The sequence below is a fragment of the Maylandia zebra genome, linkage group LG22, assembly GCF_041146795.1.
Source record: "Maylandia zebra isolate NMK-2024a linkage group LG22, Mzebra_GT3a, whole genome shotgun sequence".
Lineage (NCBI taxonomy): Eukaryota > Metazoa > Chordata > Actinopteri > Cichliformes > Cichlidae > Maylandia > Maylandia zebra.
The window spans coordinates 12,280,233-12,554,151 of NC_135187.1; the positions used below are offsets into that span (position 1 = coordinate 12,280,233).

Here is a 273,919-nt window from a genome sequence, read left to right on the forward strand (position 1 = left end):
ATCAGAATTATAATTAATTTGAAATACAAGAGGTGTCACGAACAGACAGCAAGCTGTCCAAGGTTGCTTCCTCAGCATGTGCTGCAGAATTACTGCCCTACTAGTGACTTACAGACACTAGAAATAAGAGTTTTATTTATTTCTTTTTTAAAAAGAAGGGGGGGAAAAAAGGAAAGGTTTTACCTTTAGGCTTGAATGAGGCTGAAAAAAGTAGATTAGGATGCTATTACTTAATATACACCATTCACTGAAATTTAGGGCCATGGGCTGGATTTCAATTTTCTTTTATCAGTAACACACTTTATGTAATGGTAACCCAGAGTCTTTTTTCCCACTCTTTTTAGCAGCAACATGCACTACTGATGCGAAAAACACTGAGTTCACTTGACTGCCCACAACTTCTTAATTGCAGACAGAGTGCTGGTTAGCTTGCCAGGATGAATGAGTGTTACTCTCACAATTCCCATCTGCTGTAGCGCCAGACTAACTGAGGCATGCCTTTTGGAAATAAGTTCCTCCATAATCATCCAGCATGTCTTGGTGAGCTTAATTGGAAAGAGGAAGCAGCGATGGTGAGTGGGTGGAGGCAGGTAGCGAGATGAATACGTTTTCCCATATTGCTATGTTGCTGATTAACGATGCAACTTTAGGAGAAGGATGGAAAATATAAAAGTTTGAGTGAGTGTGCAAAACCCTTGAGTCGGCCCTTACTTCTTTATATTTTGCTTCAGAGGAGACAGATTTTTTGTTTGCTTGTTTTGTTTGTCTTAAAAATACGTCATTTGTTCTTATTTCTTCAGTTGAATCAACAAAAATTCAAAAAGAAGAAGTGGCAGAACCCAGATCTCAACATTATTGAAGCAGTGTGAGAGCATCCCACCACAGAACAGAACAAAAGGCAGCCGACATCCAAATATGAGCTTTAAAAATCCTTCAAAAAGCCTGAAGACTGCTTAAAGAAATGACAAGAAAGCTTGCCTAATAGAGTTCAGGCTGTATTGAAGAATATAGATGGTCACGCCAAATATTGAACTTCAACCTTTCCATGTATGTTTGACTGTGACTGCTGCAGCTCCTTCCCACTTTCCTGGCAAAATACAAAAAATAAGGGTGCCTTGAGACTTTTGCACAGTATTGTATAACGTAAATGTGTCCCAAATCCTAAAGAAGACAGCTGTCTCCAGGCCCTGATCAACCAAGAGCTCATCTGTCCTCACTGTTCAAAGTGAATAGAGAAACAGCAGAATGTATTGATCACATCAAAACGAGCTGATGAAAAACGTATTGATTCCAAAGGGCCCACTCTTGTTGATGTAATCAAACCTCATTGCAACAAAATAAAAATATAAAAGACCTTCATTCATCATAAGGCATGGCTCTCAGAAATCTTAACAACTTCGTATTTGCTCAACTGTGTGTTTGTTTGAACAGTTCCAACCGTCACTGATGAGCAGCAGGACGAAAACTCACGGAAAACACAACTGAGACTGATTACATGCAACAGCACACAATCAAGCAGCACAGATTACCATGAAAGTGACGACAGGCTTGCAGTACCGCATCATGTAGTCAGTTCTGCAGGAGCCTGATGAGAATGCACGACAGAAAGATGGAGACAGATAGAGTGGAGAGGAAGGCCAACAGGCGACCTGATCACCCCTTATAGGGAAATAGAAACAGTGTAATAATTATGAGCGGAGGGGGTATCGTAACTAAAATGGATTATCTATCCACCTAGTGCATTACCTATGCTTTAATTAAATGCACACTGATCTGATCCCTGCAGGGCTAAGTTCAGATGGAGAGCAGGGAGTACAATGGCTTGCTCTGAAAGCAGCAGCATGTAAAGTCCACTCAGCTGTTCTCAGAAAATTCACTTACAAAGAATGAGATCAGCACACCCGGCGCTACAAGAGCAGAGAGGCAGGACAGTTTATGGGTGTGAGTGAGGTTGCCAAAGCAGGCAGGCATGTTAGAAGCACTCCACTCAGCAGCTATAGTCTTATTACCTGACATTTCAATGTCATTTCATTAGGTATTACAATACCTGTGGCTAAGGAGGCAGAGTAGGTTATGTGTCAATGACATGGTTGGTGACTCTTTCAGAAACACTCTGAATCCCAAACTGCTACCATGAGGCTGATTGAGACACATCACAAAGAGCCTTGAGTAAACACAATCTAAAGGGGTACTCTCGTTTCCATCTAAATATATATTTTTTGGATTCTGCCATAATAGTTTTGATGATTTAGAGTTCAAAATAATAATCCTTTAATCAATCATTGTTAGGCCACCCTCCCTTTAAGGCTGTTTTCATTTGATTGGCTGCCTCTTGGAAGCAAAATATTTAAACAGTGATAGTGCTAACAGTAAGCAGGTTTTACTGCCAGAGCTATGTGCCTGAAATGAGCTGATCTGGAGTATCTCATCTCAGTGGCATCATACAGAGCCAAGACCAGAAAATAAAAAAGCAACGTAAGGAGAAGAGAGGACCCAAATGCAGTACACTGAGGCGTAAGACATTAGAAAAAATGATCACTTGATTGAGCTGCAAACGTCCTAAAATGACTAAAAAGACCCAGGAGCCTTGGAGCATAGGGGAAGATAGAAACACAAACTATCATGGACCTGGGGTTTTGTGGCTGTTGTCTAAGGGGTTTCTATTAATATGTAGGTCCTGGGATGAGTTTCATTGTTCTTAGTTGTGCTTCCTTTCTAGGCGAGTGTAGACTCCTGTGCTCATTACGTTTTGAGTTTTGAATGATGTTTTTTCGGGTAGATATTTCCGGTATAATTTCCTTAATTGTTTTCTCAGTTTACTCTTTACGTTTCTTAGTTTTGGTACCTTTTTTTAAAGTAAGACTGTTGCGGTTAGAGATGTAGTTTATTTTCCGTTTTTACTGGTACCCCCATGTTCCCTTGTATCTTGTCTTTGTGGTACTTGTTTCTATGTCATGCTGGTTCCTGTGCTGTTTTGATAGTCTTTTGTGCTTTATAGTTAGTTTTACCTCTCTTGTCCCATTGCCTTTGATTAGTTTCAGCTCTTCATTTTTCACATGTTTCCACTACGATTTGTCCACGTAGTATCTGTGTGTATACACCCCAGGTCTCCCTTGTCTTTTCAGTGTCTTTTAACCTACTCTTGTTTTTATCTGCAAGTGAGTGTGTTTTGTGTCTTGGGATTCGGTCTTGGCACTCCTCCTAGTTTGTGTGTCTGTGAGTCCTGCAGTCCTAGAGGAATTTCCTGCTCTGTTTCACAAGCTGCAAACAGATAAAAACAAAAGGGAGGGTATACACTTACGAGCCACCTTATGAGGTGCATTTGCTCAACTCCTTGTTAATGCAAATGTCTAATCGGCCAGTCGCATGGCAGCAACTCAATACATCAATACTTAGACATGCAGACATGATGAAGATGATCTCCTGAAGTTCAAACTGAGCATCAGAAATGAAAGGAAAGGTGATTTAGGTGATTTTGAATGTGGCATGGTTGTTGGCGGCAGATGGGTTGGTCTGAAACTGCTGATCTGATGGGATTTTTCCATAACCATCTCTAGGGAAAAAATATCCAGTGAGCAGCATTTCTTGATGTCAGAGGAAAATGGCCAGACTGCTTCAGGCTGATAGGAAGGTAACAGTAACTCAAATAACCACTTGTTACAAACATGAGAATGCAGTCCACTAAACCATTACATCAGTGTTCCCATTCAGAGATTTTAATTTGTTTAGGTTCTATTTCAGGCTGCAATTTATCACCTCTGTTATTATTTTTCTGATTTGCATGTTTAGTCACCATTTAAGACTCAAGAGTTTAAAAAGCACAATAAAGTAAAAAACAAAAAAAACAAAAAAAACCCAACCTAAAAGTCTGAACCCTGAGCTGCTTTTTTCTTCCTCTTCGACTGTATAATGATCATTTAGTTTGATCTAAAAAGAAAGTAACAACCTTGATGAGAACACCTCAGAGGCCTACTGAGCTGTCCTTCTAAAAATAATGGACAGGTGGTGTCATCCGTGTCCGAGTGGGGGCTGTAGTTTTTGCTTAAGCATGACTGGACTTGAAATGTGCTCGTTTATGTGTCTTTGGTTGTGGAAAACGTGAAAACAGATTTACAAAACTTGAATCAAGCGGTGAGCAAGTAGCTAGTCAACCAAAAAAAAAAAAAAAGGAGTTTTATCTTATTAGCATGTTTATTAATGCTTTATTTAATACAATAAATAATATGTCCATTAAAAATATAAAATGAATGATTTAGCTGGCACCAGCCAGCCACACGTCAGTTGTTATTAATGATTACCTTGTCCACGCCACTGAAGCTCAGGACACCTGCAGCTCACACTGCAGGACACAGGTGGATAGACGAAGGTCAAACTCACACAAGCCATTAATATCTGATTGTCTGCAGCATGCCAGAGGCTGGTGGTACAACGAAACAGCCCCCGAGGTTTACTGAAAACTGCAAATTGGCTCAAGGTCAAAAAGGTGGGGGTTAGTTATGGTGGAAATCAACCCCTCCCCCCAAGATGCATTTCTTATTCCACTGACACAGAGCAAAACTCAGAATACAGAGTATTTGAAAAACATGAATATTTTATTGAGTTTTTCCACCTTACTTATGCAAAGTTTGAAGAAGTGTTGACATCATGTATGAAACTACACTCAGGAGTCTGGTATAACAGTCAGTGTATAGAAAAACATACTATGATAGAATGTGCAAATGATGGTTTGTATCAGATGTCTGAGGTCAATAAAGTGAATAATTGCTTAATCACACAAAACCACAACACCCTGTATCACTGACACGAGACTTTTGAACTGCAGTTTTGCATAGACCCCTCAGTGATTTCAGTTTCACAATGAACACTTTTAAAAGCAGAAATTGATCATGAAAACTATACCTACGAATGGATAAAACTTCCCAAAGGAGGGGGGACATTAGTGTTTCCCGTAAAATCGTTTGCATTCAAAAGCCACCCTCATTGCTCTTTTAAACATTTCTTTAGGTCTGTCAATACAAAGGCACTCTAGACACAGTCGTGCAAGTTTGTCACTAAGCCCTCAAGGTCCCCAGCAGCAGCGCCGACTGCCATCGACACATGCGTCACAGCAGACAAATCTTGGCTTTGTTTCGCTGGGATCAGATGAAGATTTACGGCGGGTTCCTACTTCTTAGGGTCCTCACACAGTGTGCACCCAGGCTTCAGGTCGGCCTGCCTCTCCATCTGAATCGTAATGGAGTGGAATTTGTAGGAGGCAAAACAAGCCTGTGTCATTTCCCTGAGGACAGTCTGAGCATCCACTGACTCATCTGTGGAGGAGAGAGGAAAACAAAGGGATTGGTGATAAACCAAATGTTAGTCACCTTTTGTATTTATATTGCATCTATGAGCTTTATTTTTTGGTCAAGGATGACCAGGAAGAACAAAAGGCTGAGACATAGTAGCAACCTATCTAACTAAAATTTGCTTTTATTCCAGACTATGTTGTTCCAGTCTTGCACTTACTATTTTGAGTGCACAAGTACATTCATACCATCAAGTACAGCTATTTAAAGTCCTCTACAAGTACCCAGATGGTGTATCCATATTACTTAAAAAGCTGAGCGTGGAATAGTGCATATGTCTCACCCTAAGTGGTTGCCATCTTGGCAGAATAGTGTATGTCCTCTTATACCATCCATTGTCTTCCCCGTAGACTACATCATAGACGATGGATGTGATTACTAACGATATTATTAATCACATCCAGATTAATAAAGAACCCATCAAGTAGCATTCCCCCCCAATTCTTTCTTACCTATGGCTACATGTGCCGATAACATAGCCTGGTTCACGGTGAGGGCCCAGATGTGAAGGTTGTGGACCGCTGTAACACCTTTCACCGCTAACAAGCCGTCTCGCACCTCACTGTATTTCACCCCCGACGGAGTACCTGAGGCATGGATAGAAAAGACAAATCAGACTCTGATTCCAATGAAAACATTAGCACTGCACTGCAGTGTTGATTTAGTAATTTTAGCCTCACCTTCCATCAGGACAAGAAGGATGTCTCTCAGGATGGTGAAGGTGGTACATAAGACCAGGATGGAGAACACGAACGTGCAGATGGGGTCAGCCATCTTATATTCTGGCTGAAAGAGAAGCACGGAGAAAATGAGTTATAGCAGAAATATTTAATTAAACAAATTCATTTATATTAGTGAATTCACTTCGGTTTACATAGCTCATTTAAAACCAGCAGGAGTTGACCCAAAGTGCTTTCCAATTGAGGCAGACAGTAACACCATTAATGGTGCTGTCAGTTTTCCAAGCTGAAAAACACCGTCTGCTATACAACTGCTATTTATGAAAAAGTTCTGTTTATTAGAGCTCAGTTTCTCAGTGTAAAAATCTGCACCAGTTACAGAGGAAAAAAGGCCCCAACTGCTTCTCATTAAAGAACACGGGACAGTGGTAATTAATTACATCTTATATAAGAGGAGGCCTTAATTTGGCAGTAATGACAGTCTGGGGAAAAGAACTACAACACACTGGGCTCACTGAGGACTCACTGAAGACTCTGCAGAAAGGCACGAAATGACTGAACAGCACGTGAACAGTGAACATGGTACCATCTTTCCTGTTGGAAACAGCCCCGGCTTTGTGCTGCTTGACATTTCTCAGGGGGGAATGTGTTTTTAGTGCTGAGAATATTGAGCGTTGGAAGCTAAAAATAATGCAGGAATTGTTACATCAAAGCCACTGTACGCTGCACGCGACTAGCTACTGGGTGTATGAACATTTCGGACTAATAATTATCAAAATAACATCCACAACTTCAGTAGTAACTTTTAAATTGTTTTAAACTGTTGGGTCACACTGTGTGTGCAAACAGAAAGAGAGAGGCCTTACCTTGAAGAAGATGATGATGGCGCTGACGAGCACGCTGATGCTCTGGAGAAGATCTCCCAACACGTGCACAAAAGCTGCTCGCACACTTGCATTGGCCTGCTGAGCTCTCCGTCCTGGCAGAAGAAGAATAACAATAAAATCAATTACAGAAAGCATTTTTCTTCCATTTTAATATGAGGATAATGACCTATAATATTAAAATGGCATAAAAAAAAAACGTTATTTTACTTACCGTGATCACCATGATTTTGCTCTACATCCGTACAGTCATCACTCGAGTGTGTGCTGTTTGAGATCTGATTCTTGTCTCCTCCTTTCTTGTGACTGTGACCATGCCCATGAAAGCTGAGCCCACCATGACTGTGGCCGTGGCCGGACTGATTAAGGGCGACCGCCATGCTGTTGAGAGAAGGACCATTCTTCAAGAGTTCAAGAAAAGTGCTGCCTTCCTTTCTGCAATGGCTTTAATTAAATCACAAACTCCAAAACGAACAAGCCTTCACTTTACTCACATGATATTGGCCACCACAGCACAACCGGAGGTAATGAGCATGATATCTCCCTCGATGGTGTAGTCATCACTGATGAGGCGCTCCACTGCCAGGTAAACCAACACTCCTGTTACCAGCCAGATGGTGAAAACAGACAGCAGCGCACCCAGGATCTCTGCATTAATAAGAAACAAGGAGAGAGACAGGATCTGCAGTCATGCACACTGCTGGAAACAACAAGAAACAGCAAATTGCTCAAATTTCAATATGCAGTTAGAGAAGATGACTTGATAAAAATACACACAGTAAGACCTGATCTAGACGGGAAAATAGAAACAAATAAAATACAGATACTCTTTTCCCTCACGGGTCCCCGCTTTTTGTTGTAGCCAGTTTGTTTTTTCCCCAGAGGTAAAGATATTTGTGCCTCAAGTTATTCCACTTCTTTCTATATTCCCTCACCTCCATATTCCGATAGCTTCAGCAACCTCCCTCCAGGAATTTGGTGGCATTTGTGAGTTCTTGATTGAGGAACTGGTCCAGCTCCACTTTTAAGTATACTAGAGCAGCGGTCCCCAACCCCCGGGCCTCGGACCGGTACCGGTCCGTGAAACGTTTGGTACCGGGCCGCGAGAGTTGAGGCTCAGGTGTGAAATGTATGGTTTTCAGGGTTTTCAGCGTTATTTTGTTATCGTTTTTATCGTTAACTCGGTTTTCCTGGGTCTTTTCACGTGTGTTATGAATAAATCTTCTTTTTTTCGGTACCAGTACTGGTTTTATTTTGTTGTATTTATCCGCGACACCTTAAAGGCCGGTCCGTAAAAATATTGTCGGGCAAAACCGGTCCGTGGCGCAAAAAAGGTTGGGGACCGCTGTACTAGAGCAGGTTTTAAGACACTCCACTGACTCAGTTTTGCACTATATTGTTCATATATTTTTTCCACATTTTGATATTGTTATTTATTTTGGGTTTATGCTGCTAAACCATTTTTCATTGTTTCTGCAACAGTCACAATTAAAAGCATCTTTTGCAGCTTACATCGATGCTATGATTATTAGTCTTTATATTGAGATGATGATGGTTATTCTCTCCCTGATAAATTTAAAAACTGCAGAGAAAACGTAGCCGAAAATGTGCAGGAGGAATCAATGGTACTAAACAGCTAAATCACAAGTTGCTACAGGCACAGCTTACCCAAAAGAATGTTTTGGGGGTAAGCTGTGTTCCTGAAACTGGTCAGGAACTGACGAATTTAAAAGAAACTGAACCTTTTGTGGCTTTTAATGATTTTATGTTTACGACATTACATAAACATAAAAACACAAAATGTAAAACAAACAATATAAAAAGGTATCAAAGTATAATCTATCAAGTTGAAAAAAATCTTTTAGTTTGAGACTATGATGTGATCTTTTATAAATATATCTGTGATGTGTGGATGCAGGATGTAACTCCTAGCATATGGCACTGAAAGCTCTGCTATTTTGCAGTGACATCCACTTATTTTGCATGCCATGTTGGTGAAAATTAAGTTGCAAAGGAATGAATAAAATAAAGAAAAGCTCAAATAAATTACATACTAACTGGAAGACGCATCCTGTAATGAATGTACCTGCACGATGCCAGCCGTAGCTGAGTTTGTGTGTAGCTGGTCTGGAGGAGAGCCAAAGGGATAACAGGCTGATGATGAAGCTGGTTAAGTCCACCAGCAGGTGGGCAGCGTCTGTCATCACCGCAAGGCTGCCTGCGAAATACCCACCTGCAGAAGGACAGAACCAGGACAGTTAGTGAAATGGATTAACTACTTGGTATATTAGTGCAGCAATGTCAGATTTACACTTGTAGGGATACAGAATGTATATATAATTCAAGAAAAATAAGTAAGGTGGCCACAAGTAGGTGTGAGAGAGCTGGCTGAGGACAGACAAGTGAGAGGAAAGAGAAGTACGAGGAGTGAAGGAAGACAGAGATGGTCAGAGGTTACAGAAAATAACAGAAATGGCAGCGTGTATTGTTGACTTACAAACAATACGCAAATATCAGCTGTCATCATGGGATACGCACCGAGAAAATGAGAACAAAAAAATCATCACAAAATAAAAGCAGAAAACGACCGTGACTCACCGAGGATTTCACCAATCATGAAAATCAGGCAGATGACAGAAACCAGGTAGAGCCTCTTCCTGGCAACTTTCCTCTCCGTCTCTCGATCCTCCTGAGCACGGCTGTTGTCATGGCAGTGCTTAATGTTACCCGTGCCATCTTTCTGTAAGATGTTGTGGTTTGGCACACTGGATACACAAAAACAGAGTGAATGCAATGAGTTGTGGACAAAATTTTTAACCCTTAACATTAACAAAAACTTCTAGAGGTAGATAAGTTACAATTAGGCAATAAAAATGTAAAATAGTTATAGTGAAAATGCCAACATTTCCCAAAACAATTAATTAGCACATCCTCATTTAGGTTTGACAGCATCTGCTGTAGATAATGGCAGATGGCTTGAATATGAATTGAGGCTGTGGTTTGGGGAAGGCCTCAGAGGGGACTGATGGTGGCTCCTGGGCCGAGCACATCCCCACGTTCTAATGAGTAGTAGATGGATAGAAAAAGAGAGGGTGGGGTATGAAAACAAGAAAGAACAGCTTATAGTGCAGCGGGATTCATATATAGATAAAGAACTGGAAAGGGAGTGTATGGCGGTGTGGTCCTGCTCCTGAAATGCAGATAAATTATCTCCAATTCTGAGGAAAAATGTGGATGTTTTGGAAAATTTTCAAGACTTTTAACTTTATGTGCTAATAGCAATGGCACATTGCTATTCTGCTTGTGTTTTAATTATGTCGTTGGCAGCTTTTGCGTTATTTTCTCTTGTTCAATGAAATAAATCTAGCCTGCTTTATGTTTGAATATTACAGTCATGTTCAGAATCTGAGGTGGAAACGCGAAGTTTAATCACATTAACAGCAAATGCAAGATCTGCCTTTCGTGTAGCATCTGAGAGCTCTGAAATGTCGTTGAGTTTCCTCTAACTGTCAAATTTTTGCTCTTAGGTCCTATACTCTTTTTAGCACTTTGCCCTGATTGAAGCCGCTTGACAGCTATGTCACCATGTTCAGTCTCGTGATCCTCCAAGTCCTGCGATTCAGTGCTCTTACCCTAACGAAATTATTTTAGTTAAAACATCAACAACATGGTTATTTTTAGCACTAACGTACACACTTTCTGATGTATAATACAGTGCAAAATTTCTGTGTTCATTTCAGTAGCTTTATCTTGTATCCATTTCAAAAGTCATTTTTTCCTGTCAGATTTAGACAGCCATGGGTTGTAATACCTGACAGTTTTATCCAGTTCTATTAGCCTATCCACATATGCAGTTACCTCGATGAACAAATCGCATACATTTTAATCCTATTTTCCCGTTGACTGCATGCAGGTCAGTCAGGCACAGTCAGGACTAGATGTACCCTAAGTCTGATTTAAAGGAAGACATTCATACTTGTACAGTCAGGGAATCACTTAAAGGGATGCCTTTCACTAAAGAATAGCTATTAAAAGGGGTGAGAGTTCTGGTTGAACTGGGGAACAAAAACTTTGTTTCGAGAATGTTTGTCAGGCTCTTTTATGCCTAGAGTGTCTGACTGAGGGTAGGAGGTAGAACAAGTGCCACCCAAGGTGGAAAAGTTTAATTATTTTCCTTGACTTCCTGAGACACTGAGAGCTGGAGATGTCCTTCAAGCAGAGCAGTGGGAAGTCACTTGATTCCTGGGCAGTGTTGACGACCATCTGCAAAGGTTTATTCTCCAGAGTACCACACTGATGTAGTACACTTACAATGACTGAGGGGTAGAAGGCCACCAACAGCTTTTCCTCTATGTGACTGCTCTGCATAAACTATCAGGAAATGTATTCTCTATGTGGATTTTTTTTGTTTCTTTTACCATTTCTGCTGTCTTGGCAGACCTCTAAGTGCCTCTGCAGTATGAGTTTTCAGGAACTTAAAGCCATAATCTGTTGCTTTAGTGGAGGGTTGGGCCTTACTTTTTATCATCTCTTTGGTTTTAGTGGTGTTGAGTTTGAGGTTGTTTGCAGAGGACCACACAGACAGTTTCTGAACCTCATCTATGTCAAGTTAAGTATCCAGCAACACAAGTGTCATCTACAAATTTAATAAGGGTGTTGGTGGGGTCCACTGGATTGCAGTCACGTTTGTACAAAACAAAAAGCAAAGCATAAAGGACAGGACTTAGCACACAGCCCTGACAAAAGCCAGCGTTAAGTATGAGGTTAGAGGAGCAGTGGGGGTGATTGTGTTAAAGAGACTTCCTGGGTGGTTCAGTGTGGTGAGGAGGGCTGTGGCTTTGGTATCCTGTGTACATTTGTTTGCTCAATAAGCAAACTGATGTGGATCAGAGTTAAGAGGGACGCAGCCTTTGATGTGCAGTAATTCAAGTCTACGTTAACATTTCATGACTACTGATGTCATTGACTATGACAAACGGGTGGGAAAATCATGGCAAATTGGGACTGTTGTGGAAGGTCACACCAATAACCTATACAAAGATGACCATTTTCTCCTACACATGCTTGACATTCTAGCTTTGGAACCATGTTTGGGATTTGGCAGGTGGAGAAACCCTAAGATTGGGTGAAGCAGCGCAATAGGAGGAAAAGAGGTACTCAAAAAAAAAACAAAACACAAGCATAATTTCATTTGTGAACTGTGAACATCTTTGTGTACAGTCTGTGACCAGCTGACCTGTGCTGCTACATTAATGTTCACTGCTTTTTGTATATTTAGGACTGGAGATTAAGCAAATCTTTGACAAGCCATATGGTAATGTACTAGTACATTTCTCGTATAAAAAGTAGAATTAGGTCAGAAAGCTGAGGACAGGAAAGTTGGGAAGTTGCAAAAAATGTAAATAAAAACAGAGTGCAGTCATTTAAAAATCTCATAATTCATAGTTTATTCATAGTATAACAGAAAACATTTCAAGTGATTTAACTGAGAAAGACTTTGAATGTCTCCTCATCTACAGTAAGTAGCATTTAAAAAAAATAAAAAATATCAGAGAATCTGGAGAAACCTCTGTGTGTAAGCGATAAGGCCGAAAATGTATGATTTTTTTAGGCCCTCGAGCAGTATTGCTTCAAAAACAGGGCTTTAATGCGGAAATCACTGCATGGGCTCAGGAACACTTGTTGTGCAAAGAAGGAGCCATACAACAACATGATCCGGTAACAGTGTTGTTTTCTCTGGACCAAAGCTGATTAAAAATGGACTGAGGTTAAGTGAAACACTTTTTTGTGGTCAGACGAGTTGAAATTTGTAACCTGGAAAGGCACCATCAATGCTGAAAGGTATATACAGCTGTTAGAGGAACATGAGCTCCCATCTATGGAAGGCTTTTGATATTTTAGCAAAGAAATATTAAATTATACCCTGCAGCTTTGGGGGTTGTAATCAAAACCATCACCTTAAATATAATAATTCATCACGTATTATTAATCATTATATTACTATCAAGTTATTTCTGCTAACTGGCCATGAACAGTCAGCTCTGCATCAATCCAGCCACAGAGAATCAGTGATAACTTCACCAGTCTATGTTGTAATAGTAATTTTACAATGTATGTTGAAGGGATATTACTGCCCTCTGTTGGTGTGTTTGTGCATTACATGCAATAAAAGGTGGTTAAAAACATCAGTCTAACCGGCTGTGCCTGGTAAATGGCCTATATTTGTATAGTGCCTATATTTGTATAGTGCCTGTATTTGTATAGTGCCTATATTTGTATAGCGCTTTTATGAATTCTCGAACCGGCAACCTTCCGATTACAAGGCGAACGATTACAAGGCGAACTCCCAACTCTTGAGCCACGATCGCTCGCAATGTGAATGCATCACAGGGATGAGAAGGAGAAAGCGCTTGGGAAGTCATTATTTTCTTATTAATGAGCAAGTACCTACACACCAAGCTGCAGTCCACAAATAAATAACAAATTCGACAACAATGTGCATAAACTATCTTTACAGAGCTGTTATGTTACATTGTTATATGTCAGTGTGCGTTTTACCTGGATTAAATAAACGATATGTAAAAGTCACTTTACCAAAAGCTGCTTGCTCATTCTACTTCATAACGGTACTTCTTTCTGGCTCAGATCTGACTTGATATCATCCATGACAGGTGTGCTTGACAGATTATAGATCACCAAGTCCTTGGCAGCGGTTTAAATACCGCTAATCTTTTTTTTTTTTGGGCAAATACCGGTGCTCCAGGTTAACTAGTTAATCCGCATGACACACTGGCAGAGAAGACCACTCGATGAAAATGATCAATCTGTAAACAAATCTAACCAATTAGCATAAAAGCAGTTAATCTGGAACACCGGAAATCACTTTTTGGCACGACTATTGTTACACCTCATTGTAACCCCCCGACTAAAACTGACTTGGTCTTGTAACCTAATAAATAATAGGGCCAATAACAATATTAACATCAGAGGACACCAAACAAACAATCGCTGATTAACGAGTGTTTAAAAGTGGGTCTATGCGCTGCTGCTGCACTCTGTGCACACTTCCCTATTAAGCAGAAGTAGAGCCGGCTAAATGATCCGAGTCAGACACACATTTGCACACAGCTAATCTCATCAGACCCCCAGACCAGTCCAGTCCCGTGTGGAAAACCAGTAGGTCACAGAGGAACGTGAGCAGACACTCCCCCAAAGCACTTTGTAAAACTTTGAAACTACCCTTTTCTGTTTCTTTTGATTTAAAATACAATTTAACACCAAACCTTCAAGCACAATGAATATTTTTAAGCTTGTTTTTATTCACCTGTTTATTGTTGGAAACAGGGAATCACATGTTCCTCTACTCTAATCTGAAACACTATTAAGACAAACTTTAATCGTTTACCTTTCCGGTGTGCTGTATCTCTTCTTCTCTTCTGACACCAGGTGAAAATTCTCTGGATCCTTGCTTTTAAACATGACTGCTGTCTTCTCAGACAGTCGGAAAAATACTCAGACTAAAAACAAAAAAAAACGTATTTAAACAAACATAAAAAAGAAGTAAAAACAATAATTATAATATATATATATATATATATATATATATATATAAATTAATGTTCAGTTATCTCACTTAAAATCTTTGTTTTCTTCTCTGATCTTGAGTTGTGCCTTCTTGAGACGTCTTTCAGCGGCCGCTGGATGTCTTCTCTAACGAATTGGGGTGCAAGGCGCAAAGACTTTGATGCAATCTTGTGACTAACGCTTTGCACCGTGTGCAAACGCAGAGCCGGCCGGCCCGAAGGACGGCGGGGGAGGTGATGGCACACATGGGGTCCAAAACAGACACACTTCTGTAATAAATGTAACATATTAAAGGGAAATAATTTGGGGCGAAGCTGAATTTCCTAAAGCTAATGAATATTTTGTGTTTAAAACCCAAATTCAGCTTTGATTATTAATTCACTAATCGGGAGAGGATTTCACTGTTTCACACATCCCAAACTACCGCTCGAGTTCTTCGGGGTCCGCCCACCTCCTCTGATCAGCCGGCACTCACTGATTACATAATCAAACCACACGGGCCGTGCGCCCTTTCCTCTTGCGTTATCACTTAGCCATTATTTCCAAATTCAGCAAAACTCGTCTCCGATGAAAGCAGTCTTACTTAACACCCCGATTTTAACCCTCGAAAGATTCCCAAGCACCTGCACGTACAGTGGAATTAACTTATCAATGAGATACTTTATTTTTCACTTTGAATGGAAACAGCCACTCACACTGAGTCTTTATTGGCAGTGTGGAGCATATTATTAGTTCAACCTGAACAGCTTTGACTGAGTTGCAGAAACAGAAAAAAAGGAAGAAATATTCGCGTGGAGCTGACAGGTAAAGAAAAGAAAAACGACACTAATTTTCAATCTGTGGGTGGATTAAACAGCAGCTATGTCGGTGATGTTTTTTATTTTGTTTATTCTTTATTTGGATCGGTAATGAGCCAATAACAGCCCCGGGGGAGTTTCAAGATAGTGGATGGGTAGCAAGTCTTTCTAAAAAACTTAGTCTCGCTTTTGTTTTGGCGACTGATTCAAAAAAAAAAAAAAATACCAGAAGATGGCGACAAGGATCCACTTAAACAGACCTACATGTCTACACTTCATTAATTTAGATCTATGTTTCTATTTTTAAAGTGTGTCTTCATTCGCTTTAGTTATCAAAATGATGTTAAAAGAAAAACTCGGACTCGGATGAAATGTTTGAAAGAATAACTGGCATTAAAAGCGTTAGCCCTGCTGAGTAAATGCTGATACGTTATCAGTTGGCAGTAACAGTGTTTTTAATCTGATCGATCATAGAGATTGCTTTTTTTTTTTTTAATGATTTTGAATAGCTGATCTGCTGGGATAAGAAGGTGATAATAGATGAAGAGAACGGTGGTAAAGAGAGTGGAGGAGGCGAGGTCAGGGGAAGGAAATGGAAGAAGATGGAGAAGTTGGCTTCCCTTTGAGGAGGTGGTGGGATGAGTACAGATTGGAGCAATCACAGGGCAAACATTAGTATTTTTTTTCTTTCTTTTGATTGAATTAAACCTTTAATTCAAAATTAAGCTTCCTACAAGGTGGTGATCAATCGCAATGATAATTTATTTATACAGTACATTCCTTTAAGATAAACCAGTGTAGGTCTGCGAAGTGTTAAGGCTATAAAAACACAAACAAAACAAACTTTATGAAAACATAAAATAGAAGTTAACACACACATATATAAAGTTTGTGAGAATAAAAAGGTTTTGAGTTTGTTCCAGTTGACCTCAGATCAGCGTTCGGATGGTTCCAAAGAGCAGGACCACAACTTAGACATTCACATTACTCACACTCTCATTACACATACATATAGGATCTTGGGGGTGGGCACGATACACGGAATCCAAAGTACCATCAGGGTGTACACCCCACCCCTGGCATCGTTGCCCACCTCTCAATTTTAAATACACGTAGACATTGAGGGCTAGCAGGAGGGACCATGCGCTTACCCGCTGCTCTCTGGCAGGTAGCTCCATGCCCTCCTGGGTTTTAAATGCACCTTAGAACACACATGCATCAACACTACAATGAGCGGGTGGAGGGAGGTTTGGAGTCTTCTCTCACCCCCATTCTCTGCGACCTGCTGGAGCGGGGGGCTAGGAGGAGGAGTTGGCCGTCCGACTGCGGTCTGGAGTGTGGGGCCTTCCTGCTGCTGCGGAGTCGGGGCGGTCTGCCTCCCCCCACCGCAGGGAAAAGGGTAACACCACCTGGGTCTGGGTGCAGTTCCCCCCTCCAGGGGCAAGGGTACCTAGACCCGGTTTGTAGAGTACGCTTGGGGAGTGTGATCGTGTGTACAGCGTCTCTTTATGTCTGTCTCCACGTTGGTTGAGTGTGGAGTAAGTGCATATGAGAGCATGAGGGTGAGAATGGATGTTTGTATCTGTGTGTGCCTGTATGTCTGTGTCTATATGTCAGGTTGGGTGTCAGGCGCCACCTCTCTGGGGACATCTCAGGCCCTCCAAGGTTTGGAGGCCTATCTCCCCCTACCACCACTTCCCCTGCCAGTGGCGGACCCCCTCAGACATCGGTGCGTTGGTGGTTCTTTGTGTCTGGGGATGGGCGTCCAGGTACACACCGGCTAACTCCTTGGCGGCCGCGTATCGGGGCCTGGAGCCTGGGGCTCGCTCGGGCCACTTCGGAGGTGGGGTGCCCCCGGCCTCTCGGCCTGGGGCTCGGTCACTCAGGCGCGGCTGGCTGCCGGCGGAGCTCACGGGCGCGTCACTGCAACTCCCCCTGGCTTCTGCTCCGCGGCTGCTGAGTGAGCCCTCATCTGGGACTCTCCTCAGCTCTTTCTGGGACAGTGGCGCGGCTGCCCCTCTGTTGGTCTTCCTTGGTCTCTTGTGTTCTGGTGGCCTCTGGATGTCTGGAGTTTTGATCTCCTCCATACCTGCTTCATGCCCTGGAGGACGGGGCTGTGGCCCCCCCACACCCTCTAGCAGATCATTACATGAAGGAACCTTTTAAAAAAACAAAAAACAAGCACGTCCATGCTCACAGGTGTACACACGGGTGATCACACCCACAAACTACACCCTTTTTGGCTCCTACCTCAAAGCACACTGTGTTCTGTTGATCTTATGTGCTGCACAATAATGTTTAACATTTAGTATTTACTGTCATATTCCCATATATCATTGTGATGTTGTTTATTCTATTACTCTTGTTCTCTTCTGCTTGTTTTCTTTTTTTCTTTCTCAGCAGGTGATCCAGGTGATTGATATATGCATTTTTTTCTTCTCTGCCCGTTCTGTTGGTTTTTGTCTTTTGCCCTTCTCCCCCGTCCCTCTTCTCAGCTGTTTCTCTTTCCCTCTTTCTTTCTCCCCTTCTTTCCCCCAATCAAGTCTGTCCCGTATTCAGTAAGTGAAAATAAAATAAACCATAAAAGGTGAATCAAATGGACCATTATGGCAAGGCTGGGATGGTCAGTTTGGTAAAGTAAATCCGTTGGGCATCTTTCTTTGCCTTTAGACAACAATTCTGATGGCAAAAGAGCCAAACGGGACAGGCCAAAAAAAACAAAAACAAAAACAAAGAGCAGGACCACAAAAACTGAAAGCAACCTCAGCACACTTAAATCTAATTCTAGGGACAGTTAAAGGATCTGCACCTGACGACCTGAGAGGTCTAATTTGGTTATTGACGCTGAGGAAGTCAGAGATCCACTGGGAGGCCAAACTATTAAGAGCTTTATGAACTAACAGAAGGATTTTAAAGGTTAGCCTGTGTTGAGCTGGGGGCCAGTGAAGAGACTTGGATACTGGGGTAATATGTTCACATTTCCATGCACTACTGGCTACTACTGCATTGATTTGAAGTCATTTTAATGATGATTTGGATAATCCTGCATGGATTAATCCATTTACTGCATCAATTTCTTAGTCACTTTATTATAATAACTTGTTGACTTTTTATATACTTTTTAAGTCGTAGACGTCAGTTTTGGTAATCATATTGATGTGTTTATCAAACTGAGGTGACCGTCCAAAATAATGCCAAGGCTCTTGATTTGTTTGCTGTGTGTTTCAGAGAAGGGCATGATAAATATGAACAAATTCTCTGTCTCTGACTTTTTGAGTCAAGAATAAATATTTTTATTGTTTCTGTTCAGTTACAAGAAGCTTCTACATATCCAGCAGTTCATTTCCTCAGTGCAACTTACTAGTTTGTGAACAGGAGATAGATAATATGAGGAAAATGATAGGTACAACCGAATGTCATCTGCAAAAGAATGAGATATTATAGCTATGATATGATTCTTTATGAAAGTACCAAATGGGAGCATGTAAAGGTTGAACAATAATGGTCCAAGGACAGACCCCTGAGGAACCCCTGATTGATTTTTTGTTTTTAAGCGGACCTAAAACTACTACTTGAAGCATAAAAACTCTACCAGAAAATCCCATGGGAGAATGTGCAGCCATTTGTTCCCCAAAGATCAAGCACACTTGGGCTATGCAGCAGGATTTTCCACAAGACATCACATCAGTGCTTAAAAGCAATGGAGGGTTTGAAGGGTTTGGAGTGGTCTAGTCAAAGTCTGGACTTACATTTGATTGAGATGGGGTTTTTTCACAACTGTAAACAGACCATTAATGCTGAAAAACCCTCCCAATATGGCTGAAGTGAAACAAATATGTAAAAAAAGGGTGGGACAAAATTTCTCCACAGCAATGACTAACTCAGCAAGTGCTTGATTGTAGTTCTTGCTGCCAAGAGTGACACAACCCGTCATTAGGTTCAGGCTGCAATTGCTTTTCCACACACACCCAGGTAGATTCTCAATCCCCTTTTCCCTTGATAAATGAAATCATAATTTAAAAACTGCATTTTGTGTTTCCTCAGATTTATCTAAAAGTTGTTTTACAATCTGAAACATTTAACTCTGACAAATATGGCAAAAAATAAAAAAAACAAAGGAGGTCTGAAGGGGGGCAATACTTTTTAACAGCACTTCTATGTGCAAGAGTACAGCAACATGATTGGTTCACACCATCTCTGCTGTTAGAAATGATTGTCCCATAGGGATACCAAAACCATGACGCTTACCCCAGTTTTAAATCGATCTTACATTCAACCGCCGACAGGCTGAGACAAAGTGCCTTTTGCAGAAATATAATTGAGAGTTTCACCCAATGCAGTGTGTGACGTTAAAACACTTACATCAGCTCTTCTCATTCCTTTTGAAAGCAGTAGTGGGAACATGACACACTTGCACAATGAGACTTGAAGACTTTTTTAACTCCTTTTGAGAGGGGTGACGTTTGCTTTCTTAAACAAGTCTAAAAGTGGAGTCAGTTTAACTCTAAAAATAGTGTGTTGGGGCTATTTTGGTCGATGCAGGCTCCGTACAGCCGGCCTGTGTTTGGTTTACCAAAGCGTGTGAATAGATGAGGAGTGGGTTGCCAGGGGCTACAGAGTGAAGGGAAAATGGCATGAGAAGGGTTAGTTACACATGGCTGTTCACACTGTTCTTTAGATCCTGACCCTGACGTAGGCCACTCAGGGCAGTGAGCTCCACGTACACCATAGGACTTAATGTTTATGCCTCTGTCAGCATCATCACCTTCCATCATCTTTTAACAGACCAAAACTCACTGAAGCTGTGTGAGTTTACACAACAGGACCCTTGTGTCATCTTCAAGACAACCACCGGGCTAATTCCCTCATCTCCTTCCTAATGATCTCTGTGTTTGTGTGTCTGATTTAAAAAAAAAATAAAACAAAACAAAAAACCAAACAGCTCCACATCAGGCATCTGGACAATTCACTGACGTCATACCAGCTCAGTGGCATTCGCCAGACCAGTGCTACCAGTTCACTCTGCCAAGCAGTTGGGGGCTAATGTTTGCGAAACAGACGGCAAGAAAAAGGAGGAGAGCAGAGGGAGGGAGGAAGGAGCATGTTTGAAAGATGAGAACGGGAGAGAGAGAGAGCTCCTCTTAAGTCCTCCGAGCTGGCAGGGCTCATAACAGAAGACGAGGCTGTTTGCAGCTGCATTACGGCCGAAAACAGGCAAGACGCAGCAGAGGGTGTAGAAGAGACTCCGGTTAGAAGAACTATCACTGACCTAACATGATGGAGGTGGTCCTAACAAGACTGCGGGACTTCTCCTGCAAGACCTCCACCTTTGATGACTGCAAGGGAGCACAAGAGAGCACAAGCAGGGACCCTGAGGCCAGAACCAACCATGTCAAGGAAGGGTGCACATCTGGTGGAGAAGCAAGCAAACTGGACATAGAGAGTGCACTGGCCTGGCTGCGAAGGGAACTGGTAAGACTGGGACTCTGATCGAGCCTGTAAGGGAAACGGTGTATCCCTAATAAATTTTGTCTTGCTATACGTATATAACACCTGCAGATTCCTGTTTCCTGTTACAACTATATTAAAGCCCTCTTTAGTTTTATTGTGGCAGCTCATGTTAGAGTTGTACAAAACTATGCGTTCTGGGAATAGGGGGTGTTTATTTACACAATAAAGATTTAAAAAATATTATTTGTCTGTACTAAAAGCTGCATGCAAAAAAATATAATCTTGTGCATGTAAAATGAAATTTAAAACACTTTCAGAACTTTGGGTCAGTGCGATTCAAAGTTCTGTGTAAGTCAGAGTCAATCATTGTTGATGAAGAAATAACTATTTCGTATATAATTTCCTTAAATCTAGTAAAATGTTGCAGTACAATAGTACAATGTTGTTGTAGTAAATGTTCTAGTTAAACAAATTGATTTTGTTGGACTTGCTTAATCTGCTGACCAAATTCATGAATTTATTTAGCAGTTTTAGCCAAATGATGGAATATGACAAACATTACTGAGTTAGTTCACTAAGATTAGAAATCTTGTCCCATAGTTTTGCATTTTTCTTTTTCAGACAGTCAGAGTGGCCACTGTTCAGCAAATATTTCATAGATAGGGCCACATTGGCTATATTGCTTCAGGAAACAGTCTAAATACTTCCTTCACCACTGATGTGTGTTATTTTCTGATCTGCACAGGTAAGAGTAGACTTTGAAATTTCGGGGTTAAAATGACCCTTTTATTTCCAAAGTGAATTGTGAAATGAGTTGAATTCAACAGATAAACAAAGCATGAATTATTGTTTTGAAAGCATTTTATTTTTCTAAATTCAAACTGAGGCGAATATAAAATATCAATTTTGCTCATTTACTAAATAGCAACAAAATCTATGACCTGTAAATTCTTCTGCGTGGCCCTTTTGTGACGTCTGTGGGAAGTCTAAAAACATTTTTATTGTCTGTTGTGATAAAGATCAAGTCATTTGTCCCACCATCAGAACGACTTCTATGGTCAGCCCTGATGTTTTTGTGTGTGAGGCCCAAGTTATTGCCTTCTTTGTTCCTCCGGCTCCATGTAAGTCATGTTCTTACAACGTCACTCCCTTTTAAACCACCGTCACCATGCAAAGAGGCTGTGTGTGCATGTGCTTGTGTGTCTGCGAGTGCAAGGCTCATTGTCACGGCTTGATTTATCGCTTGGCATTTATTGCGACTGCTCGTCATGGTAACCGAGTGTCCTGAGCACACAGAGAAGAAAACAGTCTGAGCGGGAGCCGGACAGAAGAGCAACAAGGAGAAACAGAGACATCCTGGAAACAGGCCTCAGAGGAGCAGCAGTGAATGAGATCCTTAAATTGTCTGTTTCACCTTCCTTCAGATAGTTTAAGGGAGGTGCTCAGGCTAAAACCTTTAACCTTTAAATTCCAGAAATAATCCTCAAGTCTATTTATTAGATGATGTCAAGCTTTTGGCTCACATTGCATTTTTTTTTTATGAGCAGGACGAGCTTTGCATGTAAAAATACAAAATTAGACAGTCTCCGTTTTTTTGTCGCACTTTTGCCTCCTTAAATAAAATAAATTCAGATTTTCAGAGTTTTCTGTTTATTTATACATATGGTAACACTTCATAATACAGTCAATGACAAAGTATGTAATTCTCCTGTTATCAAATAGAATTTTATGTGTTTTATTTAAAATGACAATGTAATTATATTTACCTGCAAATACTTAAAGATAACCAATACAATAAAGGGGAAACAAATCAGGTTTTTACAGGAAATGCAGAAAAAGCTATAATGTAAATAAATTACACATTAATTATAAATAAATAAAAGTAGTGAATAAATCATTTTAAATAAATATACTTTATACACCATGGCCAGGCCATATTATGGAGTGGATTCATCTTGCCTGTTTACTTTTTTTTTGTTTTGTTTTGTTTTGTTCCATTACTCAACTGTCCTTTTATCAATTTAGAAAAAATAAGTACCATCAAAAATTGCAGGCTTATGTGACCTTATCGTGATGGGGTCAAGTCAACTTAATGTTCTTTTCTTTTACAATCACTATTCAAAGAAGACTTTTAAAAGGACCTCCTTTCCTTTAAAATACCTGGAAGCCAAGGTCAAGCCACTCCATAGTGCAATCCGCGGCCATGAAAAGTACAGTGTACTTAATCATTTGTGTTTCCTTTCTTGTAAAATACATGAAGTTATGCAATACTTGAAATTACTTGCGCATTACTTAAAATGACTTATAGAGTACTTGAATTTGTTTACAGTACAATTATTGTAAAACCTGGCTTTTTACCCTCTTTTTAGTGTACTTACCTTTAAGTATTATAGGCAAATATAATCACATTGCAATTTTGAATAGAGCACATCTGTAGATGTGATTATTTAATGCATACAACAATCCAAAGATCTTTATTCACTCTGGAAAAATTTTTGCTTCTACTCATCTTAAGGTTGATTTGTGGCTTTTCTAGAGCTTTTGATCAAAATGCATTAGGGGGAGAAAACAACTAAACTAAAGTCGAACTAGACTAATAAATCTATTGTTTTCTATGTTATTTACTTCATTAGTTTCTAAACTTAACATCTTGTTTAAATCGCCTAAGGAGATTTTTTTTATCCGTCTCATCAATATTTTATAACGATTTATTAACTTTCTTTTAGCCTCATTCAAAGTAATCTTTATCATAACCTTATATTTAAAGACATTTGAATTTACAATATGATCATTTCCCCCAACCCATAGCTGTTCCACTTTTTGTGTTCATGAGATGAATTTAATGACACGGATGCCTCTATGGTATTATTCTCCCACACTTAAACGAAGATAATTAAGGATAGAAAAAAGAAGGAAAATGAAACAGACACACCAAAGACAGAAGATGCATTAAGTATCGCTTATAATTCATAAGCAAAATGTGATAAAATATCACCAAAAAGTCCCAAAGCTTTGTGCTGAGGCTGAGGTTGTTTTTTTCTGTGGTTAGCATACTCCCTGGAAAAAAAAAACTCATCTACAGACAGAAGCTGATTTGAGAAGCCTCTACATTATTTGAAAAGGACTAGTGTTTGTCATAATGAGGTGATGAAGCCCAAAATGGCTTGATCTCAAAGAAGAAAAAAAGAAAATCACGGTTTTCTCTTAATTAAGTGTTGACAAAGGAAATACAACCAGAATCTTTTATGCACCGCCTCAGCCTCAGTTTGAGCCTGGTGCTGTAATTAACCGAGAAAAGAAATGCAGATCGGCCCGCATTCCTGAGTGCTTTGCACAGACTTGGACACTAGATGGAATTCTGAATATCTTATTTTACAATGCCAGTAGTTGGACAGCCTCTCATAAAAAAAAGAAAAGAAAGGGAATGACAGAAAGATCCATTTGCATTTGAAAGAGGGCAACACTCAAATGAAATGGCTTACAGTTTCAAAGCGAGCACAACCTGCTCAGCTTCATTGAGATGGAAAGAAACTCTCTGAAGTTCGCTTCACAATTCTTTCATTCACAGTTTGGTATTTGGTCCTATTTGTCTGTTTGCTCTGTGCTTCTGTGAAATCTAAACAGATGTGTCCTCCGTGTGTAGATGGAAATGCGTTCTCAGGATCAAGCCCTGATTCGACAGCTGATGGAGCTTCACTCGGGCATCCAGGAGCTCAAGCAGGAGCTGTATGAGGAGGAGCAAGAGGAGGAGACGTATGAGGAAGAAGAGGAGGGGAGCTACTGGGACTCTGAGAGTGAACAAGGAAGCGGCAGTCTCTACTCCAGCTCAGTGGAGGGGGGCTTTTCCATTTCCTGCCTAAAGATGCCTCAGCAGCTTTATTCGGGCACTTTATCGAGGAGGATGTTCTGCAGGAGAAGCTCTGTGCCTTAAAAAGTCAGACAAATTTTTCAAAAATGTGCCTTTTAAGGCAGTTAACAAAGACAAGGTGGAGTACGGTGACCCCATTTTCCACCGCTTCACTTAAGAAAAAACAAAGCTTAAAGTCATTTTAACTTACGGCTGCATACAAATTAGCCAACAATGTCATGGCTTATACTTTATTTTTATTTTCATAACACGAATATGACATTGTAAATGAAAAAAGGCACCTTAGACTAAAACAAATGTTTTTTTGTTTTTTTGCAAAACAGGCTAATTAGTAGTTGTGGGGCACAACAGCCATGTTGTTTTTTTGTTTACTTGTTTGTTTTTAGTGTCAAAACGTTGAGTATATCCATAAAAATACATGCTGGTGAGTTATAACACAAGTCATCCACCTTCCAGCTCGATTAATATTCATAATAAACACGTGTTTGTTTGATTTTTCTGTACCAAGACGTAAGCTGGGAGTTTTTACATTGGAGTCTAACAGGATGAACTACTTTTGGAGTCACCCTCAAGTGGCCATTAGAGGAACTGCTGTTTTTGACAGTTCTGTTTTGCCTATATTTTTCAGCCATGAATAAATTATCATTTTATTTGCATATTACTTTTCAAAATAAACGTCACAAAGTGCTTGACAACAAAAAGGATAGAACATCAAAACAAAAACAAAACAAAAGACAGCAAATGGAGTTTAAAAAGATGAGTTTTTAGCTGTATTTTAAGTCCGCACATATCAGAGTCTGGAGTACACTGTCTCCTTTAATTCTCAGCCTTTTATGATGCACAGCCAGCAGGTACTGATCACATGACCCCAGGCACCTGTTGGGTTGTATGCATGTAAAAGTTTACTGGTATACTCTGGTGAGTGTCCATGCAGAGCTCTAAAAGTTAAAACAAGAATCTTAAAGTGGAGTGTGAAGTTGATGGAACTAAATTAACAGTGTGACATGTGAGAAAAGAGTACACCCAGGTTTACTGAAGTCATAGTTATGTGAGTGGTTTTCCTACAGACTACTACAGATTAAATAAAAAAATATTTTTTAAAGAGTATGATGTAGCAGGAAAAGTAGGATTCATGATTCATGCTGTCTGGAGTATTTTATTAGCCAAACTAACCCATCAATGGCTGTAGCATCATACAGTATATACATTTCCAGTATGTATATATTGTTACTTTATATTTTAGTATCTGTATTAAACAATGACCTAAAGGCAGTCTTTTGAAGCACTGTGTTAAGCGTTTTCTCTGTCTAGACAAATATTAACATGTACTGTACAAACATGTGAACATGTCAGTAACTGAAAGCCTGAAAAGTCACTGATATTTATTCTGTCTGACCAGAAATGTAATTCAGTAGGTCAGGAGGTTGTTTATTTTATATCTCCATGTGTTCATTGTAACTGCAGATAACTATTCTGATTTGACATATGAGTTTTTAAAATGCTCTTACATGTAGATAAAGATGGGCTTTTTTGTTCTTGTTTGGGAGTGACACTTGAATGTATTTATTAACCATTCCTGAATTTTATAGCACTTTTTAAAACAGGTACTGCAGTGGTTACAGTATGCCAGCTAAATAAAGACGCAAAGACGGTGACATTGTACATTTTATTTCTCTTACATTCACACATTTATGTCTTTTTTTTCTTTCCACTTTGTTTATCACAACTTTGTGTAAGTGCAAATTTTCTTCAAAAAAGAAAAGAGCAGGATCAAAGACAATTCAACATATTGCAACCTTCTTTTTTTTCACTGAAGGTATTTTACATGCAACTGCTGACTAAGTTCCTTTACAGTGATACAACTTATTATCATAAGCAAGTGCATTTGAATCTTTGCATCACAGTCCTTACTTTCTCCACTATTCATTCCAGTAAAAAAAAAAAAATAGACTTTTGCTGGAGCCAGTTACTGGTGGTTACCCCCTTCTACCTCCACACATCCAAAACTCTCCCTCCTTAGTCTCTGGATCTCTGTGTTGAGCCCCAGCAGTGTCTGAGCCAGCTGGAGGTCCTGGGAGCGCATTTCCAACTGCATGACAACAATGAAAGAAAATAATTAGCATAACCAAGCTACACATAAAATTACTAGTCCTTTGCTTTGATTTTTCATATGCATGAATGAACTTGGTTAAAAATAATAGATGAATAAAATACCCATGACTGTTAATACCACCTGTTGAAGGCTAAAGATAAATAGCAAACAAAGTCAGATTTTTAAGATGACCTACCAGTTCAGACCTCAGCCAGGTTATCGCTCCATCTATCTGTGCCCGCCGCAGCTCTTCGTTTGCTTGATAACTCCTGCCCACGCTGACCGGTCTGACTGTGGAACCAGAGTCCTGGAGATCTTCTCGGGACTCTCCTGTCACTCTGAAGGCATCAATTAATTTGTTCTTTATGTTCTCCAGAACCATAGTTGACAAAGTGTCCTCACTGTGACTGTCTCGATCCATGCTCGGAGGATACAGATGTGCTGGCTGCTATGATAATGTTCCTCCCAGCGCTTTCTTTGACTGACTGATAAACACTTTGTCATAAAGCTTTCGGAAATGCTGCCTGCCTCGTTGTCTTCTTTACACAACACTGCCCCCCTTTTACAGATCCTCACCAAACTGGTCTTCCTCCTTTCCTTCTGTGGACAGGGCTCTACTCCACAGGTTTGTGTGTGCCTCCTCAGCAGCTCCAATAACCTTTTTGCCTGCTTGGTGTTGAACTGGCCTGTTTTGTCATTGTTACTATGGAGAAACACCCTCCGCCTGCGTGGCCACCTCCCTCCTCCTGCTTCTCCTCCTTCTTTCGGTAACCCTTATAAGAATAGTGGAAGATCTTGGACAAAGACTATTGTTGCCTCCAAAAAGAACTGAAAAGACCCCTCCAACCGGTGCCACCACACCCTCCCCCCCCTTTCTCTACTTCTTTTTCTCTGCAAATCCTGCCCCCATACAATTCCAGTGTGAGAAATGTGCTGTGAGTGAGCTCTCATTTGGACAAAGTGCCAATGTGTAAACCTGTGTGTGTGCGCCCCCGTGTACGCCACACACAAAATCCATGAAATCCCGGTGGACTTTTTCAGTGCTTCTCCCTAAATAAGACTTGCTTGTCAGCTTAGGAGACAGACAGGTTGTGCGAGGAGCAGACACAGCCTCAGTGTTGCCTGATTCAGAGGCACAAAGGCCATCCTACGGTGAAATATAACCAGGGCCTTTGTGCCCAAGTTAAGTCCATTCCCAGTGGGGTTTGTGGGATGGTTTTTGGCAAGAGTAAGCAGTTTTTTTCTCCTGACTTCTATATTGAGATGAGACAGGGGTCCGGTGTATTTCCCAGCCTAACTTATGAGCCTGGCTGTGAAAAGTGAGAGGCCACATTTGGAGGCGACATCACTATCAGTCAGTGCTTTCAAAGTGCACAGCTTTTTCTCAAAGTAATTCTTTACTCTGACAAAAGTGTTTATGTGCGTGAAACCGAATGAGACCTTGTGATGTCAGCCACTCGGCCAAGTTCTTCTGCATGCAATCGCCATTAAATAAATGGCTTTGATTTGTAATTCACTCATAAAATGATCTGCAAAGATGGATGTGAGAGTGTCTTGAAGAACTGGATGGAGCGGATCACTTGTCAAGGCTCGTAAGGTGTGAGCTATGACTCCATTTGTGCAGAGGTCTGTGGAGCAAATGAAGGGGTTGGAAAGATTGAGTCATCAGTCTTGAAGGTCAAGGAAGCAGGGCGCATGCAGGACAGAAATGACAAGGAAAAACAAGCTGCCAAACACACAGACTGAGCCTCAGGTGGTGAAGAAAGGAGCGGCACTGATCTCTGTCTCTAATTGAGCCTTACCTCATTGAGTTTGCTTATACAAGTGGGCAGGGATTGCTCAGTAGGTAGAGTGGTGGCCCCGTGATCGGAAGGTCAGGGGTTTGATTCCCCTGAACAGCTACCCTGAGGTACCCCTGTAAGGTACCGTCCTTACACACTGCTCCCCGGGCGCCCAATGGCTGCCCACTGCTTCACTGAGTGAATGGGTTAAATGCAGAGAGGAATTTCCCCACAGGATCAATAAAGTACTTTTGTTCTTTCTTTCAAATGGTTGGCCAGCACAATGGCAATTCTTGGGGAATCAGAAAAATACTCCCAAAACGTTGTCTTTACCGCATTCTCACTTTCACACTGTTGTCAGATTGAGATTAGACACTTTGGTTGACAAAAGTAAGGTCATACAAACATAAACAGCTATATGTGACCATGGAAGTATATAATCTTAAAGAAATAGGTCTGCAAATTAAAGAAAATGCCTAATCAAATTTTTAGTTACTTCTAAAAATTACTCCACAGTGCCAACAAAAGCCGATAGTCAAGAAAAGCAATTTAATTCAGCCTAGCAGCAAGCAGATTATAAGCCAAGCTTTAGCCTTGAATATCTCGGATGAGCCCCCAATTGTTACAACCGTGCCTCGGGAGATGAAAACATAAAACACAACACAAACAAAACTTTTATATTTATTAAAAAAGTTAGATTAAAAGAAACAATGTGAGAGAATTTCCGCTGACTGTATCTTGTATATTAATTCAAAATAAAGATACAAGAGTTCCTCGTTCTGAACCAGGTGGCTCCACAGGATTAGTAAGTCCACATATGAAAAAATGTTTGATTACCATTTAAAAAATAGATTATTTATTATTTACTTATTGTTTATTGTTACAAAAAACTAAATCATTCATAGGGAAATAAGGTTATTTTTATGGGAAGAAAGCAGTTGGGGCAGGATTTACAGCCTGGAAGGCCCAGGGGAGCACATGTCAGCCAATTGTTCCTTAAGACTGGATGGGCTGCTTCCAGTAGTTTGGAGTAAGAATGCAACACTGAAGTTGCTGAGAGACCTGACTTGGGTTGAGATCTGCCAATAAAACCTTTGGTTAAAAGAATAAGTCCACACCTTTCTTCTTAAAAGACTGGACTATTACACACTTCCTGTGCAAGCTACAAAACACCAAAAATTTTATTTTTTTTGTGTGTGTAAAAATGTGCTAAGTATTTCAAGATGATGCTCCCAGTCAAGTTTCCCTTTGTACTTTCTTTTCATCGTATATTTGTATTGATATATTCTGTTTTAAAGGGCTAACCAGCACTACATTGATTGTATTCTGTTTAAATAAATCAAGTTAATATGTATCATTCCTGGTGCATAATCAAATAAAAGAAAATAAAAATTAAAAATACAAATACATTATGTTGTGCAACGTTTAACTACAGCATACATTTTACTATCCACATGCAGTACATTGGCTTTTATTGCCAATCATGTTTCCTTTTAATCCATGGGATAAAACTTTTATTTGTGGAGTAATTAATATAAACAGATATCAAGAAAATAAAGAGGTGGACTATTAAATATCATTTCATTCATCAGTTAACAAAGAGGTAAAGCAGACATTGTCTAGTACAAGTGCAAAGACTAGGATTACATTTTTTTGTGAGCATTATTTATCATGATCAACCATACTAGGCAAATTCTTTTCCTCACTGATCTTGTGAGTATTCTAATTTCAGATTTAGCTTGAAGCACAAATTCCCCCACCATGGATTCAAAACACAAAAACGCCTTTATTTCGACTTGACTAGGCAGAACATTAAGTTTTAAGGATATCCATCAAAAATAGATAAATCGTTGTAATGAATTGAAAAACTTAAGTCATCCTGTGCAGACTGTTTAACTGTGATTTCACAGATGGAAAATAAGTATGATTTAAGTGTCATTTAAACACTAAGATATCTAGACAATTTTCCATAAAATTTAAATCTGAATTTTTCAGACAGCTCAAAGGAGTTGGATTTGGACCATTTCTTTTAAAAGATATGGCATTATTATTACTGAAATTATTAAAGCAAACACACTGCTTTATTGTTACTTCATTAGCTGTATTCTGCACAGTCAGGTGATCTTTTCTGCTTCTGAAAAACTGCAACATTTACAAGTAAAAATCTGCCTTAATCTTTCAGCTACTGCCTCCTGCTGGTACCTTCAGCTATTTGCAGAAAGTCACATGACAAACTTGAAAGAAAAAAGGACACACACAGAAGCTAAATCCCTGTATTTGTAAACTGATCTTAAACTAACTCTGATTCATGTGCCTGACCTGAGACAACATGTGACTAACTCATTTTCCTTTTCCCCGATATGTGTGATCGAGCATGCTGCAGCAGCCCGAGGGAGTGCAGAGCTCACATCTGCTGTCAGCTGAGCTGTCCAAGTGTCACAAGAGCAAAATTACTGCAGCCCTAACGGGACCGCTGTATGAGTGTGGAGCAAAGCAGCTCTTAATGTAACAAAGTGCTTTAAAACACAGTGAAAGAAAGAAATCATACTCTTTTTCAACATGTTGTCAGTGTAGATCATGTGTGTGTCATTCTGTCTGTAAACATGATAGCTCAGAAAGTTTTGAATGAATTCTAATAAAACATTGTAGGGTTTTATTAGTGGGATCATGTTAACAATTAGTTAAAATTAGGCAGGTAAAATTCACTGAGGACTTCAAGGCCAACTTAACGATTTATTGGTCAAAAATTGACAAAACATCTTATGAATGAGAAAATATTATTCTTACAAGTGTGATGTGCATAATTATTAACATATAGAGCATAGCTTATGAAGATTTAACATACAATGTCACATTTGAACTTTAACCTCGCCTTCAAGATCAATAAATTGCACTGATGGTTGATAATAATGATGATAATAGTTGATAATAATGCTACATAGACCAATTTAAAATGATAATGAAATGTTCACATGGGATGCTTTTCAAGTATGTTACAGTTACAGATATGTATATATGAAAACAAAAGGAGTACTTTTCTATGGCGTGGTGTGCTGGGGGAGCAGCACAGCAAAGAAGGACTCATCCAGGCTGGAGAAACTAATCAGGAAGGCGGGCTCTGTGGTCGGCATGAAGCTGGACACTCTGGTGACAGGGGCAGAGAAGAGGACCTTAAAGAAACTGATGGACATTATGAACAATGCCGGGCATCCTCTGCACACGGTCGTAAACAATCAGAGGAGCCTATTCAGCGACAGGCTGCTTCTCCCAAAGTCAAAAACCAACAGACTTAAAAACTCCTTTGTCCCACACGCCATCAAACTGTTTAACTCCTCACTGGACGGGGGAGGGAGGAGAAACAGGGGGACAAGGGAGGGCGGGAACAACTGAGCTGTAGGTGCTTTTCTACACTGTGCAATATTTGCAATATTTGTTTTTTGTTTTGTCTTTATTGCTTATATTCGACTGTGCAATAATCACTGTGCAATATACTCACTCAAATGTGCAATCCTATTTATCCATATTGTATATTCTGTATCTATATATGTGTATATGTGTATATGTGGTGTATTTATGCTTATATCCTTACTCTCATTCCCCTTAATGTATCTGTAAAATGCAACTTCTTTTGGTGCTTTGCTACTGGAAACTGAATTTCCCGGAGGAACCCACCCGAGGGATTAATAAAGTTTCATCTAATCTCTAATCTAAAATCAACTTTTTTTTCACTTGTTATTTTAAAAAGACCAGAGAAAACAAAAATGATTAAACACAAAACCCAATACTATTTCCTTAAAAGTAAATATGGAGAGTGAGCTTCTTATTAATGATGGAAATGTCTTAGTAAAGACAGAAAAAGTTTAATGTCCTTGTGTTGTTATTGACGAAAAAGAATCATTACAAGTTTGATGATGTTTTATAAACATCATATAGGATGTAAAGGATCTGAATGCGGCACACAGATAACGGAGCATCTCCCTCCCTCTCTTTGCCCTCATCAGCACCACCGTCTGCATCCTGCTGAGCTCTCAGAGCGTCCTGCCTCTCCGACGGGGACGGGACGCCATCTTGTTTGTTTTAGTGGAAGAGGAGGCGGAGGGGTACCGGGGAAAAAAATAACCCCCAACCAACGGCAGCGACGGCACGGCCGGCAAAAACAGAAACGCGCCAGACGGCTAACCGGTGAGTATTTTATGTCTAGCGTAAGCAGAAGATTAGATTTGTGTGGATAATTAAAAAAATAAAATAAATAAATAAAAGAGAGAAAACGGGGCTAGCGTCGCGGTGCTTTTGAAAGACAGCTGCTAATACTAGCTTATCTGCAGCATCACCTGTTGGGATGCAGGGAGCGTCAACGATGTAACGGACATCTCATTTAAAACGGTCAAATAAAACCTGCCCGGTCTTCTTCTGTCTGCGGTTACAGGGTCGCTGTGTTTCCCGGTAATAACAGTATAACATCTGCATTTGGGCCAGCACTTTGATTGGAGTCATCCTGCAGGTGCTGCATGTTGTTTCTATTATTAAATCATTACATCCTTCAGTATCATGACTGTCCTGGCTAACGGTGTAGCTGCAGGTCATTTCTACAGTATCCACAGTAAAGTGCGGGTATACACCTAACAGGCTATATAATTAGCCATAAATAAAAGGGGCCAATTAGGATAAATAACACTACTGCTCCTTTGTTAAAATGTTGCGTTTACTGTAAAATTATCTGCGATGACACATTGCCCAGACATAAAGTGACAAAGTGATTTCTGATATTTGTCCAAAAATATTTTCTTGTATTTAAACTGTTGTAAATGAGCTGTTAGCCTATAATATGTCCCAATTTTGGCCTACTATGTAAAATGAAATTGACATCCTTTATATTACAGATCCTTAATAATTATAGAGTCCCAATCGCTCGAGTGGCTATCACTGTTTTGTTTGTTTGTTTATTATTACAAATTAGTAATTAATATAAAAGACATTAAATAAAAGTTTACAGTTTTCCCTCAGCAGTGACAAATATTTTTGCTAGTTGAGTTGATCCAAATGAGGGATTTTGCTAAAATAATTCACTAAATTCATGGAAATGATTTGATAAATATCTTATCAAATTTTAAACATGTAAAATAAGGTTCTACTGTTGTTTGTGTCCAAGTATTATCTATTACTTAAAATATACACACACATAAGTAAAATATTTAGGAGAAACCAGTGTTAAAGTATGAATATTATTGTTTATATTATTATACAATATTAAATTATTGCACAGATCAGTGCATTTCTTTAATTTGACTGTACTGTAAAGTCTTATGTTAAAAGTTTACTCTCTCACCCAGCTCCTTAGTGTAGTCCAAGGAGCAGCCCTCAACAAAGCCAGGGCTCCTCACAAGTTTTTTTTTAGTCTTTTTTCTCTGAGTTCCTCCATCCCCAGCAGACCACAGCATAGAAGATTAAAGAGCTACCACAGTGTCCCAGAAGGTCCTTAACGGCATCCTGAACACAACAAAGGGCCTAAGACGATTTTAGCCTTTCTTATACAGGACATCTATATTATGTGACCAATCCACTTTGCTATTAAGATTAACATGCAAGTATTTGTAAGCTGACACAGTCTTAATCTCCAGGCCTTGAATGTTTACTGGTGTAAACTGTATCACCTTGCAGAGGAAGTCAGTCACCATTGTCTTGCTGGAGTTTATTCAAAAACAGTTTTTTTTTGCACACCATTCAGTGAAATTGGTAATAACCTCCCTGTATTCCAAGTTGTCCCCTTCTGATATATACCCAACAACAACAACAACTGTCCATGTTGTATCTGAAGTCCAGTTTGTAAAGGATTAAAAGGAACAGGGAAAGTACTCTACATTGTGGAGCCCCAGTGTTGTATACCACTACATTAGACACACTGTCACAAAGTTGAAAGCAGTGTGGTTTTTTTGTGAGATAGTCTCTGATCTATGCAGTCAGGTGGCAGCAGGCTATCGGGTTCAGGCTTTTTCCCCTGAACTAATATTAGCAAAACTTAACTAACAGAAGAAAAACTGTCTGGCTGATGGATGTAAATGAGAGCGATAAAATGAGCAGCTCATTCTCTGCCTTCTCTGGATTTTATGCATGCAGGTTAGATGATATGCCTCTGCAGTCTGTATCTGCACTCTGTGTGACACTGGGACTGCTCCAATCACAGGCGGTGGTTTCAAAAAGTCTCAGTTAATCAGTTTGCACCTTGTTATATGCTTATCACGATAACCCAATCAGTTGTTTTCTTTTCAACATCCCCACATAGTTTACCCCTTCATAGTGGTGATTTCAGTCATGTGCACTGTACTGTTTCTCTCTTTGTTTTTTTTCTTTCTCTCTAGGCCTGACGCATCCCCCACTTCCCCTTTCCCTTGTGGTGAGAAGGCATCGAGACGATGTTTTACGCACACTTTGTCCTCAGCAAACGTGGGCCGCTGGCTAAAATCTGGCTGGCGGCCCACTGGGACAAGAAGCTGACCAAGGCACATGTTTTTGAGTGCAATTTGGAGAGCAGCGTGGAGAGCATCATCTCACCCAAGGTTATTTCTCAGGCTACCACAGCTAACTCCAACAGACTTTGATTACTGTACACTAGGGATTTTCCATTTTTTAACACAGTTTCCACTAAAATCTGTCAGTCTGAAGCAGCTACAGTGAATTAAACAAACAGAGTTCAGGCAGCAGAAATTGCTGAAGTTGTGCTCTTTCCTTAGTGACAAGTTTCCTTATTACTCTAAAAATCCTGAATAATAAACTTTGTTGCAGTGACATGCAATTAATTTCTATATATAGTATTTGATATTACTATTTGGCACTGGGGCACCTATCAATTAACCTTACAGTAGCTGCTCTGCCATTGAAAACCATGCCATGAAGTTCCTGGTACACAGTTTTTGTGTGTTTTTTTTCTAACCGCTCCCATGTGATAAAGTGATTACCCCATTACTGCATGTAAATAGAACCTGCAACACTCTTTATTAGTTCCATAAATTGGTTATCGGTCTCCTTGATTGCTAATAGTTGGTATTAGCCCTGAAAAAGCCACATTGGTCAATCCCTGCTGTAAAATGTGGCTGTTTCTTATTAGGTTTCAGTGTCTACCTTCATGTAGTCATCCTATAATTACATTGTAGGCCCTTATTGGGGTTTTTTTTTTTTTTTTATATATTATTCTGGTTTAATTTTCTCTCAGGATTTCTTTATAGTACAGACTTGTTAATTTCATTTATATAGAACTCATCGGTTGTGAGACAGACTGCTTTTTTGCTTCCCACATGTGGAAGAAGTGACACAGTTTATGTAGAAGACAGAAGTTACTGTATTACTAAATGTATGTCTTTGTTTTTTTACAGGTAAAAATGGCTTTACGGACTTCAGGGCATCTGCTGCTGGGGGTGGTGCGAATCTACCACAGGAAGGCCAAATACCTGCTGGCAGACTGTAATGAGGCCTTCATCAAGATCAAGATGGCATTTAGACCAGGTTGGGAACAGCAGATAAATCAAAACTAGGCTTTCCAAAAACCATATTAAATACATACTCATACAGCAGCAGTTAGGGCCCTGAAAGAGCCTCTGTTACTTTAGATGCACATGCTAACTACGCATGTGTCACATACACTAAAGCTGCTTTTCTACCTCGTGTTGTTTCAGGTGTGGTGGATCTTCCAGAGGAGAACAGAGAAGCAGCGTACAACGCTATCACTCTGCCCGAGGAGTTTCATGATTTTGACCAGCCACTGCCAGACTTAGAGTGAGTCCTACAGTCTTCCTGAGAGAGCACAATGCAGAATAAGACTACAAAGAACAAAGTTGTTGTACAAAATAAACTGTGCAGATCACAGCCATTAAATAAAAATGGTGTCGCGTAAGGTAGCGTAAACTTGTTGTCTGTATTGTACACGGCCCACATGCTTAGCCACCCCCTCAGAGTCCCAAAATATATTAACAACAGCATTTAAATGACAGTGTGTTGTGTTTTGCACAGTGACATTGATGTAGCTCAGCAGTTCAACTTGAACCAGAGCAGAGTGGAGGAGATCACCATGAGAGAGGAGGTGGGCAACCTCAACCTGCTGCAGGACAATGATTTCGGTACTTTGTTTTTTGGGGTTTTTTTTATCTTTATGTAGGATTTGATCAATTAAACACCAACATCCAAACACCAATGTAAAACCACATTTCAGTATTTTAGTGACACTTTGTTTCAAGGCTGATTCCTTGACTTCCTCACTGTTTTTTCATGCAGCCGACTTTGGGATGGATGACCGGGAAATGATGCGAGAGGAGAGCGCGTTTGAGGTAGACATTATGGGAGCATCAGCTTCGAACTTGCTACTGGAGGCTGAGGGTGGTGCTAACCAGATGGCCGATAAGTCCAACCATTTGGAATATGATGACCAGTACAAGGATGACTTTGGAGACAACCCCATGGAGAGCAATGAGGGAGGAATGCTGGGTAAGAGCTAACACTAAATTTAAAAACAGATTATTTTATTTACTCAATGACATCTGTAGATGACGCTGTTTTCGTCTGGCTAGTGGATGAAAAAGTGTACTTTTTCTTTTCTTGTATTTCTGTGTAGTGGACAAGCTGCTGAGTAACGAGGATGGAGGCGGCATCTTTGACGACCCTCCTGCCATCACAGAGAGTGTGATGATGCCTCAGGACCATGGAGACGATGACGATGACTTTGATGCTCTCTCAGGTCAGTTTCACAAATTCCTCAGGGCTAAAATATAATATTTTTTAGTCTTTAGCTAGAGTGTGGTATGTTACGGAGAGTTAAAATTACAATGTAGTTGTGTCATTATCATGAAATGCAGATCTAATATGATGTGTATGTGTGTGGTGTTAGCGGGAGCCCCAGATAGTCCGGACTCAGGCCCAACAGAGCCCCTACCAGCTATGACTGACCAGGCAGAGCAAACTACTCTGGTCCACAACGAGGAAGAAACCTTCGCCCTGGAGCCCATCGACATCACAGGTAATCCAGCTAATTTTGTTTTTGTTTTGTTTCTAATTACTCAGCAGCTCTCTCGCTCTCTGTAACAGAAAAAATAACTAATGAAGATGGAACGTAAGAAAGATGAAAGCCGTGCTAATGAGCATGATTCTGTTGTGCTGTGATCTAGAAAATGAGCGGTTATACATGTCAGAGTCAGCCGGCATTTAACCAGTTGACCGGAGCAAAGCGTGACCACATTCCAGTTATTCACACTCAGCAGACTAATCTGTCATGACGTGTGTGATGTTAGGCACGGTGCAAAGTGCCTCACATGTCAGCAACATTAAAAATGTGATTTGATTTCAAATGGTTCATGTTGTTTTGGACAGTATCTTAAATTTTGCTTCTGACAAATAGCCTTCATATTATAATAATTAAAAAGAGTAAAGCTAACACTCAAACGAATGAAAACTAAACTGAAATACACTTATCTATTTTGGAAACTAACTTAAAACTGATTTTAAAACAAAAACTCAAATGCTCTGAAATGCACCAGATCAGCAAGATAATAAAACTCCTGTTTCTACAATGAAATGGTAAATGGACCGGTTGTTATATAGCACCTTTCTCTATCTGAGCACTTTGCACAACTTGCCTCATTCACATTCACACACATTCATAGCTCCAATGGATGCATCTGTGAGCAGTTAGTTAGTATCTTGCACAAGGATATTTGGCATGCAGACTGGAGCAGCTAGGGATCGAACCACCAACCTTCCAATTAGCAGATGACTTGCTCTACCTGAGGTTAAGCACTAAAAATGAGCCCTTGTCTTCCTGATCTACAGTGAAGGAGACCAAGGCAAAGCGTAAGAGGAAGCTGATTGTAGACAGCGTGAAGGAGTTGGATAGTAAAACTATTCGTGCACAGCTTTCTGATTACTCCGACATTGTCACAACCCTGGATCTGGCTCCGCCCACAAAGAAACTGATGATGTGGAAGGAGACGGGAGGAGTTGAGAAGCTTTTCTCCCTTCCAGCTCAACCTCTATGGAACGCCAGACTGCTCAAGGTAACGGATGTCATTCAGGGACATTTGTGCACAGTGTTTTAGTGGTCACGGCGACACACATTACAAACACTGACTCTATGTTTACCCTCACTAGATGTTTACAAGATGCCTGACACCATTAGTCCCAGATGAACTGAGGAAGAGGAGGAAAGGTGGAGAAGCCGACAGTCTGGATGAGTTTCTCAAAGATCTGGAGAACCCAGAAGTGCCAAGAGAGGAAACAACAGGCCACCAACAGAGAGACATCATGGGTAAGAAACAGACTCCATATAAAAGATAGAATAGCTTCAAAAGTCTGAAAAATGAAGTAAACATAAAGTGCCTCAAACTGAAATTAATTTAGTAAATTATGGTCTCTATTTGCAGTTTTATTTAAATATTATTTCTCACATACATACATTGCAAAGTGTTTTAAGAAAACAAATGTAAAATAAGACAGGCGGTAAAGACTAATGTGAAATGCAAGCGTTTAATAACAAAATTTATACAAATGCATGAACAAGACATCTAGAACAAAGATAAGAGCTCTATAGAAATAAGCTAAACTGAAACATGTTCCACAGTAAGATGTGCCCCATCATTCATTACATCTTATATTTGGACTATGTTACATTCATCTTTTACATACAGTCTGTGAAAATATTTTCCCACTGGTTTTCCCACCAGTGTTCATTTGAGGTAGCACAAAATATGTTCTTGATTTTTTCCAGACCAGACCATCATGGAAGAGGCCAGCGTGCTGCAGACTTCAGCTGTAGAGGGGAGCAGGACAACCCTGGATGAGTCGGTCATGCCACCTCCATCCTCCCAACGAGGCCTGAAACGCAAGGCCCAGGACACAGAGCCAGCCCTCCCTGTGAGTACATGTTTTTCAGAGTTTGTCACATTGTGCTTTCTCTGTCTCTCTGATGTGTCCTCTGACCCCTCCTCACTCCAGATGGGGGCCTTGGACCAACAGCAGCAGCAACAGCAACAGCAGGGGTCCAGACCATCTAATGCACCCCAACAGCTCGAGGCATCCACTGTGGAGGTACCCCCGGAGGAAACAACCACCACCAACATCAGCCAGCTGATAGAACTGGACCTGCTCACCGACAAGGACAAGAAGAAGAATGATGAGGACTCTGATGAAGAGGTGAGATAAAGATTCCCAAACCTTGCTTCTTCACTTTTCGCACACCTTTTTCATTTATTCAGAGTAAATAAGCAACCTCATTTTTATGTAGTTTATTTATCTGTAAGTTGGTATAAGGATTTATGTGTATTTATGTCAGGAGGAGGAGGCGCAGGGAGGAGACCAGGACCAGGAGGAGAGGAGGTGGAATAAAAGAACCCAGCAAATGCTTCATGGTCTCCAGGTATGTATGTCATCTCATCTTACCAGATAAGAAAACAGCAGAGTGATAAGTTGTTGGTACAACTTATAGAAATATCTGAACTCAGATCCACACACTGAGACACCCTGGATGTTTCTGCGTGCTTTAAGAAGGGAGACTGACATCTCGTTGTATGAAGAAACAACTTATGTGCTTTTATTTTACCTTTTTTCCCCAAAATATACTCATGTGCAGTAGAAAACCATATGAATCCTCTCTGAAGTGGAATTGTTTCTAGTCTAATGGTGTCAAGTTTGTTTTTTTAGATTTAAAATTAAGATGTAAAACATGACACAGTCCAACTAAACTCACAAGGAGTTAACATGAAACATCTTAAAGTGCATAACATAAAATAAAAATTCATTTCACAGATTCAGTTTGATTATTATGTCAAAAGACCACCAATACAAGTTTTTATGACTTATTTTGTTTAAATCAGCCACAGCTGTGATTTTACAGATGACTTAGAGAATTTAGGATTGTGGCCATAGACACAATCAGGATGCTATCCTGTTGGATTTTTGAAATCTACATTGTGAAACTTTAACTTTAGGGTTTTTTTCCCCATATTTGGATGAGAGGATGGGATGCTGGTTAATTGGTTTGGTTATAAATACAGACACACTAATACAATAATAAAGTTTTTCATACAGAACTGAAGTCTGTGCCAAACTGCAACGTGAGTGTGTGAGGTCAGGCCTGTGAGTCTGACCTCAGGCAGAGCTCAGTTGAGATTTTGGGTTATTATCTTATATTATAAAACTTTTAGGTAATAGCCCGACAGTTTCGCTTGTGGATAGCATTTTTTATGCCAGAGGCAAGCTCCACACTCAATATATTTGCAGATTTCCACAGCATCAGGTAATATTAAGACTACCGACTGGCATCGGATAAGTAGATGTACCTTGCATAAGCTTAAAATCCATTTCCATATCAAAATATGCAAAATGACAGGCTTCCTCTTGCTCACACTCTTTGTCACTGCATCACAGAGGGTGATGGCTAAAACCGGTGCCCAGTCGGTCAGCCTGCTGGATCTGTGCAGGAACAACAACAGGAAGCAGGCAGCTGCCAAGTTCTACAGCTTTCTGGTCTTGAAGAAGCAGCAGGCAGTGGAGCTTGTCCAGGAGGAGCCTTACAGTGATATCATCGCTACGCCGGGTCCTCGCTTCCACATCGTCTAAAAAACCCATTCCTTTTAATCTTTTAAAGAAAAAAACTGCTCGGAGGTCAGTACTTTTAGTCAGCAGCACTATCTGTTAGTTTAACACAAGTCTTATTTAAGTATGCTGAGATTGTTTTGTTTGTGAAATGGTGTCATTTTTGCATCATTTAGATGTGAAGCAGTGGTGGTTCAGTGGAAGTGGGTCTGACTAACGTAGTTGGAACTCAAACAATGAACATATTTATTATTTACTCACTTTATATCCCAATCACTGTAAAGGATCACCTGCATCTCATTGTTTGCTGCCGTCTCACCAAAGTGAAGGAGTCCAGTGTAATGATTTGTTTACAATCAGTCAAACATGTTACTTCCATTTTTCTCACTACTGCAGGTGAAGGTTTACTTCTGAAGTCTCTCACCATCATATTAGGAAGAAGGAGCATGCACTGTTTCCAAGAGTACATTTAAACAGTTATTATAGTAGTTCTCTACAGACTCAACCAGCAGCTAATCATTATACAGCTGTAGAGTAGCACTTTAAGTATTACAGACTCTAAGTTGTTGTTGCTGTTGCTGTCAGTAAAAAAAAAAAAAAATAGACATGACCCAAATCCACACAACATACTAATTTCTAAGCAGGATTCGAGGATTGTGCAAACTTAAAAATAGTGATGGCTATCAGCCTCCTGACACAAATCCTCTGGAAGGATTTGTGTCAGGAGGGTCATGATGGAAACATTAAAAGTGAGCATAATTTATGCACCGTTAATTTATGGCTGTTCTCTTACTCAAGGTGTGTTCTTACCGGCATTGGGAAAGACAGTAAAAGTGACAAAACAGTGATTAAACTTCATTGTTTATTGTCAAAGGTCTATTTAAACAATTTAAATTGTGTTAATTTTCAGTAAATTTCACCAAAATTCTAACTTTTTTTTAGTAAAGAAATCTGTGGCATCAATTTGAAAATCTTATATCGCCTTTTTCTCATGTTCACGCTGTCTGAGGCCCGCCTGCCTGACCAGGGGATAACAAAACCCCATCAACCTTCAGGTTAAGGGGTAAAAATCACCTGTTTTTTTCAGCGCATCGTGATTATGCACACTTTTCCTGATTCAGATTTAAAATTCTGATAAAACAGTTCTGGGAACACCTTTAACAACTCCTGCTGCTTCCTCTCTAAACTTGGAAGGAATTAAGTTTTCTCCATCATTGCCTGTTAGTATAAAATATGAAATATTGAGACTTTTCATCACGTTGTCTTGGACCTTGTTACTATGTGCTGTGGATTTGGGACACAGTTTAATAAAACCTAGCTTCGGGACCTCAGCCTATAGATAAAAACATGAGTGGTCTGCTATACTTGCATGCTATCCTGAAATATTTGAATCAAGTCCAATTTGTGTGAAATTTCTTTTCATTGCCATGTTACTTTTTTTCAAATCCTTAAAATAACTTGAGGTCAGATTCACTTTACTCAGTGTCCTTATTGTATATGGATACAGTGATGCACTGTCTTGTTTATTAAGACAATTAAGTTGTTGTGCTCTGTGTCACTTTTGATAGTATTAATTTATTGTTGTATTGCTGTATAGCAGCTAAAGAGAATGAATTGTTTTTTCATTTAAAAGCAGATTTCATTATTAATCTCTAGAATGGCTGGATGACAGGATCAGATGGAAACTGGATGGACTTTTGTTGCTGCAAGTCATCGTGGTATGAGAAAATACTGCAGCTTAAATTTAATCTGCACGAAATATCAACAGTGGAAACAAGTTAGTGTGTCCAGAGACAGCTAAATGCATTGTTTTTGATATCCCCTTCCATCTAAAAAAAAGAAAAAGGGTAAACTGTTTAATGTCTGAGTGCATCTTATATTTTAAACTATGTGCCTGTAACGAAACCTGCTTTTTTGATTTTGTATAAAAGAAATCATAAAGATGTTGTCTGAGAACAGTTTCATTCCCTTACCTGTAAGGTTTTTCAAAATAAAACAAATAACACTACAAAATGGCATTTTTAAAATATTATGTAATAAACTTTTTTTTCCTCTGCAGTCATATCAAAAAGTAAACCTATAAATCAGGTGAATGGAGAAGGTTGAAGTCTCTGTCTTCCTGCTGTTTTATGTATTAGCAGCTGCTGGGGCAGCTGTGCCATCTCCTGCCTCCACTTTTCGTTTCTTGTGTCGGCTTCTCTTCCTCTTCCCCTCCTGCTCTGTCTTCTTCAGCGGAGGTGTCGGGACTCCTTTCTTCTTTTTCTTCAGGCAGCTCAGCGGGTTGGGGTTGGACTGTTTCCTCTTCCTCTTCTTCCCACGCCTTTCTCCGTCCTTCTGGCCAATTCCCTGCTCCTCCTTCAGGGTCCGGATACTCTGTTGCTGGGCCGGGCTGACCAGCTCTCCCAGCTGGACGGCTTGGACGTGGTTGAGGGACGCCTGGCTGGGCTTGTCCAGCACAATGGTGTTGAGGATGATGTAAAGCAGAGGAACTCCTGGAATTTTCTTCAGCCCCGTGGTGACTGTGTGGTCCTGAAGACACAATGAGACCAAGGAGATATTTGTAACTTATCTGTCATCTGCTCCACTGAACAGTTATAATCCCAAATCAGACAAGAATGAAAACAAGTTTTCAGCAGCCCATCTCCTCGGTACCCAGATGTTTACAGGCTGTTGTCAAAAGAACAGGGCATGATACACACAAAACATGTCCCTGTAAAAATTTTTGAGACTTGTTGCTGCCATCAAATTCGAAATAAGCCAATATGTTTTCACAAAAGAGTAAAAGGAATCAATTTAAGCATTTTCTACATTTTCTATGTTCAACTCTGGGTAGAAAATGCAAATCGCTCCATTATGTTTTTTTGGGAATCGAGTTTATCGGAGCACCCAAAGCTGGCTTTCAAAAATATTTTCCCACTTTCATCTCATTATTTACCTGTGTGGCAACGAAGTAGTGGTGCGAGTTGGTCTCTTCCAGCATGGACAGCAGACACTCTGATGCTGAGACCGGCTCCTTGAAATGCGGACACTTCCTGACCTGAAACCTCTGCAGGATGATCTTGGCCCCGTACAGCTGTTTTCCAAGCGTCTCGAGCTCCTTCAGCGCACAGCTGAACGTGAACACGTGGACATATTATTAAAAGGTGTATGATGACGGTGTTGTGCCAAAAAGTGACCGGGGGTAGTGGGTGGGGAGGAGGGGGGTGCTCAGAGGTGAATACACTCACCTGGTGGTGCACAACTGCACCTCTCCCATTAGGTATTTGGGCATCTGCTCTTTGATCTGAATCTTGTTCTTCAAGGCCGCTTGACAGAAAGTTCCATCGATGAGGATTTGGAAGGGTTCCCTGAAGCCGAAGTTGTATTTGTAGAAACTGATCGTCTTCTTGGCTTGTTTCTGCCGCTTAATCTTCATGGCGGCGGGCCAGTGATGAAAGAGCGCGTATTAAAACACAAACAACCGTCAGTGACGCGCGTTAACCGTGAAAATACTGTTAACGTTAGAATTATCAAACACAGCATGTGCGCTGTACACAACACGCTTACGGTCGGTGCCCCTCAACTGTCCGACTGGAAACAACATGTAGGACTAATGTTCCCGCTTTCTTTCTTTCTTTCTTTCTTTCTTTCTTTCTTTCTTTCTTTCTTTCTTTCTTTCTTTCTTTCTTGTATGTTGTTAGTGTAAAACATTTGCTTTAAATTATAGAAGACCTCCAGCCTGTCGCTATTAATTATTTTTCTCTGAGCAGCAAATATTCTTCCTATTTTCATGAAGTTCATTAAACAGTAAAAGTGAATAAATAATGTTTTTGTTGTTGTGGCGTTAGAGTTTACATTTTTTATGCTGTGCAACAGTCTCGAGTCACTACTCATATCTTTATATTTTACTTCTATGGAGCCAGACTTTCTTGTGATTTTTAAAGTGGTGTAAGCAGCTGTTTATTTATTTATTTTTTAATTTCAGTCCTTACCTGACTATTTTCAGAGGAACGTTTTCTGTGAGTTAAGCCACTTAACACTGAGCTATGAATCATTCAAGGATAAAAAAGGATGAACCAGTGTTGTGCCTACATATAACGTTGCTATTCACAGCCCAACAAAGTTTATTACAATTTCCTTAGCCGAGTCTATGAAAAATGCCAAAAAATAAGAGTTTGACGGAAATAAAATGGCATTTTTGCCAGAATGTTGTGTTTCCCAAAGAGCTATTAAGCGATTCTTTTTGTTTGTTTTTGTCATGTTTCAATAAATCGCTTCTATTTTCCTACCACAAACGAAATGAGGATTGGCTAGAGACGAAGGTGTACGTGTCAGTAATTCTTCTTCTTCTTCTTCTTATTATTATTATTATTATTATTCTTATTCTTATTCTTATTCTTATTCTTATTCTTATTCTTATTATTATTATTATTATTATTATTATTATTATTATTGTGGCGGTGGTGTTTAAATTAGGCCCGCCCCACGCGTCCTGTTTCTCCCGGAAACGGAACTCGTCTCTCGGGCAGAGACAGCAGCCTCGGCTCGGTCGGTGACAGCAGCAACCGTTACCGCTGATAGCTAACGTTAGCTCGGGTCTGGCCGCTGCGGGTTGGCTCGCTTCGTTTCTTTCTTCGTTTGGAAAATAAACACTATGGCGGCCGCGGATCACCGGTTCTCGAGTGACGGCGGGCCGGCCAGCAGAGGAGGGTTCCCGGCCGGGGAGAGCAGCAACGACCGCGACGGTTCGGGTGGCGGCAGCGGGGAGAGCGAACGGGAGCGGGATCGAGCCACCTTCGAGTGCAACATTTGCTTGGACACTGCCAGGGACGCCGTCATCAGTCTGTGCGGACACCTGTTCTGGTACGTGCTGGTTTCATTTGTTTCGCAAACACGGACTTAGTGTGGTTTGTTTAGCCGCCTGTTAGGCCTTCTTTTGGGTTGTTTCTAACGGCGGAATCACGCCCCTCGACGCTCCGGTAATCAGTCGGTTGTGAACGGGATAAGAGACTATTAGATAACTCTGTGAAGGGTGTTTGTCTTCAGTATGTAGCTGAACTTTATTTAACCCGTGAACTAAGCCGCCTTTTTAATGCCTTAAAGAGTGATCTCATGTCTTTTAAGGGAATAAAGTTTCTGGAATCAGCAGATGTACACCACCACAGTGGATTTCAAATTAATCAGTCTGGGATTGAAGCGCAGACTCTCAGCTGATGAGCAGTTTCATAGCTGGATTATTATCAGTTCTCAGTGTTTCATGTCTGATTTAACAGACCAAGATAAGTGCGTACTGTGAAACCACACGAGTCGTTAAAAAAAGTCTGTGATGCAAGTTTTTGGTCAGACCACCCAGCCCTAGTCAGAGGTCACAGCTGCAGTTGGCGCCTGGTTTGATCGGTGACACATCAACTTCTGTGTTCCACCTCCCTGCTGATCATGGGCAGCTTTCAGATCAGGTTCACAATATGCTGAATGCACATAATGGGCAGTGAAAACGCCTTGTAGCTATGGCCTCGCTGAGCCAGAATCCTGAGATTAGAAAACAACATAGCTGACAAGTTTTATCAAAGACTGAAAGTAGGTGTTGGGTAACAGCTGTAATTCTAGTTTGTTCCATCACTGTTGGCTCTGGCTTTGCACAAGGCTCAACCTTCAGTCCACTCTGTGTTGAATATTTACACACGCTCAGTGATGTGGTGGCTTCATTCATGAGTTGTGACTCTTGGCTGAGGTTAATGTGGGATTAGGGCCAATCCGAAGGTCATCCTAATCGTTTCCAGCAGAACTGTAGCTGATGTCAAAGCGTAGAGGGCACCTGTTTGTAGTTTTAAGTCACAAAGGCTGGATGAGTGTGTTTTGGCAACAGAGACCTGTGTGGGCTTACACAGTGACATGTTTGTGATGTTTGTTTTCTCGGTTTCACAGGTGAGGCGTTTGCTGGGTGGAGAAAAGCTCAGCAGCAAACATGAAAATAAAAACAGACGTGTTTTAACTGTCCAAGATCCATCATATCATCTCATCCGCAGGATGGGAGCAACCTGTAATTTAACTTTTTATTTTGTCTTTTATTTGAAATGAAAATTCTGATAGGGTTGCAAAATCTAAGCAGGCAAGAACTAGAGCAGACCAGCTACCACTGGCTTCTCCAGTCTGCAGGTGACTGAACCAGAAACCCTGATAAACCTAAAGGCATAGAATGAAACATTGCATGTGTGGGGAGGAGGGTAAATGTGGCTTGTAGTTTTAAAAAGGCCTTTAAGAGCTCATTTAGACTACAAACCCCAGCTAAGCGTACATACTTGCATACATACATATTGTATAGACTTCAAGCACTTTATCTACGACTCCTCCATGGCCACATGCATGTTTTTTGGACTGTAGGAGGAAGCCGAACCTACCCAAACACAGGAAGAACATGCAGATTCAACACAGGAAGGCTCCGGCTGCCAGTGGATTCAAACCTAGAACCTTCTTGCTGTGAGGCGACAGTGTTTCGCACAAATTGCATGATGTGAAATACAAGAACCTTACTAATCATTACACAATTCTGGTGCGGGTTTGTCTATTTTGGTCCTTCCAAAAGGACCAAACTCACTCTTCGCCCGGCTTTGTCAGGCTTAATTTAGTTTGGTTGAACTTTTTTTTGTTTATCAGTAACCTTTTCTGTTAATCAGTAGAAACAACCCTACAGTTAGGGGCACAGTTGCCTTACAGCGTTGTGTTTAGGCTCCCTCGTTACGTGCTGATGTAATTTAGTTGCCGTGTTACTCGTGTCTCCCTCTGCTCTCTGAAGTCCTGATGAAACGGCGATGATGAAACCGTCAGCAAGGATAGAAGAACACCTTTAGATTAAAGTTGCATCAGCGCTGCAAGCCTACATCTAATCTTTTTTAACCACACGAAACTCCCAGCCTTTCACCTGATCAGCCGAGCATTCATTCTGACTGTGTGTGGCCGATTCTCCATCGGTAGACTCCTGCTAGTTTATACATTGTGCAGCTTCCAGATTTATGTGTGAGAGATGTTAATTTCCTTTTAACACTTCAAGGTTAATGAGCGTGTGACATCTTTACAGTCCCAGAGTGAGCGCACACTCGAGCATACTTGTCGTCCACACAGGCTGCAGAGCAAATGAATTTGCTCCTCCAGGATGAGAGCTCATCAAGTTAGAATTAGAAATGTATCCAAAAAATAAATATGCTCATTAATATTATCCAGTAAGCCTCTGAAAAGAATCCCGCGTTTCAGTTGAGATATTTAAAACCTTAAAGAGTTTGACATAAAGGTATGATTATAAAATAGTTACATTTAGGTTTTCCTTAATCTGACTGGAGACATCCCAAACCCTCTTTTGGGAACCACCAACTTTTAATCACTACATAAATCTACACTCATTGGTTACTTTTAGGAGTTGGACCCCTTTTTGCCTTCAGATCTGTCTTAATTCTTCGTGGCATATATCGGAACAATGTGCTGCTCCATATTGATATGATAGCATCACACAGTTCCTGCTCATATTATGATGAGAGTCTCCTGTTCCATCACATCTCAAAGGTGCTCTGAGATCTGATGACTGTGGAGTCCATTTGAGTGCAGTGAGCTAATTGTTATGTTCAAGAAATCAGTTTAAGATGATCTGAGGTTTGTGACATGGTGTGTTAAACTGCTGGAAGCAGCCATCAGAAAATGGTGCACTGTAGTCATAAATGGTTGGACATGGTCAGTAACTATACTCAGGTAGACAGGGGTGTTTAAATGATGCTCAGTTGATACCAAGCGTACCAATAAAATATCCTCCACTCCATCAAACCACCAGGAGCTTAAACTGTTGATGCAAAGCAAGATGGATCCTTGCTTTCATGCTACACCTAACTCTGACTATCATCCAAATACTGAAATGAACACTCGTTAGACTAAAGGTTTGACCTGCGTGTATTCAGAGATTCTCTTCTGCATCAGGTATTATTTTCACTTCCTCGATCATGTCATGCAACAAGTGGTTCTTAGGATTTTTTTTGGTCGCCTGTATCTTGAGATGTTTGTGGACAGTCTTATTCTTTGCGATGAAAACCAGTGCATCATCCATCTCTGGGGGCTGAAATGAGGCTGTTTTTAAATCGGTGTGTTTGTGGTTTGTTGCACACTCCCAGCAGTAAACGTGACTTTGAAATGTTTTCCGGGAATAGGCTAATGTGCTGTAAAGCAGTGCTGGATCTTTTGAAAATAGTTATATATTGTAGATATTGATATTTTACAGTTACTGCTTAGAAAGTGATTGATGATCTTTTATCAACAGCAGTGCAATTATTGATTCTGCTTATAGGTCACATTGTTCAGTGTAAACAGTGTAGAAATGAAGCATAAAAACAAAAGCTTGCATGCAAATCAGGTGTGCAGTATAATATGGCAGGATTGATAAAAGATGTTGGTTAGGTTGGAGCCTGACAGATATGGAAGCAGTTCTCTATTTGATGTTTCTGCTGTGTTTGATTATTCAGGCTCACTAATGTGATGTGACTCATGTGGATAACATAACTGTCCTATGCTTTCTTTATTGACGCTTATGGTTAACTTAAAAGTGGTTAATGACAAGCATAGATCAGACTCGAACACGTTCTTAACAAGAGAGCAGAAATTTCTGGCTTTATCTGGTGAGGTGTGGACAAGGTTTCGCAAGAGTCTTTACAAAAACAACGCTACTATGAAAAATCAGAGCCTCAGGATTAGTTGGTTTACTTGCTGTTCAGCCTGACGCAGTTTTCTATTGAGATAAGATGGAAACGTCTTCCAAATTAAGTTAATTTTACATGGAATGAGCCGTACGGATTATTGGATTATTATTAATCTCTGGCTCTTTTCCACAGTGCGTTTTTTGTCCTGTCCCGCTCCCCTCAGCCCAGCCTGGTTCTGGTCAGCCTGGTTCTGACAGAGGTTTCTTCCTGTTGAAAGGTTTTTCCTTCCCGCTGTCACAAAGTAGGGTTTTTGTTTTGTTAATTGCTGCATTCTTGTTTTAATGTTATAAAATGACTCAAGTGACGTCACTTGAGTCTGTGGTACCGTAAGGAGGCATATAGTCTGCATTCTGGCTTCATTGCCACTTACTGGATATTAAGCAGCTAGTTTCAGGTTGTCTAAACGTGTGCCCACATGCTTAGTCAGAGCTGATAGGTTTGTTTTATTAACTTTGGCTTTGCACTTTGTTCAGCTGTTGGTATCCACGAGAAAGCCATTCTCAGCAGCAATCTGATAGCTGGTATTAAAGCAATGTACACACTGAGACGTGCTGTGAAAGTCTGAGCATGTGTGTAAAGATTTGCAGATTAACACAGGGTTTTGTGTTATGGATTGGCTCTGCTGGTTGTTAGTTTGTTCACATTAAGTTGTGGACTTGGGCTCACCTGATGCGGTGAATGTTACGTAATTGTTATGGTGTCAAAAACAAGCCCTGCCTGTTCCCCTGCATGACTGGGGTTAGAGTAGAAAAGAATTATATAAGTACTACTGCACTAGTTACTTAACGTTATCAGTTTATCTGACAAAGAATCTCTGGCGTTTAGAAAGGATTTACAAACAGAAAACAGTTGAGGCACTTAGAGGAAACTTTAACCACAGAAATTTGTTTTCACCTTTCTAGCACACTTAAGGTACAGTTAAATCTGTTGATTGTGTTTTCTTTATAAATATTGCCAGTGGAAAAATGTTCTGCTCACTTCAAGGAGAAATTTTAAGTTTTATACTTTTTATTCTTGAAATCTTTAAACCAACTAATCTAAGTTTCTTCTGATTGGCTACCTCTGACAAACAGAAGGTTAAAACAGTAGATGAATGGGGTTAGAGGAATGCGAGTGCTGTTCCAGCAGGGCAAGCAAGGAAAGCACTGCTTGCACAGTGAAGTGAAACTGATCTCCCTCTTTTCATCTCAAACAGCATCTCTCATTGCTGTTTGCAACATCCTTTAAATCTGGCATCTTGTGGCCACAGTTTCCTGTTGTCTCTGGAAGCGGGTTTAACTTTGCTTCAAGTGGAATCTGAAGCACCTCTTCATTTCACAGGCTTGTCCATGTCATTGTAAAAATAGTTTAAGTTTGTCAAGCTGAGAGCCCAGCAGCTTTTCTTACGGTTTGCTTCTGTCCTTTGTGGATAAACCTGTGTGATCTGTAACAGTAATGGGAAACCATTACTGGACAATCTCCTGTTCATTTTCTCAGCTTGCGTTTCAGTAAAAGTCACAGCACAACACTGACCTCGTTATTTTAACCTTTGCCCATGTTTAATATGAACATCCACCACTGTGACAGTAAATAAGAAAATGAACAATAGGTTTAATATTTGTCTGCGGTGTGCTCACATGAATTAGGCCAGAAAGAAACCCAAAAAACACAGTTATGGGCTTTGTGTAGTTTTGATAACTGCAGTTTGGTGCATTGAAAGTTGAAAATCAGACTTTTAGTAATTTGTTTTTGTTTTTAAATCTTTAATGGTATAATATGTTGATCAGGTCACAAACAGCTGGTCAATATTTTAAACAACTTTTTTAATTTATCAGCTGAATAAGTTTCAAGTAAGAACTCACGCTATTAACTTAAATATATTGACTGTGATTTAATGTAAGTGCACCAGCACTCTTATCTTTGCTGAGGTCTGCTGTGGGTAGTTTGGTCTATTTATAGGGGGGGGGGGGGGGTTGTTTTGTTTTTTTTGGTATCCAATGAGACAGAATGTCAGTGGTGCAGATCATATATAAAAGATGGATGCATAAGCCAAAAGTTACTGTATTTGCACATCCACCTCTGTCAGCAGCCACCAACTAGTTTTTTGTACCAGGCTGTAAATATGTTTTTTCTTATTCAAGGTTGGTCATTTTGTGTGGATGACACAAAGTGACAAAAACTGTTTCTGTTGTTTGCCTTGAAGTAGCTATAAGCTGTTAATATGAAGAAATATTCAGCACTTGAGAACTGTTTGTCTTGAAAATACCTCAGTGTTGGGGCATCTCCCCAAACCTGCATCCTGCCCTCCCACAATGCAGCAGCAGGTTGGCCTGGCCCGCAGTCTTGAAAACAGATGAAGCCAATTAATGCAAACAATAGGGAGCATTTTAATCAGCTACCTTTGAGGAGCAGGTTTGTCTGTTATTTTAACTGAAAGATGCTGTTGTGAGAATGTAAATTAATCTTTTCTTTTCTCGCTCTTTACAGCTGGCCCTGTCTTCATCAGGTGAGTGTTTCATACTTCCTGTAGTGTGTTTTTACAGGGTTTTTAGAGACTTGATTAAGCAGTTCAAGGTCATTTAATTTCAATATTGAAAATTGTGATATTTGTTTTTAAAGTGTACCTGACTCACAGCTCAAAATTATGATTATTTATATTATACTGGAACTTGACGAGGCTCCTCAGCTTTCTTAAATAAGCTGATTTCCATTTAAGTAAACTTCTTTTTGATTGGCTGCCCTCCACAAGGTTCAGACAGCAGGTGGGTGGGGCTTTTTGTGCTGAAGCAGTCTGTAAGGGCTCCTAGCATTTAGCTCAGGATTATTATTGGCTTCATTTTAAGGGGGTCAAACTAACAGCACAGCAAGGAAGACCTCAGTGAAGGTCCACAGTCCTGAGAGGAGGCCTGTAATCAGCACAATCAGTTCAGGGTGATGATGTAAGCTCAGTGTGGAAGCTGCACCTGTCGGTTGATTTAATGCAGCTTAAAGATGCTAATGTACTTAATGCCTCCTCTTACTGCCACTTCCTTCACCGCTCACCACTGTAAACATGTTGTGCTTCACATCTCTTGCTGTAAATAAAGTTTTAGAAAATGCAGTGGGTAGCGTCACTTAGGTTCCACTCTTGAATCGGCAAATAAAGATCGGTTTGTGTGACGTGTATTGCAATCATTTTGACATCCTTCTCCTTGCTCTGCTCCTCCTCATCAGTGGTTGGAGACGCGGCCAAGCCGACAGCAGTGTCCCGTGTGCAAGGCGGGCATCAGCAGAGAGAAGGTAATCCCGCTGTACGGCAGAGGGAGCTCCAGCCAGGAGGACCCCAGGTGAGCAGAGTCTTCGGTGTGTGTGTGTCTTTTTTGGTTGTTAGCTTCTGTCTGTTTGTGACTGTTTCTGCTGTTTCAGGTTGAAAACTCCACCCCGGCCTCAGGGGCAGAGAACAGAACCTGAGAGCAGAGGCGGGGTGAGTTGGTTTATATTTTCACACTGGTTTTTAAATAAAAAGCTGAGTTTAGCTTATATTAAAGCTTCTTTGCCGGGTTTCTCTCTTCGCTCAGATGTTCCGCGGTTTCGGGGACACCGGCTTCCACATGTCTTTCGGCATCGGAGCGTTCCCCTTCGGCTTCTTCACGACAGTCTTCAACGCCAATGACCCCTTCCACAGAGCAGGTAAACAAAGGAAATAAAGTCTTCTGCTATTACAGCTGAACCCCAGAAAATATCAGCCTAGAGATATAAATAAAAATAATATAAAGTTTTGTCGTTAACAGATATTAATTATTGTGCTTTTGTATTCATTCAAACTGAGTGTATAACAAGGCTCTCTGTGTGCCTGTAGGAGCCTGTGTGTTTAGTAAAAGTCCAGCTCAAAAGAATTTTAGCAAATCCAAAAATGATGTTTGGATTTTCTTCCTTGGATTTACACATGAATGCGTATGATAGTTGTAGGACATGCAAGCATTAGCAAATCCGTAGTCAGGCCTGAATAAATTGACTCATCAGTGTGAATAATTACAAGACTGCGAGTCTGAAGCCCTCAGGTTATCAGTGTGCTAAATGATTGGTTTTAAGCAGCATTAATCCCCTAAGCCACGATTAAAACCCTAAAAGTTTCTTCCTTGTTATTTCTCCACGTTTCACTGCTGGACCTGTTTAATTGGTCTTTAATTTTCCATCTTAGATTTAGTATAGTTTCATTTTAAAGCACGTGTTTTCTCCGTCACTCATCTCCAGATACTTGTAATAGATTCTATTTTAAATTTAAATTGACCAGCATTATAGTGAAAACTGTTTCCCATCAGTCTCTCTTTGCTGGGGGTCAGCACAGTCTCTCTTGTGCTGATGTATGGAAGGTCGTTTCTACCACAGGAGCAAAAAGAATACAAATGAACACTTTTTTTCTTTTTTCAGAAGTTGGAGTTAGAAAGCTATACATTTATTTATTTTTAGTGGCAAAATCTTCCACTAAGGAGTTTGTACCATGAATGTGAAATTTGCTGTGTGAGCATGCAGTAACACTGCCCTCTAGAGGTCAAAATGTTCCAGTGCACATCGCGTTTTATCAATGGGAAAACTGCATCAGTCTACTACCCCCCCCCCCCCCCAAAAAAAAACAAAAACAAAAAACAAAACTAAAACTCAGATCAGGCCGTTAAAATAGATCTAGAACGGAGAAGAAAACGACTAAAGGCATGTGGGCTCAGAGTCAGTTTGGCACAGGAAATGATCAGAGCAGGAGCAACCTGAAAATTGCTCCAGAACTGGATGCAATCCAGAGGTGCACAAGGAAAATTCCCCAAGGAACAAACTATGAACACTCACAGCTATACTAAACTTCACAATCCTTCTCCTCTTCCTGTAGATCAGTACGTCGGTGACCACCAGGGCAACGGCAACGGCAATGGCAACAACGGCAATAACAACTGGCAAGACTCTCTATTCCTGTTCGTCGCCATCTTCTTCTTCTTCTGGCTGCTAAGCGTGTGACGCAGACCTGGTGGCGGACACACAAGTGATTATTGATGTCTGAGAGGGAGGGGCGCATTAAACAAAAAAACAAAACGGCAAACACAACTCGCACACTTAACTCGAGCCACAGACACACACTCGCGTTCCATTTTCTAACCGGAGGGGGTAGAGGGAGGTTTGTGTTTGAGACCATGAATACAGAAGTTTGATTTTTCTCTTCCTCACTATATCAGATCACTTCAGGACCCCTCTCCTCCACCTGCTCTTTATTTATGCAAGAAGTTCACTGGAAAGTAGTGCAGCGCCTGTCCCCCAAGGCGAGTAAGCCCTCCCAGTGTGCACACAGCTGTAGATGGATGCACAGAGAGCATAAAGAGGCAGTATTACATGATCAGGGTGAGCTACGTCGCGAGATCTTATTCGTCTTTTGGTGTCCAGTGTTGCAGAAGAAGAAAGCTGGGTGGAGCAGTCTTTAGGAAAGTGGGTTTTCCTGAAGCACAGAGAGGAAGGGTGTGAGAGGGGTTAGAATACAGGGAGGAGACGTTGTCGTAGAATTGGCGACAGACAGAAGCGGCCCTGTGGGATGCTTTTGTGTTTTGTTGGGTTTTTTTTCTTCTTCTTCTAAACATTTGTCTTAACAAAAACTGCCTTCGCACTGTGAAGCTGTCTGTAGTCGGAGCTGCCCTACACCTCGGGGCGCGTGCCGTTGTCGGACCACTTGTTCCTTGTAGTTCCCTGTGTGTTTGGGGGAAAATGGGCCGGTTAGGTTGTTTTTCATGCCCACATCAGCTACTTTAAAGAGTGTGAGGTGCACGGTTAACAAAAGGGGGCAGAATAAATCAATATGCAGGATTGAAAAGCAGCAGTTTGGTCTCCTCGCACATGATTAAAAAAAAAAAAAAAAACAGATCTAAATTACGTCCTTTGATTTTTCCTGACTGTATGTGTCTGAGTGCGTGTGTATACATTCTGTATTTGTACATATGGATATTGTAAATGCTGTTTTTATGTATTTCTGACTGGAGGACCAGCCGTGGAGAGCAAAAGAGAACAAGATGTGGGTCTTGAGATGCTTCTTGCTTTTCGGAGCTCGTTTGATTTAAAAAGTTAATAATCCCCCTCCTGAGAAAGCAGAATTTTGTTGCCCCGCTAATGTGATGATTTGACAAGGCTTGTAGTTCTTTTGACTGTACAGCAGAGTAACTGACACAAATTCATTTTAATGTGTTTAAAAATGTGAAGTGTTAAGTGACCCCTGAGTTTTTTTTTTGTTTGTTTTTTTGTTTTGTTTTGTTTTTTTTCTTCTTGAATATTCTAGTCAAACATGGGCCAAAATAAACGAATCGGAGTCATAGCGCTTTATGCTTCATGTTTTCCCACATCAGAATCTCCCCCAGTTATGCAGAAATCAACTGCACTCAAGTGTGAGTTACTAGGAGTCTGATGAGCACTTCTTCCTCTTATAATTTTTCCCCTCTTCAGACACACTTCACACTGAAAGGTGAGCTCTGCCTGGGAATCCAGAATGACTCAAGCAGAGCTCCGCTGATTTGCATCCAGGTCTTTAGCACTTCAACAATCATATCGGGGTCAGAGATGAATGCGGGTCCTCTATAGTTGCCCAGGGCTCATCCTCTCTCAATACTTGATGTTGTGAGGCTTATGTGACACTAAAACGAGTGATGGAAGTCTTTGGAGAAACATGGAGACGTAGTGCAAAACCAAAAATGAACTAAGATTAAAACATGGTCTCGTTCTCTGTTGTCTTTTTTTAATTTTATTTTATTTTATTTTATTTTTTATTTTGAAGTGGGCAATTAAACAACTGAGTTAACTTACAGAAAATGATCAAGTTATTTATTGAAAGCTTCTCAGATGTGATCATTTGCTACATTAAAAGCTGACCTGTTGTGATTTTTCATTATTTTTCTGTCATATATTTATGCAGTCAGAGGTAAAATGGGTGTTGTGCTAAAAACTGGGACTTTTCCTTTGTAACAGGAATGCTGTTTGTGGCTTAATATCATTCACAAGGGATTCATTTGACATGTTTCACATATTATAGGCCAGGGATCCCCAATCCCAGTCCACGAGGGCCAGTGTCCCTGCAGGTTTTAGATGTGTCCTTGATCCAACACAGCTGATTTAAATGGATAAATTATCTTCTCAACATGTCCTGAAGTTCTCCAGAGGCCTGGTAATGAACTAATCATGTGATTCAGGTGTGTTGACCCAAGGTGAGATCTAAAACCTGCAGGGACACCAGCCCTCGTGGACTGGGATTAAGGACCCCTGTTATAGGCCAACAAGTTATTTAAAGCAGTTTAAATACAGAAAATCACTTTTTCGCACAATACTGGCTCTATGTGGACTGATAGCTCTACAGCAACCCCAGCACCCTTCCCTGGTTGTATTAACCAGGGAATGGTGCTCTGTTTTATGGGGGCTCAGCTCCTAGTCATAATGTCATGCATGCCAGTGCCTTGTGATTAATATTAATAGAATACGATGTTTTCACATTTGCAAAGCTCAAATCAAACTGGATAAACATTACAATGTTACATTCAAGAGCAGCTTAATTAATTGGATGAGCTATTGTAGTTTCTAAGAGTAATTTGAAGTAAATAATCAGAGATTTCAATCTAATCCACACATTTTAGGGTGGAGCTTTTAGTTGGATGAGATAAGAAACATGCACAACATTATTTTAGTCTCCTAAGAGTTCAACTGATCATCAAGCACTTAACCTTCCTCTTGTGTTAGGGTAACAATTAGAAGAAACAATTAAATCCTTAGACAAAGCCTATGTTTTCTCCCAGGAACAGGAAATGCTGAGCTTAATACACAAGGCAAAACTAAAATCAAATGAAATTATTGATTTAAAACAAACCAAAAAAAAGAATGAAACAGAACTCGATTGTTAGGACAAAGACGGCACTTGCCAAATTTTGAACATGGGAACAAATCAGGTTGATTTCTAGCTAACCAGTTAAAAAAAGAAAACCCATATGTGCTCGGAACACAGTACTGGAGCCTCAAAGAATAAAAACTTTCAGGGACTTTTATTCAGACTGGAAAATTAAATATTCATAAAATATATTTAATGAAAATAATTGAGGAATAAAATAATTCTAGGTAAAACTATGTAAAAATAGAGATTTCAGTGCTACCATTCAGTAGCTGAAACATCAAATGACACGTATGCTTTAAAAGCATTAATATTGGCTCATCTATGACAGCATGGTGGGAGTTTTTAAAAATCTTCAGTCTTCATTAATCCCATGCATACACCCATCTGGAACAACCCCGAAGCCTGACAAAACAATAACATGATAAACTTCCTAGATTGCAGTTGTAAAGGAATTAAAATGCTCCAAACATATATTTATTTAGAAATAGACTTCATTCCATCTGACAGATTAGAATTACAATAAGGGATTAATGTGAATACATTTTTAGACCATCATCAAATTAATTCTACAGTGAAAAAAGAAATTTAAGCCTAATCAGGTCAAATTATAAACACTATCAATTGTGGTGCTATCCATAATCTCAAAACCCCCAAACTACTGACTATAATAATATACAAGGCACTCTCCAAAATCAGATCAGTGAATAAATCAATATCTCTTCCTATTGTGAAATGGGGCAGATTTATCGGTCAGCTTTAAACTGACTAGAAACCCCAATCTACAATTCATGCAGTACAATCCTGCAGAGTGCACTATACAAGGCCAATGTGAGATCAGATAATGGAGGCAGATGTTCATATTTACAACTTTATTCTTTTACAATTAATTAACAATATTGTGAACATAAAAATGTATAAAAGCTTTACAAATCTCAAAATATATACCGGTAAGAGCATTTTTAGAAATTAGCTTAAATGTTTCTCTAGAATTCAAGTTGTACATTGAGTCTTAACTTTCAACTGACATTCAAAACTGTAACAACCAATCAACCAGCAGGAGGATTAAATGCTGCTAAAGCAAAAGAAAGATCACCTTACAGAAAAGTGCTTATGAACAGATGAATAGATTTGCATTACTTGGAATCTCTCGGTCCTTTTATATGTACAGTCATTAATACTAAATATAAATGTTAAAACAAAAAGCAAGCTATTAAAAAGTGCTAAATTGCAGAGTAATTTTGTTAAACCTAGCTAACGATATCTAAAAGTGAAGAGATACAAAGAAAGACATCCTGAATGTGTGTGACAGTTTTGTGTGGTTTCATATACATATGCAGAAAACCCCAACAAATATCTTCAGTCCTTAGCTTTCTGCTTTTTTTGAATCTTGTTGGATTTATTGAGGATTTTCATGAGGCCTTTAGACATGAAGTACGGCCTCTCTGCAGATCCATCATTACGCTCCAGATCTTCCACTGTGGGTGAGACAGGAAGACGAGTGTGAGCAATGCGCTGCTCGCTTATGTGGAAATAATGTGATCAAACATTATTCAGTAAACTGTATTTACTCACAGAAGCAGAGGAAGAGTGTGTCCACACACATGTTATACACGCTGAAAAATCCGTGTGCTATGAGGTAGCTACCCAACGCCACCGTCTACAGGAACAAAGGAAAAAAATAAATCAACGACAAATCCCTGAAAAATGGAAACAAGGACAACTATCCTAAAAAAAGAGATTAGCTCACAATTATTGGCATCCAGTAGTAGTTGAGGTTCTCGGAACGGAAGCTGGAGCCCGGCAGCTTAATTCGTCCAGAGAAGAAAAAGAAGGACAAAACACCTGGAAAGGAGATTCAGACTTCAGAACCTATTCTTTCGGACAAACTGAGATATTAGAGTTTAATCAGCAGTGACCAAATGCTGCTGAGATGCTTTCATCATTTTCAGGGTTTCTTTTGTACTTTCTAATTTAGCATTTATCACTTTTTTTAATGATTGAATGTAAACTATTGCAGCTTTGTATATATTTTAGTTGTACTTTTTCTTTAAATTGATTGTTTGAACTTCCTGTGTTTTAGCACTCCCCTTAAAGCACTAATTGTTTTAACATGCAGCTACAAACAACTGAAACAGATTCTGTTTGGCAGGAACTCAACTAGAAACTGAACTTTTCCAGTTTCCACTTATTTAACTTCAAAGTTCAATCATACTCCAATGAGAGATTACTGGTGATTTAAATGAGAGTGTCTCAGAGTCAGTCACAGTGATCAACCCACAGGGCGTTCCCGTCTCACCCTGGGTGCACATCGTGTGCGTGTCTGTGACATTTCGTCCCTGGCAGCTTCCAAACACACTGGCAGTGTTTCTGCCTTGTGCACTCTTTACCAGCTCTATGCACAGCATGGCTGATTTGTTTTTTTAATCTCATAAATTTGCCTCTCCACCATGTTTGCGGATGTAGCTTGCAGCTGTTTTGAGTTTTCTCTGATGCTTCCACTACACTCACCAGCACACAGCACAAAGACCATTTATCAACTTGTTGACAATTGTAACAGCTTAAAAGGCAGACGAGTTTGGACCAGGCCAGACTCGTCTAGTTCCTTTATAAATATAAATTGGAACATCTCCCCAACAGATTAAAAATCAATCTACAAATTTAATTGAAAATATTCTATAATAACATAAAACCTGCTACAGAGTATTTTTACAAAAAAACCCCACAGTGACAGATTTGCTAGATGAATCGATGTCGTCCTTACCTACACCTCCAACCACCATCAGCTTCCCAAAGAATAGCAGCAGGTCTGTGACTTTATCGAGCACCACAACCCTGAGAGCACAAGCAGGGCAGGACGGAGAAACACGACACTAAATCACTCAGTCTCTCAAACATGTGCAAATACATTCATGTTCTGTACAAGCATTACAGGAACTGTAAGCATGAAGTACTAAGCACAGACCCTTTACTGTGGAAATAACTACAACACAAACCTTATCACATTTCTCATGAGCAGCTGAAAAGCATTTTTGGCTGAGACACAGAAGTTTTTCCCATAAATGGCAATCTGACAAAACAAACAAACAAACAAACAAACAAAAAAAAAAACAGAGTGATTTTCAGACTCCAGTGAAATACTGGATAAATTATGTAAAGATAGTAAAACAAATTTTATCATGTTTAGAGTAGAAAAAGAAACGCTTATAGTTAATATCAAAGGCTGTTTTTCACATGATGTCCTCTCACCATGATGTAAGCGTTCCTGTTGATGAACTTTATGAACTTCTCCAGACACCACAAGCAGCACTTCAGGCAGCACAATATAAAACGCACACAACTGTTCTGCGACCCTGGAGACGACAAGTCAGGGAAAATTCTTAGTGTCTTAGTATATAAACATCTTTGACCACCCAGTTATTTCAAAATATACTTTTACTCGTATCCTGTGGCAGTGACATCTGAGAATATTATCACTCTTACCTCTTGTTTTCTGGTCAATGTACTCCAGGATCAACCTCATGATCTGAACCAGGGTCAGGATCAAAGCACCAAATGCCAAAGAGCCCAAATGGTACCTTGAAAAATCATTACATGTTGTATTCTTAGCCAGTTTAAAAGATATATGTAGATTCCAGGTGTAAAAACTAAACTAATACTGAATGCCTAAAACTGGCAACGACAATTAAACAGACACTTCTGTTTTTACAAAGACATATGTGAAAATCTTCTTTAGCTCCTTCGCTCTGTGGTAAGATTTTAGGTCCAGTTGTTAGTTTCGTAAATACAACATCAAGTCCATTTTGTAAATTGGGATCATTTTTAGAATCTGGAAGGAGTATTACTTAGGATATGGCCAATGGTTAGCAATGAATGGGGTGTCCCTCAGTTTCTCAGTCTGATCAGCCTCATGACATCTGGTTTCAAAACACTAAGATTACAGCGCTCAAGTCAAGGCTTCAAAACAGGACATGAAAAATCAGTGGCTGGCATTATGTTGGCATGTCCATCTTTTATACTGACATGTGTCTACTGGCTACTGAATGCAACGTGCTGAAGAATGAATGATGAAATAGCAGCATTGATAATGTAGTTCTTTTTTTTTAAGAAGAACAAAACTTATGTGGGACATCATGTCAGGAAATATTAGATTAGCTGTGTACAGCAGACAATTTACAAATCAAAGTTAAAATAAAAAATAGAGATGTGGCTGGTTTAATTGCTGCGGTCGGCCTGTACTAAGAATCACCCTCTACTTGAAGACTTTGACTTCTAGGTAAAAACGTTTGACTAGTTACAGAACATAAAACAAAGTTACGTTCACAGTCATCCGCGGCAGCTTAATGGAAAAATAATCCACGTTTCTAATATTTCTTCAGCCCCCCCAATTATAAATTATGAAAATATTAGGCTTTGTGTGCGTTATCCTCTGAAACATACTGTAATCATATAAAAAGAATTGGGTCTCAAAATGGCACCTCTGGGTCATTTACTCTTTACTCATTCATTGTTGCAGGATGTGGTAGTTGCTCATTAACCTACCTGAGTGAGCGTATAAAACCTCCAAAGAGAGGGAACATGGGGATGTCAGACGGTTTTTCGAAAGCCCAGTAGTAGGAGGCGAAAGCTCCAGCCAGCGTGCACTGTCCAAGAGCAATGACAAAGTTGACACACCAGAGAAAAGCCACCACGTTGTAGATGTGCAGGTACTGGAGGTTCTTCCGGAAGGTGTCCGTGCTATTGTAGTTGATGAAGATGCAGCTGGCTGAGGGGCAGTTTGGGTAATCCGATGAGGTGAAGTTCTGCGAGGAGAACAAGAAAGTAGCACAACCATATGAAATGGTTGTGCATGTATTTGCCAAAAGGCTACCAAAAACAAACAAACAAACAGTAAACCAATTATTAACCAATTAAACAATCGTTTTAAATCCTCTTTAATCCTGAATGACAAGACTCTATCAATCATCATATCACAACACTTTGCTCCAAGACCGTGAGGTAAAACTTCAGCTATCAGGTCCCTTTGCTATGGAGCCAGGTCCCAGTTTGAATTCACAAAACATCCCTCTCTATTTTTAAGATAAAAAAAAAAAATCAAAACTTTCAGCCTTATTATGAAGATTATAGTTAGGGCTGGATCAGGTGACCCTGAATTGAATTACAGTTAATTATCTCCTAGACAAGTCAAGGAAAAAAATGTTTTGAAAATTTATCCCCAGTAGGCTCACCAGAGGGTCACAGTTCTTGGTGCCATCGATACTACTACAGTCGTTCATGGTGGAGTTCAGAGCCACCACTTTGTAGGTGGGACTTCCTGAAGTAGCCAAATATCTGCATCCATTTGTTTAAGAAAAGAACTGAAAGCGTTTATCAAATATCATCTATATATTACAGACCATAGTGTAGCCTGAGAATAACATGTACACACATGCAAACATAACAATAATGGATACAAAGCAATAGCTCCCCAGTAAGCCACACACACCACCAGGAGAACAAAGGTGACCACAGGGTACAGCAGAGTGGACATCATGTAGCTGATAGCTCTGCAGAATATCAACACACATCATGAGGTCATGCCAAGGTTGTGTGACATTTTCACAATAAGATAAAAAACGCACTGTTACTTTTATTGTGATAAGTAAAACTAATAGAGTCCCTTTTAAGATTAAGAATTGAATTATTCACATCACATTTGTTAAAAGCGAGCCAGTCCTGTGGATGATTTTTCGTTTTGTTTAACCTACTTGCTGGACTCCTGGATGAGGGCAATGGCAATGAGGATTCTTGTGCGCAAGAAGATGAGGGTCAGCAGAAGGATCCCCTCAACTATGCATAAAATTATCACTGAGGAGCAGAATAACGAGAGTCACAAAAAAGAACAAGCCCACACCCAACTGCTACACACCACAATCATACACACAGATATTAGCCCACATGTGTTCTCCCTGTTACTTTACTTGTAATGTACTTTATTTGTTCTGATCTTTTAACATGCCTAGCTTTGAACTTTTATATACCCATGTACCTTACTCATGTATGTGTATGTGTGTATACTTGTTTTGTATATTTTACTGTGTGTAACTACTGCCGAATAAACTGTGGCCTTTGGCCCAGACACACAAAAGAATTCATCTTTTAACAATCAACATTAAGCTACCAATGCTTAATGTGTCAGTGTAAAACAAAGAAAACTATAACCCCCAAACTAAAGGATATTTGTGTTACTGAATCTGTTTTACAATGTCATTATTCAAGAGGTGCTGTAAACATGACATGCAATTCCTGCAAGCCAACAGTGGTTTTATTGCATTTATTTTTAGATATACTGATTTCAGTACACACATAATGTGCCAATAATGTCCTTGTTTATTTAGATTTTATACCTCTCTTTTCCTCTGTACTCTTACTTGTAAAATACCACAGAATAGCTGCTGTGCATAAACTGTCAAAATGGCCATATAAAGAAAAGCACTTTCTTTCTAGTGTAAATGCATAATTTCCAGTTCTAGATTAATTTATTTACTTTTATATCCAACACTTGACCCAATTAGCTTATTAATGCACCCACAGCTTGCTCGCTCTCAACCTCTGAGAACATTACAAAGACGAGACAGAGAAATATTTGGTGACATTTGAACAGCACAGCAAAGGTTAGAACTAAATAGCATTTTAATGACACTCACAGAATGCCAGCCAAGTCTCTTGGACTTCTAGATAACTCTGGAAATTTGTGGTGAATCCAATTGTAGTGATGGTAGCAGAGTTTTGTTTGTAGTTTATATATTCCCAGGCGCAGTGCCATATTCCTGAAAAAAGAAAAAAAAAAGAAAAAAATTGTTTTTGTTTTTTTTTAACTTCACTTTGTATTTCAACAAATAAAATAACTAGGTCCTCTTTATATCCAGACATCACTGCACCTCTGTGTGCCTGATTTAAAAACTATTCCAGGTGTGTATTTACCATAAGCTCCAGCAGCCAACACTCCAATGATGAGGACCCACACCATGACTGGAGCGGTAAACCTCAACAGCAACAGGAACAACAGACTGACAAGCATGGCTATCACCAAACCACTGAGACAGTACAAGTGGACAGGATGGAGGGACAGTTAGGACATTTATAAGAAATTAAAGCAACGATTTTAAGGTAAAAAGAAAGCCGTGAGAAAGATGTAAACTATATTAAGAACACATATCCAACTTAATGTAATCTCATACAAAGCCTCTGCCACAACTTCTACTGGTACCATTTACTTTTTTGCTGACACTGTCAATAAGGTAATATTTTATATTTGCTCCTGAAGCAATTGTGAGGGCAGTAGTGTATTTGCAATACATTGAAATCATTAACCTACATGACAAAAAGAAAATGCATAGATTATGTAAAAGCAGAATTCATGTCATGTTTCTAATTGAATTACACTGTGCAGGTGTTCCCCGTGAAGAGGATGTAAGTGTATGCTGATAACCACATGCTTTAAACAATAACTTGGTACCTTTTTGATAGCAAACAGATCATCTGAACTCACTGACAAGTATATTAATATACAGTAATCATTTATTTTTATATTAAAAATAATAATTGAAAGTGATTGTATTCTGTTAGTTTTCTTATTAAGACAGAGCACCTGATACAGCATTTTAGATATTAAGTTGACACTACTACTTTGTGTTAAGGCTTATTCGATATCATCAAAACTTCATTACAAAATCTGACTTCTATCTGTACATCAGCAGGTGGCAGTGTGCAATGCTGGTTCAGCAGGGAAACTCACAGGATGATCCACGGCCATGACGATGCAAAATCTGCAAAGATTCGGGTGGCGATGTCCTTAGCGTTAAAGCTGTTGATAATGCCCCTAACGAAGACAAAACAGGACAAGATGTGATGGTGGCACCTTTGCTTTTAAATAGTAAAAAGTCATCATCAGATAAAACAAATACTACAAATGAAAAAAACAAAAAAAAACAAAAAAAAAAACAAAAAAAACCCCAACGAACAACAGCATTTAAAACCCATTTCTAAAAGTGGTACGGGGGTAATTAAAAGGTGCGTAAAAAGATCATCATGCAGCCAACAGTGACCATTTTTATATAATTATGTTCTACATGTCTAATGTGACACTAATAAAGCTGGGAAGTCATAGAAACCAGAAATAACCCAAGATATTCAGCATAGGCAGACAGAGAGTGTAAGACAACTACTCATTAATGCTTTAGGGCTGCAAATCCCAAGACAGTGTGTCACATGAAATCTAAGGCCGCTGTGTATAAGTGAGTTAAACGCAGCAACAAGAGCAACTAGAACTAGCTGCTACGCTACGGCTCAACAGAGACTCACAAAACCACCAACCCTGTGCTGTTGATAAGGAGGAAAAAGACACAAGATTATTAAAGTCTGTGGGTTCATTTAGATTCATAGTCATCTTGATAATGTCTATTACCCAGTGCCATTTTTGATGAGGGCAACAGTGTCATTCACTGAGGCAGGCAAGCCTGGAACATTCGCAAAGTATAAAGGTATGTTCCCCAAGGCTGTGATATCAGGAAAACATCTCCCCAGCACTAACCACACAGAACAAAAAGGGAAAATAAAATTAACCATAAATATGGAGTTAGAATGTTTTTTAGATCTCTATACACAAGGTACTGTACTGTGTATTGAACATACAAGGAAATTTAAATGAAAGCAGTAATGTGAATTTGTTACTGACCAGGGGTTGTAGGTATGAGCATGAAAGGACACCGCTCCTTTTGTACAATCTCACTAACACTCTGAAAAACATGTTTAACAATCAAGTTTTGGCCAAAAATAAATACTGCATACATAGAATACATAAAAATAGAGACAGCCACCAGTGCTAGCCCTGCCTCCTAGACTGCAGCTATGGCATAAATCTGAAACCTCTACGCAACATCTTCTATGAGTTAATGCAAGTTATTTTAAGATTTTCTGACACTGACTTTGAGGTCAAGGTCACCGAGATTTGAACTCGTCCAAGATTTTTAATAGATCTGATTTCCTAGGATATTGTACAAAAAACATGACCTCTGACCTTGACTTTAAGCATCGAGGTCACTAATATTCAAACTTTACTGAGATTTGAAAATCAAATTGAAAGTCTCAAGTTTCCCTGTTCTCGAGTTATGATCTTCACAAAGTTGGCTGTTCACGCCGCCAGCCCAGTAGCGTGACAAGAATACTTTCTTTTAAACACCGTTTGTAGCTTACCAAGTTAGAATTGTTGAGGTTAAGAGATGGCACGCAGTAATTTGGATTGAAAACGTTTGCAGGTTTTTCACCAAGGTACGACTCTATCTTCACGGCCCAGAAGTCAGAGGGACATTCTTTCACACACACCTATGGGTAATGAAAAAATAGGAATATTTATGCAGCACAGAGAGGAAAGTAAAGAGTTTGAACAGGAACAGCAAACTGCAGCAGCTGTGTGTACCTGCGTGGTTGGACACTGGAAACCATTGAGAACACTTGCCATCACATTGACAGACGTTGCACATTTGAGAATGTCAAAGTAAAGCAAGTTGGGTCGGTCTCTGAAAGACATGAATAAAGTTTTTATTTCATATTATATTATTAAGTGTGTATATATTTTCTATATTTAAATAAAATGACTCTAAACAATGGTTAAATTACTTATTTGGCCCAACTCCACAGAACCAGCCAGTTGAGTTTCTTGCGTAAAGAATATCTCTTGGATCTCCATAGATCCAAGCTGACAGAGGGGAGGAAAAAAAAGCACAAATTAATACTCAGAAAGAAACTAAAAGCCAATCGTGTAAATGTTTGACCCAATCCATCTTGTTCAATGTGTTGCTTGCAGATTTCTCCCACTATAAATCCACCCTTGTGTGCAGTGCTTTTAATAATCTCAATGGAGGAAATAGATTTGGGAAATACTAGCCATTGAACACACAAATAAGGTCACTTCATGACCCATCAGGCCGCTGTGTTTGCTCTAGATAACAGATGGCCCTGAGTGTTGGAATGAGTTTGATGACAGAGCAATAAAAAGCTGCTGACTGGAACTATATGAAAAACATAGCTGTTCATAGTAACAATAGAAACTAAACAACTGAAAGAAACAACAAGTGTAATCCTTTACATCATGTAATCTACTTGGCATTTATAAATCAAGAGCTGTAAATCTCTGCCATTAAATGAATCTTCTGGTTTGACAAGAGGGAAAAATAGTTAACACAAATTGGTCTAAATGCAACAAAATTCATGAACGATGAATGATTCTAAAAACCAGTAGTTTCTGTGAAGTCAGAAAGTTAACTAGTGACTTGATGGGTTACATATTGTTATAGCCTGCTGTATAGAGGCAGGCTTGCTCTTCCACCCTACCTAGTTCTTTATATCAACTACATAGTAGCTTCATACGAAAAACACGGACACATGACTAATTAGACCTTAGAGGGGTTTACCTCTGACAAACATCTGGCAGACAGTCTTAACAGTTTTTACCTTCGTTTTGAGAACCTTGACTGTTCTAGGCAGACCAGCACACTGAGGGAAAAGACTATCACTCCCCCATCAATTTGTATTGATGAGAGGGGGGTAGCTAATCTTTTTAGAAACACTAAAAGCAAGAGTCCTGGACCTGACAACATCTGTGGACAGGTACTGAGAACTTGTGCTGATCAGCTGAGTGGGATTTTTCACCATATCTTCTCACTTTCTTCAGAGCTACAGACAGTACCTAAGATTTGGAAACATGCCATCATTGTTCCTGTTGCTAAGGGCAGTTCTCCTAAGGTACTGAATGATTTTAGGCCTGTGGCTCTGACTTCTTTAGTGATGAAGTTATTTGAGAAGATAATTAAGATGGAGATTTTAATGCATGTTGAACACCATCTTGACCCCTTCCAGTTCGTCTATAGAGCAGGGAGAGGTGTGGAGGATGCTGCTGTCACACTCCTGCATCTCTTGTATAAGCATCTTGAGGCCCCCCACACCCATGCAAGATTATTATTTGCTGACTTTTCATCAGCATTCAATACAATTCAACCCTTCTTACTTGCTGACAGGCTTTACAATTATTTCAAGCTTGACACTAGTCTGGTCGGCTGGGTGACAGACTTTCTGACTAATAGGTCACAATGCGTGAGGGTGAATCATGTATTTTCTGATGTGCTCTCCTCCTCTACTGGATCACCCCAGGGTTGCTGCCTCTCTCCCCTACTGTTCATTCTGTACACGAATGAGTGTCGCAGCAATTTCACGAACAGACATATCCTGAAGTTTGCTGACGACACAGTGATCGTCAGTCTTCTAGTGGGGGACGAGTCAGGCCATGGACAGGTTGTAGATGATTTTGTGAATTGGTGTGATGAGTCCTTCCTTTCACTTAACGTGTCAAAAACTAAAGACATGATTATTGATTTTAGGAAGTCCTCTTATAGCTCATCACCCACTATCATTAAATCTGCCGATATTGGGATAGTTGAGAGTTATAAATATCTAGGTGTGGTACTTGACCATAAACTGTGTTTTGAATCTCATGCTGATGCCACTACTAAAAAAAATGTTCAACAAAGACTGTTCTTTTTAAGGAAAATGAGATCATTTAATGTCTCATCTGAGATGTTGTCTTTGTTTTATAGAAGTTGTGTTCGAATCTGTGATGTCTTTTTGTATCGCTGCCTGGTTTGGTAACCTGACGGTGAAGAATAAGAATCGGTTGGGACTTCTGGTAAAAACTGCTAGCAAAATTTCAGGGCGCTGGCAAGATGGACTTTTGGCCATTTACAATAGAAATGTGCTTAGAAAGGCTCATTCTATTATGAGTTGTTTGAACCATCCACTTCACAGTGAGTTTGAGTTGTTGCCTTCCGACCGCCGTTTTAGAGTACCTGTGAGGAAGACTAAAAGACTCCAGGTCTCTTTTATCCCCACTGCATCTTGTCTCCTCAATGGCAAATAACTGTCCTAGGACTTTCTTTCACTATTATTGTCATTATTATTTTATAGTATTTATAGTATTTTATAGTATATAGCAGCAATGAGTATGAAGTGAAAAACATGAGGACATATGAAAACACAGTTGGGCACATAATGCCTGTGCTGGCAGGGTTGGGTTTCTCTTACCTAAAACTCCAACTACTATGTAGCCAATGATGACCAGCAGGAAGAGAATACAGCAGATTATATCTGTACACCCTCTGTGTAAAAAAAAAGAAAAAAAAGAAAAGAAAAAGAAAGTGAGATAGTATTAAGTAAAGTGAACAGGGTAAGCTTTGCATGGGTTTTTGATTTTGTTAAATGTGTCTTCATTAAATGTGATAAATGTGTCTTCCTAGGCCAAAAGAAAACACACACACACACTACACCAGGAACCACACAGCTGGACAGAGGACAGGGGGGTTAAAATGTAAGAATTTCACCACCTATCCAGTGAGCTTTGAGTCAGACTTACCTATTCTTTACAGGTCCTTTGAAATTATGGTCAAACTGCGCTGGTTGTCCTGGGAAAGGCAAACATTCGCCATTAATCAACAACTTCCTTATTTGTGAACAGATGATCAAGGACACATTAGCAGTTTCTTACACATTTTTGAACTGCTGATTTAATGTATAACTGTGCAACAATGGACAAGTTGCAGTTATTAAAACAGGCCTTTTTGGATAAAGACATTTTGACCATTGCCATCTTTCAACCTGGTTATACTGGAGTTTTATTTAGCCAGTTCCTGAAATATTTCTTATAGTTAGATTTGTTTAACTTTAAAAAACAGGCACCCTCTGTTTAAAGTTAATGAATTACTTCTAAGTGAATAAGGAAAACTTTCAGGGACTTGCATTCATATTTTATGGGCTGATTGTTCATAGAGGTGTTGCTGTATAATCACTATGACAGGAATTGAATTACTAGGAAGAAATATGTCATTGTTGTTTCCTGGAACAGAGAGAGGGACAGTTAGCAGGAACCAACAATGAATACAGTGGACTTACAAATCAAGCGGGTCTGAATATAAAATAAAATGCATATTTTATGTTAGAAAATATATGTTTAATCATACCATAGGGAGTAAAAAAAAATGACTGAGTGAAGCACAGCACTGACAGCAGCAGCTCTCAGGATAATCATTTGTCGACATAGTTTTTTTTAAAAATAGAATTTGAATTGAAACAATGAGACTGTCCTGCCTCTACAAAGCAAAGTGTACTAGTTTAATTGCAAACAATGAAACTCAGGAAACTTCTTTGAGAGACTTTCAGCTGAAAAAAAAAATTCCATCCACCAAAGTCAGATCTGCATTATCCTGTCGAGCAGGAATAACCCGATAGGACAAGCCACCCTCATATGGTATTAAATACAATGACTAAACAATTTATGGCTTTGTAATCCACGTGTACTTCATATTTGATCATAAGAAAAAGCTGCACTCCTCACTTTATGAAAACTAAAAGCATAAGGTAGCTTAAAAGTTACAACATTTAAAAGTCGTCTCACTGAGTAATTTGAATAGAGCTGAAAGGACAGTGTGTCAACATTGCACATAGTCCCTCAGGCTTTCCGAGAAGGATGCAAATATTACAACAGGATGTATGAACTTCAGGGCCAATCATGTGATTCAAAGCTGGCAATAAGTGGCCATAACAAAAAGCTAAATGTACATTATAGTGTAATCCTTCAAAACAGGAAGGGCTAATAAAATGCCAATTACTGCAACACATAAGATCAGAAAGTTTTTCATCTCAGTATTGTTCAGTCATTGAAATATCAGGTGTGTCAAACAAACAATTCATTGAAAAGACTACACTAACGTCCTCCAAATCTCCACTCGAGAAATACTTAGAGAAACGTCAGAGATACAAAATGCTGACAACACAGACAGCTTTTCACTGGTTTGTTTTTCCGTGAGTGTCAGATTTCATCTGCTAGGACGCTGTTGTGTGTTTAGAGTAAATGACAGTCTGCACCTTTAGATGACACACCTCGTAAAAAACTGATGCAAAGCCTTAAACCTTTAAACTTTGAACCTCCTACAGGCTGGTATTTTACAGCTTGAGTTTGAAAAAATTACAAAGGACCATGAATACGAAAGTTATCGCATGACCCTGTCTTAAGATGAATGAGGCAGATTACAGAACAGACCCAGTCCTTTAAACCCAAAGCAATGCAACCAGTTAAAGCAATGACTTAACATAGAAGTGGCACAAGGAGACTCTGACACAAAGAAAAACATAGATGTTGCCTAAATTCTTCGGTTTGTCTGTAAAAAGAAATTATGGCTTGGTTAATTGTAGCCGGCAGAGACGGATTTACAACGGGGGTGTTTTTGGGTTTTTTAAATATTCAAATGTTATGCGACTCCTGGATATCTTGTGATTAAACATTCCAATGGCTACAATAACCAGAGAAAGGTTTTCTTATTAGAACATCAATTTGAAAAAAATAATGAAAAAGAAAGAAGAAGCTTATTCTCCCACAAAAGAACATGGCTGCAGGATTTAAGTTTGCAAAGTTGTATGTGAACAAATCACAAGAGTTCTAGGACAGTGTCCTTCAGACAGACACAACCATGTCAGCACAAACACCCCATACCAACTGTGTAAAGTCAACCATGAACAAGAGCCAGTTTAGCTCACTGGGATGAGCAGGCGACCATATACTGTACAGCTTGGTTCGAATCCGACCTGTGGAATGAGAGTTGTCTTTGTCAGTGTTTACCCTTGGAAAAAATAGGAACCTATTCTAATGAGCATCTAACCATGTTTTTATTGATATATACTAGAGGTGTCAAAACCCATTATTAAGGGTACTGGGGAAATTGTCAAATGCCGTAGAGTGAAATGCCAAACCTGTCTGACAGGTTAAGCTTGGCTGTGTGTTGCTGTGTAATGTAACAGGACAATGATCCCAAGAACAGCAACAAATCTACAAACTCCAACTCACTATCAGACAGCTGACACCAAAATCATTTTATTTAACTCAGTCATTTTATAAATGTGTTAAGAATGTAAAATAAAGCCTATGTGCGATTCTCCTGTCTCCTACATTAGCTTTATTAACAGAGTTATGTTCTAACATTGGTTCACCTGTTGAACCAGGCAGGCTTAACAAGTTTTGCGGCCAATGATTTGCAATAAGGCACATCTTTCTCAACACTGTCTAAACTTTCTTAACCAAGACCAAAGTGCAACAGCTCCAAAAAAGGGAGCAAACAAATCTCTCACTAATGAATCAGGAAGTGTCCAAAGCCCTGAAAATGATTTCTACTTCCCTGTGAAGCCAATCAGAGCAACAAAGAATAGCTTTAAAGCTGAATCATCATTAGACCACTCATCTGAATTGAGACACACACACACACACACACACACACACACACACACACACACACACACACACACACACACACACACACACAAATTTTTAAGAAACAGAGGTCCAGCTGCCAGTGATGCTGTGGTCACCTGGTTTTTACATCTTATATGGAAGGACATGAAATCCATCCATCCATGTATGTTTACCTCCAGGGAGGGTTTGTTTATTGTAGCCTTATCAAACCTGCCAGAGTGCCAACAGACTCATGACGTACTCCAACAGAGCAGACTCCGTTCCACAAGGTGAAGTGGCCAAAACGTTTTCATCAGCAGCAACAGAATTTGTCTTTTAAGAATCTAAGCATCTCCAGTTTTAGAGTTTGTGTGCAAACCACAATCACAAGCCACAAGGCCACAAGGCCACAATCTGTTAACTAATGCAACACAGACTCCCTGCTTTTACACTATGCAGACTAATAGTGCTTATGTGTACATTCGCCCTAATATGAAACAATGTTAACTGATCATTATAGAAATAAACTGCACATATTTTCATGATAAAACGTTGATTTAGGCAACTTTCAAGCCTAAATAACTGAGGATTCTCATCAGGGAGAACAAACTGGTATTTAGATGAGAGATAACCAAGTATTTAGTTAGTTAGTATCTAATCCTTCGAACCCCAACACTACACAGTTAACACATTTGACCATAAGGCCATGCTCAACTGACACTGTGATTAAATCTAAGCATTACATTAATAATGGAAGAAATTTTAAAGGAAAGGATGCAATTATTTAAAACTATTTTAGCCTTCTTATTTCTCCCATTGGATACTGTCTTTTTTCTTAGAGTCAGGTTTCTGAGGTGTCCTGATTTGTCAGTAATAAAACTGTCACAATAAAACTAGGTTATCTGTAAAACAATAAAACAGTTTGATTAGACTAATATTGGCACACGGCCTACTGTTAAACAGGAAGATAATTAAGATATCACTGAACTTTAACGACCTAACAGTCATTTAAAAAAATCCACGTTAGAAACAGTGGGTTTATGCTAATAACCACTTCATTTAAAAAAAAAAAGAAAAAAAAAAGAGTTAGAAACTTTAACTTAAAACTCTAAAAAGAAAATGGCGTGACACAAAAAATGAACACAGCTCTCACAAAGTATTTAACTCTAAACTCGTTCATTTCAGAGTTTTCTCAGCTGCCTTTGGAAATTTTTACTTTAACGCTGAAAGCAGATCCTCTGAGAACACCAACGGCCGACGTCAGCTCACCGTATTCGGAGTTCGGATTTTCCTCTTCTTGTGTTTCTTTAGCCATGTTCCGCCTGGACCTCCACCTGTTCCTCCTTACTCATAAAATGCAACTTCTTCTACACACTGCGAGCTTAAAACAAACAAGAAGCTAAAACCGACTTTTTCCGAGGGAGCTTCGCCGCGTTAGCGCGGACATTGCAACTAATGACTGAAGAAATCTTTTTCTTCCTGGCAGCTGTAACCAGGGAATGACGCTGCACGCGCACCTGCTGAGGGATGCGCACCTGCGCGGTGGACCAAAGATTGTTTATTAACAAGAGGACTCGCTCTGCATAGTGTAATGGTAGAGGTCTATGGTAATACTTTGGCATGACTAAAATCAATACATAAAGAGAAATAATTCAGTTGAAGCTTTTCAAAAAATCTTATTTTTAGCCCTTTTTTAGCCTTGTCATTGCGTGTGTAGTCCTAGTAAAAATGTTTAGATTTGTTGGGTTTTTAAAATGCGTACAAGTGTTTCCTTCACTGAGCCAGAGCTGTGCTTTGTCTAATAAATAAATGACACTTGTGTGTGTGTGTCCTATTATCTTCCAGTGGGAGCTAGCATTTTTGTTAGGGGGCAGCAAAGGTCTGCAGCCATTGTGTTTACGTGTCTTGCCTCTTAGATTAACTGGTGATTTTAAATTGGACTTGTAGACATTAGTGTGGAGTCTCTTCTGTGTTGAAATTGAATTTGCTCAGAGTGAGACTTCCACCTTTAATCTTCACATCTGATCATACCCAGTCCTGCTTCCCACTCCTCTTGCTTTGCATTATTGTCTAAAGGGCCTTTGTTGTTAAAACAGAAACTAGGAAACCAAAAACCAGACAAAGTCAAGGCTGAGCACAAATAAAACAAATTAATCAAGTGACTTTAAACATGTGTAGGCCATGATTCTTAATTTTAATAAAGCCACAGCACAGAAGTCAACTCACGAGTTATTTTATTACACTACATGTGACAGTAAACAGCAGGTATAAAAAAAACAAAACAAAAAAAACAAAACAAAGCTAACATGGTAATCAAAAACAACCTTACTCGGTCCAGCATGAGTAAACACCCGAACCATTACTGCTCTGTATCAAAATGCATGACTTGTTGGCACAAGAGAAACAAAAAAAAAGAAAAAAGAAAAAGTATAAAATACATGTTTGTATATATGACTGGTACATGATGGCAGACTGCTAACACGCAAAGAGTCAAGGCATGAGTACATTATGATTTACAGTTAAAATACTGTGCGTAAAGAATTACAAGACCTCTGTCATTTCTTTCTCCAAACTCCTACATGGTAAAAAAAAATCTTCCGGCCCAAATCCTCGACAAGATAAAGTGGCTGTTGACAGCTTCAGGAAAAGAAATTGCAGTTCAAGTAGAAAAACACACAGCACCTTAGATATAAAACTGAATGATGAATGAAGATGTAGCCCCGCTATGATGTATTTCCATTACTAGTGTATGCAACAGAAGGGGTTAATCCAAAGGCCCCATGGGTAAGTGTCTTTTTTTTTTGTTTGTTTAAGAGTTCCCTAGCATGGTCAGCCCACAGTCAGCTCCTGATTCTGGGCCGGCCTCCAGCCGAGCTAGCCGGCTCTGCTCCAAGGCGATAGCTTCGGCAGAATGTTTGCATTTCTCCGAGCCGCACTGACAGGTGAAATATTTGCTCTTAATGTCCCAAAACCGATCTCCGTAGTCAAACCTAAGGACCAATCAGAAGACAGACCATTAGAATAGATTTCCAGATAACAGAAAGAAAAGAGGACTCAACTAAGCAGGAAATAAATTACACACAGTTGTGTTCAATTTAGTTCACATACACTTTTCATGGGCAAGTGTACAGTTATGGTAATTTAATTTCTTTTTTCATAATGTAAAAACAGTGAAGCTGGAGGATGAACACCAACTTTTTTCCACTCTATAAAAGTTAACGCGAGGGTTTCCGATGGTTAGGAACAAATGCAACTGCATGGCAGGATTGTAAAAGGACCAAACTTGAGTCAGGAGATTAACTGAGATAATCCATCCGCAATAAGAGGTTAGTCATTAAAACACTGCAGCATGAGCTGAGCTGTAGTTACATCGTAAGGTTTTAAAAACTGAGCTTTAAAATGATTAGTGTAATAAAAACCGAGAGAGGCCGACAGTGATCGCTGACTGTTTTTAGGGGCTTGTTCAGATTACACGGAACAAGATACAAAGCATTAAAACATGTTTAAAAACACAACAGCTTTAATAAACAGAGTAGTTTGGACCTGGAAGCTCATATGTGACAAAGTTCATATGTCATCACTTAAAGACCGGATACCAGGAGTTTCTGGTTCATGGCAGGTGATTCCTGGTTATTCCAAACATCCTAAGAATTTTTTCTCACCTGAGGGTGACAGAGAGATCCACTGTACTTACGTACAGCACAGTTGTTTGAAAAGATGATCAAGTTATTCACAAGATGAAAACCTATAGATGAAAACCTAAGATGATCTGTCATAGCAGTTGTTCGAAACTGCTATGACAGCCATTCCCAGCTGATGTAAATCTACAATTCTTCTTCTTGGATTAACCCAATTCTTGCCCATGATGAGTGCATGTAAACTCTTGACCACAACTTTAAGGTCCAACCAGGCACTTATGACTTCTTACCCCAGCTCCTGCCCACTGAGGATGTCTCTGGAGCTAAAGAAGGCAATGCGCGGAAATCGCAGGTCCTGATGGAGCATGAACACACGTACTGGGATGAGGTTTGGGTCACACAGGTGGTTGATGAAGCGGCTGATGTTGCCGTAATACCGGGCATCGATGCAATACACCTCCCCATCCTATACAGAAAAAAAAGACAGTTGAGGAAATCATAGCAGACGTTTATTTCTGCTATGGGCATATTTATTCCTATTAAATTATTAAATACAATTTAAAATACTACAACACAATCATCAATTCAAAGTACCACGATAAAAGTATCTTCATATTTTTAGAATCAGTGTCAACACAAGAAAGGGGCTTAAACCCTAACCTTCGAAACACAAGATTAAGACTTGGTCAATTATTTACTTCATAGTTTTTGATTAATAATTATACAGTTAATAAGCTGTGTGCCCCCTCTTTCCGTTTTCCCCACATGATGTCCATGTTTTGAAATACACAATTTAAGAAGGTTCACCTTGTTGTCCAGGTCAAACAGGTAGGAGTCATCCTCTCTAACATCTGCTTCTGCATCTGAGATCAGCTCTCCAACATATCTGTGCAGAAAGAGGAAGGTAAGCTTCATTTTTTTAACCTCTAGCTTTTTACAGAAAAGCAGCCTAGTGTGTGCCAGCAGAGGGTTTTTTTTCCTCTTACTCGCAGATGAAGCTTCCCTGTGGAATGTCCTGCAGAGCTCGAACTCCCCAGCCCATCTTCTCTGTCCTGTACAGCTGCAAACGAACTCTGAGGAGGAAAGATGAAAAAAATAGGGTTAAGGGTGAAGTATCAAGCAGACACTCATCAACCGGGGGGGAAAAAGAAAAAAAGCCAGTGATGGCTATTTGCAACACATGGCTGCCTCTGCACTGTTAAACATCTGTGACTGACTCAGGTGCAGAGTGATTAATAATTATTGCTTTACCATTGCTGCCCTCAGCAAGATGTAGAAAGATGGTCAGCAGGTTGTTGATTACTGCACAAGAGAAGAATCATTTTTTCCCCCCCCCAATCAAAACTTTAGCAGTTGAGTTTATTTGTTAGAAATCTCTCCAGATGATATGAGGTTAAGATTCTTTGGTGTCGGTTTGTAGTCTGACGTGTAATCTGGCTGAGATTTATGCATTTCTTTAATTGCTGATACTCACTTGATCCCTGCCTGGACCACCCTGTTCTTGCACGTTCGATAACAAGAGCAAGCCATGTTGCATTCGAAAATTAGTGGAGGTTCGATTTTGTTGAACTCCTGAAGCAGCCGTTGATCCTTGTAACAGAAAAAGAGGTGAAAAAAAATATGATAGAATAAGAATAACTCTGCCAATTTAACTTCATATGAAATCTGCTGCTAATGATTATGATGGTATTTTTTCCCCAGACAGTTTGTTACCTTGTCATACCAGCAGCGGATGCTGAGCTGTCCACAGAGGCAGTTGCTAGATGAGCAGTCATCAGTGCAACTACAGTGCTGAAGGGGGAGAAAAAAACAAAACAAGGAAAAATGAAGAATACATTTTTCAAAATAAAAGTTCTGTTGTGTGGAGACAAAATGAAGTTACCTGTAAGTGTGTGATATTGCGGTCTATGTTCATTGCTGAAGTTTCACAGTTTTCTGAAACGTATTTGTAATCCGATGGACATCCTTCATCATCCACCGAATTCACGCAGGGGATTGGAACATTCTCGTAGCCCTGTGCGATGTCACTGACACACAAAGCAAAAAGCTTAATCTGCATGTTTCCCCACTGATCGACCATGGGAAGTCCCCTGGACCTAATCATAAATCACATCATTTAGCATACATGATGCACTCATGGCTCTTGATACCAAAACTAAAATGGTTTTGGGGCGTGAGCCTGGCATTGAGCTGCCAGATAAATGGTGGGTGTGCCTAGCATAGACTTAAGTACACAGTGTGATAGGTTTCAACTTACGCATAGTGGTCACTACAGTGGACAGCTATTCAACGGCTGTTTTCTTGCATTTGTGTCAGTGTTGATGGTATACTTGCACAGAAACCACTACATTGGACACTGATGTGTCAGTCGATACCCTGCTACCCACTGGTCAGCCAGTGGACATGTGTAAGTGGACATGTAAAAAACTATTTGGAAAGTACATGTTTAAATAAATGAAGTCAAAAATCTTTTTTACATGCCTAAAGAGGAATAAAAATACTTAAGAAAAAAATCTGGATTGATGTTATCATAGTTCATGCATGAAAGGGTTAAATAGAGTCCAATTCTCAAAGTCTCATCTATTAAAAATATATTGCAACATACAGAACCAATGTGACAACATACCTCATTATGCAATCTGAGTCATGGATTTTTTATTTAGGGGTAGACTTAAGCAGGGATTTTTTTCATGTTTCTGTTAACATTTTAGAAAACCAAATAAAAGTGGAGCTTTCATCGCTGTATTTGGGGTTCCACTTCTTTGTAGTACCAAATACTAGCTCTTACATCAATCTTGGCAAGAAATTGTATCCTTGAATTTGCACTGCTGATTATTTTCATGTAAACAACACATTATCGACCCAAAACACCTACCTGCAGATGATTCTTTCCGTCCGAAGCATGCGATTGGTTATTCCCCTTCGCAGTTTCCTGTTGATTTGGAGTGACACCCACACTGGTGTGTCAGTTCGCGCCAATGTAAGAGGTGTGTCTCCCTCCCTGTTCATGATGTCTATGTCTGCACCTCTGGACAGGAACAACCTGCACAAAACAAAAACCCAGAGAAAACAAGTTCATGTCCAACCAAAATGTCTCCAATTTCCTTAAATGTGTTGATGGATAAAAGCAGATGTATATAAACTCACGTAACACATTCCAAGTAGCCCTCTCTGGCAGCGATGTGGAGTGGTGTGTCTCCGTGTACGTTAACAGAGGAGAGGGAGCAGCCGGCGTTCAACACCAGCTCTGCTATATCCACATTTCCTGCATACGCCGCCCAGTGGAGACAAACATTCAGCTCCTGATGGGAAAGACGTGACTGTTTAAAGTAAAAACCTGAAATATGTTCATACAACTGCATCTATGTGGTCTCTCACACCAATGAGCTAGGAAATTGTTTAACCACTTCATAATGCTTAAACATGTTTCCATTATCTAAGCTGTGGATGCACTCCTCCCTCCAAAGTCCTAATCTGAATTTAGGAAAATCCAATAACATTTAATATGGCTTAAAAGTGAGGCTAATGCCTAAAATTTGCATTCTTGCTAAAGCCAAGCAGGGAGCGACTCCACCTGCTTGCACAAAGACGTTGTATCGTGTACTTTTGCAGAGTTTATGGTAGAAATCTACCTTATCATTGATGGTGACGTCAGCTCCTCTGTTCAGCAGCGCTTTGATCACATTGACGTGTTTGTGCTCTGCGGCCCAGATGATTGGCGTCCAGCCCCCGCTGTCCTGAAACAAGCCCACAGGAAGAGTCGGGAGTGGACAACAGAGCGAATCATATGCCATGTAGAAGGTTGGTGGTTCAATCTCTGGCTATTTTACAAAGTCTAATCAAATCATTTCCTTGTCAGGAAAAGGCTGAAATTTTCATTGAAGAGGGAGAAAGTAAGTGATGGCAGACAAAAATGCTATCTTGCTCCTTTAAAATAGACATCCGGGATCTTGCTTTACCTGTGCATTCACATCAACCTGCCCCGTCTCCAGAAGCATGTTGACAGTCTCAAGGTTTCCCAGCTTGGCAGCATGGTGGAGGCCAGTATATCCATCCTCCTCCTGATGAACAATGATATATTAAAAAAATAAAATAAAATAAATAAATAAATAATAATCATTTATTTAAAAAAAAAATCCATATCCAGCAAACCTCTTATGGTTCACAGTTATTTGTTTGGAGACACTTACAACGTGATAGACGCAGGCGCCATTCTGGACCAGGTAGCGAGCCACCTCAATGTGATTGTTGATGATAGCCTCCAACAGAGGAGTCCTCAGGTCCTTGTCCTGGGCATCAACTTGAGCACCAGCCTGTCAGTGTGGAATCAAGTGTAATATTTAAATGAAATACTTTAATTTCGGCACATCCTAAAAGCAATGATGTGTGCCCATTTTCATTTTTAAATGGTTAATTGTTTGTGAAAATGCAGAGCTGAAAGGATCAGATGCAAACAGCATCATAAAATTTAAAAAAAAGGCTGTTCAGTGCAAGAGTTATCTTTATGTTTTGGGCCATTAATCAGAAAAAGCAACCATCTCTATGACTCATCTGGGATTCTTAAAAAGCATGCCAGCTTTTTCTTTCCATTGCTAAACTATACAAACTATACTAATTTTGAAATTTCAAAAGTAAGCTCTATTTGCAGCCTCATAGAAAACGAGTAAGCTCACATCCACAGATGAAAGAAGCAAAGACAAGTGTAACCAGGCGATTCATTTCTCACCTGTATCAGCATGTAGCAGACTTCCAGCAGACCTCTCTGAGCTGCAGCGTGAAGAGCGGAGCGCCTGTTCTGAGAGTCCGGCTGGTACGTTGGATCGATACCCTCCACTGGGACACACACACACACACACACTTAATAGATAACTAGTGGTCATGTGTTTGCTTTCTTTTCACTCTGAAGATTTCAGGGCAATAGTGTACATGTGATGTGATGGAGTAACAGCACTTCCGTGCCTGTTTATTTTCTTTAGTGTGTTCATATGTAACATTTTCTTTGATTGAGGAATTTAAACTGATCGTAAGCTGATTACATAATGAACTCTATCATGATGAATACCTATTAAAAGAACAGGCAACAACCATTTTTGTCAAAGTATACAAGTCGAAATATAAAGGAGCACAGTGGAAGCGCTGCAGTTTTTGCCACTCACTGAGCATGAGCAGGACTCTCTGCACCTCTCCTTGCTTGGCGGCAGGGTAGAGCTGACGAGGGTGGAACCTCAGTTTCTTCCTCCTGGCAAATGAAAAGTAGTAATTTACCAATTTGGCCTCCAAACAACTAGCGATTTAGTTTTTCAGAGAAAGCCACTGTTTTTGGAAGATTTTGAGCAAACAGTGATGGAAGATGTTTATGCCTGCATTTACAGCAATGTATCATCTTTCTGTGCAAGTTTAAAGCAGTTTTTACACACATTACAGCCCGATGTGTGAACAGAGCAGATAACAGAGTGGTGCATTTATCGTTAGCGAATACTACATTTGAGTTTGCACCTCTGTGAAATAAAGCCCAACCCCAAGTTCACTTGTGAAAACAGATTAAGAGATTTCAGAAGATGACAGGAATGCTCTGCTTGGGGAAAAAATATAAAAAGAGAGCTGTGTGTATATTTTAAGGAAACAAATGAAGCTCAAAAGCTGAAACTAAACCTGCTTCAGCCTGGTATTCAGCTCTTTAACCAGATGGAGCTGAAAATAATTCAACTTAAATCAAGTCTCCAACCTCTCTGTGTCCTGCGTGAGAATGGCTTTCTGCAGCGCCGCCCTACTGGGCCCAGGTGGAAGTGCACTTGGGCTGACTGGCTTCCCATTTGGCATGCAGAGCGAAGGTCCTACGCTGTCCACGCCCTCCTCTGCTGGGGGGACGGTGGTCGCAGTTGCAGCTGAAGCTACAGGTTGAGGAGGCTGCTGCTGCTCTACTGCAGGTGTTACCAAGCCGTGACTACGCATACGAGCACTGAAAAGACAGGAAAGTATGGAAGCAAAAAAAGAAAAAGAAAAAAAAAAAACACATTTTAAATTCTGACATTTCCCATGTCATTTAGCCTTACCTGACAGGTCTTTCGGGCATCTTCCCATCCTTCATCCCACCTGTGGAGGCTGTGAGAGAGGGTCCCGTGGGGACAGATGGTGGCAGAGACGGTGTGGTGGTGGAGGAAGCAGACATGGTGACGACCGTAGTTGCGGAGGCCGTGCCGAACGACCGGATAGTGACCTCCTGCGCCTCGGAGGCATCTTCGCCACAATGGGGACAGAAAAGCATGCCTCCGCCATTTGCTCTGCTGCGCCCGCCGCCCAGCACCGTCACACACCCCCGGTGGAAACGGTGAGCTATGCGCTGATCTGGGCAGCACTCAAGAAATGTGCCCTGAAAGAGGAGCATAAAGCAGAAGAATAAAACCAGATATGTAAAAAAAAAAAAAAAAAAAAAAAAAAAAAAAAAAAAAAAAAAAAAAAAAAAGATATCAAAGAGGAAAAACAAGTCTACTGCACAGAATATACTGAGGCAGATGAAGAAAAGCATAAACAAGAAGAGAGAAGGAAGAAAAAGAGGACTAAGACCATTATCAGAGACGATATACAGGAGAACTGAGAAGGAGAAATAAGAACTAAGGAAATATCTAAAGTCTAAAGTTCTGTAAACAACTTCCTTTGGTTTCAGTTCACGTGTAAAACTCTACAGGAACAAACTTGAGCCACATTCTCGCAGGTTGTTGTGTAAGAAGATGCCAAAACCACATTCGATAGACACTCTAGAGTCTTCAAATATGAAAACAGGTGGTTTTAACACTTACCGCTATACAGAAATATCCACAGCCGGGACAGCAGTGGTGTTTGACCATGTGTGAGCGATGGACGTCACAAAGCACCATCAGGGGAACCCGACTGGACGGCCTCATGGTCTCCCCCTTAATAGTCCGATTGGTGCAAGCTCGCAGCTGACAAACACAACAGGAGAAAAAAAATGAACTTAAATGAACTCCAGGATTTCTGAAACCTTTACTGAGTTAGATTAAATATTTTTAAGATGTTATTGCCATAAAAAATGACATCTACTGCATTTTACACAGTTTTACAGGCAGAGAATGAGAGAGAAAAAAAACTCTATGAACAATTATTAGGTCATATTTTTGTTTGCGCTTCCCAGCTGTATAATAATAACTGCTAAAGAGAAAGTAATGTCTGAGCTGGATCCAGATGAAAAGCATATATTTGATCCTCCAAATTTTTTCCCACATCAAAGTTACCCTTGATCTTAAATCCAGCTTTCATCGGCTTTTCTTTTACCCCTACACACATAACGCGTGCATTTTCAGTACTGTCCTTGTACACAGCTCTACTGATTTATATCTCGCACTGCTATCATAGTGTACATAGGTTTGAGTTTTATACATTCCCTGAAATGCTCAGATTTTTTCTAAATTCTTCTTTATACTAAGGTGAGAGAGAAACGGTCTTTTGATTTTCCTGAATGCATTTGTACATGTAGTAAACTGAGAATTAAAAAAAAATAAAAAGTCTTCCAATGTTGAATACTTTACCTCACACAGAGCTAAAGAAATCAATTAATACTGTATGTTATAAAACAAAAAGTAGCCACCTGCAGGGTAAACACAGAGAGCAAACACAGGGACAAACCTCTCCATCGATGCTCTCAGTGGCCATGCACTGTCTGCTGACACGGTGGCTGGTGCTGTCCACCCGAGGAGCCTCCATCCTGCAGCTGCACAGGGGAAGCTCTTCCAGCCGCTCCGTGTCTCCTGCATCACTTCCATCTGCAAAAGTGGAGGGGCAGGGTTTGACTTGTGATTTAACAGTTAACATTAAAGTCATCTAAACCTCAACTGTTACAGAAGACAATACTTAGGTTTGAAAAATATAATTGGGTGATTTTGGTGTTATCCAATATAAATCTTTTTTAAAGGAAATGAATTCCACTCTGTTAAGTAACTGTTCTACTGCTCTAATTGAACTGCTCAGTACAACCAAAGCAGTAGATTGCATCATTAAAGGTAAACACCACTTTATTGCCCCTGTATAATCTACTTTAGAGCGACACATCCATCTTACACCTACCCGGATGAGGAGAAAGTGTCAGACTGTCAGCAGCAGCGATGTCCAGAGCACCCAAGGGAACCTCTGTGTACTCTGCAGACCTTCCTGTCAAGGACAAACCAAACAAAAAAAAAAACAACTGTAAGCACTAAAAGGAACTGGAACATGATGCTCTTCACTCATGCTACACAGCTTTTAATGCTTTACAACACTGAAATTTGAAAAAGCCATTTAGACCTTTTCTCACTGATCAGCAGAAAACATGTTTTCAAAGACACCTTTGGTTCTAATTACAGCTCTGAGTCTGCGGGTGGCATCTTTGCAAGTCTGGACACAGGATTCCTCTTCACAAGAGTGTTTAGGTCCTGGTTGAGGTGGCAGTGGTGTCCTTTAGAGCTTTTCTTTACATATATGTCCTGTTTGTGATGACGGCCTACTCTATGCATTATCTGACAGCTGCCTTAGATCATTTCTATGATCCTTTTAACTTTTCACTTAATGCCAATGTGTAACAAATGCGCAACACAATATGTTTCTCTGGCTTTTTGCTTCATGTTCATTTTCACTAACTGACAGGTTGGTGGTTTTTCTCACAACTTTTCCAGTATGCAAATGTCCTTGGGCAAGATACTGACTAAATCCTTCCACGTGCATGCATTGATGTGTATTATAAACGACTAAAACCCTCTATGCATACAAAAGTGATGTATGAATGAGTGCGGCACATTGTTTTTAATTGTGACCAATTTGCTTTTTGTAAGAGCCTGGATTTTTCAAAATTTACTGTTAAAAAAATTCTTATTTCAAGGAGCGTGTTTCAGGTTACCAATCTCTTTGACAGATAAGTGTGGTTCAGAGAGTAGGAAGTAGATGACATCACTCACCTCCCTCTGTCTCCACGACATCAGCCGCGTTTCTCTCTTTGTCCTGATCGGACAGTGGCCACGAAGACTCTTCGCTCTCTCTGACCACTCTCTGTGTTTTAGGCTCTGAACTCTGAAAGTAAAAGACAAATAAAAAATAAACATCTGAATATAAAAATATAACATTTGTGAAATAGTGGGGTTTTTAAGTAGTGGCTGATTATTTTAAAACTCCAACCAAAGTTTGCATTTTTGAGGTTGTTAAAGTTTCAAGCTAAAAGACTAGTTTATACGAAGAGCAGCCAATCAGAAGAAAGCTGACTTAATAGGCGCTAGAACACCTTGCTGGTGGATAAAATGAAGAGCTGCATCCATGGATTCTCTTATAGTGTGCAAAATGACTTTTACAGAGTCCAAGAACAAATATATGGGATTGAAAATAAGCACAATACGTCTACCTTTAAAGTACAAATTCCTCAGTTTACAGACAAGACAGCAACTTTAAACATGAAGTACTGTCTCAGCATCTTCATGGTCCAACTCCTTAATAATGATCCTGCTGCAACTTATTGATGGCTTATTTGAGCTAAAGACATTTGTCACGACACGTACAGTGGCTTGCAAAAGTATTCGGCCCCCTTGAACTTTCCCACATTTTATCACATTATAGCCACAAACATGAATCTATTTTATTGGAATTCCACATGAAAGACCAATACAAAGTGGTGTACACCTGCTGAAGAGAAGCACCCCCAGAGCATGATGCTGCCACCACCATATTTGACAGTGGGGATGGTGTGTTCAGAGTGATGTGCTGTGTTAGTTTCCTGCCACACATAGCGTTTTGCATTTTGGCCACAAAGTTCCATTTTGGTCTCATCTGACCAGAGCACCTTCTTCCACATGTTTGCTGTGTCCCCCACATGGCTTAAGGCGAACTGCAAACGGGACTTCTTATGGTTTTCTGTTAGCAATGGCTTTCTTCTTGCCACTCTTCCATAAAGGCCAACTTTGTGCAGTGCACGGCTAATAGTTGTCCTATGGACAGATTCCCCCACCTGAGCTGGAGATCTCTGCAGCTCGTCCAGAGTCACTATGGGCCTCTTGGCTGCATTTCTGATCAGCGCTCTCCTTGTTCGGCCTGTGAGTTTAGGTGGACGGCCTTGTCTTGGTAGGTTTACAGTTGTGCCATACTCCTTCCATTTCTGAATGATGGCTTGAACAGTGCTCCGTGGGATGTTCAAGGCTTGGGAAATCTTTTTGTAGCCTAAGCCTGCTTTAAATTTCTCAATAACTTTATCCCTGACCTGTCTGGTGTGTTCTTTGGACTTCATGGTGTTGTTGCTCCCAATATTCTCTTAGACAACCTCTGAGGCCGTCACAGAGCAGCTGTATTTGTACTGACATTAGGTGCACTCTATTTAGTTATTAGCACTCATCAGACAATATCTATGGACAACTGACTGCACTCAGACCAAAGCGGGCTGGATAATTACGCACACCCCACTTTTCAGTTATTTATTTGTAAAAAATGTTTGGAATCATGTATGATTTTCGTTCCACTTCTCACGTGTACACCACTTTGTATTGGTCTTTCACATGGAATTCCAACAAAATTGATTCATGTTTGTGGCTGTAATGTGACAAAATGTGGGAAAGTTCAAGGGGGCCGAATACTTTTGCAAGCCACTGTAGATAACCCTGCATATCTAGAGTACATGCATGGCCATGCTGGCTAGAGTCACATGTACAGGTGCAAATACAGTAATGAAACACGAAGTTAATACAAAAATGAGGAAAGAAGTATCTAACAAGAAAGCAAATATCAAGCCAAGAAGCTACTCACGTGATCCGAGGTGTTTACTGGCCTCTCTGTGTCTTTAGCTTGCTGTCTTGTTTCTTCTTCACCATCTTCAAACTGTAAAGCAAAAAAAAAAGAAAGAAGAAGCTTAGTTTACATTAGTTTAAAGTTTGGCTCATAAACACACTGTAGCAGTGTAATGTGGGTTTACTTTTAATGGCTTCAAACCTTTTCAGAATCTCGCCTGGACGGACTAGAAATCTGAATTCTCTCGGCTACTTCCTCCGCGGACTTCCCCACGGAGCTGATGCTCTTTCCGGGTGCAATTTCAGACTCTGCTTTTTTATGGAATGAGCTTCCTTCCTGAAAGTAGGATGAGAGACAGATATGAAATGGACCACAAACAACTGTTATTTAAACCAAACCCCCCCCCAAAACAAGTGTCTCACCTCAGTATGAGTGTTATCGGAAACATTTTCAGATCTCTCAGGTGTGCTGTCTGATAAAGGATCCAGCCTCCTCCTCTTTGCAACTTTAGAAGCAAAACAATGTGATACAAACCATGACAAGGCTTAGTTTTAAAGTAAAGCAGTAGTTAATGCTCATTTTACTCATTTACTGTGAGTTTAGACCTACTGACCAGGTTCAGAGTGAGAAGAAAAGCTGGCTGAGGATCCTGAAGGAGTCACAGATGCAACAGGTCCCTCAATTTGACTGATCTGAGGAGAAAAATTAGCCAGAGTGTTTGCAGGTATATTAATATCATTTTAAATGCAACTTAAGACCAAACTTGTGATGGAAGCAGAAACCTAAAGTACAAATATCCTTTTGATCCTTTCTGAGTTTAAGAACACTGTCCAGATATGCTTATCAATCTGGAAAGGAACAAAAATATAATTGTTTTCCTAAATGATATCCAATTTCCTCAAGTTTTAAACCCTGTTAAACACACAGCAGGGATTTTTCTACAGGCATTTAAATTCTTGACAGCTTTAGGTCAGTTTGAAAGGTTTAAAGTCATTTTTAAAACACAATAATTTACAATAAGCACCTTTAACAACTGGTAGAAATCCAGATAATAAATCATGAAAACTCAAGAATCAAAAGAAATTTACCAAATATGATTCATACCAAATAGGAGTAGCTCCTCTCTCACCTGCCCTGGTGGAGGCCTGTTCATGGTCTTTCGCGCCCGATGGATCTTGGGTGGTGCAGGGGAAACAGATGGAGAAGAAGCAGCTGTTGTAGAGGAAGAAGAGGAGGAGGATGGAGGACCAGGTGGAAGGACAGATTTACTGCTACCAGGCCCTGAAACGCTCATCTTTGCTCGGCCAGGAGACAAAGTCGAGGACGTGGAAGGAGACGACGACAATGACGACGAGGTTGTCGAAAGAAGGGAATTTGCTGTGTGACCTGACAAATCAAAGCAAAAGGGATTATCTCCTCAGTTTGTATACTAAGTCCGATTAAATCAACGAAATCAACGCAGAGAATTTCGACAGCATCTAACGCAATCTGAGCTCACCTGTAGCAGCAGGTTTGTTCTGGGGGGAGGCAGCAGGGGACCATTGTTCTCCTTCCTCTCTGACTGTGGAAGCATCCTTCCCGGGCTGCTGGGACGACAACAGTGATGACATAACACCCATGGGCTCCGTCTTGGTGGCAGCAGCAGATGAGGTGGAGGCTGCATTATCTGAGGAATATCCGGAGTGCAAGAATTTTAAAGTTTATCAAGGAGAAATCATTTCTTGGGCATAATGCTACAATCTGCCGCTTGATGGTAGTGTAATGATGTGCAGCATGTCATAAATCTCAAAACATCTCAGTCTGATTTCTTTAATATGACAATTCACTGTACTCATATGAGATCAAATGGCATTCACAGGCCATTTAATTGCAAACCAATACAATGTCTTTCAATATATTTCAAATATTAACATAATCTGCATAAACCAGCTGGTGATTTACCTTCCTTTGTTTGACTTGACCCAGCTAATGACTCCTCTGATGTTTTTGACTCGTCATTTTCATGGTGCTCCTGGTGGACAAAACAAGAAACAAGTGAAACGAGTAAAACTGATAATAGAACAGGCTCTTATTTCAATGATTTAATGAAATGATTGCAGTTCAACCATCTCGAAGATGGTAGAATAAATACACAAAGAAATTATATTGTATATTTGTATGCATGCAAAATATACAGTTGCTTGAAAAAGTATTGCCCCCCTTCCTTTATTTTTGTATGTCTGTCACACTTAAATGTTTTAGATCAAACAAATTTAATAATAAGACAAAAAAATACACGAGCAAACACAAAATGCAGTTTCTAAATGAAGCTGTTTATTATTAAGGGAAAATCAAAACCCAAATGGCCCTGTGTGAAAAAGGTATTGGCCCCTAAACCTAATAACTCCTAGTGCTGTGAAGGAATTTTAGCCTACTCATCTTTGCGGATGTACACCAGTGTACATGTAAAAACATGCATTCTAGAGGTCTAAATGTGTATCCACTACACTCATTCTATCTCTGGCCTTATGGTAATATTTTTGGGCCCAGCAAGTTCTCTTGATAGAAACGCTTCCTACTGACAAACAACACAGGACCTCAACCAGGGGCAGCAGGACAAGGATATGAGGATACTGTGAGCATCACAGCATCACTCATCTCAAAAGTGTTGTGTCTGTTCTTTGGCACTACAATCAAAACTGTCACAAATGTTATTTTAGGTAAAAAATAAACCCCACTACTTTCGGCCTTCACTTCTCCAAAAAAAAACTGTCGGCCAATAGGTGAAATTTTCTGTTATGTTACATGAACTGCCGCCATGAGTCAGTAATTCCATTGATGCTTTTTACACGACCCAAGAAAAACTCCTTACTCAAGCAGTGCACCAAATAGAAAAGTGAATTTAAAACGGGATTTTAAACTATGACTGCTTAAATTCTTTTGGTTTCCATGTCTCGTTGGTGCAAAATTTACTTAAAAAAAGCTCCTAACTAGCAACTACGAATAAAAACATATCCTGAAAACAGATCGAGGTGCGATACTTGCTATACAGAGGATTGCTACAAAGGTTTCTGGTCAATAAATACAAAACAGCAACAAAACATCATCTGGATAAGAGTAACCCTGCAGGTAACACAAAACTGTTACAGGCTAACATTGCTAGCAGTGCAGCCTAGGTTTCAATAAAAAAAGCTATTATAATCGACATGTAAAATCAAGAGGAGCTTGGCAGTATGCAGTATCGGTAAGCTGGGGAGTTTAAAGGTAGACGAATAGACATAAATTCCTTTAGCATGCAGTTTTCAGCTGCAGTACGTTAGCTACCTTTGTCGTTGTCTCAGAAGCCGACATGTTTCCCAGTGACCGTCAACGTATGTGAGCGTGCTGCGTCACGGCCGGAGCCCCGCCCCTCAATGGATGGTGGGAGGGGGGTGGTGCCCATTAATTTTTTTAAAACTCGCTGATCAGAAATCAGCCTACGTACTCTGGTTTTACGGCTAACCGCGAGGCGAAGTCGCTTGCGAAAACAGACTCAAAGTCAGCTTAGCGGCGAAATACGGGGCGGTTTGTGTTTGTTGTCACGAGGTATGCTTTCTACACCCCCCTCCGAAAAAAATAAAGGGGCCGAAAAGTAAACAGAAACCGAGGCAGAGGCTGGTGTCGTCTGGAGGAATGAACAGACAGCGCTCCCGTTCGGCTAGCATCTCCTCATTTAACAGTCGCTTCGTTTAAAGAAACTCCGATTTGCTTTCTGGAGAGCCCGTGTTCTGGGAATTTCTCCTACCCCGTAAACCGTCCTACCCGTAGTTCCTGAGCATGTGCGCGCATGCGCACAACACAAAAAGGGAAGCTAAGCGCATCCGGCTGTGATTTCACGCTACTCCATTGTCATATTTGCAGGAGAATAGGTAAGTAGTAAGTATTAGTACTTTTTATTGACGTTGATACTTGATTTTTTAAGCCTTTGTGATTGTTTGTCAATATTAAAGTGAAGTCACTATCTGCTTTCTGCACAAAACTGTCGAATTTGCAGATTCAGTGAAGTCTGCTGTCAAGTTACCGGACACGTGGTATTTGCACAACACTTTTGAGTCCGCAGCTTCGGTGTTTTAAGGCTGTTTCTGTAATTTCGTTATTTAATAAGTTAAATTATTTGCATTGTCAACTGCACATATTGAAGCTCATAAGAAAATGTTTACTGACATTCGTAGATATGGAGAAGAAGTGGGAAGAGATTTACGCGTTCATTTCTGCGGGCTCCTACCCTTCAGGATATGACAAGGCTCAGAGGCAAAACCTCAGAAGATATGCCTCAAAATTCAAACAAAAGGGTCAGTAATTTACTGTTAATACTAACAACTCATATGTGGTTAAATTAATTTCTAAATATATATTGTTTTACTGCAGATGGAGAACTCTTTGTTGGAACCAGAAGAGTAGTAAAAACCATGGATGATGCCAGGAAGATATTTCATGAGTTTCATTCATCTCCAATTGGAGGACACACTGGCACACACAAAACGCTAAATGCAGTGTGTTCCAGATTTTACTGGTTTGGTATGACAGTTGACATTAAAACATGGGTATGTATTAACTGTTTGTACTGTTGTTAAATAGTGTTTAAAATAAGCACATTTTTTGATATCAGTTAAAAATATAAATAAATATGGTTAATTAGTGATATTACAGTAATAACCCGTAGGCCTGGCAGAGATTTGAAGACACGCACACAAACTATTGTTGCTAAATAGTTTGTTCGTTAGAGAATATGTCATTAAGTGTTTTTGTTTTTTACAAATGAGAATGTTGAACATTTACGTGAATTCCATAAATATTTTTACCTTAAAGATTCAGGAATGTGACCAGTGTCAAAAAGTTGGGAAACCACTGACTGCTGTGCAACCGTTGCAGTGTATTCAGGTAAATATTATGCCCCGTTTACCCATCAAACTATGCTTGTAGCTCATATTCATAAAGGCAGGAGGGTTTGCCAACTAATTTTAACCATCAATGTTAATGTGTACATTATACAAATTGTTATTCAAATTATTAATTTGTCCTTGATAGGTGTCTGAAGTGTGGGAACTTATTGGTATAGATCTTACTGGACCTCTTCCTAAAACTTCAAGCGGCTTCCAGTATATACTTACTGCAACTGACTACTTTTCAAAATGGGTTGAAGCTTTCCCATTAAAAACGAAATCTGCATCTGAGGTAGCCCAGCACTTGTGCTCCATTATATATAGACATGGCTGCCCCAAAAGGATTTTGTCAGACCAAGGCAGAGAGTTTGTGAATGAAGTAAGTGTTAAATAATTTTCAGTTACATTTTTTAACTTTACTTCACCGGGGTCAAAGATTTTTTCTTGTGTGCTTGTATAAGCAGTATAACCTTGTCCTTATCTGTTGAAGCTCAACTCTGATCTTTGCAAGTTATTGCAAATTGAAAGAAGTGTCACAGCAGCATACCATCCACAGACGAATGGTCTAGATGAAAAGACCAATGACAACATAAAAAGGTATGCCTAATTTTTATCTATCAGTTTTTAATAACATTACTTATGTTATTCAAACTTAATTGTTACTTAATAATTTATTAATTTCTTTACTTCTAATTAAACTTTGTCTTACTTACTGTGTTTACATATTTCTATGCCTGCATTTAGAGCCCTCCGAAAACTGGTGAATGACCAGCAGAATAACTGGGATCTGTATCTAGAGCCCACCCTGTTTTCACTTCGGTCAAAAGTACACACCACAACAAAATACACACCTTTTTTTCTGATGTATGGAAGAGAGGCAGTATTTCCATCAGAAGTGCCTGCTCAAGTGCCGGTGAGTGTTTGTCAAATTCTTTCTATGTTAGAACTAAGAATTGAAACCATTTAAGAAAAAAACCCAGTAATGTCTTTATGAATATGATATCATCTTGTTTTAATTGCTAATATCTACAAAATTTTAGATTTCCAACATCATTCTGCCAGACGACAAAAGGTACAGTGACTATGTACAGTCTGAAAGTGAAGCACAACATGCAGTTAAAGAAACTGCACAAGAAAACATTGCGAAGTCACAAGACAAGCAAAAGGTTGCATATGCCAAGCGGGCCCTGAAAAAGTACAAAAATGTTGTGTACAATGTAGGGGATCAAATTCTGCTTCTAAATATGAGGAAACGTGGGCGAAAAGGAGGAAGACTTGAACCGGATTTTTCAGGTCCCTACACAATTGATGACTTCAGTGGAAAATGTGTTAGACTGAAAAACGCTGAGGGAAATACTTTAAAAAGTCTATACAGTATTGACCACATTAAACCCTATAGAACAAGCCACCCTGTCCAAGTCTCAACTCCAGCTGAACCTGTTGAGAGTAGCCCATCTTCTGAGATGTGGCCTTGCAGTCCTCAGCATCAACATGAAGCGCTGCAAAATAACAGATCCTCTGTCATTCAGTTTGCACCAAAAATAGCTCAGGTAAAATCAGTCCAAGCACCAGAAGAGCTTGTACCAGTGACCCCCCAGAAACCCAGCACTCAAGAAAAAGGTGGCATAGCTAAAAATCTCATTCTGACCGGTTGGTCAATTGTTGCCTGTTTGGCTAGTCAGATGGATAGAATGTTTTATTTTTTTCTCCCCTCTTGCTAATTTTGACCTGTTGGTCCAATTTTGGCTAATTTCTGATTTACATAAAGCTACTCCCCTCTGGCATGTTTATGTTGTTGGCCCGTTGGCCCTTGTCTGCTTGTGGCCCGTTGGCCCTTGTCTGCTTGTGGCCCGTTGGCCATTGACCGTGATTTTCAAATGGCAATTGTTATTACTAAAGAAACTTATCATATTTTGTTTTTTAGTGAAGTGGCTTTGGGCTGCAAAAGACACCGGGCGTGTGGAGGCAGTCGTTGGGCCATACAAATTGTATGACTCTTCTTTTCGCACACTGGAGGATAGTGGGTGGCTTTCTGATGAGGTAAGTGAAATAATCATTTTTGGTCCTAGTGGTGGTCTGTAAAAATAATCTTCTTTTAATCCAAACAGGTCATTGATGCATACCTGCACTGCCTCATTAAGAAACAAAAGGCAAGTAAGAACGTATGCCAGTTATTTCACAAAGGTATTTTATAAAATTTTGTAATCATTTAAAAAAATAATAATAATAATAATCTTGCATTTTTTCAGAAACCCGTGTATCAGTTGTCTTGCGTTGTTGCAACCTCTCTGTTTTCTGGGAAGTTTAAATGTGTCAGCAAGGTAATGTAGATGTTATATTGGTTATATAGTGTATGTTATGTAAATAAATCTAAACCTTTATAAACTTAAAAATATTCCACAGATGTTGTTTCCGGCTGAGGACATTTGGTTGTGCCCACTGAACTCTGGTGCACACTGGATACTTGTGGTACATGTTCACACCTCATGTGTTTTTTCTCTATTTTGTTTTACTGTTCTTTTTAGCAGCATATTCTTATTTTGAAAATGTTTACAATTGATTATGTTTACTTAAGTGAGTGTAATACACATATTCTACTAAATACAATTTTTATTTTAGGTTGTCAAAATCTCCTCACAATCTGTACTGCTGTTAGACCCTCTTGGAAATGAAGGTTGTTATGAAAGGAAAGTTATGCGTAACTGGAGGTATTCATCATTCATTAATTATCTGTTTTAGGTTGTTTGGTTTGTGGGGGGTTTTTTCTTTTTATTTAGAGCAAAATGCTGGCTACATTTTAAAAACTTGTTTTGTTTTTATTAGGAATTTTCTGAAGATGAAAGGAAAGGAAGAGTCCCAAGTGGATTGGAAAATGGAGACTCTGCCACACAACAAGCAGATGGACTCCAGCAGTTGTGGAGTTTTAGTGTTGAAGGTATTTAATAAGCAATTGTATTTAATGTATTAAACTAGAATTAAGTTAATCAATTGCAATTACTGTAACATATTTTACAGTTTGCCGAACACTACCTTCTGAGTGGAGAGGTTACTAGGGTGCTGTCCACTCCAGAAGCCATTGGGCTGCACCGCACTGAAATTGCTTGCGAACTGCTAGAACATCAAAGTAAGTTGAGTCATGTGCTTTTGTATTGCAATAGCACTTTCAGTTTTGTTTAAAACTGTTAGGTTTAATGTCAGTGTGTTTCTAGGTAATGCTGATGACTACTGTGTGGTTTGTTCCATGCTGGAAGCCGATCCAGACTCCAGTATGATTGAAATGGTAAAACAAATAAACCACAAATGCAATATACAGTGGCTTGCAATAGTATTCGGCCCCCTTGAACTTTTCCACATTTTGTCACATTACAGCCACAAACACAAATCAATTTTAATTGGAATTCCACGTGAAAGACCAATACAAAGTGGTGTACACGTGAGAAGTGGAACAACAATCATACATGATTCCAAACAATTTTTACAAATGAATAACTGAAAAGTGGGGTGTGCGTAATTATTCAGCCCCCTGAGTCAATACTTTGTAGAACCACCTTTATCTGCAATTACAGCTGCCAGTCTTTTAGGGTCTGTCTCTAACAGCTAGAGACTGGTAGAGACATTGGTTTTTCATGTGGAATTCCAATAAAATTGATTCATGTTTGTGAATGCAATCTGACAAAATGTGGAAAAGTTAACGGGGGCCGAATACTTTTGCAAGCCACTGTAGTAATTATTTTCTCATCAAACTCATAATGTTGTTTAACACACTTACACCCCTCTCCCTCTTCAGGTGCAGTGCGAGTTTTGTTCCAGATGGGCACATTTTGGATGTGCTCAATATGAGAGCAGCCTGGTCAAGTACCTGTGCGACAAATGTGCATAATTTGTACACTGTTTCTTTTTCAGTTCTTTCTCCCTGTGTTCTGTTAGATCTATATAAATGTCAAATATATGTATCTGTAAATATATTCAGTAAATATATACTGTAACTATAATGGAGTGAGTTCATTGTCAAAGTTTATATAGTCAGGTGTTCCAATCACTTCAGTGGTGACAGCTGTATAACTTAAGCACCTTGGCATGCAGACTGCTTCTACAAACAAGTGCCAAAACATGCTACCGTTGTTATTATAAAGTAGAAGCATAATTCTGACGGGAAGAATTACGTGCCAAAACATGCTACCTTTGTTATTATAAAGTAGAAGCATACTCTGACAGGAAGAATTACGTGCCAAAACATGCTACCGTTGTTATTATAAAGTAGAAGCATAATTCTAACGGGAAGAATTACGTGCCAAAACATGCTACCTTTGTTATTATAAAGTAGAAGCATAATTCTGACGGGAAGAATTACGTGCCAAAACATGCTACCGTTGTTATTATAAAGTAGAAGCATAATTCTAACGGGAAGAATTACGTGCCAAAACATGCTACCTTTGTTATTATAAAGTAGAAGCATACTCTGACAGGAAGAATTACGTGCCAAAACATGCTACCTTTGTTATTATAAAGTAGAAGCATAATTCTGACGGGAAGAATTACGTGCCAAAACATGCTACCGTTGTTATTATAAAGTAGAAGCATAATTCTAACGGGAAGAATTACGTGCCAAAACATGCTACCTTTGTTATTATAAAGTAGAAGCATACTCTGACAGGAAGAATTACGTGCCAAAACATGCTACCTTTGTTATTATAAAGTAGAAGCATACTCTGACAGGAAGAATTACGTGCCAAAACATGCTACCTTTGTTATTATAAAGTAGAAGCATAATTCTGACGGGAAGAATTACGTGCCAAAACATGCTACCTTTGTTATTATAAAGTAGAAGCATAATTCTGACGGGAAGAATTACGTGCCAAAACATGCTACCGTTGTTATTATAAAGTAGAAGCATAATTCTAACGGGAAGAATTACGTGCCAAAACATGCTACCGTTGTTATTATAAAGTAGAAGCATACTCTGACAGGAAGAATTACGTGCCAAAACATGCTACCGTTGTTATTATAAAGTAGAAGCATAATTCTAACGGGAAGAATTACGTGCCAAAACATGCTACCGTTGTTATTATAAAGTAGAAGCATAATTCTAACGGGAAGAATTACGTGCCAAAACATGCTACCGTTGTTATTATAAAGTAGAAGCATAATTCTAACGGGAAGAATTACGTGCCAAAACATGCTACCGTTGTTATTATAAAGTAGAAGCATACTCTGACAGGAAGAATTACGTGCCAAAACATGCTACCGTTGTTATTATAAAGTAGAAGCATAATTCTGACGGGAAGAATTACGTGCCAAAACATGCTACCTTTGTTATTATAAAGTAGAAGCATAATTCTGACGGGAAGAATTACGTGCCAAAACATGCTACCTTTGTTATTATAAAGTAGAAGCATACTCTGACAGGAAGAATTACGTGCCAAAACATGCTACCTTTGTTATTATAAAGTAGAAGCATACTCTGACAGGAAGAATTACGTGCCAAAACATGCTACCGTTGTTATTATAAAGTAGAAGCATAATTCTGACGGGAAGAATTACGTGCCAAAACATGCTACCTTTGTTATTATAAAGTAGAAGCATACTCTGACAGGAAGAATTACGTGCCAAAACATGCTACCGTTGTTATTATAAAGTAGAAGCATACTCTGACAGGAAGAATTACGTGCCAAAACATGCTACCTTTGTGAATGTGACCTACAAGCACACTTTAATGGGTAAAAAAAAGTGTCAAACCGAACTGGCTTTATGAATATCAGCTACAAACATACTCTGATGGGCAAAGTTAAGTGGCAAACCGTCATACCTACTTAAATTTGTGCTGGAATTATTGTTTGGCAGCAGAAATGTGCATAAATTACATACAGTAGGACATTTTGCCAAAGTAGGGCAGTTTGTCATATGGCAGCGTAAAATTATCCTACTGGTAGGACGGTTTGCCAAAGTAGGACTGTTTGTCAGGGGACACCGTAAAATTATCCTACGGGTAGGACGTTTTGCCAAAGTAGGATGGTTTGTCAGAACACCCGCAAGGCATTCAAGGAGAGGAGAGGCGAAGGTGAGCAGGCGACAAAGTTTGACAATAACTGAGGGGGTTTTGTTTGTTTGGCTGCCACTGGAGAGACGACACGAAAAGCGAGCTGTTAGTGAGTGGCTAACGTTAGCTAGCTGGACTGGAATGAAAAGAGGACAAAAACGTGTGTTATAGCCAGCTTATAATTACCTTTACTAGTTTATTATAGGCTCCACTACTGTTGAAACACACGAAACGGTAAGCTTTTTTTAATATCCGCTTTTCAAGTTCAAATGTTAGCCAGTCTAACTTTTCAGCGTGGATATAATTAGTCTGTTTATATCACATCAGTTAGTGGATTACATTAATATAACATGTTACTAAAGTGAGCTAGCATTATATAATTTCGTCCCATAGGTCCTCTTAACCTTAGTTGGTGTTATACCACTATTTACAAACACTGATTTTTTAAATTGTCTTTGTCAGTTTGATTTGCGCCTACCATGGATCTTATTTTTTGTTGGCCACTAGAAGCATGTTTAATCTACATATTTATTGTGCTAATTGACCAGTTTTCATCCTTTATTTTGTCGTCATTATCTTGAGAGACAGTACTATGCAAAAGTCTTGAGCCACCCGTTATTTCTTTATAGGATCCAAGCTTTCTTGTCATTTATATTAAAGTGATCTTGAGCAATAGTACTCCAGGCTTTCTGAAATGCTCTTTAAAATATTTCTTTGGATGTTGTCTTCTGTTTTTTCACTCACTTTGTATCTGAATGCTCTGAAGTCAGAGCATGTTCCAGTCCACAAAAACTTTTTTTGTAACAAAATATCGATTTCTGCTGTCCCTGTATGGATACATTATTAGCAAACAAAATATCACGATACTACACAGTATCGATTTTTTCCCCCCACCCCTACTGTATAGACAAGGTATTACAAGTAAAAATAGGTGAGGTGTGATAAAGAAGTGATATTTGTTGGCTCTTGGTAGGAATGGTTATGAGGTCCATCATGGTGGAGTGAAAAAGCAGCTGTGGCTGTCCAGCACAAGATGGAGAGGGTGTGAAGGATTGGCCAATACTGACCATAACTGGGACAGTATCCTCCTTTCTGAAACCTCTGTCAGAGACTACACCCACAACATTACTGGCTTCAGTTTATTGAGTCTGTTGTTATCTGCTACTCTCTGTCTGCCGACAAACTTTTTTGCGGGTGTTTGTTAAGCCACTCAAGACTGACCTATGACTCATTCGAGCATTTAAAAAAGGCTCCTAACTTAAGGGATGAACCATTGTTGTCTCTACACATAACAGACAACTTAACAAAGAACCAATTTAAAATTTCATCTTGAGGCAGTTTGTTACCGGTGCCTGTTGCTTTAACACATAATTTATTCCTGTTTCTTTTTAGCCGAATCTATGAAAAGTACCAAAAATAACACTTTCAGAGATATGAAATTTTATTTTTGCATGAACTAGGTGATTCCTAACAAGTTACTAGCTGAAGACTTGGCATAGCTTGACTTGGTGTGCAGTGTGTCCTTAAAAATTGATTAAGCTAGACACAGAGGTCCAAAGAAGAAAAAAACGATCTACAGCTGTTGGACAGTATCTGAAAGTCCGACAAAGACCTGACAGAGGACCCGAGAGATGCATTTGCCCCCCCCCCAGTTGATTCATCTACTGTTCAGAAATTATATCAGTGGAAAAGTGGCTGTCAAAGAGCCATTAGTAAGCATGAAGTATTCCTGAAGACTACTTAAATAAATTACAAGAAAACCTGCTTAAGAGAGTTCAGCCTGATCTTACCAAATGTTGACTTTAAAGCTTGTTAGAATGTACAAGCTCTGTTTTTCCCTTTTTTATTGCTTTTCCATGGAAGTTTGCATACATTTTAATAAATCGCTGCACCCATTTCCCATTTTCCTAGTAAAATATAAAGAAATCAGGGGAGACTCAAGACTGTTAGCTCAGTCTTACAGAAAAGGAGTTTACTCACATTAGTTAGATTTTGTGAAGATAAGAAGGTATTAATCAGACAATTATTTGCCAAATTAATGGTTTTAATGGTCATGTGGCATTTTAATTTCTTTCTCTCACACCAATAATCACAGATCTAAACATGAAACAGTTACCCAACAAAAGAAAGAATATGGGCCAGTAAGTATCAGAACTTTTTTTTTCCACCTTAAAAATCTAAAACCCTAAGATGTATAGAAAAAATACTGGCTGGTCAGTATTGCAGAATGTTTGGCCTTTTGTTAGGCAAAAAACAATCAATGAAACTGATTATTTTGATAACAGATTAGTAATTAATCCTAGTGTCAGTTGAGCAGATGATTAACAGTCATCACTTTGATCTCTTCGTTTCATTTCCCCTTTAAAGATTTGTTATTCAAACAAACCATCAGCTGATTCCTGTTCTGAAGCGCTTTGTTCTTTTTAGGAAGCTTCCTTTATTAGGCAATAGGCAGTATTGCATTGTCCTTGTTTGATCTCATTATCTGTAACACATTCCACATTTGTTACACACTTTGAGACCAGAAGGTGTGTGTGATTTTTATGAAATGTGCAGCTGAAGGAGGTGCTTTTTGTCACTGTCAGTCCTCTATAAACAAAATATTTACAGAAAAAGCCAGTCTATATTTTATTTAGAAAAAAAATAATAGATAAAATACTCCTATAATTGGACCACATTTCAGCTATCCAATAATAAAGCCAGCAATATAAAAGAGCGTCTTTAATGAGTGTGTCTTTGAAGTCAGAGAAAAGTTTCAGGGAACAGGCACATTTTAAAAAATCATAGACTTTACCTGATTACTTAAAAGTATTGAACTATATCTAGTTAGGGTTATCCAGTTAGGTTGAAAGAGCGGGCAATGTGTCTGTCAGGAAGTTATCATAAAAAGCAGCTGGGCTGAGGCCAGATCAGAGGTGCAGAAGATGATAACCCCGAAGGGCAGATCAGCCAGGTTTAGGGTTATTACTGGCAGGTTTCTGGACATTTTGATCACACCTCAGGTGTTGAGTAGATCTCAGTAGCTCTTTGTACTCTTTGGGTTGTTTCTCATTAGGGCTGCCACAAACGATTATTTTGATAGTCGACTAGTCACCGATTATTTATGCGATTAGTCGACTAATCAGATCATCATCCACTGGACGTAAAACGTACAGCTTATTGCACCAGCAGCATCTGCTCTTATATAACTATCATTAGCTTACAGCTTTAAGTGTTTAAGGTGCTAACTAAAAATAAAGACAAGATGATAGTTTATTCAATTTTAATGAAATTTGCAGATTGTTTCGGTGAAGTTTAATAAACTCCTTGCTATCTAAAATATAACAGGACAACGGAGTATATTCTCCAGCATCTCACACTTTTGATAATCAGCTGTCTGCTTGACGTTTATTCAGCTGTGTAAAAACTATAACTTTAATCTCAGACAAACCGATTTACTCAGGAACAAATAAAATACAAAAAAAAAAAAGCCAAACAACAACATTTTTAATTTATCTAAGTGACTCATATATATTTAACCTGAGTAGCGAAAGACGGCGGTGGGTTAGAAAACAATTTGCCGGGAGTCCGGTGTTCTCACCGCGCTAGTGACCTAGCCCCCGGCTAGCTATCGAGCTGGTGGGTAACAGACGTCTCCGAAAACGTCGGAGCGCTTTTGAAAATATGTGGTGTCCTGATAAACTGAGCCGATATTTGAGGTTTACACAGCTACATTCTCGCCTGAAAATACGTTAAACGTTTATTTTCTGACCCAGAAAGAATAATAAGAGTAACTAGTGATGGCCCGCTTGAAGCTGACGCTCCGGAGCGTGTGTCGAAAAAAACAACACACTGGTTCAGAAGCACTGTGCCGAGGCTTGCTTCGTTTGGCAAAAGTCACGTGACCAGTGACGTCCGAAGCTTCATTACGCACGTAACTGCTTCGGTACCTGATTCAAACAGATATAAGGAAGTGAATCATCCACGGGATTCGTGGAGTGTGTTGATGGTGACAGATAGCGACGAGGTGATCATTCCACTGACAGATATGGAGCCAGCGAGGAAGAGAGGACGTTCTGGCGTGTGGGAATATTTTGAGTTGATTTTGCTCAATTCATTTTATCTGCCGAAGTGAAAAACTTGAAATGTCCAAAATCATGTTTTCATAATGTAAATATCATTACAGCATATGACTTTAGGAACACTTCCATGTGAATTAAAGCTGATGAAGACTACAAAAATGTATTTGACACTATACGTACATGACATTGCTACAGTTTAGAAAATCATTTTGTTTATTGTTTTTAGGTGATAGTCTGCAGGACCCAGGAATACCTGCATATCTACCAACTTGCAGTGTAGTTCCTGCACTCCACAGCCTCTTCTGTTCCATGCAAGTGGATTTTCTCCAGGGCAGGAGAAACTATTTCTAAGAAAAGAAACAGACTCAGCCAGCGCACAGTAACACTAATCCTCTTGTTAACTGTAAATAACAAAAGGGCTACCTTACATTGATCATGTTTTTACTTTGCAAGTTCTTGATTAGGGGTGGGTTTTGATTATCGCCTTTCTGATTACAATCCATGCTAAATTGAATAAAGTGATATTGATTCATTAAAATCCCGTGTCGATTTGTAAATTAACGTTATTATGCCTGAAACGCCAGCATCTCAGGTTAAACCTCACAACATGTCGTCAAACACCATGCAGCTAAAACAGTAACTGGGAGCAGGTTTACGGATTCTGCATACAAACGTGAACACAGAGCGCGGACCCGACGCGTCAGAGTCAGATTTTGATGTGTCGGCGGGTCCGCGCTGTGTTTGCCTCTTTTTTTTTCGCTGGCTTCTGCAGCTGCAGGTTTCATAACTCTCTGTTTACATCTCTAATTAAGTCTCACATGTGTCAGCTTTCTTTTAATAGATACGAAATTATGGATATATACTGTTAAATGATCAGACTTGTAATATTTCTGACTGAGGCAAAACTTTCCAGATTCCAATCAAATTGAATCGGATCCTGTATCGAATCAAAATGATTCTACAAATCAGTGACGATGCAGCCGTACTCAGCTCCCTAAGCATTTTCCCTTTCCAGTTCACAATCAATCCCACCCATAGGTCAAAAATATGTATAGGACAATTGGCCTAATCTAATATTTTGTATGAACCTGTCCAGCTGTCCAGTGATTAAACGACAAGTAGATGGAGGCAGGACTTCACAGCAGGGGCATACTCCATAATGTGCTGTGCATTATCATATGTATATTATATATATTGCTCACTTATTGTATTTACCAACATCAAGGAGTTATGAGCAAAGAAAGGCCACCATAGTGCATGTTTAAATAGGGAAAGTTTATTGATCAAAATGTATTACGCAAATACGCATTACATTTTTTTCAGCCCCCCAATCGAGAAAACAAAACCAATTACATGTTCAAAGCAACGGAACGGTGGCCCAATATCAGAGAGAACTCCACTCTTGAGTGAGCAGTGATAATTGAGCAGTCCGTTTTATTTTGCAGATTCAAGCTGCTCTTCAAAATTTTCACCACCAGATGTCACCGGAGAGGACTGTGTTGAAAAGCTTCGAGTAATGAACCGTTTTTCAATACAAGCTTCAGTGCTTCGGAAAGCTTCATTTGGCCATCACTAAGAGTAACATTAAAACTAACTAGCTGCCGCCATTGTTGGAAACTAAGCTGGGCCGCGCTATGATTTCTGGGACACAGCTGCTTCTTCTTCTTCGGGGTTTAACGGCAGCTGGCATCCTTGTACATGCAGTGCTGCCATCTTCTGTTTCAGTCCGTTATTACACTCTTAAATCCTGCTACTTATTCCTGCGTCTTTTGTGATCTTACAAAGCTTCAAACGAAGCGTCGACTATTAAATCAGTCGTCGACGATTTTGATAGTCGACGTAATCGTGACTAGTCGACAAATCGTGGCAGCCCTATTTCTCATGGATCTGAAGTTTTCTTGAGTTTGTTGAGACTCATACATATTGTTGGGGCTGTGCGATATGACCAAAATCTCATATCCCGATATAAAAAATCTATCGTCCGATAACGATATAAATCACAAAAATTTTACATTTTCTGTAAATTCTGTGAATCTCGGGTAGCTGAAGTGTTTCCAGCTGGGCGTCGTGTATCTAGAGTCGAGTGTTTTACCAATGCATTAAACTACACATTTTTAGACATAGGTTGTAACGGCCGCCGTTTTCTTTGAGTATTTATTACACGGCGTGCTGCAGGGAAAAGCCTGTTCTAACGTTTGAGTCTAAGGTTTATTTTTTAGCACCTGACGGCTCTTTTTTTACTTCTCATCGGTAAATACTCTGCATACTCTTTCACGTGATTCAGTTTATTTTGAAAAGTCTCAACAGGATCTTGAGCTTTATTGTGAAAGGTTTATGTAGAAAATAAACAAGCGGACACGTGATGGTTTTACCGTCGTTGTTGCTAACGACAACGCATAAAAACAGGCACTTGTCGTCCATAGTGTGATTATATTACATATAAGAGAAAGAGAGAACTTTAGGAAATTAATATAGCCACTACAGTGACCATCGAAACGATGAAAAAATATTGCCGTAAACAGTTTATTTTGCAACAGCACAAAACAAACGATAGCGTAAAATGAAACGATCGACGTTTTTATATCGTCATCCGATATATATCGTTATATCGAACAGCCCTACCCTCTTGTCTTGGTCTATCTATTCATCCATCCATCCATCCATCCCAGCACAAGCTGATTTCCAATCCTCTGCTGGGATTTCGGTTTCCAAATCTTTGCTCCCAGCATTGACCTTGTAGTGTGGACACTTGAGTATAAACAGAATACAAACCTGTGATATGATATCCTTTCTTAAACCCTCATCACATTACACTGTGTGAGTCTAATAACTGATTTGTGTTGTTAATCTTTTATGAAAGGCTCACCTGTACGTATTTAACGAAGTGAAATCACCTACAGATTCTTGTTTCTCCTCAGAAGATGGAGTTGGTGTTTTTCCGGCTCCCGGGACATGGGAACATGACCCTGAAGCACATGAATTCACTGAGATCCCGCCAGCATTTCTGCGACATCACCATCGTGGCCAGTAACAACCAGACGTTCAGGGGACATAAGGTGGTGCTGGCTGCCTGCTCACCCTTCCTGAGAGATCAATTCCTCCTCAACCCATCGTCCAGGCTTCAGGTAGGCCCCCATCAGCACATGTGAGATTATGGCTCCTATTCAGATTAAATGAAGCTGTTCTGTGTTCATGATTTTTCTCCAGGTGTCGATGCTGTACAGCTCCACAGTGGTGTGTGATCTGCTTCAGTCTTGCTACACTGGAATCCTGCAGTTCAACCCAGAGGAGATCGTAAACTACCTGACGGCTGCCAGCTACCTTCAGATGGAGCACATCGTAGAGCGCTGCAGAGGAGCTCTGGAGAAATATGTCCAGCTGAAGAACCCCAGTCAATCTAAGGTCAGTCAGTAGACATTAATTATATTTCTTCCTGCTTTCTTACCTGGAGTTTAATTATTAATATTTATTTAGTAATTTAGCACGTAAAGCAGTCCAACTATAATTTTTTTTATTTTCTGATTACAGGTTTTTCAACTGGAAATCTTGCACCTTTTTCACCCTAAGCTGTGTGCACATTCTCAGAACTTGCAAAACTTGATAAAGTTTTAGTAGATTTTCTGTAATCCTGTTTGTATGTACTCGGTTCAGTTTATTTATCTCAGTTTTTTGGCAGTCTAGCATCCACAGTTTTCAAGATATAATTTTCAAATTTTGTGAGATGGTAGATACCAATAACAGCTCGAGCTGTTTAATTTAGGTGAAAATCAAGTTCAGCTGTTATAGCTGCCTACCAATATCAAGGTCAAGGTCACACCAAATGTGAAAATCAGTAAAAACGTTATACTACCCACAATTTTGAGTACCTTGATTGGGTTAACATTTAACTTTGAGTGTCATTGTAAGCACCCAAGGTTAAATTCCAAGCAACTATATTGAGTAGTATATCACGTGAACGGGCACAGAGAGAGCTGTACAACACACTTTATTTTTTCAACACAACGCCCTATGTCAACACAGTGATGCCATACATTTTCGCCAGATCACACACTGCTTATCTTAAAGGGGACATGAAACGTTACACATATAAAGGCTAATTTACAGGCGCTGGTCTCAAAATGCGACATAGATGTAAAACTGTCCGTGAAGCTGGGTTTACGAAAGAAGTGCTTAAAATTTTTAAAACACGTTTAGCGCCATCGTCTGTCAGTATGAAACATGACGTCATGTGACAGAATCGTTAACTTAGAGGAAAATAAGGACACTAAAACTAAAAATCAGTTTAAGGGGATCCCATTAGTGCTGCTCCTGTTGGCAACAGTGAATTTTACATCAAGAAACTGATTTGACAATGACACAAAAAATATAAATGTCCTATAGGATATATATAACCTACTGTAGGATATAAAATATGCTACAGGAAATTTCCATATTAACAATGCTGACATCAGCGTAAAACATCCAAATTTTATCCTTTTTCTAGACGCCCACAGAGGAAACTGAAACCAGGCCAGTGATCGTCAGCGGCAGTGTCCATTCAGTCGCATCACCTCCACCTAGGCAGCCTTCCCCTGTGCACTCCCACAGCCCTGTAGTGCGCTCGGTGGAGGAGAGCAACGGCGAATTGTCTGCTCAGGGAAGCAGTCAGCTGCATGATGACAGTGCTGCACTGGATGAGGGCTTCATTAAGGTATTTCTTTTTCTAATAACATTTTAGATCACTTGTACTTGTGCATAGGATGTTGTCATGATGTCTGGTAAAATAATTTAGACTAACCGACTTTTCTGTGAGTAAGGAAAAAGATTAATTTTAAGGATAATTTAAAGTCGATCATAACAAAATTTCGAACATTATTACTCAGTAAAGAGGATATAAGCAGCCCATTACTTTTACATTTTTCATTCTTTTTAATTTATTTATTTTTCAGGTGAATTTGGTTTCAGTTCACTTCCCGGTTAGGTTTGTGCATTTCAGTTTAGTTTTTATTGCTTTCAGTGTTTCTTTTTAGGGAATTTGAATTGTCATATAGGGGCCTTTTGTGGACAGGAAGTCAGACAGAGAAACTGCATAGAGAACACAGTCAATTTTCAAAATAAGACGCCTTGCCGGCTAAGTGAATGCTGTCGGCGACAGAGCTGACTTGCACTCGGAATGTTACTGTCATGTACCAAAGCCTCTGGGCTGGTTTACACATTTCCTGTATATTTTTTTTACTTTAGTTCATTTTTGTACAAAGTAAAATAAAGTGTAGTTTATTTGTAATTCAAATAATTTAGTTCTTATTCTAGCATTGGTTAACAGATTAAAGATCATACTGTCAATTATCCCGACTGTAGCATTTTCTGAAATATAATTTGGCTTACAAACACTATATATATTTGAATGCTGTTCTTTTTCAGTTAAGTTTTGCTCTGTTTCTGGTGTGCGTACTGATTTATGGTGGAGACATGGGGAGATGTCTCCTCAGAGGGGATGCAGTATCAGAAGAAATGTCTCTGTGAGGAGGGGTATAGGAAATTAGATTGGAATAGGATGGCAGTCCATTTTTTTTTACTCAAAATAGAATAAAAATTATATTTGTGGTCATTTCTGTATCCTAAAGAACATGTTGTAGTTTCTGATTTTTCAGTTGTACAAATGATCCTTTGGTTGAACTTTCTTATCCTGTTGGTTCTGCACAGTCCTGCCAAAATCTGCCATAACTCACCCCGACGTATCGCTCTGTAAGGAGACGAAAAGGTTCTTCTTTCACGTGTTTAGTGTTTAGTTTGTCACTTTTATGGTTTAGGGTCAGAGGTCGGGTTTAGGCCAAGCATGGGGAATGTTAGCCTGTGAGATGGAGCTGTTTTGGCCTCTGGTATCTGCTACACTGTTACCCCCCTGATTAATCACTCACGGTGCAGCCTGGAAACATTCAGTGAACTTCAGTCCTAACAGCTTCCCTTAAAGCTACTTGGAGCCATGTGGTCCAATTAAGGAGATGAAGGTTGCAGAGGTGTCCATCCTAATGAATAGAGCTGGAAAAGACCTTAAGGATAATGACAAAAAAAAAATCCTCACAATTTACCGAAGCCTTTGCTCATGTGTCCTATTTTTCTAAAGTGGTATTTAATTTATTCAAGCAAAGAATACGCTTTTGAAAGAACAAGAAAAATCCTGAAAAAAATCATCATTAAGCGTACTGGGCAGGTCGTCAGATCTCACCTTTATGGGAGTAGTGTTAAAAGTGGTTTGGAGTAAGCAGTCTGAAGCACACATGGGTATTTTGATGGATATTCTGGTAGTTTCCGGGCATCATTAGTTGTAGCCTTAGACACCTCACCAAGTCTGCACTTCTCTTACAGGTCCATGCATCAGATGAGGATGAAGAGGCCAGACAGGAGAACTACAATATGTTAAGAGTGTATATTTCTGAAAATGAGCACACTGACAGAGACAGGGAGGAGGAAAAAGGAGCTCCCTCTGAGGTACCTCAAGGCGCCAACTTCTCAGAGACAGAAGAAGTTGTGATTGGAGAAAGTGGCGAGTATGATTTGAATCCAGCAGGTCTCAGTTCTGGAGAGTTTTCAGTAGAAAGTCTCCGCGCTCTAAGTCGAAGAATCTCTGAGACTAATATTGGCCATAGCAGAGGAAGGGGAAGGGGGAGGGGTTTAAAAAGAAAAAGGTGGGTGTCATCTCAGGAGAAAAGACCTATAGGCATCACCCAACACCAGGATCTCTGGTATCTTACATCTGCTGGAGGTGGCTTTGGCCTGGACTACAGCCAAGAAGGACTGAGGGCATCAAGAAATATTGTCACGGTTGAGATCCCAGAGTTGGACTTCAGCATGGGCAGCACACAGGGGGAAAAGGTTTCACCGATACCCGCTAACAGTCTTAACCAGTTCTCCCTGGAAGAGTCTGCTTGTGGTGCTGGTGAAGGGAGTTCAGGGTTGACGACTGTTGGAACAAACGAAGGCAGCGATGAGTCTGTTGCCGTGGTGGGGTCTACTTCCAGCGTAGCTGGCCCTGTAATCTGCGAGCACTGCAACATGACTTTCCCTTCAGCCCATTCCCTCGCAATCCACTCCCGCTCCACTCACCTGCTCTATGCCTGCCCCTGCTGCGGGAAGCACTTCCACCACTCTACGAACCTCACCCGGCACATGGCCGTGCACAGAGGGGCCGGCAAAACGCACCAGTGCCCCCTGTGCTACAAGACGTTCACCCAAAAATCCACTCTGATAGACCACATGAACCTCCACAGTGGCGAGCGGCCTCATCGCTGCGCTTACTGCCACGCCCACTTTGCCCACAAGCCTGCCTTACGTCGGCACCTGAAGGAGCAGCACGGCAAAACCACGGGGCAGAACTCCCTACATGAGCAGGAGGAGAGGGAGAGAGCAAGAGGAGCAGCTGGGAGAATACGAGAGGAGGAGCAAGAATGTCTGGTTACTGAGTAATAAGTCTTGTTACAGACTTCAGGCTTGACGGCTTGTTGCAGTTACATTTGGTCTTCATGTGATCAGTGTCAACACAATGTGGAAATTAAGTGTGTGCTAAAAAATAAATGCCTTTACATTCTGGCTGCCAAATAAAAGACTTTTCACATATAGCTTCTTTTTTTTTTTTTTTTTTTTTTTTTTAGTAAAAAGGAAGAAAAAAATGTTACTTGACATTATAGTAAAACACTGGTATAAAAATATCTGATGGCTCTGTTTAGTTTGTGACAATGAGTCTGCATGAACAATACCAGGACCCCGAAGCCAAAGCAGAGGAAATTTTAACAGTCCATATTTTTTATTATTCACACTTGTGCTTTTCCTACTGTGTAAAGTGTTCGTTTTAACATTGTTTTTGACTCAGAACTGCAGTCTTCAACTTGAATATGTTGTACGTGGAGTCAGCGCAGTGACTGACTGCAAGTCAGAGTCTGTGAATGAGTAAATAAAACAGCTAGAGAGAAACTTCTCTGTTTCGAGTTACTGTTAATCCACTAAAGCCCCACCAACACCTTTTTGCAAGGAGTAGCAAATCAGAAGAAAGTCAATTTGAAGGACAGGAGCTAAACTGGCTTATTGTAGAGCATGAGCTGAATGGTTGATAAGAAAAGGTTAGATTCATACAATTCTACTCCAGAAGAGTCCAAGAATAAAAAACATGAAGCTGACAATGAGGATAATGAGTCTACTTTTTTCCATGAAAACAGATAGCAGGGCACATCTCAGAAGACAAGATGTTTCTTTCTAGAAGGTACTTTTAGAGTCAAAACTGAGTCATTTAATATATAAATTAGAAGTCGCATGTTTTTTTAATATGAATGAGTGACCTACACAAAAGAAAACATTCACAAATACAATTCTTTTACTTTTTGAGCTCAGATGTGTAGTTTCACATGCAAAGCTGCATATGTAGCATTACATCCAGCCTAGAGTAACTACAATGCTCTGATCAAAAAGGCTACTGATAATCTTTTATGTCTTCTACAAAGCACATGCAGCAGGTTAGCAGCTCAGAAACAGAGCAACAAAAACATGGACTTTTCATCCCAGGAAAAGATCTTCACTGTACACCACTTGGTTCCTTTTGTCCCGGTAGGAGCCTTTAGTGCTGTTCTGCACGGCTGTAAAGGAAAGATAGGGGTGACGGTTAATCCACGCTGTGCAGACACACAAGCTGTTTGATCAGTGTCTAAACGCACAATACGAGTGCTGTATTTACCCAGTGAAGCCCACACAGATTTGCCAGTGGCAGCGTCCAGCATCGGCTGCTTCCTGGCGATGCTGACTTTGATGTGAACGTCTCCCACCGTGGTTCCATTCAACTGTGAAACAAAAAACAGCAAAGCCAGTCCAGCCTTTTAGTCTGCTGTGTAGAAATAAACCAGGCGCCTGTAAAACTACAGCAAGTCTTTATCATTAAGTCATTATTGTGCTCTGATGAAGGCCACAAGGGCAAAGCGCCTGCATGTTTGTGGACATACCAAAGAGTCATATTTACTTTTCCCCCCCTTTAAATTAATAATTGGATTTTTTGGATGATTTCTTAGACTGAAGATGCTCATTTTTGAAGCCAAGCAGTAATCAGTATTGAGACCACCCAGGTAGCTGGAAGATATACTGTCCTCCCTGAGCTGCTTGTATTCAACTGAATAAGATAACTGTCCTTTGAAGGAGTTTCCAAATTCTTTAATCGTTTTAACCACTGTCTGGGCCACAGTATGATAACGTTATGCCAACTCGAGGGATCATGCTGACCATGCACCTAATCAAAGAAGATAATGCAGTGTATTCTTTAAAGTAAAGTGTGCGTGTTAGTCCCCATAGGGAAATAGTTCCTCTGCATTTAACCCATTCACCCAGTGAAGCAGTGGGCAGCCGCCAGTGCAGCGCCCGGGGAGCAGTGTGTAGGGACGGTACCTTGCTCAGGGGTACCTCAGGGTCGCCGTTCAGTGGAGTCGAACCCCCGACCTTCCAATCATGGGGCCACCACTCTACCTACTGAGCTATCCCTGCCCCTTTGTACCACAATAAGATATAAAGTCTTATTGTGGTACAGCTTTGCCTGTATTGCAATTTAGACATTCACCAAATCAATACCTGAAAAAAACAAAAAACAAAAAACAAACACAATAGACATAACAGCTGGGTGGCAGGAAGAAAGATAGCACTAACCTCAGCAACAGCCTGGTCTGCAGACTCCATCTTCTCAAAAGTGATAAATGCACAACTGGACAGAAGAACAAAACAGAAAAGGAAGAATAAATCATCGTCACACTATTTATATTACTGCATGAAAATGCAGGCAGAAATGACACTTATGAGCACACAGTTTTGTTTAAAGCCTCCTTACTTGCGTGGGTTGTCCATCGAGAGATCGATGATGTTTCCGTGTTGAGAGAAAGCCGAGCGCAGGCTGTCCTCGCCGAGCCCAGAGCCATAAACGTAAACGGTGTTCCCCTTTCGCACTCCTCTGCGCTCTGGGTACGAGTCTGACCCTGAGAGTGAAAAAAGCAGACAGGGACAAATCATAAATCAGCAATGTTTTTTTAATGTAGCTTGTTTTTTCACAATTTTATTCTTCCATAAGTATTACAGAAAAATTAACTAAAAAATAAGATAAAAATTACTGGAGAAGTATGGAAGCAGCACTGTGTACAGAATAAGTGACTTCATTGTATTAACATGTACTTTTTGGTCAACACGTTTCCACAAACTAATTCCACTTTATAACTGCCAATAATTGGATTTGTAGCAAAGCTGTTCCCACAAAGCTTTCTAGAAGTACACAAACCAGGGCTATTTTTGGATCTTTTACGAATATCACAGTGGAAACCTCTTTAAACCTCTTTCAAATAACCACTTTGAAAAGAATGATGATCCAAAACACTGCAGCAGGAGCAGTGACAGGAATCCGAGAGAGATCATATTACTCTCCAGTTAGCTTCTCTTCACTTGCTCGAGAAAATGCAGACTAGATTAGTTTGTGCTCAGGTCTGGATCAGGTATTTTGAACAATCCCTCAGTTTTTAAAGCCCACGACGAACTGAGCACCTACCCTCTCCTTAACTATTATATTAACACATCTTTTCTCTTCTTGTATCTTCCAACAGGTTTCTCTGACAGCATGTTCATAATCTTTGGTTAGAACTGGTTAGTGTTTCGTCTGTAAGGCAATCAGCCTTAAAATTTCTTAACCCCTAATTTGATTTTGACCTTTTGACACCTATCAATAAGATTAGAAATAAGCAGACTAGGTCAAGGATGAATTTGTAAACTCTTGACATAGTATATTACAAAAGATAAGCAAGCCTTGGCCAACCACATCTAAATAATAATGGGTTGCATCTATATAGCGCTTTTCGAGACCCTCAAAGCACTGTACAATTCCACTATTCATTCACCCTCACATTCACACACTGGTGGAGGCAAGCTACAGTTGTAGCCACAGCTGCCTTGGGGCAAACTGACAGAAGAGAGGCAGCCATATCGCGCCATCGGCCCCTCTGGCCATCACCAGTAGGCGGTAGGTGAAGTGTCTTGCCCAAGGACACAACGACCAAGACAGACAGAGCTGGAGATCAACGTTCCGGTTACAAGATGAGCTTCCCAACCCCCTGAACCACAGTCGCCCCATCTTTTTATTTCCCCATCTGATTTTTTTCTGAAGATATGGAAATAAAAAAAATGCAAAGAGACAAACATTAGGTCTAAAGTTCACATAACAGAAAATGGTTACTTACGTCTGAAGGGTCCATCTCTCTCTCTTTCCCGGTCTCGATCCCTGTCTCGGCTTCGGTCTCTGTCTCGTTCCCGGTCCCGTTCCCTGTCTCGTTCCCTGTCTCTTTCCCTGTCTCTTTCCCTGCCTCGGTCTCGATCTCTGTCCCGTTCTCTGTCTCTCTCCCTTTCCCGTTCTCCATCCAAATCTCGGTCACGGTCCCGCTCGCGCTCTCTGTCTCTCTCCATGTCCCGGCTGGATGACATGCTGCCTCCTTCGTCCTCATCCCGGTATCGGTCGCTTGAACTAACAAAGCTGCAGCAGAAAACAAAGAAACCAAGTTAGACCCACAGATACAGAATTTTGGCGTATTAAACATGCTGTTCATTATGGATTTGGAATTTACCTCTCATACAGAGACTTCCTGTGGGCTCTTTTTCCAGACTAGAAGAAACCAAAAAAATATGACAATATTAAATTTAACAGAAACAAAGTGGTAAAGCAATGCTTAATGTCCTGTATTATACCTCAGGCTGGTCTTCATCTGTCGAGACACTCCTTTGAAATGGTAAGAAAGCAGGAACTGAGCCTTTTTCAGGGTCCTGTGAGACATGAAGAGCAAAAATCCACCACATGTGAGGAGGAGAGTTTAATAATAATTTTACAACTGCTCGTAAATGCCAGAAATAAGAATTACAGGTCATGCAATGTATTTACTGACATCCCACCTTGAGCTTAATTTCCAGCATTCGAGACCTTTTAAATCCAGAGTTTTTATTCTCAGATTTAATAGCACTGATGGCCCCTGACTTGATGAGCATCTTTGCTTGTTCTGTTGCTGTTGCAGTGTCAACAACAGGCTGGTCTGACAGTGCTTTGACAAAGAAAAGAAACAGACAAAAAAAAGTAAATAACAGTACAACCAGTGTTTAAAACAAGCCACTCCAATGAACAATAATAAAAAATACATGTCTTAGATTAGATCAAATATTCTACTGGTGTTATGTTTAAATTTTACAGTATAAACCTATGAGTCCCATATATGACAAGTCAGATTTTTCCAGTTAGTTGCTGGTGCTTCAGATTATAATGTTGATGTTTACTTTTATTAAAGCCTTATTATAAGAAAGACCAGAGTGATTGAGTCAAAAAAAAAAAAAAAAGAAATCCAGCGGTTAGCTGGATGCACTTACTCCGTTTCAAGCCACTCTGGTTTGTCTGGTTGGTTGAACTCTGCTTTTTCAAAGCAACCAGTGCCTTTTTCTGAATAGAGAGGTAAAAAGTGTACATACAAAGCTTTATTTGAGTCTTCAGTATAGCTATTTTACATATTCACGTGTGTCTTCGATGTTGGAAGCGGGATGAAATGTTAAATCTCTGTATAGTGTAGCAAAGAGGAAGCTTATATTATGAAAAAGGAATGGTTTCCTGTTTGGAATGTTCCACAATTTAGTACAGACCAAAAACCTTACATACCTTTTTCTTGAGTTTAGCATATTTCTTTTGTAAAGCCTCCTCTTCCTCCGTCAGCGAGCTCGGAAACACCACCATGATGGCAATCACTAAAATGCAGAAAACATGTTTTAATGAAAGAAGAAAAAAAATACTATTTTAAGAGAGGTAAACAAAAAATAACAGATTCCCCTATTGATTTACCACCACCAGCTGGCCACAAGCTAATTAGCCAGAAACCACAACTCGACTTCTTTCAGATAAAATAAAAAAACTGTTCACTCAATCCAGACAGGGTGTAAATCCGAAGTCTACCTCGATATCAAGATACCAGTGAAGTCCTACAGGAGCTATAAAATAAAGAAATGTCCATTATTTTAATCTGTTTTAATCGCTTACCTGCTTCAAACAGTTGCAATGGCTAATAGGAAGAATAACGCCGGCGCGTAAATGTGACGTTGTTCTCTTTATGTTTTGTTTTGTTTTTGCAAAAAAGTTTATAATATTATTTTAAAAAGTACAGAAAACGATATTTCTAACTTATAAAACATTTTATCTTATAAAAGTCTTTGTAATATTTTTTTTAAAGAATTTTATGTCTTTGCGTTTAAGTCGAGCAGTTTTTTGCTAGCCACTTCCGCTTGTCAATTTTGGCAACTTCCGTGGCCACTGCAGCAACTACTTTGTGGCAACTTTTAGCTTTCGTTAACGACTGTGGGGGCATGGATAGACTAAGTACGTTGTGGGTTGTAATTTGTCAAGCCCGCTCCTTAAATAATTATAAATATCTAACTGTATTATGTTTATTTTTGGTTAACTAGCTCCATTGATGTAGCTTATGATGCTATGGCTAACAGAGTAGCTTCTTTCTGCACCCTCATAAAGCACAGATTTAATATTTAGCTAATCAGCAAGTAAGTGTGGTAATATCCGTTAAGCATTTACGGAATAAATACGACCAGATAAATGGTTAATTTAACCTGACAGTCTTTTTCTTCATCTTTTTAATGCAGCCTGCGTGAATGTGTGCTTGCTCATCCATTCAGACTCTTTATGTTGTCTCTCTGCAGATGTGCCCCCTCCGGGCCCCATGGATCTGCCCATGTCCCTGCTGGAGATGGGATGCTCTGGCAGGTTTGAGCTTATCACACACCCCGTGCCCGGCCAGTCTTTGCCTCCACATAGCACGGTCAGTAAGGAGTAAGATACTGTTTACTCATACTATTTTAGCTAAGTTGTAGTCCAATAAAATGATTTGGTCTGTGTTACAACCTAATGTAAAGGATTAAGAATTCTTCAACTCAACGATAATGGCATGCTTCCGGGCTTGTGGTTGGAAATCACTGATGCCGTTGCAGTGGAGCTTTTTAAGACTAAAGCCCTGTTCCCTTGTATTATGATTTTATGATTATGCAGTGTGAGTGAAAACCCATGTAGACCTACTTTTTCCCCATTCTGAAATAAACAAGGGAGTAGATACAAATCTGGGGGTTGACCCAAAGACTTTAAAATATTTAATTTATTTGTTTCCTAATGAGAATTACTTTAGATACAAGAAACAAAATAAAAACAAAAACAAATAAAGCCAATCCTTGTACAATTGCTTTACCCATACATTTTTGTATTCAAGTCACCTAATCTAGCACATTTAGCTTCTTCAGAACTTATTCAAAGTGATGCTTATTAAAATTTCATATTATCTAAGTGACTTAACATTATGGTTTAGTTTCACCTGAGCTGATTGCTTATATTAAATAAGATTTGATTGTGTTTTATCTTTGGGGGATAGTTGATGGTGTTCATTTATAACTTATGTAAATATAGGGGAATTATTTGACTTGTTTTGTTTATGTGGCTCTTCAGGATGTCTCTCTGATCTCTTTTTTTTCCATCCACAGCTCCCTCACGGGCTTCCTCCCACAAACCTGAACCTGGAGACAGAAGTAGAGAAACAGTTTTTAAGAGACCCTGCATGGCTTCCTATACACGACAAAGACTTTGCCTTCCAGAAGTTTCTCAAGTATTTATGTTTGTTATATTGCTAATTAAAAAAAACACTAATAGGCATATTTATTGATTTCACTAAATAATTAAGAGAGTTTCTTGAAATCATTGCTTCCTGAAATCTAACGTGTCTACGGGGGGAAAGTCAAATCTGATATTGTAATTATTATTGGGTTAAAATCAACGTATGTTTAAAGATGTGATTTTTGTGTGTGTGTGTGTGTTGCTGTTCTCATCAGGGTGACCCAGAGGAAGGTTGACGTTGACTCTCTGCTCAACTGTTGTCCATCTCCGCTTCACTCGGGACTGTCTGTTGTCAGAGATCCGACCACAGGAATGCTGCTGGACTTCACTGAGGTAACGTGGCAACATTTTCCTTATTAAAATAAAATCATTATTGTCAAATCATTATTGAACCTGACAAAGAGTATCTTATTGTTTATTAAAAGTGCTTTGCTGTTTCAGCTTTAAATATGTGTGGTCGTTTTAAATATGTGGTTCATTTTAATACTTGGATCAACTTCTTTTTTTGGAGATGCCTTACTCTCTGAGAAGTTTAATTTGGCTTTTTCAGCCTAAAAATGGTCTCCTTCACATTCTTCAGCATCTCTTTAGGCTTTTTAGTGATCCAGTGAACAGCTACCAAATGCAAGCCCAACTCTTGGAATCAACCCCAGAGCTTTTCTCTTATTTAATGTGTCATGGAAGAATGAAGGAACAGGCCTGACCTAATCATAAAACTGCTTGTCAATCAATTATCCAGTTTCTTTTTAGCCTATGAAATTAGAGGACTGTGTATTAAATGGCTGTAATTCCTTAACAGTTAAAACTTTTGTTAAACTCCTTGAATTAAGCCAAGTTTGCTTTTCAATCAAATCTTGATTGTTTGATTTGAAATTCACTGTGGTTGTGTATAGCAACTGTGTCATTGGCCAAAACTTTACATGCATATTTCTATACATATTTTTCAAGACTGATTTTATCCATTTTGGAAAAAAATAGATCTTTTAGATTTTAGGGCCACCTAGATTTAATTTAAAAAGCAAAAACAAAATTTTCACACTCAAGTTGTCACTATTTTTCACTTCTGCTTTTATCTTCAGATCTGTTTGTTCATATTGAAGAGTCAGAGTCTAGCAGCAGGTTATCATTATGGTCCTGCGCATTATCACTGTAATCAAAGGTTGGCTTGATTCATTTCATTTTGGGTCTGTATTCTTTCTTCTTCTTTTTTTCACCTGTAGGTGTTACTGGAGAACACCGGCCTGTCTGCAAAGAACTCGCTGTCATTGCAGCGCCAGCCTGGGCCTCCTTCTGAAAGCCTTCGAGGAAGCAACACCAACTACCCGTTCCTCCCCGGTGAGATTCTTTCATTCATTCAAAGCATTTTTTCTTAGTGATTTCCTGTATCTTTCTTTAGTTCAGATGTCAAAACTGAGGAGTTTTGTTATCTATTAATATTCTTGTTGTTATTGTCACAGGAGGAATGGAGGAACTGACGCTTGAACAAATCAAGAAGAAATCTGAGCTGGAGGAGGAAATTGACTTTGAGAGTGGTGATTTTTTTCCCTCTTTTAAGCAGGATCAACGTAAAATAAAGTCAAACATATTTTATTATTTCACCTCTTAGAGTTTGAGTTTGTCATTACTCTTTTATAGATTTACTGAAGGTGGCCCCTGGACTGAAAGCTGGGATGGACTTTACTGACAAAGGTTAGAACTCAGACTGTCCCAACAAAAAAAAAAAATACTACATGGTCTAAAAGTAGATAAATTAATGATTTTGTCTTTTTAAAATTGTATCCTGAAGATGCCAAAATAGCGAAGCCAGAGGTCAACCTCATGTCGCTCCTGTCTACCGTGGAAGGCATTAGTGGTTTGCAGCTTGAGGAGAAGGAGAAAGACAAAGAAAGTGAAGATGCCCCCAAACTACCACGAACAAACAGTCTTGAAGACCTGGGCATCAAGGTACATCTTTTATTTCAGATATCTGGTAAAATGCTTTTCTTCAGATTATACTCCCTGAAATGAATGACTGTGAATGATAAATATTAGTGCAATATCTTTAAGTAAATATAGCAAACAGCTCGATTAAAAATTTGAAGGTTAATATGATGGGAGAAGTTTTACATGTGGTCAAATTCGCCTGTGTTGTGTATTGAGATGGTTCCCATCCAGCAAACACTCAGTGAAAAGGAAGTTTTGCCCGACATCTTAATGCTCAGGTTTGGTTCGAAGGTGAAAACTCAGATCTTGAACAAACATTGAAAAAAGAAAAGTGGTTGCCTGTTAGCCAACCAGTAGACCTGAACCCAGAACCTTCTTCCTCAAGGCAGCAGTACTACCAAACGTAACTTCTACCACAGTAACACGGTGCAACCCACAGTGAGACATAACACTTTTAGAGATGTCATTTACATGTAGATGCATGTAAAGGGCAAATATGTTTCTTGACCACAGTCATTATACAATCAAACGAATGTCGTATTTGCTTTTTTTAAAAACATACTGCCTGATGTCACGTGGACGTCTGACAACCTTTAAACAAAGTTTTGATGTACAGGTTGGGTTTTTTATGCATTGAGCATACCGGTAATTTAGTTCTCCACCAAAGGAGATTCACCTAAAATGTAACAGAGGTGCCATTTACTCAATTAACTTGAAATGGATTCAAACACATGGAGATCTGTTGAGTAACATACTCTTACATGTGTATCACCAACCCTCAAAAGCCTGTTTTAAACAAGGAGAAACCCTGAAGATGAATTCAAACACAGACCGTTTGAAAATGAATGAAAAATTTGAAATATGGGAAGCAAGTTTGGTATCAGGCATGAATGCGTTCTTTTATTCTTTCTTTGAATTGTTCAGAGTACAATGCAATGCAATTTTATTTATATAGCACATTTAAAACCAGGGAGTACACCAAAGTGCTTCACAGTAAGGAATAAACAGTAAAATGATTACACTGAACAGTAAGTCATTAAAACAAGGTAAAATAGCAAAAACAAACAAAGGCATTAGTAAGTAGGGATAGGGAGAATTCATGATAATCCAGAGAAATGAGTAACGATACAGCAACTAATGAGCGGTGACAATCAGCATGTCGGAAAAGCCAGGTTTTCAAGCATGCTTTAAAGGACCGAATGGAGTCAGAGGCACGAATGATAGCAGGAAGAGTATTCCATAGGTTTGGTGCTACTGAGGCAAAGGCACGATCACCCCTAGTCTTCAGACGGTGCCCGGGCTGGGCCAGAAGTAACTGACCAGATGATCGTAAAGAACGGCTGGGAGTATAGAGACTGAGGAGGTCGGTGAGATAGTCAAGAGCACGGTTGTTTAGTACAGTATAATATTCCTATAATATACCTAACACTACTGCCCACCATCACAGTTCTCTCCCTAGAAATTAATTTTAAAGACCATGACTGTCCAACTAGATTTAGCCCAGAGGCTAATTTACATGAGCTTGTGGTGCTCAGTGAGTTGCAGTTCTTTGTTGTCATAGATGCAGAAAGAAAAGACGAGAGGTAAAATCTGGAAATCCTTCTCTCTTGCATTCATCCTTTAATTGTGGTGTTGATAAAGCTATTTTCAGTATTTAGTTCTGAATTTAATTCAGTCTTTTTCCAGTGCAGAATTTGTAAAATAAATGCTGCTATTCGCGTAGCAGGAAACAGACAGACATTAAAATAAAAGAAAATTGATGTGAGTTAACTGTCGAGTGTTGCTAAATATGAACTGCTCTGAAGCTTTGTTTCCTTCTCCTCTGCCTGCAGGATGCTGCGTCATCCTCGTCTCCTCCAGAGAAAGGAAAAGAAGAGAAATCAAAGCTAAAAGAGAACACAGAGGAAAACAAGAAATGGGCCATTCCTGTGAATATAACATCACCCTGCGATGACTTCCACAAACGCATCCCAAACCCAGCTTTCAAGGTTTGGGTTCAACATAACAAAAAATAAAATCCATTTGTCTTATTTTGATATTTTCACCTCTCTCTGTTGCTTCTCTGAACACGGCATGTGGTGAGCTGTTAAGTGAAAACCTTTTTCTTTTTTCCTGTTTCTCTGCTGCAGTGGCCTTTTGAGCTCGATGTTTTCCAGAAGCAGGCCGTGCTGAGGCTGGAAGCTCACGACTCCGTGTTTGTGGCCGCGCACACGTCTGCTGGAAAAACAGTGGTGGCCGAGTACGCCATCGCTCTCTCACAGAAACACATGACGAGGTGTGTATTTGTGCACAGCTCAGAGGTGAGCTAAACCCTTTTTCAGTACAAGCTGTAAGACAGAGGTTGTTCTTGTCTTCAAGGCTGGAAAAGAAGCAAGAAACACTAATGACACGAGACAGCTGTGACTCACAGCTCACATAGTTGTCTGCCGAAGGTGGTTTGATCCCCAGCTCCACATGTCACATCATTGGGCCAGATACTGAACCCCAAATTGCTCCTGATGAAAGTTCTACATGTGTAAAACATGTGCTTCATAGGAATAAAAAAGCACTATATAAATACTTTTGAAATACGAATACAAATGAATACCAGGAAGGAACCACCAGGAAGAAAGAAGACAAGATGAACTTAATTCATGTACTTAAAATGAAAGTACATAAATCCCCAGTAAAGAATGGAACAAGCTGGAAATGCTCTGCTACGACATTTTAAATTATAATATACAATAATAATATATAAATAAAATAATAATAAATATCAAATTATGCCATGCTGCAGTATTGTTTGGCCTGTTCACTGCTATACTTAATCACATTGAGAAAAATCTTAAAAAGGGGTTGTTTATAGTGCTAAACACAAACATTAAAACAGTACTTTTAATCATACCGACGATTCACTTGAGATTCACGATTCACGATGTCACCTGAGCCACTGCTGACCTTTGACTCCCGATCATGTAGCTTTGAGGACAGTAAACAAACACACACAGATTAAAGTGTCATAACTAAATCATAAAATAAATAGTAAAAACTTACTTTTAATATTTTAATAGCAGGAGTCTCACCATTAGGTAATGATAGAGTGGTTATATTATGGCTAAGTTTCTTATTTAAGGTTTACTTCAAACTGTTCTGTGGCAGATGATTAACATGACTTAGATTCAAATAAATAAATATTACACCCCAGAATAAAAGCAGCTTTTGTTGGCACTTTCACAGTCTTTGTTATTCTGACACAACCACTAGGTGGCACAAAAGTCAAATACTTTGCGTTTCCAAACATTTACACTGTTTTCCTTCCTATCCAATGGATGGCTGATACTTGGTGATTTATATTTATCGACTGGTGTTTGTTTTTTAATTTTTCTATACTTAAAGTGTATGCAGGAATCAATACATTTAACATATGTAACCCTTTAATCTGAAGACTGTTACTGCTTGTTGTTATCATGTGTTACCTGACAGTGAGGCAAGTAACAGGTTTTGTATAACGGGTAAACAGCTGTTTAGTGTTGTGGTCGAACATAAAGTTTTTAATGTCATTATTTTGTTCTTGTTTGGCATTATTAGACTTCACAGTCTGTAGTCTTCTAATATATATATTTAATACATAATTAGACCTATAACATCCAGATTAAAGTGTTTTTTCTTTGCAGAGGTTTATTAGAGGTTTATTTTCCTCTCTCTCTCTTTCTTGTGTTTTTAAAGGACCATCTACACATCTCCTATCAAGGCTCTGTCCAATCAGAAGTTCAGAGACTTTAAAAACACATTTGGGGACGTTGGACTCCTTACGGGCGACGTCCAGCTCAGTCCTGAGTCGTCCTGCCTCATCATGACCACTGAGATCCTCAGGTGCTCGGACTGTTTGTTGTATATATTAGAAGCAACGTATTGAGTAGAGTAAAGTTTCTAGATTGCTCCGTCCTCTCCTCTCTCAGGTCTATGCTTTACAACGGTTCAGAGGTCATCAGGGACTTGGAGTGGGTGATCTTCGATGAGGTTCACTACATCAACGACGCTGAGGTCAGGGAGCGCACCCACGGATTCATTTTTTTCCAGCTGATTTTCGAGGTTAATTGACTTTCCTCTTGTGTTTGCTTTCCTCAGAGAGGGGTTGTGTGGGAGGAGGTTCTGATTATGCTTCCCGATCACGTCAGTATCATTCTTCTCAGCGCCACAGTGCCAAACGCTCTGGAGTTCAGTGAGTGGATCGGGTAGGTGCACCACGCTGACAGCAGCCACTGAGCATTAGAGAGCTAATTGTGGAGTGGTGACAGTGGCTGCAGTCGGTAATTCTCCTTTAGAAATCTGCTCTCGCACAAAACGATTCAAAGCAAGACTTCAGCTTCTGCCATTAATTGCATTTCTCTGTCTCGCCCTTATTATTGTTTTTTTTTTTTTTTTACCCCAGTCGTATTAAGAAGAGGCACATTTATGTGATCAGCACACTAAAGAGACCCGTGCCCTTGGAGCATTATCTGTACACGGGGAACAGCACCAAGACTCAGAAAGAGATGTTCCTGCTGGTGGATGCTACAGGAAACTTCCTCAATAAAGGGTACAGCTTCGCCGCGTGGTGCTTCCCTAGTTAATAATTTCTTGAAGTTGTTTCTCAAAGAGGAAGTTGTGTTTCTTGTTCAGATACTACGCAGCCGTCGATGCTAAGAAGGAGCGCACCAGCAAACATGCTCAGTCATTTGGCACAAAAAACACCTCTCAAAACACCACCGCTAGTCAGGTAATTCTCTTTTGTCACTATTTTGCCTTTTGATTTCTCTCCAAGTCATCCTCTTATTTCCTGTTTTCATCCATCTCCCTATTTTTTAATTATTTGCTTCACCCCACAGGACCGATCAGTGTGGCTCACCCTGCTGCATTTCCTGTCCCAGCGGCAGCAGACCCCGGTGGTTGCGTTCACCTTTTCTCGAACACGCTGTGACGAGAACGCCCGCTCGCTGGACTCCATGGACCTAACCACCTCCATAGAGAAGGCGGAAATTCACTCTTTCTTCCAGAAAAGTCTCACTCGCCTCCGAGGAGCAGACCGGCAGCTGCCTCAGGTAGTAACGAGCAGTCAGCAGGGGCCCTGCTTTTCCTCTCCCCCAGACTGTTAATACAGGCTGCTTTCTGAATTGTGATGAATGATAATTTCTTCTTTTATATGAGTATTTAATAATCATCTGGAACAAAAAGCTCCCCTAGGTACAATATATTCATCATAATAATGAAGGCATATAAAAAGATTTGCTATTTTGGTGTGCAGTTTCACTGCAGCATATGCACAGACGTGGTTAGTTTACATACACTCAACATGGACATGAAAGAATATGCATAATTAATTTATTTCCGTAAATACAATCAATTTTAATTTGAAAATGACTGAATCTTTGTGCTTTTTAGGATTTTAGACTTTTCTTAAACAGCGGCTTAATTTGCAGCACACTTAAACTGACTTCCAGTCAAAGATTTATGGTGTTTTGCCCACAATAGAACATGTTAATGTAACATTAAACTTGTCATTGGGGTCTTCTTTTAGATCTTGCTCATGAGAGACCTGTTGAAGAGAGGAATCGCAGTCCATCACAGCGGGATCCTGCCAATCCTGAAGGAGGTCATTGAGATGCTTTTTTCCAGAGGCCTCGTAAAGGTGAGCGTGACTGGAAGTTGAAATAAAGCTATGATGCTAATGTGGCTTGGACCACAGCTGTGTTTGAAATCATGCTTTTGAAAATATTGGTGCAACACACACTACAGGATGTTATTGAGATTATTGTGGCAGAGGGAGCAATGCACCACACTTAATACATAAGTATTAATGGTCTCATGGGGTGCAGATGTTAATCTGTGGTGTAACCACCTGCACTAATATCGTCAGTAACGCTGCAGTGAGGAAAAAACTAAAGTTATGCACAATTAGCAAATCAGAGAATTCTGTGAAAACAAATATGGTGGTAGAAAAATATCTTTCCATATCTTAATATCAAGTGCGTCTTTTTCTTGGAATTTGTTTTCTCAAGCAAATCTGTGATGATCAGGTGGGGAAGTATTTGATGGAAATGACTTGGAATTTCTCTGTAATAGCTGTGGTCAGAAAAGCGGATGATGGTTAGTGAGCCTGCAGGCTGAATCTTGGATGAGATGTAGCTACAGGGCTTGTTTTCTCTTTGGAAGAATGAGATCAGAGGAAAAAGAGACAATTTTGTGCTGCAACCCCACCTATTTGCTACACTCACCTTCATTTGCAAATAAAAATAGCTCTACCAGCTGTCTGCATCTTCCCTTCCTCTCCCAGGTGCTGTTTGCCACAGAGACCTTTGCGATGGGAGTGAACATGCCCGCCAGGACCGTGGTGTTCGACAGCATCAGGAAACATGATGGAACCGGCTTCCGAAATCTGCTGCCAGGTTTGATACTCTCCATCTCAGCCGCCATCACTAATGCTTTCTAGTCCTTGAGGATAAATTGTAGCTGAGGAAAAACAAGCATTTTGAGACCTGTGCTCATGCCATGAACCATATTTTTAGGTGAGTATATTCAGATGGCGGGCAGAGCGGGCCGGAGAGGTTTGGACGCCACGGGCACTGTGATCATTCTGTGTAAAGCCGGCGTTCACGAGATGGCAGATCTGCACGTCATGATGCTGGTGAGGGCCGCAGCAGGGTTTCATTTCATAACATCTACCTGCCGCGTGGGTTTATACATCGTTCCACTCAAGTCTCTCGGTACCCATCTCTCCACATCTAAAGCAAAGCTGCACCGCTTGTTTATTTTGGCTGTGATTCAAGGAAGGTGTTGCACGCTCCGTTATTCATTTAACATTTAATTACACAGTTGAGTGGGCTATTTTAACACAGTCTCCCTCTGTGCCAGTTTGAAAAGCACTGCTTTGGGTTCAGTGTGGAACTGAAACACAAATTGTGTTTTTTATCCTTTTTTCTTTCATGGATGCTTTACTTTCTTTTGTAAATGTAGAAAGCCAGAGCCTCCTCTTCTACAGATGGTGCAAAATTAAATAGGCTGTGGTCTTTTTTCACAATATTTCTGGACTTTCAAGGCTGATATTAATTTTTGAGATATACAGTGCTGTGAAAAAGTATTTTCCTCTTTCCTATATTTGTTGGTTTGTTAGTTTCTTTTTTGCATATGTTTCATATCATTAAACAAATCCTAATATTAGGCTAAGATAACCCAAGTAAATACAAAATCTGCTGGGGTGAGATCAGGTATACGCTGGGTGGTGTGGCTGTAAGCAATTACAAAGTGTTACGCTTTAAAAAAGAAATCAGTGGCGTCAGTAGATGAATTGGAATCAGAGCAGTTTTGATTTTCTAGCTTTAGAAAATGGTTTGCATCCCATTTCTGTGCTGACTCTTCTTCCTGTGTGTCTCCCTCAGGGTAAGCCCACCCTTCTCCAGTCCCAGTTCAGACTGACTTACACCATGATCCTCAACCTGCTGCGAGTCGAAGCTCTCCGTGTGACCGACATGATGAGGAGGAGCTTCTCTGAAAGCCACAGAGATACTCAGGTAACATTTACAGCTTCATTGAATTGTTGCTCTGTAACATTTTTCCTGTCTAAGAGCAGCTGAGAAATGTCTCTTTTTCATCTGTCTTGCTGCTGCTGCTGCAGACCCACGAGAAGAGGATCAGCCAGCTGAAGCAGATGTTGTCCGCTATGCCCTCCGTGGACACAGAGGGCCAGCTCTCTGACCTGTTGCCTTACTACCACACGGTCACCGAGCTGAAGAAAACCACAGAAGCAGTCCAGGTAAACTCGCACATATTCAGAATCACGATTACATTCATACAGCTTTAATCAGCTGCTTGTTTACCTTTATCATTTCCTCCCCGTCTCAATCTCAGCACGCTATTCTGGAGTCTGTGAATGGGCTCAAGGCTCTCTCAGTGGGTCGAGTCATTGTAGTTAACAACAAACAGCATCTCAACGCCTTAGGAGTTATCCTACAGGTAGGTGTATATTCAGTGTGACACCCAACCACAGCTATTCTGTGACACCAGGACTATTTGGGGTCATATTACCTGTTTCAGAGCAGATACTACTTGTGGATGAAGACGGTTTTGTGTGACTGTGGATGCATGAGCAATCAGACACTTACCTGATTGTGCTGTGCAAAAGATAAAAACCTAAAGAGGGGCTAAATCTTACATAGGATTTATTTCATAAAGAAAAGAATAGCTTATTTGTGTAGAATTATGTAACAGTGGCAATTAACAAGTGAAATAAATAATCAGATTTTGTATAAAAATGCAAACTAGGATTAAAAAAATGGCTGATTATTGAGCGAAAAGTGAAAGTTGCTAGTTTGATGCATGTTTCAGTGTCGTTAATTCCTCCAGTGAGATGAATACACAGAAAGTAAACAATAACCTAAAATCATCTGGTTTCAAATTCTTTGCTCACACAAATAAAATTTTAAAAATTGGTACCAAAGACGTTGTTTTGCCTAAAAAAAAATTAAAACGGAACTATTAATCAGGCTCTTCAGCTCTGTTGTTTTTTTTCTAATGAAGTTTGTGTTATTTATAGGTTGCTTTGGTGCTTAGATGTTCAAAGTCAGTACAATACTTTTGTTTTATCTGCTAAAATTAAGGCTGAGGGTCTGTTCTTTGAAATACCTGTGTTTTGTGAACCATGTGCGGACCGTATCCTATGTGCTGAGTTTGCTCTCTGTTGACAGTGGCTACTGCCTATTAGATCAACTCTGGGCTAAAGTGGAGGAATTAGTTGATGAACATCGTGGCAAAAGGAAAATGGGAAAATGTTACGGACAGTGAGACAATCAGCAAGTGATACAGAGTCACAAAGAAGAATTTTTCTTAAATAATATTGTCGGCGATGTTGAGCTGAACAAGTCTCCATATGAGCTCTGTGCCCAGCCTCTGGTCTCACTGGTGAGACAGGTGACATAAAAGCTGAACGGGTCACCAGTAAAAGAGGAAATACATCCAGACGCTCATTCTCAGCAGAGGGTGGTGTAGAGTTTCTGCGTCACCCAACCTGCATGTGTTTGGATTGCCACAGATCTCCCTCATGTGTGAACAGTGTACAGTGTCCTTGCTCCCGTATCGTTCTCTGACTTTTCTCTGTGCGTCAGGTGTCCAGTGCCTCTGTGAACCGCACCTTCACAGCCCTCATCATCTGTGAGAAGGGCAACGAGGAAGGAAAAGGCAACGACAACGCCGCTCTGCCTCACCTCCACAACACGTCTCTCTTCATACCTGAAGGTGAGGAGGTGGGGTTAGCTGCAGATGCTAGCCAGCTCTGTGTGATCGCTTTCACGAACCACTTTTCAATTATTTGATGTAATTAATTTTCTGTTTTGCCTTTAACGTTCATCAGGCCCCTGCAGCCACACGGTGCAGAAGTTGAAGCTTCAGGACATCTCAGCCATCACGGTGAAAACCCTCAAAGTGATTCCAGAAAGGATCATCGATAATTACAACAAGAGGCAACAGCCACGATTCAAGTATGCATTTGTTGTCTTTGTCGTGATTTAAGAACTTTATTTATTTTTCTAATGAGGATCCTATTTCAACAGCGTGAAACGGCGTGTTATACTGCCATCAGAAGATGGGTCATAAGGGATCACCATGATCAGCAACAATGTTTAGTTGGTGCTAAGAAGCCAAAAATGTGCCAAGAAAATATCTCTCACATGCTTTCATGTTATATACCCCAAATTCTGACCCGACTATGTGAATGTTGCAGGAAGAATCAAGACTCATTATACCAGGCAACATTTTTCCTGGTTGAATTGTAACCTCGGTTTGTCACCTGCTCCGAGGTTTTAATAAGTTGCCCATTCATAGGTGCTCTTCTGCATACTTTGGTTGTAGTTAGTGGTTATTTTAGTTACTGTTGCCTTTCTATCCACCTACAGATGGTTGTGTGGGAAAGTCCTGGGAGACCAGCAGTTCTGAAATACTTCAACCAACAACCATGTCACGTTCAAAATCACTTTAATCACATTTCTTCCTCATTCTGATGCTTAGTTTGAACTTCAGCAGGTTGTCTTGACCATGTCTACATACCTAATTCCACTGAATGTCTGCCATGTGATTGGCTGATTAAATGTTGGCATGTAATATGTAGCTGAATAGGTGTACCTAATGAAGTAGCAGGTGAAAATATATACATTTGTCTGATTCTGTTGCTGGTTGTGCTTCATAATTACATATCTTTATTGATTTTCTTTTGTATTTTCTTTTATTTTTAGCTGGTTTTTACTGTGTTTTTTGTTCTCTTATGAAAGCGACAGTACAGATATTGACAGGGTTTACAGGGAGAAATGAAAAGGGCCTCATCACTCTACCAGATGGATTACCACCTTTTCTTTTTTGTCACTGCTATAGTTTAAAAATATCTGGCCTTTTTTGTTGTTGTTGCCATTTTCTTGCATTTCTCAGATCAGTCTACACTGTCAAGCTAAAAATCTTCATCACTTCCCTTTGTCCTTTAGGCTTGATCCTCCTGGTCAAGCCATCTCCACGGCGACACAGGAGCTGCTTCGATTGGCAGAGGCTAACCCCAGCGGCATAGCAACCCTTGACCCCGTCAATGACCTCCAGCTGAAGAGTGTTGATGTGGTGGAGGCCAACATGAGGCTCCGTGTGCTGCAAGACAGCCTCAGAGATTTCAACTGCATCCACTCACCCATGTTCGCAGAGCAGGTGTGTGTCTGTGTGTGTGCGTGTGCGCGCGACAGTTTTTAAAATATCCTGCAATGAGAAAAGTGTCTCAGCCCGAGTGTTTGCTCATAAAGAAAGAAAATCACATTTATTTTGTGCAGCAGTTACACATCTATGCAGCTAATTAACATCCTTACATAAGACCGGCCCCCCTCCTTGATAGCGTCTCTCGTTTCTCCCTTCTCACAACACCGCCAGTTTCTTTTTATCCTTCCAATTTTTCCCCCCTGTTCTAATTTCACAATAATAACATCAAACTCAAAAACCAGATCTCTGCTTCTGTGCCGTCTCTCCTGTCTTCCTGGCAGCTTCATTGGGGAGATAAGATGCAAGAATCTGAGCTGACTGCTTCTATAATTACCCATATAGGCTCATAGCTGCAGCTCATCACTGTCTCACAGGCACAGCGTGTTATTTGAGCCACCAATACACACACACACACACACACACACACACACACACACACACACACACACACACACACACACTCTCTCTCTCGTTACTCTGCAAGATAACAAGCTCTTACTTGCAGTATCAGTGTCTCCTGTTATCACTGCACATTCACACTTCCTTATGTCTTTATTCAACCTTGTGGGTAATAAAAATTGGCGGTGTGGAGATCGTCCTCAGTGGTTTAAAGCTGCGTTAGCTAAAGATGCGTTAATGAGAGTACAGAAGTTTTTTATTATCTTCTTCTCTGTTGAATTCACTGGATTTAGGCCAAGTTCTGCTGTTTCATTTCTCAAATTGAGTATCCTGTGTGTCTGTGTGTGTCAGTTTGCTCGGATTAAGGAGAGGATGAGCCTGCAGGAAGAGCTGGACCAGCTCCTCTTCCTTGTGTCGGACCAGTCTCTGACTCTGCTGCCAGAATACCACCAGAGGATCAAGGTTTGGATGAGAGTCTTTATCCTGACGTGTTTCTGTCCGTTGGCAGAAAAATGAATCACCGGCTATTTTTATAAGTCAGTCATTTACTGAGTAAAAAAAAAGTGTAAAGACCTCTCGGTTGCTTCTCAGATCGGAATATTTTCCTCTTCGTCATCTTCCTGTGTGATCGTAGGTCTATGAATTATTGAATTTATAATACCTTTAGACATAAAAAATGTTCCCATCACAATTTCCCAAAAGTCAGTTTGCTTAAATAAGGTTTTTGATAATCTCAATAATTCCCAAGACATCAGAAGTTTGCTACATTGTCCTCGATTTGAGTCCAGGTGGGATCTGTGCTGCGTTTGTCTTTCTCTGCTGATTATGTCTCTAATAAAAGCATTAAAATGGGTGAAAAAAATTTACAAATATTTAATTTAGAGACAAAGAAAGGAGCTAATATTAAAAAATTACCTTATGCTAACAGTGATGCTAACAAGCTGTTTATTTTTGCCATTATAGAATTTAGTATTAACATGCATATGTTTGCTATTCAGCACTTAAAGCAGACTCTACCCGCTGTGCTGTCACAAGAGAAGCAAAATTCATCCTCTAGGTGGCGCTTGAGGAAAAAAATTCTTTAAAAGTGACAAAGATTCACCGCCTCATCACAGAAGATGATCCCAACAGTTGAATCAGTAAATCAAAGTACAAATGTTATACAATGCTACTTTTGGCTCCACAGGTGGAATCGAACCAGCACATCTGGAATCGAACCAGCAACTTGCTTGCCAAAGAAATGTGGGACAGCCCTAAGTATTATATATTAAAGAGCTGGTTTGAGGCAGTAAACGAGCTCAAAGCGTTCAGCTGCACGTTCAGTAATGGTGCACACACTCGGCCATTTGCATGAGCTCTTTGTCAGGTGATGGAGGATCCAGTCATCCTCATCAGGACATTGAACCAATAAGGAACTCCCTCAGGCTCCCTTTGCAGTAAAATGTCTGGGATTGCACCACCTTTCAGTCACAGCTAGTGCAATCCCTCCACATTTCTTCTTACTCCTCAAATTTCATATCAGTGAGATTTTTCAGTCTGAACTCAAGTTGTTGAATGCTTGACATTTTTTATCTGTTAGCATAGTTTCCCAGGTTTTAGTAGCACTTTTTCCTTCAAAACTCCACAAAAATAAACAAACTCAGAGGTTTATTTTCCTCGCCGGCCTCCCTCAGGTCCTTCAGTCCCTCCAGTACATCGACAGCGGCGGGGCAGTGCAGCTGAAAGGCCGCGTAGCCTGTCAGATCAGCAGCCACGAGCTGCTGCTGACGGAGCTTCTGTTCGAGAACGTCCTGAGCCCGCTGGCGCCCGAGGAGAGCGCCGCCCTGCTGTCCTGTCTGGTCTTCACTCAGAACACCCAGGTGGAGCCGCACATCACCAACACGCTGCAGGAGGTGAGGAGGCAGAGGAGTTTTTTTTCCTTATGACTCACTCACACACAAACACTCACATCACGTGACACTGTGCACATTTGATGAACAACGTCCCGCAGGAAGGACGGCGAGGGCACGTCACCTGACTCACCCCAGTCACTCCCTCACTTTTAAATCACTCGCCGAGTCTTTTGCTTAAACACGAAGGAGCTTTATGGCAGCCTGAATTAGTGATGACTTAAGTAGCAGTGCAGACACTAGAAGATCAGAAGTACAGCGACGCGGTTTGTAAAGCAGGTTCATAATGTCCACACTGAGAGGCGGGAGAGCGAGTCACTTGTACCTACATGATCAAATCCGGCCACCAGCTGAACTCAGCATCCCGATCTTGTCATTTTTCTCTACCAGGGCATCGAGCAGGTGAAGTCGGTGGCTCAGCGCATCGGAGAGCTGCAGCGGGAGTGTGGGATACCGCAGACGGCTGAGGAGTTTGTAGGCCAGTTCAAGTTTGGGCTCACAGAGGTGGTTTACTGCTGGGCCAGGGGAATGGTGAGGTTTAACACTTTGTTGGGCTTTATTTGACCCCAGTCACACCTTTTGGTGAGAGGAAGTATGCCTAAGAATGTGTGGGAATGACTTCACTGAGAACAGAGGAAGTAAAAGCAGTTTTCAGTCTGCTGGGGCTCTCGGAGCAGAGGTGAGCGTGATCCTCTTAAATCCACCTAACAAGTCATCGGGTCACAGATGTGCTGTTCCTCTGCTGAGACGAGAAAGTGTAACGCATATTAATATTAATCCACCAGCTCTGCCTACCTGATGAGCACATTTAGCCCCAAACAGGAGGGAAGAATCCAGATTAAGACAACACTCAGTGCCAGATGACAGAGATTGCACTTTAATCCCTGCTGTTACTGGGACTGGTGATATTTATAAGATTATTTATTTATTTTTAACCCTTTAAAGCAAAAAGGAATAAAAAACAAACAAACTATAATTTGTTCCTATTACCTGTCATTGACACCTGGATTTGGCCTCTTTCTTCCATTTTTCTCAACACTGTTCCTCCTGAAGTCTTATCATGTGACTCAGTTTCATAACTGCCATTCGTCTTGCGTTGGTGGATCCAGTTTTTGTCATTTCTTTGTGATGGATTTCTTACAGGCTGCTAACAAGATTTTAAACAAATACATGACCCAGTAATTTTGGCAGTTACCAAATTAATACACTCCCTGAAATCTACAGTCCCAGGTTAGAGCCAAAAGACATTTATATTTACTCCAACATGGCTGTTTGCAGATTCAGACTTGCTTTTAATTCTGGGTGTTGACAATAAGTGTTATCAAATCTTAAGAAATTAACTGTTGTCTTCTCAACATACGCAACCTCAGAAATATTCTTACACCCCCCCCCCCATTACATGTAGCATTTCCTCTCCATCAGTTGCTGCTATAATGTAGATACTACTCTATTTCTTTGAAATGTTGACTCCACTTCTGTCCTCTGAGCTTTACTTCTTTACTCAGAAGAACCCAAGATGATTTCTTCTTATATGAAAATTGTTTTAAACTCTGTTGTTGTTTTTCTGATCTGCAGAGCGGTTAAACAGCATCACTGGTTTATTTTTGCAGGTCTTTGTACTTGCCAAAAGAAAAGTAAAGCTCAAAAACAAGCCCGATCATTCAGTTGCAAATAAGGACAAGGATTAGAAGACAAGTAGTGTGATTACTCAAACTGCATGTTGTGAACAATCATGAGAATTTAAACACTAACTTCTCAGTTTTGGCTTCAGGTATCAGGATTTGTGGTTCTTAAAAAGCTCTTTGTTTTTTTTAAAGCTGCCTGCAAATCTAATCATGTTTTTATTCATCACATGCAATTTAATGTTACAAAATATAATGAGTTTATCACTTTATGTCACCCCAGACAGAGTATCCTGGAGTACCAGAATGTTACCATAGAAACTGTCTCCTTTCTTTACTTTATGAATGGATAAACTTAAGATGTGATTCGTGCTGTTAAAGTTTCCTCTTCGTCGCTCACCACCTCCTCTGTCCCGTCCCAGCCCTTCGCAGAGATCGCCCAGCTCACGGACGTCCAGGAGGGCACGGTGGTCCGCTGCATCCAACGCCTGGACGAGGTGCTGAAGGAGGTGAGGCAGGCCGCCCGCATCGTGGGAGACTCCGTCCTGGGGAGCAAGATGGAGAAGGCCTCCTTGGCCATCCGCAGGGACATTGTCTTCACTGCCTCCCTGTACACCCACTGAAAGGTGGCAGGAGGGGGACGTGTGCCTGAAGCCAAGTGCTTTCTTTGTGGTGGAGGGGTGAGGGAGATGTACAGGGAGGATATAATTGAGGCAAGGGTGTCTTCACATGTTTGGAGCTGAATGTGCCTACAAAACATGTTGATGTTTACATATAAATTCTTAGCAGGATGGAGGGACTTGTTTTAATCAAACAGACCAAAGTGCAGACTGTGAGGTGGGGGTTGGGGGCTGCATTGTAATTTATTGTACAGTAATAAAAAAAAAACTCTATTCAAAGCCTGCCTTTGTTTGTTTGTTTGCATGGGTCTATTCTTCTGTGTTTCTTAACTACAAATCTGTCATCATGTGAGGACAAGATGTGTGAGGGAGGGCGGTGAGAGAGATCCATCCAATTCAGAGACTGCCTCGTTTGTTGAGCTGTAATGGGATGTTCCAGCCTGCTGCCTGTGCGCGCTGCCCGAGTCCGAGCTGTCGCTTTAAGACAGCGATAGCTTTGTGTCTCATTAATTCAATGTACAGCGACGCGTTAGCGGAGAAACATTATTAGACTGCCCTGCGCGCACAGAGAGGAGAGGAGAGGAGGGGGAGCTGAACGGAGCTGTGCGCGGTGACAGAGCCGGGTTTAAAGCAACAAAGGAAGAAGAAAAAACACCTCAAGTTGTTACTGCCGCTAAAGAAATAAAGATGAAAACATCCTGAGGATGGGCTGCACCCGTTTGGATTAAAAGTCTGCATCATCGCGCACTTGAAGGAGGATTTTCACCACCAACTGGAGTAAAGGAAAAAAAATAGATCCGATCAAAGGAGGCGGACAGAAGATCTGAAAGCATGTCGTCAGAAAAGCACGGTGAGGCGTTTTAATTGTCTGAAGCACGAAGGCAGATCCAGGGCATCGGCCTATATATATGTGTGTGTGTTTTGGTTTTTTCTAGTTTGCTGTCATCTGCGCTTTTCCCAGCTGCCCCCTTGTCAACCTCTCAATCCGCTTTTGCTTCTGCTGTGTCTACAAGATGATGCACCGCTGTGTGGGTGCAGCTTTGGTGGGGGTTGGAAAAAATAACCGCAGGGCCGTGGAGACTTTAAACTAATATCATCAGACTTTCTGTGTGTATCTGCTGAATTTATTTCTTTTACATTTAGTTTATTTTCATGTTCAGATTTTCTTCACTGAAGTGAGCTTTCACATCCTTCCTGGACTCCCTGTTCCCTATTTTTCCTCCCCTCTGTTATATATGTCTCACATCATTACGCACGGGCCTACGTACATCTCTCCTGACTATAGACAGGATGTGGGTGTCCTTTGCGCGTGCACGCCTTTAACAACCATTTATTGCTCGTGAACCCGAGCCTCTCTTCCACAGACACACACACACTTTAATCCTTCCACTTTCTAATATTTTAGAATTTGAAGCACCAGTTACTAATGTTGCTGGTGAACTGCATCTTTCCTCTTAAAAATATTCAAATAAACAGTAAAACAAAGTAGACGATGACACCTGATCTTGCCTCAGGAGGTGTGAAGAGCATAATGTGGAGCCGGCTGTAAACGTGACCGCTGTCTTGTGCTTTAATCAGATCTGAGAGGCTATAATTAAACAATGGATGGACATCTGCTGATGCTCAGAAGACACTCATTGGAATGCAAAACCATTAAAATACAGCAGGGACGTTAATGTGTTCAGCTAAATGGATGTACAGGTATTAGTTAACTGTTCCAAGCTTCTAAGTAGCAAATGCCTCAAGAAGAGAGTATTACAGGCATTTTGCTGATGACAGACGGACTCGGTTTTAGTTCTAACTCGAGGGCAGCATCACATTCAGGTGTGCCACTGCCACAGCTCTGTGCATGCTTCTGGGTGAATCATCAAACATTTCCCACAGCTCAAAATGTCTCAGGTTGTAACTCAACAGAGAAAATCAATATTTCTGATTAGGTGTGTTTGACGGCTTCTGGTCAGTAAAATCTGCAGCTGTGGGCGCTGCAGATTGACTGCGACCTTAAAGGGACACTTTACCCCAAATCAGACATATCCTACCTCGGGCCTTAACCCGTTGTTTATTGATCTCAGCTGTTTTTAGTGTGACTTTTTATGATATCGGCACCAAACCAGCTCAGAAATGCTCACTTTACTTGGAATAAAATGCAACCAAGTGGAAGATAGATGGATGCTACAGATTCAACTGTTTTATGTCCCAGTGATCACTGAGATTAAGGCAAATTTAAACTTTGCTGGCCAAGCAAGAGTCCAGGGATGTTTCAAGATGGCTGCTGAGCTGTGAGACGTTACAGCTGATCTGAGAGAGGAAGCCATGAATGTTTAAATGCCGTCACTCTGTCACAGCCTCGCCTGGACAGGCTGACACTTTCATGCAGCTGGCTGGAGTAGTTTGGGAGTTTCCGCATGAAACTGCTCACATCAAGATTTTCTTTTTGAGTAACCTGGTCATTATTTCTGTGAAGAGGTGCTGCTGCTGGGTTTTTCCCAATATAAGCTTCTTTTTTTTTTTAACATGTTGAGTACCACAAGGCAGTACTTTACTTCCATTATATCCAAGAGAAGAGGAGCATTTCTGCACCTGATCCCTTAAAAAACTGGACAGCACGTGCCAAAACAACTGAGATGGATGAATTAGATCTACATTTGATTTTGAGGTGAACTGTCCCTTTAATGTTTAAGCATTACAGTTTAATGGAAAGGGAAAAAAAATCAATATATATTTGATTAAAAGACTATTGATCTATAATGATGGCTAGAATTGGATCAGTAGCAGACAACTTGCTTAAGACAGTGATCTATTCCTGCACAGAATTCAAACATTAAGGCAGAAAATGGAAGAGATTTAATTAAAAAGAAACATTATCATTATTTATTCAGTGAAATAACAGAAGAAAATGTGTATTTTAGCTTAAATCTGTTGTTGAAGTGATGACAAAACACTGCGCGTGATTGCATTTTGCAGAGTAATGACGAGCGATTAAATTAACTACTCGGCTTGAGTGTTCCCACAGTTTTATTTCTCTCATCTGGATGCAGGTCGTTGCGCTATTAAGATCTTTATCATAAAGAAGAAAATAATGTGACGTCTCATGTTATTTTATATGGAATTCAAGTTATAATTGCCAAAGATGCTGCGCACACACACACACACTCTGATATATTTTCTGCTCATCACGTGATGACCTTTCAAAGGTGTCTTCCTCCTCGCGCTCGCTCCTTTCCCCTCTGTCTCTTTCTGGTCCACTTCCTGCTTGTGACAGGGTTGGGGCCTCTTATGTAAAACCGGTCCCCCGAGCGCACAAGTCGTCATCCCTCATCACCCAGCTTCTCTCCCGCTCGCTGACACTGCCTCCTGCTCTCCTTCTTCATGTCTCATCAAATCCTCCCTCTTCTATTCCTCCATCCATCTCCATTCTTTTTTTTTCTCCTTTTCTTCCTCCTCATGTCCCTGTCAACTTGGATTATCTCAGCCACCTCCCCGCTTCGACAACGCAACACCCTCTCAGTTGTTTTCAGTGTTAAGCAAACACAAAGGGAGCAGAGGTGTGAGCATTAAAGTGTTCAGACGTCCAGAAGCAGACAGATGCTTCGGGACGTGTTTCTCGACACCTGAAATGCCAAATTTCTGCTGCTAATAAACTTCTTTGTGAAGGATAAGCAGAGAAAAAGGCCTTTCTTCTTTTCCTTTGCCGGCAGTGAAAATGCCAATCACTGTCATCATTAGCCTGCGCAGGTTGGAAATGTCAGGCTTTGTAGCTGCTTTTTTAAGTCTTGCTGAAGAGCTGTGCTCCGTGTAATTGTTTTTTTTCTCTCCTCCTCGGCAGTGAAATAAGACATATTAGAGCCAACATGCAAACACACGTGTAGCCGTGCTCGAGTTAGATAACACGCTCTCGCTCTTACATCTGTTTCTTTTATTGTTCTTCCTCTGCCTTGTCTATTTCTGACTGCTCACCTACCTTTCCTCATCTTTCCTCCCTCTTCCACTCTCAGGGCTCGATGACTCTGGCCGTCAGACCATGCAGCCTCCTCCGTACCTGCCCGGCCCACAGGACCCCAACATGCCCCAGCACCCCAACATGCCTCCCGCGCCGGGCACCCAGCCCAACTACCCTCCTCCGCCTCCTCCTCCGGGTTCAGAGGGATACCTCCAAGAAACTCAGTTCCAGTGTGCCCCGATGGGGCCTCCGGGAGCCCCGCAGGGCTACACTGTCCAGACCCAGGCTCCGGGAGGCACCATGGCGCACCCTCCTGTGGGATACCTCCACCCGGGCTACCCGCTTCAGCTGCAGCCGTGCACAGCTTACGTTCCCGTCTACCCCATGGCATCGGTGAGTGAGACACAGCCTTGAAAGATTTCACAGCTCTGGCAGCAGGCTGCAGCAGAATTAAACCTCCACACTTCTTTCCGGCTCGTTTAAAATTGTCCATAATTCACTCCTCAGTAAGATCCACTAAATGTCATTCGATGCTTATTATGCAGGGAATCAAACGTTCTTCTGTTATCTCAGGGGCTTGTCTCTATCTTCAGAGAAAATGCGCATTTTGTGAAGTAATTTGCTCATTTTCTGCTTCGTTTGTGGCACCTGCTGTTGCGTCAATTAGCTGGACATTTATTAATCAAACGATGTCTCTTTTTTCCCCACATAATCAGCAATAAATGTCCAGAAAGCTCAGTCAGAAAAAGGAAAATTACAAACCACCTGATTTGTTCCAGTGAGCATGTCTTTATTCATCAGGCTCGTGTCCCACCAGCCCACAAAGAGCCTCTCGTATGATTTTAAATATCTTTAATGATGATGAATGATCATTTTTAATGATTAATGATGCACACAGCAGTGTTTTGAATAAGCTCTTTGGTGTTGCTTTCATTTCATTAATTTTGCAGGGTCAGACAGGGACGTAAACATGCAGGCTAATTCTCCACGTTGTTGCATTATTAGGCTGAAGTAATTTGCATTGATTGTCCTTGTACTTATATAAAGGCGTAGGACATTTTTCAGGCTAGAGGACATGTGGTTTCATTTTTGTGTGCAGCTTTCCAGCAAAAACAGGCTGAGTGTGTTTGTTTGATTCTCATAACAATCGAGATATTTCTCTGAGCTTTGAGCCTGACGGGTGAAATCGGTACTTCGTGGTAAAGTGTGCTTAAAGTGAAAGATCGTCTGGAAGCCACACATAAATTATAATACATGAAAGCTGACGTGTCAGTTAATTAATATCAATGTAATCAGTTAACCCACATTACATAAATTATACTGCTTTTTTTACACTCTAATACATAACTGAGTGCGTCACTGAGGTGGAATATAAATGCTAATACAATATTCGTACATTAGAGGAGCCGTAAGTTTGAAAAATGAGTCACAGAGCAGCAGTTCAAGCCAGTAAAATTAATTGATTTGGCTGATTTTAAATCAATTCATATACAAAACAGCAACAACAAAAAAGAAAGCAAATCTTTTGTTGCTGAACGTCATTGTAAAGCTTTTTTTTTTAAAATAATTTGTGCACAAATCCTTCATAAACAAGACAATTAGATTTTAAGAGAAGCTAATTTTGCATAAAGAGATCCATATTTTTTCTTTGGGCTTTGCTGCTGCTTTTGCACAGGAATAACTGGCTGCGCAGGAGATGTCCTTCACAACAGACGATGCCGATGCGTAAGAGCATCTTATGACACTCAAGCTCGGATCTGGGTTGCAAAATACTGTGAAATCATTAGAGGAGCATTATTCCAAATTATCAAGACAATAATTTGCGTGCATGAAATTAAAAATGTCCCCACAAGGGACATCAGGGGCTCTGCAGAACAAAGGAAGTGCAGCACAGCTGTAAACTAACAATATAGTTGATGACTGCAGGGAGGAACTAAAACATGTGCAGCACTAAATAAGTTTAAACTGAAGTTAAAGGCCAGTACTTGTAGGTGGAGGAGGGTTGAAGGACAAGTAGAGCTGCTTCTCTCTGTATTGTTCAGTTTCTACTGTTTTTCTGAGGCTCATTTTTCAAAAATAAAACATAAATTTCATAAATTTAGCATCTCTGACAGATGGGGATATTTGAGGGGTCAGAGGATGATAAATATTAAATCTTTTCCTGTTTTTCTAATTCTGCAGCAGAGTTTTACCTCTCCAGGTCTCATCTCACTGTCCTGGGAGCTTCGGAGTATTCTAATATATTAATAACAGCAATGACAGGAATGAGACCATTTGAGCAGACGACATAAATCCTTGGTTGAACTATTAAGCTTCAACATCATGTATTATAAAGACCAATCTGTACTCTTTGCCCATTCATTGTTGCTGGAGAACACAGTGGATTTTTGAACTACAGCCACACATTCGTCCACGTTAATAGATCAATCAATTTATATTTTACCCTGAACTAACATCAAAGTTGTAAAACGAGGCCTCGGAAAGAGACTGTGAATCATCAGACATCTGAAAGTGCAGCTGTCCAGCTTCCCGTCGGTAATTTCTTAAAAGCAGCGTGGGTTTGAATGCGAGGAGAATAATATCGAGAGCAAAATCTGCACTGCAGCACAAAATCACAAAATCCTTTTCCTTTTTTTCTTTTTTTTAAGTGTATTTCTGTCTGGCCTGCTGAGCTGATAAACATGCACAGCTCAAGCAGAGCGAATTGTGATGCGTTTCTTGCATCTAATTGAAAAAAAACCCCAAGTACTGAACATAATTTTTAATCCCGACAGGCTGAAAGCGGCACTGCACTCTGATATCTCGTCTCACAGCTAATGGTAATTACAGATATGACTGTACGGTGCAGTGCAGTCACGTTTCAGCTCCGCAGGTGGTTTAAAATAAAGCTAAAATTGTCCACTTGGCATAGAGAGCTAATGTTCAGTGCCTCCGCGCCACGATTAGGTCGCCTCCAACGTCTCGTCCAACTGTGAGAAATTCATTTAAATTAAAAATGAGACAATCAAAAATCCGAATGCCCCCTCTGACACCAGCGATCCTAGCAGGCTCTGCTTCCTGCTGCCCGGCTGCTGTGCCCTTCTTCACTCACATTAGCGTGTTCCTCTGTGTTTTGGTGTGGAAAGAGCTTTGCAAGCTGCTGGACTGTTTTAAAAGCACCGCTCTCCATCTTCTCCTCCTCTCTCTCTCTGTTCAGGGTCAGCCCTACATGCCGGCTGGAGGAACTCACCCGGGGATCCCACCGGGCCAGATTCACCCCATGCAAATGCCACCGAGCATCACCCTAATGGACCGCCGACCGCCGCACGACTACCTGCCCATCGCAGTGCTCACCACCGTCTGCTGCTTCTGGCCAACAGGCATCATTGCGATCATCAAAGCAGTGCAGGTTAATGCTGCTTCATAGTCTCCTTTTCATCTGTGGCTTTCATATCGATATAATATCACCTTTACAGATGACTTTGCGATGAATTTTCACTTTAAAGCCATTTTATTTGCAGACGCAGACGCTCCCATTTAAAATGATAAATGATAGAAATCCTGCAGTTTTTCTTGTCGTCCTGTAAAATAAGACAAAAACTTTCAGTGACTTAAAGCTCTTTCTTTGCACGTTAAAACAAGACTCTATAAAATCAATATTTAAGAGAATATTTTACTTCCAGTAATTTCTCAATAATTTCTAGAAACAGCCGAGCCGTGTGGTTCTCAGTAAACAGAACAGGTATCTTTCTTACATTTAAATGTTTCATATTATCATACAAATTGTAATATTTGATAAGCAGAGAAAATACAAAATGACGTTTTTAAATTATGATTTTATTGATTGAGGGATAAAAAGCTATCCAAATTTATTTACATGCCCTACAGTTTTTGAAAGTTGAGTTAAATTTTAGCTAGCCTTCCTGAAGAAGGATAAAAGATCTCAAAAAGTAACACATTATGCCACAGTCTGAAGAAACACACCTGAGAAACAAAGTCACTGACATCTATCAGTCTGGAATGGGTTACAAAGCCATTTCAAATGTTTTGGGACTCCAGTGAACCACGGTGAGAGCCACTGTATACAAGTGGAGTAAATTACTCCAAAAGCAAATCGACGAATCATCCAGGAGGTCACAAAAGAACCAGAACAACATCTAAAGAGCTGCAGGCCTCACTTTTCTCAGTTAAGGTCAGAGTTCAACAGTAAGAAAGAGACTGGACAAAAATGGGAGAGTAACATGGTAGGGTGCTGGTCTGGGGCTGGGTTGCCTCTTCTGGACTCTGGGCTTGCTGTAATTGATCAAACTGCTGTCTACCAGAAAATCTTGAAAATCATCAGTTTACACCCTGAAGCTCAAGTTTACTTCGGTTATGCAGCATGAGCCAAAACAACCCAGAAAGTTCACCTCTGAATAGCTCAGAAATAAACAAAATGAAGGTTTTGGAATGGCTGAGTCAAAGTCTGGATTTAAAACGATTGACATGCTTTGGCATGACCTTAAACGGGCTGTTTGTGGTGGAAAACGCTTCGATCTGGCTGAATAAAAGCAATTTTGTGAAGAAAAGTGGGACAAGATTCCTACACAGTGATATGAAAGTCTTACCACCAAGCATCACACACACTTGATTAAAGTTCCTGCTGCCAAAACCAGGTATAGGGTGCAGGTAGGTTTAGCTAACCTTTTCCCTTAATAAATGAAATCAGAAATGTAATTTTATATTTACTCAGGGTATCTTTGTCTAATTTTCAAAGTTGTTTGATGGTCTGACACATGTAAGTGGGACAAATATGCAAAAAACTAAGTATTTAGGTAGGAGCCAAATACATTTTGTGGAATTATTTTAAGCTCTGAAAGACTACACATTTGTTGATAAGCGAACAGCTCAGTAAAGGCAACAGCAGAACTGCGTATCTATGGCTTTGACATGTGTAGGTTATTGAATGTGACAGAAACTACAGTTTTCCTCAGACCTCCACGTCAAAATGTCCAAATTTACAGCAGAACTACATCATTGTGTGAAAAATCTGTGGTACATCTACTGCGGTGGTCCTGTGGGAGGTAATTGTCAAGTAGGTGTCGATTATGCCGCTAGCTGTTTGTTGAGCTTCGCTTCACCTTATTCACGTCACTGAATTGGACCTCTGAACTGTGTTTACGGTAGTTTTAAAAATGGACTTGTACCTTTATGCGATTAATTTTAAGGACAACCAAAAAAAACCCTGGATTTCACTTTTACCGACTCGCTACTACTGAAATATGTCACTGCAGGTTTCCAAAAAATAAAACGGCAAAGGCAGTTAAGCAAAAGGGTGCCTACATCCATCTTTTATCTACAGTTTGTAGGGGATGTGTCACTTGTTGCTCTCTTGTGTATTTTCAGTAGTTTTTAGGGCAACACTGGAGCCCTTAGTCGCAGAAGAATGAGATACTTCACACTTTGTGACACTACAAATGAGAAAACTAAATTATCTCAAGCCTTGACATATATTTTGGAAAGCAACTCTTGTAAAATGGCACATATATAAAGGTTTTCAGGCAAAATTATTTTATCTTTATCTTTTTAATGGGTTGTGAATTTAAAAAAAAAAAAAAAAAAAAAAGCCTTCCAGCTGCATGTGACTGTCAGGAAAGATCATTCATCCCTTGACTGTTTGTGTCAAAACAGGCTGTGGCTCTTTCTTCCTGCCAAGATAGGATCTGAAATACAGAAAACGACGTGGCTATGAATTTACCGACTGCAAACCAGGAGCCAGTATTTTGTGATTCATAATCATACAAAAAAAAAAAAAAAAAAAACAGATGGAAGATGTTACTTTGTGGATTCACTGATGTCACCTCTACATAATCTGCATCAGCAGGCGCAGTTTTTTTTTTTTTTTTTTAAATGCTGTTTTTCTGTGCAGGTGGTGTAAAGTTAGAGCTCCGTCTGGTGACTTTCATACTTTTATGTTGCTCTGTTGTTTATCTAATGGCAGACTGTGCTGACCAACACGCACTCAACAGACCACATCATTACATAACTGCACCATTGTCAGTGCAATGGGACAGAATGGATTTTTTCCTCTGGGCCTGCTCAGCTGGCTGTGCGCTGAGCTGATCTGACAGGGCATGGACCCACCGGTCTGAGCTCTATATGATGTTATAGGGTGTTACTGCACATTCAGCCTGTGCTGCAGTGAAATCGATCCATTCATGCTGTTTCAGACTCTCTCCTGCTCCCACTCGTGTATCTGCTTGTTGCGTAACACATTTTCGAATTTCTCCTCCCTCCTTCTCACTTAGGTGCGTACGGCGATAGCCAGAGGGGACATGGTGACGGCGGAAATAGCCTCCCGCGAGGCGCGCAACTTCTCCTTCATCAGTCTGGCGGTTGGCATCGCCTCCATTGTGCTGTGCACCATCCTCACCGTGGTAGTCATCATAGCATCGCAGCACCACGATGACGACTGGGAGCCGTAACTCCACTATTAAGTCCTGCTGGGAAATCATGGCCTGTATTAGCTAGCTAACTCTCAATCATTATGAGGATGTAGAAGCATTAAAAAAAATGCACTCAAAACTGCTGCTGGCCCTCTGCATACAGCCACACACACACAGCTCTGACCTAACCTGCCGCCATCACACACTCACAACCAACCACAGCTGTCGTCCAAATGCAAACAGCTGTCAAACGAGGCCCAGCTTTGCTGTTATCACAGCGGCCGCTTAATATTTACACCTAGATATGAGCTGCAGGAGGGAAACAAAGCTCCTTGCATTAACAATTCATGTGATGCTGATTAATTTATACATCCTTCACTGATGTGTTTGGATGAGAGGATAGGCCGCTGTGTGTGTGTTACATATTTTAGCAGCAAAATTGACCAAGTGGCGACCCCCACGGTTGATGAAATTTCAGATGCCTCATTTAAAAAAAAAAAAGGTTTATTTAGCTTATTTAAGTCTCGCTGGTGCAGATATACATGTGTTCTCTTCTTTATGCGTGCCATGTGGAAGCAGTGCTGATTTGCAGTGTAGAAGTGTCAGAGGGGATAGTCGATGTACATTTATAACATGCCAAATGCAGACTGGACTGACCAATCAGAGTATATATTTCTGTTTATGTATTATATCAACACTTATCTGTTTAAAATGATACTATATGAACTATGTGTTATTTATTTATAATCTGAAATTTATTCATTTATCCAGTATTTACCCATGCATAGACTTTGTCTGCTATAATTTGCAGTATATCGCTGTTTTATTGAATTTGTCGGACTGATTGAATTGGCCTGAATTTGATATCTTACCACTATGATATTGCACTTTGTAGTAACAGGACGAGATGATGCAGCTGCTTACATTTATAGTTTTTACAGTGCATGAATATAAATCTAAGCTAATGGGCTTTGAGTGCAAAAAAAAAAAAAATGCTGCTGCTTTTGGGAACATTTCCCTGTAATAAATGTGTGCTGAAGTATTTTTCAAGATGTCAACGAAGCTACTGTCAAAACAAGAAAAGGAGACAACTTAGATGATAAGTCTTTAAATATTAGGTTTGCGAATATAGCATTTTAGAAGTGTGTTAGCCTTTTTTGTGTTGCACATCTCTTGCTATTTAATCTTTAAAACACTTTTTATGAGACTTAGTGAAAAATTAGAAGAATGAGGCAACATAATCCTGCATGTCATCCTCAGTTTGCTTCCATTTCTCTTAAATACTAAGGCTAGAAGTGTGGCTCCTTTAATTTTATCTACAGAGTTTGTTTTCATGCAATTCTGTGGCTCCACCGTTACTGTGTAAACTATAAAGTCAGGTTTCCGGGGTGGTAAAATGAATGTTTCTAGTGTGAGAGAGAGGAAAACTTAATGCCTGTGTTCTATTGTAGCACTTTCAGCTCTATCATATTACCTTAGATGAACCTATGACTCTCTCATACTCTCTTTCTCCTCTTAGGAGTTATTGGACCTATTAACATATCTCTGTTGATCCCTAGGACGACAATATTCCAAAAAAAAAAGTTTTATAAAAATATTAACATAATAGGGAAAGTTTATAATTTGATAATTACCTAACAGTTTTAATATTATTATTTATATATTGTTTAACACATTGAAAAACATTTATATTGATATTTTTAATCTGAGACAGGAATTTAACCCACAATAATTACTTATTTTACAAATCCCATGTTATTCAATCCTTTTAGGTACATTTTATTTATTCTGTTGCATGTAAAATGTAAGTAACAGGAATAAAACAATAACAATTTGAAGCTGGAACAAAAAAGAACACTAAACCTAAACAGGCTGCTAATCGCTAACACTGTCGTTGTTTTGAAACTGCTTTAACAAGTTAAGATTAAAAATGCTATGTGACTCCCAAACATGTTAGAGGAGTTGTGTTTCAGCATTTAAAATGGATCAGCATTTTAGAGAATGAAATATCTTTCCTGTAGAGAGTTTTACTACCTGTGGCCTTGAGATATTAGCTTAGCTAGCTTAGCATAAAACCTGGAAAAGAGCGGGAAACTGCTAGCTATGTCCAATTGTTTCAAAATCTGCCTTTAAGCATCTCTAAATTTATTTTTACACTTTCTTCTTGTATTATATATAGTAAATAGATGTAATGTTCTAAGTATTAAGCTTTAGAGATGCTAATAAGTGTATTTTTTATTATATTTTGGACTTAGCTAAATTAGCTCCCCCTCAGTGCTAAAATATGAGCGTCAGTATTCTCATCTCATCTTGTCTCATTCTCTGCAGGAGAGCTAAATAAATGTGTCTCCCAAAATGTCAAAGTAGTTTCTAAGCAGGAATAAAAATAAAATTTTCCTCTTAAGACTCACATTTTCTTTTTCCCAGTGCAAATACAAGCCCAGTCAGTATGGTGACACTGAATTAAAATCAGTGTTAAATGAAACACAGGGCTGTTTAGTATTATAATTGCACAGAAGGCTCTGGCAGTGAGTGTGCTGACTGAATGGAGTCACTCCTAGTTTGTCTGCTGCTCGGCTGCATCTTCGTATGCAATCCTTTCTGATGGGATGAACTGCAGCTGTTGGCGCTACAGCTGGGATGTGTGTTCCTTATTTCCTTTTCATTTCTCTGTTTTGTTTTTCGGCTTGTAAATGCAGCGGGTTGCTTGTTCAAAGAGCCAAAAATTACCGTGTACATGTGGTTCTCTTGGGGTTTATTATTTTAATTATGTTCATGGCTGTGCTGCACATGCATTGGTTGTTTCTGACTTCAGTTGTTTGAGTAATGAATAAAACAATAATTTTGAGCTGTGAACAAGAAATCGATGAAGACAGCGTCTCATTCTTTGGGTCTGTTTTTCACCTCTCCATCCTCTTGGTCTCTATGGCATCTCCTCTCTCCCTCATCACTAGGATGCTATTTATAGTTGCCCCGGTTTTCTGCCTCTCTCTGTCTCTTTTTTCCTTCCTCTGTCAGAACATGGACTACAGTGTCTCTTGCTATCTTCTGTTTAATCACAGGATGTGCTGCAGGTTTTGGGCTCTGCACATTAAAATTAATAAACCTTCCTTAACTGTTTTACTGTATAAACATGTAAAATCATATCACATCGGTCACTTTCATGTTGTTTCCTGGCCATCTTTTTTTTTTGCCTCTTTGGTCCGGAATGGATGAAAAAAAGACTCATTATCAAACCCACAGTTATCGAAAACACGATTAATAATTATAAATGGATCTTTTCCCCTCTGGAACCACCACAAGGTTGATTTCACTCCCTTTCCACACCATTAAGTCTTTGGACAGTATTTTTTTGTCGTTTTGTCACCACAGTGGACGTTAAATCCTAGAATCAAGATGTGATTGAAGTGCAGACTTTCAGCTTTAGGTCAAAGGGTTTAACTGAGCTATTTTCATATGATCAAAAGTAAATGGACAAATGACTGACAAACAGTTTAAAGGCCAGGCGAGACCTGAGTTCAAGTGACTTACAAATAAAAATATTTAGCATTAAAGCATTACTGACCAAGGTTGTTAGCATTAGGTGATCCACCCTCTCAATTCAATTCAATTCAGTTTTATTTATATAGCACCAAATCACAATAATGGTTGCCTCAAGGTGCTTTATATTGTAAGCTAAAGACAATTATGGTCACTTTAGGTTCCAAACAAGCAACAACTGTTGTTGTAAATAAAAGTAAAAGCACGAAAAAAGTGAAAGCAGTGTCTGTATGTGAGTTTTGGGGACCCCTGAGCTCTCAGTGTATATACAGTCCTGTGGTTCCCCTTAGTTGCTGTCTGAACCAGTATGCTTCTGGGTTTCCCCGACTTTACTTTCAACCTGAATAGTGCAGATCTCAAAGCAGATTTCAGCTCCTTTATTTCACTAACCTGACCGCGAGAAACCAAAAGAGTTACAGACTTGGAGAATGAGTGGGTGAAAAGGAGGGCTGTGACTGAAACGCACCATCTGCTGGCATAAAATAAAGACTTAGATGAGTTAGTGAATGGATCAGAAGTAAGCTAACATTTAAAATGAACTGAATAGAATGAACAATTTACCCAAGAAAATAAGTACATTGCATGCCCTCATTATCTAGTGGGGACTTATTCAATTAGTTCCTTTCTCTTGAGACCAGAAAGTAACGTAAGTCACCCAAATATTTTATCACCTCCCCTTTTGTTGTTCCTTCCCAGACTTATGCGTTCTTTCCCGTCAGTTTCTGTGTTCATGAACTGCTTTTATGTACATATGTCTGTCAGGCCCCCCTCACATAAAGTCCATAAATAGTCCTCATTTGAAGATTTCTTACATTTTAGAAAACAGGTCACTTTTTTCCAGTGGTAGTTTTCATGCCTTTTTATTTGTTCACTGGTCCGTTTCTTTTCTTCAATAACACTACTATAATTAATTGCGCACATAGTTATTGATATTGCACCAGTTTAAAAATGTGTATTTATTGTTTGTTTATTGATCTCAGCATAGGCTATTTGAATTCCAGACCTTACATCTTCCCTCCATGCAATTCATCTATTCTGAGAATCTTGCACTGATTTCACATTTTATGAAAATTATTCATGTAAAGCCTGAAAGCCTTGGAGGGTTTATTAAAGTCTCTCATGAATTTAAAATAAGGAATTAAATATCAGTTTTCATATGTGAGTTTTAATTAGTATCATTTTTGTTAGCGCTAGCATTTTTGTGCAATTTATTACCCAAAGTTTGGTATACTTTATTTCTTTTAGTGATCTTTTATTACAGGTTTGTCACTTTGCATTTGAAACCTCTTCTATATTGCTTTTTTGCATATAAGAATCATTAAAATCTGTGGTATTGCCTCTTTAAATGGTGCGAGGTCTCTGTCCAACAGAAAAGAGGTTGGAGGGAAAAGGTGGGAGTCGAGCCAGCCCGTGTGTGCAGGATCACAGATGGTCGTTTAGCCTCCTGAGGAGAGCCGGTGTCTCTGAGATCGTTTAACTTGGCCTCACGCTGCACGCCTCTCTCCTCTATCACACGGTCCCAGCTTCCCCCCCGTGTCGGCCACGCTGGCTGTCTTGCTGTTTGTGTTTGTGTCATCTTGCTGCTCTCTCGCTGGGCTGTCATCCCGGCCCCAACATCAGGACTGATGGGCGACGTCTGGAAATATTTCAGGATGGATTCTGGGAAGTAAAACCGCAGGTGTAGAAGCACAAAACAATATTTTTTTGCCAGGATGAAAAAAACAAAGCTCATTACACACTGACATCACTTTCCCTTCACACATTGTGTCTTTGTCTACAAATCACTCGACAGGCTTAGTGTCCTTGTCTACAACAGCACAATAAGTTTATTCAATCGAATACTGCGCTTGAATGCATTTTAAAGGCAAACATACGTACATATTGCTTCATCATTTTCATTTACTGTTCATCAGTCAGAAGGAGACCTGTCACAGGCAGCCATCGATGTTTTATGACCCTTAAATTTACCCCAAATGCACTTTTTCAAGTTTTTCTACAGTGAATTACAAGAAAACACCTAAAAAAAAAACATGCAACATACCAGTGCTTGTTTCTGTGTTTTTATTAAAAACTGGGATTTTTGTATCACAATATAAATATTTACCCTCTAAGGTCTAAGCTATCAAAGATGCAAAACTCAATCCCACAAAACTCTTTAAAAAAAAAACAGCAAAATGAGCCTTTTTGATAAAAATATGGATAGGTTTTAATACGTGTGGAATATGTGATTGTCTGGACTTGCAAGAACAATTTAACAATTACTAAAATTACAAAGTGTGATTGCCTAGGGTTGGAGTAATGTAGTGAGACAGAGCAGTAACATAATATGGAAATAGCACAAGTGCCTCAAAACTCTACTTGAGAAAAACGCATATATACATATACTGTGTGTCAAGTCATAATAACCTGTATTTAATATATGTACAAATAATTTAAACAGTAGTAAGCAGTGGCCACGGCTGACTGCCATGCACACGGGAGGACAAACATTGTTTTACAGCAGCTGGACGGACCTGTGTTCTGCAGTGACAGCGTTTGGCAGCGTGCAAATGAGTAAACATCCAGCTGGTGCAAACAGAGCGGGCAAGAAAACAGCAGCTGACATGCAGCAAGAGAGCGATAACCTTAAAACTAAGGAAATGAAGAGTTTGAGGCTCCAAACAAGTCCTTCTGGGAATCAAAATGTTCTTGATCCATAATGCCTCCTGAGAAAAATTCTCCCATATGTCAGTTTGTGTAGTTTCCAGCAGCTCTCTGTGTTTCTGGTTTGCTTTTGGTTGTTATTGAAGGATCTTTGTTTTGATGTACTGACAGAGGCAGATGGGGGCTGTGGTGCAGTGGCTTCTCTGACCTCTGTGGTGTGACGATCCTGAGAGCCTTTCAGACACGAGGAGCTTCACATAAGCCGCACTGTAGGTCATGAGGAGCTGGTAGGCTTTAGCCTGCAAGGATAAAAACAAGGACATAAGCAGATATTGGATGTGTGTGAGAGAAAATGCGAGGTGGGATTGAAACTATCAAAATGCAATCTTAAATGTGCTTTGAAATGATTAGTTAAGCCTTTTCTGCAGGCTACACTTTGAAACAAGGGGCTTATTAAGGTCTCAGTCATATAAACGTAGCCATAAAAACGATCAGATGCTCATTAACTGAAAATACTAGTGCAAGGTCTAGTGCAACAGTAATCAGCAGACAGGCGCTGCTGCTCAAATGCACTCGACTGACTGATCATCAGCGAGTCTGAGCACCTGTGGTGGGTAAGTGGGTCAAAGAATGTAAGGCACAAACACTAATATTTCCTAAACCTTTACATGAAAAAACAACAACTTTAAAAACAAATCTAAATAAACATTTTTGCCCTCCTCTTCTTTTGGGTGGCACATTTTTCAGTGACTATTTGATATAAGAAGGAGGTGCTCACCCCACATCCAACTGGCTAGCTGCACGTGTGCTGGAGATGGCTGTACAAGCTACTGAATCATGGCACATACTCAGTTTTTCACTCACTGCTTTTGGCTTAATTTCCGCTGAATAAATAATGACATGGTGTAATACAGTATATTGTGTATTGTTCAGCTGAGGCTCTACCTATTTTTAGAATCTGGCAAGAACCAAGAAAGAACCAGAGAGGGGGGAAAAACACAGTTTGGGTAATGAGCCACTACTGAGCTGTTTTACCCATTCATTTCTTAGAATTTAAGCCCAAGTAGTCGTGCTGACAGATTTCTTTTTATTCACAAAAGCAGCATGTCTTTGTCAAAGAGAAAAACTGACACGTCCCGTTGAAACCGCACTCAGGGATTACATGTGTAGTTAAACTTCTTTGCACTGGTACGGCCCATTTAAGATCAAAGTGAGCTGAATGTGACCCACGATATAAAACAAGCTTGTGAGGTTTGGTAACAGAAGCCATTTTGCTCCTCCAATGAAAAGCAGAACGCTTCAGCTCTGATTTTAGTGCCCCGTGAAGCTGCACACATCTGTGATCAGCCAGATGTGATAGATCTGTTGCTGATATGACTAACGTGGGTCTACTATCGCCCAGACCATCATGTCTCTCACCTGAGAAGGTAAAGCTGCATCGGGGACGAGGCTGTAGTTTTTGGTGGCTGTGGCGTCCTTCTGCTGGTTGGATGATCGGCCGCTGGCTGCGCTGCCATTCTCCAGCAGAGGCGTCTGCTCATCGGAGTCCTGCTCCTCCGCATCTGATTCTCCGGCCGACACTTTGGTCACCAGGACGAAGTGAGACATCTTGCTCTTCAGTTTTTTCTGATGGGAGTTAGACATCGATTTTATCATTTTAAAGACCAAATGTCTGCGTTTGTTTCCTGCGGCAACCTGGAGTTATATTTCTATCGATCTGGAAGGAGGGCAAACAGCGGAGCTCCAGAAAAATCGATGCGGCAGCAGCAGCAGAACAAACCGGGCGACAGATGTACTTGACTCTCTCACCTGAGTGTCAGTCGTCGCAAAGCTGAGCTCCTCTAAAGTTTCAGTCAGCGCCCTCAAACAGGGGGACATGTCCCAATACACGAAGTACAGCTACAGAGAGACACAGAGAGGGGACAGCAGACACGAGCTTCAGTGGACCACTGATGTCTATTAATCACCACATTATTTCATTTTAATAGATCTGTTTAAAGCATGGAAGATGCCCTGCACCACAACATGCAATATTATTACTCCTGTGAACTTTTCCTAAACCTTTATCGTTATCCTGCACACTTTTCCTCCACATCACAATGTTTTCCACTGAGGTCAATTAAAGGTTTTACTTCCTCTCATTGGCCGTTTCCCTTCTGTCTGACTGTTTGCTGTCATTGGTGCTGAATCGTCAGTCATCTCTGTATTTGTGTATTTATCTTTGGCAGGTTGTAAACAAAGAAGGGGGAAATGAATGAAATGGAAGTTGGTAGCCTGAACTGTATGAAACAGCCCATACTCAGCTTCATATTCTGCCAGTTTGAACTGATGTTATCAAACTAACCTTCATGTTTCCGGTGCAGTTTCGCACCCAGTCAGCCACGCCCACCAGCAGCTTGTGTCTCACCAGCATCTCGTTAACCTGGACCAACCGAATATCTAAATTCACATTGATCTGACACAGAATGGTTTGAGAATCAGTTCAGGGTCAGACTTGTGTCAAAACTGGCTTTACTGGCATGCCGTGACAGCTGACTTACCTCCTTGTTACTGCAGTGAAGGATGAGGATGACGGCAGTGGTGAGGACGATGGAGATCAGGCTGACGGAGAGACAGAGGACCCAGTAGTCGCTAACGGTGATGTAGAGGTGGAGGGTGGAAAACACCGCACACCACAAAACCACATACAGCACCTGGTGGAAGCAGAGGGGAGGAGGCTTTAGGAGTGTCAGCTGTGAAGCTAAACCATTAAATATTCTGGTTCTCAAAACTGTAGGGCGGACCCACTTGTGAAAATACTGAGTGAAACTAAGCGAATAAGAACGTTGATGTTTTTGCATCTTCGCTGAGCACAAACTCTGCTCGAATTTAAGTCTAGCTGGATTTCACTCTGCCTCTGTGTGACTGGTAATGGAACATTAAAAGGGTGATTTTTACTGTTGTTGTTGATGTTTGTTCAGAGTTATTAATAAAGGATTTCTTATGAAAAACCTCAAATTTACCCAGAACCCACAGAGATGTGTTAATGATGCTTGTTTTGATTGGAATTCCAAACTTATTAGTCTGTTTATTAATTACTAGATAAACATAAAAGAATTAGTAACTACAGTTTTTCACTCAATACTTACAGCCAGAGCAAAAACACTGAAATCATGGCAATTACTCTATTCATGACTCTCAAATGAAAGGACTTCCTGTTTTCTCTGCCATATGTCACCTAAACTACACAACTGTTTCACACAACTCTGCGCAGTCCTGTGCTGGTCTTCCAGGACCGGATGACCCAGCAAATCCAAACATGCAATGGCCAGAGAAAAAAGAACCCCCAAGAGCTACATATCAGAGTCTAAATGTTGCAGAAAAAGACTGAACAAGTGTAGTTTGTTTGTAAGGGTAGCCGGGGGACAGCCTCTTCTAAGCATAGCTTAGGCTTGCAAAGTTGGATCTAAACAAGAAGATTTATTTGTATTGGATATTTAATAAAGAACAATGCTTTTTAATACCGAACTAGTGTAAAGTCAATTGAAATAAAGTAAATGTGGTATACTTTTGATGGATATTTTAATAGATTATAAGTCAAAGCACATAGATAATCACAATAAAATCATTTAGTTAAATAATTTAAAAGTTTCAACTAAAAAAATAAATAAATATTGTTGTTTTGTTTTTTTCGGGATTGTTTGAGAGTACACTGTCTATAAAACCTGAAATCTGTGTAACTTTTCCGCATTTCTTTGTAAGATGTTGTAGCAGCCTTTAAGGGGAATTCCTCTGAACAATGAGCCTGTGAAAACTTCCTGTCTATCCAGTTAGTCAAGACCTTGGAGGTTTGATGAAAGTGCAGAATTTACTCAAACTGATTGATGGAGATCTTTGTCTGTTTTGCTCTCTTTTCTATTTTCACTCTGACTACCAGAAACAGCCTGCACAAGAAAAACATTTCAAAGAAAGAATGAAAACCGAAAGAAAAATATTGAAAACAAACAAAATAAACACAGGAAGTGATAATGGAGAACAGAAAGATCATCATACCGGCGCCATTATAAAATGAAACTGAGCCGAGTTGAAAACCATGTATCTCCTGACCGAGGGGACGTCCAGAGCTGTTTTCAGTGGAGTCTCCATGTCTTCACGTGGAATCTAAAATCGTGAAACAAACAAATTAATTTGGTAAAGATCTCTAACGTGCTGCTGTTCAGTGTGTGCGCGTGTTAACCTGGAAGCCCTCCCTCTCCAGTTTGGCACGGCACCGAAGCAGATTAAAGCTGGGGTACAGCATCGAGCAGCTCGGCACTGACGCCACACACTGACCTGAGAGAAAGACAAGAGTATGGAAATAAAACCTTTGAATCGATTGATTGATTGATTCATTTCATTTCATCCATATACATAAACCAAAAAACATCACAGACCAACACCTGACAGTGTGCATGCGATGAGAATAAGGAAGACCAAAAAGTAATCGTAAAGATCAACTGATTTCAATAGTGAACCTTTGTTAAATGTAGGTCATTAAAACCTCAGTCCACCTCTGGTGTGTTAGTCATCACAAACAACTTTAAGAAAAGTAGCCACAGGATGAGCTGTGGGGTTAAAATATGCACCACAGATTTAGAGCAGGCTTTTTAATCCGAGACCTTTACAGAACATAAATAAAATCTAACACTGTGTAACTTACAAGGAAATGAGGAAACTGTGCTCAGAGGTGAAAATTGCCTTTATGTGTTTCTGGTAAAGCGTGCAGGCTCGAAGCATTCCTGGCACAACAGTCCCAGCACTGGTATGTGGTTCATTATAAGGCGCAGGAGGAATTTCACACTTCAGGTTTGAATAGGCGAGTGCAGAAGCAGTTCCACGAGAGCATAATCCAGGTTTTTTTTGTCCTCGTTTCAAAGAGCATCTCTGTTAGCTGTAAGAATGATTGTGCTGGTTTAAAATGTGCCATGTGTGATTCAATCATTTGTCACAGGAAACCAAGAATATATGAAAATAAAACATGTCAGCAAGATCAAGTCTGTGTGAAAACTATTTTGGGATCATAATGCCTCCCACACACCGCTTCAAAAGTCTCTTTGGGTGTGGAGCCACTCCAGATGGGGCGTGGACAGTGAGGGGAAAAATAAGGAATGACGTTAGGTTGAAGGATGATGATCACTGCTATTGCACTGAAATAATCTGCACGGTTGTGTGTTGTGTGTGTCGCTGTGTACTGTCACATGGGGGCAGTGTCAGTTTGCCTGTGGGCTACTCTGGTTTGTCTGTTTTTGGATCTTTAGCTGCTGAGGAGACCACAGAAGTTGTGCAGTCAAAAGAACTAGTGAAGTGAAACTCAGTGCTAAAAACAATGAAAACTGCCCACTGCAGTCAGATCTGTGCTGCTTTTTAAAATCTCCGATGCAGTTTTCTTCCTTTGCAAGCCCACTTTATAACCAATCAGCACTGCACCTACAAATAATGTTATTGCTATTGGGCTGTTGAATTCGTGGACTGCATGTAAGCATGTGTTGCATACCCAAAATCTTTCACTCTGTATTTAAAAGCCTGCACAAGGGCACTCAGTGTGGTACCATGATTTCTGTTTTAGTGCTAAAAAGCTTAAAAATGTATTAAGATATCCAAACACACGCGTGTGGATCACAGACTGAAACAGGCCAGAGTCAGAAACAACTTGCAAACAATCCATCCAGAGAGTTCTTGAATTATTGGTTAGATTGACGCAAACAGTCTGTAAGTAAGAACGAGATTTTAACTCGCTTTTTCAACCTTTACACAACTGTTGCATTAATATTTTCTCTGAACTGAAACAGGCACTATAATCATAGTGGAAGGTAGTGTAGGTCTGACTAAAGCACTATGTGGGCAAAACTGCCTACACATTACATCTACAGGTGCTTCTGGACCATGGAAACCTGCGCTATGAAGCTCCCAGCACCCGGTCTCTGTGCTGATGTTAATGCTAGCCGAGGCTTGTAGCTCTGCAGTTATTGAGCCAACACAGAGTTGGCTGCTTTTCCACACTGTCCACTTCAGCAGCGACCGAGCTCTGTAACTTTTTATGCCTGAGTTGCCGTGATCTCTAAAAGCTTCCACTTCTTATCACGTCACATATCACAAATAACAGATGATTGTGGAATATCTAAGAAGGAGGAAATTTCAGGAACTGAGTTGTTGCAGGGGTGGCGTCCTATTACAGCACCACGCTCTGATTTAGTTAACCCATTCCTTCTCAAATGCTTTTAAAGGCAGACTGCATGTTTGGTGCTTGGTCGTATACACCTGAAAACACCTGAATTCAAAGCCCAGTACTTTTCTCCATATAGTGTGTGAGATGAATTACCCAATTTGGCTTTTATTAAATATGATTTATCAGCTTGTTCATGTTATTTGCAACCAATTCAACAGATCAGTTGGTAGAAAACACACAACTTTGATAATAATCCAGTGCTTTGACAGAACTGGAAATCTAGGCTACTAAAATGAATTCCAAAGATTAAGGTCACACAAACACACACACAAAAGAATAAAAAATATTAACATATTTAAAGAGACTGGAGGCAGGCAGTTAGGGAGACAGCTAAAGGATGATAAAAGGCATCACATCTAAGCAAGTCTATAGAAATGAATTTTTAGAAGCTATTTAAAAGAAGCCGTTAATTCTGAAGGATGGTCTCCTCAGAAAGGTCACATCACAGCTGAGGGTTGTCTCTAGATTTGAACCTTTTGAACCACTTAAAAAGCCCCACCTGAAGCCTCGAGCAGGCTCATACAAGGTCAGTTATTCTGCTGCCTCGCTCGGAGGCAGACCCAAACAAGCTTTAAAAAAGCGATCAGTAAACTCTTAGATCAGTTCATCCGTTGAGCCGACAGAGAGAAGCCAGGATGGGGGTGATGTGATGCTGTCTGAAGTATCCAGTAAGATGCCAAGCACCTGCCAGACGGCAGGAAGGTGCAATAATCCAGGCTTAAAAAGTACATAGACGACTTTCTGCAGATCTGAGTGTGAAAGTGTAGCTTTAATTCTATAGATGGTTCTAACTAGGAGAACTTTTTTTAATGTGAGACTCAAACATGAGGCCTGAATTGAAGTGAACACTCATGTTTCTGGCAGCTTTCAAATGCCCAAGAGAAGTTCTCAGTTTGTGGGACTGAACAATAACATTTGTGGTACTTTGTTTCAGAAACTGCTGTGACGTCCAACATTTAACCTCACTGAGGTGGTTTAAAAAAGCAGCTCGGCTTTTAGGTCTCATTAGAAGGTATATCTGCTTGTCCCAGGTGTAGGAATGAAAAGAGAGGTTCGGGAAGCGAATAAATAGAAAATCAAATTGCACCACAGGTAGCACAAGCTGCAGAGGATGAAGGGTTTCCTACACTGTTAAGAATGCTCTCATGACTGTTTTGTATCAGCAAAAAGAAGCAGAAACATCAAAGTAATCCAAATGAATTGATTCAATTATTTCTCTACACCATAGGCCTTAGTAGGCTACATTTTGGCCAGGGTTAGGCACAAAGATTTTGCTATTTATTTATCCTACTTCCTGTTTTATATCTAACAGCTAAACATCCTGATTCATACTGAGACCAGAAGCCTTGTTCCTTCAAACAGACGCAGTAAAAAGGCAATTCATTTCATTAACAAGCTACAAATGTCAACTTGCAAAACAATACTGCCAGTAAATCAGCATAAAAAGCTATATGCCATAAATTCATCTTCCATCAGCAGCTGATCTTTGATGCACAAAAACCGAACTAAGGATGTGATGAATGAAGAGCTGTTTATCAAATACATACAATAAAAAATGCAGTTACCGTTCGACCAGTCAGGTCTGCTGTTGATGCTGTCCCGCGCATGAGGTCTGGAGTACTGAATTTGAACGTCCCCCTCCCTCTCCTCCACTATGTGGCAAACTCCATTGCTGTCCTCCATCATCTCGGGGGTCATTGTGTCCTTAAGAACAAAACAATTAAATTTAAAAAAAAAAAAATCTAAACTGTTAAGCTTAAAAGTTCCTCTGGCTCATGTGATGGCAGAGTCATGCACGATTTTGCAAGAATCACAAGAAGACAGTCAGAAAGAAAATCATGTGCGTGTAAGAGGTTGTGACTGCCAGTATGAATAGCATTGGGAAACTGTTTGGTAAGCCTGGAGAACACATTTGTGAGGAAGCACGTCATGATAAGAGATAAAGTAAAGAGGAATGCATTCATTTATTCTTTTCCTAGTGTATGAGTCCCAACAAAGGGGAACTTCAAGACGGTACACACAAAACCAAAGGAAGTAAAATATTTAGCTACTATCAGTACTGAACTGCGCAGAGAGCTGAGTCATGGGCATGTCAATATATTAGAGAGAAATGACTGGAAAAGTTAAAATCACTTTTGCATTGATTACATACTAGAAGTAACTTGACAAGCACCTGAAAAAAGTGTAGCTGTACTGTTTTACATAAACAGTAGCGCTGCATGGTTTTATGCATGTTGTATATTAGATGCATGTTTGAACTTTTTTACTCTTACATCACCTTGATGATCAGTTACATCAGTCAAATGTTACAAATGCAGCACACAGTCCTCCAACACAGAGAAAAGCATGTATATTAGTCTCTATATGCCAGCCACTCTGTTAGATACACCTGTTCAACTGTTCATTAACACAAAAGTGTAATAAGCCAATCATATGACAGCACCTTTATGCATTTAGGTACATAAACATGGTCTGAAAAATAAAAAAACAAAATCCAGTGAGCAGTACTTCTGGTGGTGAAAATGCCTTGTTCATGTCAGAGGTCAGAGGAGAATGGCAACAGTAATTCAAATCACCAGTGGGTATAACAGGTAAGAGCATTTGAAAATGTAACACGTCAAACCTTGAAGCAGATGGACTACAGCAGCAGAATACCTGTCCTGTCAGCTAAGAACAGGAAACCGAGGCTACATTGTTCACAGGTTTCCCAGTATTGGATGTAAAAAGACTGGACAATATTTCCTGGTCTGATGAATCTCGATTTCTGCTGCCACATTCAGATAGTAGGATCTAAATTTGGTATAAAAAGCGTGGAGCCATCCAATCTCGCATCAAGGATGCATGGTGGATGTGTCATTTCTTTTTACACACTTTGCCCCTTAGTACTAAGTGAGCACAGTTTAAACACCACAGCCTACCAGACTATTGTTGCTGACCATATCCATCCTTTTAACAGTCACAGTGTATCCATCACTTAATGGTTGGATAATGGACCAGTTCACAGAATCCAGAATGGCAGCGCTGAAGATAAAAAGTGAGCCCAGCTAAGTACTAGTAAGGTGTTAAATGCTGATCTGACAGGAGGCTGAGGCCTTTATAGGGTGACTATGTAGCATATAAGGTAAGGTTCTCATTCCATTTCATGTTCATTTCAGCAGTCCATGGATCCCTACATCTTTGCACCACTTGAATAAACTCTATGAGAGCTTTAGGTGCACATGTATAGCTCATGTTTCCCCTAAACTGCAGTATTCTGTAAGTAAACTAAAAGAAACTAAACCCAAAGTCGATCTGTGACCAGTAATTTAAAAAGCTAAAGCTAAAAGCTAAATATGTTAAAGAAACCACAGCCATAACGATAACGGGGACAAAAAAAAAAACCTTAAAGAGGCCTTTATCGCTAATAAACACATTTACAGTTAACTGTGAGAAGTCTGCAACCTTGCAGGAAACTTTAACTTCTGCTTTCGGGGATGTGGGCCTTTACTGCTGTGCAATACTGATACAATATCTGCTTACGGAGGCAGAACAAATGGGCTGAATTGTTGAGAAATTACATTGTTGTGATTATTTTGGAGTTTTACCAAAATAAAACTCGTTCGTTGCACACAAACGTGCAAAAATGCCATAGCAGAGAAGCTGTCTCATAAAAGAAGAGGAGACACAGGTTTCTTGTGGACACTACACCTGAACCAGATCCCTCTCCAGCACCAAAACTGACCGTCAAATAAAAGAAAAGTAATGAACTTAAATGTTTTTTAACCAGCTCTCTCTGGCTGTCGTTGGAAACAAAGTTTAGCAGTTAAGTGTGAAATTTAAACTGTCGGTGTCTAACCTATTGAAGTCTAACCTCTTCCTCACTGCTCTCATTCTGACTTTATTTACTTTCATTTTCACTTCCTTGATTGTTAATAAGGTCTAACGTTAGACCTTATTAACAATGCCAGTACTGGCATGGAGACAGTTTATCACTGCCTGCTTACACTGCACCTGCAGATGAGGATGGGGAAGAAAAAGAATGACACATTTCACACATGTGCAGGCAGGCTGTATCTTGCACTCGGTGCATGTTTTTACCACCCAGAGGGCTTTATCAGTAAACACCCAGCTGTTATCTTTACAATGCATCATGTTTTCATGTCCGGTGTTGCAAACTGCACATCCTTTTTGCCTGCTCGTAAACTAAACAGTGTATCCTTAACCTGACGTTAAACTGAAGCCTCGACGATGACAATGGTTGAATATTTTTGCTCCTACGCATTTTTTTTGTGCGCAAAAGTTCCTCTGTAAGTTATTTTGTTTCTCCTGACACCTGTACACGTGAGAGTTCCAAAGCAAGACTAAACATGTCCTACCTGAACTTCAGATGAAACTCCATCAGTTCACCAAAGCTGTCATCTTTGTATTCCCTTTGTCCTTCCTACCATAACTCCTGTTAATCGAGAGAATTACCACATGATGGTCCTACAGACACACACAGAATTGAAGCGTATGCCTCTATCACACGAATGAGTCTCAGCCTCTCTCTCTCTCTCTTTCTCTCTCTCGCTCTGTTTCTCTCTCTCGTGACTGAGCTCAGCCCAAACTCATGACTGCAGGAATGTGGTTTGTGTGGTGTTCAGCTCAACCTGTCAGCATTAGAAAGAGGCTCATGGCCTTCATGCAGGGACCCGTTGAGAAAAACTAGCTTCATTTTGATATATATATATATATATATATATATATATATATATATATATATATATATATATATATATATATATATGTATATAAAAACACCCAGCACGCCCCTGCGGGCGGTTTATCCTTCAAGCTCGGGTCCTCTACCAGAGGCCTGGGAGCTTGAGGGTCCTGCGCAGTATCTTAGCTGTTCCCAGGACTGCGCTCTTCTGAACAGAGATCTCCGATGTTGTTCCCGGGATCTGCTGGAGCCACTCGCCTAGCTTGGGAGTCACCGCACCTAGTGCTCCGATTACCACGGGGACCACCGTTACCTTCACCCTCCACATCCTCTCGAGCTCTTCTCTGAGCCCTTGGTATTTCTCCAGCTTCTCGTGTTCCTTCTTCCTGATATTGCTGTCATTCGGAACCGCTACATCGATCACTACGGCCGTCTTCTTCTGTTTGTCTATATATATATATATATATATATATATATATATATATATATATATATATATATATATATATATATATATATATACATATATATATACAGGGTGGGCCATTTATATGGATACACTATAATAAAATGGGAATGGTTGGTGATATTAAAGTCCTGTTTGTGAAACATTAGTATATGTGAGGAGGCAAACTCCTCAAGATGGGTGGTGACCATAGTGGCCATTTTGAAGTCAGCCATCTTGGATACAACTTTTGTTTGGAAGAGGGCCATGTGACACATCAAACTTATTGGTAATGTCACAAGAAAAACAATGGTGTGCTTGGTTTCAACATAACTTTATTCTTTCATGAGTTATTTACACGTTTCTGACCACTTATAAAATGTGTTCAATGTGCTGCCCTCTTCTCCCACTCTTCACACACTGATAGCAACACTGCAGGAGAAATGCCAGCACAGGCATCCAGTATCCGTAGTTGCAAGAAGCTAAAACTTCAGAACGACTGTTACACATTAACTCATAAGGTCCAAGGACCCCACTGTGGGTCAATATGGATTCACACGTGTGAAGATCTAAATATAATATCCCCAGACCAAGGCGTGCTAAATCACACAGAACAGAGAAAGGTCAGATCTTAACACAGTCCCAAAAGACATAAAAATTTGGACAATAAATCAGACATCTACAGCCACAGCACCCTGTGTATTAGTAATTTTTTCACATTTTACCTTTAAATGTGGCACCAGCTCCCTTAAAAGACAAACAGCACCTTCCACATCCACACAGGAGTGTCATGGCATTCATGTTTTTGGCAGTTTTAATAATTAAAAGTGCAATCAGCAGCTGTTCTGCTGCAGAATATGATAGAATATAAAGAGAGATGTATAATGTGCACTGACACTTAAGTGAGTATGCTAGTTTACTGATTTATATCTTAACCACCAGATTTCCCTCCGCCCCTCCTACTGAAACACCTCTAGGCACACACAGTTTTTGAAAATGTTTTGTATCTATTCAAGAAAAGGTTATATCGCACCAATAAGAGTCCTTCCTCACTGTAAAGGTTTAAAGTTTAAACTTTTTTCTCTGAAAACTGGATTTCCGCATGCAGCTTCCTACTAAGTTGAGTTGAGGTTTGGAGCTTCAGTAAATAGCACAAAAATCATTTTCTGCTCTAACTTTGCTTTTGTTTTGTTTTTTGGTCGTGTGTGTGTGTGTGTGTGTGTGTGTGTGTGTGTGTGTGTGTGTGTGTGTGTGTGTGTGTGTGTGTGTGTGTGTGTGCATGACAGGCGTCCGTGCTGTTTCTGCCCCCATGTGTATAAAAATGGTAAGTGCATGAAACCTTTTCCATGTTCTTATCTTTTGAATGGACATCTGAAATCGAAGAAAATTAGAATTACATGCTCAAAATTTACACACCAATGACATTTATTCCAAAAATAAAAACAAACAAACAAAAATATGTTTAATACTGTATAGAACGGTGGCTGGGAAGTGCAAATCACATTTACAACATCAACAACAAAATAACATTTCCAAAAACACTTTTACGTAAAAAACAAAAACAAAAAATGACAACAAAATAACATTTAAGAAAACACTTTAATAAGTCCGCAACAAATTAACAAGTCCGCAACAAGTCCGTTTGTTGAAATCCCGTGTTTAGCTGCTGCTTCTTCTTCTGCCGTCAACTTAAAGGCTCTTTACCGCCACCTGCTGGGCTGGAGTGTGGACCATGACGGTTTTAAGGCCTGGATATTTTCTTAAGAAAATCCCCGTGGCATTTAAAAATCTGAACTTCATTATCTCACCCATACTCTTTTGTAAAATCTCTTCAAACATTAACTGAACACTACTTCTGTGAAAAGCCCTTGTTTAGCTGACTACAAATCACTTTTCTGTACTACAAATAATGTAGTAAGCCTAATCGTTGAGTCACTTCCGGTATTTCAGACAATCCATTTCCGTCAAGAGCCACTTGTTAATTTGTTGCGGACTTGTTAAAGTGTTTTCCTAAATGTTAGTTTGTTGTCAATTCTTTTATTTGTTTTTTATTTTTTTTATGTAAAAGTGCTTTCGGAAACGTTATTTTGTTGTTGATGTTGTACATGTGATTTGCACTTCCCTGCTTCTCTGTAAAACATCTATAATATTAGTTTAACTATGAAACTCTTCCTTTAATTATTAAGGAAGGATGTGCAAGGATGTGTAAAACTGTACAACATGCACAATACAACCTTGAATACGTATTACCTTTTTTTAAAAAAAGACATGATAAAAGTAACTGCATTATTTGCTTATGTAATGTAAATAACGATATTCTATAATCAGTCGTTAGGATTAAAAATTAAATCAAGTAAAGTTTCCTCTTTTATTTTGATAGGTGCTTTAGTCATGTGACCGTCTTTGTCATATGACTTATTGGGAAGATGTGTTGGTTAAAGAAGTAAGGCGAGATAAAAGAGAGGCTTTCGCGCGATCTTTGCTGTGTGTTTCTGTTCTGAAGAAGAAGAAATCCGAGAAGGAAGTGAAACATGGCAGCATGGCGGCTCTCTGCACTGTGGTTACTACTCTCTGCTTTGGCGTCTTCGTGTGTCCTCACCGTCAACCCTTCCCAGGTACAGTGCCTGTTATTACCTGCTTATTACCGGGTTATAGCAGCATGCTGAAGCCCTGCAGTGTGTGCGGTGGAGCTGGTGACGTGTTAGCTAAGGTTGGTTAGAGTGAAATCGATTCATTAAAGGTTAAATGTTAGGCTTTTTGTTTCTTTTTCTCTAGAACTTGCATGATTTGGGGATTTCTAAGGTATAAATAATTTTTAGGTAAATGTTGCAGTTGAATAAAATAAAATAATTTCCAAAACTCGAAGCACGATCACATGTTTGTGTGTTACATGACACCTAAAGTATGCTGAAGATGCTCTTGGCCAAACTGGTTTTGCCTGTAGATACTTCTCAGTCATCCCTGACTCTTTTTATCTGCCCTCCTCCCTGCTGTTCAGATTGATCCCCTGGTGTTTGAGGAGCAGCTCCTGTGGGTGAGTGGGTCCCAGGGCCAGGTGAATACCTACAGGATCCCGCTGCTCACCTTCACCCCCAAAGGAAGCCTGCTGGCGTTTTCAGAAGCCAGGAAGACTTCTTCTGCTGACCGTGGAGCGAAGTTCATTGCAATGCGGCGCTCCACAGACAAAGGCAAGACTCAGCTGAGTCAAACTAACAGCCTGTATACGTGCATTTGATCACAAGTCAGAGCAACACAGAGGGTCAAAACATGCAAAACTTCACTTTTAAACAAGACTGGGAAGTGGAAGCGCTGGGAAGAAAGGCAGACGTCAAAGCCAAATGCAAAAAATAATAAATAAATAAACAGATAAAGGTGTTAAAACACTTTTGCATCATTTTTGCTACATCTGTAACTTTTGTGCAAATTGTTTAGGTTTTTTTTCTGGGGGGAAAAATCACGCTGATGATGTAGAAGTCTCAAAAACTAACATAAAAGAGGTATCAAATACAATACACTGGAAATGAGCAATCAGCTAATACCTGTCGTGAGCCATGACAGCATTTATTTTTTACCTCTGCTCAAGAGGTTGTGTTTTTGGTAGCATCATCGCTCTGTCTGTAGACACGATAGCTTAAAACGTTAAGAAGGATTTGTAGAAGAGCAGCACAGTCATGATTCATTTGTCCATCCCCCTGAAAACTCTGAAAACTGTCCCTGTGTTAACCTCATGTGCGATTAAAACAATTACGGTGCAGCGCGATGCAGAGACTCACACACCTGTCTCTGATGTTTGCCCTCTCTGTGGAGACCAGTTCAGTTAAGAGACATGTGCCATTATCATTAGCATCAGTCAGTTTTTGCAGCAGATATTTGGTTTTACAAATATTTTCAAAATTATGTCACACATGTCACAGTTTTAGCCCTGGTTTGTAGAAAAAAACAGCAATACAACAGCTTGATTGCATAAATTCTCGTGATTGAGCCCCAAACATAAAACTGAAATCTTGGTTTTAAAAGGAGAAAATGCACAAAATTAGTGGAAAATATAGACAAAAAAAATTCAGAGTTATAACACAACTGTTCCGTGAGTAGAAAGTTAAATCATAAAACGTCAAATTGAACAATTTATCATCTTCCAGGAGCCACCTGGTCCCCGACCAGCTTCATCGTCGATGACGGGATGAAGCCGGACGGCCTGAACTTAGGCTCCGTTGTGGTGGACGAGGAAGTGGGCTCAGTGATTCTGATCTACGACGTGTGCTTCTACCTCGACCACTGCAGCCCACCCAGCATCATGATGGTGGAGAGCTGGGACGACGGCCTCAGCTGGACCCCGCCCAGAAACCTCTCAGTTACGCTCGGGGTGAAGAACTTCATTCCCGGGCCGGGCCTCGGCCTCCAGGTGAGAGAGAGTCATGTGACACTGAAGTGAGTGAACTTCTCAAGATGTAAAATGATTTCAATGACCTTTAAGCCAGATTCATTTTTATTTAGATCATGTGAATCCTGACAGCTCAGTATTTCCATGAAAGTCATAAAGTAAGATTTTACTGCGTGGCTTTCCACCTCTGTAATTATGCATAATTTTGCACGTGTGTGCAAACTTAGTGCACTGGTTTGGCAGTATGAATCTTTTATTGTCAGTGAAAAGAGTGTTTTTTGTGCATTAGAAGCACCAAGGCCCTTATTGAATCTGCTGATGGATCAGATCGTTAATCTTGATCAGTTTTCTGTGTAGAAGGAGAGCTGTCCTGCACTGCTTTATTATCTCTGTGTAGAAACACTTTCATGTGTGCAAAAGGCTGCATTGCTGTGAATTTAGCAGCTAGCTTTAACAAAAGGAACTGATGAGCCTGGAGGTTAAGTGATGGAACAGTTTGGAGCTGGTTCTCGATTCCTGTCTCTTTTTTTTATCCTGTCCAAATTAAAGAAGTGAGAGCAGAGATCCTCATAGCTTCAAGCTCAGACAGAAAATGGTCAGTATAGCACCTGAAAGTGCAACAGTTTGGCACAACAGGGTTTAAATCCCTCATGGAGAACCAGTTCATTACAAATGAACTTAGTGTTATAAACTGAGCTGCCTGGTTTTGTTTTTGATGCCATATCACAGCCTCTCTCAGGCGCGTTGTTCGTCTTTTCTTGTTGAGGTCATTAGGGCTGGGCGATATGACCCAAAATTCATATCTCGATATTTTTTAGCTGGATGGCGATATAAGATATATATCTCGATTTTTTTCTTTTTAAAGCCATAAGTTAAGAACAAAAAGAGAGTTCTAGTCACACTGTGTCCCAGATGTCACACGGGCACTTTTATTTACATACAGCGTAGATGTACATGAAGAAATTACTCAAAAATAAATTATCAGCATTTATTAAATAATCATGGTCCATAAATAAAAGAAAACAATGTTGTTTTTGTGCATAACAAAAAGCTCACAATTGTGCAGTCAAAATGTAAACTAATAGACGCTGAGCATAATAACAAAGAGACAGATTTCACTGCTGCACCACGTCTCTAAACAGGTGCCATTTGTGGTCCTTATACACACACAGTACGGTAATATTACGTTGAAGCACAGTACGTATCACTCTGCGAGGCTCCTCCCCGGTAGCCGTAATCCTCCAAGACAATCCATCAAGCGGTGCAGCTCCGTAGCTTAGCAAAGTCATATTAAAACATTTTTTGACAGATTGCTGAGCGCTGTGTACCACATAAAATCGGTTCGCGGTCAGTAAGCACAACCAGAATTCATACATAAGGCGCACTGTCAAGTTTTGAGAAAATGAAAGGATTTTAGGCCGTGCAGCCCCTCCGGGCTGCATGTCGTTAGCGCGGTTAGCTCGTTAGCGCGGTTAGCTCGCTAACACGTTGACGCCGTCCAGCCCCACGCACGGTAACTCGCTAACGGAGATTTTCCGCTTTCATCTTGTCATTGCCTGCAGGTGAAGCTATGGGGGAGGCGGAGTTGTGTTCAGTGAAGGAGAGGCAAGGCCGAGTAACGTTGCGTAGAGACAAAAGTGGACGAAAGAGAGGCAAACCTGCGGCTCCACGAGTATAATTATAACGTAACATAGACTATATCGATATAAACGATATTGTCACATCTTATATCTCGTATGAAAATATATCGATATTTTTAAAAAACTCGATATATCGCCCAGCCCTAGGTCAAATGATCCACCATGTGAAAGTGCCGACATGTATTCAGCCTCGGCGTCACAAGCTGAAACTCACCGACCATGTGCACGCCTGACCTCGTGATGCCACGTGTATCATATTCCATACAAGCTATTCTCAGTTTCTGTGACCTCAACATTGTCATAGACAGATTAGTTTTTCCTGAAAATGCAGAATCAGTTACACAAAAATGCCTGATGTTGCAAGAATTGTCACGGTTCTGGTTCATTTTGACCCAGCGTTTTCAGTTCTCTGAGATTTTTGTATAATGTCGAGTTCATTAGTGATTTATTTCCATGGTTCCTAGGTTTTGATCCCTTGCCCCTCGTGTTTCTCTGTGCCCCCTCTGTTCTGTGTTTAGTTTTCTCTGCCCGTGTGTTCCCTCTGTGTAAAGTCCATGTTTCTTGGTCTGTGTCTTCGAATGTGTGAGTTTCCTGTTTTATTCTGAAGGTCTCTGTCTCATATGAGTGTTTTCAGCTTTACGTCTGTGTAAAGTTTATTCCTCCCAGTTTAGATTATCTTTTGTTCCGTTTTGCCATTCTCTCCTTGTGTTTTATTTTGCAATAAACCTCCTTCGTATCTCAGCGAGTGCCTGCTCTTGGGTCCTCATTTATTTCCCCACACAGTTAGCCATGACAAGAATGATGCAAATTTAAACTCATATATGCAAACTAATATTTTTTCTTTAAAAAAAAATACTTTTCTGGTAAAGATTTAATAGTTCACAGGTGATCAACAGGTGTTACTGCTGTTAATGTAAAAAAACAACAACTATATTTGGCGTTTATACGTTTTAAGATATAGTTTGTGGCTTGTTAGTTTTTATTCTAGAAAGGACAGAAGAAAGAAACCAGGAAAGCTATGGGAAAAATTCAAACCTGGGCCTAAGGAATAACCTTATCACATATGGTTTACCTGCTGTACCAGCGCCCAGTTTGAACTCGAGTGCTTTTATTGCTCTAATTCAGAGGGAATAAAAAAAATCTACTTCTTGGCTTACTGCTTTTTTGCTCTACTTAAAATGTAAGTGACCTGTATCTCTAAAGCAGATAGATTTGGAAAAGATTTTGATGACTTTAAACAATTTTCACAGTTAAAGCATAATAAAAAAAGACTTAAAAACTGAAACAAGAACCTAAACAAGGAACAAATACTTGAGGTTGCAGGAGAGCACAAAAACAACAACATGCATAATAAACCCCCCCCAGATTCATTCAGTCATTACTTTTCAGTTTAAAGCCTCGGTAAACCCAAAAGGTTTGCTTTTTAAATAGAAACCTTTAGGTGTTTAGTGATCTACTCAGATGTAATACTATGCACTGATAAGAATTATAACAGAGGTCACGATGCTGACTCTGATCACCATCTTTCTTCCTGTTTTGTCTGCTCTGGACTACAGAAACGCTTCAATCCTGCAAAGGGGAGGTTGGTGGTTTGCGGTCACGGGACGCTGAACGGCGACGGTGTTTTCTGCATCCTGAGTGACGACCACGGGGAAACCTGGTACAACGGTGCGGCGCTGAAAAGTATCCCCTACAACCACAAGAAGAAACCACAAGACTTTAACCCTGATGAGTGCCAGGTAAGAGGTATCCAGGAAAATGTGTCACTGGGATTAAAAATGTCTTTTTTTGACAATGATCCAACAGACACACAGCTACCACACAGCACAAACAAGTAAACACTATGATGATGTAAAAGAACATATAAAGAATATAAAAAGGTTAAGTTTTAAATTGATTTCAGTGTGACTTTAAGAGAAATCACATTTACCAAAGCAGTATTTTCACATTCCTATAAAACTGGATGAAACTTCCACATAGTTACCTGCTTTGCCAGTTTCAGTTCCTTCTGTAGATTCTATGAACTGGCATCATAGTAAAAGAGAAGTTCATAAAATGTGATATCACTAAAGCTAGGTCTGTGCAGTGACACACACAAGCATTAACACAAGCATTTAGTCTTTTCTCTCCGTCTCTTCTTCTCCAGCCCATTGAGTTGACTGACGGCACCATCGCCATCAACGTGCGGAACCAGAACAGATACCACTGTCAGTGTCGCATTGTGGTGCACAGCTATGATGGAGGGTTGACCCTGCCCTTGGAGGGCCTGATCTTTGACGAGGCACTGGTGGATCCTGTAGTGGCAGCTGGAACTCTGCAAAAAGAGGGCGTGATCTACTTCACCAACCCCTGCAACGAGGAAAAGAGTGAGAAGCGCTAAACTCTAGTAAACAAAGCACTTTAATTCTGTAGAAGCACAGTTTCTAGTTTTGTATGCAGTACTTTTGTTTATTTTAAGTAAAGATATAGTTACACTGATCTCTCCTCATACGAAATGTTCAGCTTTCACACAGTTTTTTTATACTCTTGTCTCTGTATGATGTCAAAGAGAGCAGTTAGTTCAAAGGACAGAAAGGGAGGTAAAATGTCTTGTTTCTAATAGTAGATGAACTGAAGGGCTGCACAAAGGCCCAAATAAAATAAAGAACGATTGTTTTGATGAGTAATTCTCTTCCAGAGTTTAATAATCAAAATATGGAGCCGATAATGAGGATAAGTCCTCTTCCAGTGAACATACACTGTTCAAAAACACTAATGGAGCACAATCTTGAAGAATGTCAGTAGACTCATTTTGTAGTGCTCTGGCAGTTGCACAAAGGAGCAGAGACTACGTCCCTGCCTAGCTCCTCATGTAACCTCCCCTGTCTCCTGGTATCTCCTCCACACTCTTGAGACTGTACTGGGTGGCACAGCAAACCTTCTTGTGGCACATATGGATGTGTCACTGAACTATCTGTGCAACCAGAGTACCAATAGTGAGAAGGACACTAACACAGAGCAACACTACAGAAAAATCAGAAAGGATGGATAAGGCGAGAGCAATGGTCTTTGCAAAAGTACTCCCTTTTTTGGTAGTTTGTCTCCTCGTTGCCTCTCATGTTGTCACTTTAATTTGCACCAAAGCAGCCGAAATAGATTCACAATGGTTTATGCTCTCTAAGTGGAGAGATTGAGATACGATGATCGAGGATTCCCTTAATGCTTTTTTTAATTGAACTGAAAACTCTCTAAGATTTATGTTATAAAGTTGGGTGATCGAGTAAATAACCTCATAATCTCCCTCAGGAGTGAACCTAACCTTGAAATGGTCGCTGACAAACGGCAAATCTTGGGAGAAGGAAGCCATGCAGATATGGGCGGGACCGAGCGGCTATTCCTGCATCACTTCACTGGACAGCGGTTCTGCAGAGGACCGCAAGTACATCTTTGTCATCTACGAGAAAGGCCACAATCAGTATTTCGAGACTGTCTCGTTCGCCAAGATCCACCTGTATAGTGGCCATTAAAGCAGACGAGAAGGTAGGTAGAAAATGTCAGAAAATATTATTAAATCCTTTACTTAAACATCCAAAAGTTCATGAAGTACATCTAATGTGTCCTTGCACTTAGATAAGAAAAGCACGTACATGGCTATTTGCACAAAAATAAATATAACCTTTTAAAATGTTCCAGTGAAATCAGAGAGCGCACTTCGAGTATTTAAAGTTCAGTGTGAAGTTAAAATGGCCTGTGACCTGTTGTTGTAATTACTGTGTTTAAATGTAATCAAAGAGCAGAGGTAAGCAGGCAGCGTTTGCAAGAGAACCCTCGAAATAAACATAAATGTTGCTCTCTTCTGTTAACTGAGGAGGACCGTGCGACTTTTCATGTAAGATGCACTGTGCAAAAATTAGTAAGAGAAGAAAATTACGCTTGATACATGGCAGCACGCTGCGATGATCAAAATCAAGACGCTTCGGGTGGCAGAAGAAGCATCCATTTAAACTATATCACCCCAACACGCAGAGACAAAGTTGTGGATGAGAAGCCGGGTTTACGTCTGTTCATTTGTTGTCTTATGCAGAACAGTGTGAACTGTCTAACAATATTTACACCTGTTTTCTTTCTCAGATTGAAACACTGCAAGAAAACTAAGAGGGTTTTTTAATCCATCGAATTTCTCAGGAACGCAAAGAGACTTTAAAAACGAATTTTATGATGTCAAAAAAATGGAGAGACAAGGATCTGCACAATGAATGTCACGCTATTTTTGATTAAAAATCTTTTTTTAAAATTTTTTTTCTATCCTTTACATTTTCCAAAGCTGATGTATGTCACAGCTCTTATGTGTGTTTTGGTAAATAGCTGCAGAGCCACAATATTCTGACAGACTCCTGACCTCACACAGGAATGATGAAGCAAGAGATGCTGAAAAAACTACCACCCTTTCTTTTCTGAGCTACCTTTCTGATATATCATTGAAATGACGGTAAAACTGACACAGTCATAGACATCTGGCTTTAACCAGGCCACGACGCATGCACAGTGTTGCCAAAATCTAGAGCTGCATAGAGACGAAGTGAAAATGCAGTTAAAAGTCCACAATTTATGCGCACCTTCACATTTTTCAAAGCTGCGGGCCAAATGGAGTCTGTGCCAGTCTGATTCTAGCCCCCGGACCTTATCTTTGACACCCCTGGTGTAGTCACATAAGTGAACTTCTTAAATATACAAGATGCCTCAAATTCTGAAATCAGTTCTCCTCTTAGAAAACTGATGTAAAATATTAAATTCAGGTACTTGTGTGATCGAATGTGTGAAAAAAACAAGGTGCTTAATGTAACCAAAGGAATTATATTTAGATTTTTATAGAAAATGCTGCATTTTTTTTTTTACCTGTGGGTTTTAAATGTCCAGCTGAGTCCATTAGATCTGCTGTAATAATAATAATAGTTTCCTTGTGTACTGTAATTGCATTAAGCAACACTTTTCTGGTCTTACTGACCACTCTGAGCACTTTAAAATACAAGTCGGGTACATTAAATGTGCGGTAGCTGATTTTCTTCCTTGTAATGAAATTGTTCTTGTTTCTGTTTCTATGATGGAAAATGTCACTTTATGTTTTTCTTTGAGTGCCTGTTTGATATAAATATGGCTCTAATGTAGGAAAGAATTTCCTTTTTTCACAGTTTTAAATTGTAAAATGTTTATTACTTTTATTTTCCAACATACTTCTGTTTTTATTGTTTATTCAGGGATTTAGTTGGGATGTGAAAACACGGGGAGGATCTTTACTAATCAGCTGTACGGCAAATCAACAAATAAACTGTTTCATGAAGTTGTACATGTGAAGTTGGATTTTTTAAATATTATTTTAAATAAAATCTTCTTTTTACTTTCTGCATTTTTCTGCATCATTTTTGCAAAGTGAGTTTTTAATCTGAGTGGTTTACATTTACCTGTGTGTGTTTGTGTGTGAATGACGTAATAAAACTGTGTTTGTATGTAAGGAGAATATGTTGTCGTTTTAGTTATCTATTGTAAATGTCCAGTTGGGTTAAGGATGGCTACTATTTATAGAATAAATAAACGATCCTGATCATTGCAAGCATAGAAAAAAAGTCATAGATCTACAATTTAACCCTTAAAATATGCTGTTTATTGGCCAACCACACAGGGAAATGCATCCACATGACACTGTATTATGCAGAATTGTCATGGTCTCCGTGCCTGCCCGGTCGGCCCCACAAGGCTACATTTGCTGTTTCTGTTCTCTCCCTCTCTGCCTGGACGGAGCTCACTGTGGGCTCCCGCCCTTGGCCCACACACACACCTGACAACAATCACCTGTCATCACCGGGAGCACTATTTGAGGCTGGAACACAGATCCTCTCGTCGCTGGAGGATTGTACTACTGACGTTAGTGTTCTCACAGCTCCTGTGGACTTGTGCTTCATAATTCGTGATTTGTGATTAGTTGGTGACTTTCCTTCTCTTCTGCCTCAGATCTCTCTCCCCCCCCCGGACCTGCGTCCTCCCTGCCGTGTGAACGTGTGTGAGTGTGAGCAAAGAAGACGTGAGCGAGTGTGAGAGAGCTACCCTGTGATTCCCCGGAGTTTTAGATCCCTTCCCTGTACATACATTGCACTGGCACTGTAAATAAACTACACCTTGGAGACACCTAACCGCTCTGCGTTTGAGTCCCTGTAACCAGATCGTGACAAGAATATATAAACTTTATGTTTTATATGTATCTAAATCTTTATGCATACACTCTTTGAATAAAATCTAAAGAACAGTTTGAAGGAGGGTCATTAGTGCCCACTGAGCTGATGTTTGCAGCTTCACTAGTTAAATGTAAAGGATTGTTTTCTGCAGCTGATTTGAGTTTTTTGGTCTGTGGTTCTGTGGTGTGTATGTGCACGATTTCATGATTATCTCTGTACAGCACACTTTAGATTGCCTGACGTCTGTGCTATTTTCATGATATTCTGCCACAGTTTGGATAAAAGTAATAAGTGCATCCATTCTGCTGTATTGTGAATAGAGATATGATAATTTAGTGCATAAGTAAATTTGAATTAGATGCACATATTTACGCACGGACGGTATTTCCGGATGTATATTAGAGAAAAAACTGAGCCAAGACGATATAGATGTAAGTCCTGCTGATCCATCAGCTATATTAATAATTAATTAAAAATGTCACAACACGTGTAATATTATGTATTTGCAATTTTATACATGTATTTACACCACTTGCATACAGGCTTTCTTGTAGACTCAATAAAATATAGCAATTAAAGTGAAAAGTAACATTTTCAAAATAGTCCAAATAAAAAAATAATAATAATTATAATAATAAATTTCTAATAGTTAATAAAGGGCTATAGAAAACATGTCAGGTTAAATACCATTAAATCCGAAGTAGGCAACGAGTGACGTTAGTCATGTGACTCCCACCTTGGGTCATATGACTCACAGGGGCAGGCCTTTCGGTATATGAAGTAGAGGAGAGAATTTTATCCCTACTACTCTTTTTGTTTCTGTTTTTGCGGACTTATTTCGACACTTTCTTTCCTCACTCGCTTCTTTGTGTCTGCCGGAGTGAAGAAGAAGAAGAAGTTACGAGAAAGAGCCAACATGGCAGCAGGAAGCCGGCTCGCTGCTCTTTGGCTACAGCTCTTTGTTGTGGTGTCTTGCTGTGTTTCTAACGTCAGCCCTCAGCAGGTACAGTAGCCCGCAATTATCTGCTTAGTGTCTCTTCATAACAGCATGCTAAGTGCTCGGCATGAATTTCTGAGCAATAATGTGACAGCGGATGTCTGTGCTGAAACTACAACTTTAGAAGATGGACTACAAACATGCACTTTACTTTCATTCAGGTCATATAACGCGCAACCATATAACAATAAGAATATATAAAAGAAAAATAATATTATATATTTCCTGCTTCAGAGATAAAACAGTGCAAAGACGTTCAATGACTGTAGTAAAATCATCATCCATCACTTATCTAGTTTAGCGCGGTTGTTTTCTGGGTGGAGAGTAATCTAAAGGCAAGCAACCCAACAGTGGATATAACCAGGGGTTAAAGTGGGATTTGGCAGTTGGGGGAACTTGAAGTTTTCTGTGTTTGCGCATGTAGTTTAGTTTCTTTGTCGCCTATTGCCCCGCATTTCTTAGGGTTATTGCTCTTCGCGGATTCAGCCTGCTGCTGAATACAAACTGCAACTAACAAACTAAATGTGTGACAAACAGTTTGTGTGGGACGCGTTAACAATGCTGGGATTAAAGCAGATATATTACATTTGAATGAAACTTGCCCATCTCTCTTGCTAAGTAAACACCATAAGAAGTTTGTTCTTGTGGCCTCATGAGATAGTCTGCATTCTCTGTTATTTCACTGTTATTTGGGCTGCTGCTCTCTCTGGTAACAGACCATTTTTAGCCAGTTATGACACACACACACATCACTTCGAACCATTTCCTCTCGTGTGACACTTTAAAGTCACACTAACAAAAAAAAAAAAAGACAGTAACTCTGTTTCTCAAAATATACTGCTGCTTCATTTTCTCTATGGTAGTTTCCATCATATTTAAAAGCCTTTTTGTCTTATTGGTGAGTTGTAACTTTGACTGATGGGCATAGCGTTAGACAGGATAACCTTCACATGCATTGGGAGTCTGCAGGAGTCTCCATGGACTATGATTACAGATGACATTGTGATCTGTAGTGAGAGTACTAAGCATGTGGAAGAGACTCTGGAGAGGTGCAGGCATGCTCTGGAGAGAAGAATTAAACTGTTACTAGACCTGCTATGACGTATGGTTTGAAGACGTATGTGCTGACAAAACGACAGGAGGTGCAGCTGAAGATGTTAACATTTTTGTTCAAAATGACCAGGATTAGAAATGAGCACATCAGAGGGAGAGCTCAGGTTTAGAGACCTGCCAAACCAGGACGTCGACAAGGGAGCCCACAGAGCAGGTTCACAAATGATGTGAAGCAGGACATGCAGAGGGAGTTGCTAAGGATAGGGTGAGATGGAGGCAGATATGAAATGCTGAGCTGTTGTGACCCCTGAAAGAACAAGTTTCTACAGTACTGATGTTACATGAATCATCATTGCTGCTTTTAAACCTTAAAGCTAGAGTAAAGGTGGAATTTGGTAAGTGTTACTAAAGAAAGGCTTACATTCGTATTGATTGTTCCTACCAAAACCCTTCTAGAAGCAACATGTGTCACTTAGTCATATGCATATGGACATTTATTTTAATGCATTATCAAAATTAACTCTAATTTCAGCTGAGTATATTATTGCATGGCCAGAACTTTATGTCGAATCCTATGAAAAAACTTAAAACCATAATTCCCACGTAAATGTCTGCTGTCTATCTGTCTTATGGCTTTGTTGACCTGCATTAGTGCACCATGCAGCTGTAAACCATACAACACAGTATACACTTTTAATAACATGTTAGAACTATCAGAGGATAGTCTTCAGATATTAGATAATCAGATAACTTCAGCTGCACATCCTGTACAGATCCACTGCCTGATTTTAAAATCTGGCATGCACTAGGACGTGGTATGTAAGCTTTAAATTTCCAGTTTATCTGTTACAGTCTTTACCCTTCAAAATAATCTCTCATCTTCTCCTGACCTGTCTGTCAGTGTGAAATCATATTCACTTTTGTGCTCCTGGAAAATACTGCAGCTCTACCCTTAGCTAACAGATGTATTAATATTCAAACTGCACAGAAACAGTTTGTGTTTTTGGTGATAGAAGTTGAGATGTTTGAAATGTTGAATTTAACTTACTTGACATATTAAAAAAACAGAAGGAGGAAGCTCCTCGCTTCAGTGGAGTTGGTGCACGACAGGGCCATGTGATGACTTTAATTGCCTTCATAGTCATAGCTGAAAGGACTGTCAGGCTGCACCACATGAAAAATGAACTGATTTAGACTATTCTGTACCAGATTACCTATCAGGTTGAATTATTTATTTATTTTAGGTGCCAGGATGCCACTTTAGACCTTTGATAATAGTTTCTAGTGGCTGAAGGACACAAAATCGCTTCCTTAAAGGAAAAGCAAGATCACCTGATTTTCTTTTCATTTCCTGAACTCAAAGCCAGATCACATGTTTGTCTGTTACATGACACCTGAAGCATGCTGAAAATGCTCCTGCCTATAGATAATTCACAAATATCTCTTCCCTCTCTTTTACCTTCCCTTCTCCCCGCTGTTCAGATCGACCCCCTGGTGTTTGAGGAGCAGCTGCTGTGGGTGAGCGGAGCCCAGGGTCAGGTGAACACTTACAGGATCCCGCTGCTCACCTTCACCCCCAAAGGAAGCCTGCTGGCGTTTGCAGAAGCCAGGAAGTCTTCTTCTTCTGACATTGGAGCGAAATTCTTTGCTTTGCGGCGCTCCACAGACAAAGGCAAGACCACTGCAAGAGATAGACAGTCACACAAAACTTACAGTGTGTCAGAAAACAGTCAGCAGTCACATGGGCGCAAATGAGGAGAGTTTATCGCTTCTGAATGAATGTCTGGGAGTGTATGTCATTGTTAGCATCAACCATAATTGATATTTTGAGTAGATGTTTGGTTTTATTTATATTTACCTTTTTTTTTTTTTTTTTTTAACATTTCATACCTTGAAACTGGATCAACGAGTTCTACGCAGTGTTCAAACAGACTGATGATATAAATTCTGCTGACTGAGCCTTGAAATAAAAGTAAAAATCACAAAAGCACAAAAAACAGGTCACGTTTTCTCTGCTTCATCTCCTCCTCTTCCTCTATCATCTCTCTAGGAGCCACCTGGTCCCCGACCACCTTTATTATCGATGACGGGGCGGCACCGGATGGCATAAACCTGGGCTCTGTTGTGGTGGACGAGGAAGTGGGCTCAGTGATTCTGATCTACTCAGTGTGCTTCCACCACTACCACTGTAGCCCGGCCAGCATCATGATGGTGGAGAGCCGGGACGACGGCCTCAGCTGGACCCCGCCCAGAAACCTCTCGGTTACGCTCGGCGTGAAGAACTTTGCTCCCGGGCCGGGCCTCGGCCTCCAGGTGAGAGAACAAGACATGTGACACTGAAGTGAGAGAACTTTTCAAGCTGTAAAATGAAACGACCTTTAAGCTGGATTTATTTTTATTGTGATCATGAGCTCCTGGGTGCTCAGCAATTCCCATCACAGAGTCACGATTCAAGATGTTAAAGTGAGATTTTCCAGGCAGATTTCTCTGTGGCTATAATGTAAATTTGGTTCCTGTTCCTGAAATCTTGCTCCATGCATCTGTTTTCCACCTCTGTAATTATGCTCTGAAGAGGTTTAGGTGTAATGTGCAAAAACTAATTTGCATTAAATTAGCATTAAGAATATTCTTTTGATGCTTAGCAAAAAGAGTGATTGTGTGTTCATGCATTAGAAGCCACGAGCCTTTTATTGATCCTACTTGTAGACTACATTCTTTATCAATCTGACTCCCTATCTGTCAATAGAAAATTGTACTTAGTAGTCAGTATAATCCTTTAATGATATAAGTTTGCATATGGTAGAATACTGCATGTAATCATTAGTGTTTAGAAGTATATAGTTGGTGGCATATTGAAAGAATGTCTCATCCTAGGGGGTCTGTGACATTCCAGGGTGTTCTGGCGTTCACCCCCACATCCTGGGAGTATGGGAGAGGTTGTACCTTGTCTTATTGTTTTACGGTAGGATTAACGTAGCTATGTCATTTTTAGTCTAAGTGCTTTTTTACATATAGATGAACTGTTGGATTTTCCAGACCAGCAGGTTAAGGGAAGTTGTTTATGGGGTCACACTCTGACACTCTGACTGACACACACACACACACACACACACACATTCCAATGTGACTCGGGTACAAAAGCACTGGTTTGAGTTTGACATCAGAGTTTTGCAATGTGCAGCTGTCATAAAAACAGGCCAGCTTTAATAAAAAGGAAAAAAAAAAGAAGTCATGAACTCAGAAGATAAAGGATTACTGAGGATTGCACTGGTTCGTGATTGCTGTCTCTTTTATTATTCTGTCCAGATTAGAGAAGCGACACCTGGCTTTGTTCTTGTTTCATTTCAGACAAAAAGGGGTCAGTAGTAGCAGCTGAAAGTATATAAACCTCTCACAGAGCGTTAGTTTATTAAAATGGACTCAGAATCAGATGCAAACGGAGCTTCTTGTTGTTGCATTTGATGCACAGTATGTCTTAGTTGTGGTCTAACGATTGTACTTGAGTATTTTTCAGTTACCTGTAATTGTAATCAAAATACCTCACACTGACATGACTTCCTTAAATACTTTCATTAATCCTAAACAGGGAAGCAATACTTAAATCAGACATAAATAAGAAAGGCATCAGTGGAAGATAAAGTGTACATGTTGGGATGTTTGTGTCTTTACTAAATGTCTAAATATACTATGAATCACCTCAGTGGCTGAGCAGTTGGGATCCTAAGTGTGAAACCCGAACGTGTAGCATAAATTCGTAACCATGAATGCTCCCTAAAACTATAATGGGGTTTCCAGAACAATGAGAAGTATAAAAAATGTTCAGTTGAAATGTCACTTTTTCCCCTTGCATGCCTCTGAGAGGTCAGAGTAAGGCTGTCGATGATGAAAGGGTCCTAACTGTGTGAAGTGAAGTGAGCTGGAAGTGCTGAAGTATTATTTCGTTAAGCAGAGGATACACTGGTCTACCTTTTTATGAAATAAAAATAGATAATAGAATCCCAATTAATGCCGTAACCTGCTGATATGTTTTGAACCTTCACTGAAACATTATGTTAAGTGCGAGGTGAACTATAAACGCTGCTGTAATAAAATCTGCTTCTTATGATGTTGTTGCCTTCCCTAGAACATGCAGATTCATTTTTTTATTTTTTTATTATTATTATGAGCTACAGTCATGTGAAAAACTAAGTACACTCTGTGATTCAGTAGCTTGTAGCACCACTGTTTGACTTTATGACTCAATGACTGTAAGGTGCTCAGGTCCTGTGGCTAGGTGCTCCAGCGCCGTGCCTGACAGCTGGTATGAGGTGTTTGTGCTGATATGCTGTGTTTGGTTGTCAGGTGGTGCTGTGCACGATGAACAAACAGCTCCGCTTTGGCCTCGTCTGTCCAAAGGACATTGTTCCAGGAGTCAGTGCGACTCTGCAAACCTAAGCTGTGCTTTCATGTTCTTTTTAGAGAAGACAGGCTTTCTCCTTGTAACCCTTCCAAACAAGCTATGCTTGTTCAGTCTTTTTCTAAACGAACATTAACTGTAACATTTAATTTGCTAGATGAGGCCTGCTGAGTCTGAGATGTAGCTCTCAGGGATTTTTATCCAGCTTCTCCCAGCATTTAACCATCTGACCTTGGGGTGAATTCGCTGGGACGTCCAGTCCTGGGAAGATCAGCAGCTGTCCTGAATGTTTTCCACTTTTGAGTCAACTTCAAATTGTTTGGAAACCCAGACTGATGGGCAGCAGCAGTTGCTCCTCTGAGATCATCGCTGGTGTTAACACACACATGAATGCTCCAGACAAGCAAACCTCTGCTTGCATAGAGGTGCTCAGCTCACACACAGGAATATTAAAGCTGGTTTATAAAAGAAAAAGTTAGAGCATAATGTAAGGCACTGCAAGTGTAACAGCACCGATATTCAGTAAATGAACCTCTTTGTTTTTGTGTGAGCTATATTTATACTTGCCTTTCTAATATGGACTTTATTCAATTGAATTTAACCAGATGCATAGCTTTATTTTCAGCTTTGAATGCATTTAATCCAGACAGTAATGTCTGCAGCTGCTTGTTTCTCTCCACAGTCTATATCAATCTTTAAGAGCTGTTATGTTTGTGGATATTACACCTTTTTAATCAGTAATATGACACAAAACAGTATCTGTAAAAAAAAATTTAAAAAAAATTATTTGAACACAGCTCACTCGTTTAATTCCTCTCCTCTTTGTTTTCTCTGACTTCTCAGCTCACCAACCGTGTTTAAACATTAAAAAAATACTAAATGATGATAACCAACAGCTGCATCCCTGAACTGTTTTTTGTTTGTGTCTTTTGGACTACAGAAGCGCTTCAATCCTGCAAAGGGGAGGTTGGTGGTTTGCGGTCATGGGACACTGGAGGGCGACGGTGTTTTCTGCATCCTGAGCGACGACCACGGACAAACCTGGTACAACGGTGCAGCGCTGAAAAGCATCCCCTACAACCAGAAGAAAAAAGCGCAGGACTTCAACCCTGATGAGTGCCAGGTATGTTTGCTGGTGCCGTCGGTCAGTTAGAGATTACAGTTAGAGCCATTAGTATTTGAACAGTTACAGAGTTTTTTTGTCATTTCCACAATTAAATTAACTTTGTTGTCGACATTAGTGGAAAACTTTCTTTGGTTCACCATGCTGCAGATCAATTCATAATCAATCCATAATAAAAATACTGGTAATTATTCATACAATAATAACTACATACACACCTTTTTTCTACCTAGTGGCATCAGAATAAAGAGGACGTTCTCAGACAGCAACAACAGAACGGCGTTTTTAAGACGCCAGTGTGATACAGATTATCTAATGAGGTTTGTTGTCAACCAACAGCAGTTCTGACAATGCTGCCCAGTTTGTTTCTATCTGCCACACTCGGGTTACCATCCCAGATGGAGATATTGAAGCTGACATACACCAAAAAAATAATGTTTTTGTTGACTTTTAACTTTTTAACTTCCTAAAAAAAAAAAAAAACTCTGACTAGCTTTCTTGTTGATGACATCAATATTTTCCATAAATCATACTTCCCATAAATCTTGTCATCTTGTCCTCAGAAGCTTGAAGCTTTTACTGACTTAAACAGACTGATCAGAAAGTGAAAAACCTGTTTTTTGAGCCTGTGTAATTCAAGGCGTTTCCCTTTGTCAGCATTAATCAGCAAATAACAAGATTTACACCAATCCTCAAATCTACATACCTGAGCAAAATAATCAGACTTAAAATTACCATTAAAGAAACCAACAAACAGCCATAACATCAGCAAATGTTAAACATTTTCACATTCCATATCCTGTATTTGCATATCATTTATATAAACATAACAGTGGTGATCAAACATCATTCAGCTTTAGATTACTCTGTTTGTATCCTTAGAGATTGAAGAGATTGAGATTGAAACTCGCTATGCAACGGCTGTGAGTCATCAAGTGAAAGTTAACTAGCCAACCGCTGTAACTGCCTGACATACAGAGAAGCTGGGTTCAGCTGTGGCTCACCAGTCAGCCTGTAATTTAACATTGTGCATGAGTGAGCTTCTGTTTTTTTACACATAAATATCCAGACCACCAAGGAAAAGGACAAAACAGACTTGGTGAAAGCGGGATAAAGTCATCGTGGTTTTGTGGAAGAAAGAACGTTTCCTCAAGCAGGACAGTTGCTGGTGCCTTCTGTGCTCACAGCTTCACAGTTTGTTTGCCTCAAAGTTCAGTTTTGAATCAATAATTGTTCCAAGATGTTTATCAGACTCAAGACGTTATACCACCTGGCCCTTTATAGCTGTGACCTGTTGTGTGTGAGAACATTTCCTAAAATCAGACCAATCAGTGATTAACATCTTTTGACATTTTTTAACTGAAGAGAGGACTCAACGTGCCATTTAACAGAATCATGAGGCTGGCCTCCTGCAACTGACTAACAATAACAGAGTCATCTGCATACTTTAGCACAGTGCTGTTTCATACCTACTCTAGCACATGTTTGTGTACAGGTCAGCAGGTCAGGTCAGAAGGCCACGTGCTTTTACTCGTTCCAAAGACATAATGCAAACTCTGAGATGATAGAGCTTTCTCGGCTCCAGAATTGTGGAAGGATTTATCATCGCACATCAGGTGATCTCCTTCACTTACTTGCTTTATAAATAAAGTGGTACAGGATAAATAATACCAGAGTTTCACTACACTACTACGATGGATTTAAAAGTGCAGACTTTCAGCTTAATTCACGATTACAAAACGATTAACTGTTTATAAATGATGGCCCTTTTTATGCACAGTCCCCCATTTCAGACGCTCAAACACGATAGGAAAAATTAACATAAGGATTGTTTTTAATGCTTTTAATAACGACTCCTTGAAGTCAAGGACATCACCGAATGTTGCATTTCCTCCTTTAATATGCTCTGTCAGTCCTTTACTGCAGATGGTTTCCTTCCTTGCAGCTTATTTGAGGCTTTTTCTACATTCACTTTTCTATTTAATAACTGAAACGCGTGCCGTGTTTGGTTGGATCAGGTGACTCGCTTGGCCTATGAGGAATATCCAGTTTCTTGTGAAATTCTTGAGTGTGGTTTGCAGTTTGCTTCTGTCAGCAGTCACATCATCAATAAACACTGGTGACTCTGTTTCATTGGCAGCCGTAAATTTCCATGTCATAATATTGTTTCCATCATGTTTGACACATGATGTGGTTTGCTTTGGATCATGAACAGTTCCTTTCTTTCTCCATTCTGTATCTTCCCATCATTCTGGTATCAGTTAATCTTGGTTTAATTTCTTCAACCAATATATTCCAAACCTGTGGAGGCTCTATTAGTTGTTTTTATGGAAAAGTATAATTTGGTCTTCTTGTTCTTGAGTGTAACTAATGATTTGAATCTTCTGATAGACCTACGTTAAACAGCCACTTCTCTCTTGTCTTTGGAAATGTTTATGTGGAGTTTTAAAATGACTTTGTTTTGCTTGCATTACAGAAAATTATCAAGTGGTTCTTGGGGAAAAGTCACACTTGTAGCAGCAAAAATAAAGTTTGGTGGTTATTAAGTTAAAGGGGAGTTAGCATTAGTTTATTTAGTGACATTATGAGGAAGCGTGAATGCTCATAGTGCACTGTTGTGAAGTGTGGTTCTGCACTCTAGTGGACAGAAAGTTGTTGTTTTTGTCTTTAACTTCAGTGTAGATTCTCCCATTTATTTTATTCAGTGCAGTTATATGAAGGCATCCCTATTACAATTGTAATTATAATCTTTCACCTTTGATACACTCTTTTCTCCGTCTGTTCTTCTGCAGCCAATTGAGTTGACTGACGGGACCATCGCCATCAACGTCCGGAACCAGAACAACTACCACTGCCGGTGCCGCATTGTGGTGCACAGCTATGATGGAGGGTTGACCCTGCCCTTAGAAGGCCTGATTTTTGACGAGGCACTGGTGGATCCTGTAGTGGCAGCCGGAGCACTGCAAAAAGAGGGCGTGATCTACTTCACCAACCCCTCCAATGAGCAAAAGAGTAAGAAACACGAGCACTAAGCTTTTTCATCTCTGTGTAAGACTAGCAAAAAGTTAGTTTTGTGTATTAAGAATGTTACTCTTTATGTATTCTGTATGCCATTCTAGTGAGAAATGCTAATATGAAACATGGTGATCTCTGCTCCCGTTTCTACTCTTGGCTCATATCAGTTGCATTAGTTATAATTATTAAATATTCATGTCCTGTTACCCCAAAAATGTCCACCCAGTTAGTTCCTGAGTAAATTTAGTATTCACTAATAAATTTAATTTAATATTTGGTTACTTTGGCCACTTATAGTGTTTTCCTTTACGGCACAATAACTACTTTATATTCTTATGGAATCCAATGATAATTAAGTTTATTTCAGCTCCCCTAACTTATCTGGTTTGTTTTTACTGTAGCTCTATAAATCATGGCAACTTTCCACTTTTTTATGAACTGTATTCACATATGAGCTAAAGTACAAGCTCAGTAAAGCTTCATAAAAAAGTGACTTTCACCTTATTTCGGTTTCAATTTGAACTGAAAGTAAACACAGAAATCTGATGCTACACAGTGATCCATGCACGCCAGTTTGAGGCAAACTTTCTGGCAGAAAATGATACCATGATGCAATGCTGTAATCAGATAGATTGACCTTGTTTCCCTGAATCTTTGCAGTACAGGTGGAAACTGCTTAATCAGCACAAAACACAGAGTCTCACTGATGAGAAAAAACCCAGGTTGAAATGATCCTGATTAAGTTGAGTGGATAAATAAGTGATGCTTTATCTCCTTCAGGAGTGAATCTAACCCTGAAATGGTCGCTGACAAACGGCATGTCTTGGGAGAACAAAGCTGTCCAGATATGGGCGGGTCCGAGCGGCTACTCCAGTATGACATCACTGGACAGCGGCTCTGTAGAAGACCGCAAGTACATCTTTGTCATCTACGAGAAGGGCCAGAAAGACTATTTCGAGACTGTCTCGTTCACCAAGATCCACCTGTATGGTGGTCGTTAAGAGCACACGAGGACGTAGGTAGAGCAAAGTCAGACATGAACTATGGTGCAAACTAAACATAAATAACTTATCTGTTTTGTCTCAGATTTAAACACTTAAGGGAAAAAAGAAAACCGGAAGAGGGTTTTTTTTTTTTTTTTTTTAATCCATCATCTTTCTCAGGAAGATAAACAGACTCATTCTAGGATATCACGAAAATGGAGAAAGAAGAATCTGCACGCACACATTTTGTGATTACGCCATCAAAAAATATTTTTCTCTGATTTAATCCTTCTGTCCTTTACATTTTTCAAAGGGGGTTTAAATCACGTGTTTGTAACCCTTTAATTTTATTTGCCAAGTAACTACACAGCTGCAAAATTCGGGCAGAGAAATATGTCAAAGCAGGAAATGCTGAAGATTGTTTTACAGACGGGGTACATAATTTACAAAAAGCTGATTGTTAAGTATTTTGTAAACCTAATTGTTTTGGGACAGAAAAAAAACTAATGTTTGAGTGTGTGAAAGTGAAAATTACTTTTGAACCACTATAGATGCAACAGTTTTTTCTTTTACTATCATAAAGTTTGCTGTGAATTCATGCTGATTGAAATCAGTTCTACCTTTAGAAAACTTGTAATTGTGTAAAATAATGGCCTAAAAAAGCAAAACCTTTTTTAAAAGATGTATATTTTCACTTATAAATTCTCTTTAATTGTTTCTTTGAGGTTTAAATAATTGTTTCATATACATGTGTGGAAGAATGTGTGAATGAAAAGGTGCCTAACGTAACCCAAAATGTCTTTGTTTGTATTTATGGAGCGGAAGCGGAGTTATTTTATTTGTATATTTTAAATGTCAGATTATGACCAAATGTCCTTTGTCTGTAGTTGCTTGGCGGATAAATGAATCTGTGCTGTAATGGATTTTCCTTCTTGTCACATTGTCCTTGTTTTTATGGATTTGATTGTGGAAAACACACTTTTTATGTCTGAAATGAAAATAAAAGGGAGGGACTGATTTAAACCACAGTTGAAGGCAAAAAATGTCACTTCATGTTTTTCTCTATACGTCTTTCTGATACAACTCTAATATAAGGGAAAAAACTCATTTTTTCAGTTTTAAGTTGTAAAATATTTACTGCTTTTATTTTGAAACTTACTTTACATTAGAATGAAAATCAGTGTGCTGAGTTTTCCAAAAGAAAGAACATTTAGTTGGGATATGAAAATCAGAATCAGAATACTTTATTGATCCCTGGGGGAAATTATTTTTTGTTACAGTGCTCCATTTTAAACCAACATTAAGACAAGACGGACAATACGCTAACTAAGAATAGTACAATATATACATACATACATACATAAGTCACTTATAAATAAATAGTTGGAAAAGAAACATGTGTAGCTGTAGCAGCAAACAGTGTGTTAAGTGGATGCGTTGTACAGGGAGATGGCCACAGGCAGGAATGATTTCCTGTGTCGTTCAGTGGTGCTTTTCGGTAATCTCAGTCTCTCACTGAACGAGCTCCTGTGACTGACCAACATGTCATGGAGTGGGTGGGAGGTGTTATCCAACATTGTCTTTATCTTGGACAGCATCCGCCTCTCCGACACCACCTTGAGGGAGTCCAGCTCCATCCCCACAACATTGCTGGCCTTACAGATCAGTTTATTAAGTCTGTTGGCATCTGCGACCCTCAGCCTGCTCCCCCAGCATGCAACAGCATAGAGGATCGCACTGGCCACAACAGACTCATAGAAAATCCTCAGCATTTTCTGGCAGATGTTGAAGGACCTCAGTCGCCTCAAAAAATAGAGACGACTCTGGCCCTTCCTGTAAAGTGCTGTGGTGTTTTTAGCCCAGTCCAGTTTATTGTCAATGTGTACTCCAAGGTATTTATAGTCCTCCACAATGTCAACACTGACCCCCTGGATTGAAACAGGGGTCAAGTGTTTCCTGGTCTTCCTGAAGTCCACGATCAGTTCCTTGGTCTTTGCCACGTTGAGCTGCAGATGATTCTGCTCACACCACGTGACAAAGGAGTCGACCACAGCCCGGTACTCTGTCTCATCATCCCTGCTGATGCATCCAACCACCGCAGAGTCATCAGAAAACTTCTGAAGATGGCAGGTCTCTGTGCAGTGGCTGAAGTCTGTGGTGTAGAGGGTGAAGAGGAAGGGGGAGAGGACAGTCCCCTGTGGTGCCCCTGTGTTGCTGATCACCTTGTCAGACACACACTGTGGGAGACGTACATATTGTGGTCTTCCTGTCAGATAATCAACAATCCAGGACACCAGAGAAGCATCCACCTGCATCGCTGCTAACTTATCACCCAGGAGGGTCGGCCTGATGGTGTTGAAAGCACTGGAAAAGTCAAAAAACATGACCCTCACAGTGCTCGCCGGCTGGTCCAGATGGGTGTAGACACGATTGAGCAGGTAGATGATGGCGTCCTCTGTTCCGAGATGAGGCTGATAAGCGAACTGAAGGGGATCCAGATGTGGTCTTACTATGGGTCGTAGCTGGTCCAGGATGAGCCTTTCCAGGGTCTTCATGATGTGGGAGGTCAGTGCCACGGGCCTGTAATCCTGGGGGCCACTGGGACGTGGCGTCTTTGGTACAGGGACGAGGCATGATGTCTTCCACATCACCGGGACCCTCTGCAGACTCAGACTCAGCATAAACAGTTTATGAAAGACTCCACACAGCTGGGGGGCACAGGTCTTGAGGACAAGGGGACTCACTCCGTCTGGTCCAGCAGACTTGCCTGAGTGAAGTCTCCTCATTTGCATCTCAACCTGGTATTGAGTGAAGGTGATGGGTGGGGGAGGGGTGTCAGGAATCTCACAGGAGGCAACATGTGAAGAGAGAGGCTGGCACAGTGGTGTGGCTCTGGATTCCAGGCTGACTGCAGGTGAGGTTGTGGGGGTGGGAGCAGACACTGTGGTGTCGAATCTATTGAAAAACAGATTCAACTCGTCGGCTCTATTCTCACCTCCCTCAGCTCCCCTGCTGTTGGTTGGCCTGAATCCAGTGATGGTCTTCATGCCCCTCCACACCTCTCTCATGCTGTTCTGCTGGAACAATGGAGTCGGTGCAGAAAGTTATGTAGCCTGTGATACACTCAGTAAGCCCATTGATGTCCTCGGCGTGAGGCTCACAGAGTGTTTCCCAGTCGGTCACCTCGAAACAGCCCTGTAGTTCCGCTATTGCCTCCTCTGACCACCTCCTAACAGTCCTGGTGGTCACAGGTTCCCTCCTCACAATTGGCACATAGCGGGGGGTGAGGTGAATCAGGTTATGATCTGACCTACCAAGTGGGGGGAGGGAGGAGGAGCTGTATGCATCCTTGACGTTAGCATACAGTAAGTCTAAAGTTTTCTCTCCCCTGGTGGGACAGTCCACATATTGTTTGAATGTTGGTAGTGTATTGTCCAGTGATACATGGTTGAAGTCACCCGAGATCACAATAAAGGCACTCGGGTGCTGAGTCTGTAGCCGAGCTATGGCAGAGTGGATAGTGTCACATGCAGCTGTGGGGTTAGCAGAGGGGGGAACATAAACAGCCACCAAGATGACAATGATCAGCAGTTAGGCATATCAACAGGTTAACATATTTTGCATTTTAATAGAATGTAGTTTAAAAAAAATAGATTAATTATGAATCGCCTTTTGAAAGTCACAATTGAGTCATGAGGTAAAAAAAATATGTTGCAAATGTCACGCCAACGTCAATTTTTCTGACATGTTTTTGTTTACGCTTGGAAAAAGTAAATTCAAATACACATATAGGTCTTTATTTCATACACTTATAGTCAATATTCATGCAAATTAGTGCATATATGGAAAATTAAATCATAACATTTTATAAAACTTACAAAAAAAAGACATCTCGGTGTAAGTAATCAGCTGTAGACTTTTACTGGCAATCTTTTTGTTCTAAAAAAATAAGTGGCTCCACAGGCATGACTGGAATTTCACACTGCAAATTATCTATCCATCTATAGTACAACCAAAAGTCTGGAGCCAGTCCTCATTTCTTCTCATTTCTTTATGTAGTCTTCAGGAATGGCTTTCCAGTCTTCTCAAAGGTCAGTGCCTGCCTTTTATTGTATTTTCTGTCAGGATGATCAATAACATTGAGGTCAATCCATGACTGATAAGTGCTTAACAAACAAACAAACAAACAAACAAACATTCCTCTGAAAATGGTCAGGTACAAAGACTGGACTGAAAATGAGTGAAAAAGCAGCCAATGGCCAAAGGAAAACTTTGAAAGATGTTCAGAAAGACTGGAGAAGTATAGTTCAAGACCACTTTAAAAAACAAGGACTGGCTCCTTCAAAGGTAATATAAAGAAACATGGCTCAAAGTCTTTGCACAGAGGTGGAAAAGTTTTAATTTTGTGTCTTTTAGCATTTTTATTTTCTATTATTATTATTATTTATTTATTTATGAAGTGATAAATACAGAAATCGTAACATATAAAAAATGTCAAATGTTTGTAATCAAATTTTTAGATTTCTGTTTATAAATGTATTACAATTAACATATATTAAAAAAGATAATGCACCATCTACATATTGAAAACGTGAAATTTCAGATTTCTATTGTAAAATTAATTGTTTAACTTTTCATGGATAAATTTGCTAGATATTTTTGGTATTAACTTTGCAATATTCACATTTCTTTCGGAGAGGCTTCACTTGCACTTTAAAAAACATAAGAGTGGCTTATTTATTTTACTGTAGAGGTCCCAAACGGCTCAGTAGCCGTTGACGGCTCTTTAGGCGACGGATCGAGCCCAGCATTAACCATTTTCTTTTACCCCCTTTTCATTTATTTTTGGGAGTTACAAAAAAAAGAAAAGGAGCACAAGTAAGCCGAATATCTTCTTTATCCATACGTTGCCGCTGGTATCAAAGTTAGAGCAAAGCCAGAGTGTGTTGGTTTGACTATGCGAGAGGATAACGTTGCTTAGCTAGCTGGGTCACTTGCTGGAAAGAGGCTATACGTGATAGCATAAGCTAACCTCACTCAGCGATACAACCTCGAGACAAGTCGGGACAAGACCAGGTCAGTGGTTGGGAAAATTGTGCATGTTTCCATGCGGACATTGGGCAGTTACATTGTACCGAAGAGACATTGTTACTCTTACCTCTGGGCAATGGCTCGGCGCATCTGTGAGGGTGTTTTTGGTTAAGGATCGAGGTTATTTTTATTTTTGTAAAGGCATAGCTAACGTTAGGTGGCTGTCTAGCTCATTAGCCTAGCTTGGCTAAGTGGTTGACTAGTATTCGCTAGCTTCTGAATTTAGCCACTTGTTTTTTTTAGTGTGTAAACACACATTTATTTACCTTTTAGTAAAGGTCTCTGGGACGTTTGTGTGCTGATGAAATATCTGTTTACTATTAGATGTTTTTTTTCGTGGCTAGTGCTAACGGATAAACGTTAGCGAGGCTTCAGCTTTAGCTCGGAGGGTGTCCGATTAAAAGATGCTCCCGTTGCTCAGTATTGATGATTTGTCAGTGGTTGTTTTTTCCAGCACAGTTAAGTTGTATAGTGTAGTGTATTTTAAGTAGTATGTACCTACACAAGCCAGCTCTCTAATGCTACCCAACCGGCCTGGGTTAGTATGCACAGGGCCCATCTACACCGCCATTTTGTTTTGTTCATCTAATAAAAATCTGTGTTTTTTTTCTGCGTTACCCCGGGCCTCCCACTAACTGTAAGTAAGCATAACAGTTTGGTAAGGACGAGCAGTCGTAATGTCACTGTGTGATTCAAAGCATGGAGCTGACAAGCGGTGAGCTAAGTGATAGCTGCGAGGTGTTGAAAATACATTATGAAACATCAACGCAGTCCCCCTCCCAACGAGATCACCGAGGGCCTCTGTTAGCATCGAGCTGGTTAGCACCACAGGAGGAAAAAAATAATAAGAAAAACATCACCGCTCCGGATGTTTCTGTTTTGCATATATATGTACAAGGCAATGATTCCTGGAGCTACTAGCTGATTTTTGCCCGTCGTAGTTGGTGTTGACGGTTAGCCTTTAGCTTCACGGGGCCTCTTTGTGGTATACGTTGCTGCACTTAGGGCTCCAGTTAATCCAACATCTAACTGACCAGCCATCCCACGACCTAATTTTCTAATCTCATCTGGTTATTGAGGCTGCCGCAGCTTCGTAGTTACCGTGTGCAACCTTTTTTAAAAAGTAATGAACGAAGGGTTATTTGTTTTTGTTTTTTTAAAAGTGATGTGTGTAAAAGCAAAAATCGTACATTTTGCTCCTTTGATGATCGTCAGTGCGCAGTAGAAGGCTGCATATTTGAGTCTTCAAGCATATCTTGGGAATGTGTTGCTGTTTGTGTTATGCAGCCATCTAATGAGACGTCTTCCCACCTTTCAGTTATTTAATGCTTGAGTCACTGTAGCACAGACCTATATCTCTATAATCACTGTTTTCTAAACACAGACAATTTAGATTGGCTTTCTCACGTCAGTATTAATTTTTTTTATTGAAGCCAAGTGAATGAAATGATATGACGATGTGACAAAGTCTTCACGATCTTAGAGACCCGTGTGTTCGCAGTCATTGTGCCTAATGGGAGTAGGAGGTGGTGGCAGCAGTTTAACCTGATGGATGCAGCCAAATCACTGTGAATTGGACAGATGTCAGTGCCCTGTCTTTTATTGATGTGCAGTAAAATGAGTTCAAGCTAAAGGCCTGGCAGTTGCCATGGAGCCGAACCCTCTGTCTCAAGGCATGAAGAATATCATTTATAATGTGTTTCCATAGAAACCATGGTTCTGCTTTTTCCCCACCTTTTTTTTGAAATAATGTTCATCTGATAAGCAGTGAACGTCTGCTAACTAGGGTTGAACAGTATAGCCCTAAAATGTCATGATATTTTAAGAAAATTAGCAGTTTGGCATTATCCATCCTTTTCCATTGAGTTGCTGTATTTGATGACACACTTCTCGATTTGATGTTTGAATCAATTGAAGCAAGATGACAGCAGCAGCATTGTGGTGCAATAGTAGTGACACAGCATAAGTCAAACGTAGCACAAAAATAGCCTAGGTTTTGTTTTTCCTGGAATGTTTAAGGAGTATAAAATAACTGGTTAACACTTTAGAACAACAGTAAATAAAGTAACTTAACCTTAAGTCTTCCGGAGATTCATGGTATTGTCGCATATTTCTTGGGGTGTTGTGCTTTGGGTTGTGCATTTTAACCACCTGCTCATAGCCCTGCTTCACCACCTTGTAACCACATCAGTAATTTCCATCCACCATTTGCTCTTCCTGTCACATGGAGTGCAGTTAGCAAATTGCTCAGTGGAGCCATTTGTTTACATTTGAGTCGCACATCACTAGCTCCTAGTATCTCCTCCTTTATTAGCTGGTTGTACTTGATCATCTGTTTTTGCTTCAAGCACTGTAACAAGTTTTTTTTTTTTTCTACACTCAACAGGAACAGTTTTCTTGCATATTTTACAGAGCACTACTTTGGGAGGGGCTTCTTAGGTACTACGCAGCTCTTGCTATCAGACATGACAGGCTTGTCTTATTGTGTGCACTACAGATCATAAACGTATAATGTTGCTATATATGGTATGACATTTTTATAGCACATAAAAAATTATGCTGGTGTTATTGCTGTATTATAAATGGTGCAGTCATATGCTCCCATTAAACTGTATCCATATGGGCATATAGAGATCTGCTTATCTGAATTTATACAAATAGAAAATAGAACTGACATGTTGGCTCCAGGTTGCTGCTGATACAGTACCAAACCAGTACTAGTGTTCAGTTAATAAGCTGGAGTCTTTTCTCTCTTTATTTTTATATATATATATATATATATATATATATATATATTTATTTATTTATTCATTACGGGTGCAACGATATTCGTATCGATATTGAACCGTTCGATACAGTGCTTTCGGTTCGGTACGCATATGTATCGAACAATACAACATTTGTAATTTATTTTATCAACTTTCCTTCCGACGATGCTGTCTGTGTTGAGCGCTCAGTGAATCTGCGTTCGACTACTCCGCCTAGGCTGCACTGTCGAGCGCAGATCCACTGAGCGCTCAACACAGACAGCATAGTCAGAAGGAAGAGCGCAGGGCAAGCTAGCAAGACAGAAGTTAAGCTCTCCTTGCAACATTCAGATCTGGCGTTTGGAATTATTTTGGTTTTCATGTGACGTATGACCCTGAAGGTAAGCGAGTCATGGACTAAAGTAAAACAGTATGTTGGATGTGCCATGCAATGCTCAATTACATGGGTGGGAACTAGTGTGTTAGCGCAGTTAGCTCGTTAACGTGTTGGCCGTCTAGCCCCATGCACGGGGCGATCGGCGGTAGCTCGTTAACGGAGATTTGCCGTGTTGTGGCGTTAAGGTCATTTCAACGAGATCAACCTGAAAGCACTAGTGGGAACACAACGAATATGATATATATATATATATATATATATATATATATTTATATATATATTTATTAGGGGTGAAACGATATTCGTATCGATATTGAACCGTTCGATACAGTGCTTTCGGTTCGGTACGCATATGTATCGAACAATACAACATTTGTAATTTATTTTATCAACTTTCCTTCTGACGATGCTGTCTGTGTTGAGCGCTCAGTGAATCTGCGTTCGACTACTCCGCCTAGGCTGCACTGTCGAGCGCAGATCCACTGAGCGCTCAACACAGACAGCATAGTCAGGAGGAAGAGCGCAGGGCAAGCTAGCGAGACAGAAGTTAAGCTCTCCTTGCAAGATGGACCTCCCCCACCCTCATTCAGATCTGGCGTTTGGAATTATTTTGGTTTTCATGTGACGTATGACCCTGAAGGTAAGCGAGTCATGGACTAAAGTAAAACAGTATGTTGGATGTGCCATGCAATGCTTAATTACATTGGTGTGAACTAGTGTGTTAGCGCAGTTAGCTCGTTAACGTGTTAGCTGTCTAGCCCCATGCACGGGGCGATCGGCGGTAGCTCGTTAACGGAGATTTGCCGTGTTGTGGCGTTAAGGTCATTTCAACGAGATTAACCTGAAAGCACTAGTGGGAACACAACGAATATGACTGCACATTTACGCCGACATCATCCTAGTGCAAAGACAAAAACAACAAGCATGCTACTAACTTTAGCCGAGTCATTTAGACAGCTGTTAGCACGTGATTCTCCTTATGCTGCTGAGAATATAGCCCAGAAGAAGCGGATAGTATAGCTTTTATTTTGGAAAGAGACATTTCTCTGTAATAAACTCTCTTTTCCAAAGATGAGTGATTCCTCAATCAGATACAGGGCTTGCAAACTCGCTAGCCCGACGTCCCGGAGCTAGCGATCTTTCCAGTCGGGCTACAAAAATCTCTCTGCCCTGCCCGTCGGGCTATTGTAGGAAAAATATATGTCAATGCTTTTGCATTCTTTCAGAAATGTAGCTGGGTAATTATGTCATTGGCATCGGTGAGCCACTGTCAATATGTGACATATTGAAATCGCGTTTGAATTTGCGCTTGTTTTTTTGCTTTCACTTTGCAATGACAGCACTGATCTGTGAGTGATGATAATTTGTGCACCAATTCCTCTGACATCGTCTTATTAATTGTTAGCTTACTATGCAAACATGACAAGTGAAATCTCCCGCAGCAAGCTTAAACATGTGAGAGGTTGATCGCGCAGAGAATCGCTGAGCTTATGTGAGTCCGTGTGTAAAAGTAGCAGTATATATATTTTAGTTCTGCTGAGCCAAATAAGACAGGTCGGGGTGAAGAAGTGACAGCCAAAGAAAAGCTTACCACAAAACGGAGAAGTTATGACAAATGAGACTATAAGGCAAAAAGAAAGTGCAGCTTTATGGTTTCATGGACAAAAGAATTTCTGTGGCTGCAATATGACGAGCTAAATAACCAGGGCTGCACATAAGTGGTCCGCAGGTGCGCATTCGCTGTCAAAATAAAAAACGCGCACAAGGGTTAGGGTTAAATTTAAAAACTGTACTTTTGAGTTAAAATATATATTTATAATTTTAATAAATGACAAATTAAAAAGGCATGAACATTTTTTTGTATCGAAAAAATATCGAACCGTGACACCAAAGTATCGAACCGAACCACCCCTAAAAAAAAAAAAAAAAAAAAAAAAAAATATATATATATATATATATATATATATATATATATATATATATATGGCAACAGTAGTCTACACATAAAGTTTTTTCTGACTTTTTGAACCAAATTGTTAAATAAATGCATCCAAAAGGTCTTTATTAAAAATCAGAAATGCACAGTTTATCTAATGTATTTGAATAGTGGATAGCTGGCTAGGGATTGTACTCAGTTGTGGATATGGACAACTGCAGACACTGTCGATAAAGACAGTTTTAAGTCTTGATGAAAGGTGCTGGCTTAGTTAGTACGTTATAGTATCTCTTGAATTGTAGATGGGACCTCGTGGTGAGGGATGACAAATTAAGACAAATTAAATTAAGGAATGACCCTGGCTATGTGTTAGTCCTATGCAGAGCTTTGCAGACCAATGTCTGCATGTTGTGTCTATGTATTGTCAGAAGGGGGAAGAGCTAAAACTGTGTAGACCAAAAGGTATGTGTTTGCGCTGTTATTTGTCCTTTAGTTTTAACCATTGCCACAGAGAACAAACTCATGTTTCTTTGTAGTGATGTGAAGTTAGGTGTTAAAAGTAATGAACACTGCAGCTCTGTGCTTCTGTGAAACGCCTCTAAACCACTGTTGCATTATGTTATCATAAAAATTGCAAGTGCTTCGAAGCAAAGGGCAGTGAAGGCATTCCTGTCGCCTGACGTTTCCAGTCACGTGGCCACAATTCTTGGTTAAATTCAAAACTGTTGCAAACATACAAAGAAAAATTGTTGGCGTCACAGCTGTGAAACGCCTCTAAACCACTGTTGCTTTATTGTTAGCCTCTTCCATGTTGTGTTAAGCTCTCCTGCTAGAAAAGTGGAATTGAACTGAATATATTTGTCTCATAGGTCACTCAGAGGTCACCAATATATTAGTCCAGCTTTTTGAGTCAGGATTGGACCATTATCTGATCCAAAAACTGTGTTGATTCTTGTCTTTATATGTTGTTGATTCACCAAATCCAAGTTAGATGACATTCAGCAATATGTGACAGAAAACTTATGGTCTTACCTATACACATGCTCAAAAGCTTTCAGTTAATTTTTATGTTACGAAGCTGGTTTCCTCGACTGTTGTCCACATTGTCATAGGGAAGTTGTTTAACTTCATAAGCCCCCTGTCTACAGACAGGTCAGTCAAAGTCACACCAGTCTTTACTAAGTTGCTAAGTGTTGAATGAATACCTCAAAATATAAAAACAAGTGTTTTTAAATCAGATGTATCGGTCGTAAATGTAGCAGATGTTAAAATATATCAACTTGCAATCCTTTGTTTAAATTACTGATGGACAGGCTGAAAAATTGTGGGCTAATATTGATGTTTACAATAACACTTCAGCTAATAATGAGACAAGAGTTCTTGTGTTTTAATGTTTTTAAATGTATTTTTTGTATTTCCCACCTTCCTTTAGCCAGTGCAAAAGGAATGTAAAAAGTTAAATATGAGCCACTCATGTAGGTACATGGCATCTCATTAATTTGTTTAAAAATCAGTAAGTCTGGTATCAGATGATGCTGATATTTGCCAAATATTTTGTTGACATCTTTTTTGTCATTTGAATTGACAAAAAATTTAAAATGGAGGAATATTGCTTCAGACATAGAAGTAAAATTAAACCAGAAAAGCCCCAGAAAATGCTGTAAATTGCCAATTATTCTGATTCGTAGAAAAATTAAAAAAATAAACTAATCTGAGTGTATTATCCCTACGTGCTGTGTAATTGTGTTTCAGAATATCCTGTTTCATAGAGCTATCTTAAAAGAAAGGTTTGCTACACCTATTAATCTGAAAGCAATTATACCTAATGTCAGCTGGAAGAAACATAACTGTATCATATCTGTAATCCCTTGTTAAATATAGTTAAAATTCAGCACTTTCATTCTCTTTCTGTGTATTCTTGTTATCCTTGTCTCTTCTTTCTTCTACAGTCTCAGGGCTCACCATACTCAATGAGCGGACAGCGCAATGTCAGATCGCTCTGGGCAAACTGCAAAGGGGAAGGAAGGCAAAACCAAGTATGCGTCTCTCAACCTGTTTGATACATACAAAGGAAAGAGCCTTGAAACACAAAAGCCTGTTGGTGAGTATCTTCAGAACACACAAGCTTTCACAGCATACATCCAGAGGGGGTGTATTATGAATCAGATTCAGCATAGCCAGGCTTTCTTTGAATTAGCTGGTTTGGTAAAACCTGAAAGTCAGAGCTTATGGCTATCACAACATATCATAATATGTAGATGATAACATTGTTATTATCTACATCCTCAACATACATCACTTTCTAAGCAGTTGTAACAGATTTCAAAGGGCTCTAATTAAATTCTGCCAGGTGGTGTGGTTTAGTAAAAACCTGTGCTGTCACTGATCATTTGAACCTTAAACAAACATATCTCAGTCAGATCTGCTCATTAGTGTGATTACAATTTTCTCGTTGTACTGTGTTTGCACCAACTAATGCAACTTTGAAGTGTTAGCTTAGGGTCTCCTTAATGGCGCTGCTTTTTAATACACAAAGTTTATCTATCTATCTGTCAGCACTGTTTTTTGATGAAACTGTGTTATACTGTTTGTTATTGACTAGTGTTTGCACTGACGTGTTAAAGAAATAACAAAGGGAAAAGGGGGTCCTGGAGGGTGAATGGCTCTCGAGGCTCGATGTATTAGCTGAGCTCCAGAGACACTGAGGCTGACCAGAGACAGAGGCTTACTTGTGGATGCTGTTTGACTTCTATGCTGAGACCCCAGTTTATGTTTTATTCAGAGGCTGCCCTCTAGATTCAAGCAGCTGTCCCCTTTCCCCGACTACAGACTTGCCCCCTCTTACATAGTGAAGGCCTGAAGCTGCTGTGGTTGCTCTGAGCCTTAGGAAAACAAATGAGGGATTGATATTCAGAACGGCTTCGCTTTTAGGCTTTTCCATGGTTCTGTAAGCATCAATGTGCTAATGCTTCTCTATAAAATTGTAATTGAAGTGGGTTTGCTGAATGTTTTTAATAACGTCAAGAGAGTTTTTTTGTTTGTTTGTTTAAAAAAATAAATAAATCCACATTCATTAGAATCACCAGACTAAAACCACCACGTTTTTAGCCTTCTCAGTGATTCAGCACCCTAGTTTTACATCCAGAAAGTAATCAGAACGCCATCCCTGTTTTCAGGCTCCCTCTGGATTTCACCAGTGTAGGGTTTCAGTGGTCCATCTGTGCTAGCGACTTCCTGCTGTTACAACCAAATTTCCCCTTGTGGGACAATTAAAGAATTATTGCTATTCTATTCTATTCTTGTTTCCATATCAGTTCCCCCACGCCATGGCCTGCAGTCTCTTGGTAAAGTTGCCTCTGCGCGGCGTATGCCACCCCCTGCCAACCTGCCCAGTCTGAAGGCAGAGAACAAAGGCAACGATCCTAACGTCTCGCTCGTTCCCAAAGACGGCACAGGATGGGCAAGCAAACAGGAAGCAGCAGACCCAAAGAGGTAAGAAAGCTGTAATCAAACACCTTTAAGTTATTGGGTGTTAATGTAACAAGTAGTTTTATTCTTGTGTGATTGCTTGTTGCATTCGGTCTGAAGACTTGTATGTCTGCTTTTTCCCTCTCAGTACCGATGCATTGTCAGCACCGCAGCCGGAGTCGCAGCAGCCTGTGGCTTCACAGACACCTGCACCGACCCGCCCGAGAACCCCGCAAGCTTCAGAGGTACACGTTATCTCCATAACATTAAAACAGAATATACCCTGAGTAATGGTTGCCGAAAGACATCTAGCACTACTAGCTGGCGTGTATCATATGGTATTTGACTTTGTGTGTGCACCGTGTTCAGGCTCTGGCCCCAGCTTCAACCCAGGCCGTAGGGGCAAGGTCCTGGGCACAGGCCAGTGGAACACATGGAACACAAGGGGATGGTGAGTCCTTCTTTTGCTGCATGTCCTTCAATGGGTTTGTTTGTTTGCAACTCAGCCCCTCTTTTCATCATATGTTTTTGCAGGTGGAAAGGGATCAAACCTACCGTCGCCATTCTCTCGCGAGGAATTTCCCACCCTGCAGGCGGCTGGCGACCAGGACAAAGCTGGCAAAGAACAGGGCACTGCAGATCAGTGGTATGGGCCCGGACCAAGCCTCCGCCCCCAGAGTGAGTAATGCAAGCTTTGTCTCTAATAATTTGTCATCCACTTATTTGTCTATGGTAGTTTGGAGAGAAACACCTCGGGCAGGATTTTCATTTGTATTTATTTATTTTTGAACTTTACTAATTGACAGTATTGATATTCATTGCTTTTCACATTCATAATCATAAAAAATGACTTTCCATTCTTGTTCTGATTACATAAAAGTCCATAAATCATACTAACCACTCCGTCCTCTCCTGTCTTCACTGTCCTCAGACGTTACAAGTTGGCGGGATGGTGGGGGCCGAGCCCTGGCACCCACCCTGCCTGGGGAGGGGGTAACCGAGGGTGGCACTGGTGGAGCTCTGGTGATGGATGGGACAGCAGGGGTCCCCCCTCCAAACTCACAGAACCACGGGCCACCTAGGAACCCTCCTGCAGGCAGCCCCGCCCTGCCCTTGCCCCAGCCTCCTGTGGGGCCTGGGTTCCCCCAATATCGAGGGATCATACCCCCCTTCGTAAGTGTTAGTTTTCTTTTATTAGCATTTATCTTTATCTTCTCGCCCAAATAAATAAACAAACAAAAACAAAAGAAATGGGTGTCTGAACTGGATCTGTTATTACTCCCTAGATGTATCCTCCCTATCTGCCCTTCCCGGGCCCCTATGGGCCTCAAGGGCCCTACAGGTACCCACCACCTGGTGAAGGGACAGCTCCAAGGTATGTTCACTGAGATGCTACTTCATCTACTTTTAATTTCACTGTGGAGGGAAAATGTTCTTCAGTGCAGTCAAATGGCCTATAGTTTAACTCCTAAGTAATCAAGAGCTGCTTTTTTTGGGCCATGCTTTTTTTTTTTTTTTTTTTTTTTTTCCATCATATCCCTTAAAAAAGAACCTCCCCCATTATTTCAGGTTCTCTCGTGGGCCGGTTGGTCCTGAGAGCAGGTCACAGGGCGGTCCACGAGATGTGGGTGGAGAGGTGGTAAAGCGACCCTCCATTTTAAAACAAGACGATTTGAAGGAGCTAGATGAGCTGGACCACGATGGAGACGAAGGCTGGGCAGGTAAAAAAAAATAAAAATAAAATAAAATAAAATTCCATTCACAAAGGTGAAACATCATAAAACTGGTTCTAAGTTTGTAAGCCACCTCCAAATATACACTAAAACAGTGTTTTTGTTAAATGAAGTTATTTTCTTTTTGAAGTTGTTCCTATCTATAATAAAAACAGAATGTTTTCTGTTTGGAGGAGGGCTCTAAAGCATGCAGAAACAGAAATTTTAACAAATGGCTTTAAAACAATAATAATTGGTTACTTTTAATGTTGTTACAGACCTAGAACAAGAATCATAACCTTCTGTGTTTTAAGTAAAGACTTGTTTTTGTGTGTCTTGCTTATGCAAGTTAATTTAGTTCAGCTGTGCAGAGCGTGTTCTGCCGAGCCTTCCTTTTTCTGCTTTCGAGGATTGCTGTTGTTGGTGCATATCAAATTTCATGCTGATCCGTCCAGCATGGTTTAAGTTGCTGGAGGGAGGGAGAAGGATTAGTGATGGTTGCTGAATAATGTTACACTGTGGATGTTTGGCACAAACATGGTTCTGATGGCTTCCATTTTGTTTTTTGTTGTTTTGCTGAAACAGGAGCTCATGAGGAGATAGATTACTCCGCCAAGCTGAAATTCAGCGATGATGAAGGAGAGGAAGAGGGAGAAGAGGATAGAAACGAGAGCAAGATTGATCCGCGGTGAGTGACCAAGTACATTTAATGTGTGATAAATTACAGTACTCTTGGGGGGGGGGGGGGTTGTTGTTGTTGTTTTTCTAGATATTATTCACTTACATTTTTTGTCCTTCTTGTCCTCAGTGATCAGCAGAGGTCTCAGGATGCCCCCAATGCAACCTCTCACTCTCGAGCCTCAGACAGCGGTGGAGAGACCCGCAGGACCCCTCCCTCTAATGTTGACAATGGCCCCCAACCCCCCTCCAGCAAGCCAGGATGGGCCGAGGAGGGAGGTAGTGGTTGGGTGAGCCAGGGAGCGCCATCCGCCTATCAGGTACTGTGTTGAACAGCAGTAACAACAAGACATTTTTCACTGCAGGAACCTGTGGGCTCTTTTAGGAACCATCCCTTTAGGACCTCTTAAAGGGGTGTTTTCAGACCAAAAAAAACTTACCTATAACTACTATGCAGGTGAGGAAGAGAAGCAACGTAGAATTGTCCTCTTGAATCCCTCGATATTTTTTTTGGGTTTTTTTGGAACAGGAAGATTTGTGGTGAATCCTACACCGCAATGGGAACAGGCTTAAACGGGCTGATTTGGGGTTGTAAATGTGTGCTCTGAGTTCCTGCAGTGGATAAGGCCCTATGGTTTTACCTTAAATTGAGGCCTTGTGAAGTTTTCAAATTGAAAACAGGTTACAGAGTTAATTCTGTTAAGGCAAGACTTTTTTAGTGGGCAGGCATGTGTGAGTGTCTGTATTTTGCATCAGTGTAGATCATTGTGGTGGACCTTAGCTAACTGTGTCTGCCTGTATACAGGGGCGCAGGCCTGGATTGGGTGGTCCCCAGGAGCAGCCCTCCCCCCCACCTGGGCCGCTCCTCGGACCAGGGCCCTACTCCTTTTACCGACAGGTAGACATCAGGACAGGGCCTCATAGAATAATCATTTCTGTCATTGCCTCATCCACCACCTACGGGTCTTATAGCCAAGTCATTTTTAGTTTTAAGTTCCCTTTTCCCCCCCCTTCACTTTGGTTTTTGTTACAGTGGAGATTATCATTCATACATACATTTCTACTTTTTAAAAGATTACAGTAATTTCACTTGGAAGGTTAAAAACTTCATGATAAAACATTCAGTGTTTTCTAACTCCTCAGGATCGGCCCCACAATCAGGGAGCCTCTCTTGGCCAGGGGAAACCTGCCCCTGCCCAGCATCAACCAGCAGCAGGAGCCCCTAACCCTCTTACACAGCCTGGTCTGCTGGTTCATGCAGCCCAGGGGGATGATGAGGACGAGACGTGGCGTCAGCGCAGGAAGCAGTCATCCTCTGAGATTTCTGCTGCTGTTGAGCGAGCTCGTCGCAGGCGTGAAGAGGAAGAACGCAGGATGGAGGAGGAGAGACGTGCAGCCTGTGCGGAAAAGCTGAAGAGGCTGGATGAAAAGCAGCAGCAGCAGAGCAGCAACACAAGTGCTGCTGGTGGTGGTGGCGGCAGCAAAACCCCTAGCCTTGATGGAAATTCAACAGCTGCTATGGCAGGCAGCCCAAGTCCATCAGTTTCAGCTTCCTCCCCTAATATCAGCCAGCCTCCTTCCCCCTGCGTGGACTCTGAGGAGCCTCCAGTGCTAGCTGTCCCGTCAGGAACAGGTCCAGCTGGTAATGACCGCCAGCGACCCAGCAGCAACAGCAGTTATGACTCTGGTGCAGGTGAGTTTCTCAGATGCAAATGGCCTGAAACACAGACCTATCCTGACAAAAATCATCAAGAAGCATTCAAGTAAATAACATTTCTATTCTTTATTTAATATAGCATTTTAAGTAAATACACCACATAATAATCATGATAACTACAGATTTAACCCTGCAACTTTGTTCTTGATTTAGATACCCAACAGTGTCCCCAGTTGGCTGCACCACAGCCGCAGCAGCCCACACTGGATGTACCTTTACTAGGAGAGAGTAAGGAAGAAGCTGTGAGCACTCCTCACATCCGTACAGGAAGTGGAGGCGAAAGAGGAATCGACCAAGTAAAGGTCGAAAATATCGGAGGGGGATCCGGTCGTCAAGCTGGTGGCCCTCCTGGCCAGGGCTACTCAAAGTATCAGAAGTCTCTTCCACCTCGATTTCAGAGGCAGCAGCAGGTTTGTTTTTGGTTTTTTTTCCAAACGTAAGAGAGAAATTCAGTTAAAAGTTGTTGTTGCATTCTGATTGAGCAGGGCCACTGTGATTTTCTCTTTTTACTTTTTTTTCCTCAAAGGGAAGTGCTTTTAAACAACCTGAGTGATTGCATTTTTCCATTCACTTCTCTGTAGGAGCAACTCCTAAAGCAACAGCAGCAGTGGCAACAGCAACAGCAGCAACAACACAGCCAGGCATCACAAAGTCAGCTGTCCCCACAGACCCAGGCTCCACAAGGTCCTTCACCAGGTTCAACTCCCCAGCCTGTACCTGGACCTAAACAGGGCGGACCCTTGTATCAGCCTGGCGGTATGGTTCGACCTCCACCCTTACCATTGAATTTTGACCCTCGGTGGATGATGATGCCCTACATGGACCCTCGTATGATACAGAGTCGCCCTTCACCCATGGAATACTATCAGGCCGGCATGCATCCTTCTGGTAAGTGGATGCATAAACACAAGTAATAAAATTAAATCAGGAAATATTGCAGTATTACAGGCCATGCTTAAAATGTTCAGTGGTATTGTGTTACTGTGAAGTCACAATGTTGGCTGTTGACTTAGATATTTTTCTTAAAATTTTACTCAGGGCTTATTGGGCGTGAGCGGTCTGATTCTGGGGGGTCTGGTTCAGACCCCTTTGACAGACAGCAACAGCATCCAGGGCATCCTCACCGTGGGACTCCCCCTATGGATCCTAAGCTGGCCTGGGGGCCTGAGGTGTTCCCTGGAGGAGGGGAAAACCGTGGGCTAACTTCTCCCCTGAGACAGAAGCAGGCATCGGAGGATGATGATGTGGCCAAAGGGCCCAGGTATGGATACTCGTTTTGTTTTGTTTGAGTGAGATCGAAGATAAAACCTCCTTCTTTACTGTTAGATTGTTGCTATATAGAGCAATTATAAAAGTGTCCATGTAAGTTTGTATTGTTTTTTTTTTAATCATCTGTGTTTTCATTTATTGAGTGAATAAGTTGCTATTTTGTATTCTGTCTTTCTTTATCATAGGAGCGACACTCCTCCACACCGCATGCGAGAGGGTGGATTGGGACCCATTCAGCAGCCCAGCTCTGCATCTGGGACATCCAATCAAACCCCACCCCCTGTTGGCAACCAGGGAGGCAGCCATCACCCTCATCACTACATCGGCGGACAGAGCAACTACAGCAACTTCCCCGATCAGGGCGCAAGGATGCCTCCTCACCAGCATCAGAGGGCGGGTGAAAGGGGAAGCCAGCCACATGGGTTCCCCCACCAGGATGAAGGGCCTGCCCGAGGAGCTCAGCAGGGCCAGATATGGGGAGCCCCACATCCTCACTATGATCGTAGCGGGCGCCCAGATCATCCTCCTGTTGAAAGCAACTCTCACCTCCACCACCCTCACAGCCACCACCCTCAACAGCCTCACTTCCCTCTCCATCCCCATAAGCCAGAGAACAGAGGTGGTGAGGCCCCAGCTAAGAAGACTGACTCTTCTCCTCCTCTTCACCAACCTTCCCTCTCATCCTCCTGCTCCTCTTCCTCCTCTTCCTCCTCCGCCAGGGAGGATGGGAATGTCAAAGTGGCACCGCACCATCACCCATCACAGAGAGAGAGCGAAACCAATGTCGGGCACAGTCACGCTGAAAGAGGCAGCAGTGGTAACGCTGGAGGTGGTGGCCATGTGAAACAAGAGAAGACAGGTCCGGCATATACTTCCCATTCAGCCAACACTTCTAGCCCACCTCTGGCTCAACTTGGCAGCCACAGTCAGCCCCCACAGCAGCAGCATCCTCATCCTAAATCAAACCAAAGAGGAGGGCGGGAGCATAAGACAGAGACACACTGGGGTCCACGGCCTGGCAGCAATACTACTGGGGGTTCCTCTCATGGAAGGAGGGGCAACAATGCAGGAGGTGGGAACAACTCCCGTGGAGGAGAGGACTCTTCCAACACTCCATTGGACCACAAACCCTCCAACCAATCAGGAGGGAGCAATGCCAACAGGAGGGCTGGGCCCATTAAGAAGCCAGTGCTGAAAGAAATCAAGAGAGAGGCAATGGATGCAGATGGAGGAGAAAAACAAGGCACAGGATTTGGAAAAGATAAAGAGCAAGATGGTGGACAGCCTGTCTCTATGAAGCAGGATGCCTCCTCCAACTCTCAGAACACATCAGTTTCATCTAAGGACGAGCCACCCCAGACAGCCAAACCCAGAAATGGTGGAAAAGAGCGATCCTCAGCTGGAGGAGGGTCAGGTAGAGGTCAAAAAGATGTAGACACTACTTCATCAGGTTTTTCAGGGTCCTCCTCCAGGAGAGACAGAGACCGTTCCTTTGAAAAGGGAGGCAACATCTCTCACCACCATGGAGTCCCCCAGAAAGGCGGCAGAGCCAGCAGAGGAAGAGGGGGAGAATTCTATGGGCGAGGCCGTGGGTACCGGGGCACCTACATGGCTAGTGCTGGACCCACAGGTGGAAGCCGGGGCAGAATGGGTGGCAGGAGTGGAAGAGACTACCGCTCAACAGCCGGTGGTGGCCATCATCAGGAATCCAAGGGTGAAGGAGCCAGTGGAAGGCATGGTCAAGATCGGTCCCAGCATAACCCAGCCAGGGCCAGAAACCGCAGTGAAACCCGCAGTGAGGGCTCAGAGTATGAAGAAATCCCCAAGAGGAGGAGGGAGAGAGGCTCTGAGACGGGCAGCGAGAGTGGAGCAAGCGATGTCGGCCACTCGGACAAAGAAGACAGCCAGAAATCGAACACCAAGAATGGCTCTGATAACACCACTAGCAGTGTAAACATTTCATCTGCTCCACCCAGAGGCTCCCAGGCCCGTGTCTTCACCCCTAGGGGTGTGCCCTCTAGAAGGGGCAGGGGTGGCGGAGGTGGAGGAGGAAACATCTACAGGAGTAGTGGCAATATGGGAGCAACAGCTGGGGGACACCGTGTTGGGCCCAGCTCAGGCTCGCATGGTGGGTCCTCCAAGTCTTCAGCTTCAGCCCGGAAACAGCAAGGTCCGCCACAGAGCTCTGGGCATAAAGACTTAGGCCGAGGAGGAAATGCTGGTGAGAAGAAGGACAAGGTGGCTGATGGAAGTCAAACTCAAAGTCAGGGGACCAACCCCCCTCAGCCGTCTCTGCCTGCTACAACAACCTCTGCTACTCTGGTTTCCACTGAAAATGGTGGAGTTGCGACCCAGCAAACTTCTGCAAAACCTGTGTCAAACTCTGGAGGGCCAAATGCTCTTCCTCTTCCTTCTAATCGTGGCTTTGAGCGACCACCTAGGCGCCGTCGTCATGGGCGATCCCAGCACCAGCAGGACAAGCCGCCCCGCTTCCGGAAACTGAAGGAGCGGGAGAATGCTGCTCGTATCAACGGCAGTGTGGGGGTCATTGGTGGAGAAAGGCCCTCATCTCCTTCCATGAATTCTGTGCAAGATGGTAACGGAGCCCCAGTCTCTGCTCCCATGACAGGAAATGCTCAGAATGCTACCCACAACGCCACATTAACGGCCAACAGTAACAACAGTGGCGGGCATCTCAGTAATGCGAACAGCCACCACCATCACCACTACAACCAGGGCAGTGTGGGTCCCACGCACCCACAGCACCCCCACGGTGCCAAGTCGCCTGACTTCACTAACCAGAACTCAGACCAAGCCAATGAGGAGTGGGAGACAGCTTCTGAGAGCAGCGACTTCACAGAGTTCAGAGACAGAGAGGGGGGAGGGGGAGGAGGAGGAGGGAAGTCGTATGCTTCTCATCACCACCACCACATGGGAAGAGGCGGAGGAGGAGGAGGAGGCGGCAGCATCGTGGAGCGTGAGATGACGGGTAAAGAACCCTCTGCTAACAAACGAAGCTTCTCGAGTCAGCGTCCTGGGATGGAGCGGCAGAACCGGAGGGTCAACACCGGAGGACCTGGAGGTGGTGGAGGGGGGGGAAGAGGCCCCCGTGGCCCACCTGGCGGCGGCCCTGGTGGACCTGGCAGCGGAGGCGGCAACCGGGGAGAGAAGCGTGGCAACTGGCCCTCACCGAAAAATAGGAAGTGACGGAATATGCGACATTTCAGTTAAACCCCACCCACATTAACCCCCACCCTGTTACGCCTTTAATCCCTTTTGATCGTAATTTCACAGCTTATCTGTTGGCATTAGTGCTTTGTACAGTAAATGGAGATGGTATTCACCCCTCCTTCCCCACCCAGTCACCTCTTTCACCTTTGCATCATCCTCGTATCTGCCATCCGTTCTTGTAAATTTCTGTCTGTTCCATCTTGCTCTCTGTTCATTTGTGCCCCACCCTCTCTTTTTTTTTTTTCTTTCTTTTTTTCTTTTTTTTTTAACTCTTCCTCACCCCGGTTGGATTTGACAAGCATGTGATTGTTCAATTGGTGGGCGGGGGGGTTACACCTCATTTTGACAGAAGACAGTCACACTGAGCTCCACACACACTCACACATACAAGCACAAATGTGACATCTTTAAAACCCCCACAAAGAGCATGTGAGGTCACTTGAGCCCAGAAGGAAAATGTGGGATTAAATTGGCATGAATATTTGGATCGGCCAAACTTTTATATTTATGTGTCTGTGTATATTTCTGTCACACTCTGGCCTCGTGTGGTTTTCTGTATTGCAGTTGTGCATCACTTCCTTCACAAGTGAAAGGGGTGCAGCTACATCTTTTAATAAGAACAATGTACCATAAGACGTTTTGTTTCTGTCTTTTGTTTGGCCTCGTGTCAGCTCTGATTTTTCAGCCTCGTGAGGAATTTTAGGGGTGTGTGTGTGTGTGTGTGTGCGCGCGCGCGCGCGCGCGTGTGTGTTTTCTCTCTTCAACAAAGCAAGTCATTAAACTAAATTTTTACTAAAAATGTCCAAATTCCTCCTCTGACTGACTTTTTGGTCCGATTACTGTGATGAGACCTGTTAAAGTACTACTGCTCAGTGATTGGTCTTTATATCAATGTTTCTGCTGCTTGTTCAGGTCGATGGTTTGAATTTTGTTTTTATTTTTTGAATGATCTGCTCTGACATTTCATTATAATTATAATTGTTATTTTCTTTTTTCTTTAAAGAGGAGGTTTTTGGCCTCGTCGTAGCATCTTCACCTGCAGAATTTCTGCACACTGCAAAAATCTAAAGTTTCCCCCCACAGACAGTAGTTTGAAGCTCCCTTTCTTTGAGTTCCGTTTGCCCTCCTGAAGACTGTATCGATGGCGTGATGGCTTTATTTTAATATCTATTATTTTCTCGGGGTGACTTCCATTTTAATGGAAATGTGTTTTTCCCTCCTTTCAAGTTGGGGGGAATGAATTAAATGAAAATGTAGGTCATGATAGAATAAAGCAGATGTTTGACTTTTCCTGAAATTGTTTATGCTTCGATAGATGATCGAGTATGTTCTAATAAGCACTCCTTGTAGTATAACAAACATCCACTTTTGCTGGTTCTTTTCCTCTTCTTTTGTGTTAATGACTTGGGCAAGTTACACATGATAAAGCAGGACGGGGTACTCTGTCTGGGCCCAGAGTACACAGCTAAGGCCAAGTGTTGTACACCCCTCTGCTTGTCGTAGCAGAGGCTCCTCGCACCAAGAAGGACTCCTTGTCTGAGGTATGAAGTATTTTTCACAGGCGTGTTTACTCGGGAAGGCTGTTTTCGTTTGGACGGCAGCAAGCGGGAGCTCAAATTAAAATTCAGGACTTAAAGCCGAACCGGGGGGTGACCGAGCGTCGCCTTCTGCAGTTTGCTGCACGGTTTTCAAGATTTTACTTGCAACAATTAATGCTGACCTGAAGTGAGGAAATGTGGGATCGATGTAAGATTACACACTCAAACACAAGTTTAAGAGAGACAGAAAGACTGGAGACAACAGCAAAGGTGAACTAACATGTTTTCACATCTTCATCAATTCTGTCACTGCTGTAAGTTGGGGTTCGTTTGTTTACTGACAACAGTGTGAAGGTTGTCTCTGGGATGTTGTGAGTAGGGCATTTGATGATTTGTGTATGTGTGCGTGTACGTGAGCGTGTATGTACGTGTGCTTGGTTGTTTTGTTTTTGGTTTTGTTTTTTTCTGGTGTCTGTGTAATAACGAGGGGGGGGGGGGGTTAAGGGTGGGGGACCAGAGGGTTATAACATGAATGGCGAGCACTTTTCTGCCTTGTTTGCCCGCGAGTGATTTAACCAATTATTATTATTAAGACAATTCTACTGTTTCTTAAATACATCCACATATATATACATTCAGCTGTGTGTATATGTTCATCCAGATTAAGAATCTGCAGTGGGAAACGTCACCAGTTGGTTTTCTTTTGTGTAATTTAAGCATACGTTCATCAGCAGGCAAGCGAAGTTGGACATATTTTATTTTTCCACTATGACTTCTGAGCATGAACACACGTGGGTGCAGCTTGCCTTGCCTGTTACTGGTTTCTTCATTGATAGCTATACTCTTTAACACTGGCTCAAAGAGTCCTTCATCCCTCCTTAACTCTTAATGTTGATGTGCGCATTATTGTATGTACCCATGTTAAAAACAAAAGTGTATTCCAGATAAAAGAGAGAAAAAATTACTCAAGATTGTATTATGTTTCCAGCATTACTGAGGTACCTGGAGTGGGTCAGACTTTTTTTTTTTTTTTTGTTTGTTTTTTTTAGCATTTATGGTTTTATTAATGGAACCGTAATATACACACATGTATGTATATTGGTATGTATCTAAGTTTTTGTCTACCCCAACTTACATTCCCACAAACAAATGTTGCCATTTTTAGTTCAAGGGAGCAATGTACAAGCAGAGAAGTGTCTTATTATAATAAAGTTATACAGAGAAGGCAAAGTTAAATAAACTACTTTTGATTTAATGGAAACATTTAAGTTGTGCGTCTGTTTCTTTGATGATAAAATTGTTCTCTGCCTGCTTGTGTGGTAGAAGAAAGATTGTATTGATGGTGGTGGTGCTTGTGTGTGACATGTATGTGTTGTTACAGTGTTAGATGTTCATGTTGAGTTTCTGATCGTGAGGTCTGCGTATGTGAAAGCAATCCCTGAGAGAAAACCTCAGGCTCCACCACAGGAGTACACAGAGCTGCTTTCAATTACACAAGATGTGCCACGGAGCGTCTCAGAAGCATGTCCTCCACATCGCTAAAAGCGGCGTTGGGTCCATTTTTAGCTCATCCGGCCGCAGTTCACAGGAGTCTCTGCTCCTCCTGGAGGATTTTAGTGAAATGAGAATATTTTGTCCTGAACTTTCGTTTATCTTTTAGTGGACGGAGCAAAAGCGACCGATTTGTTTCCGCAGTCAGACTATTCTAAATACGTGTCCAATTGTTTTTTTGTTTTGATTTATTTATTTATTTATTTATTTATTTATTTTTGGGGGGGTTCTATTCATGGTATAGTCATGGTTCTGTATGATGTCAGAGAGAGCCTCAGCTTTCCACAGCTCTGGCTCAGAGTACAAAAGTCACACCTTCATGCTGTTTAAAATTTCTGCTTATGAGGGGCAACCAATCAGGATGAACTCACAGGCTACACTAAGGCCCAGCATAAAATAAGCTGAAGGTCAGGACAGTAGCTCCACTTTAATTAAATTTAATAACTGTACATGAACAGCTCTTGTTGAGATAAATGTACAAGGTGCAGGTTACTTGTACTTTTATCTCGACATGAGATTATTTTTGATGGTGGTTAATGAATGATTTGAAAGAACAATCATCTGAAGTTGAAGCTTTTTTTCTTTTTTCCTTTTTCTTTATATTTACTATGATTCAATCTCACTTTTAAGCCATAATACAAACAATGGTTATCCAGAAGAAAACATTTATTTGTAAATTTTAATTGTGCTTTCTTTAAAATTTCTAGGTCCAAGTTTCATGACAAACATTTTAATGTTTAGTCATTACTTCATTGGGAGTCACAATAAGTTCAGAAATGAGTACGTACATGAGAGAGACCGATCATGTTGGTGGGGTGTGGAGACAACGAGAGGAAAGGCTGAGATGGTTTGGACATATGCAGGAGGAGCATATATGAATTGCTGGACATTATATCCAGCAATTCATGGATATAATGTCAAAGGAGAATTCTAGGGATAGGGATGAGAATAATATGGAAGTTGATATATTCATTAGTAGATGGTTATCAGAAAAAAACTTTGAACGGGCCATATTTTATATACTTTTATAAATTATTATAGAGAGACAGGATGGAAAAGAGGGCTAACAAACAGCTTTTTCACGAACATGCAGTACCGGGACTGAACAGTGAGCGGCAGCACCGATAAGTCTTGAACCTTCCGACGGCAGACCGGAGGAAGAGGAAGAGCGTAACCTACGGGGTGAACTGGGAGGTGGTGTCCATCTTATTTACACCCGTGAGATTGCTAAATTGTTGATCTGTTGATTTCTTCGGGATTGTTAAAGCTGAAAGCCGGGTAAGTTAGCATTGTTACGCATATCAGTCCGTTGAGCCGTTTGAGCGCAGAGGCAGAAGAGCCACGGCAGACCCCCGCTCCGGGGCCTGAAGTCGTACCAGGCGCCATATTGACGCTCTTCTGGTTTTAGCTTAGCATGCTAGCGTTACCCGGCACGCAGGACTACAGCATACATGTAAGGCCGGATTTAGCCCATTATTTTGTTATTCATTAGACGTGTTTTTGACAGAAAATCTGCGCTAAATGTGATAAAGCAAACTTTAAAAGTTACCCTAACGACAGGGAGAAGGTAATACCTGTTAGCTGGCTTAGCCTTTACAGATCTTGAGCAGCGACTGTTACTGATATACTTTTATGATCTTTTCACAAGAAAAGGTTAATAAATGACTAACAAACAATCCAGTTGGGCGAAAGTATCGGTTAAATCTGTTATTTAGTGAGTGAACGCTTAGTGTTGCATTCATAGCGTTATCGAAAAAACAAGAAATGGCCCATTATTTTCCAGGGGTTAGCATCAATGCTAATCAGGTGCTCACACCAGATGAACAGCTTCTTTTTGTGCCGCGTTAAACCAGACCTAGCTACTGTAATATGAAGCTGTTGAATGTTGGCTTTTTCCCCACTCATAATTTACTGTTTCGTTTTTCAGGTCTTCAGAGATGAGCAGTTCAGAAGAGGTTTCATGGATCTCCTGGTTCTGTGGGCTGCGGGGGAATGAGTTTTTCTGTGAGGTGAGGAACCAAGGCGGACATATTTTTACAACACATGAGTGTCGGGGTTATTTGTGATATAAGGCCATGCATGGTTTGGAGACAGAGAAGTGGCAGAGTAGCAGTTGCTAAGATTATCACGAAAAAGAGCAAGGATGGACAGGGATAGAAATTAGCTAGTGCACATGCCCTGTATTTTACCCTTATGTTATTTATCTTCTACCAATATTCCACTGTATAAATACCCACCACCTTTATATTTATGAATACCCAGTAATTCTATCTTCTAAACTATGCTCTAATGTTTTATTTCTTATTTTGTCTGTACTTTTTGGGGTTGTTTGTATTCTGTTATATATACGGTAGCCTTTTATCTTATATCTTATGTTTTAACCTTGTTGTGAAGCACTTTGGTGTGCCTTCGGTTTTAAATGTGCTACATCAGGGAGGGCTCAGATTGAGTGGTGTGGGAACAAAGTGAGACAGGTGATGCTGAGATGGTTTAGACATGTGCGGAGGAGGGATAGTGGATATGCTGGACAAAGGATGTTGAAGATGTAGCTGGCAGGCAGGAGGAAAAGAGGAAGACCACAGAGCAAGTTCATGGATGTTTTGAAGGAGGACATGCAGAGGGATGGTGTGAATGAGGAAGATGTTAGGGATAGGATGAGATGCAGACTGATGATTCACCTAAAGAAAGCAGCCAGAATGAGAAAATGAAATAACATTTCTGTTACCAAAAGAGGAAAAATTCAGATTTCTTTAGAGTAAAGTGATGGAGACCTTCAAAAAAACTCCTGCTTATCAAATTTATTACAGCTACCTGGTGTACAGTTGGGTTTTCTCCCAGCAGTTTCTAAACTGGAGAAAGGCAACATCCTACGTGTGCATTTCTGGACTTAGAGTACACATCTTGTGTGTAGATGTGTAATAATTCAAATATTTTGTGCAGAAATGCTAAAATGTGTAAAAACAAAAAACTATGAAAAAGTTAAAAATATCAATAACACAGTAATAGTAATAAATTAGCAAAAAATGTCTGGGTCAGTCACTGTAAGGGTTAAACAGTTCATACTCCTGTCTTGATGGATCCTCAATCACCCAGGTAAGGAAATCCCAGAAAGTGATTTCTGTTCATGAGGTGCGTTGTCAGTTGGAGAAATGTTTTATCACACATCCAGCTTCGTGAAGAAATCGGAGGATCTGTTTCAAACCGAACAAGTCATTTTGAGGATTGTTAAAATATTTTTCCTGCTGAAAACGCTACGATCAGATGAACAGAATCAACTTTCAGGGAGTTCTGTTCCTACAGCTACTTGATTCCTCATGGATTGAAATGAGTCTGATTTGTGGTTTCTCCAACGACAGGTGGATGAAGACTACATCCAGGACAAATTCAACCTAACTGGGCTCAATGAGCAGGTTCCACACTACCGCCAGGCTCTAGACATGATCCTGGACCTTGAGCCAGGTCTGTATGTTGCATTCCTGACTCATTGTTCTCAGTTTTAAGTAAATAAGGTATGTCAGTGTTTGCTTATGTGACACATTTGCCAAAAAAGCAAAAGATCCCCAGTTTGATCCCGGAAGGAGACACAAACCCCTCTGGGGTTGTATCACCAATCTGGCCTAAAAATCTGCCAAACAAAACATGAGGAGCTGCCTGCTGTGGCGAGTGGAAAGTCGCTTTATTGTTTGTTGTCTGTATGCAGAAGTATTACTGTTTATCACTTCCCATCTGCAGCAGACATCAGGAAGTAAGACTAAAAGAGCTGCGAGTGTTTCATGTCTGTGACATCTCCTGAGCTTTTAATGTGTTCCTTCTGTCATTAACAAATAATGAGAGGGGACATTTGATCTCGGCTTTCTTTTGATTTGAGGTGCTTTGTGCAGGTTTCCTCTCTCTTTTCAAACTTGCTCAGAACATCTTTGTTTCATGCTCTTTTATTGCTGGAGCACCTTTAGAAAACCATAATGTGTCCCAGTCTCTCTGTTTTATTCCCAGCGTTTCCTTTTCCTCTGATAAATTTATGTTTTTTCCAACTGTCAAAAGCGTGAGTAGTTTCCCTGTTTCTGATTTCTTTAGATGAGGAGCTTGAGGACAATCCCAACCAGAGCGACCTGATTGAGCAGGCTGCTGAGATGCTGTACGGCCTCATCCATGCACGCTACATCCTCACTAACCGAGGCATTGCACAGATGGTAGGTGCCAAAAATCCACCAGTTCTGTCTCTACATGTTGTTTGAGTCAGATTTTACTCCACTCGTAATGGAGTAAAGTGTTGTTGAGATGTGAATGTCTCATACGTGGTAATCAGGATAGTTGTACTTAAATTATAATCTTGTGTGTGTGTGTGTGTGTGTGTGTGTGTGTGTGTGTGTGTGTGTGTGTGTGTGTGTGTGGGAGGGGGGGGGGGTTGGGAGAACAGCTCTCACAGCTATAAAGTCCTGACTGAAATAATGTCCAGTGTGGCAGCAGAGGGTGGGTTCATCCCTCAGAGGAAGATAAAAGTGGACATGAAAAGCTGTCTGTCTGAGGGAACGGCATAAAATGCAAAATCTTTCAGCTTCACTGCTTTTTACTGCTGAAAACAAATCATTCATCTGCTTCCTATGGTGCTGATAGAAAAAGTAAAGACCGTGTTTTCTTTATTCTTTTCCTCCTCCACACTGTCATAACGGCGTATTTTTTCCTGTTTATTAGTCATTATCGTCTACTTTATGTAGGAAAACACGATTAAATGTGTTCAAAATGCAAAATGACAGTATTACACTTTTACGACCATGTTCAACAAACTGACAACAACAACATGTGCATAGGAAAACAAAACACAAAATTTGCACAGCTCTCCTGTGCAAAGTTCACATGGTTTCATGCTACACCAGTGTGAGAACAGCAATACTGCTAGTCCAGTGTGTTAACTTCCTAGTAGAGGCCGTTGTGCTCCATGCAGACAGGTCCTTGTGGTGCAGATGCATCTAAAGCAGACTGTTTCCTGCTGTGGGCTACATGTGAAAAAGCACAACTGTGGAAAATGTTCCAGCCTGATTCTCTGGAAATCATCAAGATGTTTATGTGGAAAAACTGCTTTATTAAAGTTTATCATGTGCACATTTTGCCTGAACAGTTGTCAGTAGTTCCTGGAGGGTTCTGACTCTAACTGGGTGAAATTCATTGTAAAGGAGGTGTGATTGGCACGATTCCCTGTAGTTTTCCATGTTTGTGTGTAAATATTTACTGAACTGTAAGAAAAAGTGTGAAGCCAAATAGAGGTGGAGAAGGTTCGCGTTTTAAGGTAAAAGTTTTTTTATTTTTGAAACATATAGAATAAAGTGCAGCTTTTACTTTAAAGGCAACCCTTCTCCTTCTCCAGTTTGCGTCACAATTTTCACTGTTTCCGTACAGCTCGAACTGCAGCAGCATGCTTGATGTTTTTCTTTAGTGACAGATTTGTGTCTCTGGGACTTGATCAATCATTTTCCCTACAATTGCCATCAGCTAACCACAAAAGGTCGGAGAATACAAATTTTTCCACTCACGATCGGTCTCTAGTTTCTGTGACGAAGCCTGAATCACTTGATCCTGTAATGCAACGCATCCAAAATGGCAAACAAGAGTCCATTCAATATTGTCTGCTTGCTTTTTTTTAATCTTTAGCACAGTCACCCATTAATTTCAGTCATGTTAAAATTTCCTCAGGTTCAAATGTTGTTTTCCACACAGCAGGATATGAATTAACCCAGGATTGTGGAGCTACCTTCTGTTCATATATTAACTCTTTATTGGGCTCATTTCTGCTTGCTCAGCTGGAGAAGTATCAGCAGGGAGACTTTGGCTACTGCCCCCGGGTCTATTGTGAGAATCAGCCTATGCTTCCTATTGGTGAGTAAACTGATGTGAATGCCCTCATGCATGCGTTAAACAGTTACCCAAGGATTACCACAAGGTGGCAGACAGCTTTCACGAGTGACTAAAAGTTTGCTCTTCCCTGCCTTGCATGTCTCTCCTCGATGCAGCGAAGTTAGTCAGGAACTCTTCATGGGTGTGATATTTAGTTTTGGGGAAATTTGTTTTGTTTGCTTGTTTGTTTTTAAATCTGTGATTAAAAGGCACAGCAGCTGTATCTGGCTGGCTGTGCCAATCAGTACAAAACAAATGCTATTTGTTTTTATTGAATCTAGATTTTCCTGCAGGTGAGGATAACTTTGATCCACAAGGGATTGTTTGCCAATTATCTCGGGTGTCTTGATCTCATACTTAAATGGGTTTCTTCCTCTTCCACACTTCTCACAGGCCTGTCAGACATCCCAGGAGAGGCCATGGTGAAGCTGTACTGCCCCAAATGTATGGATGTCTACACACCCAAGTCCTCCAGGCATCACCACACAGATGGAGCTTATTTTGGCACCGGGTTCCCCCACATGCTGTTCATGGTTCATCCCGAGTACAGGCCCAAGAGGCCTGCCAACCAGTTTGTTCCAAGGTTAGCGTTGATATTCAGCTGTAAAGACTCCGAGCACTAAATCCACCTCCTGCTGATGTTCATAGGCAGATTTGTTGTAAATTTGTAACTGATTGTTTTGATTTTGTTTTCATTTTAGTTCTGCTTTTTCTTAGTTTCCATAGTGATATTGGCTTAGCTTCTTTCACTTTTTAGTGTTTTAAATACATGCTTTATTATTATTATTATTATTATTATTATTATTATTATTTTAATTTTAATTTTAAAGTGTCAGGGCCCAAAATATGTGAAGTTCAGAACTGCACAATAATATGGCTTAATATAAACACTAGAGATGCCCCCATTGCAGTTTTCTCTGACAATTCAGATTTTCCTCAGTGTGAGCAGCTGATTAAGATTTTCTTTCAAAGAACAATAACAGTGCACCAGATTTACTGAACAAAACAAATATCTGTTACTTCTTTCATGTTTATAACATCATCAGATAAGACAGGATCCACCCTTTTTTTTTTTTTCTTTCATAATTTTTTCAGTAACTGCTTTGATTCTTTGCTCATACTGAGGCTCGTACTGAGCCTGCTGCCTTGTGTCTCTCATTAGCTTTAGCTTTAGCTGTTTTTCTGTCGTTGGCTCATTAGGTTTGTTGTTCCAACTGTTTTCTTTGGTTTGATTTCCCTCATGGTTTACATTACCAAGCTTTTGCCTTCACTCACTTCCATGCTAACAACATATTATCTAGCTCTGACTATTTGCCTGTGCGTGCATAAAACACAGCAGCTCGTTATCGGTCGTATGGGATGCCGTCCCAGATGGACAACACTGGAAATGTATGTTCCTGTTTGTTTCCATAGAAAGAGTGGGTGTGGTTAATGCCGAAAAGGTTTAGTCTCTCTGTGTTTGTGAATACCTGCTGCATCTCTTGGTAGATTAGCAGCAGATTAGCGTGGTTGTCCACTAATCCTGTGCCTGCCCTTGGAGACCATTGTCTGCATGCTGTACTGTTTACCGTAACCAGGGTGCAGTGTTAAGAAGAATATGTTGTCCCTTCGGCTGCTGTGGAGACTGCAGCCCGTTTCTATGTTCTCGTGCTGCTTTTTGTGATATTTATTTATATTTACTCTGATGTCATTCTCTTTGCCATTTAAGCCCATTTGTTAATGGTTTAACCTGTTGGACTGTGTGTCTCTGTGTGTTACACAGTCCCATTCCTTTGATGCATAGACAAAGACATATGCAAACAGACACACACACAGCTGGTTATTTGAGCTATGAAGTCAGGCGGTAACTTTGACTTTGACATGTTTGCTTACTCTTCCTATTTGTGTTACGGTCCTCTGCGCTGTGAACGTCACACAGCCTGACTTCAGGGCTCTCATATTGAGTTGTTTTGTTTAAATCCATCAGTTCATCTAACCAGCTAGCCTAGGAGTGTCAAAAATAAGACCTGTGGGACAGAATTGGCCTAGCAAAGATTCCAATCTGGCCCACTGGACAGCTTTAAAACAAGTGCATAGAATTTTACTTTACTGTAGAAATTACTTTTGTTTTTCAAAATTGCATTGCATTAAACATGGCATTATTAAAGTATTTTAAATAAATCTCAGGGATTAAATATTTAAATGTCCATTTAAGTTCAGAGTGGGCTGTATGTGGCCCACAATGTAAAATAAGTTTGACATCCCTGAGCTTGTCCCTAGTGCTCGAAACTGGACATACATTTCATTTGATTTGCCTCCACTGTCACCTTCTGACGTTAGTTCTTGTTCTCCCTGCTGTTGGTCATTAGTCACAAAAATACTCATCAAGTTAATATTTGCACAAGTATAATGTTTGTTTTTATTTTATTTCAAATGTACTTACGTGCACAGGCTGACTAGATGGCAAGGATTGCACATCCTTTCCTGGATCCTGTGTCAATACGCTGTGATGTCTGTTTGTATTACATAGAACACAGTCAGGGTGGTGTGATGTTTGTCATCAAATGTCAGCGCCGTCTCCCTTTAAAGAAAATGCATGACTGATCAGTCTAAACATTGTCATCATCTTTTTCTTCTTCTTCCTCTTCAGGCTTTATGGGTTCAAGATCCACCCGATGGCCTACCAGCTGCAGCTGCAAGCCGCCTCAAGCTTCAAGAGCCCCGTCAAGGCTATCCGCTAGAGCGCCCAGGACTGAGGGGGGAGAGAGAGAAGCCAGAGAGGAAAGAGTTATTATAGGATGGAGAGGGGTCACCTGCATTTTTCAAAGCTCTTCATGTGCCCCCTCCTCACCCTGAAGAAGACTGTATTATTTTGATTTAGATTAGGGCAAATGAAAAGATCTTTTCTTTTTTTTTTTTTTTTTCCCTTTGAGTGTGAGCGAGAGAAAAAATGCACAGCCATGATCTTAAAGACAAACACACATTTGGTTTTCAGACGTTCCTTACCAAACTCCTCCGTGCCAAAAACCGAAGGCAAGCTAAGAGGAAGCCGAACATGGCGGGGGGGCGGGGGCTCTGTTCAATCGCATTGTGAGCACAGAGGAGGGAGTTATGTCGTCGGTGGATGACACCAGAGTACGATCAGTGTATTTGTGTATTTGGCACAGTTTGGTAAAGGTGGTGGTAAAACCTTCCGTCATTCGATGCCTCGTCTCCACCGTTAGTCCCACCTAACCCCGATGGAGGCTGGCACTCGCAGAGACAGTTTTATTTCCCCCTCCCTTTTTTGATTTGTAAAATTTGGCCCATCGTTGTTAAATTTGCCTTAAAGTAGAGAGAAACACCCGAGCTGTTTCTGTCCTTTCGAGTGTCTGATTTTTCTCTTTCTTTCCGTGGTTAGAGGAGATGAACTAGAAATAGGTCAAATGAGACAATTTATGAATCGTCAGATAATTGTAACAAGTTGGTGTCTTTTCTCCAGCTGTCTGTGCGTGTGTCAAACAACACCCTCCTCTACCCATCACGTCCTGCAGAAGCAGGTTTGTACTGTCACCCACCCCTCCCTCCCGTGTAGCTTCATCTCTGATACAGAAACAGCCGAATATTCTGGATAGTGTGGAAATTTGCTTTCTGGCAGTGATTAGATTAGAAGATCGATATCGCTCATGCTTTTATGGTAAATATGAAGCAAATACTGGCAGACGGTTAGCTTAAACTCAATAAGGAAGCAGGTATCCTGGCTCTGTTCTAGTGGTTACAGATCAGCAACAAAGCTGAGTCTGCTCAGATTATATAAATCCTCATTAAGTGTGCGGTTGTGTGCCAGTTTCAACCCATGTAAAGTCCACTGGAGTTCCAGGTTTTCACCACGACGAGCAGTTTGCACCTTAATAAACAGACGTTACTGTGCGAGCTTAAGTTTGTTTCAATCAGAACAAAAACCAGAAGAATAATGACTAGCAGTGTGAAGTGTGACGTCCAGTGTGCTGATACCAGTGTGTTACTTCAAATGAGCTTATTCAGGCTTTCAAAAGGGTCAAGTAAAAGACAACAGTATTTAGATGGTATATATTTTTCAGTTTGCAGGTAAAGTTTCACGTAATTCCTCTTCAGACTGCTCACCTGTACTGGCATTGAATTATGTTACTCTCATTTCATAAAGTCTGAATAAGCCTCATTAGACACACACACACAACTAAGTCAGTGAACAACGGCGCACTTTTTGAACACATTTTGCCACGAAGAGAGTAGTAATAATGCTAAAGGATGCTTTTTTTTTTTTTTTTTTCATGCAGAGCTGGTGTATCACAAGGTGCTGATGAGAGGTTTAAAAAGGCCAAATTCTCTTTACATTGTTTAACAAACTAGATGCCCATAGGTGGATTTGTTGCTGCCAAACAGAGCCAAGCTAGGGCTTTGTAGTCTCGGAAGAGCTTAGCTAGTCATCTCCTCCTGTCTGTAGCTTTAGATTTAACATGAACATGAGATATCAGTCTTCTCATCTCAAACTGCCTGGGCCTCAGAAGTTCAGCTCACTCCACCACAGCACCGTCTTTCTTTTCTTGTTTATGTTTGGGCTCGGAGGCAGGTGGCGTCTCCTAAACAGTGGGGGCACACACTCGGCGGCGCTCCCTCCACTCCTGTCTTATGTTGGTATGACTGTGATAGATTTTTGCTTTTGGATTTCATGATACAAGAGAAACGTATTTATGTGTCCAGATTTTAACTAATTGTTTGTCTGTGTTGTTGTATTCTTTCTGCTACTGTGGACGGGTGAGCAGGATTCAGAATTCTCAATAAACTTCTATTTTCTTTTCATATTCTTCTGTCCTCCTTTTTATTATTATTTAGCACTAAAGTTTTCTGGCCACTCAGAGTCAGTAGAGAGTCCTCTTCTTCATCTTTTCATCCACTTAAAGCAGCCAGATGAATTTATAAGATTATGCAGAGTGACTGTAAACTAACTGAATTGTGCTTGATGTTGGAGCTAATGAGGTGTTTTCCCTCAGTGATGGAGGTAGGGCTGGATGTCTTGCTTCTGGGTGTGGTTCTGGTGCCATTTCACATGACTGAACAACAGCTGCAGTGGTCTAACACAAGCAGAAAACAATTATTTCATGGAAAAAGTCATAAGATCTCAGTCATGCTTCTGTGGTTATTCTTAAATTAACTTTTAGGGACATGGAAAAATCGTATTTGGAGTTAGAAGTGAGTAAAACACATCTTTTAGTCTGAAAACATTCAGTATGCACACTCGGGGTAAGTTGAAAAGACACCCAGGACACCGTGATATGGTCGTATTTATGTGTGACTCAGTGTTTTTCCCCTCTGCACAGCAGCCGTCTGGCTAAATCGGTGGCAGAGCTGAGCTGTCTTCATTTGACCATAGCATGTAAGATTTTCCAGAGGAGGTTCCTTCATGACTCAGGATAACCTCAAACCACATCCTGGGACCTGCCCTTCGTCTCCTCCTCCTCTTAGCTCAGCCCAGTGAAAAGGAATCTCCGACTTTGTTTTGAAATACGCTGAGACGTACAGACCCTGGGGGAAAAACAGACTTTTCTGTAACAGTAGTTTGTTTTCCCGGGAGCCAAAAGAAGCCCTGAGACAGTCTCCACAGGAATAATCTGGTTCGTTTAGCTCCTAATACTGTAGTGATGTGAAATATCAAGCCCTTTGCGCTGCCACACCCAGAGACAACATTGCACCATTTTCATCTGAGTTTCTTTTTTTATTTGTTTCATGATGTCACTCCAAAGCAGATCGAGCTGTTAAGAAAAAATGTTCACCGCAAACACTGAGGACACATGCATTTTAACAAAAACAAACAAAACCCCGTCTAAATCTGTGTTACAGATTAAAAATGATCTTCCTTTGTTAGAAGATTCACTCTGGAGCTCCATTGCTTGCTGTACTTTGCAAAAATGTCTTGACACCTTTCAGTCCGTGTACCCTTTTATTTATGTTTTTGGGGGTTTTTTTGTTTTTTTTTTTCGGGGGGAAATTCAAGGCCACTTCAGGCAAGGATTTGTTTTTATTTACATTATATGTCAGTCCTCTATAGCTGGACGCACGTTTAGCTGGGAAAAAACATCAGATTTTTCTTCGTTTGTTTTATTTTCCACATAATTGCTGTTACATTGTCATCTGCACTGTTCAAAACACTCTCAAGACAGTGCACATTACTTATTGGGATTTAAGCCAAGTATGACCACCACCACAAAAGCAGAAGTTTTGGCAGTTTGCTGGTCTGTAGCATCCAGGTGTGTTAACAAAATGCCCCAGTGATTTACCAGGAGTGGACCATTCTCCAGTCAGTTCAGTCAGACTGTGCAATGCTCAGAGAAACCAAGAGCTATATGTCAGACTCTACAGGCCGCAGCTAGCATGTTAAATGGTAAAGTTCATGCTTGCAGAATTAGAAACAAGTATGAATTGTTTTGGCTGGAACATTGTCTCAGACAGCCGAAACCAAAGCAAAGATATTTGGCAATAATGCACAGAGCCACATTTGGAGAAAACGGCACAAAATACCTCATACCAACTGTCTGCCATGGTGGCGATCTAGGCTTGTCTTGGAGCCACAAGCGAAGTCAAGAAGAGTTTTATTGTCGTACCAACAGTATACGCTCAAGTATACAGTGGGACGAAATATCGTTGTCCTGGATCAAATGTGCAAACTGTAAAAATAAAAATTAAAAAATTCAAATATACACATATACGACTATACAGAAATAAGATAAACTAAGTCACCATGAAGTCCTCTGTATAGCAAAGTATTCTTGAGTCAAATGTGAGGCCATCTGCCTGACAGCTAAAGCTTGGATGAAACTGGATCATGTAATGGGACAATGATTCCAAGAACGCCAGAACCCTATTTCAGGAATAGCTTCCTATTTCAGGAAGCTATTCCTGCTTCCTATTTCAGGAAGCAGGAATAGCTTCCTGAAATAGGAAGCAGGGATAGCTTCCTGAAATAGGGTTTGTTGAACATCCTTTCAATCACAGGCCTAGATAATGAGTTCAACATACCCATGTTGTCTTTCACGTGGATTAACTCATCTTATCAGCTTGCTTTGTTAACACAGAGTTCCCCCCTCATGTTCACATGAAAGGGTGACATTGGCAGCCAGTCACAGTTATGGATAAGCATACTGGCAACAGAGGTTAGGAATAGACTGCTAGTGCAGACAAATCAGCAGTGTGAGAGGAAAAGAGAAGTACAAAAAAAAAGTCAAAGCTTGACTATAAAGGACACCTGCAGGCCTGGTTTTTAGGTCTCATTTTGGTTGCAGATGGTGGTGTTTTTGCAGGTATGTGGAAGGTGGAGTTAATGTGTTTAGACTAACTGTTGGAACACATTTAGCAGTCCTCTGTCTGTTATAGTCTGATTCTGGAATTTGTGGATCAGATTTATTTCTCTTGGTAACTGTTTGGCCTCGGGTCCTGATACGTAAGACAAGAGAACTGAGCGAGGGCGTGCTTTATTTTTCCAGTAACTGTATGAAGACATAAATACCAGGGAATTCAAGCTGATACTTGGATGTCTCTCCTCATAGTCATCTTGTAATCTCATACACAAACAACATGTCTTCAGTACACAGCAGGAACAAACTGACTGGCCTTTCCAACACTTTTGGAATTACCTGCAGCCTCATTAGGAATTGCATCATGTAATAGTTATTTATATAACACCATGTACAAAAAGACGTTAAAACCACCTAAATGTTTATCAAGAACAGTTTCATTTGTGCTTTTGTGTGGGAGGTCTCATCTTTGGTGTCATCTTTAGTTTTCAGTCTAGATTTGGAGATGGACAATAAACCCTGATCAGACCACATCAGAGTCCTACTGGGGCACATGCCTGCAAGAGTTCACTGTAGGTATTTAACCATGCAGAGTCCCATTGGTGAAAACCAGAACTGTGATATGAGAACGTTTGGGGGAAGGTAAGGAACCTTCTGCATGTACAATCTATAGATGATCCAATGCAAGTTTTACTGAGGCAGGTAAAGAGTGAATCAAAATAGCCCAGGTGAGATAAGAGAAAAGCATGAAGAACAATCTCTACAAAAGATTTAGAAATAATAGGACACAGTTTACTAATATTTCTCAGCTGATGAATACAAAAACAACTCAGACCCTTAAAATCCAAATCCAAAAACTGCTTCAAATCAATTCAATTCAATTTTATTTATATAGCGCCAAATCACAACAAATGTCGCCTCAAGGCGCTTCATAGATACAGAGAAAAACCCAACAATCAAATGACCCCCTATGAGCAAGCACTTTGGCGACAGTGGGAAGGAAAAACTCCCTTTTAACAGGAAGAAACCTCTGGCAGAACCAGGCTCAGGGAGGGGCGGGGCCATCTGCTGTGACTGGTTGGGGTGAGAGAAGGAAGACAGGATAAAAGACATGCTGTGGAAGAGAGACAGAGGTTAATAACAGATATGATTCAATGCAGAGAGGTCTGTTAATACATAGTGAGTGAGAAAGGTGACTGGAAAGGAAAAACTCAATGCATCATGGGAATCCCCCGGCAGCTTACGTCTATTGCAGCATAACTAAGGGAGGATTCAGGGTCACCTGGTCCAGCCCTAACTATATGCTTTAGCAAAAAGGAAAGTTTGAAGCCTAATCTTGAAAGTAGAGATAGCGTCTGTCTCCCGAATACAAACTGGAAGCTGGTTCCACAGAAGAGGGGCCTGAAAACTGAAGGCTCTCCCTCCCATTCTACTTTTAAATACTCTAGGAACAACAAGTAGGCCTACAGTGTGAGAGCGAAGTGCTCTAATAAGGTGATATGTGCTACAAGGTCATTAAGATAAGATAGGGCCTGATTATTTAAGACCTTGTATGTGAGGAGCAGGATTTTGAATTCAATTCTGGATTTAACAGGAAGCCGATGAAGGGAAGCCAAACAGGAGAAATATGCTCTCTCTTTCTAGTCCCTGTCAGGACTCTTGCTGCAGCATTTTGGATTAACTGAAGGCTTTTCAGCGAGTTTTTTGGACATCCTGATAATAATGAATTGCAGTAGTCCAGCCTGGAAGTAATAACTAGTTTTTCAGCGTCACTCATGCTTCCCATCAGAAGTGACATAAAATTAAATGAATCACATGTGGCAACTAAGAAACCTCTATGAGTGAGGTGTGACATGAACCTTGCACACCTGCTGCATTGCTTCAGTTCAGTTATTTTATAGTGTCTCAACAAACCGTCCACAAAAGCAATATTAAAAAAAAAACCGTGAGGAGAGCTTATCAAGGTACGGTAAATCCGTCCAGCGTGGCTGCTGTGTAACTACCTTTTCTAAGACCTGTACAACCACAAAGGTGCATTATTTTGAGAAAATCAGGTTGCTTAAAATGTGGTGCTCTAAACATCATTCAAAACACCACTGAAGTCTTTCTTCACACAGATGCACAGATGCTTAGATACTCTGCTTTGAAAAGTGATCTGTGTGCTCAGACTGTCACAGATCACAGATTCAAGGCTGTAGCATGTATCCTCCGGGTAACTGAGAGACACTCCTGTTACACCCTATTTAGCTGCTGTGCTCTTAAATGAACTGCTGCTTGGAGTGTTTCTTTGTTTGTTCCCTTCAGTGCTCATTCACCTGAAACACCCAGACAAAGGTGTATTTATACATACAATGAAATGAAGCCCCATGACTACACACAGGTAGCTTCCATTTGTGTAGTTACACATGATTTTAGATGTAAAGGGAGTACTAAAGGCATTTTTGATTCTCTGAAACATACTTTATATTTATTTGTTTTCTTTTTAAACTGGATATTTTATGTCTCTTGCTGCTTCTGCTTTTTGTTCCTGGTTGGCTTTTATCCCACACTCTTGGACGTTCCTTTTCCTCTGTTATTTCTCTGGCTGGTTTCTACCACATGCCCGCTTTCCAAATTGTAGCAATTGAGAAACTGTGGGCAAAACAATAGAGGCATTTCATCGGGCTCAAACAACCTCCCTCACACCAAAGCATTTCAAAACCATGACTCTAAAGATGCTGTTTCATAACTCTTTCTCTCCGCAGCGAGAAGGCAAATTTTCCTCTATTTCCTCTGCAGAACAAACCCAAACAACCATACAGACCAAACAAGAAAACAAAATCCAACAAATATGTTGTGAGCGATGTTAAAAAACTGCTAGGAACTTCCTCCACCCAAGACTGCTCATCTGTCACTTAATTGCATGTTTGCAGACAAGCAAACAGAAATATGTTGGAGAACAAATTCTGGGCAAGACGAGACCTGCTTCAAAGCAGGTCAACCATTCAAAGTTTGAACTAAAGTAAAGTTGTTTCATCACCGTGTCCATGACAGAAGCACGATAGATATCATTTCTTTGTCAAAACAGAGGTACTATTATTCAGGCTGGCCTGAAGTAACTTCCTTCAGGTGATTCAGTGAGACAGGTCAATTAAGATTTTGTTAATTTCAGGAAGACAAAGCTGCCCTTATTTCTAATTTCAGTGCAAACTTTCAGTACAGACCAAAGAAAGTCTTGAGACTGAGGACAATAACTTCTCTTGCTTTTTTTAATGCATGTAAGTCAGTAAGTAAGATGGGATCAAAGCAAGAATGGCCTCATAAATCAGAATGAACCAGTGACTTAGTCAACTCAGACCCGAGCATGCAACATGCTATTGTGGGTAAGAGCTTTAAGGTTTGTAATAAATCTTGGTGCTCAATAATAGACAGTATCCTTTATACGTAAGCACAGCAAAGATGCATCGATATAAAAGTGGACAACAGAAGATTAGAACAACACGATCTGATGAGTCTTGATTTCTATTGTAACACTGCAAAACACAATGTAAGGAACAGAATTTGACATCCATCCTATCAGACTGACGGTGGCCTAATGCTGTACAGGATTTTTTTTTTTCAAAACTGGTTTCCTGAACATGACAGTGAGTTCCCTGCACACAAATGATTTCCGCAATCATCAGATTTTAAGCCAATAGAGCACCTTTGGGATGTGCAGCAACAGGAGATTCCCATCATGGATATGCAACAAGCAATTGTGCAGCAACTGCGTGATGATGTCATGTGAAAATGGACTAAAATCTCTGACTAATATTTCCAGGGCCGCGTTGAATCTGTGCCATGTAGAACTGAAGCAGCTGTGAAGGCAAAAATGGGTCCAACCTGGTAATAGCGAGGTGTACATGATCAGTTGCCCAGTGAGTATATATTTATGCTAATTATCCCATGTAACCCAGTTAGGCTGGTTCTCTCTCTCCTTGGTTCGCTGTAAATGTAAAGCAAAGCACACACACAAAAAACAAAACAAAACACACAAAAATAACAATAAAGAAACACACACAACGCACAAGCTCAAATGAACCACATGCCATACAACTTTATTGTTATTAATTTTGTTGGAAGTTAGCAAACAACAAAAGTTCACATTGCTATACTTACAGTGTAAGAGAGTCCGCTTAAGACAAAACTCACCACACCAGAGAACCATTCAATCACTGCTAATAGCTTACACCTGCCCAGGTATCCCCACAAACCAGTTTAGTGCAGAAACCCAAACCAAGGTCCATGAAGTGCCACATCATAACTGAGCTCTGAGGGATTTTCAAGGACTAGCACTTATTGGAAACGAGCCAAAGCAGCCCTTCAGTGCACACCAGACTTGCCTAACAAATGGCTGCATGGCGTGGGTCATTATAGGGGAAAATTCTGCAAGCCTATTTCCCAATGTTTCCGTACTGACTACTAATAAAATGTGGTTCTGTTCAAAAATCAACATCATTTTTTTTGCACTTCTGCATCAGCTCTGGAGGTTGCTGCTTGCCATCACCTACCTGTTGAAAAATAGCTAAAGGCTATCCAACAAGTTGTTAATAGGGATGTTTACTTATGTTTCCAGCAATCGATGTGAGAGATCTTAATCAAAGCATGAAAAGTAGCTCCGTGTCCCTTTCTCCATTACATGGGAAAGCTGAAATAAACCCTTTAAAAAAAATCAAGTATCAGTTCTTTTTCTTTTTGCTCCCAACTGTTTGTCAGTTTGTTGTGTGTCACTAATGTGTAACCCTCATCCAGTTGTGGGAAATAACAGTATCATATTACTAGAGAGAAGTTGATGCTTTAACTGGGCCTTCACCAGAAGACCTCTCATTAAGTTCTTTTAAGGTGTCAGCCAGCTCAAAGGGATTTTGCCCTCCCAGAAATTGTTATGTTAATTATTTTCTGGAATTTGAACACGTAAGATTATGAAGTAATTGTGAAATAACAGGTCTGCTCATTAGAAGAAAAGTAATATTTCAAATGAGAAGCTGACACAGACGTGTAACATTATGCTGTGTCCTCCTTACGAACGTCAGTGCTGTATCTTATAACACCGCACGAGAGAGCAGAAATCCACTCTCGTTCAGTGATTTTGTATTTCAGTAACAAAGAAAAGCTGAAAAGATTTGCTGGGTCATAACACCTGAGATCCCTCTAAACCAGGGATGGGCAAATGATTTTCCCATGATGCAACATTAGAAACTAGGATTGTTGTGACGGACCAGCAGAAACTGAACCAATAAGCTTATAAAGAGATGAAAATTAATACTGAGCTGAACGGAGTTGATTTATTCTTAGTTATTAGGGAAAGTATGATTTTAATTATCCTATATGGTAGCCTTTGTGTTGGGACTTTTGTAAATTCCTCAAAATACAGGGCAGTGTCCTTTTGAACATGAACATCACAACTTTATTTTACTACCAGGTCTCACTCGTCCAGTGAATTTAAATTTAATTTTTAGGAATAAGAAAGCAAACATTGTTTGATTTCCCTCAACTCTGTTAACTGTAACATATAATAAGTGTCTAAAGATGAGGCCACTTAAACTCATAAAATGACCAAAAATACATACATAAGTGGACACACTATGTATCTTTGGTCATTTTTGGTCACATTTAGTAATTTATTGGAGTAAAAATGGCATAAATCTTGCAAATTTAGCGACAATAAATCACCTGTGTAGACATAAATAGTTTATATGTTATAAACACATGGAGACACAGTGTGTCTAGGTTTCAGTATCCACAGATCAGCAGATCTATTACCACTTATGTTGATACATTGTGTCTATGCTGGCAACTAATGAGCATCAAAGAAACATTATAAACCCGGGTAGAAACACTGTAATATATCAAAATATAAGCACATAGGGTAACCAGAGCCCAACAAGCTACACGTGGATCAGACTGTTCATTTCTGTGGAACTATATCGAGGTCTGAAATGTTGATATATCTTTTACAATATAGGACTTTTAGAACAGTTATTCAGGTGAAAGGTTTGGCATTGATCACATGAGGAGAAATTATTCTGTATTTTGTACCAAAAATATTTTTCCAACATCTTTACAATAAAACTCACATTAAAAGGCTTGTGCCCAAGATGAAAACAAACCAGAGTCGCTTATAATCCATCTGGTTTATCTTACCAAGTGAGCAAACATTTGATTTACACAACTGCTTTTTACCTTTACTGGATTACCATGGTCTGCTTTTTTATGAATGCATGTGCCCAGTACCTAAAGAGGTCAGATACTGTCTAACATTGTGCTCTATGTTTTATTACTGGCTGTGGAAATCATATACATCACTCTGCCTTGTGAACACTTGTCTGTACGGAATATTGTATTTGTCTTTTACTTGTTGTGTGTTATATTTGTTGTAACTTTTTCTGCCCTGTTGGTCACATCTCTCTTGGAAATCAGATTTACGTTTTATTTGGATAAATAAAGGATAATAAAAACTTGAAGTGTATGTTTTCCAGTGTTCTTGTGTGATAGTCTTTGTACACTTTTGTGCATCTTTTATACCACAAAAAGCTGTTAAAACTGTCATTTCATCTGATTTTGTGTCTGATAATCATCTGTGGTATTAAGGAAGTATCCAAAAATCCTGACTTTGCGTGATTTATATGACTGGGAAAGTGGGAAACCCGGTTAATATCGTCAACAACAAATGAGCTACGAGCCAAACAAACTCAGCATTTCCCAGCTTTCTTGTATTTATAACTTCCTGCTTTCAGGTAATCTTCCTACCTGTATGAGCTGTGTGAAGGTCGACACAATCACGATGGACGTTCAGAATGAGCTCCTCTGATTGGGTAACGGTGACATTTGGTAAGGAGGGGGAGGATTATAAATACAGCGATGGCGGAAAGTTTTGTCGTTAGGTCGAGATTATAACGGTCTGAGAGCTCACAGGCAGCCAGCTCCTAAAGCGCACTTTCTTCATTTGTTTCTCTCCCTCTCTTCTTTTAACCCAAGATGAACAGAGTTATCCTCCAGCTTTTTGCAGTCGGATTGTGCTTTGCAATCGGTAAGTTTAAAAACAAACAAACGCACAAGTAAATATTCGATTTAATTGCAGCTTACCCGTTATACGAATTATTCAATAAAAATGAGTTTTCTCTAAATACGTTTGAAGTGAACTGCTACCTTTAAAGACTTAAGTTTGAATTTTAGCAATAAATGTTTAAGTTGAACTTTGCTGTAGTCGGTAACTATCACCTGCACAGTCATGTGTGCGCTCCTAATTAACGCCTTACTTTTTTGTACAAGTTTTATGATTAAATTATGTTTAAGATCTTTATTTTAGTTCTAAACTGAGCTTTTATATGTTCTAATACCGTTTTATGTGTATCTTTTTTTTTTTTTGGTCCTGGAAGCTTTACCATTATTTTTCCACTTTCTTTGGAAAACGTGTCTCCCCCCCCCCCCCCCCCCCCTTTTTTTTTTTTTTTTTTTTTTTTTTTTTTTTTTTTTTTTTTGATGGGTGTGTCCTTGTTGGAGGGTGCAGAGCTGTTTTTGCTGGGTGTGTGCGCAAAACAAGGTATAAACACCACCTAGACGAATGTAAAGATGAGGAAACCTTCCCTTTTGGGCGTAAACTAAATCAAATATCAGTTTGTTTTTTTCCCCATATCTCTCTGTGGTTTTAAATGGTATGTTCTAGTTCATCTCATAATCTGGGTAGAGATCTTTTGACTGTTGCAGATAAGATATGAAACATTTAAAACCCCAGCCGCATATCAAAGTTTGTGAATAGTAATGCATATTAAACCACTCATATGAAATGCAGCTCTGATTTATTTATGCTGTAAACTATAAATGTATATGGAAATGCGCTGCTTCTAAGTGTAGCTTGGGTAAAATGGAGACACTCCACTCTAAAAAACATAAGAAATAAGAAAGTTGCACAGAAAATAAATGCTTCTGCATACAAAGCTGACATTTATCTCAAATGAGTGTTGTTAGTTTGACCCTTAATAAACTTGTGCTGGTTTTGTAGGCAGCCGGTTGGAGGTTGCTAGGGGAAATTGTGTTTTCATGATTGCATGCAATTCATCTGATCATTATTAGATTTTGTGGTTGCTCATAGCTTGCACGGAAGATGACGTTTTCAGTAAGCATTCACAGCTACTCACAAAGCAGAAATATTAGAGGTGTTGCCTGAGCACTATGGCTAACATGTGTTAAATGTCAGCTTCACTCAATTTTATTTCAGATTTTATGGCAATCAGCTTGTGATCAAAACAATTGCAAGGTGGTTTTCAACAACCAGTTGAGGGATAGCCTCTCTTTCCCCTCGCAACCAATGGTGGTATCGGGTCCAATGTGTTATGTATGATGGTGCCCTATTGCTAAAAGTAGCTAATAACTTAAGTTGTCCTGTGAAAAATTTATATTGACAAGCTTAAGTGCCGATTCAAAGTCACCCATGGCAAATTGGGCTAATTTGTTTTAAAAAGAATCTTTATAGCTCAATGAGCAAAGGACCTTTGCAAAAAAATTCCAAAAATATTTAAATTTGTCTTCCATACATTATCTGGCATTGTGACTTAAATGCATTACTGGTAAGTGAAATGATATGGAGAGTTTTATTTAAATTGGTTGGTTAAGCCAAAAGTGCGAATAACTGATTAAAATAATCAGAAAAGAGGTTAAGCTACCAAAGGCGTTGGCTAAAGATGGCAGCTAATAGATTTGGTGAAACTAAAGCTTCATAGTTGACTTAAATTTAAAAAATTATTTTCAAAAGTATTAACAGCAGTGATTAAACCTCTAGCTAAAGGTAATGAGTAGACAACTGACTTTTATTTGACTGAAAAAGTAAACCATTGAGCCACTTTGTTAAAATATACCAAAACAAAGTGTATAAACTGCTACAGTCGTTTTAATTTTCGGAGTTTCCATTGAAATTGAGGAATTGGTTTGCTAAAGAGTGGTTAAATGACTATTTTTCTCAAAGAATGAAACTTGTATCGAGGTTCATGTACAAATGCCTAGAAATGATCCGTATCACCTGGTTTAGCTAGAAGCAGTAGCGCTAACACTCTGCTTTAAGTCTTTAAACAGTTTAAGTGGCTCAAAGAAGTTTATGTGAAATTGTCAGGTCTGTGTTTTGTTTTCAATTGTCTTGTTTTTACCTTAACAATTAGGTTTACACTTTTTTTTTTTTTTAACTTTAAAATAAACTGAATAATGTGAAAATGTCTAGATGGAGGTGAAATCAAATTTCTTAACATTTATTAGAGAATTAAATTATTTTGTTAGCATGTTAAATGATGTGTATTGTATGATTCACCTGAGTGACTAAGACTTTGGGTGTAGTGTTTACCCTCTGTGCACATCCCAGGCTTTATTTTAATGCTGATTATTGCAGGCTCCAGGGTGAGGCAGCTTGTTTGTGATATGCGGAGAAGTGCTTTTTTAAATCCACCCCCAGGCTGTTAAACACAAAGTCAAGTAAAAACTTGCCAGGCATTACATTAAATTTCTGTCCTTGTAGTAGTTGAGACTTTGCCAAAGGTTAAAATTCCTCTGCTGTCCAGTCTTCCTATTTTATTTTATTGTTTTTCTGCTTGTATTGTGTTTTACACCCTTTGTCCAGTTTTGTCCTTGAGATTTCAGCTGCTGTGCTTTGTATTCCATTTCAAACCACACCTTTCTGGGATCTGTATTGTCATCCTGGCTGCTTGCTGTACCTTCAGGCGATAATGCTGACCTTTTTACTTGTGTGACCAAAAAGTGATCCCCATATGGTGATAATTGCATAAAGGTGTTTGGGTGAGTCTGAAGTGAATGATTCAGACAGTGGACTGGTTCATTTCTGAAGGAAACTTGTTACAGGCCAGTGAAATGTTTCCCAAATCACCAGCTCACATAAAAATAGACAAATCGTCACCTCTGTTCAGCTACCAGCTGCTTTAAATCCTTAGTCAATAAATCTAAGTAATCTACAGTGTTCCCTGCCAAAGAGACATTTTTGATATGCTTGAGATGTGATGTGGAAGTGACTGTAGTGGTTTACACATTTTTCCTTGCATGCAAAAGATTCCTTTCTTGAGCCACAAACTCACACTGGGAGGGAAGGGGCACGCCTGGATACATGGGAGGGTTGCACCAGGAAGCGTATTTGGAGTGAATCTGTGCCAAAATCAGACATGCAGGCATGGATGACATACTTTATTAAACCCAGAGGCAGAAACTAAATTTAACAGTAGCCACTTCACAAAAACGATGTAGGTCAATGATACTCCCCAAAAAGAAAAGCAATTATAACAATTAGACTAAATGGAGACTAAAGTAAACATGATAGGAATACAAAGGGAGTAAAGATGGGCCATCAAAAGCACTATACAAATACAGGCCATCATCCCTCCTTGAAAGAAGCCTTTAAATACAGTCGCCCTCATAACAGATTTCATGAGCTTGTTTGCATGTTTCCCGACTTCCTGGTTTAATTTCTTTCCATATTGCAGCACATGACTCATTGTTTGGCTGAGGGTATTTAGTCAGTGCCTCCTCCCTTCGTCCTTTTCCAGCAGATTCCCACAGTTCTAAATCTGAGCCTTGTGAGTTTGTTTTTTGTTCCCAAATTGTCCTGCCCCTCCAGTCCTGTGCAGTTGACGGTGTTGGCACTGTAAACAGTACCCACCCCACTGCCGCAACAACAAAAGAAACATCTTCATTTAGCTCTGCATTCATTACCATAGACACAACACCTTTCAATATACTTTGTCCAACTAGTATGTGCTTTGACCTTGGAGTGGAAAATCACAGGTCCACAGCCTGCAGCTTTAGTCTGTGAGCGATGGAGGGCAGTGTAGGACTGAGGCTCAACTTCGTTAGTAATGTGGCACATCTGACTGCTCAAAGAGTGTTCCTTCATTATTAAAGAACAGCCTGCTAACGAAATCCATTTTAAATTTGGGCAATTCAGTAAAAAGGAGAACTGTGCCTGTTATGTTTTTAATGTGTTGGAAAGCTTCTTGTACAAGGTGCCTATGCTCCTCAGAGTCTGCAAATCCCTCAGAAATGATCACATTAACATGTTATCTATAAATGTTCAAAGTAAATATAGGTGTTTGTTTCCTTAAGCCTTCTTCACATTTCTTAAATTAATACTGTTCATAGGTATCACACAGGGAAGTATCTGAATTATGCTGGACCAAAGAGGATTTTCAGAATTGTGCCTTGTTTTCTAAAAGTATTGTAGCTTGGATATAGATTTATAAAGTCATTACATTTTAGAAAGGCTGACTCGATGTGATATATTTAATAGCTAAGAATAAAGAGATTACAGTTCAATGCTAAATAGTTTCTAGGCTTGAAATGCATGCAAGTAATTATTGTTAATTCAGAGTAAATGTCCTTTGAAACATCCAGCCATTGTGTTTAAAGCACTTGTATAGTGGTTACAAAAACAAAAAACCCTGGAAATTCCTTGTTATTTAATTATTACATTACTTAATTACTCTGTGGCATCAATGGCCATAAAGATAACAAATGTCCGCCTTCACATTTTCTAAAGCTGACCATCGGGAAGAATTGGTCCGGAGGCTGATCTTTAAACTGTGTGTTCTCCAGCTGGCAGTGAAGACCACCAGTCATATGCTGATGCATCACCTCAAGTGAACGAATGTGCTGCTGTAACTGGGCACCCTTTAACCCTGAAACACTAAAAATAACACGCCTTACCTCAGGTTTGTTTTCTGTGACGTATGTGCATGAGTTGGTTCCGTGAAGGTGGAGGAACTGGTTGGATTGGAGAGGAAGTCTTGCAACACATCTCAGCAGTCTTGGTTATATCCTGTCACCATAACTAAACAAACAAACCTACCATAAGAAAGTTCTCAAATGTATCTCTATCAAATTTGATGCAAGAAAAATAAAACTGTGGTCCTATAGCTACTTTTTACTGAAGGTGCTGTATTTGATGACTTGATGTTTCTTTCCTCCCGTTGTTAACAGGACCTCCAGGTTTGACTACATTCACATGTTTATAATTAGTTGTCCTATTATATGAAAGCTTTTTGATACGGTAATTCAAATCTTGGTTGTATCCTAATACAGATTTATTTATTTTAAATCAAAAGTTAATGTTTACCTCTACTACATAAACTGCCACATGACATGAGCTCAGGGGTGTAACCGAAACCGGCTGGGGCGGGTGTGGGGTTGTGTTCTCTGTACAAAGGTGTAGATGTGATGAGATGGAGATATCTCTATCGCATCACATCCACATCCTTTTTGTTTTTGTTTTTTCTTTGTAATTGAACTGAAACATCAGAACACATTGTTACAGTGCTCACGCCACAACACAATCTCCCCCCCCCCCCCTCGATGTATTGGACGATAAAAAGGAGGGAACTAGTGAGCTGAGGAAGGGCGTGAGTCAATGCAGCAAGGCAGATGATGCTTAGTCATCACGCTAGTTATGCAATTACTTCAGGGGAACACTCCAATTGTGATTGGTTACTCATCATGAGATGTTTTATTAGCTTAATCTGGAAGATTTTGTCTACAGCTACATGTGTTTTGTTTGGGTTTCTTTTTTTTTTTTCTTTTTTTTTCCCCCTCCCAGCTTGTCAGAAGTGGCAGTAATTCTAAATTGTCTGTAATTTTAAAATGTCACATTTAAGACAATAATTAAAAGTTGTAGACTTGAGGAACAACTTAAGCTGTAGCCCAAAACTACAAAGATGATTTCAGGGTAAAGTTATAAGCTTTGAACATTTTAAACTGTTTTATTTGTTTAATGCTGCATTCGCAATATAAGCAGCTTGATTTCTAATAAGCCACGGTATTACAATGCTTTAATTTCCCTGTCTCATTGGTTACTGCTCAATGTTGTACAGTTTGTGCCCAATTCTTTCTAGTGACGCACTCAAAGGTAGCTTAGAAATTCCATGGGTGACACTTATCTTGGGTTTTTTTTTTTTTTGGTTTTTTTTTTTTCTCCCCTGCAAGGTTTGTCAACACTCTCTGCACTGAAGGAAACTGTAGTTACCTCTTCGCCCAACCCCAGCACAAATAACAGGTTGTGAAATCACAGCTTGTACCCGGATGGTGTTATCAGAGACCAGTCATGCTTCTTGTTTTTGTCTTAAAGCAGATTACAGCTGTCTCACAGGTTCTATTGAAAAAGCTGAATTGGTCTCTAAGGGTTTCTGCATACATGAGCAACATTTACAGTCTTAAAAAATTGAATAAGAGGAAGTGCTTTCATGACAAGACTGGGACAACGTTCTTTTATAATCGGCTCAGAAGAACCGCTCCAGAGGGTTCCTTTTAACACATGTAGGGCCTAAAGAGAGCCTCCCCTGTGCTTCAGACTGAAGGTCATATTTTTCTTTATCTCAGACTTTGTCGTCCTTATCTGTTAAATGCCAGACGTCGATACCCTAATGGAGGACAAACACTGAAAGGCCTCTTTTTCTCAGCCTCTATTTCAAGCGGCTGTGAACAATGCAAATGTTTGAACTCTCATTTATTCCCTGTAACAAACTAAACTGTTTCCTCTTTTCTTCTCCCTTTTTCTCCAAATCTGATATCAGCCCAAGCTCTTGTATGCTACCAATGCGCCATTGGGATTGGAAGTCTGTGTGTGACGTCTGAAAAAACGTGTGCAAGCGGCGAACTGTGCTACAGTGGAGTTGGGAAAGCAAGTAAGCACCGCCAGTGGCTACAAATGTGAACACACTGCATTCTTGTAAAGCTTGTCGTCAGCTCTCAGGTGAAACCCCTGCATTCTTAAAATGCAAACAAAGGGGGAGTTTTAGACATTGTGCTGCAGGAACAAACTCTTGATTGCCCTGTCACTGATCCCATTCAAGTTGATCCTTCTCAGTTGGGGAATTTCTACCTGTAACATGTAGCCATATTACATTGTCAGGCTTTCCATGATAAGCTAAATGATTATTGACTGGTGACAAAGAGCATGTGGTTTCAGTCCAATTCATCTTTCACACATTAGTTTTCCAAATTTCAAAATGGCAAGAGCAAAAATGCTTCATGAACAGACTTCACAAACGGTTGCAGGATCTTTTATAATGCTTGGTCCTTCTGCAAACTGAACTTTGCTCACTTTCTAGACTTTTGCTGACATATGATAAACTCTAAAGAATCTGCGAGCACCCTGAGTGGTAAACGCTGACGCTGTTTGTTGTTCCACAGTTGGATTTGTGGACATCAAGATGAAGGGTTGCCTAGCAGTAGCGAAATGCAACAAGACTGAAGATGTGGACTTTGGCACAAACAGGACCGTCTACAAGATGACCAAGACGTGCTGCAACACAAACCTATGCAACGCAGCGCCCGGCACCCCCACGCTGACCCTGGCCCTCGCCACCATCTCTGCTGTGTTTGTGGGAAACCTCCTGGTTTGACAGAAGATGCCACCAGTTTAAAATTCAAACATGGATGCAACACACACCAGAGATTCGATAAAATGTCCTTAAACATGAGGTTTTTGTAATCATGGAGTTTTTTTTTTGTTTTTTTTTTTTTCATTATGGGTCTTTTGTTTGCTGTCCTTCAGTTATGTTGCAGTTTTGGTTTCAGATGTTTTTCAATTAATTCAATCTTTTAAACATTTTTCTTTATTTGGGTCAGCCTGCATTTACTGTAACAGATGCTTAATAAAGTCTGTTTATATTAATTGGGTGTAATACTGATATCAATGTGCATTTTGGTTTAATTAGGTGAATAACCTGTGAGGAATTTCCTAATTGTTTTCTAGCTCTGTCGCTGTCAGAACGCCTCAAACGAAGAGTTTGATACTCTGAGCATCGCTGCCAGCATTGCATTTGAAGATGGTGGTGGGGGGGGGGCTTAATTTTAAGGCTAAACCAAATGTGTTTCTTATCTTACTGAGTGGAAACTAAGACTGGGAGTAAGTGTAAACTAGCTGTATAACATTATTACTACCTGTGAAACATACCAAAGCATAAAGGGTGTTTATGAACGCATTATGGAGCTTAAGGCTGGCACCGGTTCATCATTCTTGTTTCTCCCCCTTTCCCCCTGCCAGGTCTAAATAACGTTGTTTTGTTTTGTTTTTTTTTTGGTCCCTCCAGTGTGTATGTTGGCTATATGGGAGTGATGGGGATGTATAGACTAATGCGTCTTGATCGGATTTGTCTTCATATACACATTTTCCCGTTTGCAAAAACTTTTTATAAAATGGCTAGTTTGGCAATACTTTCAAAAGAGATCCTTTTTTGTGTTAAAAATGTATATTTTGATGCTTCAAAGTCTTTAAATAAAACTATTGAAACTGGAGAGATGTGTGTATCGGGTTTGATTTCTTTACTGCTGATGAAACAAATGTTTCTTTTTGTGAAACTGCTAGATTTACTGGTTAACCAGGTTTCAGTGCCACTTTGCAGAGAGAGACTTTATCGATGTGTCATATGTGAGATTAAAAAGATTATTCTGGGGTTCTGATGTCATTTCTAGAGGGGGGAAAAAAGGGGGTAAACCTAGAAATAACTCATTAAATTCTGTAATAAAAGCAAATTTTACTTACAAAGAAGAACCACTTAGTCGGTAGTTCTGTTTTTGGTTTTGTGTTTTTACGTTTTTCAGCCTCACTGCTTTCATCATTCATGGCATTCCTTCGCTCATTAGCACTCCCTCTCCCGTCCACCTGAGGTGACAAAGACAAAAGGCTTAGGGAAAAAAAAAAACTGTTGTCCACTCCCTTCAGCTGTCAAATATAAATCTGTCCCCACCAAACAAGCTCATCAGTTTATCGAGAAGTGCCAAGAGCCAGCAGCCTCTCTGTGGAAGGACTTTCTGAGGACTCAAAGCCAACGACCAAATCAACACAAGATGGCAAAGATTGTGCTTGCAGTCATCGCAGCTGTTGCATCCTTCATGCTGGGTAAGGTTATCCAATCAGTTCTCTGCATTGGTTAATGATAAAATGAGGTTACAAAAATAACATAAATATTACGATATCTTATATAATACAAGGAAATCAGAGGAGCTAAAAAAGGTGTAAAATTATCTTTTTTTCCTGAAATGCTTTAGACAAGTATTACTGCTAAGTTCCTTTTTGGTGATAAAAAAATCATTGTCTTTAGTAAATTATTTTGGTAGCAGGGTAAAAATAAATTCAGGACTCTGGCAAACTTATTGTGGTGGTTTTTATTTATTTTTCCATAATTTCAGAAATAAAACATCTGCCATCATCCCAGCATTTAAAAAAAAAAAGTTTTTTTTCTTTGTGCTGAGGGTAATCATTCACTTCACAGGGCACTTAAAAAACAGTAGGAGACAGCTGGTTAAGGGACTATCGAGAGTGATGGGATGTTGTTGGTTTTTTGACAAAACTGGTCAAATTCTCCTCACGGTAACATCTAAGTAAGACTCCTGTAACTGCGTCAGAGGCAAACACTGTGCCTGCTTTGTGTTGTTTGGGCCAACTGCACATGAGCACCACACGATGTCAGGAGAATCCGCTCCAGCTTTGCCCAAAGATGCTCTTTCTCACATTCTGGAAATGCAGACATTTTTCGTGTGTGTTGCCAAGATGCGAAGCCTGGGTGAGGCATGCAGGAAGCAGAATTCATACGTTATATGATATTTGGATATTTGCCCGTGCTGTTTTTTTTAACTATCTGAATAATTAACGCCCAAACTGACTGAGCTGCTGCTCAGGGTGAGGTCTATAAAAGTTCAGGCCTCTGGTGTATTTATGATTAATGACAAGTCTACTAAAATAACAGCAGACTGACTCTTTTTCAATCCTCCAAATTAAATAAAACCTACTTTGACGTCCCATTTAGTGAAAGTGTTTTTGTTAACAGATGTTTCTGGACTGAATTGAGATGATAGCCTTTTAACATATAAAGCTGATTGACTGACAGCTGTTGCTCACACCTGTGTACAGGGTGTGGCAGATCAGACATTTTCCATTGCAGTGTGTCTGAGTCTCAGTCACACCTGGCGCAGGGCAAAACTGACTGGACAGGGGAAAAAACACAAAAAATCAGAAACAAAAACTTGACTGCTTTATCAACCTGATTTTTTTTTTCCACTGATAAAAATACTTTTGGCTACTCCCTTTGTCACTCCGGGTAGTGCCACATGTTTGATTTTGCCGGATGACCAACACGGGATGTGTGTCTCTGGCTGTAAAGTAACCGGTGACCGTTTCCTTGCCAAGCGAATATGTCAATCACTTCTGATCGCCTCTCAAAATGATGTTCACTTTTCTGCTTTCCTTTGTGTGTTTCAGTGGATTCCCTGTCATGCAACAAGTGCAGCTTTGGCCTTGTGGGGTTCTGCTTGTCCAGCAGTAAAGAGACCTGCTCTACCAACACCAGCACTTGCTATACTGGAACCGTGGGTAGGTCACCTCCTGATTGTTTTAAATATCACAGCAAGTGAGCACAGGAATGAATCACATAAATTATACCTGTCTACTTTCACAAATGTATCTGAAGACATACCCGATGTCCTCAGCTGCCAAAACAAAGTAGGGTGTGGTGGTAGCTGGGTGACAGTGGAAAATTACTAGTTAACAGGTGCTGTGCTTTAAAGAAAAGTCAGTTCAACTGGTTTAAGGTTATAAAAACATTCTTCACCTCTGTAAGTCTCAATAGCCTAACATAACTTTTCTCTCTCCAGCTTTCCCATCACTCACCAGCTTCTCAGGCTTCACCAGCCGGGGCTGCCGAGGTGACACTACAGCTTGCAACATTACGTCTAACAGCACCCTGCTGGGAGTCAGCTACAACCTCGCAATCACGTGCTGCTCCACGGATAATTGCAACCCCACAAGCGGTGCCCCATCTGCCAAGATCACCCTTTCTGCCGCCATTGCTGCAGCCGTCCTGGCCTCCGCTTGGGGAAGCATGTTGTGATCAAACTTCACACAATGCTAGCTAAAGCCATTCGTACCAAAAACCTAAGAAAAAACATGTTCTTTACACTCTATCTAAAATGAAGTCTTTGGATCTCAGCAGTTATTAAGTAAACTTACATGCATAGTCATGAAGCGAAGTTTTGTTTGTCACATAAAACACAAACCTCTAGTGCCAACGTCATGAAAGTTAATCTATGAGATGTTTCAGGGAAACATTGAGTTTTTAAGTCTTCCATGTTGTTGCTTTCCTTTTTTGTATTTCTCCTTTTAATGACTATATGAAAATAAAAGAAGTTCTAAAAAGCATCTTTAGCCTCAGAGTATTTATTACAGTTTTTTTTAATTGGTTTGGCGCAGTTTTCACAAGCAATTGGTACATTTTCAAAACTCTTAGTACTTATATCACAACAGATCATCAAAAGTGCACGTTTTTCAAACATTTCAGCATATTTTCAATTGTGTCAGTACAATACACATTATGACAAAATATCCTTTTCACTACACAAAATAAGTGTTTCATCTAAATAAATGTTTTGTTCACAGTTACTGCCTTTTATAATGTTATCACTATCAAATTTTTGATTTGCATCTCTTATTATTCAGTTTAATACATTATTCTATCATTTAATTCAACTGATCTTAATGTTTAATCAATGAATCCTTCATTATGTCCATGGATTTTCAACTTGACTGATTGTTGTCTGGTCATTTGTAAGTTACACATTGCTGCAAGAGCTTTCAATCTAGAAATACTAATTGCTAATTGTTTCCCCCTGATGATCACAATTAGTTACCATATAAGTAGAACTGTGTTTGAGACTTTGCACTGTTCAAATATGGAGCAGGATAGACTCTTAGGGAGAGGAAACCTTCATCGAAGGGGTGGTGGTGCTCCTCGACAGAGAGGTGGTCTTCAGAGAAATGTAGGCAGAAGACAATGCACCATCATCTCTAATGAAGTCCGGGCCATCATTGTTGACCATGTGGTTAACAGAGGCTTTACCATGGCTGAGGCTGCCAGGTTGGTACAGCCTAATTTACAAAGGTCAACTGTCAGCTCTATCATCAGAACTTTTCGCCAAGAAAACCGGTATGTCTGCTATAGCAACTTCACTTCTAAAATATAATACTCTATTGTATAGATGAACAACATGTAATTGTCAGTTTACAGTAATGTAATTTGTAATACTTCAATATTCACAGTATATGATTGTCCTCAGAATTAACAGGAGACAACCTGGTGGTGGTCGCCCACGTGTTTTGACTGACCAGCAGGTGTTGGCTGTGGTGGAAATGGTCAGGGCAAGGAATGACATACGGCTGTCTGAAATCAAACAGGCTATTGAGAACAGCAATGACACCTTTGCCAATGTGCCATCAGTTAGCCTTCCAACGATTGCCCGGCTTTTGAAGAAGCACCAGGTTTCCATGAAACAAATTTACTTGGTTCCTTTTGAGAGGAACAATGTCCGGGTGAAACAACTGCGTTCAGAATATATTCAGGTACAACACTAAACTGGCATGCAATTACTGTAACAGTACTGACAACTACTAGTTGTAAAAAAAAACCCAACTAAATTATTATTTTAGAGGGTGATGGAGCTGGACGCTGCTGTGAATCATCACAAGTATATTGTTGTTGATGAGGCCGGTTTCAATCTGGCAAAAACTAGACGCAGAGGACGTAACCTTATTGGACAAAGGGCTACCATCCAAGTCCCTGGACAACGTGGGGGAAACATCTCAATGTGTGCAGCTATATCTGAAGATGGTGTGGTAGGCTGTAGACCAGTTCTAGGGTCATACAACACTGAACACCTGATAGTTGTGTGGTTTTTTGTTTTTGTTTTTTTGTTTTTTTTACAGTTTTTTCTGAATGCTTAAACCCTAACTGTGATTCCTGTAGCACAATCTCTAAAACTATTCAGACTTATAGCAAAACCACTCACTGAGTTTGCAAAACTAAAAGCACAAAAACTGCTTTGCACTCAGTTTGCAATTTTGTAACACACTTTGCAAAACTGTAGGCACAATTCACTGCACAACACTCAATTACCAAATTTCCAACACACTCCTAGCAAAAGTATACACATGTATGGCTATCATTAACACTAATTTGCCAACTGTCTGGCACACTTTCACATGTCAAAACTTTCTTAGATAATTAGTTCACTTTGCAATCAGCCTAAGCACTATAATACAGGTAAGCTGTGTGTGCGGAGTACAATGGAGGGAGCAGAAAGAGTGAGAAGTAGAGGAGGCCGAGGAAGAGGACGTGGAGGTGAAGAAGTAGGATGAAGAGGACGACAAGGACAAGGAGGAGCAAGAGGAAGATGAGGAAGGGTAGGAAGAGTAAGAAATAGAATTGCTGATGACATCAGAGCTACAATAGTGGACCATGTAATCAACCGTGGAATGACCCTGAGGGAAGCTGGCCAACGGGTCCAGCCTAACTCGAGCCGCTACACTGTAGCAAGTACCATAAGGACATCTTGAAATGAGAATCGGTCAGTACAGTCACTTCGCACAAAGATTTGTAGCACTGCCATATGCCAATGAGAAACACACCAATACCATTGATGTAAAAATACTGAAATTGTTACTTTACAGAATTGCTAGATGACCAGATGCTGGGGGCAGAGGAAGCATGTTCACTGCAGACCAAGTAACTCATATAGTCATTATGGCGGTTGCAAATAATCCTATACTTGGAAATAAACACTTGTGTTTGTTTTGATGTGTTTCAAGTACACCAGTACTTGAAGTTTGGATCCCTCTATGCTTATGGATCTATGACAGAAGTATGAGCTCAAACTGACATAGCCTACCTTGTGCACAGGGAAAGCAAAAGCCAGATGTGTTTTGTATTCATACCATCAGTGTGCAGTTGGCGCATTGTGTGCTTAGGAGATGATGGCTTGTGTGTACTGTTTGATACGGAAACACCATTTTTACGAAGGTGTGAAGAGTTAATCTAGCTGTGTTTGCTTTTGCAAGAGAACTACAATGTTTTGATTATTGGGTGACAGGTTTTCTTATTTGTGTGAAGAGTTTTGCAAAATTAGCCAATAGTTACAAAAAATGTGCTTAAGCAATCAGAAAAAACTGTAAATGAACTGGAGCAGGCCTGTCAGGGAGAAGACATCGTCTATGTTGTTGTGTGGGACAATGTCAGCTTTCAAATTTTTTTTTCTTTTGTTATGCCTGAACATAAGTGTAATATTTGCTGTGTAAAGTTTTACAGTTCAGTTACACTCATTCATCACCAAGGACAATTTGAAACGCTTACCTTGTATTATTTGCTCCTGAATGAAATGATTGGTAAAAGTACTAAGCTGAAAAAAGATCTTACTGTTTTGTTTGGGTGATTAACGCAAATGTTCTCAGAATATATCACAATGATCATATGTTCTGCAACAATGATTAAGTGGAATGAAAATATGTGCAAATACAATGAAATCATGACATCAGATTTGAAAGAATGACTAGTGGTGTTACAAATGTGATCAAATGTGAGTTTTGTACTGAGAGATTTGAAAATGTACACTTTAGTTATGAAAATAGTACCAAACCAATTAAAAAAAACTGTATTTGACTGATTGTGGATACAGTTTACAAAAATGACAACAAAAACAAAGGGAAACACAAAAACTGGTTACATTGAATACAAAACAGAACTTCTCATGTTGCAACTTAGGTTAAAAAAAGAAATTAACAAAGCACAAGAACCCGGGGGGGGGGGGGGCGATTGATACTAACAAAACCTTTCCTTGCAAACCACAAAGAAGTTAGCTGCAACACAACTGAGCTTCACATTCCCATTAACACAGTAAAACCTACAGTGGTAGGTCATCGAACATCTATGGAATAAGCAAATCTGTTATTTAGCAGGAGCATCCCTAAATTTAAGGTTAGACAAGTTTGTCAGAAAATGTGCCTTTTTTATTTTGGATGGAGCCTTCCAACTTCTCAAAATGGCACATCTAGCCAGGAGGGAACCAAAGGACAGCACCCGACGTTTTATCCCGGTAATATACTTATCATCCTCACCTACTGTATCAAAGAGAGCAAGTACGGGGTTGAGAGCCAGTTTCAGGCCGGCAGCCTTGTTCAAAGTGCAGAAAACCTCTTCCCAAAAATTTGCCAAGGCAGGGCAGGTCCAAAACATGTGGGTAAGACTGGCATCATCATACCAGAACCTGTTACAGTGAGGGTCAAAGCTAGGATAAATCTTAGTTAATTTGGATTTAGACAAGTGGGCCCTACGGACTACCTTGAATTGGAATAAGGAGTGGCGTGCGCAGAGTGATGTGGAACTTACCAGAGTGAGGACCGAATTCCATACGTCATCTGACATAGTTATACCCAACTCCTTCCCCCATGTGGATTTGAGGCCTTCAAAGGGAGCTGAAGTTACACTGCACAGTTTGTTATAGATGCGGAAGATTATACCTTGCCTGACAGTTGCAAATTAAGGAGCTCGTCCATTAGTTAGCAGCTCGAGCTTCTGGAAAATTGGAGAGGTGGGATTGCAAAAATTGTCTGAGTTGTAAATGTCTAAAAAAATTGATTTTTGGGAAGAATGTATTTTGCTGACAGCTGATCAAATGATGCTAGTTTATTGTGTATAACGAGATCTTTAAAGTAGATAATACCATCTCTAAACCAGACCTGGAACAAATTGTCCAAAGCTGGAGGGAGGAATAGGTGACTTGATTGGATGGGGCTTTGAAGTGAGAAATTCTTAAGATTGAAATGTTTCCTGAACTGAGCCCACACCCTGAGGGAGTGCTGAATTATCAGATTAGATGTAAAGTTGTCAATGGATAGAGGGAGAGAAGAACCCAGAAAGAAGGCAAGAAAAATATACTGAATTGAGTCTAACTCGAATCCGCTGGTCCCAGTAGTTGAGAACTCCCCTCTGACGTGGGATAATGAGCTATTTGGTCTGAAACACATGAAAGTGGAGAATCACTGGTCGCGGTTGGTCACCCGGTTTTAGCTTCGGCACTAAGGTACGGTGAGCTCTGTCAATTTCTGGAGGCGATGTGAGTATATCCCCACCAACGATTTCACAGAGGGCAGCGACGAAAAAGTCAGTCCACTTTGAGTGGATTCTGCTAAGTCAAGTATTTGTAGGTTTTTCCAAAGGCTGAGGCCTTCTAGGTCGATAACTTTGACGCCCAGCTTGGAGTTAGCCTCTCGGAGGTCACCATGTGCTTCTTTGAGCTCTTTGATCCGCTGACCTGCATCTTCTGCTGCCAGCCCAAGCGAAGACAAACGCTGGCCATGTTCATCCACTGCTAGCCCAACCTGGTCAAACTTAAAGTTGAGTAAAGGAAGACTTTAATTCAGTCTTGAGTTCTGCTGCCAGCTCCTCTTTATGTTGGGTTAACAGCGCAACAATGGGGTAGATTTTCATATTAAATGTTGCCAATGCTTCAAACATATGTGCAAATAATTCCTTCACGCTTGTCTAAATACTGAATTTCAGACTGTTCATTCATGGTTCTGTAAATTGTGAATTATGCAAAGCTACTCTAGGAGAGTTAAAGATGAAAAAGATGGAGCTGGAAGTGGTCCTGTGTATGTGTAAAAATGATGAGAAAAATGTACTCAATGATCATCCTTTGCTCTTGTATCTGGTTGTGCAGAAGCAGTGGGTGAGAAATTTAGTACACCCTCACTGCTTCCATTTGAATTAAACAGATCGAGTAGGGTGTTGCTAATCAAATGCACTTGATTAACTGACCCCCAGCAAGTGTAATAAAAATGTAGACATTTTGGCAGTTTGCTGGTCTGGAGCTTTCAGGTCTTTGCTAACACAATGCAAGCTCCACGTTTGGTGAATAAGCACAATCAGCTCATGCCAACTGCATTGGAGGAGTGATGACTTGGGCTTGTTTTGCAGCCACAGTACTGAACACATGCTCGTGCACTGCTTCTGAAATTTGCCTTAGTTTATAATCTATAAATAATGACATGGTGTAATATGTCATGTGTTGTTCTTCATCTCAGAATTGAAAATCATTTAATATATTTAAATCAAGACCTGATAAAGATCAGATAACGTTTTTTTTATTATGGGCTGATACATAAACCCTACAGTAAATAATAGGTTTACTTTAATCTTACTTTCTCTTATACATATTCATCTAGCAACACTCATGTCACTCCTTGCAAACTTTATCAGTCCAGTTGACGTGTATTTCTGATACAACTCCCCCAGTAAACAAAGATATGACTGCATTGTTCGTCAAAGCAGATTTCCCACAGCTGCCGTAACAGTGAGTTCGTAGAAAATTAAAATAAAAGTTATCTTTCTGGTATTTTCACCTGCACTTCTGGAAACATCAAGATGAAAACTTTACTGTGGAGTTGTGCAGCAGTAATGACTCTGTTTGTTACAGGTAGGAGGTTTTTTTGCTTGCTTTTCTTTCTGCTTGGACTCAAATACTACTGGTTATTTTCAGAGATACTTTAAAATGTGTATATCCTGTCTTGGGAAAAACTGAAAATATGTATAAATATAAATACCTTGAACAAGTGATTTAATTTTTTACGACTTCAAATCAACAATCGAGAATATTGTTCAGTGTTTCTGAAGGGTCTGATTTCATAACCCCAAAACGTTTTTACTCGACTGTTAAAAAGTTTTACACTGCTGTTCTTCCAAATTGTTATTAGAATATCCTTAAAAGAACCAAGGTAAGTGATAATAGGGTTTTATCTGGCTCAGCTCGGGCTTTTTGGAGGGTGTCTAGGCCCCTAAGCAGTGCTGACCCATGTATAGGTAAGGCAAAGAGTCTGCATATTCCTATTTAATAGAAGCCTGTGCAGTTTCCTGTTGTTTCTGACCATCTGATAAACAAAAGTGTATTTTAAACTTGAGCAGAAATGGCTAAAGGACCATTAAGCTCATGCCACAACCCTCCATTCATAATGCCTAAGGATCACTGCTACTACTTTGTTCAGACTAACATCTGATATGGTCTTCACCGAAATTGTAGAATTCACAGGCAGTAATCTGTGAATTGTGGTAAAACGACTAATGAGTTTGATGGAAAATAAACTTTTTCATGGGTCAAGAAACAGATTAACCTGCAGCATCCATGAAGCCATAGAAAAAGGGTTTGGATCTTACAGTGAGTGATCCAGTGGCTCTGTTATGGTGTAGAGCCACTTGTATTTCTCAAATGTTTCATGAGCTGAAGAAGTTCACCCCTTTCGCAACCTACAACAATTTTTTATGGGTTATTAACAATTTTTTTAAAAGAATTGAGCGGAGTTGTAGCTAAAGTTAAATGAAGGTCAGCACGATAGCATCAGCAAACTCTATGCTGTGTATTTGCCCTTGTTTCCATGCCTGTGATTCAACCATAGGTCAGGGACTGCTCCCTTAAAGTAAAGGGCCACTAAAAATTCATACAGACATGTTAAAAGTGATCACCTTTATCCTATCATAAAAATTTTCTATTCTAATGCAGCCACTTTCTTTTAAGATAACAAAGCATGCATAGAGCTCTTAGAATCAAGAATCAATGCCTCAAAATACCAAAGCTGTTCTAGCATGATGTAATGGTCCAGCACCTCCCATAAAATAAGGTTTGTCATTTTCTCATGATGTCTGTCACCTGTTTGTAATGAAAACTATTCACAACAATTGCAGTGTTGTTAAAACCATGTAAATGTTTCCCCAGAATCACAATGAGGGCATTTAGTGCTGCTCGAAGTCATTCTGAATACTGAGAAAATGCAGGTAGAAGGACTGGTTTGTTAAGAGTTTGTCAGAAAGATGAAAGGCAAAACATTTGGGGAAAAACGATCTAGGAGGTAGATTGCAGATGACGAATAGTCGCCAAACTTAAACCCTTGACCTTTGTCATGAATTTGTGACAAAGGTGAAAGCAAAGAAATCTACTTGTGAAACAGAGTTGGAATGGACCTCCCTAATTCCACTGTAGAAAGGATGTCAGAGGATGTCACAGGTCGCAAGTGTTAGCAGGGCTAATGCAGAGAGAGACACACAAACCATATATACACACACACACACACACACACACACACACACACACACACATATATATATACACCGTATTTTCCGCACTATAAGGTGCACTTAATATCCTTCAATTTTCTCAAAAATCAACAGCGCGCCTTATGTATTATTGTGCTTACTGACTTCGAACCGATTTTATGTGGTACACGGTGCTCAAAAATATTTCAAAAAATGTTTTAGTATGACTTTGGTAAGCTTCGAAGCCGCACTGCTTGATGGCTTGTCAGAGCATTACGGCTACCGTAGTCGGGAGCCTCACAAAGTGATCTGGGTCCAAAACTCCGTCCAAAACACTGTGGCATCACTGAGAGTTAAAAACTGTCTAAATTCTTTCACCTTTAATAAATTGATCAATTGTGGGGTTACTTAAGTTGGACTAGCTGCTAGCTTGGACTAGCTAGCTGTGTATAATGATGTGCTACGTGATCGCTAGCGACAGAGCTATGTTACACAGCTAACTTTTTTCACTCATCAAGGGTTAAACTTCAGTCATGAAAAATCTATCCACAATACGAGGTCAGTCAACAGCAACAACATGGGAATAGAGTAGCTGCAAGAGAATTCAACATTAATGAATCAATGGTACGGAAGTGGAGGAAGCAAGAGGAATGAGTTGAGTAAAATTTGACTTCTCTGACTGTTTTGTTTCGCTTAGTGCGCCTTATAATCCCATGCGCTTCATGGTCCGAAAAACATGGTATGTAGCTGAATTGCTTTCTTATATAAACAGCCTGTTAACCTTGACAGGTTAAAAAACAACTTCTGCTTGTGTACTTTGTGATAAAGGAGGTTCCTATTTTGATAAAATTGTAATTAAATGGAGTCAGATATTTGACACAGCTGATTAAAACACTTTCTGATACTTTCCAGCACCTTTTTTATTTACAGTTGCTTTTTTTGGTTATTGTTTTCTTTCCCACAGTTGAATCTCTCACCTGTGAGACGTGTGATTTTAAGATCCTTGGCTACTGCATGCACACTGATCCTGTAAATTGCACAGGATCTCAGACTAACTGCTTCACTGGAGTTGCAAGTAAGAGAAATACCCAGAACTTTCTGTGGCACAGCTACAGAGGAACTATGAAGAAAATTACATTTTGATTTCTCACAACAGTGATAAGACTTTCCACTGAATTTGTTCACTGTGTCAAAAAGCAGTTCAGACTTTTTGTCAAAGTTTCCAGCGTAGGGACATAAATCTTTTTATATTTCATTTCTTTAACATGTGCTACAAAAAACACATTTTAACATGTAATCCAAAAAAAATGTTTTACAAGCTTCAAAATATTTTATGTTAAAGTATTAAAAAGAATACATCTTAAAAACATTGAAAACATTGAATAACCTAAAACAAGCCAAAACGAGATAAACAAGTCAAACATGGACTGTCCTTTCCTCTCTCAGAGTTTACGATCAGCCTGTTGAACATCTATGAACGTGGCTGTATAGAACCAGCCGAGTGCAGAAACGAGACGGGCTCCATCTTGTATGTGAACTACACCGTCACCAGGACCTGCTGCAGCACCGACCTGTGCAATGGGGCCACCTTCATCCAGCCTGGCTTCCCTGCAGCTCTGTGTGCTGCCCTGCTAGCAGTTTGGAGCCAGTTGGGTTTTTAAAGATGACGAGAAGACACAACAGAGTGTTGCTTTGAGTTTCCATTTCATAATAATTCACTTTCAAAACGTTCAATTAAAAAAAATGAGTTAAACAATATCTCTAACATGTAAGTGTCAGTGTGATGATGTAATGTGCTTAATAATCTAAACTATAGGTTTTTCTATGCAATTCTACAGTTTGATACAGTTTCAAGCCAAAATATAACAACCAGATGCATTATATTACTTGAATTGCTTTTTAATTACTTTTTAAAGCTGATTTAAAGGAAAATAAATTCTTACGCTGATTATCCATCTATTTGCTTCCACTTGTCCAATTCAGGGTCTGACTTTCTTAGAATAAACAGTTTTGTTGTAGAAAAAGAACATGACATGGGTCAAATTTAGTTTCTTTTTAATTTGGATTAAAAATTCATGACTTCTTAAGTACAATAAAGTAAAGTGCTGAAAAACAGAGTCAACGATTTTAGCTATTAAAATCTATTTCTCACTCCTGAAGTCTTTAACAAAAAACTCTCCATGTTGATAAATTTGGTATGCCAAAAATGATAAAGACAGAATTTTCACGAAACACTGATGTGATAACTTGAAATATCCCTTTACCACAAATGCTGCATATCACTTGTTGATCATGACATTATTAGTCATGATCAACAAGTGCTGGAGGGAGTGTCAAACAGCTGGTCAGTAGTCCAGTTAATCCTATGACATGGGGTGTGTCCACATATTTTCATGCTTTTTATTTCCATGGTTACTACTAACTACAATACTGCTGAACTCGACATGTGAGCTACATTAATTTCCCATATATGACAGTTCACAAGCCTCCATAAGTTCTCAGTTGATTTTAATTATCTTTAGTTTGTACAGTAGAGCCATCAGTGGTAACAGGTTTGACACTTTCCTTCTGTACTTCACATATTAGCATGAAGAGCTACTACATTACTGATGTTCTGGTTTCTATAACAGACTTTAAGCATTGATATCATGGTATATAAATTCAGTGAGAACAGCGTGTCAGTTGTGATGTCATTGATGTACAGAAACCAACGTGGATTTTTTTTAAATCTGGTTTCTGATAATCTGGGAAAAAGCTGTATCATATCACAGGACTCACGTTGATCCCAAGTCCATTGTCTAGCTCTGGTTCCTTCTGTTTCAAAATTGTAATATATGATAGTCTTCATTAGCTCATTTTAATTTTCTTAATTAAATATAGTTCAGTTAAATGCACTGGATGATAGGGGATAGTTCCAGAAATGTTCAGAGAATGATGCCGTCAGTATTATAAGCATCTACATTCCATAAGAACTGAGTCACTGATCTTAAGATACAGTCACATCACAAAGCCATAGAAAGGTCACTGCATTATTTGTTGCTTTTACAGTTTTTACCGAATGCCTAAACACTAACTGTGATTCCTGTAGCACAATTTCTAAAACTAGTCAGACGTATAGCAAAACCACTCACTGAGTGTGCAAAACTAAAAGCACAAAAACTGCTTTGCACTCAGTTTGCAATTTTGTAACACACACTTTGCAAGACTGTAGGCACAATTCACTGCACAACACTCAATTTCCAAATTTCCAACACACTCCTAACAAAAGTATACACATGTATGGCTATCATTAACACTAATTTGCCAACTGTCTGGCACACTTTCACATGTGAAAACTTTCTTAGATAATTCGTTCACTTTGCAATCAGCCTAAGCACTATAATACAGGTAAGCTGTGTGTGCGGAGTACAATGGAGGGAGCAGAAAGAGTGAGAAGTAGAGGAGGCCGAGGAAGAGGACGTGGAGGTGAAGAAGTAGGATGAAGAGGATGACAAGGACAAGGAGGAGCAAGAGGAAGACGAGGAGGGGGCAGAGGAAGCATGTTCACTGCAGACCACGTAACCCATATAGTCATTATGGCGATTGCAAATAATCCTATACTTGGAAATAAACACTTGTGTTTGTTTTGATGTGTTTGACTAAACACCAGTACTTGAAGTTTGGATCCCTCCATGCTTATGGATCTATGACAGAAGTATGAGCTCAAACTGACATAGCCTACCTTGTGCACAGGGAAGGCAAACGCCAGATGTGTTTTGTATTCATACCATCGGTGTGCAGTTGGCGCATTGTGTGCTTAGTAGATGATGGCTTGTGTGTACTGTTTGATACGGAAACACCATTTTTACAAAGGTGTGAAGAGTTAATCTAGCTGTGTTTGCTTTTGCAAGAGAACTACAATGTTTTGATGATTGGGTGACAGGTTGTTTTATTTGTGTGTAGAGTTTTGCTAAATTAGCCAATAGTTACATAACATGTGCTTAAGCAATCAGAAAAAACTGTAACAAGCATAACTAACCGCAAGGTCTGCAAAACAAGTTCTTTAGTGAAAGCAATCAAATGAAGCCAAACCTTGTACTGTCAGGCTGGGAGCGTCTTTTGTTGCATTTTATATTGCCTATTTTTTTAAGTGTTCAGCATGTGACATACTCTGCCAAACCTTACTAAGGTTATAGAACTGTACAAAGGAGGGTGACTGCACTCTGTTGCCCTCCAGTGTCATGCCTGCAGTTTTGTTTTTTATTGTGAGCATAAATCTTAATCCTTCCTGTCATTCTCATCATTTAGAATGCCATATTCCATATTTTCCTATAGTTTTAGTGCACTGAAAAAAAGGGACTGGCCATCTCTTGGATTTATGTAAGCATCTTGCATGCATTTAACACAATTGCCTCATGTTTTAAAGTTAAATGTAACTATATAGTGTAAAAACTACATGATATGCAGAAAGGGTGTATTAAATTGTTCATATCATGTTCAGGTGAAGTAAGTCAATAAGATAGCAACGTTAAATCTCGTGAAACCACGCGTGATTTCATCTCGCGGGCTTTGGATCGTGGTTTAAAAAAGGCATCCATCTCAGTCAAGTCGAGCAGCCAACTCTACGTTTTTGGTATGTCTTGATTTTTTGAATTCATTTTTACCATATTTCAGCCAAATGTAGTTAAACGTCTAGAGTGTCGCCATGTAACATGCTAAAAAAGAGCCGTTAGCTTATTTGCTGTTTTATCTGTTGTCAAAGAATTGGCGCTTTTTCATTTGAATTTGTCTTTGGCACAAGAGCCGTAATATCACATTAAACCTAATTACGAGGCACTCATAACATAATTTGGTTTTCTGTGTGAATAGATTTGTCAACTGACTCTTCAGTTACATTGTGTATTTACTGCACCGTGGTGTTAGTGAGATTTTGGACATTGAACAGCTTTAGCTAATATCATCAGCGGCATTATGCTAGCTTACATCCCTACCCCTCCTGCCCTCACCTGCTGTCCTTTTGTTTTTGTTTTTGTTTTTTTTGCTGCACATTGAGAGATGACCTCTATTCTGCATTTCACCAGGAGTCAGCTGATGGATTGTGGGTTCAAGGTGTTATGGTAAGAAAGTATATTCTAGTTTCGTTTCTGTAACTTAATTATAATAGGTTTTTTATAATTATTAGGTGCATGCATACTCACCCTATTAATACAACTGAGAGATCCAAAATCTGCCATAGGTTTAACTTATACCTGTATGTATTGCCAGAAAGGTGATTACTGGACTCGCATTAATGCACACTTGAACTGAAATGAGGTTGTAACTTGTGGGTTGTTGGGTTGCAAATCAGAAACAAACATCTTTGGATTTTTTTTAATCCCATAAGATCTGGAAACACAGTTTTTATTCAACAAAACATTACTGATTAACCAAGCTCAGTGCCTGCTGTTATTTCAAAATAATTGTATGTCATTTCAGATAAAATGCAGCATTCCAGTGCATCCCAACCATGCCTTTACAGTCAAGGTTTCTGACGGAGCTGAGTTTTTCTCTGACAGTCTGCTGAAAGTGTTTGCAAAGTGATCGGGGGAACAGGGCACAAAGCTAAAGGATGTAGCTGCCATAATGACAGTAAGAACTTTAAAATTCTTTAACTACAAAGTGTATATGTATTGCATTAGCTCAGTAAAAGATTTTTATGCTACATCCATTGAAACAGTCAACTATTACCTGTGAGTAATGATTCCACTAAAAGGATGCCATAATTTTCGTCATGCATTTACTGGCCCACTGAGAAAAAATTATCTTTTTGTTAAAAATAAATGTTCTGGAAACTATATATCCATAAAGTTGATGTCAAACAGGAACTTTTGATATTGCTTTGTAGATGCTGGTGTTGCATGTTGACTGGTTTAAAAAGTCAAGAGTTTTTGTCTGGGATCATTTTCTTCTGTGCTACTGAAAAGTTCACAAATCTCTGTTTTCTTTGTTATAATAGTCAAGGATGACATTAATGCTCGGAGTCCCTCATCAAAGTGCTCCGCATCTGTGTGAAAGACAATTGTAACATCTTGGTGCAGGAGTTCATGGTGAGTGTTTTATGAGTAGATTGTGGCTTTGCAACATTTAAAAATGCATTTAGTTATCCACTTGATCCTCATTGGACTGGTTAGGACCAGTAGTCCTCTTTAATAATTTGAAGTTCACATGAGGCCTGGTAGTGAACTCGGCCGCCGGCCCTTGAGGCCCCATCCCCACCCCTGTATTAGGGGTCACATCAGTGTGAAAAAACTTTAAATTTGTCATTCTAATGAACAAAGGAAAATCCCACCAATATTTATATTAGCTTTTGTTTGAAAAAATGACCAACTGACCAACAGCTAACCAAATTGTGGGGCTGAAAGTCTAAATTCTAACATCTTCTGAGTGACATAACCTGGATTTCTGATGGGCCGGTGTCTTTCTAACAAAAACTAATGTAAAGCATTTGAAATTATTATGTTTTTCACCCTCTCTTAGAAACTCTGTTAGACCATGAATGGCAGCATGGCAGGCCACTCTTTGGCTATAGCTATTTACTATGTTGCTTGCATTGGTTTAAATTACTCTAACATTAGAACTGGTAGATTCAAAAGAGATGAGTTTAAAAAGGAATCTTAAAGAAATGTTTTGTGTTTAACCAGGACTTGACTGAGGCCACTGCACAGATTGAGAAAACCACAATGAACATCTGTCTCCAGAGGATGCGGCAGGCAATGACTTTTCTGATGTTGTTCTTCAAGATCTGGATAACATGACCTTTGCAGTAGCCATGCTGTTTGGACCTTTTTTATTCCTTCAACATGAGCTACCCATCACAACTCTGCTACACTTTTGAGGTGATTCAATGGGTGGTAATGGAGTTGGATGCAACTCAGCTCTCAAGAAAAGCTCACAACTAAGACAAAACTGCTCCTGCAACGAAGCTCACTGTTATGCATGTGAGGTGACCAGCTCTAGGTGAGAGGACATTTAAATCTCACACTTGTTCTGCTGCATTTTTGAAGCTCAATTCCAGGAACGGATCGCAGGGTTCATTTTTATATACTCTGCAACTGCCATGAGGACGAGCCGTTTTTTGTTGTTGTTTGTTTTTCCTTTTGCTCTGTACAAGTTCTGTTTGTCTGTTTGGCAGCATTTTTTAATTTCTCTTTGTATTTTTTCTTTCTTTTACTAGTGAAGAGATGTAGCGTGAACAGTTATACAGTCTAAATATCCCATATGGGTCGTGTGAAATGGTATTTTCAGTTTCATTCAGTTGAAGTAAAGAACGTTGAATATTTCTAAGTGTGCTGTTTTGAACCAAGATGTCACAGTATGATCAGTGCTGTAATTTTTGACAGTCACTGTATCAATGTTATTTTTGCGTCTCTTGAATAAAGGTTTTGACCTGCAAGTGCTAATTTCTTTAGTTATTGGGGTAAAATGGGAGGTGTTAATAGGAAGGTGTTTGCCAATTCAGTAACCTAATTTAATGTTAATGGAAACTAACATTACCTCAAATTGTTTAGTTATAATTGTTGTTTAACTGAATCTTGATGTCAGAGGCCTTAAATAGAATGTTTTGTATTGTTCTTTCCCAACATTTTTCAAAAGAAACAGTCCAATTTCTTTGCTGTGATTGATTCCAGAAAACACGGAAGAACTGACATTATTTAACTGTTGATTTATATAGATTCAGTAGAGGAGTAATGTCAGTTTAATTCTTTACCTACTGCAGTGAAATTAGACATTTTGTTTTGAAAGGTTACTGGTGGATGCCAGCAACCATCTTGGAAGAGAACAATACAATCTGTTATAAGGCCTCCATTTGAAAATTGTGTATTTGATACTAGAATATAATAGCAAAATGTAATTTGAAGATAACATGTAGTATTTAAGTGACCAAGTAGTATTGGGTAAAAGTTATTGAATGGTGTTGGGATAAAGTGAAAAAATTGTGAAGGATTAAAATATTCCAAGAGCTCAAATTACTTCATCAAAACATGTTTAAGTCACATTTTATCAACACAAATTGCACAAGTTTATTGAACATGAATAAATTGTGTTAATTTAACTCAATTGTTTAAGTTGCTGCCAAAGCAAAACATCTGTGTGCAACAAATGTCCACCATTGAATTAAGTAAATCCAACAACATATTTTTTTCAGTGTGTTATATGTGTCCATTTCTGTCCCATAGTCCACCTAGCTCAGTCGGAAGTGCATAAGATGCTTTAACTCACTGTCATGGGTTTCAGCCCCATGTTGGGTGATGGGTGTCTGACAAGCAACAACTCTGATGAAAGCGGCTCTGCAGGTAGGTAAAAGCACCCTGCTGCTTGTCAAAGCATTCTGCTGAGTCTGTCAGTCCAATCCAGAAAAGGTCTTCAGCTTCTTCCGATTTTTAAAAAGAATACCTGCTCCTCTCTGCTGTCTGTTTTCACCAGGTCTCCTCCTTTTATCCTACATTGTCTTCTGCTCTCTTCTCAGGATGATTTTCTGGTGGACAAATAATAGCACGTAATAGCACGTTGCTCCCAGCCTTCTTCACACGTATAACATTGTTTATCTTTGAAGAGATAACAACTAAGTCTGCAGTTGGGTACGGGGGAAAAAAATCACTGTTGTGATTGCTGGGATTTGGGTACAACAGGAGGCTCCTTCTGTCCTGTAGCTACAATCAATCAGGCCATCAGTTTGTTTTTAATCATCAGAGGATGTGAATGTTTTAAAGTCAAAGTTCATAACTTACTCGTTTATGTATAGTTGTTGACATACAGGCTGCACTTTTATTTTGATCATGTATACATGTGTATGTATGATTACAGAAGTCCATTTAGCAAAGAAAAGAAAAAATGCTAAACAAAAGCAAGAAAAATTCATTTCAACATTGCTTCACCTGTTATGATTCAGTTACATATTGAAAAGGAGTGGCAAGAAGTACACACTTATTTAAATGGCCTGCATTTGTAAAGCGCTTTACTCTGTCCCTAAGGACCCCAAAGCGCTTTACACTACATTCAGTCATTCACACACACATTGGCAATAGCAAGCTACGTTGTAGCCACAGCTGACAGAGGTGAGGCTGCCGGACACTGGCACCACCGGGCCCTCTGACCACCACCGGTAGGCAAACATGGGGTTAGTATCTTGCCCGAAGATATTTGGCATGCAGCCAGGAGGCAGCCGGGGATCAAACCACCAACCTTCTGATTAGTGGCTGACCTGCTTTGCCACCTGAGCTACAGCCACTATTTAATCGCACCCCTTCGCCATACATAATATAATCTGCAGTAATAATAATGAACATATTTCTAATCTAATCCATACACCACATAAAGTACAAATTATTATGTCATTATGTCTTGTGATTCCATAACCCCGCCTCCACACAACAAACCCAACACCTCCAGGTCTGCAATAGCCAATTGCACAATCCAAAAAGCATGAATAAAACTTCATCCTTTTCCCTTCCTCTATAACTCATGAAGATCATATCTTTATAACTCTTTTTTTCTTTCTTTATGCTTTGTGTTTGGACATTGCTTCAACTCCATACTCAAACTGTTCCACAGCTTCACTCCACGCATAGAAATTCTTTTATTAGTTATCTCTAAACTGTATGTAATTCTTTTAGTTCCCTACCCTGCCTTCTCACAAGCTTTTGTTATTGATTTGAGGAGACTTCACATTTAATGGGGTCATCTTATCTTGGAATAGCTTTGTTTACAACAAAGAGGAAGACACCTACCAACCCAGTTAACAGCATTACAGCACAATCATCTGTTGCCTTGGGAAGTTCCCCATATTTTCCTCCAGTGGACTGTCATTTTGTTGTTAGCGCCACACATCTTGGGGCTTGAACCCACAATCCTGAGATTAAGAATCTCATGCTCCGCTAACTGAGCTAGCTGGGCTGTTCCTGTTTTTGACTTTGATACTAAGTGAAATCTAAAGCAAAGAAGATGCTGCAACAAAAGCTTCTATGTGGTCTCTTTGGTTGTTAGCAGATTGTAATACAGTCTGCAAACACTTCCTGATTAAAAAAGTGAATCGGTGAATCAGTAGTTATATGCACTACAGTTGTATATATACAATTAAGTTAAATTACAAAATTGCATTGACTGACAGCACAAAAAATAAGAGCCTTTTGTATGGGCTATAGATGCACTGCTGCTGCTCAGCTGGATCAGGTGAAAAAGCATCTCTTTTCCACCTGAACTCTTAATTTCAGGTTTGTAAATTCAAGACCCATACTGGGATCTGTAAGAGTCTTGTCCCAAAACAGAATAAGAGAGTGAGGGTGCTGGCCTCCAGAAGGCTGTGGGGACAGATAAACTTGCTAGCATATGCCCAGTTGAAGTCAAGCCTGTTTGGTGCAGAGTGACATGCTTTAAAGACGAAAGTGACACAAAACTGCATTGTTTTACTTCACAATAATATTGTAGGGTCTCCACCTTACTATTTAAAGCACCTTAAGGTTACTGTCGTTCACATTGCTGGTCCCTGCTATTTGGACAGTCTCCAGAAAGAGGATTTTGAAGCCCTCTTTGGACACTATAAACCCGTCTTGTGTGACGGGTTTATAGTGTCCAAAAGGAGGCATGCGTTCAAATCCCACTTCTCGAAAGGCAATTTGTAATTTAAGTTATTTAAATTAAAGACTGCAAACTCCCCACCCCCCCTCTCTCTGTAAATGTCTTGGATTTGGGGTTTTTTGAGGTATCATGTTCACAAGATTTTCAGAAAAGGTAGCAAAAAAGATGCTACACCGTAAACTTTAATGATTGCTACCAGTTTGCCAAGGGTGTCTCTAAGGGTAACAGCAACACCCTCTCAACCTTTTACAGCTTAGGGGTAAAAACTATAGGCAACTTTGGCAATCTGGTGCCAATTCTGACATCCAGGTCTAGGTTGTGTCAGTTGCAGAATACCACCAAACAGAAAGTTGCAACGCTTTCAACAAAAACCCTAAATTATTTTACTCCCTTTATTTCATTAAGCAACTTGATCTAAATCAAAATAAAAAATGGTTGTCAGGAATGGGATTTGAACTCACTACTCTATTTAAAAAGCATAAGTGACGTCAGCAGTTGTGTGCGAAGTCATTTACCAAAGTCAGCCAAAGTCACTTGGGAAGTGCAAATCCATACTTGAGTCCAGTATCTCAGACCACCTCTGACTAGTAGAACATTAATCACAAAGTAATACCTGTTCACAAGTTTAGCTGTATTTCTAATTTGTGGACAATATCTAAGTCAAGATAAAATCCAAGTCAAACATTCAAAGTAAAGAAATAAGCATGTTTTAAATCCCCAAAAGTTGATTCTGTAGCTCTGGGCATAGACCTCATATCATCAACTTACAAAATAAATTTGCAGAACTTGAATAAAATTTGAAGACCATTAGCAGAGCAGAAGTCCCTTTGGTCAGGAAGGAGTGCCTCCTTCCATTTTGACAATCTAAAAGTCCTCCACATAGAAGTCTCTCACTGTCATTTAAAAAAGTTTTTGATTAAGTTCTTTCAATGTTTGTTATCAGGCAAGAAGAGGTGACTACAGGAGATGGCTGCTATGCTGTCTGAGCTAGCCAGATTGTATTTGGGGGAAGAAAAGTCTTAAAAGTATCCAACGTGTCCTACAAAAGGAAATTACCCACTACTGTAGCCAGAACTCTAACAGGAAAAGTGATTTGAAGCCTCTCCATCATTTTCAAGTCCATCCTCACATCCTTATCGCACACTTGGCCATTGTGACAGTCAGGTAAAGTGGTAGTCAATCCGGATGTTACAATTTAATGTAACAAAGTTTATTACTTGCCTGTTTCAACATTGACAGGAGTTATTTTTAAGTATGGGATTTTGAGAAAGTGCACTTGTTTGGCTTTAGTAGCCCTGTGGTTAGGGTTAGGCAATCCACAACATTTCAAGTTTCTCACATGGCCCCCTAGCCATGAACATAAGATCTAAATATACATTTTTATCTAATGACGAATGAAATCTGGAGACAAAACTTTGGCAGGAGTTCAACACACACAACCATCCAGAGTCCAGCAGATCATTTAGAGAGGAAAGACTGAGTATGACATCCTAGACTACTCACCCAGTTGTACAATCTGAAAGTGCTCCTCATAAAAGTCTATCTGGATCTTACGGTTATAGTGAATTTATATTTCACACAAAGGTCTTTTCCACCTATATCTTGGAGTTAGTTATGATTAAGTAACCCATTGATGCAAAGATGTCAAGACTTTCATGTGCTGAGTCACAGATGGTCCAAGATACTAGATTCAAGAATGGACCACTCTTCTCCAAGTGGCTTTGGTTGGATTCGGTAAGAACAGGCAACCAAATCAACATGAAGGCGCTTTTGTGTTGTAAAATAAAGTGTGGGTTCACATCCCACGCCTGACAAAGCTTTTTTATTTAGATTTTATTCAAGTTCAAATTCAAATCAATGAGATGAAGTGTGATTTGAAAGGTTTCATCTTGCATGCCTTATAGCACTGTTGGAAGACATGCTGTGGCGATATCTCATGATATCTGGTTATCCACAGTACAGAATATGAATGTGATCGAGGAATATTCCCTTCTTCTTGGTGCAAAGCTCATTAATAATAAAATGAGCGTAAAAATACCACCAAACAGAAAGTTGCAACGCTTTCAACAAAAACCCTCAATTATTTTACTCCCTTTATTTCATTAAGCAACTTGATCTAAATCAAAATTTAAAATGGTTGTCAGGAATGGGATTTGAACTCACTACTCTATTTAAAAAGCATAAGTGACTTCAGCAGGTCTTTGCCAAGTCATTTACCAAAGTCAGCCAAAGACACTTGGGAAGTGCAAATCCATACTTGAGTCCAGTATCTTAGACCACCTCTGACTAGTAGAACATTAATCACAAAGTAATGCCTGTTCACAAGTTTAGCTGTATTTGTAATTTGTGGATGATATCTAAGTCAAGATAAAATCCAAGTCAAACATTCAAAGTAAAGTCTCTCACTGTCATTTAAAAAGTTTTTGATTAAGTTCTTTAAATGTTGGTCATCAGGCAAGACAGTAGCACATGCAAGATGAAATCATAAAATGTAGGATTTCAAACTGCACTTCATGTTATGAGTTTCAAACTTTCATCAGGAAACTTTAATGAAATCTAAAGACAAAATCTTTGTCAAAAATGGGATTTGAACCCACACCTTTCTTTAAAACACATAAATGACTGTTGGCAGTTCTGGTGCATTTGCCAAAGCTGACTAAAGCCACTTGGAAAGCTGGGGTCCATTGTGTAATGAAGTACCGTAGTCCACCTCTGACTTATGAACAACATATCCATGTACTTCATCTGGTTTACAATGCAGAGGCTCATGTCATTGCCAGAATCTCTTCCGTAGAACAAATCGTTCCAGTCTTTCCGCAGTTTCACTGGATTCCTCTAAAATACTGCATGGTCATCTTCTCAGAAGCTCTGCTTCTCTAAGATGCTCCTATTACCCAATCATGTCACTGATCTAGTACTATTTGTGTTAAGCGTGTAAGAATCAATATCGCAATTGAAAGCCAGTTTTCTTTTCCACTAAATCAGGGGTCTCCACTCCAATCCTGGAGGGCTAATATCCTGCTGCTTTTAGATGCATCATTGTTCCAGCACATCTGAATCTAATGAGTGGATTGTAACCAGGCCTTTGCCAAATGTGATGGTATAATGAAGAGGTAATTCAGCCATTCTGTGTTGGAGTAGGGATGCACCTAAAAGCTGCAGGACAGTAACTGTAGAGGACTGAACTTGGAGACCCCTGCACTAAATCTTTCCATTAAATGACAAACCTTCACTCACCAAGGAGCTTGAACACACATCCATGAGGTGCATGGTCTTCCAACTGAACAAGCCAGGTGCCATGCTTCTCACAACACACAATCACAAAGCACAAATATTCCTACAATAATTTAAAGCCTTGAATTATGTCTGTGAAGGTTCTCAGTCATCCAGGTCATCGTAGTCAAAGGAACATGCAAAGAAAAGCATCTGAACTTCTTTAGGTTGCTTGAAGACGTTTCACCTCTCATCGGAGAAGCTTCTTCAGTTCTAAGGTCAAATTTTGGGGAGTCCCAGATTTAAACCCCCTGATGATCCTCTAATCGCCTGAGCCAAGGTGTGAAACTGGGTGTGGATCCCAATCAGCCAGAGTTTCGGGTGAGTTCATTGTGAAACCTGGCCCCACCTTATCATGCGAAATCCTGAGGTCAGATGGCCCAGGATGTGAGTGGGCGTTAAGGCGTCTGGGGAGGGAACTCAAAACTTGATTATAGATGGCAGACAGGTGGTGTCGTAAACCACCGCCTCTGTTCAAAGACAGTCGTTCACAGTGGACATTAATGGCTTCTTTCACTCCTCTTTCAAACCATCTGTCCTCTCTGTCCAAATTGTGAACATTGGCATCCTCGAAAGAGTGTCCTTTATCCTTTAGATGCAGATGGACTGCTGAGTCTTGTCCTGTGGAGGTGGCTCTTCTATGTTGTGCCATGTGCTTGTGAAGTGGCTGTTTGGGCTCTCCAATGTAGAGGTCTGGGCATTCCTCGCTGCATACACCACATTGTTAAGTCTGTGTTTTGGAGTTTTGTCTTTCGGAAGAACCAGTTTTTGTCTGAGTGTGTTGCTGGGTCTGGAATGCACTGGGATGTCATGCTTGGAGAAAACTCTCCTGAGATTTTCTGATACACCGGCTACACGGGGGATGACAATGTTGTTGCGTCTGTCCTTCTTATCCTCCCTCTTACACTTAGAAAGGAGCCACTTGAGGCATAACGTTAAGGGGTTTCGGCCGGGCATGTCCAATCAGGAGAAGGCCTGGGGTAGACCCAGGACACACTGGAGAGGTTACATCTATCGACCGATGTGGGAACTCCTTGAGGTTTCTCCAAAAAAGATGGGTGAGGTGACTGGTGAGAGAGAGGTATTCAATCTTTTAGAGCAGTGGTCCCCAGGTTGTGGAATTCTCTCCCTCCATCTCTACGTTGCCTGGATTGTATTTATTCTTTTAAACATCATCTTAAGACTCCTTAATTTAGACTAGCTTTTAATTAGACTTGTGCTGTATATTTGATTGTACTGTTTTATGTTTATCAATAAAGTAAAGTAAAGAGGTCTAGGCTTCCCTGCTTTGACTACTACCCCACAGCACCCCGTCTGTTTGGAGTATAGGATGCAATGTTCGTAATGCATTGATGGTCCCTTTCCAAATGTGCAAGCTGACAATTCCATGAGCACTGATGAACTTCCATACTATCAGACATGCAACCTTTTGAACTGAACGCTTAGAGTAGAGTAGTAGCTGGACAGCTTATTGCACGGCTAACATGTTTTCACATCCCTGAGATATATGGGGTTCCAACTGAACTAGCCAGGCTTTCCACCTCTGTAAACACTTAACCAGAGAACAGAAAGATTCCAAGACTAAGCATCCAATTATTTTACAGTTCAAGATGGCGCCGGTGTGCATGGCTGACCGTCTTCGACCCCGTCTGCGCCTCGGCGTTGTACTCCTCATTGTTTTATCTTTTGTTTTATGTTCTTTAGGTGATTGTACGCTAATAACTTATGATAGAGACACGCTCCTGAATCTTCGGTTTTCCTGTTCTCAACGACTGGACAGCCTTGGGACCGCGGGTGCCGCTATCCCCCTGATGCCTGTCTCCCCCACCAATGTGACCTACCTACCTCTTCCCATGCTCCGCAGGAAACGTCTCAGGAAACGGGGTAGAAGGAGTGGTGTCCGTGTCCGCTTCAAGGCTTATATCAGAGCCATGGCTACGGATTACCCTTCTACAAGCCGTGAGCTATCTCGTTTCATCCACTATCTCAGTAGCCGCTTTGCGGCTAGATTGCTAACCCACCGTTGGATATGCTCCGTCGGCCTTCAAACCTACTCTGCCTGCCCAGTGGCTTACCACTCTGCTCGATCTTGGATAACACCGCCTGGCTGTGGTGTTCAACATAACAACCTTAGCACCTTGCGACGGGCTACTACTAAGGACTTGGCTCCTCGGACTCGGATGGCCTTATTTAATGTTAGGTCTGCTACTCTTTATCAATTTGAACCCGTTTCACTCTCTACTCTGAAGCGTCTAATTGATAAACTGAACAATACTAATTTTGTACATGATGTTCTCCCATCCCGTATAGTCAAGGATTGTTTTAATGCAATTGGACCTTGTTTATTGTCCATATTGAACCTTTCCTTGCTTTCTGGCTATGTACCTTCAGCTCTCAAACATGCTATAATTCAACCCGTTCTAAAAAAAGGAACCTTGATCATAGTGATTTTGCCAACTATAGGCCGATTTCTAAGCTTCCCTTTCTGGCTAAAATTCTTGAGAAGGTGGTTCTGCTTCAACTGCAGACCTACCTGGATGAGAATAATATAAATGATAAATTTCAATCGGCCTTCAAACAACATCACAGCACTGAATCAGCGCTGCTTCGTGTTTTCAATGATCTTTTACTAATGGCTGACAATGGACGCCCCTCTGTCCTAGTGCTATTGGATCTTTCATCGGCATTTGACATGGTTGACCATAACATCCTATTGGCGAGACTAGAGCACACTGTAGGCATTAAGGGCGCTGCCTTGGATTGGTTTAAATCCTACCTCTCCAATCGGCTCTCTTCGGTATATCTGGCCACATCCTCTTCTTCGGCTGTACCTGTTTGCTGTGGTGTCCCCCAGGGATCTGTGTTAGGCCCTACCCTTTTCTCATTGTACATGCTTCCTTTAAGTGCTATCTTTGAGAAATACCACATTGCTTTTCACTATTATGCGGATGATATCCAGATCTATTTTGAGTTAAACGATGATCTTGCTCTGTCTTTGAATAGCTTCCGAGAATGCATGTGTGAGGTCAAGAAATGGCTTTTGGCAAATACTCTTATCCTTAATGATAAGAAAACCGAAATTATGATTTTTGGTAGTAATGCCCTTCGTGCCAAACTTCGGGATGCCTTTGGTTTTCTCACTAGTTCTTTCTCTGACACTGTTAGGAATCTGGGTGTCTTATTTGACAGCTCATTTACACTTGATAAACAAGTGTCTGCTGTTGTCAGATCTAGTTTTTACCAGCTTCGCCTTATTTCTAAGGCCAGGCACTATATCCCGTATAAAGACCTAGAAAAGCTCATCCACGCCTTTGTAACGTCAAGGCTAGATTACTGTAATTCACTTTATTGTGGTCTCCACTCTTCCCTTTTACATAGATTACAGACAGTTCAGAATGCTGCAGCACGCATTCTAACTAAAACCAAGAAGTTTGCCCACATTACTCCTGTCCTTGCTGATCTGCACTGGTTGCCTGTCAAATATCGTATTCAATTTAAAATTTTGTTGTTTACTTTTAAAATTACCAATAACACTGCACAAAGCTATCTTAAGGAACTTTTAAACCCATATGCTCCTGCTAGGGCTTTAAGGTCATCCTCACAGTTACTGTTGGTTCAGCCCAGATCTCGACTGAAATCTAGAGGTGATCGATCGTTTGCTCTAGTTGCACCGGAGCTGTGGAACAATCTCCCGATTGGCATCCGGGCGTCTGATTCTATTCATTCTTTTAAATCACAGCTAAAAACATATCTTTTTAAACTTGCCTTTTCTACCAGTTAAATGCTGGCTTGCTTGCAGTGACCTATTGACCTATTGTATTAAATTCTCTGCTATCTTTCCATTATTGGTGTCTTTTATCATGGTGGTACAGTCTTACCTTGCTATAACCTATGTGCTGCAGTTTACTCTTATTGGTGGCTTTTATCTGTGAACATAATTCGTTACCTTTATGTATTTGATGTTAATGTGTGAACTGTTTTATTTTTTATTGTTTTATGTAAAGCACTTTGGTATGCCCAAGGCTTTTAAATGTGTTCTATAAATAAAGATTGTTGTTGTTGTTGTTGTTACTTCCCTTACTGCTGACCAATTTAGAGCTGTAAGACAGCAGCATGTAAAAGGTCAAACCTTTATCATTAAACCCAAACTTCATGTCATGAATTTTAAACAAATTTTCATTAAGCAACTTGAACTAAATCAAAATAAAAAAATGTTTGTCAGGAATGGGATTTGAACTCACTACTCTATTTAAAAAGCATAAGTGACGTCAGCAGTTGTGTGCGAAGTGATTTACCAAAGTCAGCCAAAGTCACTTGGGAAGTGCAAATCCATACTTGAGTCCAGTATCTCAGACCACCTCTGACTAGTAGAACATTAATCACAAAGTAATACCTGCTCACAAGTTTAGCTGTATTTGTAATTTGTGGACAATATCTAAGTCAAGATAAAATCCAAGTCAAACATTCAAAGTAAAGAAATAAGCATGTTTTAAATCCCCAAAAGTTGATTCTGTAGCTCTGGGCATAGACCTCATATCATCAACTTACAAAATAAATTTGCAGAACTTGAATAAAATTTGAAGACCATTAGCAGAGCAGAAGTCCCTTTGGTCAGGAAGGAGTGCCTCCTTCCATTTTGACAATCTAAAAGTCCTCCACATAGAAGTCTCTCACTGTCATTTAAAAAAGTTTTTGATTAAGTTCTTTCAATGTTTGTTATCAGGCAAGAAGAGGTGACTACAGGAGGTGGCTGCTATGCTGTCTGAGCTAGCCAGATTGTATTTGGGGGAAGAAAAGTCTTAAAAGTATCCAACGTGTCCTACAAAAGGAAATTACCCACTACTGTAGCCAGAACTCTAACAGGAAAAGTGATTTGAAGCCTCTCCATCATTTTCAAGTCCATCCTCACGTCCTTATCGCACACTTGGCCATTGTGACAGTCAGGTAAAGTGGTAGTCAATCCGGATGTTACAATTTAATGTAACAAAGTTTATTACTTGCCTGTTTCAACATTGACAGGAGTTATTTTTAAGTATGGGATTTTGAGAAAGTGCACTTGTTTGGCTTTAGTAGCCCTGTGGTTAGGGTTAGGCAATCCACAACATTTCAAGTTTCTCACATGGCCCCCTAGCCATGAACATAAGATCTAAATATACATTTTTATCTAATGACGAATGAAATCTGGAGACAAAACTTTGGCAGGAGTTCAACACACACAACCATCCAGAGTCCAGCAGATCATTTAGAGAGGAAAGACTGAGTATGACATCCTAGACTACTCACCCAGTTGTACAATCTGAAAGTGCTCCTCATAAAAGTCTATCTGGATCTTACGGTTATAGTGAATTTATATTTCACACAAGGGTCTTTTCCACCTATATCTTGGAGTTAGTTATGATTAAGTAACCCATTGATGCAAAGATGTCAAGACTTTCATGTGCTGGGTCACTGAGACCCGATACAGATGGTCCAAGATACTGGATTCAAGAATGGACCACTCTTTTCCAAGTGGCTTTGGTTGGATTCGGTAAGAACAGGCAACCAAATCAACATGAAGGCGCTTTTGTGTTGTAATATAAAGTGTGGGTTCAAATCCCACGCCTGACAAAGCTTTTTTATTCAAGTTCAAATTCAAATCAATGAGATGAAGTGTGATTTGAAATTCTATTCCTGACAAAGGTTTCATCTTGCATGCCTTATAGCACTGTTGGAAGACATGCTGTGGCGATATCTCATGATATCTGGTTATCCACAGTACAGAATATGAATGTGATCGAGGAATATTCCCTTCTTCTTGGTGCAAAGCTCATTAATAATAAAATGAGCGTAAAAATACCACCAAACAGAAAGTTGCAACGCTTTCAACAAAAACCCTCAATTATTTTACTCCCTTTATTTCATTAAGCAACTTGATCTAAATCAAAATTTAAAATGGTTGTCAGGAATGGTATTTGAACCCACTACTCTATTTAAAAAGCATAAGTGACTTCAGCAGGTCTTTGCCAAGTCATTTACCAAAGTCAGCCAAAGACACTTGGGAAGTGCAAATCCATACTTGAGTCCAGTATCTTAGACCACCTCTGACTAGTAGAACATTAATCACAAAGTAATGCCTGTTCACAAGTTTAGCTGTATTTGTAATTTGTGGATGATATCTAAGTCAAGATAAAATCCAAGTCAAACATTCAAAGTAAAGTCTCTCACTGTCATTTAAAAAGTTTTTGATTAAGTTCTTTAAATGTTGGTCATCAGGCAAGACAGTAGCACATGCAAGATGAAATCATAAAATGTAGGATTTCAAAGTGCACTTCATGTTATGAGTTTCAAACTTTCATCAGGAAACTTTAATGAAATCTAAAGACAAAATCTTTGTCAAAAATGGGATTTGAACCCACACCTTTCTTTAAAACACATAAGTGACTGTTGGCAGTTCTGGTGCATTTGCCAAAGCTGACTAAAGCCACTTGGAAAGCTGGGGTCCATTGTGTAATGAAGTACCGTAGTCCACCTCTGACTTATGAACAACATGTATCCATGTACAGTGGGGCAAAAAAGTATTTAGTCAGCCACCGATTGTGCAAGTTCCCCCACTTAAAATGATGACAGAGGTCAGTAATTTGTACCAGAGGTACACTTCAACTGTGAGAGACAGAATGTGAAAAAAAAAAATCCATGAATTCACATGGTAGGATTTGTAAAGAATTTATTCATAAATTAGGGTGGAAAATAAGTATTTGGTCACCTCAAACAAGGAAAATCTCTGGCTCTCACAGACCTGTAACGTCTTCTGTAAGAAGCTTTTCTGTCCCCCACTCGTTACCTGTATGAATGGCACCTTTTTGAACTCATCATCTGTATAAAAGACACCTGTCCACAGCCTCAAACAGTCAGATTCCAAACTCCGCCATGGCCAAGACCAAAGAGCTTTCGAAGGACACCAGGAAAAGTATTGTAGACCTGCACCAGACTGGGAAGAGTGAATCTACAATAGGCAAGCAGCTTGGTGTGAAAAAATCAACTGTGGGAGCAATCATCAGAAAATGGAAGACATACAAGACCACTGATAATCTCCCTCGATCTGGGGCTCCACGCAAGATCTCATCCCGTGGGGTCAAAATGATCATGAGAACGGTGAGCAAAGATCCCAGAACCACACGGGGGGACTTGGTGAATGACCTGCAGAGAGCTGGGACCAAAGTAACAAAGGTCACCATCAGTAACACACTACAACGGCAGGGAATCAAATCCCGCAGTGCCAGACGTGTTCCGCTGCTGAAGCCAGTGCATGTCCAGGCCCGTCTGAAGTTTGCCAGAGAGCACATGGATGATACAGCAGAGGATTGGGAGAATGTCATGTGGTCAGATGAAACCAAAGTAGAACTTTTTGGTATAAACTCAGCTCGTCGTGTTTGGAGGAAGAAGAATACTGAGTTGCATCCCAAGAAGGCCATACCTACTGTGAAGCATGGGGGTGGAAACATCATGCTATGGGGCTGTTTTTCTGCCAAGGGGACAGGACGACTGATCCGTGTTAAGGACAGAATGAATGGGGCCATGTATCGTGAGATTTTGAGCCAAAACTTCCTTCCATCAGTGAGAACTTTGAAGACGAAACGAGGCTGGGTCTTCCAACATGACAATGATCCAAAACACACCACCCGGGCAACAAAGGAGTGGCTCCGTAAGAAGCATTTGAAAGTCCTGGAGTGGCCTAGCCAGTCTCCAGACCTCAACCCCATAGAAAATCTGTGGCGGGAGTTGAAAGTCCGTGTTGCTCGGCGACAGCCCCAAAACATCACTGCTCTCGAGAAGATCTGCATGGAGGAATGGGCCAAAATACCAGCTACTGTGTGTGCAAACCTGGTAAAGACCTATAGTAAACGTTTGACCTCTGTTATTGCCAACAAAGGTTATGTTACAAAGTATTGAGTTGTATTTTTGTTATTGACCAAATACTTATTTTCCACCCTGATTTACGAATAAATTCTTTACAAATCCTACCATGTGAATTCATGGATTTTTTTTTCACATTCTGTCTCTCACAGTTGAAGTGTACCTCTGGTGCAAATTACTGACCTCTGTCATCATTTTAGGTGGGGGAACTTGCACAATCGGTGGCTGACTAAATACTTTTTTGCCCCACTGTACTTCATCTGGTTTACAATGCAGAGGCTCATGTCATTGCCAGAATCTCTTCCGTAGAACAAATGATTCCAGTCTTTCCGCAGTTTCACTGGATTCCTCCAAAATACTGCATGGTCATCTTCTCAGAAGCTCTGCTTCTCTAAGATGCTCCTATTACCCAATCATGTCACTGATCTAGTACTATTTGTGTTAAGCGTGTAAGAGTCCTTATCGCAATTGAAAGCCAGTTTTCTTTTCCACTAAATCAGGGGTCTCCACTCCAATCCTGGAGTGCTAATATCCTGCTGCTTTTAGATGCATCATTGTTCCAGCACATCTGAATCTAATGAGTGGATTGTAACCAGGCCTTTGCCAAATGTGATCAAGTCAAGTCAAGTCAAGTCAACTTTATTTGTCAATTCTGCCACATGTACAGGACATACACAGAATAGAAATTGCGTTACTCTCAAACCCTAGTGATTAGAAAAATGCAAATAAAATAATTAAAAAGTAAAAATTTAAATAAATACAATACAATTTTACGTATAACAAAAAAAAGCTATGCAATATACAATATACAATATTCAAGTAAGAAGGCATAGTGGTGCAAAATAGGCAAATAGTGCAAATGGGGATTTAGTAGTGTACGGTAAGAGATAGTGTAACAACAAAGTCTTATGAGGTCCAATGCTTAAGCAGTCCAATGCTCCACAAAGTGACTGGAGCAGGCCAGTGAGTGCGTCAGAGAGTGAGTGTGTGTGTGTGTGTGACAGAGTTCAGTGAGACCGTGGTGGAGAAGAGGGGAGAGGGGGGCAGAATCGGGAGGGAGTTTAGCTTCCTGACAGCCTGATGGATGAAGCTGTCCTTCAGTCTGCTGGTCCTGGCCTGGAGACTCCGCAGTCTCCTCCCTGACGGCAGCAGCTTGAAGAAGCTTTGCATTGGGTGCGTGGGATCAGCCGCTATGCAAAGGGCTTTTTTAGTGAGACGGGTGCTGTAAATGTCCTGGAGGGAGGGGAGAGAGACACCAATGATCCTCTCTGCAGCTCTCACTATGCGTTGGAGGGTTCTATGGCAGGACGCATTGCAGGCTCCAAACCACACAGTGATGCAGCTCGACAGGATGCTCTCGATGGTGCCTCTGTAGAAAGTGTACATGATGGGGGCTGGAGCTCCTGCTCTTCTTAGTTTGCGGAGAAAGAAGAGACGCTGCTGTGATTTCTTGGCCAGTGCTGTGGTGTTGTACGTCCAGGAGAGATCCTCTGTGATGTGCACACCCAAGAACTTGGTGCTGCTCACTCTCTCCACAGACGCTCCGTCAATGGTCAGAGGAGCATGTTGGGTGTGCATTCTCCTGAAGTCCACAACAATCTCCTTCGTCTTCTCCACATTCAGAGAGAGATTGTTGTCAGCACACCACGTGGCCAGGCGTCTCACCTCACTTCTGTAGTCGGTCTCATCCCTGTTGCTAATGAGACCCACCACCGTTGTGTCGTCCGCAAACTTGATGAAGAGGTTGGAGCTGTGTGATGGAGTGCAGTCATGGGTCAGCAGAGTGAAGAGGAGGGGGCTCAGCACACATCCCTGCGGGGCCCCCGTGTTTAAAATGATGGTGCTGGATGTATTACTGCCGACCCGTACTGCTT

General features: G+C 40.3%; 19 protein-coding genes, 1 long non-coding RNA gene and 1 other non-coding gene across 36 annotated transcripts; 14 read left to right on the forward strand and 7 right to left on the reverse strand.

Annotated features, from left to right (window-relative positions):
* Window positions 1-4,571: 4,571 nt before the first annotated feature.
* Window positions 4,572-14,942, reverse strand: slc30a8 (solute carrier family 30 member 8). Its single transcript, XM_004548950.4, has 10 exons — window positions 14,543-14,942; window positions 14,315-14,426; window positions 9,508-9,674; window positions 8,996-9,142; window positions 7,404-7,557; window positions 7,124-7,290; window positions 6,892-7,004; window positions 6,026-6,131; window positions 5,798-5,932; window positions 4,572-5,309 (listed from the first exon to the last, which is right to left on the reverse strand). The coding sequence occupies exons 2-10, from the start codon at window positions 14,386-14,388 to the stop codon at window positions 5,164-5,166; spliced, it is 1,209 nt and encodes a 402-aa protein (XP_004549007.3). The 5' UTR covers window positions 14,389-14,426; window positions 14,543-14,942; the 3' UTR covers window positions 4,572-5,163.
* Window positions 14,943-19,992: 5,050 nt separating this feature from the next.
* On the forward strand, window positions 19,993-26,264 carry si:ch211-153f2.3 (uncharacterized). Its single transcript, XM_004548951.5, has 2 exons — window positions 19,993-20,762; window positions 24,385-26,264. Exons 1-2 carry the CDS (start codon window positions 20,565-20,567, stop codon window positions 24,670-24,672), a joined length of 486 nt encoding a protein of 161 aa, XP_004549008.1. The 5' UTR covers window positions 19,993-20,564; the 3' UTR covers window positions 24,673-26,264.
* Window positions 26,265-26,286: 22 nt separating this feature from the next.
* On the reverse strand, window positions 26,287-27,401 carry aard (alanine and arginine rich domain containing protein). Its single transcript, XM_076879406.1, has 2 exons — window positions 26,898-27,401; window positions 26,287-26,698 (listed from the first exon to the last, which is right to left on the reverse strand). Exons 1-2 carry the CDS (start codon window positions 27,120-27,122, stop codon window positions 26,576-26,578), a joined length of 348 nt encoding a protein of 115 aa, XP_076735521.1. The 5' UTR covers window positions 27,123-27,401; the 3' UTR covers window positions 26,287-26,575.
* A 5,099-nt stretch (window positions 27,402-32,500) lies between these two features.
* rad21b (RAD21 cohesin complex component b) lies at window positions 32,501-42,897 on the forward strand. 3 transcript variants are annotated; one of them, XM_076879090.1, is made up of 15 exons: window positions 32,501-32,664; window positions 34,839-35,036; window positions 35,850-35,979; window positions 36,150-36,249; window positions 36,484-36,590; window positions 36,745-36,954; window positions 37,082-37,204; window positions 37,355-37,483; window positions 38,293-38,516; window positions 38,611-38,767; window positions 39,227-39,372; window positions 39,454-39,651; window positions 39,791-39,874; window positions 40,885-41,121; window positions 42,709-42,897. In XM_076879090.1, exons 2-14 carry the CDS (start codon window positions 34,893-34,895, stop codon window positions 41,074-41,076), a joined length of 1,944 nt encoding a protein of 647 aa, XP_076735205.1. In that variant the 5' UTR covers window positions 32,501-32,664; window positions 34,839-34,892; the 3' UTR covers window positions 41,077-41,121; window positions 42,709-42,897. The 3 variants fall into 3 exon arrangements, with proteins under 3 accessions (XP_076735205.1, XP_004549011.2, XP_076735204.1); XM_004548954.5 differs by having other exon boundaries at window positions 40,885-42,897; XM_076879089.1 differs by lacking the exon at window positions 32,501-32,664 and adding an exon at window positions 32,711-32,983 and having other exon boundaries at window positions 40,885-42,897.
* Window positions 41,901-44,624, reverse strand: utp23 (UTP23 small subunit processome component). Its single transcript, XM_004548953.4, has 3 exons — window positions 44,280-44,624; window positions 43,988-44,162; window positions 41,901-43,581 (listed from the first exon to the last, which is right to left on the reverse strand). The coding sequence occupies exons 1-3, from the start codon at window positions 44,465-44,467 to the stop codon at window positions 43,180-43,182; spliced, it is 765 nt and encodes a 254-aa protein (XP_004549010.1). The 5' UTR covers window positions 44,468-44,624; the 3' UTR covers window positions 41,901-43,179.
* An 893-nt stretch (window positions 44,625-45,517) lies between these two features.
* rnf5 (ring finger protein 5) lies at window positions 45,518-56,631 on the forward strand. The gene is made up of 6 exons (XM_004548955.3): window positions 45,518-45,894; window positions 52,230-52,248; window positions 52,956-53,068; window positions 53,148-53,205; window positions 53,300-53,411; window positions 54,604-56,631. Exons 1-6 carry the CDS (start codon window positions 45,686-45,688, stop codon window positions 54,726-54,728), a joined length of 636 nt encoding a protein of 211 aa, XP_004549012.1. The 5' UTR covers window positions 45,518-45,685; the 3' UTR covers window positions 54,729-56,631.
* A 1,844-nt stretch (window positions 56,632-58,475) lies between these two features.
* On the reverse strand, window positions 58,476-74,454 carry slc44a4 (solute carrier family 44 member 4). Of its 2 annotated transcripts, XM_004548957.6 has the most exons (23): window positions 74,195-74,454; window positions 70,061-70,109; window positions 69,733-69,806; window positions 67,276-67,354; window positions 67,076-67,175; window positions 66,853-66,981; window positions 66,335-66,395; window positions 66,065-66,185; window positions 65,962-65,979; window positions 65,396-65,479; window positions 64,582-64,694; window positions 64,305-64,427; window positions 63,366-63,465; window positions 63,072-63,164; window positions 62,847-62,949; window positions 62,161-62,420; window positions 61,102-61,196; window positions 60,868-60,971; window positions 60,615-60,688; window positions 60,383-60,453; window positions 59,369-59,463; window positions 59,194-59,278; window positions 58,476-59,096 (listed from the first exon to the last, which is right to left on the reverse strand). In XM_004548957.6, exons 1-23 carry the CDS (start codon window positions 74,238-74,240, stop codon window positions 58,978-58,980), a joined length of 2,196 nt encoding a protein of 731 aa, XP_004549014.3. In that variant the 5' UTR covers window positions 74,241-74,454; the 3' UTR covers window positions 58,476-58,977. The 2 variants fall into 2 exon arrangements, with proteins under 2 accessions (XP_004549014.3, XP_004549016.3); XM_004548959.6 differs by lacking the exon at window positions 65,962-65,979 and having other exon boundaries at window positions 74,195-74,453.
* A 688-nt stretch (window positions 74,455-75,142) lies between these two features.
* Window positions 75,143-90,735, reverse strand: ehmt2 (euchromatic histone-lysine N-methyltransferase 2). Of its 2 annotated transcripts, none has more exons than XM_004548960.3 (28): window positions 90,616-90,735; window positions 89,254-89,323; window positions 88,811-88,978; window positions 88,442-88,698; window positions 87,926-88,004; window positions 87,735-87,817; window positions 87,514-87,648; window positions 87,331-87,402; window positions 85,506-85,617; window positions 84,643-84,726; window positions 84,205-84,341; window positions 83,361-83,504; window positions 82,617-82,933; window positions 82,289-82,522; window positions 81,720-81,802; window positions 81,290-81,396; window positions 80,754-80,876; window positions 80,523-80,624; window positions 80,196-80,300; window positions 79,711-79,865; window positions 79,439-79,606; window positions 78,446-78,590; window positions 78,277-78,354; window positions 78,038-78,153; window positions 77,550-77,636; window positions 77,371-77,449; window positions 76,854-77,029; window positions 75,143-75,915 (listed from the first exon to the last, which is right to left on the reverse strand). In XM_004548960.3, exons 1-28 carry the CDS (start codon window positions 90,640-90,642, stop codon window positions 75,735-75,737), a joined length of 3,624 nt encoding a protein of 1,207 aa, XP_004549017.1. In that variant the 5' UTR covers window positions 90,643-90,735; the 3' UTR covers window positions 75,143-75,734. The 2 variants fall into 2 exon arrangements, with proteins under 2 accessions (XP_004549017.1, XP_012774053.1); XM_012918599.3 differs by having other exon boundaries at window positions 79,711-79,883.
* Window positions 90,736-90,773: 38 nt separating this feature from the next.
* LOC101468470 (uncharacterized) lies at window positions 90,774-109,934 on the forward strand. 6 transcript variants are annotated; one of them, XM_004548963.5, is made up of 6 exons: window positions 90,774-91,050; window positions 98,239-98,271; window positions 105,212-105,436; window positions 105,519-105,713; window positions 106,795-107,001; window positions 108,657-109,934. In XM_004548963.5, exons 3-6 carry the CDS (start codon window positions 105,233-105,235, stop codon window positions 109,752-109,754), a joined length of 1,704 nt encoding a protein of 567 aa, XP_004549020.1. In that variant the 5' UTR covers window positions 90,774-91,050; window positions 98,239-98,271; window positions 105,212-105,232; the 3' UTR covers window positions 109,755-109,934. The 6 variants fall into 6 exon arrangements, with proteins under 6 accessions (XP_004549020.1, XP_004549019.1, XP_004549018.1 ...); XM_004548962.5 differs by having other exon boundaries at window positions 105,233-105,436; XM_004548961.4 differs by having other exon boundaries at window positions 90,775-91,050; window positions 105,230-105,436.
* Window positions 109,935-110,583: 649 nt separating this feature from the next.
* nelfe (negative elongation factor complex member E) lies at window positions 110,584-115,493 on the reverse strand. The gene is made up of 11 exons (XM_004548967.5): window positions 115,360-115,493; window positions 114,985-115,070; window positions 114,702-114,771; window positions 114,237-114,382; window positions 114,036-114,110; window positions 113,915-113,952; window positions 113,534-113,823; window positions 112,144-112,288; window positions 111,966-112,020; window positions 111,013-111,115; window positions 110,584-110,914 (listed from the first exon to the last, which is right to left on the reverse strand). The coding sequence occupies exons 2-11, from the start codon at window positions 115,057-115,059 to the stop codon at window positions 110,835-110,837; spliced, it is 1,077 nt and encodes a 358-aa protein (XP_004549024.1). The 5' UTR covers window positions 115,060-115,070; window positions 115,360-115,493; the 3' UTR covers window positions 110,584-110,834.
* A 95-nt stretch (window positions 115,494-115,588) lies between these two features.
* skic2 (SKI2 subunit of superkiller complex) lies at window positions 115,589-134,457 on the forward strand. The gene is made up of 29 exons (XM_004548966.5): window positions 115,589-115,695; window positions 116,031-116,149; window positions 116,859-116,980; window positions 117,204-117,321; window positions 118,209-118,323; window positions 118,446-118,520; window positions 118,624-118,677; window positions 118,775-118,932; window positions 120,744-120,899; window positions 121,041-121,186; window positions 122,617-122,763; window positions 122,850-122,934; window positions 123,019-123,125; window positions 123,323-123,469; window positions 123,553-123,649; window positions 123,759-123,971; window positions 124,448-124,558; window positions 125,204-125,315; window positions 125,436-125,554; window positions 126,306-126,437; window positions 126,542-126,679; window positions 126,775-126,879; window positions 128,028-128,157; window positions 128,273-128,399; window positions 129,393-129,603; window positions 130,399-130,509; window positions 131,721-131,939; window positions 132,327-132,467; window positions 133,981-134,457. The coding sequence occupies exons 1-29, from the start codon at window positions 115,683-115,685 to the stop codon at window positions 134,179-134,181; spliced, it is 3,729 nt and encodes a 1,242-aa protein (XP_004549023.3). The 5' UTR covers window positions 115,589-115,682; the 3' UTR covers window positions 134,182-134,457.
* Window positions 134,458-134,608: 151 nt separating this feature from the next.
* prrt1 (proline-rich transmembrane protein 1) lies at window positions 134,609-147,385 on the forward strand. Of its 2 annotated transcripts, none has more exons than XM_004548968.3 (4): window positions 134,609-135,028; window positions 138,174-138,511; window positions 141,315-141,506; window positions 144,385-147,385. In XM_004548968.3, the coding sequence occupies exons 1-4, from the start codon at window positions 135,010-135,012 to the stop codon at window positions 144,559-144,561; spliced, it is 726 nt and encodes a 241-aa protein (XP_004549025.1). In that variant the 5' UTR covers window positions 134,609-135,009; the 3' UTR covers window positions 144,562-147,385. The 2 variants fall into 2 exon arrangements, with proteins under 2 accessions (XP_004549025.1, XP_076735353.1); XM_076879238.1 differs by lacking the exon at window positions 134,609-135,028 and adding an exon at window positions 136,688-136,834.
* A 2,481-nt stretch (window positions 147,386-149,866) lies between these two features.
* Window positions 149,867-161,464, reverse strand: tmem268 (transmembrane protein 268). 3 transcript variants are annotated; one of them, XM_012918573.3, is made up of 9 exons: window positions 161,305-161,464; window positions 158,515-158,653; window positions 154,922-155,016; window positions 154,738-154,845; window positions 153,246-153,398; window positions 153,050-153,127; window positions 152,515-152,604; window positions 152,125-152,331; window positions 149,867-151,004 (listed from the first exon to the last, which is right to left on the reverse strand). In XM_012918573.3, exons 2-9 carry the CDS (start codon window positions 158,645-158,647, stop codon window positions 150,843-150,845), a joined length of 1,026 nt encoding a protein of 341 aa, XP_012774027.1. In that variant the 5' UTR covers window positions 158,648-158,653; window positions 161,305-161,464; the 3' UTR covers window positions 149,867-150,842. The 3 variants fall into 3 exon arrangements, with proteins under 3 accessions (XP_012774027.1, XP_004549026.1, XP_004549028.1); XM_004548969.3 differs by having other exon boundaries at window positions 153,050-153,160; XM_004548971.3 differs by lacking the exon at window positions 161,305-161,464 and adding an exon at window positions 155,384-155,614 and having other exon boundaries at window positions 153,050-153,160; window positions 158,515-158,589.
* A 3,013-nt stretch (window positions 161,465-164,477) lies between these two features.
* LOC101471068 (sialidase-1) lies at window positions 164,478-173,479 on the forward strand. Its single transcript, XM_004548972.3, has 7 exons — window positions 164,478-164,690; window positions 165,074-165,263; window positions 166,215-166,477; window positions 169,653-169,835; window positions 170,243-170,462; window positions 171,382-171,615; window positions 172,207-173,479. Exons 1-6 carry the CDS (start codon window positions 164,607-164,609, stop codon window positions 171,600-171,602), a joined length of 1,161 nt encoding a protein of 386 aa, XP_004549029.2. The 5' UTR covers window positions 164,478-164,606; the 3' UTR covers window positions 171,603-171,615; window positions 172,207-173,479.
* A 1,553-nt stretch (window positions 173,480-175,032) lies between these two features.
* Window positions 175,033-186,897, forward strand: LOC101471550 (sialidase-1). Its single transcript, XM_004548974.3, has 6 exons — window positions 175,033-175,305; window positions 177,835-178,024; window positions 178,403-178,665; window positions 181,689-181,871; window positions 184,664-184,883; window positions 185,667-186,897. Exons 1-6 carry the CDS (start codon window positions 175,219-175,221, stop codon window positions 185,885-185,887), a joined length of 1,164 nt encoding a protein of 387 aa, XP_004549031.1. The 5' UTR covers window positions 175,033-175,218; the 3' UTR covers window positions 185,888-186,897.
* A 3,711-nt stretch (window positions 186,898-190,608) lies between these two features.
* Window positions 190,609-210,914, forward strand: prrc2a (proline-rich coiled-coil 2A). Of its 3 annotated transcripts, none has more exons than XM_004548975.3 (17): window positions 190,609-190,747; window positions 197,990-198,141; window positions 199,355-199,532; window positions 199,657-199,753; window positions 199,878-199,959; window positions 200,043-200,186; window positions 200,440-200,681; window positions 200,795-200,883; window positions 201,078-201,229; window positions 201,806-201,908; window positions 202,029-202,218; window positions 202,704-202,796; window positions 203,042-203,591; window positions 203,769-204,025; window positions 204,197-204,503; window positions 204,654-204,876; window positions 205,070-210,914. In XM_004548975.3, exons 2-17 carry the CDS (start codon window positions 198,027-198,029, stop codon window positions 208,089-208,091), a joined length of 5,844 nt encoding a protein of 1,947 aa, XP_004549032.1. In that variant the 5' UTR covers window positions 190,609-190,747; window positions 197,990-198,026; the 3' UTR covers window positions 208,092-210,914. The 3 variants fall into 3 exon arrangements, with proteins under 3 accessions (XP_004549032.1, XP_004549034.1, XP_004549033.1); XM_004548976.5 differs by lacking the exon at window positions 190,609-190,747 and adding an exon at window positions 190,788-190,945; XM_004548977.3 differs by lacking the exon at window positions 202,704-202,796.
* A 1,416-nt stretch (window positions 210,915-212,330) lies between these two features.
* csnk2b (casein kinase 2, beta polypeptide) lies at window positions 212,331-221,890 on the forward strand. 2 transcript variants are annotated; one of them, XM_004548979.5, is made up of 7 exons: window positions 212,331-212,482; window positions 213,132-213,213; window positions 214,561-214,663; window positions 215,279-215,394; window positions 217,000-217,075; window positions 217,487-217,676; window positions 219,723-221,890. In XM_004548979.5, the coding sequence occupies exons 2-7, from the start codon at window positions 213,142-213,144 to the stop codon at window positions 219,811-219,813; spliced, it is 648 nt and encodes a 215-aa protein (XP_004549036.1). In that variant the 5' UTR covers window positions 212,331-212,482; window positions 213,132-213,141; the 3' UTR covers window positions 219,814-221,890. The 2 variants fall into 2 exon arrangements, with proteins under 2 accessions (XP_004549036.1, XP_004549035.1); XM_004548978.6 differs by lacking the exon at window positions 212,331-212,482 and adding an exon at window positions 212,543-212,657.
* A 9,375-nt stretch (window positions 221,891-231,265) lies between these two features.
* Window positions 231,266-239,676, forward strand: spaca4l (sperm acrosome associated 4 like). The gene is made up of 3 exons (XM_004548980.4): window positions 231,266-231,427; window positions 237,951-238,061; window positions 238,570-239,676. Exons 1-3 carry the CDS (start codon window positions 231,376-231,378, stop codon window positions 238,779-238,781), a joined length of 375 nt encoding a protein of 124 aa, XP_004549037.1. The 5' UTR covers window positions 231,266-231,375; the 3' UTR covers window positions 238,782-239,676.
* Window positions 239,677-240,122: 446 nt separating this feature from the next.
* On the forward strand, window positions 240,123-242,575 carry LOC143414524 (uncharacterized). The gene is made up of 3 exons (XM_076879088.1): window positions 240,123-240,280; window positions 241,640-241,750; window positions 242,032-242,575. The coding sequence occupies exons 1-3, from the start codon at window positions 240,229-240,231 to the stop codon at window positions 242,265-242,267; spliced, it is 399 nt and encodes a 132-aa protein (XP_076735203.1). The 5' UTR covers window positions 240,123-240,228; the 3' UTR covers window positions 242,268-242,575.
* Window positions 242,576-248,503: 5,928 nt separating this feature from the next.
* On the forward strand, window positions 248,504-251,753 carry LOC101473601 (uncharacterized). The gene is made up of 3 exons (XR_013095217.1): window positions 248,504-248,679; window positions 251,251-251,361; window positions 251,733-251,753. It is a non-coding gene; the product is annotated as an uncharacterized LOC101473601 (transcript).
* Window positions 251,754-254,602: 2,849 nt separating this feature from the next.
* On the forward strand, window positions 254,603-257,697 carry LOC143414635 (uncharacterized). The gene is made up of 4 exons (XR_013095295.1): window positions 254,603-255,382; window positions 255,741-255,893; window positions 256,261-256,351; window positions 256,946-257,697. It is a non-coding gene; the product is annotated as an uncharacterized LOC143414635 (long non-coding RNA).
* Window positions 257,698-273,919: the final 16,222 nt, after the last annotated feature.

Excerpts from the sequence above, each read along its gene's own strand:
- slc30a8 (XM_004548950.4), bottom strand. The coding sequence starts at position 14,388 with ATGTTTAAAAGCAAGGATCCAGAGAATTTTCACCTGGTGTCAGAAGAG. Across the intron at positions 7,005-7,123 it reads GCAAAATCATGGTGATCACG|GACGGAGAGCTCAGCAGGCC; the intron begins GTAAGTAAAATA and ends TTCTTCTGCCAG. Across the intron at positions 5,933-6,025 it reads CCTTCTTGTCCTGATGGAAG|GTACTCCGTCGGGGGTGAAA; the intron begins GTGAGGCTAAAA and ends TCCATGCCTCAG.
- si:ch211-153f2.3 (XM_004548951.5), top strand. The coding sequence starts at position 20,565 with ATGATGGAGGTGGTCCTAACAAGACTGCGGGACTTCTCCTGCAAGACC. Across the intron at positions 20,763-24,384 it reads CCTGGCTGCGAAGGGAACTG|ATGGAAATGCGTTCTCAGGA; the intron begins GTAAGACTGGGA and ends CTCCGTGTGTAG.
- aard (XM_076879406.1), bottom strand. The coding sequence starts at position 27,122 with ATGGATCGAGACAGTCACAGTGAGGACACTTTGTCAACTATGGTTCTG. Across the intron at positions 26,699-26,897 it reads CCTGGCTGAGGTCTGAACTG|TTGGAAATGCGCTCCCAGGA; the intron begins GTAGGTCATCTT and ends GTTGTCATGCAG.
- rad21b (XM_004548954.5), top strand. The coding sequence starts at position 34,893 with ATGTTTTACGCACACTTTGTCCTCAGCAAACGTGGGCCGCTGGCTAAA. Across the intron at positions 36,955-37,081 it reads CAATGAGGGAGGAATGCTGG|TGGACAAGCTGCTGAGTAAC; the intron begins GTAAGAGCTAAC and ends ATTTCTGTGTAG. Across the intron at positions 37,205-37,354 it reads TGACTTTGATGCTCTCTCAG|CGGGAGCCCCAGATAGTCCG; the intron begins GTCAGTTTCACA and ends GTGTGGTGTTAG.
- utp23 (XM_004548953.4), bottom strand. The coding sequence starts at position 44,467 with ATGAAGATTAAGCGGCAGAAACAAGCCAAGAAGACGATCAGTTTCTAC. Across the intron at positions 44,163-44,279 it reads GTGCAGTTGTGCACCACCAG|CTGTGCGCTGAAGGAGCTCG; the intron begins GTGAGTGTATTC and ends GTTCACGTTCAG. Across the intron at positions 43,582-43,987 it reads ACTACTTCGTTGCCACACAG|GACCACACAGTCACCACGGG; the intron begins GTAAATAATGAG and ends TTGTGTCTTCAG.
- rnf5 (XM_004548955.3), top strand. The coding sequence starts at position 45,686 with ATGGCGGCCGCGGATCACCGGTTCTCGAGTGACGGCGGGCCGGCCAGC. Across the intron at positions 53,206-53,299 it reads AACCTGAGAGCAGAGGCGGG|ATGTTCCGCGGTTTCGGGGA; the intron begins GTGAGTTGGTTT and ends CTCTTCGCTCAG. Across the intron at positions 53,412-54,603 it reads TGACCCCTTCCACAGAGCAG|ATCAGTACGTCGGTGACCAC; the intron begins GTAAACAAAGGA and ends CTCTTCCTGTAG.
- slc44a4 (XM_004548957.6), bottom strand. The coding sequence starts at position 74,240 with ATGGCTAAAGAAACACAAGAAGAGGAAAATCCGAACTCCGAATACG. Across the intron at positions 60,689-60,867 it reads ACAGGAACGCTTACATCATG|ATTGCCATTTATGGGAAAAA; the intron begins GTGAGAGGACAT and ends TTGTTTTGTCAG. Across the intron at positions 59,279-59,368 it reads ACTACTGGATGCCAATAATT|ACGGTGGCGTTGGGTAGCTA; the intron begins GTGAGCTAATCT and ends TTGTTCCTGTAG.
- ehmt2 (XM_012918599.3), bottom strand. The coding sequence starts at position 90,642 with ATGTCGGCTTCTGAGACAACGACAAAG. Across the intron at positions 88,699-88,810 it reads GAACAAACCTGCTGCTACAG|GTCACACAGCAAATTCCCTT; the intron begins GTGAGCTCAGAT and ends TTGATTTGTCAG. Across the intron at positions 80,625-80,753 it reads GCGCCTGCGTCTATCACGTT|GAGGAGGATGGATATACTGG; the intron begins GTAAGTGTCTCC and ends ATTGTTCATCAG.
- LOC101468470 (XM_004548963.5), top strand. The coding sequence starts at position 105,233 with ATGGAGTTGGTGTTTTTCCGGCTCCCGGGACATGGGAACATGACCCTG. Across the intron at positions 105,714-106,794 it reads AGAACCCCAGTCAATCTAAG|ACGCCCACAGAGGAAACTGA; the intron begins GTCAGTCAGTAG and ends TCCTTTTTCTAG. Across the intron at positions 107,002-108,656 it reads TGGATGAGGGCTTCATTAAG|GTCCATGCATCAGATGAGGA; the intron begins GTATTTCTTTTT and ends CTTCTCTTACAG.
- nelfe (XM_004548967.5), bottom strand. The coding sequence starts at position 115,059 with ATGGTGGTGTTTCCGAGCTCGCTGACGGAGGAAGAGGAGGCTTTACAA. Across the intron at positions 112,021-112,143 it reads TCGATGGACAACCCACGCAA|TTGTGCATTTATCACTTTTG; the intron begins GTAAGGAGGCTT and ends TCTTCTGTCCAG. Across the intron at positions 111,116-111,965 it reads CAGACCAGGCTGTTGCTGAG|TTGAATGGAACCACGGTGGG; the intron begins GTTAGTGCTATC and ends TTTGTTTCACAG.
- skic2 (XM_004548966.5), top strand. Across the intron at positions 117,322-118,208 it reads TGCTGCTGGACTTCACTGAG|GTGTTACTGGAGAACACCGG; the intron begins GTAACGTGGCAA and ends TTTCACCTGTAG. Across the intron at positions 118,521-118,623 it reads GGAAATTGACTTTGAGAGTG|ATTTACTGAAGGTGGCCCCT; the intron begins GTGATTTTTTTC and ends ACTCTTTTATAG.
- prrt1 (XM_004548968.3), top strand. Across the intron at positions 138,512-141,314 it reads CCGTCTACCCCATGGCATCG|GGTCAGCCCTACATGCCGGC; the intron begins GTGAGTGAGACA and ends CTCTCTGTTCAG. Across the intron at positions 141,507-144,384 it reads CGATCATCAAAGCAGTGCAG|GTGCGTACGGCGATAGCCAG; the intron begins GTTAATGCTGCT and ends CTTCTCACTTAG.
- tmem268 (XM_004548969.3), bottom strand. The coding sequence starts at position 158,647 with ATGACCCCCGAGATGATGGAGGACAGCAATGGAGTTTGCCACATAGTG. Across the intron at positions 152,332-152,514 it reads TTGCGACGACTGACACTCAG|AAAAAACTGAAGAGCAAGAT; the intron begins GTGAGAGAGTCA and ends AACTCCCATCAG. Across the intron at positions 151,005-152,124 it reads ATGCAGCTTTACCTTCTCAG|GCTAAAGCCTACCAGCTCCT; the intron begins GTGAGAGACATG and ends TTATCCTTGCAG.
- LOC101471068 (XM_004548972.3), top strand. The coding sequence starts at position 164,607 with ATGGCAGCATGGCGGCTCTCTGCACTGTGGTTACTACTCTCTGCTTTG. Across the intron at positions 165,264-166,214 it reads GCGGCGCTCCACAGACAAAG|GAGCCACCTGGTCCCCGACC; the intron begins GCAAGACTCAGC and ends ATCATCTTCCAG. Across the intron at positions 170,463-171,381 it reads CCCCTGCAACGAGGAAAAGA|GAGTGAACCTAACCTTGAAA; the intron begins GTGAGAAGCGCT and ends AATCTCCCTCAG.
- LOC101471550 (XM_004548974.3), top strand. The coding sequence starts at position 175,219 with ATGGCAGCAGGAAGCCGGCTCGCTGCTCTTTGGCTACAGCTCTTTGTT. Across the intron at positions 175,306-177,834 it reads CTAACGTCAGCCCTCAGCAG|ATCGACCCCCTGGTGTTTGA; the intron begins GTACAGTAGCCC and ends CCCGCTGTTCAG. Across the intron at positions 178,025-178,402 it reads GCGGCGCTCCACAGACAAAG|GAGCCACCTGGTCCCCGACC; the intron begins GCAAGACCACTG and ends TCATCTCTCTAG.
- prrc2a (XM_004548975.3), top strand. The coding sequence starts at position 198,027 with ATGTCAGATCGCTCTGGGCAAACTGCAAAGGGGAAGGAAGGCAAAACC. Across the intron at positions 202,219-202,703 it reads GAGCGCCATCCGCCTATCAG|GGGCGCAGGCCTGGATTGGG; the intron begins GTACTGTGTTGA and ends GCCTGTATACAG. Across the intron at positions 202,797-203,041 it reads CCTACTCCTTTTACCGACAG|GATCGGCCCCACAATCAGGG; the intron begins GTAGACATCAGG and ends CTAACTCCTCAG.
- csnk2b (XM_004548978.6), top strand. Across the intron at positions 213,214-214,560 it reads GGAATGAGTTTTTCTGTGAG|GTGGATGAAGACTACATCCA; the intron begins GTGAGGAACCAA and ends CTCCAACGACAG. Across the intron at positions 217,076-217,486 it reads TCAGCCTATGCTTCCTATTG|GCCTGTCAGACATCCCAGGA; the intron begins GTGAGTAAACTG and ends CACTTCTCACAG.
- spaca4l (XM_004548980.4), top strand. The coding sequence starts at position 231,376 with ATGAACAGAGTTATCCTCCAGCTTTTTGCAGTCGGATTGTGCTTTGCA. Across the intron at positions 231,428-237,950 it reads CGGATTGTGCTTTGCAATCG|CCCAAGCTCTTGTATGCTAC; the intron begins GTAAGTTTAAAA and ends ATCTGATATCAG. Across the intron at positions 238,062-238,569 it reads CAGTGGAGTTGGGAAAGCAA|TTGGATTTGTGGACATCAAG; the intron begins GTAAGCACCGCC and ends GTTGTTCCACAG.
- LOC143414524 (XM_076879088.1), top strand. The coding sequence starts at position 240,229 with ATGGCAAAGATTGTGCTTGCAGTCATCGCAGCTGTTGCATCCTTCATG. Across the intron at positions 240,281-241,639 it reads TGTTGCATCCTTCATGCTGG|TGGATTCCCTGTCATGCAAC; the intron begins GTAAGGTTATCC and ends TGTGTGTTTCAG. Across the intron at positions 241,751-242,031 it reads TTGCTATACTGGAACCGTGG|CTTTCCCATCACTCACCAGC; the intron begins GTAGGTCACCTC and ends TTCTCTCTCCAG.